Source organism: Brienomyrus brachyistius, chromosome 18 (genome assembly GCF_023856365.1).
Source record: "Brienomyrus brachyistius isolate T26 chromosome 18, BBRACH_0.4, whole genome shotgun sequence".
In the NCBI taxonomy this organism is placed as follows: Eukaryota; Metazoa; Chordata; class Actinopteri; order Osteoglossiformes; family Mormyridae; genus Brienomyrus; species Brienomyrus brachyistius.
In genome coordinates, this window is record NC_064550.1 from 384446 (window position 1) to 626080 (window position 241635).

The 241635-nt window shown below is 47.2% G+C and overlaps 1 protein-coding gene across 3 annotated transcripts; it reads right to left on the reverse strand.

Moving 5' to 3' along the window:
• Positions 1-26449: 26449 nt before the first annotated feature.
• LOC125713012 (metabotropic glutamate receptor 4-like) lies at positions 26450-208810 on the reverse strand. Of its 3 annotated transcripts, XM_048983702.1 has the most exons (12): positions 207623-208810; positions 175164-176081; positions 118086-118302; positions 80986-81121; positions 76181-76335; positions 75698-75838; positions 52878-53078; positions 44090-44226; positions 41797-42732; positions 31419-31665; positions 28973-29024; positions 26450-26718 (listed from the first exon to the last, which is right to left on the reverse strand). In XM_048983702.1, exons 2-11 carry the CDS (start codon positions 175680-175682, stop codon positions 28984-28986), a joined length of 2730 nt encoding a protein of 909 aa, XP_048839659.1. In that variant the 5' UTR covers positions 175683-176081; positions 207623-208810; the 3' UTR covers positions 26450-26718; positions 28973-28983. The 3 variants fall into 3 exon arrangements, with proteins under 3 accessions (XP_048839659.1, XP_048839657.1, XP_048839658.1); XM_048983700.1 differs by lacking the exon at positions 28973-29024 and having other exon boundaries at positions 207623-208808; XM_048983701.1 differs by lacking the exons at positions 28973-29024; positions 207623-208810 and adding an exon at positions 185037-185175.
• Positions 208811-241635: the final 32825 nt, after the last annotated feature.

Consider the following 241635-nt stretch of genomic DNA (forward strand, 5'->3'; position numbering starts at 1 on the left):
TCTTGAAGGTGTCTGTGGTCTTAGGAGAACCTGTCTGAGTGACTGTCTTTGTCTTTAGAGGAAACTGTCTCCCTTCTGTCTGCTGCTTTGATTGCTAGATGTCAGTGTGCTAATGAATACTCCTGGGGGTTCAGGAGGGGGCTGTTCTCCTGATATTATTCTAAATACATGTCACTGTCCTAAAATTCATGGCTCCTCTGGTTCTCCTGCTTACGATTTGGGACACGGATGGGGCGTGCACTGCGCATTCCCTCCCAGTTCTCTAGGAAAATGACCATGTAACCCATTTAAGTACCATTTATCCCTGCAAAACTTAAGGGTGCAGCCCAGAGTGCTGATGTGGTATTCTACACTGAGAAAGGAGGGGTGCCTCTTTCCTCCTCCAGCAGTCAGGTGACCACCATACTATGGCCCTCGTTTATTTTCCAGATCTGCGTCCTCATTACTTGAATGAATGAATTAATATGTTTTGTTCTGCCCAGTAGCTGGAGATTATGAGCGTAATGTTTTTTCACGTCTAGCTATGTGTGGACCTCCCTGCTCCATCGTCCCCCCTCCGCAGTTGTTTTAAAAACTAAATATATAGTTACTGGGTAGAGTGAGAAGATGACATCTAGGTAGCTGGTTTGAAGAACACGCTGCTTCTGCATCTCCTAAATGAAAAATGTATCAATTTAATATGTAGTGTAGTGAGTGTAACATGTACAGCCCTGGACAAAATTAAGAGACCACTTTATATTAAAAAAAAAATCTTTGCATTTTTAAATCCTGGTTTAATCGTGGTTCTGCTGGCAGAAGGCTACACTGTGAGGCAGGCTGCTTCCAGGATTAAATTTATGACAGCAGTACAGAAGAACAAGGTAAAACAGGAGACACTGGGAACGGCCAGAAACAAACTAACGAGAGGGCAGAAGCAACTTTCTAAGGCCAGAGATGACCGTCAACTTATCCGGCAGTGCCTCATAAATTGGAGGATGACCTGAAGTGACCTTCAAAAGGAACAGGAAACATTATGTGAGGGTGTGAAGTGCACTGCTAGGATAAAGTGTATCAGGCTCCTAGAAGCAGGACTGAAGTCCCATAAAGAAAGGAAGAAGCCCTTCATTAATGAGAAACAGGCAAGAACCAGGCTGCAGTTTGCAGAAAACAATAAAATTCTTTACAGATGCCATTAAAAAATGCTGCTGTGGTCTCAGAATTTTTTCCAGAGCTGAAGGTTGAATTGTATGAAGCTCTATGTCCGGTTCACCCCTGGCGGGATTTCCAGCTGGCTGAAGAGCTTCATCACGAGTTTCCTGGACCCATCACATCTACCAGCGGCACACAACTGGATTATCAGGACATAACCAAGATTAAGTGTGATTTTAATGCGCTTTCCATTCTGGGTGAGACCATTATGGAAAGTGCCATAGATCAGATAATGAACAGATGGCTTAAACCACTCTGTCTTCACCTTCCTGGCGTGAGCTCATTGATATGATCAGGCGCCTTCTGTTTCAGCAAACACTTCAAAGACTTCTCTTTCAAGAGACATCAAAAGGAGGCATATTAAAATGGGGTGGCATGTCGTTCAGTGGGTCAGGAAGCTGTGGTTGTGATCAGAAGTTCGCTGGTTCAAATCCCAGGGTTGAAAGAATGATGTTGCCATTGGGCCTTAACCCACAACTGCTCCGGGGACTGTCTGACCCCACTTTCTCAAAAATATACATCACTTTGGATAAAAGCATATACTAAATGTATGTATATATAAATATATTATAAATATAAATATTTCAGGGCATCTGTATCACAGCTTGTTTCATGAGTCTGACTCCCATGAAGGCAGAGCTTTAGGAGCGGAGCAGCAGCAGCTGTTTGATTGGGCATGATTCCCGTGAAGGCGGAGCTTTAGGAGCGGAGCAGCAGCAGCTGTTTGATTGGGCATGATTCCCGTGAAGGCAAAGCTTTAGTAGCGGAGCAGCAGCAGCTGTTTGAATTGGCACAATTCCCGTGAAGGCGGGGTTTAAGAAGCAGAGCAGCAGCAGCTGTTTTATTGGGCATGGTTCCTGTGAAGGCAGAGCTTTAGGAGCGGAGCAACAGCAACTGTTTGAATTGGCACAATTCCCGTGAAGGCGGGGCTTAAGGAGCGGAGCAGCAGCAGCTGTTTGATTGGACATGATTCCCGTGAAGCCGGAGCTTTAGGAGCGGAGCAGCAGCAGCTGTTTGATTGGGTATGATTCCTGTGAAGGCAGAGCTTTAGGAGCGGAGCAGCAGCAGCTGTTTGATTGGGCATGATTCCCGTGAAGGCGGAGCTTTAGGAGCGGAGCAGCAGCAACTGTTTGAATTGGCACAATTCCCGTGAAGGCGGGGTTTAAGAAGCAGAGCAGCAGCAGCTGTTTTATTGGGCATGGTTCCTGTGAAGGCGGGGCTTAAGGAGCGGAGCAGCAGCAGCTGTTTGATTGGGCATGATTCCCGTGAAGGTGGAGCTTAAGGAGCAGAGCAGCAGCAGCTTTTTGATTGGGCTTGGTTCCCGTGAAGGCAGGGATTTAGGAGCGGAGCAGCAGCAGCTGTTTGATTGGGTGTGATTTGGCTGTACAGCAGATCCACACTCAGAGTGCTTAACGCCCCCGCCACCATGATGGCCCACAGGGGAGCAGAAGGGGGCTATCAGGGAGTGCCAGCATGTCTGCGATATGCCAGAGCACTGATCAGCTGCGACGTGACCCCAAAAGGAGTAGAAGGATGCTGACACACACACTCTGCAGTGAGCTACCCTCACGCCCCGTCCCCCAGGCCTCCTGCAGTCCTTTTCAGGGCTTACTGCCTCTCCGCTTACCCACAACTGCATTGAGGGATCTTCAAGGCAAAGACACTGGCTCCTCCCTTCACATTAATTTCACAGCTATATACATAAATACAAATTATTAGAATAAAAACAAAAACATGCAGAGTACTAAGAGCATCCGGCAGCATCGTTAACTTGATAATACTTGATAATACTCCATGCTCCAATACTCTGCTTCTTAAAGAGGAGCTGTCCTGCCTTTGATTGGTGCTATAAACCTCCGCTTTGTTTCTCAAAAGAAGGATTTTTAATTTCAAACTTCCTCAGATCAACAGAATGTCCTTTAAACCAACAATGTTGCAGGCAGTCACAAAACGTATTATGTTCATTAATCAGCTCGTTAATGTAAAACTGTAATCATGACCTTAATGTTTAATTCACAGATCGTGTGATTTGAGAATTAGCTTTTGGAGTCGTTTAATCTCAGTGTGGCACTTTCATCCTACGTGTCTTTGATCGACATCCTTCGTTTGCCGAGGACAGGCCAGCAAACTGCAGTGCTTACTGACACACTATTTCTGAGGTTAATTTCCCAGTGAAACCTTTGCCAGTGTACGTTTCCACTGCAGCAGCGTCTAAACAGAGAAACATCTGCTCCACTCTACAAAACTGGTGTTTCCTCTAACCTGGATTTTATGCCTTTTGAAGATACAAACTAAACAAAGGCCAGGGAGGGCCGTTAGTGTGACATGAGAAAGTACTCATCCAGACTTCCTGCCGGTGACCAGGAAGTGGATCTGGAGTAGTCTGACAGTGGAGTGACACATCCTGTCACAGAGCCCCAGACAGAGGAGTGTGTACCCCTCCCTGAGGGACGCAACCAGAGTTTGTGGTCCCCAGGAAGAGAAACTCTCCTCACATGAGCTTGATCTCAATCTCAGAATAAACCTCTGTTCCCGCTTTCGGCCATAGAGTTTCCTCCCCTCAACCTGATAATATCGTGTTAGTGTTTATCCGATGTTGGGCGCCGTCACGCGTCACCGACTGTTACGCAGTCAGGAGTCCATTAGCTCGCGGATCCCGAAAGCGATCATCAGCCAGCGATGCCCCGGCTGGCCGTGTCTCCTAGCAACGGATGAGACATGTGCGGCGTTTCCGTGCCGATAGAATGCGGCGTGCCGAAGTCAGATGGGAAGCGGCGGCTGGTGACCGACGGTAAAAGGGGCCGCCCTGCGTCTAATGGGTGTTAGTCGGCACACCACATGGGGGGTGTCACTGCGTATCGGTGTGTTGGTCTGATATGTGTAGCTGCATTTTCTAGCTGTTTCTTTTTGTGAGATTGTGTGAGTGACCAAGCTGCTCTGTATGAATAGGTAGGCTGAATTATAGGGCATGGACACACACACACACATGCACACACACACACACCCAAGTCCAAATAACAAAACAACAGAACACTTTTGCTATCTTTAGTTTTTTTTTGCAGTCACAGTTTTTTATACAATGTATGTTGTTCTTGTGAGGACCAAAAAAAATAACCCTTCAAGGTAAAAAGTTACAGGTTCTTTTTATCACATTGGTCCCCACAATGTAAATATATACATAACCCAAGCACACACGCACACACACACAGCTCAGGGGGTCTGTATGAGACTGTGGGCTTCATCATCGGTGCAGCACAGCTAGGTAACTATGGAGACCACAAGAACCAGAGAAAAACAACATTGCTGTAGGGAGGAAAAATCTCCTTTCCTTCCTGTTCTTTCCCAGTGATTAAGTGGAAATGAATGAGCTGTGACTGACACATACAGTACGGCAGGGATACTCTCCTTAAGGTCAGAAGTGTGTGGCTTCTCACCTTTAGCTGAAACGATGCAGGGAGCAGGAGCTACCAGACCCGATCCTGCACGTCTTCACCTTGCTGGGCCACTTGGGGATCACTACGCTGAGTCAGCAACACTGAGACCTTGTTGGGCTACAGCCCATCAGAACAGCCCTTGGGGCATCAGTGTCGTTGAGACAGACTGCTCCTGTCCTGTCATTGGCTGAGCCGTGCCGAGTCACAGGCCGGCGAGGCGGAATCCCCAGCAGGCCACTATCCACTCCACTCCCCATCTCACTTCCCTGAGCAGGCAGAACCTTCTCTAATTGGAATGACCCAGAGCCTTTGGCATAGTCAACAGGGTTTATGGAACGCAGCGGGGCCCCATCCAGCTGGCCCCCGGGGGGGATGGGGGGCTCACAGACCTCAGCATGTGCGGCTCGGGTCCCTGCCGGATGCACAGCACCCCATCCCCCCCCCCCCCCCCCAATCGAACCGCCGTTCACCACCGGCATCACAGGCCGAGGCTGGAAGATGATACGCTGGCGACCGATTCATTCTGCGAGTGCATCCTGGCAGGGATGCCGCTGCCTGGGAAGCAACCCAAGATAAAGACGGCCAGGATGTATCTGCACCCGCGAAGAGGAGCCTCATCTGGGTGAAGGTTAATCTATAGATGGCTGGCTGGCTAATGTGATGATTAGGCGAGTAATCTGCTGCTGTTTGTTCGATTCCTATAATGTCACCCTGTCGCCATCTAATCTCCCGGCTGATCGATGCCCTCGCTGCCATGATGAAGATCTGCGGTTTTTCTCTCGCAGTTTTTCCCTTCTATTTGATCCTTTTCAAAATGGCTGCTGAAATAGCCGGTATTACAATGGCAGGACAATCCTGTGTCTGCACAGGTGGTGCTGGGGCAGTTGTGGGCAACTCACGCCTTTTGTAATTTCTTAGCTGGGCTTCGTGGGGGGGGGGGGGGGGGGGGGGGGGGGGTGCGGCGCTAATCGGGCTGATTTGTATTTAAAGAGAAGATTCAGTGACCTTGGGATATTTCACCTGTCTGGGTTTAATTTAAAATTTCACCCCTGTGGCAGCAGCTGTCGGTCCCAAGATGACTGGCATCCATGACATATATAGGGACTGAATAAAATGCACATTGGGGGCACAGAGCTGAGGATTCAAATTAATGGCCATCTGAAGTGTGGGTTTCAATGGATTTCTGCTTCACTGGATGGCTAAATACAGTAATGAATTGAGGTAAATAAGCTAATCCATTCCCCATTCATCACTACAAGAAAACCTCAAAGAAAAACTACAAAGAAATGTAATAATGGACTGTGCCCGAGTGAGGAGGTGAGGACAGGGGCCGCAGAGACGGGAGGCTGGAGGAGGACGGAGTCTGGCTCCATGCACGTCACGGCCGTAGCATGCGTCACTCCGATGCCCGGGGAGACGACGGTGGCCGCTGTGGTGAAGGCTGATTCCACGGCATTCAAGAACTGAGATATATCGTGCTTTTTTTGGCTAATTGCCTGCAAGCCGTGGCTGTACTGGAGCTGCTTACCGCTTTCTATCCACAGCATTCTGCAGTGACAGTGTATTTCCTGTGGTTATGTCCCCTGAAATACACCTTAGCGAGTGGGGGTGGGTTCCCTGCCCTGTACCGGCCCATGGGGTCATACATCCCATCGCCCTCTCTGTCTGTCACTCCTCTGCAGCACCATCACCCACCGCATAACAATCGCTTGACCTACCACCGATTTATGGAGGGGGCGTAATTAGTGGCAATCTCAGGCTAAACACCCCCATTAAGACGCTAATCCATACGCAGCAGTGACTTCATCAAGGCCAGTCCACGATGACTCCCTGCGTCTACGATGACACCCCGCCCCCCACCTCGCCACCCAACCCCTCCGGTCCCTGGGGGGAGGAGGGGGGCGGATTCTCGGATCACTGCCGTGTCAGCATTCTTCTGGCATTCTTCCTAAACTATTCCGCTCAGTTTCTACGGGAACGGCTGACGGTCGTGTTTTCGATACATGAATATGCAGATAGGCTGACCTCTGACCTTTCTGTAGCACATACAGCTCTGTTAATACGGAAAAGTGATTTATTGTACATAACCGAAGAGACATTTGGACCTAATTTGTCAACAAGATATATGTAAATAAAATGACTATAGTCAGATTACAATAATACCTTCTTAGGTAGGTAATATCAGCAGGGTAAAGTACCAAGCAGAAATACACTCGTTATTGTAACTGAGTAGTATTTCAGACTTTGTACTTTAGTAAGTAGCTTAAAACTGGTGCAGCCTACTTTTGCTTGAGTACATATGATGTAAGATACATTTACTCCACCGTCTATCTCTGCAGTCAGGGCTGGCCCTGGGTGTCCTGGTGTCTTCTAATCTTCTCAAGTTTATTTATATTTAAAAATCTTAGTAGCACAGGGTCTCTGGCTGCTAATTAGCTAGCTGTCACAGCTCGCACAGGGAAGCAGGTGAAGGAAGCCGTGGATACGGGCAAAGGACTTAATTACGGGCTAACACACTCAATAACAACATGTAACGTTGATGACCGGACTGGGGAAACAAATTGAAACGCAGACTAAATGCATAGAACTAGTGACAGCAACAGGAAACAGCTGGTAAAGATGGGGAATCCACACGAGGTAGATGAGGGGGCGTGGCACACGGGAGGATCGGACGAGTGGGACACGACACTAGCTGGCCTCGGTTTCATAAGAAAAGTAGTGAATTTGAACTAGTAACTGTAAAGTTACAGGATGCGGCCTGTCAGGTAACTCATGAGAAGCATTTTGCAGATATCATTGTGGCTTTACAGTTATCCGCTCCCTAAGCACACGATTAGTTATGGTTTTACACAGGTTAGATTAATACCTTCCCCAAACCCAAAGGGATTCGTCAAGGTAGGAGGTGATGATTCAATATTTTTTGTCAACATAAGAAAAAAAAATTAAAAGCAAATAAATAAAAGTAATATGAAAGAAATTGCTATACAGATGGATAAAATCAAACATCAGTTATGGACTTCCCTTACTTTCCTGGATTTCACACTGTTTTCCGAGCCTGGCCTTGGATTCGATATTCCTTCTGTGTATAGAGCTCTCACTGGTGTTACCCTGCGCAGGGTAAGCGGTTATGGAAGATGGATGGATGTATGGATGTATATTCCTCATTAATATGCGATCCCTCGGTATCCTATAAATCACGTATTACTGCATTTTTTTTTTATTTTGCTAAGCCAGCACAATGCAGCATCCAATAGGATTTTAGTATTTAATATAGCCCCGCCCAGTGCTTGAAGCGAGAAAAAACAGGTGCCAGTACTGCGTACTGGTGAATACTGGCCCACATCAAGCACTGGCCCCTCCCACTCCCCTGCTGGAAATTCCCTTGTGTCAGAAAATTGATCTTGTAGTCGAATGGGTTTAATACCTTCGATCAAAGTGACACCTATGCAATGAGTTCAACGTGTTTAGCTGTTAAAGCACAGGCATATTATCAGTAATTATAAGAATTATAAACTGCCTGTGTAATTTCCAGGCAGGTGTCAGTTTGAATCATTGGTGTGTTCAACCCATGCAATAAAAAAAGCATATATCCCAAGTTAGGCTCCTCTCAGCCGCCAAATGATCAGATATTACAGCAAACAATGCAGGACACTGAGCGTGTTTGTCGAAGAGATAAACCCAAAGGGCTGTTGGCTGTCATGCATCCCCCGACTGACATGCAGCTGATGTCATGGCCGCGGTTATTCCTGGCCAGCATTAAGCTACACAATAAATTGGCAATATTAGAGGGCTTTGAAGGTACGGGTGTGTGAGGCTGTGATAGTGGGTTGGCAGAGGGGGGAGTGGTTAGGTAAGTTTCTGACTGCTTTATTACTGCACCCACTGACAGCCTCAGCCCCGCCCTCTCCACAATTTCGGCTGCAGCGTCCAGATTTTCAGCTCTCAGTCGCGTGGCGAAATCTGCCCCCATTGCGAGACCTGAGGTCCTCGAATGTCGACCCCAGAAAAATACAAAATAACTGGACCTTTTTACTGTCTGGCTTCATTATGAAAATGTGGACACCAGCACGGATCCCTATTGATGTGCTCATTCACAGTCCTGCTCCTGAACTGACACACATCACTTGCAGACAGACAGTAATTCCATCTGACATATCTTTGCTTGTACTTGAAGACAGGATCATTATTTTTTTCTGCAGCCATTATGCAGAAGCTGCTGCAATGCACTTCGCTTTCTGACATCATCTTTCATCTTCTTCAGTCCATTTTTTTCTTGTAAGAGGCTCCACAAGTGACTGTAATGTACGTGTTTACTGAAATGCAGGTGTATACCCACAATGCACCTGACCACAATTCATTTGAATTTTTAACACATGTAAGTAAGCAGGGTACCTGCACATCATTCAGGGTTAGGGTTAAGTTTGTTTAGTTTTTTTTGAGTCAATGTTCTTTTGGGTTGGTGAGGAAACGACACACTGTAATAAACCTGATTATGGATTCTTATGTAATTTTAATTACCTGGACGCTACACGATTATCCCGTTAGTCGATCTGTCCTTTTCTGAAGCATTTCTGTTCAGCTCCTACCCAGGTGGTGTAATGGTGCTTTTAAATGTCATTTGGAGGATCTGGAGGTTGATTTTAATGAGTTCGGTCGCACGTCCATGCCGGCCTCTCAAACTCAGGCTGTCGAGTTACTGCCCTGGCAGCAGATCTGCCCCTTAGCAGTGCACTGGTGTGGAAATTTTGGCCAATACCGATGACTAATCCATCTCCCCATTTTCTATACCTGCTTGTCCAATGCAGGGTCATGGGGGTCGAGAGCCTGTCCCAGAAGCAACAGGCGCAAAGCAGGGAACAACCCAGGACTGGGTAACTGATATATTTTTGTTTAATATATACAATGGGGGGCGGCATGGTGGTGCAGTGGTTAGCACTGTTGCCTCACACCTCTGGAACCCGGGTTCGAGTCTCCGCCTGGGTCACATGTGTGTGGAGTTTGCATGTTCTCCCCATGTCGTCGTGGGGTTTCCTCCGGGTACTCCGGTTTCCCCCCACAGTCCAAAGACATGCTGAGGCTAATTGGACTTGCTAAATTGCCCATAGGTGTGAATGTGTGTGTGAATGGTGTGTGAGTGTGCCCTGTGATGGGCTGGCCCCCCCATCCTTGGTTGTTCTCTGCCTTGTGCCCATTGCTTCTGGGATAGGCTCCGGACCCCCCGCAACCCAGTAGGATAAGCGGTTGGAAAATGGATGGATGGATGGATTACTGATAATGAGCTAACATCCGAGCTCCAGAAATCTGTACTGTATGTAACAGCCACATCATATGATGTAGGCAGTGAATCAGGAGACTGTATCGAGGTTCTAAGTGGTAAATGAGCTGACAAAATCCCTCGTCCCCCACTATAGAAAATAGCTGATCATCCAATGCAATTATCTGTATTATTTCAACAGTTGTGCCTTTAATTGTGGTGATGCTACCTTTGAATATTGATTAATGTCTAAATATCGGCTAGCAATACCAGCTACATCAGACCAGTGTCTTTATTTTCATTGAGCATCAGCCAATACCAATATGTTAAGCAGCATATTATACATCCCCATCATCGGCATAGATTTATCAGGTTCAGTCCACCAGCGGGTTTGTGTGAAGTTGCACGTCATCTCTTGAATTTTTCACCACATCTTTGACTTCTTTGCTAGCTCTGCTGCTTGCTAGGTGATGCCGAAATCCCACATTCAGTTCGGGTCCCTGGCATGTGTCGGCTCACGCTGTGCTGGGTTCCGCTTGTATACAAGTAGCAAATGTCTGTCTCCGTGGCACACACAGGCTCCACCCACACTAGGGGGCGGGGCTGCAGATATCTGCAGGGCCCTCTGAAGAGACACTGACATAATACAGACCGACCCTTGGCTGCGCTACCAATCAGGGCTTCTGGGAAAGATGTTACACTCTTCTCTGCAGGGGCGGGGGGTGTCCCACAAGCACATTGTGCGGGCTTTTGGAAATGAGCTTTCGGGAATAATCCATGGAGGCGGTTACCCAGGTTCTCCGTGAGGGCCCAGCACAATTAAACCACTTTCCTGCCTTAAAATGGCACGGTGGCATCCCAGCTAAGGAGAAAATGAGGCTTTTTAAGACCGCAAGCGATTCCCAGTCACGCACCCAAGGTGGAAATTACCCCTGGAAATCCATTAAAATAGCGCAAGGCTGGGGGCCGTTCGCAGACATTGAAAGTTAAACTCGGAAAATTTGAATTTACTGCACGGAGACAGAGAATGGGAGACTGGTACCTCAGAGATCCATTAGCTGAGGTTCGCACACTAAGATCGATGGCAGAGCAAGCTGAAGATTCAGCTGTGTGGCGTCAGGTTCTCTCCGCGATGAGATGCTTACTGACACACCACCCATGGTCTGTTGGGTAGCAGAATATTAGGGAATAAACAGCAGCATCAGACCGCAATGCCAACAGGGGCAGTAAATGATGCAGATGATAAATAACACTAAACAATGAGGAATAACTAAGGCAAAATGACACACTGCAAAAATAGAGATGCAGTTGTGGTATTCAGCATGCAAAATGAGCATAGTGTTTTATCTGCAGTGGGTGTATGTCATAATGAGCAGATGTTGAAGCAGACGGCTTGCAGGCAGAATGCGATTCGGAGCACTGAGGTTTGAGCGCTGATGTTCCCATGACGTATTTTACCAGGGAGGAGGTGTGCAGGACGACAGGAGACCTCGACGATGAGGCCTTTCTCTCAGTAGGACGTATACGAAGGCTCTGTTTGGACACAGAGAGATTTACAGCAAGACGAGAGTCATCGTAAGACTCTTGCTGTAGGGACATGAATTTGTTGATGTAGAATGCACCACACTCAGCGTTTTTGGATCTCGTTTAATGAGGACGTAATTAAGTGATGATTAATAAGTGTTTCCCTGGGGACATACAGTTTAACATTAATTTAAGTATTAAGGGGGCATTATGGGGGTTTATTAATTGATGGTTGTTTACTTCAAAGCTCATAATCAAGGATACTCGGAAAACCATTAAATTATCGTGGCAAGTGTACTTAACAGAAAGTGTTGAAGAATGTTCATTGTGAATCCATTCAAGATTCAAGAGTTACTTGTCATAAGCAGTCAGTTACACCATGCGAGGAAAAGCTTACTCGGCATTTCCTTTGTGCTAATTGTCGATATCAGTATATCCGCTTTGCTCTGAACTGCTTCTCTGTCAAAAGTATCGCTTTCGTTGAATTGTGGATCTGTGCTTTCTCGCTCTCCTAACTATAGCACTATTGAAAATTAAGTAAACAACAAGGAACAGACAAATAAAATATCAAAGAGGCCACAGTGGGAATTTTGGTGGACTCAATCATCATACTTCTGGGTAGTTCTCCATGACGATGCTGCTTTCCTAAAATGGGCATTTTGGTTTTGTAGATTCCCCTGCCCTTTGCGGTTTTCACTCGGCTGAATGTCTTTACCATTCGTTCTCTGCTTTCATCGCGGGCTGCCTGACAGGGCTGGATGAATGGACTCCCTGCTCCTTCTGACCCCAGGGCTGCCGAACCTCTTCATCTTGCGTCCCTTCAGCTCAAGCTCTCGGTTTCATCCTTCTTTCTGACAAGCTTCCCACAAACAGATGGTTTCTCATTTTCACGCCGTACTTTTCGACCACGTGACGGGTTCCTGACCACAGATGCATCTTATAAGCAAAGGTAGCTGTGAAAAGCAGTTATGGAGAAGAAGGTGGTTGTATTCCCCCTTCTAGATATGAGGAGTCATAACTTCCCCATTTTTCTGTATATTCCCGTCCACCATGGACTGCCATTCTGCTACACTGTGAATTCGCAGGTCGGTCAGCAGCACTGGATGATCCCATCTTGACTGCTGTAGCTTTTAATGTGTTTTGCCAGCATGTCTGCGCCGATAGCTACACCTTAGCCTCACTGGCTGGCAGTGTGCGGAAGCTAGCGCAGTTTTGTTTTTGAGCTTTTTGGGCAGTGGAGGGGGAAGGACTCTGAGAACTGGTCACCTCCCCGCACTGCAAAAGCACTCCTGCTAATCAGGGCCCCCTGTTGGCCACAAACAGTCACTACATTAAATATTAAACAAATCGGCGATGCTGAAGCAGCATATTCCCCTAACCAGCTAGCTAGCTACTAACGTCTAGCTTATTTATTTAGTGTTTGAAGTGACTTTTTACCTTGGGTCTGAGAAACAACAAACTTGCCCGACGCTGCCAAGTGAACGTGACAAAGAGACCCAACAAGGAAGATGTTGCCTGGTCTCTTTAGTGGACAGTGAGAGCCTGCTTACTCACGTTGGTAAACCGATGGTTTCCTTACCTCTCCTGAGTGCATCTAATGAGGGGTGTAGACGTTTCTACTCTCCCCCACTTCGCCGTTTGTGTTGTGGTGTCACATTTGCATTAAGTACGGAGTTATTTTATAGCCACGATGGTGAACACAACCATAAAGACGAATAATGCAAGGGTTACGGCGGACACTGCAGTACGTAATGGCTTTACTATGCAAATGCCGTGAATTACTGCTGCACCCTGACCAGGGAGGGTTTCTGAGCTGCAGTGCTTAGCTTAGCCTTCTGTTTATTGCTTGGATTCATCTGTAAAATTTTATTCTTTCACGCACTGGTTTATTCAGGAATGCAACCATTCGCCAAATCTCGATGTCACGTTTTATAAACATTGTTAATCTTTACTGTTGTGGGTTGTCCCCCCCCACCCCCGGGCATGTGATGTTCCTCCTGGAGTGGTGAAAAAATGCCATTTGTGGAGACTTCAGAGCCTTCTCCTTGTGGAGGGACTTTGGAGGATAGTCATTCCGCTATTGGGCTTTTACCCCCCCTGAAAAATACTCCAAGGACCCAGATAAATGGCCGACCCTGAGCTCAGGCCCCAAGCTTGACTCTCGCCTCAATATTTTTTTGCCTTAAAGGAGAGAAACGAGAGCATCTGCTGCATGTGAATCTGCGCAGGAGTAAATCTGAGCATGCTACCATGTTTGCAAGCAGTTATAGTCTTTCTGGATTCTCATTAAAAGTTGACGACACAAGGTGCTGCATTTTATGTTTGGTTTTTTTTCTCTGTTAGCTATTTGCTGTGAACTTCTCATGAGGTGTCACTGGCATCTAACTTCCTCAGCGCTTCGTAAGGAGCCCAGCTCGTGGGGCCGCATGTATCGATGGCTGATACGGAAGTGCAGGGTGAAAAGGTCGGGGCCACCACGCTACCGGGGGATCCTGCAGAACACGGGGAAGAACGCGGGGAACGCAGATGCGGAAAAACAGGATGAGAAACAGAAGAAGCCAGTTACCTAACATGTGTCACAACTGGCAGGAGTCCAACCACCCACCCACAACGGCGTCACGTTACGCCAGGTGGAGATCTGCTCAGTGTGACAGAAATGACTAATTCTGTTTAAACTACAGCTACTCATCAGGTTGAGGATATTTGACAATATCCACTTTTTCAGGTGGCTGGATCGTCCGTCCGTGCAGATTATTTTCACTGCAGCCCATCAGCATATCATCAGGCAGATGGAAATTAATGCTCTGATCTGGATCATATTCTCACACAGGGCCTGCAGACCCTGTTATCTGCAGATTTATCTGCCGTTTGCATTTGTTATAATTAATGACCCCCATATGATCAATTAAGGATGCTATGGCATTGTATGGTATGGTATTCAATCAGATTTTTTTTTTTAATTTATTTAGTGATTTATCGACATTTTCCATTCAAATTGAATGATAACTTAATTAGGGAGTCTCTAACATCTGGTGTTTAATGAACACATTGTATCATTTTCAGATCTCATTCTATTGTTTGTTGCAAATCAGAAGAAACGTTTGGAATAAAATTATAGATGCTTCTGTCAGACAATGCAGGCTAATCGCAATCAGCTTTGATATAATTAGTGCAAAATCGCTGTGTTTTTATCGCCTTTTGCAGCCCAGTTTTGAAGCCTCAGCCATTCCTCTGCAATAACTGGAGCCAGATCCTGCATGGATCACCAATAAAAACCTCCGGGTTTGATTTACAACCCCATTGCGACAGTGTGGAAAATGCAAATAACAAAAAGCAGCAACCTTGTAAATTCTATTTTACTCACATGTAACTGAAAACATTGCAAGATATGATACCTAAAGTTTGAAGTGATCCACTTCATTCATTTTTGTAAACTTACACTCATTGTAAACATGATGCCAGCAACACATCCTAGAAAGGCTGGGACAGGGGTGTGTACACTGCTGCATGACATCACCCTTCCTTTTGCCAACATTAAATAATCATTTGGGATGCCCCAACTTTTGGTGCCAGGCAGCTCTATCGAGGCACCAACCTCAGTGCTCCGTGCCCTACCTGACTGTGCACTGCCTGACTCTGTGCCCTACCTGACTGTGAACTTCCTGACTCTGTGCCCTACCTGACTGTGCACTGCCTGACTCTGTGCCCTACCTGACTGTGCACTGCCTGACTCTGTGCCCTACCTGACTGTGCACTGCCTGAATGTGCACTTCCTGACTCTGTGCCCTACCTGACTGTGCACTGCCTGACTCTGTGCCCTACCTGACTGTGCACTGCCTGACTGTGCACTGCCTGACTCTGTGCCCTACCTGACTGTGCACTGCCTGACTGTGCACTGCCTGACTCTGTGCCCTACCTGACTGTGCACTGCCTGACTGTGCACTGCCTGACTCTGCGCCCTACCTGACTGTGCAATAGCTGATTGTGCAGTACCTGGCTGGGTGCACTATCCGACTCTGTGCACTACCTGGTTGTGCCCTACCTGACTCTGTGCCTTACCTGACTCTGTGCACTACCCGACTCAAAGTCAATTTAATTGTTATTGTGCATGTGCACAACGAAGTAGTAGCTCTCCCATTGTAATACTTAAAATGTATTAGAAGAGAGAACAGAATAGAATAAGACAGAAAAAACAGTGCAACAATTAGCTTCTTGAGTATGGTGTGTTTTGCGCTACCGCCTGTCACTTTACTGCTAATTGCACACTGGATATTTTCGATATTTATGGTTATCCTTTAATATTTATTCTTTAATGATTGTCTCTTTATACTGATGCCTCCTGTTTCAGAGTCCTGGACCTAGAGAACTAAACATTTCACTGCACACTGTACAGAATATAACTGTGCATGTCAAAGATAAAACTTGATTGATTGATTGATTGATTGATTGATTGATTGATTGATTGATCTTCTGTGTTCATGAGTAAAATGTTGTGGGAGAGAGTGAGGAGGATGACGAGTAGAAACATGAATCATCCCTCAAAAGGGTCGGTCCAACAGCCATTTGTAGCATCCTCCTCCTTCTCATTCTGCTCCTTTTCCTCTTCCTCCTCCAAACTCTCCTCCTTTTCTTCCTCCTCCTCCTCATTCTACTCCTATTCTTCCTCCTCCTCCTCCTCCAAACTCTCCTCCTTTTCTTCCTCCTCCTCCTTCTCCTTTTCTTCCTCCTCCTCCTCCTCCAAACTCTCCTCCTTTTCTTACTCCTCCTCCTCCTCCTTTTCTCCCTCCTCCTCCTCTCTGCATCATAACTACCCATTGCATGCTTTGAACAAATTTTACCAGCAGATTAATTAATGTAATCAGCCCTTTGAGCTTCCTGATAAAGGAGCTGCTTTGGAGATTGCATTAGTGAGCATTAATGTAACCAGAAGCACCACACATTCTTCTTGTCAAAGCAAGAAGGATAATACTAAGCATTAAAAAATGTTTGGCTTGACAGTGACGAAAACGGCGATGAAATAAGTAACACTATAGTGGCAAAAGCACTTAATTATCAACAACATTCATCCCAAAGCCATTGCTAGGATCCCACAGAACCCAGCTGTTTGATGATGCACATCATGAACAAGAAGAGCTGATCTTTGTTATTTACATCCATGTAATTATTTACTGGACGCTTTCATCCAAAGCTATGCACGCTTTATTTTGAGAAGGTAGGGTCATAGTCATAATTAGGGTTAAGGGCTCAGGGGCCCACTGGTAAAACCACCCTGGTGACTGTGGGATTTGAACCAATAACCTTCTGACCACAGACTTGGCATCATAAACCACCCAGGAATTGATTCATAGTGGCATTCCTGCTTGGAACAGTCTCAGCGTATTGTAAAAATCCTTCCTGTACCTCAGAATAAAAGCATGCAAGATCCCCAAGGCCGGATCGCTGAGGCCAGATCCCCGAGGCCGGATCCCACACCCAGCTGGCCTCATCCGTGACCCCACACCAGTTCCATTTCCTTCACTGCTTGCCCTCCCTGCACTGAGGCTGATGATTTCTCCTGTTAAACCAATTTTCTATTCTATCCTCCCAGCCTACCGCCACGTTGTACTGTTTTCCATCATCTGAAGAAAATAACTTTAGAAAAAAGCAAAGTACCAGTTTATAAAAAGTGGAGGAGGTGCAGGGATCTCCAAGAGCTGGTCAGATTGAAACCTGGAGGCTCTGAGGTTATAGTGTTGCACATTGAACCGTTGTAGATTGACTGAATCTATGAAATGGTATTTTGACCCTGAGCAGGATAGGCCATTGGATCATCACTGGATCTGAATTTATACTGCATCTTTGTCTTTTCCTTTTTCCATTGTCCTTGGTGTATGGCTCAATTACTGGAAGGTCACTGGTTCAAATCTCGGGGTCAGCAGACTGATGTCATTATTGAGCGCCTGATCAGGGCCCTTAACCTCAACGGCCACAGTGACCCAGCTTTCTCAATTATACATTATTTTGTATGAAAGATCCAGCGAAATAAATACATGTAAATGTCTTGGCGTTCGCTACAGAATTTGAGATTCTTAGCTGATTGCTGTTACAAAATAATGATGAAATGAAACTAAATATAAACTTTAAGATAAGCTGTGCTGCTCTTTTAAGCAGTCTGCTTCACAGTCTGCTCCATACAATGACAGCTTCATAACCTTCTTTAAGGAATTGACACTTGCTGGTGCTCATTTTTTTACTGGTTTTGTTTCCAATCTATCCATCATCCATCCATCCATCCATCCATCCATCCACTCACTTGTCCTGATCAGCATCATGTGGGGCCTGCAGCCTATCCCAGACAGCGCAGGGCACAGAGGTCCATCATAGCAGAGTCACATGCTCTACTCACGTTTTGAAATATACAGTAATCATACACTTGTGTACCAAGTGTTTCAAAGATACTCATCATATCATAATTATTTATTAAATGACTAATACATTTCAGCAGCCACAAAAGATGACCCTATTTCGATGACATATTTCATTTGAAAAACAGCAGATAGCTATTTCAAGCTTAGCACTTTTTTTTTCCTGCTAATTAGTTCACCCTGCTCTAAAGATTAAATTGAATTAAATTAATAATTATAAAATTATTTATCAATCTTTCATATAGCTAATCCAGTCCAGAGCTGAGAAAAATTAATTCAAACAAACACCCACACACACATTAAAATTCAGGCTTTAAAAAATAAGTAGCTGCCTTGATCAAACATGTGACCACATTGAACATTTACATGTATCTTCATCGGCAGACTCTTTTGTCTAAAGTAACGCACAAGTGAGGCAAATAGCACATTACAAACATACGGCTGTGAAGCGGTCTATTAGGTAAGTGCTTCCAATGTATGTCTGTGCTATTTCGCTTATACCAGGCGATGTGGGCGTGGTGATGCGAATTGGGCACAGTGTACAATTAAATAACCTTTGTATCAGGAGTGGAACTCATCAATGAAGGATGGGTTCTTCAGGGTGTTCATGGATCAATGCAATATCCTGTGTGATGTTTACCCAAAGCCTAGATGACCGAATTGCAAAGACTTGGACGAATAAATACATCGCTATTATGGATCTCTGTAAGGGGTATTGTCAGGTCGCCTCAGAGCAATAGTCAAGGGGAAATACTGCCTTTAGGGGCCCTCCTGGTTTCCTTCAATTCACACTCATGACATTTGATCACCATGGTGCCCCTGCAGCCTTACAGCAGATCACGGCCCAGGTGCTACAAGCTACACATGGGAGGTCCATCTCAGGAACCTTTTCCTGAGCAAAATCCATAAAGCAGACCTGACCCTGAACCAGCAGAACATGAGTGACTGAGGCATGTGTGCACTGTGCTTCTTCGGAGAGGCTCTAGGCTTTAATAATGGAATAAACAGTAATGCAGTAACAGAAAATGGATGGATGCATGGATCTAGTGTCAAATAAGGAGTTAAGTTATTAAATACATTCCCACCTAGGCTAAAATGGCGGATTTCTAACACAAAGTCTTTGAATTTCTCCTCTCTCATTATGGTCCTAAAAGTATATACAGTATTTTTTTTTTCGTGGGGTACGTAGAGGATATTGTTGTGGGAAGAGAGATCCAAGGTTACCCTGTCGATCACCCCCACCTACGCCTCCTTCCAATCAAGCTTATAGATTGGCAAGATGCATCTCGTTTTAGCCAGTAACCCCAAGTCTGTCACAGTACCCGAATTCTCCAACTGAAATTCACATGAGCCGAAACGTCTCCTTCATTTTCACCGTCGTCTTAGTCTCAGTTTCAATTCCACCTCATTCTAACCCTTAAGAAACTGAGTTTCTCAATCAAATCCCTGTGTTCCCTTGCTGTGTTTGTCTCACATCGCCATCTGCCAGGAGAGGAGGATCCCAACCCGCTGGCACTCCCTGCCTCAGCCGGCCGGGTCTTTGATGTCGACCCCTCACCTGGCAGCTTCCACCCGGAAGACGGGGCAGCCTGCAGCCCATGCGGAGATCTCACAATGCTCCACGGTGAGCTTTAAAATGCCAGCCCCCAGCCCCCAGCCCCCGTGACAGCAATGGATGAAGTACGAGGGGCTATGATATCGATTAAATAATAAGTTCTAGTTTGCGAATCTAAGACAAGTTATTGAAAATCCTTAAAAAGATTCCAGGTGTACTGTATAAGGGTGTTCTCCTCCTTCATTCTCTGGGGTTGTTACTAAGCGTGACTTCGTAACCGTCGTAGTTGTTTGGGAGCTTTATCACACTCGTAAGGCTGATGACACAGTCTCCTCCCAAGGAAGGAGGGAAGTTTCACGCAATGCAAAAATATCGACTTACTATCTTACGTGCATATTTTTCTTAGTTTTATGCCAAGCTTTTGCATAAAATGTGTCGGGCCTCAGGCTTCGGAGGTCATCAAAGAGGGAGTGTTGAATTCAGGGTTCAGATGTAACTATCCAACAGCATGTCATGCCAGCGGAGCCCCATGTCACGGTCAGATTATACAACAAGGAAGACGAAGCGCGTTTTAAATCTGCAGTAATGCTCCGTGCCGCTCCGGCGAGGTTTATTTTTCAGCATTGGTGGAGTCTGTAGCACCCTGGAGTTACTTCAGCATCATTGATCCTGCCTCCGGGTCTCTCTGAGCAAAGACATACAGAGGAGGGGGAGGCTCTAGCATGCTGGCTGAAGGACGAGACCCCCGATGACAGGGATGGGTGGCACACAGCTTCAGGAGACCAGAGGCTGTTGTATTCCTCACGCTGCCTGAAACATCAGATCAGGGCGACCAAGCCATACGGCAGGATGCCGCCCTTAGAAATATCATGCAGTTTGCCGACAAAGGAGGACCATTGTTCTCTTAGATGAAAGGCTTACTCCGGCGAAATAGTCCAGCTGCTTCGTTCTCAAGATTTATCCCCTTTAAAAAAACCATTAAAAAAGCGAATATCGTTTCTCGGTCATAAGGGCGCACGCTTGTGGCGGGATAGAGGCGACGTCGTTTCAGATAGTATGAAATATAAGATCAATTATATCGACGTGACTGCCGGCTGCAATATAATATACAGACCCCTGCGTTTAATGACATCGCTTCTCTGTGCTCACCAAAGAGTGAAATTAAAGGAGAATGGATTCAGACATGGTTCAAATAAACAAAGTACCATCAGAGATCAGTGCTGTCAAACGACTTGAGCTCACATGCTCAGTCTGTCCAATTAGAGCAGGTGCCGTGCTTCTATAACCTTCCTGCTGGTCAATAAAGCTTTTGATTTTTTTCTTTGTTTTCCACAATTGGTCCCTTAGTCACCAAAGGACGCTTGGCTCTCAGTGTGAGATCCACACGTATTCTTTTCCGATTAGGAATTCTTTTTTAAAAAAAGAAAAAAATATGTCCCTAAATAAAATTTCACCCGCCTGCTCCTCTGAATTGTGATTTAAAACGATGCTGTAAATGGCCAGCAAAAAGCTCAGTCTCACATGAAAGTGAAAGCCCGGCTTCGAGACTCCGGCAATGACTCGACCTCAGCAACAGGTGGCAGGCAGCACAAGCCCCCAGGGCAGGGAATTCTGGGAAGAGTGGGGGGACCAATACAGCCAAAATTAGCGAAGCGCTAGATGAGAAAAGGCTGCATTCATGACATCAGCACCAATGGCAGCAGTGCACAGCAGTGCACCAAAGATTACATTGTTATGTGATCCTGAGCCACCCCACCCCCCACCCACCCGTGCAGTCAGTGTTTAACACTTTCTTTAACCCTTTAACTCCTGAAGCTGGGGACAACCTGTCCACACATGGGCCCGCTGAGCTCAGCAGAATATCGGCATCAATCTCCTGACGGTATCAGGGGAGTTAGGCCTGCCACTCCCCCCGTAGTCAAGAGGCCCACAGTCATCATCCATCCATCCATTTTCCAAACCGCTTATCCTACTTGGTCGTGGGGGGTCCGGAGCCTATCCCGGAAGCAATGGTCACGAACAACCCTGGAATGGGGGCCAGTCCATCGCAGGGCACACTCACACACCATTCACTCACGCATGCACACCAACAGGCAATTTAGCAACTCCAATTAGCCTTGGCATGTTTTTGGACTGTGGGGGGAAACCGGAGTACCTGGAGGAAACCCCACGACGACATGGGGAGAACATGCAAACTCCGCACACATGTGACCCAGGCGGAGACTCGAACCCGGGTCCCAGAGGTGTGAGGCAACAGTGCTAACCTCTGCACCACCATGCCGCCCCCCACAGTCATCATGTGACTCTTTATCTGGGGGGTTTGGCAATGCCCATAACTGCATGCTGAGTCAGCATACAGCACCTCCTGGATGAGAATTAAACCACACGCTGACCTCACACTTAGACACTTTGGATTACACCTCAGGAGTGGCTGAAGCTGCCCGCGTCCAGTCATTGGAAGTGAAGCAGTGGGTATCGAACTGATGAGATCCTGGCAAGAAGCTCCTAGTCAGTGCGTCTGCACCTCTGCGTTCACTGCAGGGCTGGCACTGCATCAGCTTCATGTCAAAGTCGCAGTTCTGAAGAAGAAGGGCATTAAGATGCAGGGGAGGCTTAGAGTTTAATTAAACAGTCTGTGATTTCTGTATTTTATTTATTTATCCAAAGCGATGTGCATTTTTATGATAGTAGGGGAGGGAGTCCTTGAAGCAGCTGAGGGTTAAGGGTCTTGCTCAGGGGAACAACTCTCCCTCCTCTAGGATTCAAACTACTGACCATCTAATCATAGGAACATTGTCCTAATCCACTGAACAACGCACTGCCACTGCTGGCTCTCCTGGTAACTGCTGACCAGCTCATCCTGCTGCTGCCACTCTCTAAGGGCCCCCCCTTACCACTTATCATCGTAAAGGAATGCTGGCAGTCTGAGATGAAGATCTATCCTGTCTCCTATTTTTTTTAATGCTTCTTTAATGATTTTTTTTATTTTCATTTAAGCTGCTTTAAAATGTGCGATTTATTATTAATCTCTGTGTAAAACTTGTTCCGCTTATTTTACAGACACAGCGAACAGCTGTCAGGCTTTGATAGAGATTTGAGTGTATTAGCAGCGCCAGGACTCCAGTTTTAGAACAATCACCATCATTTTTATAGTGTTGAGCAAGACTTTATCTCTAATACCTGAACTGTGTGCGTGGGGGGCATGGGGGTGGGGGGGACATGGATGGTCAGAGAACAGAGTCACTGCACTGATTAACTCCACCCATTCACCCTCCCTGTGTTGGAGATGCGTGCACAGTCCCTTTATCTGATAGATCTCACTGTCTTCCTCTGGATAGTCAGTGTGCACAGGCCCTTTACCTGATAGATTTCACTGCCTGCCTCTGGATAGCCAGTGTGCACAGGCCCTTTATCTGATAGAGCTCACTGCCTACCTCTGGACAGCCAGTGTGCACAGACCCTTTATCTGATAGAGCTCACTGTCTTCCTCTGGATAGCCAGTGTGCACAGGCCCTTTACCTGATAGATCCCACAGTCTGCCTCTGAGGAGAGGCAGGGAACATAAGAGGAGAAGGAAAACTGTAGGAGGGCAGGGAGAGGAGAGGCAGGGATGATAAGAGAGGAGGAGGGAGCCAGTAGGAGAGCAGGAGGAGAAGAGGTGGGATGATACCAGAGGAGGAGGGAGATTGTAGCATGGAGGGGAGGAGAGACGGGAATTATAAGAGAGGAGGAGGGAGATTGTAGGAGGGGAGGGGAGGCAGGGAAGATAAGTGAGGAGGAGGCAGACTAAGAGGACAGGGGGAGGAAAGGCAGGGATGAATAAAGAGGACGAGGGAGATTGTAGGAGGCCAGGGGGAGGAGAGATGACAACAGCTTCATTGCCTCCATTTTTTGGGTCCCTGTTTAAGTTTTTCTAGTATTTTATTCACAGTCAGGCAACACGGTGACTCAGCAGGGGAGGAGAATGAGTCTCTCCTCTGTATCCCTGAGTTTCCTCCTGGTACTCCAGTTTCCTCCCACTGTCCAAAAACACACAGTTAGGCCAACTGGTGTCTCATAATCACCCCTAGAATATGACTGTGAGTGTATGTGGGTGTGCCCCCCCCCGCCCCCCCCCCCAATCAACACAGCACAAACCGATGTCTCTATTTGCAAAACCATTTTATTAGAAATGTCTTTTTTTTGTATAAAAATGAACATGCTTTACACCTTTTCATATTTTTTAATAGATTAACCATAAATATCCAGGCACTGTATTTATTTTTAATAGGTCAGTACATAAAGCAGACATGATCAATCCATTTTAATAACATACAATAACTTGCCATTTAATTTGGTCAGCACTTACAAACTCTATTTTGCAACACGAACAGAATGTTGAGAAAAAACGGAATAAAGGGACAAATGAAGTGCAGTAAATCAAAGTAAACACAGTCACAAACAATCCCACAATATTTTGCCATAAGGGAGAAACGACACTTCATTTTTCCAGAACATTCCTGGTCTTAATGAAGTGTTGAACAGTTAAGGATGAGAACATCTGGAGATCCTCACGCTCAGAGTTTTCCTTCTGGAGCTTATCGACCATTTTGATCATGTAATCTAGTCGTGTGATGCACGATTCAAGTGGCAAACTTTTGGAGCAGATTATCAGGTGCTATACTAACTACTTTGTAAAAACTGCTACTGGTACCTCTGTCAAATTTCACTGAAGGGGGGAAACTCGCACCCCTATAGGTATTTATTTTTATTATACTGATAAATCCAGATTTGTCCTTCCCTAGAACTTTTCCTATTGTCGGTTGTGTCTCAGTATGAATCACCTTTCTGGCTAAATCCCAGTCTCATTTCTCCTTCTTATATCTGGTCTTTTTATCTGATTCTTTCTGTTTGTGAGTGAATTCTGCCCTTCTGCTGCCTAGACAAAGGAGAAAAGTCATCTTTAAATCTGACGCGTGGTTGTGTGAAGAAGACCATCCACATGTAAGGGGGTGCCAGTGGTGAGTGTCAAGTCCACATGGATCAGATTAGTGCCAGTGGTGAGTGTCAAGTCCACATGGATCAGATTAGTGCCAGGGGTGAGTGTCAAGTCCACATGGATCAGATTAGTGCCAGTGGTGAGTGCCAAGTCCACATGGATCAGATTAGTGCCAGTGGTGAGTGTCAAGTCCACATGGATCAGATTAGTGCCAGTGGTGAGTGTCAAGTCCACATGGATCAGATTAGTGCCAGTGGTGAGTGTCAAGTCCACATGGATCGGATTAGTGCCAGTGGTGAGTGTCAAGTCCACATGGATCGGATTAGTGCCAGTGGTGAGTGTCAAGTCCACATGGATCAGATTAGTGCCAGGGGTGAGTGTCAAGTCCACATGGATCAGATTAGTGCCAGGGGTGAGTGTCAAGTCCACATGGATCGGATTAGTGCCAGTGGTGAGAGTCAAGTCCACATGGATCAGATTAGTGCCAGTGGTGAGTGTCAAGTCCACATGGATCGGATTAGTGCCAGTGGTGAGAGTCAAGTCCACATGGATTAGATTAGTGCCAGTGGTGAGTGTCAAGTCCACATGGATTAGATTAGTGCCAGTGGTGAGTGTCAAGTCCACATGGATCAGATTAGTGCCAGTGGTGAGAGTCAAGTCCACATGGATCAGATTAGTGCCAGTGGTGAGTGTCAAGTCCACATGGATCAGATTAGTGCCAGTGGTGAGTGTCAAGTCCACATGGATCAGATTAGTGCCAGTGGTGGGTGTCAAGTCCACATGGATCAGATTAGTGCCAGTGGTGAGTGTCAAGTCCACATGGATCAGATTAGTGCCAGTGGTGGGTGTCAAGTCCACATGGATCAGATTAGTGCCAGTGGTGGGTGTCAAGTCCACATGGATCAGATTAGTCGCAGTGTGCAGCGGCAACCTCTGAATTAGTGCTCAGGTTCTGTTCTGCTCTGCTGTACGGGGAATTAAACACTGAGAATGTATATTTAAGCACACACACAAATTATCACTAGACCTTCAGCTGGAGCTCACTGAGAGGGTACTGAGCAGGATAGCACTGACAGAGTTTTATCACTGCACGGTGTAATCTGAGAGTGGAGACAGCAACACCGGGACAGTGATCATCAGCCTCCCCGACATGTGTGGACAGGGATAACAGACAGGGGATGGTCATGTGAGCCATGGGCCAGTCATGGACCAAATGTTCCCACAATGTAATAAAAACCAGTTTTTTTCCGGTCCCCACAAAGATCTGAGAATGCAATCCAAAAAGCAAAAATGCCAAAAGTCTCATATTTTGTTACTTATAACTTTGGTTACTTATGGTTAAGGTTGGTACTGGGTGGGGGTTAAAGTCGTCATGTTGGGGTTAGAGTTTTCTCCAATGAAATGAATGGAGAGTCCCCACAATGATATAATTACAAACCTATGTGTGTGTGATGTATGTGTGTGTGTATATTTCAACTATTATATATTCTATTTTTTTATATGATATTTATTATTATTACTCATATATTTTAATTTTTTTCAGAGGGACTCCTTTGTGAATGAACTGACATATCTCTGGTGAAACGGGCAGTTTTGACACGAACCCCCTCAGGCCATCGGAGAGAATGACAAAGACCAGACAGCAGAATTTTCTGACGGGGATCAATAAACAAAATCCATCCTTATCTTTGTAAATGTGTCACCTATCTGCAATCCTTGAGTATATTGTCTTCCGCTAATCTTAATACCTTTGCAAATCTGAAAATGCCTCTAGTCTCTTTCTTGTTGAACCATTGATGGTTTGTTTCTTTTTGTCCATTTTTTTCCTGCTGTTGTTCTTTCTTTATGCCGCCCCGGGCCACCATGCCGTCATCTCCAGAAGAGAAGCCCAGCTCGCTACTCACATGAAAAAATCATGACGCGGTTTTAAAATTCTCCTCACACACGACTCCATGCACGAGCCCACAGTAAAGCTCACAAGCACTGCCGGATAACTCCAGAAGGAATACCCGCTCCGGATCTGTCCGCGCCACAGTTTCCTTGGAAACGTGATGGACCGCAGTCTCAGGCCATTGCTGGGACATCGTTGTCAGGATAGTTGCATCACCCCCCCCCCCCCCCCCCCAAAAGAACCTATCCCGATGTTTTCGTGCGGCGATCGTTTGTCTATGCCTGGTCCTCCCAACACAAAAGGAAAAAGAGTACGGTTCTGAGACGGTTCTGTTGTGTGCAGGCTGGATCTGGTTTCGTCCTGCTGTCCGCCATGGGGACAGCATGGGCGTCTCTCTGCAGTGAAGAGGGGACCCAGGGTCTGGGGTCCAGGACCACCTGCTGCTCCTAGATTGCATGGTTGCTGTAGCTGATGTACGTTTGCTTGGAGGCTGCAGAAATACAGGGGAGAGAGGACACGCTGTGAGCGGCCAGGAACCGGACGCCACCATCTGGCAGAGCATGCGACAAAGCGCTGCTGTCTCCTTCCTTGCTGGAGCAGGGACCAGGCTCCGTAAGGATGGTGTTTGATATAAATAGCGGGGAACAGATAACAGACATTACTTCCCCCTCCCAGATGGGCCCTGCCAGCCTTACAGGGTCTTCTGGGAGGGGTGACACGACACCAGTGCTGCTCTTAGGGCACGAGTGGACAGCGGCTTGCTGGCGGATGGTCAGGAGCAGCTGTCACGTCTGCATGAAGTTCCCAGGCTCGTATGTCCAGTTACCACCTTATGCCCAGTGCCAGCACTCCATTCCAGCACATGCCTGGATAGGAGAGTGTGCTCTGTTTGGGGGTGGAGGTGTGTCCATTCCCTGAGGTACAGCTAACATACCAGCCTTGCATCCACACCCTGTCTCTCCACTCCGCTTAGGCTTTAATGTGTAATAGCGGCTGATTTCATATTTAACCATTTTTCCACCAGCTTCTGTGGTTCTGTGTATCTCTGCCTTTTATTGCCCATCCGTCCATTCATCCATCCATCCATCCAACATCTGTCTGCCTGCCTGTTTGTCTGCCTGTCTGCCCTCCTGTCTGCCTGCCTGTTTATCTGCCTGTCTCTCTGTCTGCCTGCCTGTCTGTCTATCTGCCTGTTTGTCTGCCTGTTTATCTGCCTGCCTGTCTGTCTCTGTCTGCCTGTCTGTCTATCTGCCTCTCTGCCCTCCTGCCCATTTATCTGTCTGCCTGTCTGTCAGTCTTAGTGTTTACAAGACATGTTGACAGACCCATAGCTCACTTCCCCTTTTCACATGCAAGCGAAAAGGCAGAAAAAACATGAACTTGCAGGTTAGCCTCAAAGTCAGCTATGAGATAATATCCCAACAACCCCAAAGTCACATTAAGGTTACAAAGTAGCCCTGCACCATTTTGGACATGTAATATTAACTTTAAAAACACTTATTTTCTGCTAGTATTTAAAAATAGATGTAATGAGAAACCATCCTTGGCTGTAAATATTTTATACGGAAAGTGTGGTGTTTAGCTGTATTCGGGAGGCTCAGGAAACAATCCCGTTTTAGTCAAGGCCTCACACGGACCTGAACACTGACCCCCTGAACACTGTCATTACTCCATTATTTACCTCAAGTCTGAATTATTTAGGTGCCGTAAAGGCAACAGAAAAGGCTGGTTCCTCATAACTCGAGCATGACCATTCAAATACAGCGAAGAGTGTTAAAAGTCATATGTCAGAATATCACGTCAATATTTAATGAGACATGTTAATACACATACTAATATTACGTAGTTAGCAGCTCGTTTGTTAGTGTTGGGCTGTATGAACGACACGGGGGAGCCAGTCATCACGTGATACAGGAGGCGAGCACAGAAACATAAGAGTGACCGCGATCTATCTATCAACACCCCTCATGTTAAAATCCTTCGAAATGTGACATCCTGTTGAGGTATTTTGCACTAAAACAAAGCATCCCACAGATGTCATGCAGCAGCAGCAGCAGTGTGCTTGCTGGCTGGTGCCCCGGGCAGGTGGGGGAATCACGAAGACGCTGGTGGCCCAGACAGTGTAAACAATCTCCCGGCGGTAATGTTCACGCCAGTAGCTCATCGGCCCACGCGCCGCACAATCACTGCGTAAATCAGCCAATCTCATGCCGGCCCCGTAAAGTGCCGACCGGACGGATTGGAGCGGATAAATGCAAGCGGGCAGCCACTGACAGGCGAGCGGGGATGAGGGGGGGCGCCCTCAATTCCGACTGGCCCTCTACCCCTTGGGCGGCACTGATAAATGAACCTTATTTAAATATTTATGTGCTGCGAGATCCAGATAAAAAATAGATAGTCCAGAAAGAATTGGAGCTGGCAGTCCCATCTGTCTCCCCCCCCCCCCCCCCCCCCGCCTCCCCCCGCCTGCGGTTTTACACCCCTGTACGGCGAATACTGCAGTCTGTCGATGTGGGAAACAAACGACAGGCCACATGCAGTTATCTCTCACCCCCATGTCACCCCCTCCCCATCAGCAGTCACTGCATCACAGGGTTAGGGTTGGTGTCTCTGTGTACCAGAGTGGGGGGGTGAGGGGGGTGGGGGATCAATGAGAACATGCCGGTGGTCACGAAACACAGGTGAGCTGCACTATGCTGTAGCACGTGGGATAGACAGGCAGGGTTAGCGGTGCCATTTATTACCTGCATTATCGTTACAGTGCCTCTGTGTCCTCCCCCGCATCCCCGTACTCTGCTACAAGCACAGGAGGCAGCTGTTAGTCTCAGGACTCGGCCAGACTGTTGCAATAAAAAAGGTGGCAAGACCAGCAAACCCCCTTTAGAGAAGTTTTTTTTTTTCATTTGGTACTCCCCAGTACACAACTCTGCTCCCCGGTGAAGAGCTCTGCTCCCCATCCTAGAAATCCTTCTGTCACATCTTTCAGTCTCCCAGTCCAGAATTCCCTTCCTCTCCCCCTACTCCAGGACTCTATGCACCAGTCCACACACCCTGTGATGCGCCGTGAATTTTTTTTTATCATGGAGTTAATTGTAAAGACAGACCCTCTCTCCCTATGGGACCCAGTAAGCAGAGGTGAGCCGGGTCTGCTTCTGCTACCCCACGCTCTGCTGAGTCAGATCCGAAACCCATCATTTATTCCTGAGGTGTCCCAGCTCCTTGGGGGGTGGGGGTGCACATCTGCTAGCCCCCAGCATTCTCGTTAAAAAGCAAAGGCGATGCAAAGCAAGGAACGTGTTAAGCTGTTTCCGGAAGGTAATTACACAGCGTGCGGTGAGTAACGGAGGAGTACGTCGCAAGCGTATGTGATTACATATTGTGCCAGGAGAGGTATGCGAACCCTCCGGAACGTTCTCAGAAAGCTGTGATGTTTGCCATTGTTTGGCATGTGATGTGTGGTTAAGGTGTTTACGAGTTACGTAACTTATCATTACGGGATAATTTAACATTTCAATCTGTGCAGGTGCTGCTTCCCCCCCAAGAACAAGAAGCAAAGTGCGAACGATGATGATGAAACCCCCAGTGCCATAAAGCAGACCCGTCTGGGTGTCTCAGTGAAGCTGTGGCATGAATCGCAAATGTCTCTGAACAAATAAGCAATTGAATTATTGGGGGGAGGAGGCACATTCCAGCAAGCCAGTGTGTTTGAAAGTTGAGGTCATGATGATTTGCGATTGAGCATGGGGTTGTGCAGGTATATGATTCGGTGCGGGAGTGTGCGGGTTCACAATTCAGTGTGGGAGTGTGCGGGTTCACAATTCAGTGTGGGGGTGTGCGGGTTCACAATTCAGTGTGGGGGTGTGCGGGTTCACAATTCAGTGTGGGGGTGTGCGGGTTCACAATTCAGTGTGGGGGTGTGCGGGTTCACAATTCAGTGTGGGAATGTGTGGGTTCACAATTCAGTGTGGGAGTGTGCGGGTTCACAATTCAGTGTGGGAGTGTGCGGGTTCACAATTCAGTGTGGGAGTGTGCGGGTTCACAATTCAGTGTGGGAATGTGTGGGTTCACAATTCAGTGTGGGAGTGTGCGGGTTCACAATTCAGTGTGGGAATGTGTGGGTTCACAATTCAGTGTGGGAGTGTGCGGGTTCACAATTCAGTGTGGGAGTGTGCGGGTTCACAATTCAGTGTGGGAGTGTGCGGGTTCACAATTCAGTGTGGGAGTGTGCGGGTTCACAATTCAGTGTGGGGGTGTGTGGGTTCACAATTCAGTGTGGGAATGTGTGGGTTCACAATTCAGTGTGGGAGTGTGTGGGTTCACAATTCAGTGTGGGAATGTGCGGGTTCACAATTCAGTGTGGGGGTGTGCGGGTTCACAATTCAGTGTGGGAGTGTGTGGGTTCACAATTCAGTGTGGGAGTGTGCGGGTTCACAATTCAGTGTGGGAATGTGTGGGTCCACAATTCTGCATGGGGTTGTGCAGGTTCATGATTCGGTGCAGGGTATTGTGGGTTCTTATTTCTGCGTGGGGTTTGTGAGTGCACAATTTGTCGTGGCAGTGTGAGGGTTTGTGATTCAGTGTGGGGGTGTGCGGGTTTGTGATTTAATGCAGGGTTGTGCGTGTTCACAATTTGGTGTGGGGGTTTGCACGTTTCAGTTTGGTGTAAGGGTATTCGGGTTCACATTTTGTTGTGGGGGTGTGCAAGTTCTCAATTTGTTATAGGGGTGTGTGGGTTTGCAATTTGCCATGGGGTGTAGGAGTTTGCGATCCGGTATGGGAGTGTGCAAATTCGCAGCTTCCCCCAGAAATGTGACCCCTCCATGCCCCTTCCCCCATCATACATACCCACACTCAGTCAGACAATCTTAGCTAGCTAGCTGGTTAGCAGGGCATAATAATGTAATGTAGTGACTATTTGTGACCAGTAGAGGCCCTTGGTGGGCCCACACAAATGCATGTTTGAGTGGAGCTAAACATCGCCTCTGGGTGGAGGACCAAGCTCAGGCCATCTGGATTACAGGAAATGGCAAGACACGAAGCAAAAGCATTAGCGAAAGGTGAACACACTGTCCAGCCAGCTATGATTGTCTGACTCAGCGGGGCCCAGCAAGAGCAAATTGGTCTGTACATGTACCTGAGGTGGCCCAGTGTTAGCGAGCAGGCATTAGGACCCCAGGCCTCCGGACTCACCGTGTGTCTCCAGGCTCTCACAGAGCTCGGACTTGGCCTCGCCGTTGGGTCGAAGGCTGCCCTTGGGTGTGAACTTGCTGGACATGGCGGCAGCGGTGACCACAGCTTTGAGGCTGCGCTTGCGCTTCGGCACGTTCTGCTCAGGGTGGAAGAGCACCACGTAGACCTTGGGCATGTACAGCAGGCCAAGAGACACGGAGGCACTCAGGCTCACTGAGATGGTCAGCGTGGTCGTCTGGATGTACATCTGCGGGAGAGGTGAGAGCGAGGGGGGCAGGGTGAGGGTCTCCAAATGAAAGGGTCTCCAGCCTCAGGTCTCCATATACATGTACAGTACATACAAAACACAGGTTTTTCATTGAGGAATGCCCTGCCAGATCTAATGAAGTCTTAATTGCCTTTGCAGTACTTTGACAGTACATACTCACTGTCATATACATGCCACGATGTTACAGACTCAGGTATCTATTAATAACTAAGTGCAATACACACACACACACACACACACATATAAACAACAGACACAACCCAACAGTGCATGATCAATTCAGTGTATGGCCTGGGCAGAGTACCCCCAAAAGTTGTGTGAGCAATTCAGCAGGAAGCTCAGACAGCATATCCCTGACAGCGTATGATCGATTCAATGAGCCCTTCTTCCTCTCTGCCAGACAACCAGCTGGAGACCCATGACCACCTCTTGTTTGCTAATTTTCTGCCATGCTGAGTTTAATATTCCTAATATTCCTGCTTTATCAGCCTTAACCCTCCCCCCGCCCCAGTGACTCACAGGATTCAGTTATGGGGAGCCTCTGCATTATGGGGCTGTGGGCAGGCTGTCTTTGAGGGTGACTCCCACTGCTTGCCTTTGATGGTGCTTACATTGCTATGTCACATAGAATATACAGTCTCTGCTGTGTCTGTGGGGAGGGGGGAACCCTCAGTGCTGCGGTGTACTGCCCGAAGGCGCTAAGTGATGCGACACACAGGCACAGCTAGCCCTACATCACATACTGGCGCAGCCAGCCTTGCATCACACACCAGAGCAGCCAGCACCACATTATGCACCAGTGTAGCCGAAACTGTATTACACAGGAGCAGCTGGCTCTGTTTCACGCACTGGCACAGCCAGCACTGTATAACATGCCAGTACAGTGAGCAATGTATCACATGCAGGTGTGAGCAGCACAAACTGGTACATCCAGCACTGGATCATGCACTGGCACAGCCAGCACTGCATCACACACTAACTCAGGCAGCATGGTATCATGCAGGAGCAGCCACCATTGCATCATGTGCTGACACAACCAGCACTGCAACTTATTGGTGAAGCCAGCACTACATCACACACTGGCACAGCTAGCACTGCATAACACTGAAGCAGCCAATACTATGTCATGATCCAGTTTGACTTGCTCGTCATCACCTTTCATCTCTCATGCCTTTTGGAGCTGAATTTCAACAGGTCAGTTGCTTCTCCAATCACTCACACTGCTCCAGTGTTTCTCTGGAGATGTCAGAATGAGAGCAAACCATTCCCAGCAGGACCTTCCTGTATCTGGAGAGCCACAGCACTGTGCAGATGCATGTCCTAGATCCAGTGCATTAGACCAGAGCACATTTTCTCATTATGCAGGGCCAGTGACAACACTGCAGCCGATGGAGCCTCACACAAAGGCGCAGTCCATGCTGCAGACTGTCAGGGTCGGCTGTGAAGATTACTAGGCACCACTCAAAAAGTCAAGTCACTTTGGGGATATGATCACTTCACGGTCATATATTATGTTTCTGTTAGCTACTGAGTAGAGTCAGAAGATTGTAGATACTTAGCTGGTTAGCAGAACATCTCCTAAATAAGGATCATGTTTATTTAATATTTTGTGTAGTTACTGTCTGTGACCAACAGGAGGGGATCAATCCCCCCCCTGAAATGCATGGAGACCCTAAACAGCACCGCTTTGATGGGGAACACATATATTGATCCTATCTATATGAAACTCTGTGAATGGTCACCTCTGGCAGGATTTCCTGCTGGCTGAGGAGCTTCTTCCTGGAGCCCTCACATCTACCAGCATCACACAGCTGGATTATCCGGACACAACCAAGATTAACTGTGATTTTAATGTGCTTTCCTTTCTGCGTGAAACCCTAACCAAACGTGTAGTGACTGCTTGTGGCCAACAGGGGTCCAACCCTTGTGTGACCCACAGAAATGCATGGTTTGAATGGGGGCTGCCCTCTTTTTGCTGGTGAACCTCTCCGATCCATAAATCCAGTTAAAGCAAAAGTTGTAGTGGAAAACTGAGGGCTTCTCAGGTCTTGTCTCTGCTGAAAAAATATCTCAAATTTTTCAGTAGGTGACTATGACTGCGTATCACAATAGTAGGTCAGTGTGCATCATATGAAATAGGCCATGGATTTTAGTACAGCCAATGCTTGTTAATGCAGTTATTAATCAACTATAAATATATTCATAATAATAATCATGAGAATAAACCACTTTGCATTCAGTGTATAAGGACTATAATGGCTCTGATAGTGTTAGGAAACAAACCATGAAAAAAACCTGCAAATGTGTTAAATATCAATTTACCCCATATTTTGTCCATATCTGTAACCCTAACATTGCCCCTGACCCTGATCCAAACCCCTCTGTGGGGACCCACCACATCCCAGAGCTGCATGCATTAAGCTGCCTGTTCAGATCCATGCACATCTATAGTCTCTGCCTGTGCTTTCCACAAATGACACAGCGTCCAGAGCATGAAACGGTAGGCAGAGAAACTCTGGGAACACAGTCATCTCTTATTTAATTAGAATTTAGAGATCAGCGTTGACACACCACAGCACAAGATGTGTCCACTGCATTTAACCCATATGTGACATAGCAGGGGGCAGCTAATTCAGTGCCCGGGGAGCAGTGCTTGGGGGCGGTACCTTGCTCAGGGTACCTCAGTGGTGCCTTGCTGGTCGGGGATTCAAACCAGCAATCATTCAATTAAAAGTGTGCTTCCCATTAAGCCACCACTGCCTACTAGATCCAGCACCATGTCCCAGTGAGCCGTTCAGTAAGTGCAGGACACAGGGGCGTTACAGTGCCATTACATTTCATTTTTCTGTATCAGCGTTTAAAAATAAACTCATGGTCTGGAATAAGGGCAGCTGAAATCGCAATAAGTCTTGTGAGGTGCAGTTGTAATACCCACATCCGGTCAATAGGGGGACTCTGAGCGTGACCAAGCGAGACTGATGCTGAGTGCTGCTCCCAAGCACTGATGCTGATTCCTCCAGAGATGATAGCTGTTGTTGGGCCAGATTTAGAGGTTGAGGAGGTGGGAGATAACGACAGGGCTTCCCAGGAGACTATGCTGCAGAGGAATTCCTGCCGCACCACCTGATAGACCCTGCAGCCCTGCCCAGCGCTGATCTACATGAGTTCTGGCAGTAAATCTGTCTTTTCACTTCCCATCCAAGAATGACAAACACACGCAGAACACAATCACTCTTCCCATTTCTCAGACACGATCCCATTCCCTGTTTCTCCTGAACACAATCACTATTCTCCAGAAGTGGAAATTTCAGGTCCAGAAAGTAAAAATTCAGACCAGGATTTTGTTTAAACTAGCCAATTGAGTATGAAGAGTCACTGGCACAGAGGACTCGGCTAGTTGATTGAAACAAAATCATGGTCTGGATTTATACTTTCTGGGCCTGAAATTTCCACCTCTGCTATTCCCATTTCTCCCGAACACAACATCCCTTCCTGTTTCTCCTGAACGCAGCTTTACTCAACACTACAGTATAAGAACCCACCAATCAGAGAAAAGAGCCACTGATCAGCAAAGGAGATCCACGGGCAGCACTGTGACCCCACAGCACCTGACTTAGACTGTGTCGACACAGGAAGTGACGATCTGCCTGGCACAGGCCAAAACATTTGCATTCGCGTTCACACCACTAGTGGCGAAGTGCCTGGAGCTTGCGAAAGGCACTATACAGGTAAACACGACGTCATGAAAGAGTGCATACCATAACAATCAGTGCAAGTGTACAGTGTTTTTCTGCTTGAAGTAAAATGAGTTACATTGTTGATTTACGCAAAAAAAAAGCTCTTGTTTTCATGCTGTCGTATTACAAAGTGCGTTTATAAGTGTCATTAGCTAAATATGTCCACTAAAGTACATCCCTGTCTCTGCAGTTATACACCTCCAAGCAGAATTTTTCTGAATAAGTCTCGATATTATTTTACATAACGTTAAATAATTCGGGATATTGGGACACTCCTCCATGTTTATAAGTGATCTGGTTTCCAAGTCTCTGAACCTACCTGTCACAAACCGCAGATTATTTCTGCTCAGATGTCGATTTCCTGATCGGCCAGCGAACAAGGTGAAAGTTTAATCGATTGGAACTTTGAGGGGCGCAGCGAAGAGGCTAAAACCCTCGCGGAAACAGCATGTTCTGCTAATCAGGTAGCTAGCTAGCCACCATCTTCTGGCTCTACTCACTAGATATTAACTGAAACATCTGGGTGTGGAGGAGGGGTGGGGGTGTCTTTTTTAATGGGGCGCTGAAACAACAAACCTGCCCTTGACTGCAACCCTGTCTCGGATGTGCAGCCATAACAACAAATGGATACAGACCCACGAATGCTTCTCTTTTACTAAAAACCTAAATAACATTTGCAGTCTCTGGATTCCCAGATCATTGTGGATTCCCAGATCCTTGTGGATTCCCATTCATTTTGCCTGTTTCCTTCGCCCTTCAAAGGCTCATGCTACATCTCCTTGCTGACAGAAAACTGGAGATGCACAGCTAAAGATACACCATGGTGTGGATTCCCGGAGTACGGTGTGTGTGTGTGTGTGTCTGAGTGATGCGTAACCTTACACAACAGAGGTCATCAAGAAGCAAAAGAGCAAAGAAAGAGATATAACCCGATACTGGAATGATCTCGCTTATCTGATAAAGCTCAGATGTTATTTGTGTTACGCCCATGTCTCAGAATGTTTCAAAGTCTTACATATTTATATCCTATTTATTAGTATTTCTTTGCACAATGACCAACAAGATTGAAATTTTTAGTGTCTGATCCATGGATCATAAAGCTGAAGATGATAGTTAAGGCACTATGGTTTTGACTTGCTATAGCACCTTTGTGAAACTTTCACGGTTAATATTTTGGAATTGTTGGAGGTGATAGCAGAATGACCTGGTGAGCCAGTCCCATGATGGCATCCCCCCCCCCCCCACCGCCACGGAAATCCGAAGGCTTGCCTCAGAGCACCCCCATCTTTGGGCAGATGGATGCACCATGACTTTGCACTCAGGCATCATCGATGGTTGAGAGTGGCCCGTAAATCAAGCCAAGTGCGTGTGTTAACATCTGTCACCTTTACGGCGGCCGCTGTCTCAGAGACGTTCCACAATAACTAACGATGCGGACGTCCCCTAAATTAGCCATCACGTCTGTGTCGGCTGCGAGCATCTGGGAATGCCGCTGCTCCAGGCTCCCTTCGGCTGGAACGCCACTCAACTCAGATATTTGATGTTAAATGGTCCAGTTCCTGAGCTCTCATATGCCAAATGCATCGCAGACAAAAGGGTCACGATGCTACCTTTTACCCCCATGGAAAAGCTCAAATGGTACAGCCCAGGGAGCTGCTGGTGCGGAACTCTGCATTTCTGCAGAGGGGAGGGTTGATGGTTTGTGCTTGGGCTGTGCCACCCGCTGCTGGCTGCCCATTTCTTCATAGATCAAGGAGACGTCTTTGAATCGTGCACCAAAAGCAAAATGACACATGTACCCGCCGCTCTGACGGGGGGGGGGCAGGCTCACAATCTTAGCACCTCATATTGCTCCTGAGAGACCCCACCCCTGTGACTATACCAGATCAGCAAGCTTCTCCCACTCGGATCTGAATCAGAATCTGCAGATCCGGAGTCTCACGAGAAGATTTCTATCTGTGATCCGTAGCTTTCGCTGTGTTTGTACTTTGCGGCTTCACTCAAGATGGGTTTCGCTTTAGCAGTTTGACTTCAGTGATTTGCTTCCTTTGAAGCCCAGTCAGCAAGTGATGCATGGGGCAGGCTGTGAGTGCGGCTCTGAGCACGAATGCTGGATATTAATCCCATTTGGCTGTAATCCTGTGCTCCGTGTCACGGCTGTGAAGCATCTGAATGAAACGGGGTGATTTTACTTGTTGTCTCAGAGATACACAATAGTTTTCTTACATGAGAGCTACTCCTCAGGGTAATCACGTAAATTACACACACACACACACACACACACACACACACATGTAGGGTATACCTATCCTTATGGGGCCCGCTCATTCACTTCTATGGGAAAAATGCTGACGCTAACTATGACAACCTTAACCCCCACCCTGCCATAACCATAACCAGTAGCCATAACCATAACCAAGCAAAATACAAGAGTTTTTGCATTTTTAGTTTTTTCATAGCAGTCACAGATTTTTATAAAATAGAGTTTTCCCTTATGGGGACCAGGAAACCGGTCCCCATAAGGGAAAAAAAAAATGGATATTTATCACGTCACTGTGTCCCCATAAGGATAGGTATACCCGCTCACACACACACACATACACACACACACACACACACACACACACACACACACACAGGTTTGTAATCATATCTTTGTGGGGACTCTGCATTCACTTCTCTGGGGAAAACTCTAATCCTAACATGATGACCTAACCTGAATGTTGCTTTGCTCTCTATGTTATTAGGTTCATGTACCATGCATCTTTTGTGCACCTTGGCCTGGGCAGCGATGACCAGAGACTGACCACAAGCATTTCAAGGTACCGACGTCTCTGTCGTACTGTCCGCATGATCAAAAAAAAAAGGCAAACTAAAGACTCTGACAAATGCATTCATCACCGAACGCGACTGAGCAAACACAGCCATCAGGCACGGCAGTCACGCAGGTCGTGTATTTACGTAAAAGCCCGGGGCTTAAACGGCCCGTGAATGCAGGCCAGGTTTTCAGCCTGAATTCATGTCTCACGTGGGATGCAAATGAACAAGCCCTCTGTTGGTAATTATACATATTGCAAGAAAGAAGGGACCAAAGCATCCATCTAGCGTAATGTCACTTTGATCTGCATTGCCAGAATGGCAATTAACTACAGAGATTCTCCCAAGCGAGGAAGAGACCATCTGTAGCTGCTTATAGCCCAGCATGCCACGGTTTTCTATGTCTCCTTTTTCATGTTCGTTCTACCCTCTGAAGGCTGCCTTGCAATCTCTGCATAGATGAATCAAAGGCAGGCTCTACTCTCTTACCTCCATTACTGTTCCCCAAAGGCAGGCTCTACTCTCTTACCTCCATTACTGTTCCCCAAAGGCAGGCTCTACTCTCTTACCTCCATTACTGTTCCCCAAAGGCAGGCTCTACTCTCTTACCTCCATTACTGTTCCCCAAAGGCAGGCTCTACTCTCTTACCTCCATTACTGTTCCCCAAAGGCAGGCTCTACTCTCTTACCTCCATTACTGTTCCCCAAAGGCAGGCTCTACTCTCTTACCTCCATTACTGTTCCCCAAAGGCAGGCTCTACTCTCTTACCTCCATTACTGTTCCCCAAAGGCAGGCTCTACTCTCTTACCTCCATTACTGTTCCCCAAAGGCAGGCTCTACTCTCTTACCTCCATTACTGTTCCCCAAAGGCGGGGGCCGTTTTGTTGCTACTGAGGGCCGAACTCTAAAAGTCACTTTACCACCCCCCAGTAAAGATGTCGAGTACTAGGGCTGCGTTCAGGGGTTGTATGGCAGGGAGCATCAGAAATGCTAATGCTAATGCTAACTAGGGTGACCAGATAATCCATATCTGGGAGGACATTTTGAGCTACTTCAGATTTTACAAACTGCATTAAAACTGACAGGCTCCTGTGCTTGGCTAAATCGTTCAGCTCTTCTTGTTTTGTCTTGGTTTGTTTCCTTGATTGAAAGATTCATCCAGCTGTTTCACATTAACATTAGTGACACGCGCATGATTATAGGAGACTGACCAATCAGCAAACGGCAAGAACTCAGTGCTTAAGTGAAATCTATGTGCTTTTAATTGAAATGGTAGATTACCAATCCTGCCCTAGCTCAAAGTGTCCTGCCTGACATGGATTATCTGGTCACGCTAATGCTAACTGATGAGCTATGGTTATATGGGTACCACACAAATGGGAAGTACAGCACTTTCCAGCAGGGGAATCTAACACAGCATCTCCCCGTTTAGTCTACTATATCCGTACAGGAACTTCTAGAGCAGAGCAGAGTGGGAAAACCGGTCATAATTAGCAGCAAATGTCAAAAACAAACCAAATGGCTTCTGCTAGCTAGCAGAGCAGCGGCGTGGTGGGTGGCGTAGCCTAGCGTGGCGAGCAGCTGTGCTCCGCTCTGGCACCGGGGCCTGTCTGCTTAACCGCCCCGCTAATGAAAAGCATCTCCTGGTGTCTCCTCTCATTAGCCTTACGGCCGCCTTATCCTTCGCCGTGACTCCGAGGCTCAGCTCACTTTATTTTTTGCCACAGCTGATGGGGCATCAGAACGTTCTGGTGCAGTTGAGCCTTTGCTGAACGACTTCTATTTTTAACGTAAAAACAGCGACGCATTTGCCCAAGGCTTCACCCCCCTCCGACGATCGCAGCTGAAGCAAGGCTGGGTTTATGTGTCCCTCCCGTTAGTCACCAGTACAGGTTAATCTACTAGTGATTATCACTCCAGCTTGTTGTGCGGGGGGTGTCACTTTAATCTAACCCGTCACGCTAGTGTCAGCTGTGTCACTCCGGTAAAAAGGCAGAGATTCACACCTGGGCTGATCAAGCCTTATACAGGCTCTAAAACACAGGGTAAGATTTCTAAATTACTATTATCCAGCGAGCCAGTCTGGTTAAACTCTAAAAATATTATGAATTCTCCACAGAGAGACCAGTAGCTAATAGGCTATTGTTAGCTTCTGCTAATCACACACCAAGCTGACTTTACACGAGTTCTGACTTCACAACATGCCTCATTAAGTGATTAATATGAGGTTAGCAGAAGCTTTACTTCATGTTTCATTTCCATTGCTAGGCCAAGTCTGAGTATTTACTGGGAATCGTATTATTTTACAACCATGTTAATGAATCTGAATAGTGTTGAGTATGGGTGTGATTTATCTGTTTCTATGGAGACTCTAGAGGCTGCAGAGCCTGCAGGAGATTCTAAATGAAACCTTCTTACACACACAGATCACACAGCAAATGTGTTTTTTTTTTTTTAAGAATCCGAGCCTAGCACTAGGTCTTTAGGGTTTCTTGTACATGATGACACTGCCTCTAGTGCTAAACCTGGTCTAGTTAATTAAACACAGGCAGTTAAAGCACTCTCGGGATGTCGCACTGTGTAAAAAGCTTGCCCTCCAAAATGAACCATCACATAAATCCAAGGTCCTTGGATCGATTCAGATCCTCCGTAGAGGCATCTACCCCGGGAAGATCTCCAGCGATCTGTGCCACCCTTGTTTGAAGTTCTATACATTGACATGCTGCTTTACCAATAAACCTTTACCTTTACTTCATGTGGGTAGTGCAGGGGAGTATATAGACCTTCTCACACAGGTGACACACAGCTAGGAAACGTTAATGAAAGGTATAGAGGAGTTGCTGATTCGCAATATCTGTGCCTAACTCACGCCTCCACCCCTGTCGGTTTCCGCATCTATCCACCCTCCCGCTTTCTCGCGTTTCCGCCGCCTCAGATGCGCATGTTGACGTTCCCGTCTGCCGAGATACAATGAAACACGTGTTAGCAGAGATTCAGCTTCCCGAAAAACGAGCCCCGTGCCTCTTGGGAAACACACACCGGCTTCGAGGGGGAGGCTTCTGTGCCTTGCTGTGACTGCGAACCTCACGCCGGGGTCAATAGACCGGGAGAAACGCTAGAGGCCGTGCAATGTGCTGCAAGCTCTTTAGGGGGCGCTACTCCAAACAGAGATTCATATGAAAAGCGGTCGGTGAATCTCGCATAATCGAACAAGTGTTTAATTAGCTTGTTTGCTACAGAGCCCGTAGATTTCCATTACGGATCCTCACAGGGTCCTCGATTACCCGCATTTGAAATGTCCTTTACAGAAAAGACAATGATTAATCTGCCACAGTAACGATTACCTGGCCTTTCTTTTAATGTATTGGGCTCTTGAGCAGGACCCATAACCCCCCATTGCTCCAGGGACTGACTGACTCTGTTTTCTCAAAAATGTAAAAGTGTCTGCGGAATAAATGCAACGTTTGTAGTTCGGTAGAAACCTCATAACCAGCTTGTTTGGACAGCTTGGTGTGAAAACAGACACCATTTCTCACCCAAGGCCATCAATCCCACCTTCTCTGTGGACTGCGACGTCCCGAAGAAGATGGGGATGAAGGCCAGCCAGACGATGCAGGTGGTGTACATGGTGAAGCCGATGGGCTTGGCCTCGTTAAAGGTCTCAGGGACGCCGCGCGTCTTGATGGCGTAGACGGTGCAGGTGACCATGAGCAGCATGCTGTAGCCCAGCAGGCAGATGAGCGACAGGTCCGAGATGTCGCATTTCAGCATGCCGCGTGCCAGGGCCGGGTTGGCCGTGCGCTGGTCCTCGTAGTCGATGATTGCCTGTGAGGGGTCCACCCCGAACCACACACAGACGCCCAAAAGCTGCACAGAGATAAGGCTGAAGGCGATGACCAGCTGGGAGGCGGGGCTGATGAACCGGGGGGTGCTCACCGACCGCTTGCCCTGCTCGAAGATGCGGTAGATGCGGTTGGTCTTGGTGAGCAGCGCCGCGTAGCTGATGCTCATGCCCAGGCCCAGGAAGATGCGTCGCAGCGAGCAGACGCCCACGTTGGGAGTGGAGATCATGAGGAAGGTGGTGGCGTAGCAGAGGAAGATGCCCGTCAGCAGCACGTAGCTGAGCTCGCGGCCTGAGGCCTTGACGATGGGCGTGTCGTTGTAGCGGATGAAGGTGGCTACCACAAAGAGCGTGGCCAGGATGCCGAAGACGGCCAGCAGGACGGGGATAACAGCCCAGGGCGAGCTCCACTCCAGCTGCACCACGGGGATGGGCTGGCACGCCGTGTGGTTCTTGTTGGGCCGCAGGTCGAAGCGGCACATCTTGCAGGTGTAGGTGTCGGCCTGGTACTGGTAGCCATCGCAGCGCTCGCAGTGCCAGCAGCACGGCATGCCCTTCACTGTCTTCTTCCTCTCGCCCGGGCGACACGGCTGGCTGCAGATGGAGGGAGGCACTTCCTGGACACCGCCCGGCCAAAACATGGAGCCCACCTGTCCGGGAGGATGCAGAGAGTAATGCACCGGAACACATTAGTCACCTAAAGATTTAGATAATTAGTAGCTGCGTTTAGCAACTTTCAAACCACGCCTTTCCTCCAGGCCAATGGCGGGGGGGCCCAAAAGTGACTTAGGGTCAGAGTTAGGATGAGGCCCCAGAAACAGGAAATTGGCCCAGAAATGCCAGCAGATTCACGTATCATCATATGGGCGAAGATTTTAAGGAGCAGGAATGTCTCCGCACAAAAGTTCGGAACTTGAAAGTCTAAGTGTCTAAGTGCTAACTTAAAGTATTATCTAAAAAGTTCCTTAAGAGCTTAGAATCACCGAAACAGCGGTGCCTGAGTAGTACTCTGTAATCTTTTTAAAGAGCTGTGAAGAATATCGCTAACATGAACAATTCAATTAAGTTATTTAGTGGATTAACAATGAGTTCAATCATTTTTTTCCCAAAAAAAACCTGAAAACAGGCAGCAGAATCAAAGGCGGCGTGTGTGTGTGTGTGGTTGGGTGGGGGGGGGGTAGTGTTTTGTTCACCAGCTAAACATATTTCATTCTTCCCCATTGATTTTCACTTTGAAATTATTTAATCGCACAACTGGGAAATGCTTTGATTTAATTCTAAATGACATTTTGATGCAAACCTCCATTTGATGTGAAGTTTTGTGGTACATAACAGGTTCTCGTCTGGCTAAACTAACAATAAAACTAACAACCACAGTGGCATGAGCAACGTAAAGAGATCTTCAGTCTGGTTTCCCTCTGGCTGAGCTACTGGCTTGAGACCTCCAAGGTTAACTGCCACATTGGCTTCAGAGGAACATGAGCTCCAGTGAGTAGCGATTATGGCCCTATTGCTGGGTCCTTTGCCAGGATACCTGTATTGCCTCCCTAAATCGCCACCCAGACACCTGGCCTTCATAGGTGCGCGACGGCTTTGTAGGAAAAGGTCAGTCGAAACCAACTCACTAGTATAATTCACAGCATGCTGCTGGTGGAGACACACACATACATCCCCCACCCCCCCCCCCCCCCCAAACACACACACACTCCCAAAAGGAATTGAATTTCTGGGAAACAGCTCAACAACCGACTGCAGACAGCAACAACACAATCCCAAACAAGCACACTGAAGTTGAGGTACACAGCAATCTGTTGGTGGAGCGTTACCAGAATCATGAAGAGCATTCTGAAAGTAAACAATAAACATTGCATTGTGTCTCTTTGATCATTGCAGTCGACTACATCTCGATGCATATTGAGACGCTGTGTATTGTGAGCAAGCACTGAAAATTTGCATCTCCCCAAAGCAGGGAAACCCGAAGACACGGCTCTCCGTCGGACACCTCACCTCCAGATGAAGCTGGTCAGTCCAGTGACCGATGACCTTGTATTCGGCGGTTCTGTTCCTGATTTGGTACTGGTAGATTTCATAGCGACCGGGGGCATCACCGTTACTGTTGAAGACGACGGGGTTGCCAGCGATGCCTGTAGGAGCAAGGAGGAGATGTTCACTGAAGATCACACATCTGCTTCATGATCATAAAACCTGTTGTAAGGCTGATGGGGAAAAAGATCATCAACTTGCACCATTAAAATACCAAGATACACATAGAAACTAAACATGATGTTAATGTTGTAAATTGATTTGCTCACAAATCTGTTGAATGTCCAGGTAGATGCTTTTAAACAATAATACCAGCAAACTCATGCTGGGGGTGCCTAATAACGGTCATTGTTGCCAGTTTATATTTGACATAACACAGTAACAAAGCCATCCCTTGCTGTGGGGGAGATAATGTGGGTGACTGATGGTGTGAACCGTGTCTGTGAGCCTGGCTTGACACGTACCGATAACCTTCCAGATTACAGTATGTCACAGATACACTCCGTTTTCACCAGGATGTGATCTGGGAGGCGTTAGAAGACCGCGGCAGCAAACTCATTACGTCTTTGAGGTGGTTCATCATTCCAAGAAACAAGGAAATACTGAAACATTATGGATGTACTGGTGTTGGGGAAACAAACCTCATTCTTTACAAAGTGTAATAGCCTGGCTATACAACATCGGGGCAGAACCTGCTCGAGTGTGACTCTATCGTTTACTCCCATTATCGAGAGAGCAGAGGGTAAAGCAGCTTTAAGGATGTGGACTCATAAACCAAAAGATTCCCAGTTAGAGTCCCTGAATTTCTGAAGTTAAATATTGAGCGGAGCAAACCAAATTAAATCTGCATGTTTCTGTGGGAAAAGATTTTAGCCGAGCGACGGACATGTGAGTGTCGATGGGAAGAACTGTCTGGAATGGAACTATAATAATAATAATAATAATAATAATAATAATAGATTACAGTTATATAGCGCCTTTCACAATCCCAAGGTCGGTTTACAGGAAAAAAAATCAATAATCAGGAAGAGACAGTAGAGAACTGTTCAAGGGAATGAATGTTATTAGTTCAGATTTCAAGGAAGAGAAGGATGAAGAGTCACGGAGAAAATGTGGAAGAGAGTTCCATAGTCTGGACACTGTGAATGTTAGCAGGGCGCCGGTCCGCACGGAAACCGCCTGCAGGTACCTGCGGTGGGCACCTGGGAGCTTAAATCCCCCATCCCATATACCCAGCTCCTCAGGATCACAGCGGTACGACACGCTCACTGCCTGGTCTAGGGCGCCCAGGCGGAATGCATTACAGCATCATCTCATGAACTGTCTAAAATCGAAACACTGCAACGCAGCCAACGACGAGGATCTAATAGGCTGGATCCCACCTCCACCGCCGTGTACCTACAGTATCTGTATGAAATGAAGCTCTAGTTGACATTCACACAAGTACTGTATAAGAACAGGCACACTGGAATGTGTCAGTTTTCAGATATCCCATCATGCTCTATTTTTTTAAAGGAACACACACATATAGGGGTGAGAGTGAAGCTTGGGGCTCTTTTCAGCGGATTAGGGGCCCCACTGAGATGTGGCGTGTATCTATAATGTGGCTCCACCCTTTTCCTGAAGGGTTTGAGAATGAGAGCTTGTGAAAGAATAGGGTCAGTGAGAAGAGTGCAGGTTGATGCAGGACCTCAGAGAAGGAAGTGTCCGCATGCTGTTATTTCCAGGCAGGTCTGCCCTGCGGTCTCTGGCTAATGCTCAGCAGACAGTGCTCAGGATACAGACATGTTTCCTAATTTAAAGGGTCCGCAGTGAACTGAGCATCCAATCAGAAAAAAAGCCACACTGGAACTGAGAGATGAACATATTTAAAGCAGATATACCAAATCAGCGAGTTTCTTAGTTGGCAAATTCTCAATTTGTGAAAGGAAAGCTTCTAGTCTAGTGTTTTGCTTCTCAGCATGAAATGCAGTCATAATTCAGCGTAAATAGGACGGAACCTGTATCACCTTCTGTATTCAATTATATACTTTGGAATTTCCTCTGACTGTGGAGTTTTATTATGCTATTTTTAATAATTCCAGTAGAAATATACACTATACTCATACTACCCGCTCCGCAGTCTATAAAAATGAATTCTGCAACATTTCATCATATTGTTACAAAAACTTAATTTGATATATGTAATATATACTGTTATATTGTAAAATAACATACGTAAGAGAATTTTCTGCTTGCATTGATATATATGATACCCAGATGGGTTTTGATACCCAAAGGTCATGATGAAAAAACTGAAATTGCGGATACAAGCGGCTGAAAGGAGTTTCCTCCGTAGGGTGTCTGGGCTCAGCCTTAGAGATGGGATGAGGAGCTCAGACATTCGGGAGGAGCTCAAAGTCGAGATCCTGCTCCTCTGCATCAAAGGGAGTCTAGCATGATTCCTGGATGCCTCCCTGGGTAGGTGTTTCAGGCATGTCCAACCAGGAGGGGGCCCCAGGGAAGACCCAGGACACAGTGAAGAGATTATATCTCTGGACTGGCCTGGGAACGCCTTGGGATTCCCCCGGAGGAGTTGGAGGAGGTGGCTGGGGAGAGGGAGGTCTGGGAATCCCTGCTTAGACTGCTGCCCCTGCGACCCAACCACGGATAAGTGGTGGAGAATGAAATGAAATGAACATCTGGGGGAGGGGGCCCCGTAATGACTTTCTGAGTGGGCCCTCAGAAACAGGGGCCCCGGAGGATATGAACTGTGGGAGAAACAGGAGACCAGTTATGCCAACACTGCCTGTTCAGCCCGGTCTCCTGCATCATCTGTTGTCCCATCGCAGTCTGCAGAGGCTTGCTGATTGGGTCTCGGCATGTAATTTAAAGTACCGTTCAGCAGATGCATCGCCTCCCTTGCATTACTCCTGATATTCAGTCCGCAGATCACCCACATTTCCACCCCACCATCCCCTCCCCCACCCCCCGTCCTCATCTCCATTGTGTCTCACGCTGCGTTGTTCACCGTGCTGTCACAGCACATCGCTTCCCCGCCATTGACGAAGCACGCCAACCGTCCCGGAATTAATTTTTACACAAAGCGCAGCGGAGCATCTGCTCATGACGTAGCCTCTGCCTTCTCAATCTTTAAGGTGAGCCTTTGCATTGTTCAGGCTGTGCGTTTTATCTCATGCTCGGCAGAAGAGCCGCATCGCTGTCGGGCCCCTGATCAGGGCGCTAAACCCCCTGAAAAAAGCCCCAGGGGGACTTCGCTCTCACCTCTATATGTACGTGTGTGTCTTTAAAAAAGGAGAGCATGATGGGATATGTGAAAACCAACAGATTCCAATGTACTCATATGTGTATAAATGGATAATGAAGCAACGCTCTTGAAGACACCATGCTGGTCAGGTTTGGATAAACTGCACCTTTCCGAAGTCACACACAGTGTCTCAGGCTTGTTTTTCTTACAAAGCAGCATGACGTCTCAGCACTAATCCAGAACTTCATCAAGACTGTTCTGCTGTGTTTAAGTGCTGTTTCTCTGTACGCTGTTTTGGTTTGTTGATTTCTCTGCTCTCCTGCTTCATCTCTCGCATAAATTAGAAACATGCTTTGATGCGTTTTATTGTCTTACATCAAAGACCTTAGCTTAGTGGAGCTGTTTGAACTATAAGTCTTTACAAACCACTTTAGAGTCCAGTAATTCTCATCGTATTTTTCTGACGGACGCATCCAGTCCGAATGTCCGTCCAGGGTAATGAAAGTTCACAATCTGAGCTAATGGTGCTTTGAGGATCCATAAGTGGTCAGACTGGAAGAATAAATGACACACGTGTCCAGCGAATTCTGAGCAGGCACTCTGTGTATGCTTTCTTGCTTATTTTCAATGATGGTATGACAATGTCTTGTTTTCAGAGGTGGTTAGTTCATATTGAGTTTTCAGAGGTGGCTAGTTCAGAGTAAAAATCCAGACCAAGATTTTGTTTCAACCAACCTGTTGAGTACTATAACTCTTTATGCTCAACTAGTCGGTTGAAACAAAATCTTGGTCTGGATTTGTACTCTCTGGGCCTGAACTACCCACCTCTGCATACTTTCCATTATGTTAATGGGAAAAAATCCTTTCTTGGAATACACTCAGAAGAAGCAGTGCAGTATGTTGGTGTCTGGATCAGCAGGTGATAAGAAGGCTGCCGGTTTGAGCCCTGTGGGAAGCAGATTGATGCCACAGTTGGGCCCCTGAGCAAGGCCCCCCCCCAGCCTCAGGGGCACTGCATGCTGGCTAACCCTGTGCTATGTCCCCTAAGCTTGCTCGTACCCGTACATGAATCTGTATGTCGCATGGAGAGCAATACAGGGTAGATGAAAAGAGAATTTCCTAACTGGGAAAGTATAAATATTCTGTATTACAGTTATCCTCTGCACAAAGCTTCTGCAGTCCTCATACTGCAAAGACTCTTTAAGGACATCTTTCAGAAGGGTGATCCAGCTGTGACTGGACAGGCGTCATGCAGTGTTGGGGGGGTGAAGCACTTCCTGGGAGCATGAAGGCATCTCAGAGAAGATGAAGGCTTCTGAGAACAATGCAGCCCCCTCGTCACCCCAAGGGAGGATGCTCACGCTCCGTCAGCATTTACTCTGCCATCTGCGCCGACGCTCGTGGTTCAGCGAACACGAACGGCTAAGCAATGAAACGACATGTAGATAAACGTCGGACGTTCAGGAGCCGCCACGTGGAGTTCTGAGCCTCGTGTGGCTGCTCGGCCTCTCGCTCTGAGGAGTTGAGTCACATGTTTGCCCGGGACGTGAGGAAGGGGCTTTCGCCAGATCTGTGGTGCAAAATCGATGCCACCAGCCTTCGGACACAAATAACTCATCCTGCTTCAGTTAAATGTCAATAGGGGGAGGGACGATCAGACTGTGTGCAACCTCAATAGCAGGTGGTGCAGTGGTGTATTTTTCTTGGAATTCCTGAATAAATTGGTCAGAACATGCCTGGTGCATTTCAGTTACATATCAATAGGTGAGCCATTTCCTGTATAGTCATTTCAGACCGTGAGTGATTAATCCGTATTTAAGCAAAGACTTATTCAGAAAATACACATGCATATTTTCATATACAGCTTGAACACAGTACCAATAACTGCTTAAATCTTTCCTCCTGTGGTTTTGTGAAAGTTTGAAAGGTTCAACCCCACCCCCCCCCCCCGCCAAGATAAAATGTGTGTTTTTAATGCTGCAATAATTGGGCAACCAGTTGCTGTTCTCTTTTTCGGGTGCAGGAGGGATCCGTACCCACAGTGGGCCTCACCGAGGCCTTGACAGGAGGAGGGAAGACTTTCCCGTAGAAAGAAGTAACAAGCTTTTGTGTGATTGACTGATTGACAGTTAAAGGCATTCATTTTACACACAGTATGAGAGGGAGTTTGAAATCGCAGACTCTTCCTGTATTTTTAATGGAATAGGGACACGTTACAGTGTTTCCGTTATACTGCGTCTGCTCAGGGTCCTTAACTCGAGCCGTACCCTTCGTAAGCAGAAAAGCTCGGCTCCTACAGTACACGTCAGCTTCCTGAAGTGGGCGCCGTACTGCGCCGGAGAAACTCCTCCTCCCAAATCTTAGGAAACTACAGCAGTAATAGAGGTAGACGGCACTCCGGCTCACCGTGATGATACTCTGGCCGTTTGCAGTAGATGATCCCAGTTGCAATCGCTGCCTGCTGCATCTTTTTAAAGTTATAGACTGCTGAGAACATACTGCATCACGATGTGTCACCATCCACCCCTGTGGCAGGGTGACTGGGTGGGCCAATTAAGCAGTATCCCGTCCAGGGTTCACCCTGTGCCACATCGGATAGGCACCAGGCCTCCCTGGTATCCTAACCAGGATAAGTGCCTGGAAGATGGACGGATAGATGGATTGATCTAGCCCATTAACACAGACACTTTTCTGAACGCAGGAAAGCAGAGCTACACTGACATGGTTCCATGTTAATCATTTATTTAATAAACGCGAGTTCTTGCCCTTGAACTGACCACCGCAGCGCAGGTGCACTGTACCACACTGCATTAATGAAGATCTCCACCTCGATCGACGCAGCAACACAACCACGGCTGACTACCATTTTATTACAGTGCCAGGATGCATATTTAACAGCAAGTTCTACCTCTATATATCCTGCACGAGCAATTTGCTATAGAAAAACGCACTGAAGGGTAAACAAAGACTTTCTTTATTTATTTTCTACGTTCACGTGCTCTCCTCTCTTCTTCTGATCTTTTGTTTTGTATTTCCCCCCCCGTGCAGAGCAGCAGTTCACCAGTCAATCCTGCAGGCATCAGATAGCATGCTGTGTTTTTAATGTATCCGTACCACGGGAGTAACATTCTCATCCTCGCTCCATGCCTTGTCCTTCCTGTTTAATTTAATTTCTCTCAAGCCTAACACCCTAACCCTACAGCTAACACCTTAACTCTAACCATAAGCAGATGCCAGAGATTTGAAGCACACCGATGTGTTCTGAAGATCACTACCTAAAGAGCACTATAATAAAGAAATGGACTTCTACAGTAAGACAATTTCCTTGAAATTCTTTAATAATTTTGTCTTTCACTTGGATTCAGATGAAGCTTCTGTTACATATTAGGCACCCACTCCCTCTCGCCTCTTAGAAATCAGCGGCGGTCTCGTGGCAGTGAAGGTTGGCCCGCTCGACAGTCATCCAGCGGCTCTGCTTAGCCCCGCCCCTTGTTAGCGCTTAAGTAGAGGGTCATTATTCTGCCTCCCCAGGAGAGAGACGCCCGTCGCGGAGCAGAGATGGAACATCCCGCGATCCTCGGCGCTCGGTGGAGGTCGATAGAGCACACCTCTAAATGCCAGGTCGTTTTTTACCACCTTGCCATTGTCGCTCCTGTAAAGTAAACTTCAGTGCAGCCCAGTGGTACCCATCGTTGTAGCAGTTTGATTAAGCAGGGTAAATGTTTCATAGCGTAGCCTGACCCCGCTGAACAGAGTGCCCGTAACGAGAGGGAATCACAGCAGGATGGCGCCATACCCCAAGCATGCGCTAAGCCATGCCTTTTATAGGACTGCTAAAGGTTAGCAGGTACCACTGATTCGACACGCAAACAACGTTACTTTGACTGTAAGAGCTTGGTTACTTATTAATAACATCATAACTACAAAGGCTAAAGGGAACCATTGATCATGCTGGATTAGGCATGAGGTTGGTCGGCTGGTAAAATGGATCCAGAATTAGCTTAAATCCAATATGAGTTGAAGTCTGTTTCCCATAAAAACATCATTATTTAACAGTAACCTGAGAGACCGGTGAATGAATACAATGTTCCAATGTGACCCGTCTCCTGGCACCTCAGTTAACCTGGTATGGGATTCCAGCAGGGAGATTGCAGACCTCAGACCCAGATGGTGGTAAAATGAATTTATATGCACCTGTAATAACCATGGATTTTGGGAGGGGCCCAGCTGCATAGACTTTGATAATGTGATTTTCCAGCCATTTACCTTCTTTTCACGCGTCTATGTGGCTCAGCATGTTAGGGCACTGTGCCTGTGATCAGAGAATCACCGGCTCAAATCCCAGGGTCAACAGAGTGAATCACCATTGTGCCCCTGAGCAAGGCCCTTAACCCCTTAGTTGCCCCAGGGACTGGCTGACCCTGCCTTCTCTTGAAAAGATGTACCTCACTTTGAATAAACGTGTCTGATAAATAAATGGAATACAAACAAATATGGACTTGGGGTGGGTCAAAGCCAGATGGGCGCAGAGCCCTCTGTTGGCCAAAAATAGCACTGCAGCCTTTTTCTTGTTGATGCGTCTTGGCTAGAGTGAGACTCCGTGATGAATTAATAAGTGTTTGGGGAAAGTGGGGCAGCACTGTCCCAGATCTGCCTGAGCCCCAGCACCACCCCCCCCCCCCAAAGCCACAGCAACACTTCTGGCTGCATTGACCACCTCCTCCCTTTGCCATTATGCTACGTCGACCCAATATCCCCAACACCATAACCAACGGCTCAGTGGAACATCCACCATTCCACCCCCAATGGGTAGCCAACCAATCGCCACGAGCCATAGACCCTGACCCAGCCTCAGCTTACAGTATCACAGGAAAAGAACAAAGTCTGTTCGACTCTATACACGTTTATCTGCATGACCCAAAAAAAGTCGAATCTGGACCGTGAATCGGAACACATAAGAATAACTTCTGCACATTAATATTCTTTCAGAATTTGTACCAACTGCATCAAGTGCATGTTAACTGCAGCTGCAAACACGCCTCATCAAAGAGAGAGAGAGCATTTCCTTCTAACACCGATGCGCAGGGCTTGGTCTTTCCAGTTGTTTTTGGGTTTTCGGCCTGACAGTTCAGTCCATAATCCTCTGTTCTCCTGCTGTGCTCAATCCAATTTCATGCCTTTACCTTCCTTGTTCAGGGAAATGTTATGCTTCCTTGGGGACTTGTGTCCACATTCATGTGAATATAACATTAAACTGCACCAAACCTCCACGTGACCACTGATATAAACATTTTATATGGTGATAGCTTAAAAGCAAATGCAGAGACTTTTCTGCTTCAGGGAGAAGGTCTAATATTTATTGTATTTTATCTTTTAATTCTCACTTCTTTCAGGAGATGGCTTTTTTAAACCTGTGTGTTTAAAGCTCCTTGTTTAAAATGCTGCAGCAATTGCTGCTCATGCGTTCTGCGGATCTCGGCATCCGGCTCTGATCGTGCGACTCACCCGAGAAGCTGACGTTGCGGATGTACTTGAGCAGCACGCTGCCGTTGACGGGGTCCATCTTGGGGCAGAGACCCACCCGGCCCGGGCACAGCTCCCGGTGCATGTTGTGTAGGGCGTGCGCCATGGAGTAGACGGCATCGATGACAAACTGCACCTTCCCCTCCTGCTCGTACGGTGAGTCCTTGCCGATCCGTTCATGGTCTGCAGTGGGGAGAGGATGTTTGTACCATTACATTTACATTTTATCTGTTGGATGGTGCGGTGGTGCAGTGGATAGCACTGCCGCTCTACACTTCCAGGACCAGGGTTAAAGTTTCTGGTCTGTGTGTCAGTCCAAAAACATGCCAAGAGTAATCGGAGTTATCTAATTGCCTGTAGGTGTGACTGCGCCCTGCAGTGGGCACCCCATCCTCCCTTGTGTCCACAGCCTCTAGGAATGACTTTGGACCCCCCTGTTTACCCGCAATAGGACAGACGGTTTAATCCAAAACAAGGTGTTTGTGAGCAAGCAGGGTCACACAGTCTCTGGAGCAATTAGTGGGTTAGGGGCCGTGCCCAGGGGCCCAACGGTGACGTCACTCAGTCAGCCGTGGAACCTGAGACTGTCTGATAATGGGAACAGCTCCCAGCACACTGAGCCACACAGCAACACCTAGACACGTCAGAAAGCTTGTATCTCTATACCTCAAAGGTGCTCCCCATTATCTACAGCAAAGCATGTGAAGCAGAGCATGAGCCGTGGTCTGCTTCCTCCATAATTCCTTGCTCTGCGGTGATAGGAGCACTCAGGCTGTCACCGGGTTTATGGGCCGTGGTGTCGGCAGAAAGGAGGCAGCTTTGTCTGCGGACGTGACTCGGGGCAGGGCTGGGGGGGGGGGGGTCGACGGTCCCCTTTGACTGCTCAAGGTTATTTACTCGGTGGGTTCAAGCGGGGAGGGTCCTTCAGTGATTGGAGGGGGCACAAAATCAGGCATACGGAAACCGCCGCCCGCCGCAAATCGCTCCATTGTCCGAGCCGTTTATGAATGAAGTGTTTTCCTTTTCTTCCTCTGAGGATTTGAATTGCCAATTAAGCGTTTTTTGATTAAATGTCCTTCAAAGAGGCCGTCTTTTAAAAACGCAAATTGAATTCCTTCAAAGGCGCTTTTCAAATCCCCATTCTGCCTCCACTGGCATCCTGACTGGCAGATGTCATGATCGGTCGTCACAACCCAGCACTTCCTCAGGGGGGGCGGGTCCAGTTCGATTCCACGAGAACAGCTTTCCTGAGCGAATCTCAGTGCATGTTAAACCCTGTCTGACATAATGTGTCACTCTTTGCTGTTTAGACACTGTAAAGGTCTTAAAGTTTAGCCAAACACATGGAAGCAAGATTGTTTACCTAGAATACCTACTTTTAACCATCTAGATTGCTTATTTTTATCTAGAATACTTTTTATTATGTATACAACTTCCAACTTCTCACTTATTTTTATCTGTCTAGATTATCAGTTTTTATCTCCCTAGAGTATTTCTCATTTATCCATCCAGATTACATCTTACTTCTGATGTTTATCTATCTATATTACTTGCTTATTTTTTCCACCCGGCCTTCTTTTTGCTTCTGATCTTCATCTAACACCTCTAGTATACTTATGACTTGGTATTCATTCATCCATGAATCTTTCCTAAATACCTTCCAGTCCAGGGTGACAGTGACCCTGGAGCTTAACCAGAAAACAGGGCACAAGGCTGGGGGCACCCTACGTGGGATATCAGTCCATCAGAGGGCACAGAGCAGGGGACACCCTGGGCGGGATATCAGTCCATCAGAGGGCACAGAGCAGGGGACACCCTGGGCGGGATATCAGTCCATCAGAGGGCACAGAGCAAGGGACACCCTGGGCGGGATATCAGTCCATCAGAGGCCACAGAGCAGGGGACACCCTACGTGGGATATCAGTCCATCAGAGGGCACAGAGCAGGGGACACCCTGGGCGGGATATCAGTCCATCAGAGGGCACAGAGCAGGGGACACCCTAGGCGGGATATCAGTCCATCAGAGGGCACAGAGCAAGGGACACCCTGGGCGGGATATCAGTCCATCAGAGGCCACAGAGCAGGGGACACCCTACGTGGGATATCAGTTCATCAGAGGGCACAGAGCAGGGGACACCCTGGGCGGGATATCAGTCCATTAGGGCACAGAGCAGAGGACACCCTGGGCAGGACGTTAGTCCATTAGAGGGCACAGAGTAGGGGACACCCTGGGCGGGATTTCAGTCCATCAGAGGGCACAGACCAGGGGACACCCTGGGCGGGATATCAGTCCATCAGAGGGCACAGAGCAGGGGACACCCTGGGCGGGATATCAGTCCATCAGAGGGCACAGAGCAGGGGACACCCTAGGCGGGATATCAGTCCATCAGAGGGCACAGAGCAAGGGACACCCTGGGCGGGATATCAGTCCATCAGAGGCCACAGAGCAGGGGACACCCTACGTGGGATATCAGTCCATCAGAGGGCACAGAGCAGGGGACACCCTGGGCGGGATATCAGTCCATCAGAGGGCACAGAGCAGGGGACACCCTAGGCGGGATATCAGTCCATCAGAGGGCACAGAGCAAGGGACACCCTGGGCGGGATATCAGTCCATCAGAGGCCACAGAGCAGGGGACACCCTACGTGGGATATCAGTCCATCAGAGGGCACAGAGCAGGGGACACCCTGGGCGGGATATCAGTCCATTAGGGCACAGAGCAGAGGACACCCTGGGCAGGACGTTAGTCCATTAGAGGGCACAGAGTAGGGGACACCCTGGGCGGGATTTCAGTCCATCAGAGGGCACAGACCAGGGGACACCCTGGGCGGGATATCAGTCCATCAGAGGGCACAGAGCAGGGGACACCCTGGGCGGTACATCACAGGGCACACACTCACACTCATAATACATTATAGGCAGTTTCAAGAAGTGTTTCTCAAACCGATTGTCAGGGATGCTCAGCTGGAGGGAGCAAAAACGTAGATCATCTAGGGGTTCTCAAGGACCGATTTCAGAAACACTTGTTTAGAGGCACCAGCTTACCTAAGTGCACGTGTCTGGACTGCCAGAGGACGTCCATGCAAATACGAGAAGGGCGCGCAAACTCTCGACGCATCAGGAATCGGAGGTGTGGAGCCACGGAGTGACTCACTTAGTCTGGGCTGCTCATGAATCAGGGTTCAATAGGGTAGTTACTGCTTACATGTAGTAATTACTGAGTACTGATTATTCAGTAGTTACTCATGTTCTTGCCTCCACATTTATTCATGTATGTAGTCTGGCTTTGAGGCAATTTAAAAGTGTGTTTATATGTTCTTTTGTCTGTGTTATTCGTGAATTACTATATGACATTAATAATGAATTACTTAATTCAGTCATTTTGTACTGTGTAAAGCACTTTGATCAATAACTGCTTGTATTTAAACTGTGAAATAAATAAACTGACTTGACCTGACTAAAACCAGGGGGTGTGTCAGACTCCCAGCTGAAGTCTGTGCTGTGAACAGCAGCACAGGCCGGGCAGCCTGACAGGTGTGAAGCTAAGCCTGAAGACGGCAGCCGCCCAGCCTTCCTCTGCGTTAATGTGATTAGTTATGACAGGTGTACATTAAGGCTGACGGAGGCTGTGTTCATTCTTTTAAAGCACATTAATTCCCAGGTTGACTTTCAATTACATCTACAGTATGCTAAGTTTCAATTAAGCCAGTTAGAGCGTATCTTGTAGGACAGCCCCACTGCAGACTGTGATAACCATGGATCTGGGCTCTTTGTGTGGGGGGAGTTAAAAGGACAGCTTACAGAATAAAGGCCACAGAGGCACCAGCTGGGGGAATCTCCTGTCCTGAGTAACGCAGAATCGATCACGGACCCGGCTTCCCTGTAAATCGACATCAACGCTGCCATCAAGTGAGGGGAAGAGGCCGCAGACGCCCAGAAAATGAGCGCATGTTTCCGAAAAGACCAGACAGCTTGAAATGGATGTTGGCACAAATAGCCGTTTAGCTAAAGTCCAGCAGAAGCGTGGTGTACCAGCAGACGGCCGGGATCCCTTACTCCGGATCTCCCGCACTTCACATTACGCTTTGACCCGGTCTATCACGTGAACCAGGAGGCCCGCCCTCGGTATTAATCTGCATTAGCCGTCCCGCGGCCCTGCTATCAGCTGATGCTGGTGTGCCAGGCTTTACTACAACCCTTATCAGCTTGTATCCAGCCACACTAAGGACTGATACGTCAATTACAAAAAGAAAAAAAAACAAAGAAACGCATACAGGCCTGTTAGAAACTCCCACCTGCTAGATAATAACTGTAAGTGCCAAAATATTCCCACTTGATTTTTTATAGCCATCCAGTATTCAGCAATCCATGAAATCCACCTAAAAGATATATTAGCTGTTCTGTTTCACCTGAGATACTGGCTTGACAAGAGAAGCATTCAGTGGGGCTATTTAGACTGTCCAGAATAAGTCTTTTTACACACCATGAGCTGGTTAGATGATTAGAAGTATCATAATGACCAAACCAAAAACCAGCTCCAAACCCAGATGATGGGTGAAGAACAGGTGTTTCAGCCTAAATGGTTCAGATTTCTCTCTATATAACCACGTGTTCAGAAGCACGTGACCAACAAGGCTTTGTAAAGTCATTGAAGCCAGTAGTTTCATCCGCATTGTGTGGGACCGACGCTCCGGTGACGAACTATCAGGGACTAAAGACAGTCAAACAACCTAATCTGGATACAAGCGAACTGCAATGCTGATTTTACACACGATGCATAATTTATATGCTCACACATATATTTTAAAAAAGTAAATAAGAGCTAAATAAATTTGCCTTTTATCCAGAAATTTTGTTCAGTTCCTGTTTGGCCAGCAGGTGTCTCTAGCCATCCTGTTCCCTCCTCTGTCTTGTAGCCCTTTAGCCATAGTGTGTCACACTTAGTCTACTTAACAGGTTAGGAGTGTGGATTGGTAGTTGTACAATCTGGCAAAGGGTTCAAGGCTAACCAAAGGACAGCCTTCTTTTCTTGAATATTGTGGATTTGATGTTACTACTGTTTGGTTTTGTTTCTTTATATCCCTGGTTTAGGTTATCCTGTTCATTTCTTATTTTATTATGATTGCATGTTCTTTGGTTCTTAGTTATTCCCTTGCTGTTAGCTTTAAGTGTTTCATAGTGTTCAGTGTTTGTTGGAGTTCCCTTGTTCTGTGCTAGTTAAGTATGATCCACTCCACCTGTTTCTTATTAACCTGTGTTCCATTTGATTGGTCATTTTGCTTACGAGTCACACCTCCATTGTTCGCCCCGATTCCCTTTGTGTATTTATGTCCCTGCTCTCACGTTATTAGTCAGTCATTGTGTTAAGTTTCTGTGTTATGGTGCTGTGTGCTTATGTTACTATGTGGCGCATGCAGCTTGTTTGCTTAGATCTGTTCCTTTGTGGCTTGGTTGCCTCAGTTAGTCTGTGTTTGGTTCTGTTTTCCCCCTGTTTACTACTGACCTCTCATGGTCCTTTTCTTTTGGTTATTTCCCCCAGTGTATTTTGTTTGTCAAATAAGCTCTTGCTGTTTCGGAGCCGCTAAGTGCATTGTCACCTTTTTCCCACTTGCACCATCCCATGCCGTGACAGAAATTAGTTTCTCTGCACAAATGTTCTGAAAGCACATTGTAGCTTACTGTACTGTATGTAGAACATTCTAGGGGATGGTGTATACATTATGGTGTATATGATGGCCAGAAGGTGACATTGGTTTGATAATATTATAAATATAAATTTTGTGAATTTTACAATGTTCCTCTTTACAATGTCCTGGGTATGATGTTTAACTGCACCCTGCCCTGCAAGCAGTCCTCCACCTTGCAGGAAAAAATGTTGAGGGTTGGTGGCAGGATTTGCACTCCAGCTACTGTAAAATAACTCACAGCAGCTTGAAATAAACAGGCACGATACCCTTCTGCCCTTGGCGGGAGTAGCTGAGGATTGTGTGAGTCCCCATGGGTCTGGAGACCAGGGCAAGAGTGGCTCCGTGTTCCTTCAGGTTGCTGGATCCTGGTTCCAAAGCTAGAGCTGCATTGTTGGACTTGATACTCCAAAACTGGTGGTGCAGCGAAGAATGATCACATCCTCGTGGGCAGATGCTGGAGGCTCCTACAGAGCTGAAGGGTCTACAGAAGTGCCTAGTTTGTGAATTCTGACCACAGACTTGTTGTTGCTTCTCTGAAGATTCAGCTTAGATCCAGTAGGCTGCCGCCTACTAGGAGAATGAGGATGGACTTGGCCAGGTTACAAGATCAAGCTGTTGCTGATGAGTTTGCATACAGTTTATGTGTGGAACTTGCAGGCGTGGGTGCGACTGCTGACTCTAATGTGATGTGGGAGACCTTCTGTGATAAGACCCTGAAGGTTGCTGAAGGTTGTGTTGGTGTTGCCAGTGTTCCCAGAAGGAGGTGTTTCGTCTCGCAGGGCACCCTGGATATAATCGAGAGGAGTCGCAGCACACAATTTGACAAATCCAGTCTGTACCGGCAACTGAGGAGGACGGCTGTAAGGGCAGATAAGGAGGCGTTGTGAATCGGGGTGGTGAACCAGCTGGGGGTAGGGTAGGCCGCAGGGATCTGGGGTGAACTTCTTCAGGCTGGTAGTAAGGCTGCCCTCAAGGCACTGCAGACAATTCTTGCTTCCATTTGGGAGTCATCTCAACTGACTGGAAAACGGGACTTGTAGTCCCTATCTGGAAAGGGAAGGGTGATCTCCTGGATGGCGGCAACTACAGGGGCATAACACTGCTTTCAGTGATGGGTAAGGTCCTTGCTAGGGTCATCCTTAACAGAATCCATGATCACTTGCTCGCCTGTCAGCAACCCGACCAGTCTGATTTTACACCTAAGACATCTATCATGGACTGTATCCTGGCACTAAGGGTTCTCATTGAACACAAGCGTGAATATCAACAGTTTTTTGCAGTCTTTGTCGATTTTAATTGCCTTGTGGCAACGATTGAATTGCCCTGTGGGACATCCTGAGACTTTGCGGAATCCCCCTGAAGTCGCTGGATATCATGGCCGGCCTGTACACTGGTACTGCGAGTGTTGAGCGGAGTGGAGGGAGAACCTCAGCATTCTTCCCAGTTAATTCTGGGGTTCACCAGGGGTGTGTTCTTGCTCCTATTCTATTCAATGCTTGTACAGACTGGGGGTTGGGCAGGGTCATGGGGTCTAGCAGCTGTAGGCAATTCGTTGGTAAAGAAAGGTTTACTGATCTTGACTTTGCCGAAGATGCTGTGATCTTACCGGAGTCAATGGGGGCTCTGTTCGGGGCTCTTGAGAGACTGAGCGAGGAGTCTGAGTGTCTGGGATTGCAGGTGTCCTGGATAAAGACCAAGATCCAGGCATTTAATGACTTCTTAGGCACAGCCATCAGCAGTGTGTCTGTCTGCGGGGGGAATGTCGACCTTGTCGAGAGATTTACTGTACCTACCTCAGCAGCGACATTCATGTCTCTGGTGACTCTTTCTATGAAGTCAGCAAACGATTGTGAAAGCGTGGGAGGTCATGAGGTGTGTCGCACTCCCTCTATCCATATCTCCCATATCTTTGCAAGAGGACAAAGGTCCAAGTCTTTAGAGTCCTGGTGCTCGAATGTCTTGCTGTATGGCTGTGAGACATGGACACTATCCAGTGAGCTGAGACGAAGACTGGGCTCCTTCAGTACTATGTCTCTTTGGAGAATCCTTGGGTACCACTGGCTTGACTTTGTGTCAAACAAGCAGTTGCTAGAGGAGTCCTGAATGAGGCACATTACCTGCATAGTGAGGGAGTGTCAGTTACAGCCCTACAGCCATGTGATGCGATTCCCTGAGGGTGATCTGGCTCGTAGGACCCTCATTTCTGAGGACCCAAGTGGCTGGACCAGGCCGAGGGGACGCCCACGTAACGCATGGCTGCGGCAGATGGATGGCCATTTCTGGAGTGTGGGACTGGACCACATGTGTCCCTGGGGGGTCGCCAGCTGGAATCCCAAGGAGTTTCGCCATGTGGTGGGTGAGGCAATGCGCTGTATCAGTGCATACTCCCCGACCTGACTCTTTTTAATTATATGGGCTGCAATGCTAAACATACAACTCTGCCTGGGCTATAAACAGCATTATTTGTTTATACTTAATGAGTGCTCATCAAACAGGGGGCGGCATGGTGGTGCAGTGGTTAGCACTGTTGCCTCACACCTCTGGGACCCGGGTTCGAGTCTCTGCCTGGGTCACATGTGTGTGGAGTTTGCATGTTCTCCCCATGTCATCGTGGGGTTTCCTCCGGGTGCTCTGGTTTCCCCCCACAGTCCAAAAACATGCTGAGGCTAATTGGACTTGCTAAATTGCCCGCATGTGTGCGTGAAAGGTGTGTGAGAGTGCCCTGCGATGGGCTGACCCCCCCCATCCTGGGTTGTTCCCTGCCTCGTGCCCATTGCTTCCGGGATAGGCTCCGGACCCCCCGCAACCCAGTAGGATAAGCGGTTTGGACAATGGATGGATGGATGATCATCGAACATCTTTGCTATCACCAATAGTGTAAGGATGCCTTTTGGCCCCGTAAACTGGGAGAGAAATACTGGAGAAAACACTAAAAACTTCCATGCCGATTTTTAAGACTTCTACAACATGATGAAAATCTCATAAAAAAAAATTTAAACCACAAACTTTTGCCAAGAAATGAAATCATATGACCTACGATATTTAATGTTCAAAACTCTCTGTACAACTTTTCCAAATTGTTCAAAGGTAAAAGCCATTCTCATCCATCCATCCATTTAAACCTGTTCATCCAGGATCACGGGGAACTGGGGTCTGACTCCCGCCCCACCTCTCCCCACCCTTGGTGATCCCAAAGGACCTCCACAGTCGAGGGTATCTTCAGGAGATGGAAAATCAAGATGGCCGCTGCCCCTGGTGGGTCTCACCTGGACACTGTGACACTACAATGTGTTTTTTAATTTAAGAGGAGAAAAACCAACAGGTAAAAAGCGTCATTCCTGACAAGCTCATACTGAGCAAAAACAGGGTACCATTTCTGGAGCCTGCAGATTAGGGTGAGAACAAAGTAAATATAGCCGATGTGAGCTGTCGTGTAAGTGGAAGTTTCCAGAATAGCCATCCTGTCAGAGCCATACACTGTGTGAACTGAAAGTGTGTCGACTGATTAATTCCCCAGATTGTCAGTGGGATTTACAAGAGAGGAGGTAATATGCTAACATTCATGGAATGGGAGTCCCAATGTTTTATGGAATCAGACTGATAGAGAATGAAGAAATGGTGGTGCAGTGTCTTGCGGGGCAGCGATGCGGCCTCACACCTCCAGAACTGGTGGATTGATTCCTGTGAGGTTTCAATGTCCTGCCATTATCAAAAAAAAAAAATATGCGGCAAGGAAAATGGGCATCTGAGGTGCCCACACAGGTGGGGGCCCTGTGATAGTCTGACATTCCGTACAGGTCAGCAAGGGCTGGCCGTTTGGGGAAGCATGGGGTTTCTGAACACCCCATGCCTCTGAACACCTTGCGTCACTGAATGTCCAACACGCACTGAACACCCCATACTTGCTTTCTGCATTTGTCAATGAGCACATGATCCTGAACAGTTCCTAAGCACATGACTCTGAGCCTGTGACCCTGAGCATTTCCTGAGCACATGACTCTGAGCTTGTGATCTTGCGCATTTCCTGACCACATGACTCTGAGTCTGTGACCCTGAGCATTTCCTGAGCACATGACTCTGAGCTTGTGATCCTGCGCATTTCCTGACCACATGACTCTGAGCCTGTGACCCTGAGCATTTCCTGAGCACATGACTCTGAGCCTGTGACCCTGAGCATTTCCTGAGCACATGACTCTGAGCCTGTGATCCTGCGCATTCCCTGACCACATGACTCTGAGCCTGTGACCCTGAGCATTTCCTGAGCACATGACTCTGAGCCTGTGATCCTGAGCATTTCCTGAGCACATGACTCTAAGCCTGTGACCCTGAGCATTTCCTGAGCACATGGCTCTGAGCCTGTGACCCTGAGCATTTCCTGAGCACATGACTCTAAGCCTGTGACCCTGAGCATTTCCTGAGCACATGACTCTGAGCCTGTGACCCTGAGCATTTCCTGAGCACATGACTCTGAGCCTGTGACCCTGCGCATTTCCTGAGCTTGTGACCATCAGAATTTCACAGCGTTTTAAAAACCTTTCCTTGAGATACATGAAAACTCCATCTCCACTTGCATTACAGAATCCTTCAGCTTTGCACTTGAAACCAGTCCTCTCTTGGATCCACCCATCCCCTTCCTGCTTATCCTGAACAGTGCCTAGAGTGTCTTGCCCAGTGGTCCAACCATGACATCTGTTAGGGTTATCTTCTTCTAAAGATACGCTGGAAACAAACCAGTCTCTGAACACAGAACAACACGCACAGCTGTGATGATCTTTTACTTGCTGCAAGGGAACCCCGGTCCTGACCTCGAGGTGTCAGCCTCTCAGTCGAACACAGCCAACTTCGAAAGAGGAACTCCCCTCGCAGTGTCTTTTATTGAGGTACACAAACAGGATATGCAAAAGACATTGAACATTGTTTATCACCCTATATGGGGTGGAAATATTCAAGCGACAGTTCTTAAGCAGTGTTATTGCTAAATTAAGATCAAGCTGCTGCAGGGTGTTGTTTCCAAGCGTCTAGCAAAATGACAATAAAAAAATTACATATTTCTCTAACAAAATCACTCTACCAAAGCCTGGAAATTGAACCCAGAATATTCCAATCACTGACACTGGGTCCTGACTCACTTAGCCACAGACATTTGCCGTACCCTCCTTGACTACAGCTGTTAAAGCAGCTAGACTGAGCTTCCAGTGAATTCCCAGGCACAAGTGAAGGCAGTAATAAAGCAGGAACTATACGTAAACTTCCAAACAAAGCCAGAACTTAATTACACTGCTACAGAAAATACAACACAAAGTACAACCTTAATATCATTCAGGGCACATGTAGCAGTATAAGGCTAGTAAAGGCATTCCTATACATACTGAATATGAAAACAGATTTTACTTCCTCAACCTTTCTAGCCATAGTCACTTAACAGTCTGAAACGTCAACCATTTGTAGCTGTATTGACCCTCATGCCCTCACTGTACGTCACCTGACTGACTCTGGGTGGCTCAGTAGGTTAGGACACTGTGCCTGAGAGCAGAAGGTTAGTATTCGAAATCTGAGAGGTTTTACAGTTGGGCCCCTGAGCACGGCCCTCAACCCTTACTCAAAAAAAGTATATTACTTCAGATAAGATATAAATGATAATGAAACCCGATGGATCATCCGGAACCTGTGACCTTATGGTTCTGTTTGATGAACTAATTACATTCAGTGACCTTGTGGCTCTCTCTGAGAATGCAAAAACAATAACTGATTTGGTCTGGGAGCAAACAGTACCCCCCCCCCCCCCCGCTGTTTCCATGTGTACGGTAACAGAAGAGAAGCAGGGGAAAACAAGGAGGAAACAGATATGAGCAAAGAGGGAGGGAGAAGAGGAGGACAGCAGCAACGGTGGCAGCAGGTTCGATATGTCAGAATTAAAGGGACCTGAGAAAAGAGCGAGAGATCTGGGTGATCACCTTCAATCTGTTACACACACAGTGATGCTTTTAATCTACCATGGCGAGGGGGGATTAAATCATCACATGGTGGAGATCTAAAGGTCTCCTTTAGAAAGGGGATCTGATCCCTGTGTCATCTGCACCAGGTCCCATAGCATCTCTTGGCATGCTTAACCATATCTTCACGGTGAGTTATTAGCCGGATGTTCAGGAGGTTATCATGTCGGGGGAAAAGCTCTCTGTCTTTCACAGACATGGGGAGGCCGGCACACAGACGGCAAGAACAAAAAGCTGAAGCTTGGCGCGATGTTAACTTTGATGTTAACATCCTTCTTCTAAGGCCCTATTTGTGAGGCATGCCTCTCAGTATAAAACACGCTTAAGATCTTACGACCAGAGATTTCATTTAAATAGGTGAGTCATAGGCAGTGATCTCTTTGTGCTAAGCTATGCATTTCCTGCTCCACTTCCATTTTTATTAATACTTGTTACATAAGTTGACTTAAATTCTTAAAATAACAGTTCATTGCTTACTCTGCCAGCTACATATTCCTCAAACTAACCTCTGAGTAAAGCTGCTGCTTGAAATTGATATATCAAATAGGGATCATTACATCTATGCTGTATGAACTCACAATACAATTCCCACTGCATCTACACTGCACAAGCTCACAATACAATGCTCACTGTATATTCACTGCACCAAGCCCACAATACAATGTGTACTTCACATTCACTGCACCACGCGCATAATACAGTTCTCACTGCATAATCACTGCACATTCTCACAATACAATGCTCACTGCATATTCACTGCACCAAGCCCACAATACAATGTGCACTGCACTTTCACTGCACCAAGCTCATAATACAATTCTCACTGCATAAACTCTAGACAGCATAGTGGCCAAAAATCTAAGGAGGGTGGCTGTTTCTGGTGGTTGGCGCTGCCACTGCATTTAAAAACTCATAGATCAGGTGCTTTAGCTTTGATCATGTTTAATCGCACATTATCCAAACCTCCTGTTTGCATTAACGAGCAGGTGTACCTGATAAACTGGTTACTGAGTGTATATAGATTGCATAACAAGATTCCTCTAATAGCTGCAATAAAATATAGCCATATGATCCCTTATAAAATAATATGCCTCTAATGAAAAAGCAGCACAATGCTACAGCCTTGAATGCTTTAAAATCTAGACATAAACCCAAATGCTGGTATTTCATTTCATAACCTTGCAAGTTTAACCTACAGTTGCACCCATAAAGGTCCGGGAGATCAGACTGATACTAGGACCTCTGTGCTTCGGGGCAGAAGGTGGAGGAGGTGGCCATGAGCTCCTGTGATGGAGATGGCTTCCACATGGTCAGATCCAGTGCTCCTCTGCTTCTGCCTGCTCTTTTTAATGTCTCACTGCATGGATACAGGTATACAGGTGCATTGTACTGAATTAGAAACAGAGAAGGCTGAGGGGCATTTATAGAGTTTGCATTGCATCAGGATGGGCGTCTCCTGCAGGCAGCATTGAGCCGCACGTTTCTCAGTGATGGCAATGCCAGGCAGTGGGGGGGGGGGGGGGGAGAGCGGAGTATAGGAGGCCACCACCCTGTCATCAGGCCCATCGCTGACTACCTTGCTTGGAGGGAACAGAAAAGTATGAAGAAGTTTTACATCTGTCACTAATGCAACGGCTTAATAAACTGTATTTATCTGCTTGCTGATGTGCAGTACTGCGGGGGTACCAGCGAGGGGGGGGGGGGTGTACACAGCACCTGTTCGTTTTTGATAGTCGGCAAACATCAGAAACGACACACACTCGCATAAAATACTTTAATTATGGGCTATAAACAAACGTATGTTTCTACAACTGGGTTGGAATGTCTTTCAGATAAATCGCTGTGTATTTCCGCATCCATGTCATGGGAAAGATGGAGGTGTGCAGTATATCATAGCAATGAGGGGTCGACCATAAAGGGATGGATTGCTATAGCCCCATAGTACGGTAGACATCTGTCCACAAGGCTGAAGACACAGCTGTCCTGTCTCTGTCTGGGAGGGAACAAGCTCCCCTTTGCTGATCAGTAACCAGGATGTGGCCTGAAATGGATGAGGAAGCCCTGGCCTCAAATGGAACAAATGATTATTTGCCTATTTACCTAATCTATTGTTGAATGTCCATAACATAAGATGGTGACAGCTGTGTCCTGCATACAAATGCAGCCAGATACACGATCAGTTCCTTAATCACTGCGCCACCTAGTGGCCAATTTAAAAAAGGCGCATTTTCCAGGTAAAGCCAAATATATCGATTCAGGGCTTCTACCGGCTCAATCGATTTCAGCTCAAACTCTCCTCACGGCCTTTTGACCTGCGACACACAAATGTTCGTTCACAGCGTAAAAGAAAAAAAGCATTCAGCGTAACTTGATTTCCTCCGTGGTAAAGACGAGATTACTGCTAATAGTAAAAAAATAAAATAAAAAAGTGATGTTATTTATATGGTAAACTTAATAAACTGCTTCGGGTACAATTGTTTGTTATTGTAATACTGTAATACATATAATGAGACGCTCAGAGCCCACGCAGGAGCTGCCAGCCAGTGATCAGTCAGATGACTGTGAGGCTGACTGGGGTGCTATCGATACGAGTGGGCTGCCCCCCCCCCCCCCTGCCATCCATCCCCCACAGCCATTCACCAGAGCGTGGAATGAATGATAACTCGTAAGTGACTCATCCACATGATTCTCCATGCAGGCTGAAGGGCTAATGGCATCAGACACCAGGATCTGTGTGGCTACAGTAACTCGCTGCTACAGTTCCTACCCGGGGTGGCTTTGTTGCTTCTGGGGCCCTAATGAAAACGGCACTACAGGGTCCTTCACTCTGCCCCCCCCAGCCCCCTGATGAAGGAATGTATTACAACGCACCCATGTAAAGAACTGTGGGGCACTATATACAAATGAATTGCGATTGAAATATATACCAGAGGGCAGTCATAAAATCAGAGCGTAGTGAGTGTTTGGGGCCAACAGAGGGCCCCCACACCTCAGGGGCCCCATGTGTGGTTCAAATGGTGGCTAAACACTGCTGCTGGTACCTCCATACACACAGCTTTATGTCGCCAGTGCAGGAAGCCAGGTTACTTCAACACCCCTTAGAGCAAGAGATGAATGCATTTTTCAGCTTAATCACTGCTGACAAGTGAGATATTCAATAAAATAGGAATCAGAGCGAGTAAAACGTGACTGCCGAATGGAAGCAGAGGATTACATTTAACCCCTGTGCTTCCCCGTCCACTGCGGGTGATTTCCGGCTGTTGTATGCTTCAGTTGCAAGAGGAGCATGAATAAAAGCAAGGTTTTCTAACATCTACACTGACACGCACATACACAGCCTTGTGGTAACATGTCTCCAGCAGACATGAGTCATGTTGCAGCTGGTGCTCAGTTTCTCCACTGTCTGCTCCCCCCGTGGCCACCCAGAGAACGTTCCAGAACGAGCGTTAACTCCCCTCACCAAAGCCGGGGTAAGAGGCAGCCTCAGTGGTGAGAGTCTTATAAGGGCCGTTTCCTTCAGATTTAAAACAGCTAGAACGACTCTCTGCTCCCATGATCCTCTTGGGCAGGTTGGGTAACCCAGCCCTCTCCATCCTTCCTGTATATGTTTATGTACATTTTACAATGTCAGGATACATTTTATATTCGCCAGTAGCTTCCAAGCTCCAGACACCCATGACTCTGAAAATGACAAGCAGGTACAGAAAATGGATGGATGGATGGAAAACACAGTTTCCTACAGTAGTTAGTTTGCACTAAATGCTAATGCTAAGTCCCAGCATGCAAAGTGCTAGCTGGATGGCTAAAAACAGTAAAACCAGGTTCGTTGAATAAATCAGTCTCAGTTCTTAACTATGTATCTGCTACTTTAAACTAGCTGCAGTATAAAAACTAGTACTGCATAAAAACTTAATTATAAAAGTTGTTAATTGTATAAGACCTCATTTAGGTGCCATGGCCATGTGCCACGGTCATTAGCTAAGCTTAAATGATTTTTAGCTCATTAGCTCGTCGGCGAATCTTTCTGCGCTGCAAAAAAATCAACCGAGAGAATGGATTTGATCCATAGTTTCTGTGACATCTGTGGAGTGTAGCAAATGACGGCTACTTTAATGTAAAGCATAATCTATGTGGATATTATTAGCCCCCGTAGCTAAACTTCTGTTAGCTATGTGTCATGTGACCACTGTTAGACCTCAGCTTAGGTTCTCCTTAGTGTATGAGTCTGCACTGGACCAGCGTCCCACCCAGTATATGAGCCCTGCTTCCTAGTACACGATCTGACTCATTCAGGGTCTGGCGTTTATGAAAGCCAAGGCTTATAGACTCACCTGTAGCTTCAAATGCAAAATTAAAAGTCTTTCTCAGTCTTACTAGACACTGACAAAATTCGGAAACAAAAAAATACGGAAAGAGTAAGAAACTGGCCAGATCTGTCCCGGTGAGCCTACGCCGCCCCCTGCTGGCATTCCCCGCCCCTGCCAGGCCCTCTGTGGTAACTCTGAACCTGTTCCTTGGTTCGCTGCTCTCCGCCGTACGTGAAGCACCATCCGTCCCACGCTGATTATTTAACTGATTAGCCAAACACTTGTTTTCCCTTGTTTATCACTCGCGTGCCTCAGGAGCTCAGATTAGTGGCCCGTGGCTGGAATGCTAATTGGCGATGATTTATTTAATTAGCATAATGAAGAGCGAGCCGTCCTCGTCTGCACGGTGATGCCCGCTTCCTTCTCATCCGCCATCGGGAGTGCCAAATCTCCGCGTCCCTGTGTGTCCTCACAGCACCCCACGCTCGAAGGCCACACTCGCGCATACGACACCCCCTTCATCCTCTCCCATTTGCCATGAAAGAGAAAGTCTTTTCTCCACTTTCCTTTTCGAGTGCTAGTGAAAAGCAGCCTCGTGTCCAGCAGTGGTCTCCTTAAATCGTGCATTAGCATGGGGCACCCCTGTAGGCCACAAGCAGTTACTACAGTACGTATCAAAGACCTGCCTTCCTTATTTAGGAGCTGCAGAAGTGGCATGTTCTGCTAACCAGCTAGCTAGCTACCATCTTCTGACTGTACTTGCTAGCTATTTATTTAGCTTTTGAAACAACTGACTCAAAGTGACTCAAAGTCACTTTTTGAGTGTGGCCCTAGACACCTCAATCCCAGCCCCGCTCATATTCAGGGTTCAGCTGTGTAAGGGTGTAAGGGCTTTGGCTGGGTCATGATCTCTTTGATGAGAGCCTGTTTAACGGCGATGCGTCCCGATAACCTCCCGGTAATTAAACTATTAACTAGACGGGAATTGGCATAGGGGGCAGCCCATACAGTGCAGGTAGCCGTCAGCCACAGGGGTAAGTATGTAAATGGTGGGTAAATCATTTTGCAGCAGAGAACCGTTCTGAAATCATTTTCACGGTCTTATAAATTTACCCAAGCCTGCTTTTAAAGTCCATTTAAATGTACTATCGTTAATAGTCAGTGTAATCGCTTAACTTCACACTTCCTTCCAGAACTTACTTAACGTGACGAGATATCGAAATTCCCTTTATTTAGGCATCTGCAAGCTCCACATGGGGGGGGGGGGGGGGGGGATGGCGATCTCCATGGAAAGAGGAAAGGAGCTGTTTCATTTGGTGGTCATTCTGGGAGAAATAAAAAGGGCTAAATGTTTTTTTCTAGCTGAGTTTTAATGACCGGACTCATTCAGTGGTACTTCTACGGACCATCTTTGAGGGCATGGAGGGAACAGCTTGCTCATTGAGATAACAAACATCATGGAATGTCACACTCCACATTCATACGCAATCGGGGCCTGGAGGTCAGGGGTTTAAGGGCTGATGTTCTTCTTTGAGATGGTATCCAGTTCATGGAATCCATGAGATTGGATCAACAAGGAAGACCTCCAGTCTTAATCCGTCTTTGATGTGTGGGCATCAGTCTCCTGTCTCACCACACATGCTACTTCCGGGGCTACAGCTGAGCAGGTCCTCAGCTGAATTTTAGCAAATATTGCAGAGCTTCTGGGAACCTTGGAGAACCAATGAATAGGCATGTTTTGGCCAGAAAGCATCAAAATTTATAGGACACTAAAACAGCCAAGGAGGCTGTTTCTCCAGCAGGATTCCTGGGCTTGGAACCGAACTCCTGAGGACGTACCAGTCATCTCCTCCTCGCCAGAGCATTGGTCATGTTCCCTTCAGGCTCAGTCACTTCCTTCCATGTCATTTCATGTTTCATGCTTCATTTCATGTTTGTCAAACGTACGCAGGACAATAAAGTCCAATGAAAAACAGGCACCAGCAAGCTGGCCAATGAAACTGCATGTCACAAAATGTACTAATACTGTAAATAACGTGTAAATGAATTACAGTAGAATTTATACAGCTTCCTCCAGAACTTCTGCTGCAGGGCGGATCAGCAGTCCACAAACGAACGGCAGGATTCCTAGACGGGATTGAACTGGGATTAAAAACCGGCTTGGACTACATGATCCTCCACGATAAATGACGTACCTATCGGCCCCTTGGGAAAACGCCTGGTACGCCAGATGGCTAGTCCAGCCCCAGTCGGTGAGTTGAATAAGAATGAGCCTAGTGGAATATCAGGTCCAGTATCGCAGGATTATAATGCCCTGCGTCTCTAAGCAGGAACAGCACTCCAGCACTCGGGGGACTGATAGCTACCCGGCTAACTAGATTTCCAGGGTTATCTCACTCATTATGCAACGGCATACTTAGCGAGATCCGGCGAGCATTCTGGGATATTCATTCCAGGATTCACTCAGCATAGGTGGCTGTTTTCTATGTACGGTGTCAGTATATAATGACAGGAAAACCAAAATAAAACGCGATACTGGAGAAAAGGCTTAAAATTATTAATTTAGTCTGAAACTGAAAATGACATGTACACGTGCTGAAATTTTTCCTGATTACATATTGGGGAAGTGGAATAGAGAAACATGAGTATAGCTGACTGAAGCAGCCACTAGGTCATTTCTGCCAATTTTGTGTTAGAAACGCTTGCGCTTGGCATGAAATGAGACTAAAACTTATTCCATTTTTAATCAATAAAGTCACATGTGACAGAACTGATTCTGTAAGTAGATACTGTGATTTTCACCAGCTTAAAAATATGTGGTGCAATGTGATTTTTTTTTTTTATTCAAGCAGAACAGTAATTATAAATCAGTGAGAAAAAGGTATTATTGAAGGTCGAGTGTGATCGAATAGGCGTATGCAGCGGGAAATACTCGGCGTTTCGTGAAGATTTATTCATGGTCAGTTTGTCTGAAAAGGCAGAAAAATCAGTATTAAAACGAGTAAAAACGCCAAGCTGTCCTTCCTGCAGTACAGTGCCATTTATAATGGATGTTTGGCTCTTACCTTGAGCAGCATCATGTATTATAAATGTAAAAACAATAATAAAAGTTCTCTATGTAGTGCAGTGCTTATACTTAATAGAAAACCATCAGCACATCTGAGGTTTAAAAGCTGTGACCTTGATGTGACACCTCCTCTGGAAAGACCTCAGAGGACCTACAGCAGATCCCAGCTTTAGCCTTTTCAGCGGGATCCTAAATCCGGACCAATTCCAAAATTATGGAAGAATTCTGAAAAAAACTGACCAGTAGCACGCCCATTTACAATGCTGTTTTGGTAAAAATAATAAGCACGGATTTTAAAATATGATGATGATGATGATGATGATGATGATGATGATGATGATAATGATGATGATGACGATGACGATGATGATGGTGGTGATGATGATTCAGAATCAGGTGACCATGAGGGTGTCACTCTCCTCCCAGCTGGTCCACGTAAATCCTGTCATCTGTGTGACTGTGTCTCTCCTCTGTGTAACTGTGTCTGACGCAGTTAGCATGTTAGCATGAGATATTCCATCCTGATTCGATTGGCCAGCTCTGTCATATGGTTGTGTCACATGGTTCTGAGTTGTCACATGGTTAATTACATTCACATAGATCAGATCGGAGTCTGCTGTGCGCTGAAATAAACATAGCCTAAAGGACAGAAGACTTTTATTTAGTTGCCTAACTTTAGAAAAGTGAATGCAAGATCCAACATGACATTGACTCACAACTTACCAAAGCATAAAGGTTATCTCTACAAGCCATTTGTAAGATTTCCCATCATTGCACGTCATCAGTTGACGTTCTGTTGAATCAAACATCAGCCCCAGGTCGCTTCTAGAGATACAACCACCTAGTAGCTTTCTGTCAGCGGTCAGGTCAACGTCACCCTTTCCTACTAAACCCTTCCTCCACCTGAACGCAAACACACAGGCTGAATGTTCTGTGTTAGCATGTTTGGATTGTTTATCAGTCTCAGATATCAGTCTCTTCCAAAAAAACCCAGTATCACCTTCCAAAACCATCGTTTGTCCTACAGCTGGCATGGCGCAGACAAAAAGAAGGTGAGCAACTCCAAGACAACAGGGGGTTTATTGAAAAAACAATGAGTACACTGGGGGGGGGGGGGGGAAGCTGCCAAACATAAAGAAACACTGAGGGGTCAGAAATAAATAGGAAACAACAGGAATAAAGTAAACCATGAAATATACACAACTAGAGAAATAAGAGAACACAGGGAGCAGAACTAGCCAATCAAGCAAAGCAAATAAGTCACAGTAACATAAGCACTGACAATGACAGACTACAGAACAGAGCGGGGCAGGCACTTACATACACAAAGACAACCAGGTTAAAGAGGGGGCAGGTGCAGAACATGACCAGTCAACCAATCAACAGAGGCAAACGGGCAACAAGCAGGCAATAGGTGAAACAAATTAAATCGACACTAGCCAACATACTGTGGAGCTTAAACGACACCTCGCGAAAATACAAGAAGGGGCGAAGCAAGCACAAGCAGGGCACAGCTTAACAGGGGAACAAAGATAACCAGTGACAAACACTACGGAAAACAGACAATCAATGGTGAAACAAAACAGAAAACCAAAAACGAAACGAAACAGTTGAGGCTCAACCCACACGTGGAGGGTTCGCAGCCTCAGAGCCACACGGTCAGACTGTTCAGCTATGTGATGGTCCAGAAAGCAGGGGAAAACACACTGGGGCTGAAGGCAAGGAGACATGGGGAAGCAGGACGACCAGCAACGACAGGGTCAGCACTGAACCCGACACAGCAGTGAAAAGCCAGGGGAACCAGGTCAATCCATCCACTTCTGGGCTCATTGTGTGCACAGAAATACGGGGACAGTGGATGGCTCAGTGGTGCCTGTGATCGTGGCTGGTTCAAATCCCAGGGACAGCTCAGTGGCTTTGCTGCTGGGCCCTTGGCGGACAACCAGGGCTCGATTATTAGTACTAAGTGCCTCTGGATAGTGCAAAACAGAACTGATTGGTGGCTCGCGAAATTCAGAAATGCGTCTAACATATGCGCATATCTCTGAACAAGCATTTCACAGTAGGAGTCACACAATTAAGGTGAAATCTAAACTCTAGAGAGGTTAACAAACCAGGTAAATAGCAAAGACTCATGGTGACACGGTAAACCAGGTAAATACCAAATACTTTGAATCCATGGTGACACAGTACATTGGTTAAATACCAGAAACTTTGAAACCATGGTAACACAGTGCACTAGAGAAATACCGAAGACTTTGAAACCATTGTGATATAGTACACTTGGTAAATACCAAAGACTTTGAAACCATGGTAACATCATACACTGGGTAAAAACCAAATATTCTGAAACCATGCTGACACAGCACACTGGGTAAATACCAAAGACTGAAACCATGGTAACACAGTGCACTGGGTAAATACCAAAGACTTTGAAGCCATGGTGACATAGTGCACTAGATAAGTATTTAATACTTCCATGCCATGTTGAAATAGTATTGTATATTTACAGGGGGCATACAGTAAGGATACTGATTGCATATTCTGTGGCTGATTGCATATGGATTTTATACTTGACCTGTCAGGAAGGGGAGAGGCTGTAACACTGGATATTCTGTCTTCTTGTACATAATTCAAGCCAGGACAGAAGGCTTTAATTCACACATCAATCTGCCTCATCGATAGATGTCAAAGCCCTTGAGTACTAGGCCATACAGCTGGAGAGCTAATTGCGATGAAGGCAGAAGCTGTTTCTAAGTCGTTTATTGGACTAGCTGGTAGCTGTGTTTTAAGGTGAATTGGGGCTTGTAAGGGGCTGACCCTCTTTGCTTTTGTTGTCAAGGTGACAGAACTCTCAGAGATTTGCATATTAGGCCTGAATTATGGTCCTCAACAAGGGTTCTTAATGAAGCCTCTTATAGGTCATTAAAATGGAAAATTAAGGGAAAATTTACTAGGGTAATATTCTGCACTCTTAGTTTCTTAATAAAAGAAATGACATAAAACTTTTCATTCTTTCAATTTATGAAATGTCGGCTGGTGAGTTTTTTTTTCCCCAAGAATAAAATTTACAACAACATATTTAACTATGTGACAGTGTAAAGTGCCTCAGCTTTTCCTTATCATAATGACAGAAGTTAATTTCCTCAGTATCGCCGCAGAAAATCACGACCCTCTACGGAACACACATGGGTCAGCTTCATACGTCGAGGGTGTTCACACATGACACCAGTATGGCAGAAGGTCTAATGCATCTCTCCGGAAGGCTGTGAATGCCTGACTGTCTGTTGCATTACAGTTAGTCAGGGCAGCTCAAACTGTCAGGAATTATACCTAAACTATTTAGTGATGGGTGGGTTTTTGATTTTGGTGCCACACTCAAAAAAAATTACTTTAGGGCTCCCCTGTTCCCCCTTGATGTTTCGAGTCAGATGATCGTTCAACTATCTGGTTAGTAGAACCTGCAGTTTGAGCAACTCCCAAGCAAGGTGCGCTGTTATATAATATTTAGTGTAGCGACTGTTTGTGGCCAACAGGGGGCCCCACACAAATGCACGGTTGGAGTGGTGGTAGACACTGTCGCTGTAAATCGTTACAGAGGATGTGTGGTTCTAATCACTGATCTGTGCACTGCTTTTTGGGCCAGACACTGTCCCTATTCAGAATTAATCCTTTGACTTTAACTGGATCATTGTAGGTCCAGTGGGCGGAATCGCCCTTAAAGGTACAGCACCCTTCAGCTCTTACTTGTGCACTTCTTGATTCCCGAGCCTTTCTTCAGGGCATGCCGGCTCAGCTTGCAGTGAAAGTTGTCCTCCCAGAACTCAGCGAACCAGATGTTCCTCCGGTTGTTGTCCAGGGTGCGACTGATGAAGTAGCGGTCAAACCCTGTCGAGATCAGAGATCATGATGAGGTCCGCACAGTGCTGTCGTGCTGCTCTCGAAACTGCCCTTCAGAAAGACTCTCCCAGAAATCTCACTGTAACTGTATGAATTTATAATTCACAGCCTTAATAAGATGTTGAGCATTGAAAAACAGCATTTTATTACTATGTAGTTCATAGAGCAGTTACATTCTGAGATAATGGCCTTCAGCTGTGTTACATTGATCATCTCAAGTTATTGTAATAGTAATAATAATAACATTAGTAACAATACAGGGGAACAAATTTATACTTAGGAAAAGCTTCACTGATCACTCTGGAAATGAGGTTTGCAGTGACGTCATACCTTTGATATTGGCCCGTTTCGGGAGGATGGTGACAGCACCTTCGGCCATCTCCTCCAGGTGCAACACGGGTGCGATCTTAGACCCCCAGCTGTCCGATCCCACCCACAGGAAGTGACCTGTCTGGTTGGCCCTCTTGGCAGCTTGCAGGAGGCGCCTGGAGGAAAATATGGGGAGAAAAAATGCTGGATCCCGGTTCTGAGGCCTTTTCCAGCAGTGCTCCCGCGGCGCGTATGGAGAGAGAGACAGCGACACGCTCTTGGGAAATGGGCGACTGTCTGCCGAATCACCGGGGGCTGCGCACTGCCAGTGAAGGCGACACATTTCAGGTCCAGAGAGTAAAAGTCCAGAAAATTTTGTTTCAACCAACCATTTGAGTACTCTGTGACTGTGACTCTTTGTGCGAACTGATTGGTTGAAACAAAATCTTGCTCTGGATTTGTACTTTCTGGACCTGAAATGTCCACCTCTGGATTTGTATGAGGAAAAGTACTAAAGACAGCACAGTGCCCTTGGCTGATGATTTGCATAGTCAGAGGGGATCAGGTTGAGAAAGGGGGGATCATCTAGGACCACTCTAGTGACGAGAAGTGATGTGGAAGGCGTCTATCCTGTCCCAGGCTCACCAAACCCCCAGAAGATCACCTTATATGCAACTCTTCACAGTACACCTTGTTGGGGAGGGTCCTTCAGGGTATACAGTGGGGGCAATATGAAGGCAACTGCTGTATATGGTGCCTTTCACTTTTGGCCCCATTTTTAGCACCTGGGTTAAGGGGTGCCAGGTCTGCCCTCCCTCCTCTGACAGATAAATGGCTCCATTTGTCAACAACCCATCTCTCTTATAATTGCGCTAATTATAGAGCTGCAGTAGAGAAGGCTGTCTGAACCAGCGCCTACCCCCCCCCCCCCCACAACCCCCCATTTTGCCAGATCCACCTCTGCCACCTGGATCTGCTCCTTAACAGCAGTGAGTCAGTCCAGAAGATTCGCACAATGTCTCCTCCACCTTGCAACGCCGTAAATCCAGATTTACATTTTTGGGTTTTGCAGGCGGTTTGGTCCGACGCCAGACATCGCGGACGGCCAGAGGGTGAAGCTTCAGCCCGTCAAACTGTGCCTAAGGGCCCGTCATCAGTCTCTGCTAGCAGCAACCTACTTACTGTAGCTTAACTTCCTGCTTAAAATAACACCTTGCTGCTTCACACAAAACAAATTGTGCGCTAGTACTCATTTTGACAATTTAGAAATCTTACAATATTCCCAGGGAGAAAATAAATAAATAAATAAATAAATAAATAAATAAACGATTTAACAAATATGGACATGTAGCAGAAAGCCCACAGTTATTATGGTCGACAAAATCGCACATTTTTAGCTTTGCTGATTTTCCACACGTCACGGTGTGCCATTATCAAATGCTCTCCCCACTGGCGAGCCAGCATCTCCGGCAAAACACCCCCCATCATGTCCCATCTCCGGGGACTGGAATCAGCAGGGATGTTTAATCTAAACAGAGAGCTCCTCCGGTCTCTTTAAGTACCTGGGGGGGGGGGGGGGGGGGGGGGCAGCGAGGTCAGTTCCACAGGACACTGAGAAATGCCAGCCTGCTTAATGAGAAGTATGGCAGTGGCAGAATAATGAACATTCCAGCGAGAATAAATTTATGACCATCCTCGTCTGAAATGTAATAAACTCTGTCTACGATGGGAGCCCCTTCCTCCTCTGCTGCAGCAGATCAGATGTAAAATTTATCAGAGTTTTGTCATTATTAAAAATACAGCAGGAAGAGCAAATTACACTGTGATCTTTGCTGCTCGAGGCAAACTACACTTCAGATATACAAATCTTTCCAGGCAGGAAGATGGCCGGCTCAATATCGATAATATTCGCTCGGCATGAGAATTATGAAAGGACTGAAAAGGAATCTCTCAAACCAAGCAAATCAATAACTTTCCAATTATTAGCTTTTTGAATTTATTATATGAGAAGGAGGTGTTTAAGGTAAACAGGTCACCTCAGAGGAGTAAGTGATTTGTGGTGCTTTAGACTTTTAGGAGAGAGTTCGCGAGAAGCAGAGACTTTAAGGGCCGGCCGACAGCCAGGGGTGATTTCTGGCAGGTTTTCAGCTGCAATGCCATACTGCGGAGGGCAAACCCGAAAAAATCGATCAGCGTTTGTTACCATGTATTTTTAGCAACTATGGGTCCAGCTCATGAAGGAGTTAGACCTCAGCCAGACGTCCCTGATCATGTGACATGTAGTGATGCGGGAAATCTAACCGGGCAGTGTTTATGATTGTCAGGTGTGCTCGGTCACTGCTCCCTCTGGGTTTAAGCTAGGCAGAGCACGGTAACCGCTCCCACTGCACGCTTAAGGGTATGGCTGTCAGCGGAGGTTCTTTCATAGATGCTGTCTACTGCCATCTCAGAGGAACCATCGAGGCGAAAGGTTGCAGCTTCTCCACCGGGGTTGTCAGGACACTAAACACCCCACTGCCCACTGCCCCCCATTACCTCCTGACAATACTCTCCCCCCCCCCCCCCTCCAGGACTAGCACTGGTCAATTTACCTTATTATTATTTATCTATTTATCATTACTTTTTTCCACTAAATTTGTTCCACTCCATCATGTTGCCGCTGCATTGCTTACACTACCTGAGACTTTCTACATTTGCATGTTACTCACTTAACATTAACTTAAAATACACTCTTTGCTATTCTTTGGTAACACATAAATGTACAGTATGTACACCATTTCAGTACATTTTATTTACAAGAAAACATTTTCTTGATTGCTCAAAGTAACCCCCTCTAGCAGTTGTAACAGCAGAGAAAATTTGAGGCATTCTTTCTATAAGGGACATTAAATACTGCTGTGTTTCATGGAAGAAACCGTTAACTAGTGCATTTAAAGTTAAAGGGCAGCCTGGAATGTGACTCTGCCATCACCACACGACCAGATAACAGGATGTCAGACATGCACTGTTACATACTCTTTCCGTGTTATAACCCTTGTGTCCAGCCCCCCAGTTTCACACTGTCCTGTGTTTTGCATTATATGTCCTGTGAATACTCTTCCCCTGCATGTAGGTAAGTCACACCATGGTGCAGTAAATTTTTTTTATTTACTGTAGCAGACATTTTCAGAGAGCAGGGTCAAACAGTCCTTGGAGCAATTGGGCATTAGGGGCCCAGTACTGAAATCACTCTGCCGACCCAGAGATTTGAACCAATGTCCTTCCGATCACAGACACTGCACTCGGCAAAACCACACACCACCCCTGCAGGTGGATGATATGGCAGTGATTCCTTACTCTGAACCTCCTTCACTGCAGGCATGGTTCTGGAACAACTGGGAAACATGTGGGTGGCATATCTCCCACATACTGGGTGCTCTAGGAGAAGATTATTAAGGTTCAGGCCACAGGAACCTGACTGTAAGTAAGACCCAGGGAGCCTTACAGAAGGAGCCCCCTTAAAGTACAGGGCCGGTGATGAAGGTGCAGCCCCGTTTGCCTGTCCGTGTTTGTGATGCTGTAGATGTGGTTTCTAATCCCATTTGCAGGCACCTTAAAATACCAGCAGCTCTGCGGGTTTTGGGTAATGATCCATTAACACCCTCCTCTAAGTACCGTATTCAGTCGGCTTAAAATATTACTGGAACCAGAGAAACGCTCTCGCTGTTTCATATTAACTACAGGGCTTTTAGACAGACCCATCGCAAGCTAGAGTCTGGGAAGATGAGCAGCTCTGGACCCAAATAGGTCTGATGAAGGTTTGGCTTCACATCTGCACCCTCTGTGGTAGCCCTTCCCCAGGCTAGGCTCGAGATGCTAGCAGCTCTGCTCCTCTTTCTTATGTGTTTTTTTACGTCCATGTTCTGATATCGAATGGTTTATGATTCTGGAGAAGCTTGTTAACTATAGTCACTGACATACCGACAGAGATCTGGCTTTGTAACCAGTACACATTAAGCAATTAAGCACCGCGAATCAGAAGAAAGAAGAGCTGAGCAGCTATGGATTCTGGGTACACGTGATGGGGCGCTGATGTTCTACATGGACCACGGCTTGGTCAGAGCTTGGTAGAATATGAGTAATATACTGAGGAAAAATAAGAGATATTTTTTTCATTCATCCTTAGGTATATTTGAAGATATGAGCATATGTGTGAGGGCAGTGTGTGGCTCAGTGTGTTAGGCCTCCGAAAGTAGCAAATTCGAAATCCCTGAGTCAGCAGACTTGAGCAAGGCCCTTAACCCCCAGCTCCAGGGGCACTCCACAATAGCTGACCCTGTGCTGTGACCGCCAAGCTTACTCTCACCTATATATCTTGTCTCCTGGAGAGCAAGATGGGGTAGATGGAAAGAGAATTTCCTCAGGGGAGGGTGAATAAAAGTGTTTATATTAAATTCTCCAATAAATCAATAGCATAATGTTCTATAACACAATGGAGCGGAGGTGGAACCTGGCGTCAGATGCCATCATACTCCCTCACTCCGCCACAGAGGAGCGTCTGCGGCGGGTGTCTTTAATTCCTGCTGAATGGAGGCATTCTCCTGGGTCTTTTCTTCAGCGAGGAGAGGTTGAGGCAGCTATTAGTCATGCAGTGCGGACTCTGCCCGGCGACAGCCTCCGATGAGCGTTGAGAAACACGAGGAGTGATAAGGAACCGTGTCACGTAAATCCTGTTAACACCGCGCTTGCTAAACCCCAACAAAAAAATCATGAACAAAAACCACGACCACGGTACTGAGCTCAGCGTAACGACCAAATGGCCTGTGAATCAATGAAGAGAGACCCACCTGATGTCATCCTCGTTGGCGAACAGGATCACCACCCTGGCGTTGGGGTTGTCTCTCAGCCGGCGGACGATCTTGTCAAACTCACCCGCCTTGGGCTCCCGGGGAATCTTTACTGATTGCGAAATACACACACTTCCTGTAAAGAGGCAGGAGAGGGGAAACACACAGGTTAGATTCAGCAATACCAGAGACACACACACATGTGGTATCATCTTAGAGAAGATCATTGCTGAGAACATCACTAAGAACGTCATTGAGAAAATCACTGCAAACATTGCCGAGATCATCACTAAGAACATGGTTGAGAACATCACTGCAAACATTGCCGAGATCATCACTAAGAACATGGTTGAGAACATCACTGCAAACATTGCTGAGAACATCACTAAGAATGTGGTTGAGAATATCACTGCAAACATTGCTGAGAACATCACTAAGAATGTGGTTGAGAACATCACTGCAAACATTGCTGAGAACATCACTAAGAATGTGGTTGAGAACATCACTGCCAACATTGCCGAGATCATCACTAAGAACATGGTTGAGAACATCACTGCAAACATTGCTGAGAACATCACTAAGAATGTGGTTGAGAACATCACTGCAAACATCACTGAGAACGTCACTGAGAAAAATGTCCCAGGGCATGTGCTGCATTGCTCAATCTCAATCCCTCACAATCTATTAGAGCCAAACAGCCAAAGGCAAGGCAAACATCTTGCCTAAATCAGCAGCTACATCCCCATTCCAGTTTGCTGAGAGAAGTCTGGGCGGGTGATTAAATCAGGCAGGTGTGATGTGTCACAGCGAGAAGATTGTAAGATACAGAGGAAATCCTTGCAGAAACACGAGGCTTGTTGACCCTCCCATGCAGGGGTGTAAAGTTTTGTTTCAACCAAGCAGCTGAGCATTGTGTGAATGTGACTCTTTAAACTCAACTGCTTGGTTGAAACGAAATCTTGGTCTGGATTTGTACTTTCTGAACCTGAACGTTCCCATGTTATTCATAGTGAAGTTCTCATGACCAGACTCCACTCCATCTCTAAGTCAGCATGTTCCTTCATTTGCAGATCTGTCAAAAATGGCTCATTATTTTTCCCCCAACAATTATAAATTACTCCTTCAGTCTTTATTGATTTTTTTCCCGTATCGATTTCTTGTTAGACTGCAATATGTCATTTTCAGTGTTGGTTGGTCATTCATTAACAGTTAAACAGGCAAAAGTAAATTAAATATTTAACATAGTGGAGAATAATATTATGTCTGGCATAGACCCATGAATTAAGATCGAGTAAGAGCTCAGCTTTGCCAAGCTTTAATGATCCTTTTTATATATATGTATATATTTTTAAATTTTATGAATTTGGTCCTGTGTCAGTCTGTTTTACAAGGCAGGGATAAACCATGGGCAGGATCCTTCTGGGTCATGGGGGGTCTGGAGCCTATCCTGAAAGCTATGGGCACAAGGCAGGAAACAACCCGGAATGAGGGGCCAGCCCACACTCACTTCTACAGGCAATTTAGTAACTCCAATTAGCCTCAGCATGTCTTTGGACTGTGAGGGGAAACTGGAGTACCCCATGGAAACTCCACAACAACATAGGGAAAACACATGATCTCCGCACACACATGTAACCCAGGCGGAGACTCAAACCCGGGTCCCAGAGGTATGAGGCAACAGTGCTAACCACTGCACCACCATGCCACCCCAGTAGTGATTATCACCACTGAAAATTGCTGAGATGTGTTTGAGGACTTTGAAGACTCTGAGGACTTCAGAGGTTACAGGGATTGAACACACTCCTCTGCTTCTTCCTGGGAGTGGGGGGGTCTAGCAGATGATATCCAGCTATTGTTTATGTTTCAGGCTGTTTTTAATGCCACTGATACTGCATCTTTCTGTTGGGGAGTTGCCGGGATTCTCAACTGAACCCTAGGGCTGAACTACAGGCCTCAAAGCAGGAAGCAAGGGGCTCGGCTCTCAAATCAGGAAGCAAGGGACTCGGTTCTCGAATCAGGAAGCAAGGGGCTCCGCTCTCGAATCAGGAAGCAAGGGGCTCAGCTCTCAAATCAGGAAGCAAGGGGTTCGGTTCTCGAATCAGGAAGCAAGGGGCTCCGCTCTCGAATCAGGAAGCAAAGGGTTCGGCTCTCGAATCAGGAAGCAAGGGGCTCGGCTCTCGAATCAGGAAGCAAAGGGTTCGGCTCTCGAATCAGGAAGCAAGGGGCTCCGCTCTCGAATCAGGAAGTAAGGGGCTCGGCTCTCGAATCAGGAAGCAAGGGGCTCAGTTCTCGAATCAGGAATCAAGGGGCTCGGCTCTCGAATCAGGAAGCAAAGGGCTCGGCTCTCGAATCAGGAAGCAAGGGGCTCAGTTCTCGAATCAGGAATCAAGGGGCTCGGCTCTCGAATCAGGAAGCAAGGGGCTCGGCTCTCGAATCAGGAAGCAAAGGGCTCGGCTCTCGAATCAGGAAGCTAGCTCTTGAAGCAGGAAGCCAAGGTTGTTCTCAGATCAGGAAGCTGAGGCAGCTCTCGAATAAGCATAGACACACTGAAGAAAATGTTTTGGTCTCGGGAGGAGTGGGGGGCACATTTCATTCAGATCAGGTGTACTGTAGAGAGAGGAGTGAGCAGATGGTGCCTTGGCTAAAGGGGATGGGGGCACGGTTATTCACACCAAAGTGGGGGCACTTATTACTCAAGGAGGAGCTCACATATAAGAGGGATAACATATCCCACATGCCTCAGGCCGTCGGGGTTAGGATGATGAAGAAGCCATGATGCTGGAGGGAGAGACAAATTGCTCCGCATCAAGTGAACATGAGGACATTGGTGGTTTAAGTGGTGCTAAATGCTGCCGCTGGGTGACTCAGCTGCATCACCCAGCCAACGGTGTGGTGTGCTGCTACAGTAAGTGATGTAGGGACAGGCGGAGCGCCCCGCATCAGGAAGGGAACATCAGGTGTGTGTGTGTATCACCATTTCCAGGTGACACTCTGTGCTGTAACTGTCACTGACAACAGTCCATAACAATACCTCGTTTCCATGACAGGCCAGGTATTATGGGTAGTTCTACCGAAGGGTCTGTGTTAATAATCATGTTTACCACAGTAAGAGCCTGGACCACGTAATACTTATTGAGTTCTTGCAGAAGAATAAAATGTGAGTTTTCCTGTTTGGTTTCCTGGACGTACAGGACAAAAAAATAGTAAGGTTGTCTGTCAACATCATTATTGGCAAATTAAATATTCCAAGTTAAACTTAAGTCATCACAATGACAGTTACCAGCGTTATACAACATCACTATATAGGAATGCTGATGACCAGGAGACAGACACCCAGATCCATCCAAGATAAAACTTTTTTTTTTTTTAAAGAGGGATCCTCTTCTCCTGCTGCTTGTAATCCAGGGTCCTTAGAAACTGATGACATCATCTGGCCTTGCTGAGCATGGTCTGAACAGCAGCTGAATTCCCAGAGCTGCAGAAGATCTGCACCTTCTCCTCATCTCTCAGTGAAGCATTATCTTAGGGTTCAGCTGAAGGTTGTTGTTTTGTCCTAGGAATGAATCATCTTCTCAATCATGACCTCTTGCAGTAGCATCTCTGCAGGATATGATCTTTGAGAAGGGGGGTGGGAGATTGGGGGGGGGGGGGCACTGCGGTGCTAGAACCACGCTGAGTAGGTTAAAGGTATAAAGACAGATTTATAAAACACTGACACTCTTAATGCAGGACTGAGTAGCTGCTTTTCAGTGCGCTAGTACCCACGATGCATTTCACCAATCCACTTACGGGACGTCACTCCTCACTCATATACAGTACTTCAGAGGATGTGGTTTCACCTCACAAACCTTTCCAAAGCAGCAGGCAAGCATGACAAAAGCCAAGTGCGGATCCTGCTAGTATACGGCACAAAGTCGACCCCGTTTTAATACAGTAACGGCTGAAAATTATTTCAGTTCAACTGCCACTTGGTGAGACTTTATTCTTGGTTCTGACTAATCAGAGCAGCTCTGGCACCCTGACACGAAATTACATCCTCCTTCTGGTTTTATGCTGGTGAGACCATATCACTGGGGGACGGAGGCAGGTCCTGTATGACCCCCCCCCCACCAAGGTCTGTAGGGTCTCACAGTGCAGAATGGCTTCATATGAAGCCTGTGTCCTGCACTTCCCATACCGTCCAAAAGGGGCGCCCACAGTGAATAGGAACTGAGCATGATATCCATTTATCTTGGGTTTAAAGCAGATATGCCAGTGAACCTTTGAGCCAGTGTTGTTTTCCTGAAATACTGTAGCATGCAGAACTTTAATGCAAATGGTCTCGTTCCTGAGAGAGGAGACGCTACATGTTGTTGTTCTTCTAAGACCCTAGACAGCAGCTCGGTCAGTGCCTGGCCATTCCTAAGTATCTAGCTTCTACCTCAGCTCATTGTCACGCCCATATACCCCCACAGAGAGTGTCCCCAAACCGTGAACGCAGTGATCTGATGAATGGCCCGGGTCACCTTGGATGCCGTCTTGCCCTCTTGTTTTTCTTTGGCCTTTTTTGTTATTTTTTATTTTATTCTGCTCTTGCTCTTCTTGCTGCACCTCTGATTTTTCCAGTTTAGTTCTTCTCTGCTCTCGTCCCGCTTCCAGGGTTGTCAGTTCTCACGTATCCGGCGTGACTCTCACGTTTTCTGACTCTCACGCAGGCAGCCTCGCCGCACAACTATATTATTCCATTATAGACCTAAAATTATCTACACTAATAGCACAGGATGAGTTCGCAGATGATGCAGACTATCTGACATACCGACAAGGCACCAAAACTGTCACATATGTATGTGTGTGTGTGTGCGGACTGAAAATCTCACTGCAGCCAGCCGACCACCAAAGTTGGAAACACTGCGTTTCCCCTGATATGTGTGACAGGAGGGACTGGACCAGTGGTTCTCAAACTCGGTCCTCGGGCCCCACTGCCCTGCTTGTTTTCCTGCTATCCCTGCCCCACACACAAGTCCCAGCTGTCTTTCAGCTTCGGATTGACTGGACTCACCTGATCCAGGTAATCAGCAGTGTGTGGGGCAGGGATAGCTGGAAAACAAGCAGGGCAATGGGTTCTGAGGACCAAGTTTGAGAACCACTGGACTAGACTATCCTCAGCCACTGCGGTTACAGGAAGAGAACTCTCTCTCTTTCTAGGCACCCAGATCTGTCCCTTAGCCCCGCTAGTCTGTCTCAACTCCCCACCCAAAGCCCGATCTCGCGTCCTTGACTCGGTCACCAGCCTCAATCTAACGAGTTGGCAGGGACACGCAGAGCCAAGACACCATGAACTCCACGAGGCTGCATCAGACCGCGGACGTCACACAGACTGCGAGCTTCTCCGCCCGACTCAGACCTAACCTTCACATTTAGGCGTACATCTGCACGACCGAAACACTGCCGCTGACATATTTGCACTATTAACGTCTAACACTGCTGCAGCACAAGGTGTGACCATCTCTGTGAAGTGTCTGAGCTATATTCTGTGCCATGGTAGCACCTGCTCCAGATCAACACCATTACTCTGGTCTAATGGTCTTTAAAAGTCGAAAATGGACTCCAAAGGCCGGAAAAAAATCATCCACAATTCTCCTGTCTTGTCAGAGGCACAATATTAGAGATGACTTTGGGATTATATCGTCTAGTCTAATGTTTATCTTACTACCCAAGGTTCAGGCTGACTGGGTAAAGAGTTTTACTTCATATATTAAATAAACTAAAATGCAGAAGTTCTCGCAGGGAAATAAATCGGAAAGAAAAGGATGATGAATGGATTCATTAAAACGGCACGGAAGACAAAAACGCGTCAATCGGGGTGCTGGAGGCCGGATGTGCGAGGGGGGGCGCGGCCTTAAGCAGCGCTGATGTCCCGTGTCTGCAGAAAAAACGTGTAGCTAGAGAACGGCAGCTCTTAAAGGCAGCTCTGGTGTGAAAAAGAAGTATCAACGTTCTAAGGGATGGGAACCTTTAACGGGGTAAGGATGCGTCACCTGACTCTGGAGGTGAATCAGCCAAGCAATGAATCAGTTTGGTCTGACCGACAGACAGTCGTGTTGCTGGAGTATTGGTGCAAGACACTGCAGGGGTCCTTGCAGAACCAGGGAAATTTAGCAGAATTCTGTCCAGGACTCTGGAGTATCAGAAGGTAACTGCTTGGATGAATGATCCTTTTCAGATATTTCTAGGCATACAGACATCGGCGGGAACCCCCTCATTGCTAAATATAAAGCATTTGTCTTGCTAATAGAGGTATAAATTATGAATCAATTCCAATCTCCAGATTTGCCAGAATGCACGATCAGGAAATTTGCTGATCTAGCAAATGGAGTTGACCTCGCTGAAGGTACCGCCTCATAACCAAGCCAATCGTGTCTGCTTGTTTGAAGGCCTTTGTCATGCTGGCTGGTGGCATTGGCTCTCGTTTTTAATCCCGGTCGCTGGCTTGCATTGGGAAGAACAAGGAACTTGTAACAAGTCATGGTGGAAAGAAACTTCTAAAAACTAAAACCTTGCTAGTGCGTATTTCAATCAAATTTATACTAAAATGCGGAGGTGAGAGAACATCTCATTATTTCGTTAATTATTTCAGAATTTCTTTTTATCTGATGCATCTGTCTACAGAGATGAGAATTCTTTGTGCTTTAAAATTTTAATTTTTCATGTTTTATCCATCCATCCATTTTCCAAACCGCTTATCCTACTGGGTCGCGGGGGGTCCGGAGCCTATCCCAGAAGCAATGGGCATGAGGCAGGGAACAACCCAGGATGGGGGGCCAGCCCATCGCAGGGCACACTCACACACCATTCACTCACACATTCACACCTATGGGCAATTTAGCGACTCCAATTAGCCTCAGCATGTCTTTGGGCTGTGGGGGGGAAACTGGAGTACCCGGATGAAACCCCACGATGACATGGGGAGAACATGCAAACTCCACACACATGTGACCCAGGTGGAGACTTGAACCCGGGTCCCAGAGGTGTGAGGCAACAGTGCTAACCACTGCACCACCATGACGCCCCCCCAAAACTAATCATAACCTATTATTTTGACATTTTCAGGACCATTTTTCAGGTCCCCAGAAAGATCTGTGAAAGAAAAAATGAAAAATGCTTATGCATACTTATGGTTAAAGTTAAGGCTGTAGAGGTTAGGGTTGCCATGTTGGTATTAGAGTTTCCCCATACAAATGAATGGAGAGTCCCCACAAAGATATAATTACAAACCTATGGGGGGAGAGTGGGGGGATCTTCTTTCTTCTTGACATATGCATTTGAGGACTGGCCCTTTGCTCGTTGTGCCTCTCTAGAGCTAAAGGTTTTTCCTGGCCTCCCTTAAAGCAGTGCCCACTGCTATTGTTAGCAAGTGTGGGCCAAATTTTCCTGGATATACCAGACCGCCATGCACAGGCAATGCAGGCCGTGCAGTTCCGAGCGCCGAGAGTCCGCTGATCGGCATTCCCTGTGATCTGTGCCACAGCGCTGCTCACCTCAAGCGGGCGTAAGGCACACGGCCACACGTACCGAGAAACACGAGAATGAAACACAGCCTGCCCCTCCTCTCCTGGCTGACCTCACGTCGAGGAGATGGGGAGATGTCCGAGCTTGGGAGCCTCTCCAAAAGTGTGACCACCAGACAGTGACCGCGGGGAAGGACCTCCCTCAACGGGTGAGATCCTCATCATCGGAGGTCAGCGAGGCACATGCTGACCTCCGTGTTGAGAGCGGCTGGCACTGGAGCGATGGGCGGCGTGTAGGGTAGACCGGCCGAGGCTGGGGGCAGCTGGGTTTGCATTACTGGGCCAGGCTGGTATTTTGGTACGTTTTTGGCTCGATTCAGTCGTTGGCATTGAATCGTCGAGGTCGCGTCAGAATTTCCATTTCCATAAATGAGACATTAAAGGCGGCAGATGCATGGTTATGAATACGTATGTGCGAAGCCTTCACACTCATTCATCTCCTGTTTCCAGACTGACAAGCAAGCAATATAAAACATGGATACTGTGTATCTTAAATGTATTACTTCCATTTCCATGAGCTTTATACTTATTATTATTGTACGCCCATTCTTTCTGATAGAAACGTAAATCTACGATCTGTTCATATACGCCGAATGGAGTATGGGACCAGATTAAAAAGTGCCAGATGTCAAATCACACTGCGGCGCTCACTGCCAGCAAATTGCTAATTACACAGCATTAATAACACGCAGGTATGTCCACCAGAAGGACACAGCTAATAAAATAGCCAACAATGTTGTCGTTATATACGCTAATAGCATTATGCTAATAATGGTCTCATGGGAATATTGTATGTATCTGTCAATGCTAACATTATTAAATGTCTATTTATATTATATTATGTATTACTAATGTGTTCTTGTACAGCATGTTCGGAAATATATCTCTCAATGAATCTGAGAAATAACTAACATTCCTGCTATTAGCATTATGCTAATGATGATGTCATGGGGACATTGTATGTATCTGTGAATGGTGAAGATAAATAATAACATTATTAAATGTGAGTCTGTAATATAATATTTGCATGTTCAGCATGTTTAGGAATAAACCTTCCGCTGAATTCAGGGTCATATCGGGTCAGCGCCCAGTCCTGCAGCCCCCTGTGGTGCAGATGAAAATTCTGAAGGTCTTTTCTCAGAGGTCCTATGTGCCTACTACTCAGCATCCATCTCCGGGCGTCAGGCCAGGACGCCCCTTGGCCCCCATCCCGTTTGCATTCTTGTAGCATCTGGGGGGGGTCGCCACAACGGCTGACCCCCAACCCCCTGGTTCGGCATCATGAGCTCAGTGCGCCACCCCGGCTGAGTCTGGGAAACCTCCGCACTCACCTCTAGTAGTATAACTTTCACTATTAACTTTGAAGAGTGACTCCATCCCCAGCCTGCCGCCCCCCCTCTGCAGCCACACTCGAACCCGGCCCCCTCATCCCATTTTATTTTTAATAATTATAACCCTTTGCAGAGGTGCACCTGTCGCAAGAAGAGTAGCGTGTCAGTGACAATGCTCCCCGCTAAACAATGTGACGCAGGAAAAGTTGTAATTAGGCCTTTCCTGTTATTTTCACCGAGCGATTCCTCTTGCGGAAGCCAATCGCCACAGAAACAGGTCATCTAAGAAATGTCTGTTTCTGAACAAATGATTTAAGAGCAGTTATGGACCATATGCTTAATACCGATGTCCGTCATCACAAATGGTATTCTGTCTGGGGCATTCAGGGTCACAACATCCTTCTGTTTCCCAAATAGAAATGTAGAAGGTAAAATACTAACAGCCATCAGCGATATATACCTACATACTGAGAACTTCAGACCAGAATACCAAAAACCCCACAAACACCAAAATGCATACACTGTATCTGTCCTGCAGTGTGTTCACAGGAGAGGAGTGAAACATGCACAATTATCACTGCCTCTACGCTTCATCAGAAACAGAAACTCACGTGAGCAGTTTCTAAACCTATGCAATCCTGCAACCAAATACCAAGTTAGAATTATGTGATCAGTGTTGACACCACAGCACACAACAATGAAATGTTTCCTCTGCATTTAACCATACGGCACATTGTGACATAGCAGGGGGGCAGTCGATTCAGCGCCCGGGGAGCAGTGCTTGGGGGCGGTACCTTGCTCAGGGTACTTCGCTGGTCGGGGATTTGAACCGGCAGTCTTTCAATTACAAATTTGCTTCCCTAACTATTAAGACGCCACTTACCACAAAGAGATAATGCTCCAAGCTCAAAAATGCAAACTACACTTCACTGGACAGAGAGATAACACTCCAACCTCATAAACGCAGAGCACACTTTACTAAACAGAGAGATAATACTTCACCCTCAAAAATGCAGAGTGCATTTTATTGGACAGAGAGACAGTACTCCAACCTCATAAATGCACAGTACACTTTAGTGGCCATAGCAATAATACTCCAACCTCATAAATGCACAGTATACTTTAGTGACCATAGCAATAATACTCCAACCTCATAAATGCACAGTACACTTTAGTGGCCACAGCAATAATACTCCAACCTCATAAATGCACAGTATACTTTAGTGGCCACAGCAATAATACTCCAACCTCACAAATGCACAGTACACTTTAGTGGCCGCAGCAATAATACTCCAACCTCATAAATGCACAGTACACTTTAGTGGCCGCAGCAATAATACTCCAACCTCATAAATGCACAGTACACTTTAGTGGCCATAGCAATAATACTCCAACCTCATAAATGCACAGTACACTTTAGTGGCCGTAGCAATAATACTCCAACCTCATAAATGCACAGTATACTTTAGTGGCCGTAGCAATAATACTCCAACCTCATAAATGCACAGTACACTTTAGTGGCCGTAGCAATAATACTCCAACCTCATAAATGCACAGTACACTTTACACACTACACACCCATTGTGGCTATGGTGGAATGACTCATTCACCTGCATATCTGCTCCAAAGCTGAAAGTCCCAACATCTGTTATCGAAATCTACCAAGTGCAACACAACAACATCAACCAATTTAAAGGGTATAAAGGAAAGGCACCATTCCTTTAAGCTTTGCTGTTCCACAATTTCATGGTCGTTATAATGGAATCGTCATCCTGATCACTACGCTAACTTTGCCCCTTTCAGTTACGACGGCGGGCATCTGCCTCTCTGGGTGGGATGTTGAACAGGAAGTCGATTAGCTGCATCAGCGTGTTTTTATGCCGTTCCTATCTCACATGAAGTAGACCCATAATATTTACAGTGTGTATTTATATTTATATACACATACAGTGTGTATATTTATTGTCACAATTATACTCGTCTTTATTGTCTTATTAACTTGCGGTTTAATTGTACTCTGTTTTTAGCACCTTAATTTGTATTTGTGTTCAGTTTGTGTTTACCAGTGGCCATAATGACACGGAGAGTAATATTTCCATGGCATAGTCTGACTGACTTAAACTCCTGTATCGGGAATCATGGTGCAGGGATGCATGGTCACTATGGAGACAGGAAGCAGGGTTAGGCAGGGCAGCTTCAGGCGGTCGTACAGCATCCTGGACGCCTTTCACAGAGAGTTTGCTAAGCAGCCGCTATACGCAGCTGGATCATTGCTGCCGGCAGTTTAGAGCGGTGAGACGGGCACGGCAGGATGGGCCGTCCTGCTCGGACCTGGCCCCAATTCAGAACGGCAGGCATATGGTCCCCATCACACATGAGCTCGAACCCAAGCCGTATCCAAATCCCGAGGCTGTCTGCTTTGTTCCTGCTCTGGAGTGAGCAGTGCTGCAGGTTTGCCTTGGGCCATTACGCTGCCCCCTGTGTGTGAGTACGTGCAGCGCGCTCGTTAAGGATTTGTTTTCTGCCTCCAGATGGTCTCAATGGATATGCAGCACCACTTCCTCACAGAACAAACCCCAAACTAGCACTGTGCCCCTAAACCAGCACCGGGTCCCGGGTTTACCGTAATGAGGAGGCTATGCTTCACTAAGCCAGCACCACTGGAGTGTTCTAGAAGGTTTTACCAATGTGTCCCCCCCAACAAGGTGATCCCAGGAGGCTGTGTGTTCCATCAAGCATGGGACCATTGGGTGGCTCAGGGGGTTAGGCCAATGGAAGGTTGCTAGATCAAATCTCACGATCGGCAAAGTAGCGATATCTCCATTGGGCCTTTGATCAAGGCCCTTAACCCCTTGAAAAACGCTACAGGAGTGCTGGATAGATGGTTGATCCTGCACTCAGACTCCCAAGTTTACATTTACCTTTATATATGTGTATTTCTTAAAAAGCAAAGCATGATGGGATATGCCAAAACGAACATCTTCTCGTTGCTCCTGGTTTCATACAAGTACGGCTTAACTTCAATTTCTACATGCCCCAACTCCCCCCCCCCCCCCCCGCCCCGCCTCCCCTTCTAGGACTTTGGTTTCAGCTGGTTTAGTTAAAGAGGCAGGAGGGGTGTGGGATGCGTCACCATGGGAACCAGAGGCAGAACGGAGTGGTTAAGGGCAGAGGCTGCATGAAAACTGGAGTGCAAGGAGGACCAGGAAGTGGAGAAGGAGGACATGCAGGGGAGAAATGGAGATGATGAACAGGGGGGTCCAGCACGTTATCATGTTCCCCCAAGGGCATCGGAGAATACCGGGGGCTTTTAATACAATGGAATTTCCCCTTGTGGGGGCAGAAAAAATGGTCCACACACCATCAAAATAACAGGTTTTTATCACATTGTGGAGACATTTTGTGCCGACAAGGTAATATATATCTCTCTCTCTCACACACACACACACACAAGTCCAAAGCACAGTGACGCAGTCACCAATGTTACTCTAGAGGCTCTTTCCCATTTCCTTCCAGTGACCCCCCCCTACCCCAAGGCTGGTGGCAAGTCATGAGCAGTGAAAATGAGTCCACCCCGCCTCTGACAGGCATGCATGTCTGCAGCACAACCCTTGTCACTCTACAAAGCAGCACATATTTGTGAGAATGCAGGATGAGAACATTCCTGGAGCAGTTGGAGGTTCAGGGTCTGGCTCAGAAGCCTAACAATGAAACCAGCGAGCCAACAGTAGTATTGGAACAGGCCACCTTCAGGTCACAGGCACTGCAGCCTGCTGGGCCACATACCATTCCTACTATGACTTGTAGGTTGCTGGAGAGATGTACCACGCTTGGAGAAGTGCACGTGTCACTCAGTTTGCCCCAAGCCACTCTGCGGGTGTGTGTGTGACGGACAGCAGACGGCACTGATGAGTTATGAGCAGACATTGTTTGTCAGATGTTTGAAACTGAAGAATGGTTATATGTAGTGAATTCACAGGCCTGACATGTTATTCCTATCTTGTTTAGCAATTATTTTCATACAATAATGGGGATGCGTGTTGATAAATATATGTGGAGAGTACGTGAGCAATCATTCTCAATGTCACAATCACTTCATTTCAGTTTTGTGACTGTTAGCTGATATTCCTTTTAAAATTTCAATTCCAACCTTGGAAATGAAATCATATTTTTCACCATTTTGTCCATGTTTCTATAGCCTGCATTAAACGATATGGTAAGAATACATGGGGCAAAGATGTGCTTTTTGGAGTCTTCAAAACGTAGTTTCAATAACATCCTCCATCACATACAGTAATTGCATAGCCTAGTGTAAGTGCACTCAGATTTTCTTAGCACCGAGGTTCTCTTTTCCTAGTGTAAGTGCAGTCAGATTTTCTTAGCACCGAGGTTCTCTTTTCCTAGTGTAAGTGCAGTCAGATTTTCTTAGCACTGAGGTTCACTTTTCCTAGTGTAAGTGCAGTTGGATTCTGTTCTCCTAGGTCCTTATGACTTTTTCTTCACACCTTTCCTTCACCTCATGATGTTTTCCATCGAGATCAAGGGAAAAGTTCTTAGGAAAAGGACACAGGACATACTATTCGAACCCAGGCCTTCCATTCCCTGATACGTCATGCAGATTTTTCACAATCCTGTCTTTAGGAAGCATCCTGTCAGGCCCCTGGCTCCTGTTTCTGGGCTGGGTCACTAACAAGACCCCTGATTGTCACTGTTCTAATGTCAGCTCAGTGTTCAAAGCACCTAATTATTCTCATTAAATAGATAAATGTCAATGTGTTCAGGTGAGTGAAATACATTAATTCTCCTCATTACAGGAACATTATTCATTCACTATCTCCATAATTATTCTCAGGCTTTGGAGTTTTTCAAGATAAATCCTAAAATAAATATTACTCCCAGTTTGCTAATGTCAATTTCACATATGTCCCAAAGCACACTGTAGATACTTTGTAGAGTATTATGGGATAGCTCACAGACGGTTATATCATGCGGGCTTGCTTTTACCTGTTTGCTGTTTAACTACTGTGGAACATTCTGGAATGTTCTGGTCGAAGAACAACACAGTGCCCACTGGACCTGTGCAGTGTGCAGTGTACACACGGTGGTGGCAGTGCCTCGGTTTCTGCAGCTCACATGTAGACTCCTGGCCACTTCTGCCCGGAATAGCAAACGGACACGAGCACGTCTGAGCTCGGCACTTAAGCTTGGGAGTGTGAGTGACGTTCACGGTATTAAACCCGCTGGAGGTTCTATCAGACATCCTGATATGTCAAAAGACATGTCAAAATCTATTCAGTATCATTTTTGCCAGAACAAACCAGCAAGGATTCATCTACCCCACGACCCAGTAGGATAAGCGGTTTGGAAAATGGATGGATGGATGGATGGATGGATGGATTCATCTACCAACTTTGTCGAGGGACCCTCAACATTCAACTTGTGAAGTATGTGTTTTGCTGACATGTCACCTTGAACAGTGGCCCCCCAAAGGCTGGTCTGAGTCCCCATCCCACCTACTGACCCAGGGAGCATGACGGGGGCGGGGCTAGAACTAGGCGGTGGGGGTGTGAGGGTGTTCGGTACTGTTACTGCGTCTCCATGGCAGAGTATGTAGGTATTATGGTCTGATTTCATATATCCACTAAAACCAGCCACCCGAGCCCCCCCCGATGCCCCCCCAGCCCGCTGCACCATCCCTGGCGACCGCTCTGACCTTTTCCTTTCCTGACAGTGCCGGCGTGCTCCTTCAGCCTGATAATTAAAACGTGATAATTAAAAATCGAGACCCGTATGGAGGGAGCGATGAGTCCCGGGATTCACACTAAGCCACACAGCTCATGGTGGGGGGCGGGGGGGGGGGGGCCTGCAGCCACTGCTCCCTCCTCCTGCCCTCGACCCGTCTGGGCCCCCTAGGACCCTACGGGCACCCTCCTGGACTCCTGCAGCAGTTACCGTCACCAGATTCTCAAAACTGTTTTTCCCTTGGCTGTTCTGGGGGACAGGGAGGGGGGCATTTAAAAAGCGTCACACTGATTAGGCGATTTCCCCACAGCAGTCCAGGGCTGAGTGCAAAGCAGGGGAACGAGCAGAGGCAGGCGAGAGAGACAAGCTGCAGCAGAATCTTCATGGCACTGATTTCCCAAATCACCACGAAACCATTCGGAAGGCATGAGATGTCATACATAACAGAGACTGCCACCCCCAGCAGGGTATGATATCACATCCCCGTATTCATAAACAGGCACAGAAGTGTCCATCTGCATGATGTCACACCGTGTGTGTGTGTGTGTGTGTATGGGGGGGGGGTCATGCATCCTCACAGTATCCCGCTGTCTCATCCTGCACCCCTGTGTCCAGGGGCTGTTTTTGTTGTTTCGGGGGCCCCGCCCTAGTGCAGTGACTGTTCTTGGCCAACAGGGGGCCCCAAGTTTTGGGGGCCCATACAAGCACCCTGGTTTGAGTATCGGTAAATACTGTCTACGCTGCATGGGCAGAGAGGACATGTGACAGCTTTAAAAAGGCTGGATACTTATTCATATCTGTCTCGGATGATCCACATAAGGGTTCATTTTAAGAGAGGACGGCTTCTTCAATAATGCCGCGAGGTCGCCGGACCTCAAACACTGCCGCCCACCTGCAGCGAAGGCCTCTTCGCGGTGAGGGGGGGTCATCGTGCCATTTCATAAGCTTCAGCGAGCACCAAAGCTGTGTTTCTGGAGAGACCAGAGCCCGCTGTGAGAATTCATCACCACCGTGCGCAGTGACCGGCAGGGGCAGCATGGCCCGGGGTGGGGGGTGGGCTGTCTGAGAGTCTTTTTTACTGTCTAATTGTATGCAGTCAGCTAATGTAAACCTGCAGTGTCCTTTGGGATCTATCTATCTATCTATCTATCTATCTATCTATCTATCTATCTATCTATCTATCTATCTATCTATATATCTATCTATCTATCTGTCTATCTGTCTATCTGTCTGTCTGTCTGTCTGTCTATCTATCTATCTATCTATCTATCTATCTATCTATCTGTCTGACTGTCTATCTGTCTGTCCATCTGTTTGTCTGAGTGTCTACCTATCTATGTCTATCTGTCTGTCTGTCTCTCTATCTATCTATCTAACAGCAGATATGGAGGATGCTTGCTTGATGGTGTGTATAGGGAAGCTACAGAATTAGACTCGTCTTGCTGTGAACACGACCCGGGATTATCGCTGGTCCTGAAGCGCTCTGCCATCTGCTCCACCTGCCGCAGCCACCTGCGCCAGGCCGCCAGGGAGGATGCGTCTCACCGCACCCAATGGGCCTGGCTGCCAGAGGAGGGCGTGGGGAAGGTCTCCATGGGGAAAGCAAACCGGCCTATTGCGGCTACTGAGCTGGTTAGGGCATCAGCAATGGTCAAGAATCCAGAGCAGCTAAGAGGCTAAATTATCAGAACAAGGGAGGCAGGGTGAACAGCACAAGCAGGTCTAGACCCTATTTGTCTCAGCCCCCCAGGAAAAATTGTTTTTCTAAAATCATGGACTTGTCATGGATTTTTGTTTACATTTCGTACCCCCGGCTTTGCAAACTTTTCAAACTTCTTCTTGGCAAATGGAGGGGGGGTCACATCCTGTATCTCTTTAGGAGGCTAAGCCCCCTAAGGGTCAAATCCAAGAGTCACTCCTGGTGCAGAGAGAAAGAAGGACAGGCAGGAAGAGACAACAAGAGAGAGATCAACTAGGTACCATCTCTCCAGAGGGTAAAGGGAGAGACGAGGGAGAGAGAAAGAGAGAGATCTACCGGGTGACATGGCTCTGTCCTGAGCAGGCCCTTCCCATAGACCAGAGGGAATGTTTCAGATGCCTTCACACCTTCAGCCCCTGCCAGCTGAGCAGCAGCCTCTTGGCTTTGTGCCGCACGGCTGTTTCTCTCCTTTCCACCACCTCCCCCCAACCCCCAACATTACCTACCAGAGTGCCTGTTTGTGATGTCGTTCTCACACTTTAAATCTATCTGTAATGTAAACTCTGTGGAAACCATGCAGGGTTTGGCTGATATGAGTGTAGAGGACCGGGCAGACGTACAGCCGAGCGCTGGGGGGCTCAGTGGGCTGGCTAATGATCATCCTCACTCTAAGCAGATCCCAAGAAACGGCGTGCAAAGCGCGTCACGGTGAGCAACTGAAGCATTAAGGTAACTGCGAAAGACTGCAAAACTCCCACCACGTCCCAATGGAGGTCTTCCCAACTTCCGAGTTACACATAAATAAAAGCCAGCTTCTTATTTAAATAAAACCAACTTTGTTATTCATTGTGAATAATGTAATTTGTTGACATCAACTTTGATTTCTGGAATTCAGTTTCCATGGCTACCTTCACCCAATCTCAGCAGCTAGTCAGTAACAGACATTAGAAAAACTGTGATTTTATAGCCATTACACAATTAATCTCATGCTGATGTCATATCATGCAAGCAGAATCACGGTTTGTTAGCGATGAACAAAATGCCAGGAACTGACATTGCCTTATTCCTGTTGGTTTGACTCCAGTCAGTGATAAAGGACAAAGGGAGATTCAAATGCCACTACAAGTGTATCAAGAAAAAATATTTCCCATAATCTATTACAAACTCTAACTGATATATTAGTACAGTCAGTCCTGTTACAACACGTGATATCTCACCGCAAATCTGTTCTAACGCAACTGATATATTATTAACCAAGTCCAATACGACGCGGAACTGCATTTGTATTTGCGCAATTTTCAGTCGTAAAGAAAAGAACCACGTGAATTACAGTTCAGGGTAGACTTAACGAGAAACACTATTTCCATGCAAAAACAGCTATCCAAGTGAACAATAGTGATGTCGGATTCATGAAATGCTGCCTTCAGTGCCCCTCTGCCTACCTAAACTGGTGTATTTCTGTGGTGTGCATGGTGGCTGCGGCTCACGTCTCCCAACTAGATGGTGCTCTCTGTTCAGAAAAGGACGCAAAACATGACCCAATGTAATACAAGAGCACCATCTAGTGGGGTCATAAAATACAGCAAATGGTTCATGAAGCGGGGCGGCATGGTGGTGCAGAGGTTAGCACTGTTGCCTCACACCTCTGGGACCCGGGTTAGAGTCTCCGTCTGGGTCACATGTGTGTGGAGTTTGCATGTTCTCCCCATGTCGTCGTGGGGTTTCCTCCGGGTACTCCGGTTTCCCCCCACAGTCCAAAAAATGCCGAGGCTAATTGGAGTTGCTAAATTGCCCGTAGGTGTGAATGCGTGAGTGAATGGTATGTGAGTGTGCCCTGCGATGGGCTGGCCCCCCATCCTGGGTTGTTCCCTGCCTTGTGCCCATTGATAGGCTCCGGACCCCCCGCGACCCAGTAGGATAAGTGGTTTGGAAAATGGATGGATGGATGGGTTCCTGAAGCGACATTTTGGCCATCGCTACTTCTGACTCTCAGCAATCGAGAAGTTAGTGAGTTCAGCATGTTCAGCTGAAGTTACTAGGCAATTCTAGGGACTCATAAGACCCATAGGAGATGTTTATAAAATAATTTTTTTAATGTATTATAATGTACTATAAGAATACAGGGAAATCGTGGTGGAGTTTTTCATTCAAGAGGTATTGTGGACATTTGCACCTCCAAAACAGGGCATAACAATGCCAGACAAGGGCAGAGTGCGGCTCAGTGGGTTAGGATGCTGTGTCTATAATCAAAGGGTTCATGGGTCAAATACCAGCTTTGCTACAGTGGTTTCACTGTTGAGCACGACCCTTAATCTGAAGTTCCTGCAGGGGCCGACTGACCCTGCTTTCCCAAAAACATGCATAGCTTTGGCTAAAAGCATCGGCAAAATGTAACGGCTTGAGTTTTATTCCTTATTGGTTCTAGAAAGTTCTATTTCATGAGAAACCCCCACTGCCACCTGCTCTCCAGCATCTGCGTGGTCACTGCCATCATCCACTGGGTCAGTTACGTTAGCACTGTGCTCAGGGCTGCTCTCACACTCTCACGCTGCTAATGGGACTCTCCAAAGCGCTAGCTGCCCGATATTGTGTGCCTCACGTTAAGCCGTTCTACCTCTGCCTCCCCGAGCAGGGGGGGTGGCCTATTTTCTTGAAATTTCACCTATGTTGAAATAAGTATTATAAAAGTCATTTTGGAGTCATAATAAATAATAAATTCATTTTCAGTTCTCTTGAAATGTCTTTTTATAAAGTATCATTGAAAGCTGGAGGTAGATTATACATATGTCCATACGGCGACGGAATAAAGCTGACAAGAGAAAATCAGCGAGAGACATATAGCTGGAAATGACATGTTTGTTGATCGAAAGTCTGGGCTTTTACTGCTGCTGTGGTTGTAGATCTATTCCTGTAGAAGACAGACACACCAGTCAGACAGAGCTATGACAAGGACCAGGAGTGTCTCATTGCCTCATTCTCACCAGTTTGCTTCTTCCCTAGCTGTCATTTACCCAAGATTCCCCAGACCAAACCTGGGTCCAGCTTGAACTACATGCTGCTTCTTATTGTCCAAAATAACTCAGCCAGAAGGTTAGAGCATGACTGCCGAGATGAAGGTGTCCTGTGACAAGGGGACAGTCAGAGCACATCCGGGAATAAAGACAGCCCCGAGGGTGCTGACCCCAAGCAACGTTCACCATCTCTGAAGGCTCAAGAAGTGATTCGAGACGGGTGGAGATCTCCACTCCACCGATTCCGTTATTCCTTGAAGCAGATGGTAACACGCTTTATGAGTGGGGCGGATGCGGAAGACGAGCCAGGAAGTGAGATCCATGAAGACGAGAGACCAGATCAGACCAGATGGCATCAGTTCAGCGCCCCAAACATTTGATCTAAGCTAAATTACCATGTAAAGCAGCTCAGAACCTCCGTTAGTCCTAATGGCATGGAGCTGAAAACTGGCTGGACTTTCTGTGGAGCCATTCATTTACAGCCCCCCCCCCCCCCCAGAATGGCCTCCCCTCCGCAGCACCAAGCAACAGGCTTAGCCAGGGACAAACTTTGAGTACAAGAAGGACGAATGTGGAAATTCAGCATCACGGTCAGTTCCTACCATCCCCTGGACTTTACATCAGAATCAGAATCAGAATTAGCTTTATTGTCATTCAAACCACTTGACATGTTAAGAACTTATTTTATTAAAAAATAATAATAGACAAAATAATAAAATAGTAGAATAAAAATATCCGAACCAGATAAACATAGAATGAACTAAGATTAAAACCTCTGAAGGAAAAAAAAAAAAAAAACAAATGTGATCATCAATGTGATCATCAAAAATCATCAATGTGATCTGCTCACTGGGTTTCTGGGAAGACGAGGGGTGAGTCCAGGCGGTCCATCTTCACCAAAGATAGCTGGAACGTTTGTGGGTTCAGGACATAGTTTGATGCCTCTTAAAACCAGACTCAGCTCAGTGTTTCTCTTCGTCCTGGAAAAACCGGGTTCAGACCGGGTATATAGGTGTATATATATATCACTCACATCTCTCATATGTTTGGTCCACTGTAAATTATTATTTAAGCAGGCATCCTTCTGGGAGAAAAGGCAATACTAGAAAAATATCACACATTCCCACCTGCAAATGCTGCAGCCTTCCTGCCCTGACTGGGAAAGACACCCTCAGCAAGCCACATGATACCACTTTGTAAGAAACCTCTGACTTCAAGGCCTGGAATCTTTCATACAAGTGAATTCCTGAGAAAACCGTAAACATGTGTTTGTGTTCTGAAGGAAAGAGAGAGTGACTGGGAGACAGAGAGAGAGAGAGAGAGAGAGAGAGAGAGAGAGAGAGAGAGAGAGAGAGAGAGAGATCTGCTGTTTTCCAGTGCCTATTCGCTCTCACTTTCAGTGCCCCTCGCAGGACTCTGCTGAGCCCCCCCCCCCCCCCCCCCCCCCCCACCAAGGGTCTGAATGACTCCTTAAATAAATAAAAGGCCATGATAACAGGGTCAGGACACCCAGACATTACATTAAAAATGACATTTTCAGCTCTGTCTGCATTATTGATATGCAAGAGCAGGTGTCCATGCTACAAGCAGGGCTCCACAACAGCAATGCCTCCGGAACCCAGACCTTTGGGGGGAGTCCCATCACATCGGGGGAATCTCACCCAGACCGGACCACTGGGGAGAACTAAGAGTTGCTAAAATTAGAAGGGAGACGGCAGAAAATGACTCTGTACTTTAACTCCCGGTCATCAGGGAGGAAAGTGGTGGGGCTGAAGGGCAGCTGTGAGTGGGTGGGGGGCCTGCTTGTCAGACTTGTCACGTTCAATTCCTTAGGGTGTCTGGAGAGAGCCGACACAAGCACAATAAGGCGGGACGAGTCCCCCCCCGCCCCCCCGTGTGTGGACGTGTGTGCCATTCTACATGTTCTCCTCTTGGAGGAGCTCAGGGGACAAGAGGAGCAGACTAAATCCACATGACAGTTCCGCCCAGGCTATGTCTCCTGCCACAGCGAAATAGAGACACTGTCTCACCACCTAAAGGTCTACACTGATGGGCCAATCAGAAACAGGCAGGCCAGCCAGTCAACCAATCATAAACTGACAAGCCAGCAGGAGGGATGCACATTTATGCTTTTGTGAGACAAGCTCACAGCTATGCGACAAAGGGATGAAGAGAAGGGAAGGGGACTATATGTGGGGAATAAGAATAAAGGACAGGGGGTCTATGTACATTTACTGAGAACAGAAACTGCATTACATATGAAATGAAGCTCTATTTGCCATTTGTACAGAGGAAAGCAGTAGTAAATAATGGTATGGAATAAGTTGCATCAATAATATTTAGTGTAATGATTTAGTGTAATGAACATTACACCCTGATCCCTCTCCGGGGGCCGCATTATACCCTAAACCATCCCTGGGGCCCACATTATACCCTGAACCATCCCGGGGCCCCCATTACACCCTGATCCCTCTCCGGGGGCCGCATTATACCCTAAACCATCCCTGGGGCCCACATTATACCCTGAACCATCCCGGGGCCCCCATTACACCCTGATCCCTCTCCGGGGGCCGCATTATACCCTAAACCATCCCTGGGGCCCACATATACCCTGAACCATCCCGGGGCCCCCATTACACCCTGATCCCTCTCCAGGGGCCGCATTATACCCTAAACCATCCCTGGGGCCCACATTATACCCTGAACCATCCCGGGGCCCCCATTACACCCTGATCCCTCTCCAGGGGCCGCATTATACCCTAAACCATCCCTGGGGCCCACATTATACCCTGAACCATCCCGGGGCCCCCATTACACCCTGATCCCTCTCCGGGGGCCGCATTATACCCTAAACCATCCCTGGGGCCCACATTATACCCTGAACCATCCCGGGGCCCCCATTACACCCTGATCCCTCTCCGGGGGCCGCATTATACCCTAAACCATCCTGGGGCCCACATTATACCCTGAACCATCCCGGGGCCCCCATTACACCCTGATCCATCCCCGGGGGCTGCATTACACACAATCCATCGCTGCAGTCCCCATTACAACCTGTTTCATCTCACTGGGACTAATTGGCCAAGCCCAACCCCTGAAAAACAGCCCCACACCATAATTCCCTTCACCAAACATTACACTTGGCATAATGCAGTCAGGAAAGTACCGTTCTCCAGACATCCACCAAACCCTACATCTGACCCTTTGCATTGTACCTGGTGATGTAAGCCTTGGATGCAGCTGCTTGGCCATGGAAACAACATTCTATGAAGTTCTCTACACGCTGTTCTTGAGCTAATCTGAAGGCCACATGAAGTTTGGAGGTCTGTAGCTATTGACTCTGCAGACAGTTGGCGACTTCTGCACACTGTCCACCTCAGCATGCGTTGGCCCCCGCTCTGTGAGTTTACCTGGCTTAGCACATCCCTAAGTTGCTGTTGTTCCCAATTGCTCCCACTTTGATATAATACCACTGACAGTTGACCGTGGAATATTTAGTAGCAAGGAAATTTCACAAATGGACTTATTGCACAGGCGGCATCCTATCATGGTACCACGCTTGAATTCACTGAGCTCCTGAGAGTGACCCATTCTTTTGCAAATGTTTCTAGAAGGAGTCTGCATGCCTAGCTGCTTGATATTATACACCTGCGGTTATGGAAGTGATTGGAACAGCTGAATTTAGTGATTTGGAGGGGTGTCCCAATACCTTTGGCAATATAATATATATCCAGGTGAGAGCAAGCTTGAGGGTTGCAGCACAGGATCAGCCATTTGTTAGTGTGGTGTTTTCAATCTTACGGTTCCTTTGCTTCATCAATGTTCCTGGCGCAGAACCTGAAAGGTTAACATTCCTCACTCATTCATCACACATTTAACACCCCTCATTCGTTCATCATACAGTTAACATCCCTCAGTCATTTATCACACACTTACCATCCCTCACTCATTCATCATGTGACACCTCCAGTCTAGCAAATTAGCATTTTCCAGCAGAATTGCCACCTTCTTGATTGTATATTCTAATTAATTAGATTTTCCCTTTTTGGTTTGCTTCATATAAAAACACGTGTGATCAATACAGCTGAGTCCCATTTGAACCAGGCTGTTGTCTAAATTTGAGTGGATATTATTCTCACCACAAGCTTGGGGCAAACTCATTAATAAACGAGGCAGATGATGAAGCTTCTTACATTGATCCTTGAAGGCTCCGCTGGTCTGAATGACAATTTCTCCAGTGGTTCACTTGCTTAAATCCCAGCTGAGGAACATATAATTGTTTACCCAGTACTTTATAATCAAGGCAACAAGACAATAATTTATGTTTTGTTGTTCGTTTTTACGCTGTGTGAACCTGTGTGAATCTCTACCTGCATCTCATCACACATATCAGTGCCTCAAACTAGTGCTTCACACCCAAGAATCACACAAGAGTTCTTGTCTTCTAAGATAAACCCAACATGGCACCATAAATCCATCAAAAGCAGCCAGACTGAAAACGCAGCACGGGGACACAGACTGTTTGGTTACTCAAGGATATTTTATTATCACAGTACCAACCACCATGAGTATCCCATGTCTAAAACAGGGACTTTAAGTATACGTTTACCCAAGACATTAAACTTTGTGGAAAACTTCATTAACACACAGCTTTCTATGTCTATGTTTTGTATGCAGATGTATTTCCAGGGTCTAGGACAATAAAGAGATCCAGTCTTATTTCGAGACCAAAAAGATCAAACAATCAAGTTAGTCTACCCGAAGCAGAACACGTTAAGTAGTATAGATTCTATAGTCATCAGTTAATGAGAAACTCCATAATTTGGTGTCAGTTGATGGTGCTGTTATAATTCCATCTCAGATGTTGAACCGGGTTGAGGTGCATGACATGCACGGATGTGGAATGTGATTTATATCACTTTCGTGATTATTAAATCATTCTGTGACCTCTCATTTTCTGTGGAGAGGACTATGGACATCCTTGACACTCCTCTCCTTCCTGGATAGACACAATTCCACCAGATAAGTATGATTGCTTTCAATTCTCTGGAATTTATTCGACCTCGATCTAAACTATCGTGGGAAACGGCATCCCACCGCAGCTGTTTACCCCAGGAAAAGGAGCGCCGTTGCTGGCAGGCATCTTGCAACCTGCGGCGGATACATACTCATCTGCTTTTGGATGACGATGTGCGATGATGACTCATGGGATCGCAGGACTTTTCCCACCCCCCAATAGATCAATGCTGGTGCTGTTTGTCCCACCTCTGCTAGATATGAAAGAGCTATTTACAGTAGGTGCTGCTGAATGATCCTCAACAATCAAACCTGTGTGTGTGCCTGTGTGTGTGTGCATGCATGAGTGTGTGTGAGTGTCGTGTCTTTTTTTGAACATGATCGCCAAAAATTGGAGGAAAAAAAACCTCTAGACTTAATATCCTTAAAATGTCCTAATGTTCAGAGCTTTTTCCCCACATTATTAATCTCATTTTAATAGGCTAAGGTCATAAAAAATTGAAGCAAAGATTGAATAATACATTCCTTTATTCTTCTAAAGAAAAACATTTAATCAAATGGGACAGCGCTAAAAAATCATCATTCCGCCTTTAGTTGGAAGTAAAACAAGTCGGTCCCGTGGAAATTATAACAGACGGGTCAACGTTACGCCTGAGAGCGAGTCGTCAAGAGGTGGGGAAATATTTCCTCCAGTTATTACAGATCTTTGTCAGGAATCCTGTCAGTAGTGATGAAAGTAGTTCCCTTTGAGGTGGACTGACACAATGTCAGTCATTTTGCGGTGACTTCTGTCACAGTCGATCATCCTTTCTATACAGCGGACTGCCCCGCCCGCACACACGCTCGCACACAATAAAGGAGTCAAGTGCTTTGTCAAGAGATCTCGAATAGCACTGAAGATATGGATCTCTGATGATTTATGAATAAGGACAGTTAAATGAGCACAGCTTTCCAGTCATTTAAATAAAAGAGCCAAAGCAGCTTAAGATTGTATCTCTTGACACACAACTTGATTGACTGTTGACCCCCAATCTTCAAGACAATTGTTGCACCACATCGCTAATAGAAAATGCCATGAGAAAAGGTGGAACATTTTTTAAGTATGTTTCACAGTTAGGCTAAGCCTTCACTTATGAATGTTGTTTTAATATATATAAACAGATGTATAGAAATGGACAATTTTACAGTGGAAAATACAGGTAACACCAGTACTTGGAGTGGCCTGATACTCACCAGCATGCAGTCCCAGCACCCCTTTGTCTTTCTCTTCAGAGTACTGCCACCTCTCATTATCTGTTGATACTGAATAACTAGGGGAGTACTGGCACCTGGTACTGAATAACAAGGGGAGTATCGGCACCTGGTACTGAATGACAAAGGGAGTCCTGGCACCTGGTACTGAATAAAAAGGGGAGTATTGGTACCTGGTACTGAATAACAAGGGGAGTATTGGCACCTGGTACTGAATGACAAGGGGAGTACTGGCACCAGTTTTTCCCCACTTCAAGCCCACAATGCAATTAATACATAAGCTGCAAATAACAGCATGTGGTGTTGATATGAAAATATAGATTCCATGACACCAAAGTAGATTGGAGCGTCACTTCATAAGCATGGTAGAAGTCTGGTGATGGCACTGACCAAATTAGTCTGAAAGGGATTACGGTTCAGACTATTAGATGTCTCCAAAAAATATATGTGACATTTAGATGGCATCTGGAGGACGTACAGAGCCTATGAACCTGAGCCAGGGAGCAGTGTGGATGATTTCTGATAATATCACTCCTCACCACCTCAATAAGCTTAAGGGCCAGAACCTCCATTCTCCGATGACCAATGTTTGCGCTATAAAGCTCTTGATTATCTCCATGTCCCTGTCCCAGCTGCCTGCTGAAGCGCTCAGTCATTCCGAGCATAATTCCCGACAATTCCTGCCCTAAATTACCTCCTACCCTCCAAGGCTTTGTCATTGTGTGATGTATTCTATTAGACAATTACACGGGCACATTCATCAGAAGCCTACAGGTAACTCTAAATGGGGCCTGAAATATTGATGCGGATCTGTCTGATGGAAAACGCGCCCGTTTGTTATGTGTAATCTCAGAACTAACAGCGGCGTGAGAGGAGCACACTGGTCACCATCCCGTAGCAGTCAGCTAGATCCTGAAAACCACTGGGGGATGTGATGCAGTAATCTCCCAGCCAGAACATTACATCTAAGACAGGCTCCTCTCTGATAAAGCTGGGCATCGTTACTTTATCTGCTGCCTCCTTAGCCATTAGTTCTCCTTGAATATACCAGAGGACGGCCTTTGAATACCTGTGTTGCAGTTTGCATGATGACTAGGGTGACCAGATAATCCATGTCAGGGAAGACATTTTGAGCTAAAACAGGATTTGTAAACTACCATTTCAATTAAAAGGACCTGGGTTTCACTCAAGCCCTCATGAGTTTTTGCTGTGTGATGATTGGTCAGTCTCCTGTAATCATTCTGCATATTTTACCAATGTTAATTAAAACAGGTAGATGAATCTTTCTTCTGTTATTAAGATTTTCAAATGCTGTCCTTGCTCAAAGTGTCCTCCGCGACATGCATTACACTGGTATACAGTGATTTTGGTGCCAACAACGATGTCTGAACAGTTTTATATTAAGCTTATGGTGCTGATTAAGAATATGGCTTCAGTTTCGCCAGATTGACTCTAGTTCTCGAGATATTTAATAGTTAATTAAATAATTAATGTTGCATGTTTGAAAAGCAATTCAGAATTGAAAGAATATTTTTTATTTTAGTTACAACTAGTAAGTAAACAGTCTAACATCATACAAAAATGAAATTAAAAATATCTAACGGTAACGGGAAAAATTTTGTATGATTTTATGAATTAATACAATATTAATTAATTAATTAATTAATTGTTATTAATGTCAATTTCTTAAACAAACGCTGTTTATGCAATTTCCTTTTATGTGTTATCAGCACAATCACGTTGGAGACTCCAACAGCAGTCTGCCATCATGTGTATGTCCCCTCTGCCTTGATATTTCTCCTCCATCACCTTCATATCCTGGTGGAACCTCTCATCTTGTTCGTCACTGAAGTCCAAGGTTATCTGTAAATCTGTTTAAATGGCTGTGGAGATCTTTATGCTCATATTAACTCCCAAATTCCTGAAGTTAGCAAGCATATCTTGCACCAATTCTTCATACTTGTCTGCTCTGTGATTAGTTCACTGCTCTGTGAGTAGTTCTTCACAACAGAGACAAAACTTTTCCAGGCAGAAGCCTCAGTGTCATTCATGCATTTGGTAAAGTTGGAATCATTCATGAGTTTACGAATCTGAGGATCATCAAAGATTCCAGCTTTTAGTTTTTCCATGCTCAGTCCAGGGAATGATCTACAAATGTACTTGAAGCAATTACGCGTTTTTGAACCATGTTCTCTCCACAGATGTAGCAGAATACATCAGGATTGTTGATGCAGGCTCTTCTTGATGAAGTCATCATCTTTACATGTATTTATATACTTCTTAAGACTGAACTTTTTGGGTATAAACCAAGACTGACAAACTTATACTGTCGCTGACTTCTTTCCTCTGCAAATTCACGGTTGAATTCTGGCTTCAAAAAGTCACCTTTATAGCATTGTAGGCCTACAAATTAAAATACAAAATAATTATATGGGATATTTCATTACCTAATACACTGTTAAAAGTCAAAAGACAGACCAAAAGCTATTGCATTGCTTATCACACACAAGTCACATTGGGGGAATGCATTATTTTCAATATTTCAAAAACTAGAGCCAGTTCAGCAGAGGTAATGGGATTTTTGAATTCAGCACCATCAAAATACCCTAAATCCATTCAAAAAACCTTGGCACCTGAAAAAAAAAATGTACAGCTGTGTTATCAGGTCACCCTAACGATGTCACATAGACCTTGTGGCTCCCAAGACCCCAAATAAGACTTTTTAAAATCATTATTTGTCAGAGTCAGGCAGTCAATTGGGAGTTAACGCCTTTGGTCAAGGAATCAACAGTGAAATGACTCTGCTGACCCTGGGATTTGTACCCACAACCTTCCAAAGAGAGACACAGCCGCCATATATCTCACAAAGTACCATCTAAGTGGGGGTTTAATTCTCAGTGCGGTGGGACACTGGAATCTCAGGTGACCCCATACTCCATCACTGTCTCAGCAGATATTTCGTATCACTACAGGCACATGTGAGCTTCCTTGTATGAAGTTTCCAGGAGGTCGCTGATGTCCATATTGAATTTGGTGTTGGAGATAATAAACAGAGTGAACACTGAAAACCAGGCACTGTCCATGGGTACGTCCCTAGGGGGCGCTGTGTGACTCGGTGCTGTCACTGGATTGAATTTCATTGTCGGCTGAGTGGTTTCACCGCTGGGCCCTTGAGCAAGACCCTTAACCTCCAGTCGTGCTCCTTCTTCCTCTTCTGCCCCCCTCCCTTAGGCCCCTTGTTAGTGGCTAGTGGTGTAATAAAGGCCTGCAGCGGTGCTTCAGCAATTCCCCTCATTCTTCCTCACCGAAGGAACGGCCATTTGCGCAATAATGTCATCATTAGGCAGGCTGGTCCGGAGGATAGTGCAGGACCGGGCTGACTCTACAACAAAGGGGTGAAACCAGGAGCCCCCTGGTGGCTGTGATGAAGGAGAAGTAATGAAGGAAAAGATTGATTTGTGTGGTGCTGAAAAACCAAGACATCTCTACCAATCGGGTCTTTGAGACAAACCCAAATCGATCACAGCGGTGCCATCAGATGCATGAGGACTGGTTGAGCATCTGTCTCCTGGATTTGACACACCATCCTTGTTTTCTAACACGGAGCATGTGATGATTTGGGCAGTACTGAGCCTCCTCCAAAAGGGCAAGTGTGCTGGTGATGTCCAGCCCCATGACGGGGCAGAATCCTGAATTTGACAGCTTATTAGCGCGGGCAACCCTTTCCGGTATCAACTGGGATGGAAGGGGTGCTCATTGATTACCCAGTGATTCCAGCAGGGCTCCAAACCCAAGCAGGTCTCCTGGTCTTGGCCCCCGTTTGGCTCTGTGTTACCACCTGAGGCTCTGAGGGGGGAGTGGGGAAGCTGATAACCAACCCCCACCCCCAGCTGAATGCCAGCTAATCCATGCCCTGTCTAAGGCTTATTGATGTAGGAAATGTGCTCGGCCGGCTGGGAACTCTCACCAGTCCCCCTGATGGTTCATTAACGAAGCTGCAACGGTCTTGGGATTTACTTCGTTTTACAAATTAAAACCAACGACTGAGTTCGTTACTCCGAAGCCGTGGTATTTTTCCATGTCTGTGTGGCGTAACACTAATATCTCAGTTGACGTTGTACCTCCCTAAGAGCGGTTACCACCCTACACTGTGGCTGAGATGCATGTAATGCAGGCTGGTGGTCAGGCTTCACGAGAGTCATGACTACAATCAGCAGGACGTGCTGGGCAGCTTCTGAGCCAGCTCATCACACGGCCTCGTCAGTCAAACCGTTTTCACTCTTGATTTAGCACTTAAGCGTGAAAGCGGGAGAACATTCCAGCTTCCAGTTCACTGCTCTTTCCATTCTGTCCACTATCTTCACACAATGGCCGCGCATAACAGACAATAACTGCTGCCTCTCCTGTCACTAGAGAAACCTCAGCTACCTCACCCAGCGGCTGTGTTTACCACCACTCAAACCATACATTATACAGGGCCCTGAGGTGTGGCCCCCTGTTGGCCACAAAGAGTCACTGCACAAAATATTAAATAAATGTGTTCCTTATTTAGGAGGTGCTGAAGCAGCATATTCTGCTAACCAGCTAGCTAGCTACCATCTTCAGACTCGCTAGCTTTTTATTAAGCTTTTGAAACATCTGGGGCGGGGGGGGGGGGGGGGGGGGGCAGAGTGACTCTTTGATTGGGGTCCCTGAAACAACAAATCCACCCCAGACAACACCAGGTTACCATAGGGTCCTGCAATCTGCCCACAGCAGATAAACATGTGATGGGTTGCAATCATCTGACATACCATTGATTCCCGTTTTCGATTTACAGATGCGGTACTACACCCCATTTGCAACCTTTCACAGAAACATGCTGATGCACATCTTACAGGTGGCGTGTCTATCCCGACCTCTTCACGGTCATGCTCATGGTCTACATTTATAATTGTGACCAATTCATGACCAGAAGCAAGTCAGCCTTGGTCTGAACTGACCCCGAATTTTCCACACTGCAGGAATGCAGGCAGACCAGACAGGATACCCTTCCCCAAGTATTTAAAGATGCCCCCCTTCTGTCAGGATGCTGTGGGTCTCCAGTCTCTCTGGGAGCCAAGCTGAATTCAGCAAACTGGTCATTAGGAGGCTGGTCAGCACAACGCATGCAGATGCATCAGCAGGGCGGGCTCCTCCCTTCAGCCAATCACACCCCGTCTCAGCTGGGCAGGCTCCTCCCTTCAGCCAATCACACCCCGTCTCAGCAGGGCAGGCTCCTCCCTTCAGCCAATCACACCCTGTCTCAGCAGGGCGGGCCCCTCCCTTCAGCCAATCACACCCCGTCTCAGCAGGGCGGGCTCCTCCATTCGGCCAATCACACCCTGTCTCATCCACTGTCATTTAAGCTGCCACTGCCTCTGGATTTTCTGTTGTTTTCCTCCTTTTTATTTTAACCCTGGTGATGCTGGAATCAATATTGTTTGGGTACATGAAGAACTGCGGTCAATGACGACGAGATTATAGAGTCACATGACTCGCTGCCCTGGAGAAGACAGAAAGAGTGATGGAGAACCACCTGCGATTTATGGGGGGCAGGAGGGGGGGGGGTCTCCCATGCAATGGGAATTTTTCTAAGACTGACAGCGGCCCGACTGGAGTCACAGCAATCATGAATATTTAAATGCTATGACGTGTCAGCCAGTTCAGGCAGGACAGACTCGGCAGCAGCTTGTCTCTGCAGCGTCGGTCTCCCATGGAGCCTCATGCTGCACTCTAATAGAGGACAGCACAGATTCAGCACAGAAAAGACTGCCAGACTTCTCGCAGAGAGACACTGCTGTCCTTTTCCTGTCCCACTGTCCTCCTGTCCCACTGTCCTTCTGACCTCTGTATTCTGCTGCCCTACTCTTCTGCTAACCTGTCCTCCTTTCCCATTGTCTTCCTTTCCCACTGTCCTCCTGTCTTCCTGTCCCACTGCCTTTGTGTCCTGCTGTCCAATGGTCCTCCTCTCCCACTGTCCTGATCTTAGTGAGCAGACTGGAACTAGCTCTGCTAAAGCCAGTAAAATGTATTACATTGCATCTTACTCATATTACTGTGTACCCTTACTCTGAATACACTGTCTGTAAATTTACTCACAGTACTCTCTCTGTATTCTTACTCCATGTACATTTTCAGTAACCTTACTCTGTGTACCCCATCTGTCTGCCCCTTAGTGCACAAGAAAACAAGTTCCACTAAAAATAAAACAATGTGAGGGTGGATCTATCCTGTGTACATTTGCCAAAGCAGGAGACAAGTTTTCAGGCATCTGAGTCTCCGCAAGTCCTCCATCACAGGCTGACCGACAGAGGCAGAGGGCGGATGGGAAGCCAGCAAGACAGCAGACTCCTCCATGCCCCCCCAAGCAGTGTACCCAGCTCATGCAGCACCCCAAGGAACAGCTTATTTTTTTTTAATCAGATTTAGTAATGAGCTGAAAGTGACATCACTTTGCTGACCCTGGGATTGCACCAACAACCTTCTGATCACAAACACTCACTTAGCCATACAGTCTGCCACATACTTGTGTTTTTTATTCATGCCTTAATGAACAGTAATTCATTTCGGGGGGGGGGGGGGGGGGGCTGCACTCAGCTCGCAGGCCTTGTTACCGCAGTAACACTGCAGCACTTATCAGACTGACCCACGAAGGCAGCAGCATCGCCTCCTTTGACTGTGCAGGACTGCACTGCATTGTGTGGCCCTATAACCAGGGAGAGGGGGCTGCTTGGGTCACATGTAGCCAAATCAGGCAGAAACTGCTGTTAACAGCAGGTTAGCTCTTTCAGAAGAAACAGTGTTAAAATCACCTGCTTCCTTACTATTCATCACGTTTACGGTGTGACTTTCACACTTGGGAAGTTAATAAAATGTTGCCTGCAAAATGTCACACTTATAATATCTGGTTGTCATGCGAAATTCACAGAGAGTTGGGTAATACTCCCATTCAGTGGAAATTTTCCCAGTATGCACTGCAGAGGATGGGAGGGGGTTTTGGGGGAGCCGGGCATCATGGGAAGGCAGCGGGTTACAAAGTGGAAGCAATTTCTCCATTAGGTCATTATTTGCATATCCATTAGTAAGAGCAATGTACATATTATGTTACATAATGAACGCTAATGAATCCAGCACTCATTAATGTCACCGCCGGAGCAGAAGAGGGACTCGCTGCTGAATCAGGCAGAGGAGCTTTTACTCTCTTTACATGCTACATGAGCTGAACTGTAAATCGATAAACAGATCCGTTGAAGCAAAATGGCTTTTTCAGCGGTGGAATTCCATCCGCAGCTTAGTGACAACTCAGGGTTTCTGGGGATCGATGCCAGCCAGAGCTGTGTTCAACCGTAGCAGGAATGAGGGGAAATTTCAGGGAATATTACACAAGAGCTACAGACTGGCCGAGCTGGGAGCTGATCACATATGTCATTCTAGATCTGGGTGTTAATAAAAGCGACCCTGTACTAATAAAAGCATTTGGTCTTTATGGATATTACAGTCCGGCAATGTGGATTTTTATTGGATATTGTCAGTGCTGTAGGAGGCTGCCTAGGGCTTAGCCAACGTGTACTAGGAAAAGGCAGCAACCAGTCGTTATGAGGCCCCCGGGGTCAGAGGTCAGTCAGGAGGCATGAGGGCCAGCCCTCTCCCGCCTATGCCGTCTCACCATGTCTGTCTGCTGCTCTCTTTCTCTCTTCCTCTTTTCCTCCTCAATCTGCTGTTTTTCATTCCTATTTTTTCCCTCCTCTATCTCCAGCTCAACCTCTGACAGCTGAAGTAAATCACTGTCCTGTGGATAATCTCCAGGGAAAAGGGTGTGGTGAAAGAGTACAACGTATTAGAGAGTGGACGTGACCACAGGGGGCATTAGAGAGTGAGGCATGACCACAGGGGGGGGGGCGTTGGAGAGTAGGGAGTGACCACAGGGGGTGTCAGAGGGTAGGGCACGACCACTTGGGTCTTAGAGCCGGGGGCATGACCACTGGGGGTGTTAAAGAGTAGGGTGTGACCACTGGGGGTGTAAGAGAGGGGGGTATGACCACTGGGGGTGTTAGAGAGATGGGTGTCACCACTGGGGGCATTAGAGAGTGCGGCATCACCACAGGGGGGCGTTAGAGAGGGGGGCATGACCACTGGGAGTGTTAGAGAGGGGGGCATGACCACTGGGTGTGTTAAAGAGTAGGGTGTGACCCCTGGGGGTGTTAGAGAGGGGGGCATGACCACTGGGGGTGTTAGAGAGGGGGGCATGACCACTGGGGGTGTAAGAGAGGGGGGCATGACCACTGGGGGTGTAAGAGAGGGGGGCATGACCACTGGGGGTGTAAGAGAAGGGGACATGACCACTGGGGGTGTTAAAGAGTAGGGTGTGACCACTGGGGGTGTTAAAGAGTAGAGTATGACCACTGGGGGCATTAGAGAGTAGGGCATGACCAAAGGGTATTAGAGAGGGGGGCATGACCACTGGGGGTGTAAGAGAGGGGGGCATGACCACTGGGGGGTGTAAGAGAGGGGGGCATGACCACTGAGGGTGTTAGAGAGATGGGTGCCACCACTGGGGGCATTAGAGAGTGCGGCATCACCACAGGGGGTTTAAAGAGAAAAGAATAAGAGGAGCAAGTGTTAAACACGGCAGAGTAAAAGCAGTCACACAGAATTAAGGTGTGAATAGCAGGTTTAAGAATAGCAGGTGTTAGAGGATATGTGGAAAGAAAGAGAATAATAAAGCAGAACTCAGAATGAGCGCCGAGCATTACAGCCCGGAGCGTTACAGCCCGGAGCGTTACAGCCCGGAGCGTTACAGCTTGGAGCGTTACAGCCCGGAGCGTTACAGCCCGGAGCGTTACAGCCCGGTGCGTTACAGCCCGGAGCGTTACAGCCCGGAGCGTTACAGCCCGGAGCGTTACAGCTTGGAGCGTTACAGCCCGGAGCGTTACAGCCCGGAGCGTTACAGCCCGGAGCGTTACAGCCCGGAGCGTTATAGCTCGGAGCGTTACAGCCCGGAGCATTACAGCCCGGAGCGTTATAGCTCGGAGCATTACAGCCTGGAGCGTTACAGCCCGGAGTGTTATAGCTCAGTATCACGGCAGAGTATTAACACCCCAGGGGGTTGTAGAATAATATTACAGCAGAGTATTACAGTGCAGAGCATTGCAGCCTTGTATCAGTGCAGAATATAATCACCCCAGGGGGATATAGAACAATATAAGTAAACAGTATTACAGTTTAGAGCATAACAGCACAGATCTTTACAGCTCAGTATCAGGGTAGAGTATTAACGCCCCAGGGGATTATATAGCAATATTAGAGCAGAGTATTATAGCTCAGACCATTACTGCTCAGTATCAGGACAGGGTATTAACAGCCTGAAGTTTATAGAACAATATTAGAGCATAACTCAGACCATTACAGCTCAGAATCAGGGCAGTATTAAGAGTTTCAACATCCTGCAGATTTATAGAATAATATTACAGTGCAGAGTATTATAGCAGAGAGCATTACAGCTTCATATTAAAGCAAAAATTATATCACTTTGTTACAACACACAACCAGGGCACAGGGCACTGCCGCCGAGTGTTACAGGAGAGTATTAATTAATAGTTCTAAAGTATAAGATCACAAGGTAAGAACATGAATAACATGAATATCTCTCCTCTGGGTGAGGTGTTTGAGCATCTCACAAAATTCTTACATATTTTTGTTGGGTGTTCAGCCACCCAGCAAAGGCTGCTAAGCCTCTCCCCCCACACACACGCTAACACACTTCACACCCCAAAAGTTGGACTGGATGATCCTCCTGGGCTTTGGATCCAAACTGCCCCCCCACCATGATAACCAGCCTGGGACAACACCTCACTATTCCGCAGCTGTTACAGGTCAGGCACGACAAATGGATATTAGTGAGAATGTACAAATTAATGTATTCACATGTTCACGTGAAAGAAATGAATTCTCTAGCATAAAACATAAATTCAATAGACCCTCCTCTCCTCTTGGTTAGTCATATTTTCCCTGCGGGGTCGACAAATATTCACTTGATTCCCAGCTAACTCCGCCAAGGCGATTTCGGCTCGTCAATCTAAAGCAGGTTTGAGTCGGCTCTGACAGAGATAAATAGTCTGTCGAGCCTTGCCAGCCCACAACAATGAACCCAATCAATCATCTCTTACAATATGTTTGTCATAGAAGGCTACGAATGGCAGACCTTTTTGCACAGAAAACGAGAAATGTGTTCCTATTCCACAGAAACATGTTTCCTCTTAATTATCCTTCAGAACTTTTGAAACCATTTTGGGTTTCAGAATTTTTTCTTTTTCCACAGCTTGGCAGTTTGTCGTCGTCTTGTTGGACAACAATTACATAAGTGGGTGTCTACAGCCAGCTAATGTGGGCGCGGAGGCTGAAGCCAGCTGGAGATGGAAAGCCTGGGGGCAAGGGGGCTCATCAACGGAAGAGTGGCAGGAAGATTCTTTAGTGGGGGGCCACCGTCTGATGGCCTGATGGCACTGGATTTGTGGGTAACCCTGTACAGATGCCAAATGCATGTGCACTTAGCCTCCCGAAGGTATGGAATTGTCTCTCCATCACTGACTGTCACTCGTCTCCAGCTGGCTGCCAGGCTCAGCAGAACCACATTAGGAGATGCTTCTTTCTTAATCATGTTCTCCAGCATGTTGGGGTAGGTTTAGGGGATTCGCTGGAGCTGGGACCTTCCTGCTTGACACTCAGACATCCCCTCGTGGCCACGTCCCCCTCACCCGGACTTATTTACCCCTCTGCTGGCTCATGTGATGTAAACATGCCACATGCTTCGGTCGAATCACATCGGTCCTAAGAGAAGGTCTTTTCTCCAAAGACTCGGCTCCTTTTAAGTTAAGCGTCACCCAAACCCCCAGAGGAGGAGGATATGTCCTCAACGCTCCTTTGGTAGATCATCACTACACTTATTGCCTGTGATGGGTGGGGAGCCGCAGGGTTAGGAGTGGAGCTGCTCTGGCTATAGGTGTTTGGTGGGCACTCATAGGAACGGACCGGTGACCCCCATCAAAATACCATTATTGTTCTCTGTGTCAGAAGACTTCAAGCCCCCTCTGGCATCGACACCGTAAAATGTATTACAGTGGATGAACAACGTGGCAACTTAAATGAGATATGAAATAGCATCTATCTGTTTAAGCAGCAAACATGAGTCCGACAATCAACAGCTTTGCCTCAATAACCAATTTCCAAGCGGATTATACGGAGCAGAGAACATTCCAGGCCAAAGAATAAAACTCACACAGAATTAACCTGTAAGCAAATCCAGGAAAATGTTCAGAGTGACCTTCTGTCACTATCGTGAGATGCATGTATTTAGGGAATGCAGCATAATCTGTCATATATCTACTAGTTTGCGCTCTTGGTTTACACCTCAAGGTCATAACCTGGGCCTCACAATGGCCTCGATTACAGTGGAATCTTCGGAAGAGCAGCTTGAGTGACTCACCGTCCTCGCGGGACTTCTGGACAAAGGCGTCCACGCCGCTCTCGCCGTAGCTGCCCTCAGAGGCCACCGTGGAGACGTAGGTCCAGCGCATGGCCTTGACGATGTCCAGCATGGCCTGCGCCTGATACGTGTCCGGCGGCACCACCCGCGAGAAGTAATCATAGCGGCTGTTATCGCTCAGCTCCGGAGCCGTGGAGGCGTAGCTCACCTGCGGGATCTGCAGGGAGCACAGAGAGACACACGGGGGGGTGTTAGGAGCAAGGGGTCCTCCCAGGATGGCAGGCAGGAAGCCACGCTCGTCAATGGATGACAGGCGCGTCTAATGGTGACATATCAGCATCAGAAGGGCAATTGAGGAGCAAAATGTGGCCGTAACGGCGGAAAGAGCTCAGCGAACAGAGGGAAGCGAGGGCAGGCGGCCAATGAGAGCAAAGGAGAATACAGGGAGATGTGGAGGCGCCTTATGGTGATGTGGCCTTTAGTGACGGTGGAGGGATACGTCACACAGGACAGCACGCATAGTCCATCTCTCTGCTATTGCCAAAAGAACATTAGACACATTAAAGAATGAGCATGCTAAAAGACACCCGACTGCAGCATTGAAATGTTGGGGAGCCCCAGGATCATCTAAGTGGGGGCGTGGCTGTAGGGGGGGGGGGTGAATCTTAGCCTAACTGTATTAGCTAGCTAGCTAGCCAGCACATAGCCTACTAACCGTCTGACGTATAAATGAGCGGACGTTCCTTGCTTTTAACAACCGATATGCTATAAAATCATTTCACATTTAAAATGAATAAAGAGTTTACAGGCGGGCCAAACAGTACGGCTTGCCGAGTTTTTGATAGGGACTTAAATTCAGGAAAATCTACTTCACAGTCCACAACAAAAGTATAGCTGCTAGGCCCCTTTTTAAAAATAGGTGCCAGATGGACGTTAGAACTCACTAAATATCAATTTGCGGAACCTTGGAGAGTCAAACATTTGGCTCCAAGGTGGAGAGAACCAGCCCCCTGCCCCCCCTCCCCCCCCCCAGCCATGGAGCCAGATTTTTCCTAACACATGATGCCATGATGCTGGCATGAGAGCGTGTGATGCAGGGCACTGAGTCACAGCCTTTTCCCCCAGACTGGCACCCACTGCACAGGCCAGCCCATCGCAGCTGGGACCAGCTTTGCTAAAAGGACACAATCTGTACCCACCAATCTGGTATTTAACTGTATTTTCTTTAATCTGTGTCTTAATGTCCATGTCTTAAAATGTCACGTTTAAATGTCTTGCAAATTCGTGCTCTATTACTTTTTCACTTGCACTATGACCGAGGAGATCGATATTTCATCTCGCTGTATGACCCGTGTGTCAAATAGCTGAATTTGACAATAAAGATACATCCCCTTGACTGTATAGTGCGTGGAGGCTGGAAACGGCACGTTGGAAGAGACAGGCGGCTGACAGGGGGGCGGCGTCCCGTCTTCCATTTCCTGGTCATTAACCACATGATCTCTCATCTCTACTTGTCTCGCCACAGCAACAAAATGAAAGAAGGTGACAGGTTCCGTTACGTTAACTGCGGATTTCCGTATGATAGGGGATCATAACAGTCGCTGTTATCATTCTGCGGTGGATCCAGGCAGGTAGCAAAGCACAATGTCATATATTACTATGTCGTTAAATTCTTTTTATGCCGCCGACTGTATTCTGAAGATAACGGGCCGTGCACCTCGTCCTGAAGGAGCGCTGAGGTATGAAGGGGAATGGTCCTGTAACCCTTTGGCAGGGGCGGCCCTGTTTGTCTTTATTAAGACAGAGTTAACAATTGCTGTGTTATTAAGTGGAAACTGGTACCAGGCTGGGAACTCAAGCTTAAATTTCAAAGTAAAAGGCCCTTGTAAGAGCAGAGCTCTGTTTTGTCATGTAGGCTGTGTAGGGAACCAGGACGATCCCTAACTCAAAACAGATCCCTAGATGGATGGATGGATGGATGGATGGATTGACGGATGGATGGATACTTAATTAATCCTAAAGGAAAATGCAAAATATGATGCAAAACCTTCTCATGACAGAAAACACCCATCGCAAAGATTTGCAATAACCTTCCCATAGAATAAGCAGAAACTAAATATGAATTTCATATGATGAATTTAAAAACAAATGTAATGATCTCACTGAAATGATTAATTCTGGGCTACATTAATAACTTGGGATGGTCGCTTTTGCAGTTAATATTATGTCATAATTAGGATAACTTCTAAAAAAACCTCAGTGATCCTCCGTAGCAGCTGTCTTGAATAAACGGGGAACCATTTTAGCAAATATATTCACAGAGTCAGCACATGTCCAGCCATGTTAGACTGTAAATTATTGAAATTCAAACAATAAATAATTCAAACAATAAATAAGATATCAATTCAGACAATTCATCACAACCAATATCAGAAAATTCATTCCCAGATGCTTTCAGCACCAGAGGCATCTCAGAATTAATTTAATTTCTATCTTTTGTCAGTTGTTTGAGAATTATGGCATGCTTTCACACATTTCAGAGGTAACGGTGTATGTTTGATGGCATTTTAATGTGCTTCATTCCACCACGTAAAGCAGGAAGACCATCTGTTATGCTGACATCATCTCTTTGTCCTGCAGCTGCCGCCGATCACAGATCACAGCTCGACACATACGAAACACCGACATTGTGGTCAATTTCTTGCACAGAGACCCAGCACAGTGGACACAGTCCTCTAAAAACTGGCTTTGCAGATGCAGCTTCGGTACCTTCCATCCACTCGCATTGACAGGCGTCGAGAACACGCTGGGAGATTTGTCACTGAGAACACGGCTCAGTAAAACGATTCTACGATGCTGTCAAGCTGCTGCACTGCTTTCATTTCTATAGTCGTCCATTTTAATGTTCTCCTTGGCAGTGGTGAAATATTACTTCTAATCTAATTTAATTAGGTGTGCATAAGGCACTTTGTACACCTGCTATATTTTACTTTTCACATCATCCCACACTCCCTCTCTCTTCTTCATTATTATCATCCATACATTCTTCCATCCATCTATTCACCAACCAAGCCGATATCAGAAATCTCAAGGCACAAGGCACTGTGAGCCACTTCATATCCATGTATCTCGTACAGGTACTACAGGGGACAAGGCACTGCGAGGGACTTCATATACATGTATCTAGCACAGGTACTACAGGGGACAAGGCACTGTGAGGGACTTCATATCCATTTATCTAGTGCAGGTACTATAGGTGACAAGGCACTATGAGGCACTTCATATACATGTATCTAGTACTGGCAGGACAGGGGATAAGGCACTGAATGGCACTTCATATACCTGTATGTAGTACAGGTACTACAGGGGACAAGACACTGCGAGGCACTTCATATACCTGTATGTAGTACAGGTACTACATGGGACAAGGCACTGCGAGGCACTTCATATACCTGTATGTAGTACAGGTAGTACAGGGGACAAGGCACTGCGAGGCACTTCATATATCTGTATGTAGTACAGGTACTATAGGTGACAAGGCACTGCGAGGCACTTCATATACATGTATCTAGTACTGGCAGGACAGGGGATAAGGCACTGAATGGCACTTCATATACCTGTATGTAGTACAGGTACTACAGGGGACAAGGCACTGCGAGGCACTTCATATACCTGTATGTAGTACAGGTACTATAGGTGACAAGGCACTGCGAGGCACTTCATATACATGTATCCAATACAGGCACTACAGGGGACTAGTTTTTGAGTTATGTATCCTATCTAAACCAATGGAGAGAGTCTGCTTGTTGCCAGGGCAGCCTGGCAAACCAGCCGGTCACGGGTCACATTAAATTACATCAATAAGTAGAGCGGTTCGCCTTCATTTTAAGTAGCTACAAAAACATCGGACTGATATGCTAATACCAAATGTTTGCTTTTTATGCTGTTTAGCTTATCCTGTAAAGGTCCTCATGTTCACCAATTGCTGCCAAATAATGGCACTATGAAACAAGGTTGTTTGATTTTGTGGCCAAATGCAACTGACTGGCATCCCGTCCTGAGTGTCCACCAACCTTGTGGAATGTGGGATAGGCTATAGCACCCCCTACTGACCCACTCCAGAACAGCTGGTGAGAGGATGGATGAGTGGACACGGGCAGTATAATTTTCAGTATATTCGAGAAACCATGGCTTAGGGATCATCTGCTCAACGTCTGCTTTGGGATCCTCCTGTGCAGTCTGCACAGGGATCATCTGCTCAACGTCTGCTTTGGGATCCTCCTGCGCAGTCTGCATAGGGATCATCTGCTCAACGTCTGCTTTGGGATCCTCCTGTGCAGTCTGCATAGGAATCATCTGCTCAACGTCTGTTTTGGGATCCTCCTGTGCAGTCTGCACAGGGATCATCTGCTCAACGTCTGCTTTGGGATCCTCCTGTGCAGTCTGCATAGGGATCATCTGCTCAACGTCTGCTTTGGGATCCTCCTGTGCAGTCTGCATAGGAATCATCTGCTCAACGTCTGTTTTGGGATCCTCCTGTGCAGTCTGCACAGGGATCATCTGCTCAACGTCTGCTTTGGGATCCTCCTGTGCAGTCTGCATAGGGATCATCTGCTCAACATCTGCTTTGGGATCCTCCTGTGCAGTCTGCATAGGGATCATCTGCTCAACGTCTGTTTTGGGATCCTCCTGTGCAGTCTGCATAGGGATCATCTGCTCAACGTCTGCTTTGGGATCCTCCTGTGCAGTCTGCATAGGGATCATCTGCTCAACATCTGCTTAGGAATCCTCTGCTCAATGTCCACTTAGGGATCGTTTACTTGATATTCGCTTAGGGATCCTCTGCTCAGTGTCCACTTAGGGATCTTCTGCTCGATGTGCGCTCCACTGATGTCTGGTGAAAACAGGCTCTCGCTGTCTACCCACTTGCACACAACCCTGTGTCTCTGATGGCACCCCCTGTGGGGTATTTTAGGTTCCAGCCAAGGGCACTGTTCCCTTTGGCTTCTGCTGGCAGAAAGGAGGAAGAGGAGGAAGGGGGGAGGTCAGCAGGACAGGTGTTGCAACATTAAACAAGATGCATTATAACTAACGTAGGCAGAACACGCAATACTTTTGCAGACCTTCCGTTGCCACTGTAATGACTGCATGAGACAAAGGAGTTGGCGTCAGTATTACGTGATGGGTTGACCTTCACACTTATTTGCCTGCTTCTCTGTGCCATTTTATTGTTCCTTCCTTCTTTTTCACATTTACTGAGATGAGACACCTTATGATTTATTTACACAATGAAATTCTCGCAATGAAAATGCCCCCACCATTGCATCCCATCCCTCCCGTGTCAGCTGCCACAGATGGTCAGACGTGATTTCCCGGGCTTCCTGTCCAAACACGCCCTGATTCGCTGCTGGGATCTTCGCATTTTCACATGCTCTGACCCCCTGTACTGATCAGCACTTTGAGTTGTAATTAAAGCTGAAGGAAGCCATCCTGAGCATCAGCAAATCCCCTGAGATATTCCCTCTTCTTTCTCCTACCGACAGGGCCGGCAAACAGCGTTCTGAGGCCATTGGATATCTGTGCTGAATGTAGCCTGCAGCAGGGCTTTGTAAAAATGTTAAATAAATACTATATTCATAAGGTCAGCTGCTGTGTTTACCATCACTCAAGCCTCACATTTATATGAGCCTCCCAAGGCCCCCTGTTGGCCACAAACAGTCACTACAGGGGTGGGAGGAAGTGGATGTTTTTAGTGGGGCCACAGAAAAAACGCACTTGCTCTTCATAAAAATAAGGTGCAAAATGAAGGCTTTAAGCATATAATGAAAGTACGAGTGTGTGAAAAACATTAGCCTCATCCCTGCTGCAGTCCACTGTGCTAACTGAGGCTGCGAGTCTGATAAATATGAGCAAAAATTTCATTACAGCCAATTTATGGAGAACTCATACATAAGATCGCAGTCATAATACCTATCATATTAAAAAGTTGAGTTAAATACAGTGATGCTTAATAACGAACACGCACGACTTCAGCACTTCAGTTACTTTTATTATTACTGTATAATTATCGTTATTATGTGCTGTTACTATTATTTGTGCTACTTAACTACAAATTCAACTTAACAACAGACTTAGGAAACAGATCTGGTTCGTAACCTGTGGACAGCCTGTACTTCTGTTCAATATATCTGGAGATGAAGTCACACTTTACATTTAAGTATGGACCCTGAAAATGTGCCTGACTAAGTATTCCTGTTCTTTGAGTGAATTCAGCATAGAAAATGACAAATTGAAACAAAAAAAAAAACATATTCTGAGACTCATGCAAGCAGCTAACAATTCATGTAAGGCCTGTAAGGTGTCATTTTTCATCGTCTGTCTTTCTTCTGTTGTTCTTCATTACGCCCACAAAATGTCAGAGAGTGAGTCAACAGGCTGCCATTGCTCACTCATCTGAGACCTGCATTTCCAGGTCTCCCCTCTAGGGGGCACCATGGCTCTGAGAGGAGCCGCATCAGGGTGGGACATGGACAGCCCCCCTGCCCTGGGGGAGGCGAGACTCCCCACTTGGGTGCAGGTGCTACTTCACGTGGGTGCAGAGGGAGTCCAGCTGAGACAGATTGGCATAGCGTGGGTGGCGGTAATGGTGAGTACTAGGGGGGGTACAGAGACAAGCTGGAAACTAGTTATAGAAACAGGAGGCCCAGTGCATGCTGGGATCAGATTTTCACGCAGGTATGAACCTGCCAGGCTGGATTCCAGTGCGAGATGGAGTGCTGCTTTGAAGCTGGTGAGGTTTTAGTGGGAAAATTCAGAAGCATATTACATTTCACAGACATGCTTACTCAAAGCAACATTGTTTTTTGAGAAAGCAGAGTCAGCCAGCCTCACGAGCAACTGGGGGGTTAAAGTTCACGAAGGTTTGGCAGATCCTGGGATTGGAACCCGTCACTTTCAGATTACGGACACAAATGTCACACCCTGTGAGCCGCACACCAGCTACCCTGGCTTGTGAAATGTACCTCAGACTTACAGGAACAGGGTAAGAGTGGGAGAGCACAGAATACAAAACAACAAATAAACCCTGTTTTCTGGTGAGATGTGAAACACTAATGAACATGGATGGGGCAATTTGGAAGGGAATGAGCGGGATACAGACAACAGGGTGTGTGGGATACGAGTCCCAGAATGTTAGCCATCTTTATTAAGGCCGTTTAAATACAACAGAAAATTAAATCTCTTTCATCCTTTAACACATACTATCACAAATCCAGACAGCAATTTGTTGCATATTTTAACTTGGTAACATAAAACAACATTCCTAAATTGGCCCACCCTGAGGACCGCGTGGCCTTATGGGTAAAATCTCTGACTTTGGATCAGAAGGTTGAGGGTTGGAGTCCCTTCGTGGTCAGTTCTTTTCACCCTAATTCCCCCTTGGGATCAATGAAGTTTAGCTAATGTAAATTTGCATATAGCTTGCAACACCATAAACTAAAGCCTTGACCTCGCCAAAAACTCACTGTGAAGGCCAGTCTTAGCTAGGAAGACAAGAGCTGGTCACTTCGGAATGGTCCATGTAGAGGAGTATGAAGAGGAGGATCTAGGAGGTATGGAAGGGGTGAGGATCACTGGCTGTGATAATGTGAGCGGTTTTGAAAAACTCAGAAACTAGCAGAGGGCAGACAAGCTAAATTGATTTAAGTGGTTCTCGGTTCTCGAGTCACCTCTCACTTGGTATAAAGTTGTGAGGGGTCTATGGTGAAGCTCAAGCAGATACCAAGCTCTAGAAGCCAAATCAACGGCCATCCACTAGATCGTTGTTTCCTAATCCGGTCCTCGGAGACCGGCAGATGGTCCACATTTTTGTTCACTCCCAGTCCTAGGAGCAAAAATGTGTACTGTCCGGCAGGGAGCTGGGAAGGAGTAAAACACATGGATCGTCTGCAGGTCCCCGGAGGCTGGGCTGGGTAACACTGCACTAGAGACCACAACTTTGTCCAAGATCAAACACTTGTCTGGTTTTAGTACCTTGTTTATATAATTTGGTTTGTATTTCTGGTTTGACTGGTTTAGCTGGTTGTACTTGCTAGACCAATTTGGTTAGCTTAGTTAATTTTTCTGGTTGATAACCCTAACCTCAACCATACTAAGTGTGTCCTTTAGATGATCCTGCCATGCCCTTCGCTCCAAACCTAAATTCTGCACCTGGTCTGGGATTTTTCAGTCTACTCCTATTAATATCCACCACATCCTTTGCATACAACAGATCATATCTTGTCTTAGATGAAGACCAGGAGAGCATCACCTACATGCTTGCTGGTACCTGGACCTCCAGTTGAATGTATACTCTATACATGCTTGGTAGGAGAAGACAGCCAGTTGACCTTGAGCCCCCCGAGCAATTTTTCCTCAGTCTAAAGATTTTTTTTCTCTCCTCTCCTCTTCTGGATTCTTCCACCTGTACAGTATACCAGCTGTTTATATATGTATATGCAGGGCACTCCAGGGCTGCAATATTGGAAAGAGCACTTAATAAAAATGAATTGAATTGCACAGGCTGACGGTCCTATCTGTAGCATCCTTTGAAGAAAGCTTTTCCATCACTCAAGGCTGTTTTCCCACAAGCCCCGACCAGTATTACTGATCACGTGCATCTCTGTTTTCATACGACAGCAGAATCCTCCAATCTGCCTCTTATTAAGAGTGTTTCTCCATCAGCTCCCTGCAAGCACACAGGAAATCATTTTCACTTTATTCCATATCAGCAATTAGGTTTTTTCTGTTTATTCATTAATTTTCCTTAATTGCCACTGCAGAATCACACGCTAAGTGTTTGCCAAACACACTGATTAATTCTACCCAAATTTCTCCTTGAAAAAAAGCCGGAGAGAATGGGGAGGTAGAGATGCACCTTAGGAGGCTCGAAGCACGTCCCACAGGTGGCTTATCTCTCCATTTCCTTGCCGCTGCTCTTTGACAGCTCAGAGGTTTGGCGTCACCAGCAGGAGGGGGACAGAAATGCAGCAAAATGATTCAAAAGTGACTCTTATTAAACCATGAGAACGTCGGGAGCACTGGGGTGCACCAGCTGTTATCCTTCTACCGTACGGGTCACCCTGAACCTCATTTTATGGGAAAGCGGATTGGGTACAGATGCAGGCCAGGTATAGATGGGGGCCAATGACTTTTACCATTTCATCTCCTAGGTGTGCCTTAACCAGCCCAAACTTCAGAAGTGCTTTCATGACCAAATGCCGACCAGCACCCCATCCACAGTTGTCGCTCTGTGGACCAGCACGAGGCCACTTTAGCAGGACACGACGCTCACTGCGAAGCGTTTAAACAAAGTATGCGAGAGACCGTACAGGATCATTCAAGTGGTGAGTCACAGAAAACATTTCCTTACATTCATTTAATATCATACTTTTATCAAAACAGATGTTTTGAGGAATCAGGGTCAGTCAGCCATTGGAGCAATTGGTATTTAAGGGCTTAGCTCAGCAGTTCAGCAGAAAATTTAATCTGTAGATCAAAGGATTCAAACCAGCCACAGACACAGGGTTGTAACCTACTAAGCCACACAGCACTCTCCATGGAAGACCACACTCTAGAGCAGGGGTCTCCAGCGCCGATCCTGGAGAGCTACTGTCCAGTAGGTTTTCTGTTCTACTTGGCTTCGGATGAGCCATGTATTTACCTGAGAATAGGTGTGGCTCATCAGTTGGAGGCCCCTGCACTAGAGGTAGCTTAGCCAGATGGGGCATTTGGACGCAGAATGACGTTCCAAACATATGTACAGCATACGTACCTGGACCAAATTTATAACAGCCTCGATATCTCGGCTTGTGATCACACCCCAAGCTGTCTAAATGGAAATCCACGTCCATGTAGATCCTTTTTCCCACTGTGGTGCTGCAGCTAGGGCTAATATGCCGGACCACAGGTTTGGAACATATAGGCAAACGTGCTGTCACGACAACACAGGCATCCCTTCCTGTGTCAGGCTGATCACCATGGAAACCAGGATAAAAAGGCGTGTAAGACAAATATGAGTAATGGAGGAGGATGGCGCCCCTACGCATGCCGTGCACGCCGGCTTCCAGATAATCACACTCTTAAGTTTAAGCACTGACACCTGCACAACAAACCACTCTGGCAGGCGTTCTTGGGAAACGTCGCTCGTTATGTAACTCCCTGGCACAAAAGGGGAGGATTTCGCCACATCTTGTGCAGGACAGCCGCATCGCTGCCGAGCACGTGAAACGCGGCTGTGTTGAGAGAGGGCCCCGGGGCTCCGAAAATGGCAGCAGAGAGTAGCCAGCTGTGCAGAGATCTGAGACAGGGACTGGCACGGCACGTGTGGATCATGGTGGGGCCTGTGGTGGCCCCTATCATCGCTGGCAGAGCAATTCCCCTCCATCTCTGTTGGCTGCAAACCGGCTGCCAGGAAGGACTGGAGGAAATCCAAGATGGCGGTTTCAAACATCACACTGAGTCACTGTGTATACAAAATAACGTGTCATCAGGCAATCAAAGTCTACTCTACACCCCCCCACACCCCCTTACTCCTGCTTGTCATCGCTGACAAATCGATCTTCCAACGCCTTGGAAGCAGCCAGGGGGATCGATCCCGGATGAAAGCGTGACATTTCATGAGAAGACGAGGAAGAAACGGGGAAACCCTGGGTTTCTCTTAAAGAGTGACTCACAGGCAGTTGGCTGGAGAGCAGGCTGCTATGTCTGTGCGTGAAATGGCTTTCTCGTGCAAACACTGCAAATATTAAAAGACACACCTAAAACCAAGCTTACTCGTTTTGGGATGGGACGTACGTTCTTCATTTCTGCCGAAAAGCTCCCTATGCCTAAATCACACACAGGTTTGTAATTATATCATTGCGGGGACTCTCCATTCATTTCTATAGGGAAAACTTTAATCCCAACATGAAGACCTTACGCAGCCCTGACCTTAACCATAAGTATCCAAACAAAATACGAGACTTTTCGCAGTTTTTGCTTTTTGATTTCATTCACAGATCTTTGTGGGGACCTGAAAAAGGGTCCCTACCATGTAAAAATAACATGTTTTTAATCACATTGTGGGGACCAAATAGCCCCCACAATGTAATATAAACATAATCACACACATACACACACAGACACACACACACGAACATGCACACTCCCAGCGCACATTTACCTGTGCAATCGATTCAATACCAGGTTCCTGCAGTTCCCAGATGAGCAACATGGCAACCCAAACATCTTGTGTACTTCCTCCCGTATAAGTATTAGCTAGACAGGGAGAATGCAAACCGGGCCCCACAAGCCTGGACCCCCAATCATAAGCCTGGACCCCCAATCATAGGCCTGCCCCCCCAATCATAAGCCTGGACCCCCAATCATAGGCCTGCCCCCCCAATCATAAGCCTAGACCCCCAATCATAGGCCTGCCCCTCCAATCATAAGCCTGGACCCCCAATCATAGGCCTGCCCCCCCAATCATAGGCCTGCCCCCCCACTCATAAACTTGCCCCCCAATCATAAGCCTGGCCAAACCAATCATAAGCCCCCCCCCCCCCCCAAATCATAAGCCTGGTCCACCAATCATAAGCCTGCCCCCCCAGTCATAAGCCTGGCCCCCCATTCATGATAGAATAATTCTTCAAACAATAATGCACTGGTAGATTGGAGGCCTACGAGCTGGTGGATTACAAAATGTGAACAAACTCCAGATTTATCGCCCAGAACCGTTCGTTCCATTTGAATGAATTTGTTTCTATTTGGAGATGGCAGACAAGTCAGTGGCATGCAGTATAATGCTGCTGAGATATAATGTCCTTCAGGATGGGACAGATCTCACTCTGAAGGACCAGCCTGGGAGATGTTTGCATTTCACCCCGAAGGTCATTCCTCACGCTCCGAAGCCCGTTATGCTGGTGAGTGGCAGCGTCTGTGTCCCACATGCTGATTAATAAGCTTTCCTCTTCATGCCCGAAGTGCCTCGGCGGCCGAACGTCAAAGCCGGTGGGAAACCTTTGTGGGAGCAGAAGCGGCGGCGAATGGAAAACGCCGTTGATGGCCAAAAGCGGCACCACGCAGCGACCTCCAGGGGGCACACACACAGAGACGGGCCACTCCGGGCTGCCGGCCAGCCCCCCACCCCCTAGCATCTGTCCTCAACACCTCCTCTATAAAAACAATTCATTCTAAATGCCTAATGAGTAAAGGGAACGGCAGCCAGAATCGGAATGGTCCATCAGCGTCACATGGGGGGGTCCTGCCCGTACAGCGTGGCTCTGACACCACGGGCTGCCCTCCGCCCACCTTCACGCCCCCCACCGCCCTCCACCTGCCTGATTTGCAGCCATTTTGGCACATTCATGCTCCTCAGCATTTATTTATGGATCTAGTGCCTCATATAACCACAAGCTGCACAGACATTCCGATGCAGCAGGCGTTAAATACACCATGAAATACTAGCAGAGTGAACACAAACTGTTTCAACCTGGTTACTGATAAATCAACTCAATGTCCTATTCTATGCAGTATTATGTCTAGTAGAGACTGAACATACTAGTCTAGAATATGGCAATATTTTGCTTTTTCAAGCTAAAATGTATTAAAGTTTCCAAAAAGAATAAATATGCATGGATTCTCAAACCTGATGACCTTTTCTAAAAAGAATACAGATGAAGTGTCTAGCAAGAAATTAATTAACTGACACATCCATACAAGTCAGAGCACCCAACTGGAAATAACGGCAGTCTTTGCTAGAAGTCACATGTGTGACCTGGTCAAGAACGCAGCTGTCAGAAAGTCTGTCCACAAACATCCCCAGATCCATAGATGTCACCAGCCACCCCTAGGAGCTCAATGAGGGCATAACTGAACTTCTCCAGTCCCACAATTCACACTCTCGCTCTTGGGTGATTATGGGGCACCAGAGGAAATGAATATGTTACACCCTTGAGGGACATTACACCTTCTGGGGGCGTGGTAGCCTCTTGGTACATGATACCCTTTGAGGATGTGACACCCTCTATCCATCCATCCATCCATTTTCCAAACCGCTTATCCTACTGGGTCGTGGGGGGTCCGGAGCCTATCCCAGAAGCAATGGGCAAGAGGCAGGGAACAACCTAGGATGGGGGACCAGCCCATCGCAGGGCACACTCACACACCATTCACTCACACATGCATACCTAGGGGCAATTTAGGAACTCCAATTAGCCTCAGCATGTCTTTGGACTGTGGGGGGAAACCGGAGTACCCGGAGGAAAGAGTGACACCCTCTAGAGATGTCATATTCTTTGGGGATGTGACACCTTCCAAAGATGTTTCAACTTATGGGGATGTGACACCCTCTGGGGATGTGACTGCAGGGATAATGGCAGGAGATTCACCAGAAAAGAAAAAAGCACAAACCCGGCATTAGCCATGGGTTGCTAGCGGTGCGCCAGGATGGGCTGAGCTGATAATGTTCCGGTGCAGATAAGGATGGAGGCCCTTTAATCTCAATCTAAAGCAGTGAAATCAGAGATATTACCACAGCATGGAATCTATTTCCCAGGCTGTTTGTTAAGTTGAAAGGGGAGGATACAGAGAAAATGTAAACAGCCTATAAATTTTAATAAAAGAGACATTTTCTGAATATGCCACATTGTTTTCATTTGCAAGCGTTTCATCAAATTCAAGGGTGCATTGTCATACGCAGGGTAAACACTCAGTTACACTGTGCAATGAAAACCTTACTTTGTATGTCCTTCTGGCACCCGGTAAACACAAATTAAACATAAATACAAGTGCAAATTGAGGTGCTACAGGCCGAAAGTCGCTCTGTTCATTCTGTAGTTCCTGTGAGTACCCGCTGCATTAGTGTCACATCTCATTAGTGCAAATGAGCTCCGGGAAATTAACACATGAAACACCACCAATGTGACGACACCATACAGGGGGCTAGGCTTGAGAGGCACATACAGAGACATCTAGCAAGGGGGAGGGGGGCATCTTGAAACAAATTGGCTGTCCTCAGAGCCACATGACAGCCAAGCTCCAATTGCCCCAAGAAGGCCTGTCCGCTGCCACGTGGAAACTGGAGTATGTGTATGCTTCTGAAGGGGTAGCCCGGGGGAGGGGGGTAACCCCAAAAACACTGCACCTCCAACACGTGCAGGGTTTTCACATGTTTGTGAAGATCTGTAGCCTGCACCCATTCGCTTGAAATCACACTGAGTCAGTGTCCTGCAGAGATGTGGACACAGTAGCACATTATTAAGCAGCACCTACTCAAGAGCTTGGTGTGATGTTGGCACCTCTAATAAGGCGTTTGGCGGAAATAGGAGCATATACTGGATGGAGGTGCTGATGGACGTCTCCCACGAGTTGCGTCTGGGCTGAAGCTTCCTGCTGGCTCCCCCTTGTGCGGCATCACCAGACCATGTGCTCTTGTTGGCTGGTGCTGGGCCAACAGGGTGTAGAAGCAGATGGGTTGAAGATGAACGATGACTGGACTGGTGAGCGATGAGATGACGGACAGTTCTGCGGTCCTGGATTAACCAATGGGAGTATCAGTCCTAAAACAGCTATGCAATGTGATGATCTCTACTGAGGAGCAAAGCTAGCACGGTGTACCAAGCTCAAGGTGCAGATTTGGAGACAACTTCCTTAGGAGGACGCTCCAGGTTGTGAGGTCATTTTCAGGTCAGGCTTTTTGGAGGACAAGAGCCTGGGAGGGCAAGGAGATTAGGAAGCAAGACCGAGATATCAGCAGCTGGCCACAGCAGTGTTTAATCTGGAATTTTCCAGGAATGTTTGCTTGAGTATAAAATGTCCGCTGTAAATGACCTCCAAAGAGAATTAAAGTAAAGTCTTATATAAGTGCGACAGCACAAGTGTAAACAAGCAGACAGAGGAAACAGAGAGAGTGCAACAAGAAGCTTAGGAGGCAGGGGGGTGCAACTGCTTCAAACACCTCCTAACAAGCAAACCCGCAGCAAACCCGCTTGCAATTAGTGTTGCAGGTACACGGAGATATGAGGAGCCATGCAAGCCAGCCAGTTATCTCACTCCTGGAAGCCAACAGCTCGCAGCCTCCTGACAGAAGCCAAGGCAAAGACCTGACAGCAGCCACACAAATCCAAATGACACCCCCCACCCCCCGTAAAACAGCATGTGACACTAAGAGGCGACATTACGGCAGTACAAAGAGATTAAAGTCCCCTTCCTTATTCTCTCTGTCAAAAGACCAATTGCAGAGAAATTATTTATCCTGCTCGGCTGAGCCGTGAATCGATAGCCAGCATCACAGGAAGTGCACAAAACAGGAAAGCAGCACAGAAAGTGGCATTTGATAAACATGGCTTGAAGTAGCAGAATACTTTCCTGGTTCTGGAAAAGTGCAGAAATTCCTTAAAATAACTGTGTGCAGTGGAGGAAAGCATTCATAAAAGGCAGATGTATAGAATGTCACGAGCAGGTGACATTTTAATCATGAAAAAGTGTGAAATGCATATAAAATGACCATTTTTAAGGGAAGATTTGAGCGAGGTGAAGGAAAGAGGAGAAGGTTGTTTTGGAACTCAAATGGATCATCCATGAAAACGTGCAGGAGGGCTGGAGCAGAAGTGTGTCACGCCAAAACATGTACCTGGAAACACACTTGAGCCGTCCCTGTGGTACAACCACAGATTTAAACCGTAAGAAATCGCTGTGATTCACTCAAATTCAGCATCTATCGGTTCATTTTCCATGCTCACTTATCCAGCACAAGGCTCAAAGCAGAGGATGCCCCGGATAGGATGTTAGTTTCAGGCTATGTGCACTTTTCACGTTGCTAGGGAAACCCAAGCAGGACTTCTTCCCAACCCTGTGACTGGCTCCTAATTCCTTCTCTGGCACCAGCACAACACTCCTGCCAGGAAGCTGAAACAGCAGCCTAGAGCATGGGGACTCCTGCATGGAGGGCAGTGACACTGGCTGCCGGGTCAACTGGCCAAGAGGCCATAGAGGGGGTCACAATACAGGGCAGCTCTTTAAAATGTCCCGCTTCCTCCCGACTCTACGATATGAAGACTACAAGACTCTGAGGCTCCCATGTGGTTGTGGCCTGCATATCTCCTCTGCGGTTTGGTGCTCGCCAGTTTACAGAAAGCGTGGATCTTTCGTGATATGAAGGATGCTGGGGATCTGAGGAATTCTGCTGAGAGATACGTCACTTGGAATAGAGATTATGAATGAAATATAGAGGCTAAGATGCTGTCAGTGGCTCACCAGACAGGCTGCCATAACCTTCCATCATTCTTAAGAACGTTCCTATTATTTATTGATATAAATATTCACTTTCAAATGGCCTTTTGGGGCTACCACTGGAACATTCCCCTCAAAGATACTTACCAGGCATTCACATCATTCCTTCTATAAAGACAGAAATATTGTCAGACATAGATGTCATTCTTGTTTTTAAAGTTGGTGTGGAAATCATATAGGAGTGGCTCAGTGGGTTAAGATGCTGTACCTTTTATCCAACGTGCAATTGAGAAAGCACATACAGACAGTAACTGCTGGGTTTTAGGGTCCAACAGTTAAGTCACAATGCTAACCCTAGGATTTGAACCAACATCCTTCTGAGGACAAACACACCATCCTAACCAGGGAGCCATACACCACCCTGCAAAAACCCTAATTTGCATAGTGATTTCATTACTGGGCCATTTTAAACCCTGTTGAATGGCATATTCAGCAAAGACTAATGTGTGCACCCCAATCAAAGACCCCAATCAAAAATTTGCTACATTTACAGGATGAGGATCCGAAACAGGAGAGGTTGGGAGACACCAGTGCACCAGTATCACCCTGAATCAAGACTCTCCCCACAGCTGGACGGGAAACAACATCACTGCTCAGCACAAATGGGATGCAAGAATAACAGGGTCATAAAATGAAGGGAATGAGAGATGAGCCGTTAAAGGAGAGGATCACGCCGCACAGATTCACCTCATCGCAAGGATTCGCCACACCACAGGATCCCGACTCAGATTCAGAGGAGCACGGCGATAAACCGTGAGGCGAGCAGATCGGAAAAACACGCAGACATAAAAGTGGCGAGGAGGTCAGCGAGGCAGCCGATCAGGCTGCGAGCGCTTTGTTACGGCACATGCTGTACTTTCAGGAGGGGTGTGAGGGGAAACGTTTCAGTTTGTTCTGTCCCTTGAATGATTGGAGCAGTTACATGTAGGTTTCAGTAGTTTTAGAAAAGTAGGAAGTATAAAGAGTTTAGTGATTTAAGTTGCGGTTCTTATTTTAGTTTTCTATGTTGTATTTATTTTTTGATATTTATCCCATTTATCCCATCTAATCCTTTAGCTTGACATTACCTCCATTTTATGCTGTAAAAATAGTTTTTGTGTTTGAAGTGGGCTGGTATTCAATACACAGCACAAGCACCTCGTGGTTTTTTCTCTTCAGAATACTGGCATTGGTTTGTGTTCCGTGCTCCACTGAGCAGCTTTTTGGAGCTTGGGTATGTTCGACTTCCGCAAGGGGCCTCGCATGTATTTTATCAGGAAAAAAAAAAGGTTTCTGATGGTGCGACAGGGAGTGCCAGCAGTAAGGAGTGCCGGAAGAGAGATGCTGGGAACGTGACGGTGATGTGAAGAAACAGGATCCCTCATTAATTACTGACAGACTTATGATCGCAGAGAGTAATACTCTAAAAATGTATTTTAGCAAATTAATTCTCAGTTCGGCTTTGAAGGAGTAACTGCTAAACGGTATTACATGGTTCAGTCGTGGAAAAATGAATAATAATGAATCACCTTTGAGATTTGCCAGTGTGGACGTGTTCCTCATGCTGACTGAAATAATGAACTCCCCAGACAGTTTGGCTGGTGTTCTGGCAGACCTATAAATAGCGCGACTTCAGTGCGATCCCCTTCGGCCAGAGCTGGGTGCACCACTGACTGGAACTGGCCTGAAAAAGCCCCCAACCCTATGATCTCAAGGCACCCACCCAAACATCTTCTGTGATTGTTTACTTTGCTTGGGAGAAGGTAGAGCAGATAGTAGACGGGCCCACGAAGGAATGGAGCGGGCAGTTGGAGGACGTCGGAGAGGGACGCTGTGGTACCAGCTGAAGCTCTGGTGCTAGTGGAGCCTCGAGAAAATGTTTGTGGCTTTCGTAACAAATGCCACCGCAGGTAGACTTTAATGGGGAACATTATTAACAGGAAATCACTAGCAAGACTCAACTCGAATAGAGAAAAATTATCGGAACTCACCCTGTGGTCTTAAATGACTCCATTTTCCATTTATTTTTCGCTCACTATGAGATTATAAATCATGGTTTCACTGAGTCTTCAATGCACCATATTTCTGTCCATATTTGTTTGCGTACAGGACTGTGTACGTGTGTGTGTGTGCGTGGATTAGGTTTATATTACTTCGCGGGGACCAAATGTTCCCCACAATGTAATAAAAACCTGTTTTTTTTATGTCTTTTTTCGGGTCCCCACAAAGATTTGCTAATGCGATCAAAAAAGTAAAAATGCCAGAAGTTTTGTATTTTGTTCGGTTATTTATGATTAAGGTTAGGGCTCAGTAGGAGTTAAGGTCATCATGAATGAAGGGAGAGTCCCCACAAAGATATAATTACAAACATGTGTGTGTGTGTGTGTGTGTGTGTGTGTGTGTGTGTGTGTGTGTGTGTGTGTTTGCTATCTCCCAGTTTAGTCACAAAGGTAGAATAAGGCCTCTATTAACAGCTGGAAATCAGACCCACCAGTGGAGATGAAAGCTGGATATGGAAAGAAGAAGCAGTAAAATGATGTACATGATAAAGAGTCAGGCTACATTTAAAACAGGAAGAAGAATAGTGCTTTACCAGAATGCACTGGGGCACTGAATAAGACCCTCAATAGTGGGGCCACACTCAGGCTACATTAAAAACAGCAGAATTGCCATGCTTTCCCAGAATGCACTGGGACACTGAATAAGACACTCAATAGTGCGGCCACACTCAGACTACATTAAAAATGGCAGAATTGCCATGCTTTCCCAGAATGCACAAGAGCACTAAGACACTCGATAGCGGGGCCACACTCATTTTCTGACATTTAATCGCCTTCTTCTCCTACCTTTTTCTGCACTTCCCTCAAATATTGAATGTGTGGCACAAATGAGGTGAGTGAAGTGGAAATTTGTTGTGAAATATGAATGACTGAAGGTTTAGTTATATACAGTGCCAGTCAAATATTTGGGCACACTTACCCACAGAAAGATTCCTGCTGTTCTCTACATTATATTGAACTGGTGTGAAGACATGACTATAAAACAGCATATATGAAATTAAGCACTGACCAAAAAAGTTTTAAAAGAATATATATTATTTTTTGCAGGGGGCAGATCTGCGAGTTAGGACTCAGAAGGTGGTCAGTTCAAATCCCTGAGTTGGCAAAGTGATCTCACCAACAGCCCATTGAACAAGGCCCTTAACCCCAGTTGCTCCTGGGACTGGCTGACCCTACTGTCTTCTCTAGGTCATGTGATGTCGCATGGCTTGGCGCGTCTAAACTTTTGACTGACACTGTACATATAAACGACATGAAAGTATAGAGGAAACAAACAAAGACACGGAAATTGCTACCGATCACTAACGTTAATACTTATTAGATGCATTTCCACATATTTCCATCTACCTGGGAGTAAACTGTGGATGAATAATTTCCAAGCAGTTTTCGTTTGATTTACACTCCATCCCACACATGTCCTTCCATACCGACCTACAGGAGTGTGACGCTGGGAGGGTGTTTCGGATTCAGTCACCCCCAGGCCGGAGGCATCGCCCAAATAAACACCCATTACTCAATTTCATGTTAATCACATTTATGTTTGCCAAAACTTTCATATTTCACACAGTACAGCTGACATGCAAATGTGAGAAGCACTTATCAAGACACAATTCAAACAGGAAAAGACTGACAGGATGCACTGAAACTGAAAGCTGCTGTTAAAAATTAAATAAAAGGGTTCAGATACAGGTTTTCATAATTAAACTCAGATTTATATTGTGCGTGGATTTTGATTAGCTTCGTATTTACATAGATTCAGTCATTCATAATGTTGGGATTATGTTACAAAGATTTTGGTTAGCGTCGTGTTTGCATAGAATGTCGTTTTTCCATGAATGGTCTCAGATTTGCATTGAACGCATTTATAACCAGAAAGGGCCAGTAAGTGTTTAAGCGTGACCTTTACTCAGATCTCCTCTGTCATTCCCCTCAAAGACATGGACCTCCAGACACTGAGCCCAGAGAATGAGCCGTGTGGCCCACGAGATGAATATTTATGTGCTTCTTTACGGATCTTTACGAGCTCAATTATCCATAATAAAGAGAGGTGGGAAGGTGCTTCAGTAAATAAACTGTCACCTAGGTGGGAGGAGGAGCTGGGGGGGGGGGGCATTCAGTGCTGTGAAGTTAGTCTAGAGCAATTCAGAGGAAATCAGAGACAGGCCAGACCAGGGCTAAGGTGTCCTCTGTATTCCACTGGCTGCTGTTTATCAAAACCTTCCAGGTAGAGAGAGGAGAGGAAGTCGGCCACCTCACAACCCTGGGGCACACGGTAGGGGAGATGGTTACAGGATCAGGGTGGGAAAAGCCTGCCAGGATTCCTGCTCTCCAGCTACGGACCACAGGATCTTCTGCAGTCTCTTTTGAGGAAAGTCCTCACACATTTTCGCATTAGTACACGTACATTCCAAATATTTAGCAGATATTTCACCTAAAATGATGGACCAATGCAGGTTAAGACACTGTATGTGAGATCAGAAGGTCACCAGTTCAAATCCTAGGGTTTTACAGATTGATGTCACTGTTGGGCCCCTAAGCGAGACCCTATACCCCCAATTTCTGCAGGGATTGGCTGACCCTGCTTTCTAAATTGTATCTCGCTTTGGATAAACACATCTCTAGATAAATAAAAAGTGTTAATGAAAATGACAGATATTCATTAGTAAACAGCATCACTCTCGCAAACGGGGTGAGTGAGCCTCTCCTACGTTTGGCTGCAGGCTCTGAGCCCGGCTGTTTCATTTAAGGAGGGACACCACGATCCTCTCGGGGCATTAGTCACTAGGTGATCACTCCCTAATGGGCTACCAGCAACAAACAGAGTTTCTGCCTTTGAAACCCCTGACTGCACTGTGTTGATTGAAACAGGAAAGGTGGAGGAGGTGGAGAGGAGGAACGCCCCCTACTGGTGTATGGGTCCATTACGATTGCTGGCTCCACTTCCTGTTTCCTGTCCTCTCTGTCTGATGATTTTCTATTTCTGCTGCAGAGGTGTAAACAGCCGAAGAAGAGCATGATATCCATGCAGACAGAACAAGGGAACAAAGAACAGGAAAGAAGGCAATTTGTACTTAATGCATAAAATTCACGAGACATTTTTCTTCATTTGTGTTTCAGCAGATTCTCTCTCAGCCATTTTGCACCAATTTCACTGGTAATTTAAGTTCTTAAATGAGGCCAGGAATAATGGGAAGGACCCAGCCGTGTTTCTCGTCAGCTACGCAGTCAGGACAAAGTGGAGAAGGTCACGGGGTCACAGCCCAAAAATGCCAGTGATCAGCAGCCCGCAGGCTGTTCGGTCGGGACCCAACACGTGCGGTCGGGCCCCAGTCGCGAGGGATGGCGCCATCACTAGGGACAGAGAGGCACTCATAGGGAGGCACGTCCCCCGATAATCACAGCCGAAAATTGCTTGAAAATGACTGTCAGGTGTTGCTGTGGCCCACAAGCTGTGCCCAGAGATTACATTAAAATTGAATTAAATGCCAAGGTCAGCCAGACTAATTTGCAGCAGTATTTTGTGTCTACAAACCTCAAATGACAGGCTGTCATGCTATTGATTTTCCTTCTACATGATCGTGTACAATAAGACTCACACGCCATCCTCTGGCCCCAAAGCAGCCAGCTCTCCTGGCCTGAATTAATGCAGCAGGACCGTTAGCATGTTCTCAGTGCCTGGGACGCAGGGAACCCAGTAAGCACCATCAGCCCATATCCCTCTTTGTAAATCCTGACAAATAGGATTTACATCACATTACAGGATCGGTACCTTTTTCGCAAAGGTCATGGGTTTGAATCCCGTGGCCAGCAGAGTGATCACATCAGCATAGGGCCCATTAGTGAGGTCCTTAACTCCAATTGGCCCGGTGGTGCTGGCTGACCCTGAACCCTCTAAATCATGGCAGGAATCAAACCTACAGCCATGGAGGTGTGAGGCCGGAGCGTTACCCAGTTCTGTTGTACTGTGATAATAGTGAAAATTTTATTTCCATGCTAATGTGTCTTATTGCCAGGCGGCCGTTTCAATGTCCACTTTCATGAACCTCTATAACGACTCCATTATATTGATCATTCTATTGAGTGTAACATCGACCTAATTAGGTCATTAAGTCATCAATTAAGATGCGATCACCCAATGGGAAAACAGCTGCTTATAGGAAAGCTCATAAGGAGAATCGTTTAGCAATGATTATAAATGTAATTGGTTTCATTGACTCGGCACCACTGGCATTGAGTGCAGTTGAATGTTAATGGCAAGTATGTGCAAACCTGTGCCCAGCGACCCCATTAGCTGTTTCCCACACCTGTCACCTTCGCTATGGTCTCTAATGAGGTCCACGCCCTGCTTCTCAGCCTCACTCAATGGATGCGTCACTCGAGTCTGCCGCTGCGTCTTTCTGTACATTTAACTCAAAACACTTATCACGTCTTTTTGTGTTTTCAGTGGCGAGTGCACCCTCATCAGGTCCATACCTCAAAGTGTAGATCAAGCCTTTATGTCTATTGTAGAAGCCATATTGTAGAGACCATGCTTAAGCCCCGCCCACAAAGGCTTTTTCTGGCAGAAAACAAGTGAGGCCTGGTGAATCTGGAGTTAACCTGAGTGATTCAGTGTGTCAGGCACGTTAAGGAACGAAACATTGAAAGAGAGAGACCACCAGGCCGGAAATGAACTTTCAGTGATCAGACATATTGGAAACGGAGTGCAAGGGAGAGAGGAAGAGAGGGTGAGGGAGAGAGAGAGAGGAAGAGAGGGAGAGGGAAAGAGAGAGAGGGGGGGACCACAAAGTCGGTAATTAACTCTCAGTGATCAGACATACTGGAAAGGGAGCGCAAGGGAGGGAGAAAGAGAGGGAGAGAGAGAGGGGGGAGAGAGAGAAAAAGAGAAAGAGAGAGAGAGAGAGAGAAAGCACATTAAAAACTGATTTTCTACATGACTGTGCAAACAACACAAAGGGGCTGTGTTATTGAAATGTTAAAGGCCTTATTCATTTATGAAGATGATTGAACTTTCGGCGGTTGGGAGTCAATCTGACTCTTCCTCTCCCGGCTGAGAGAACTCTGTCCCATTAATGGATTTTAATTGGGGCTCAGAGCTCGCGACGTGGAAAAGCAGTACGTTAAATCCCGGTGATTATTTCGCCATTAGGAGCAGGAGCAGGGTCTGATAAAAGTTCCCATGCAAGGTCGAGTCGGGATTCTGTTTGATGCCACCTTGATGTTTCAGTCACATAAGAGGCGATTGTTTATGGCAAAGTCACTCCACCTACCCAGGGATATGAACCAGCAACCTTCCGATCACAGGCACAGAGCCGTAACTATCTGAGCCATACACTCCCAACACACAGCTGACAGAATGCCTCATAGCTCATGTTGTTGCTATGAACAACGCCAACATCACCAACAGCATTAGCTAGCCTCAAGTCATCTGATCCAAGTCTCTTTGCATTCATCTGAAATAAGAATTTAACTACAGTTACTTGATAGCTGCAATTCCCATGTTTTAAGGTAAAGATGTACTTTAATTGCTCAAAGGACAATGACAAGACCTTTGTTTTAGGGATGACTCACCATGCAAATTAGCCTGTTAGCATCACTAGAAAAATGTCTTGCCATTTTTTCACAGCTGTAAACAAAGACGATAGGCAAAAACAATCTGTGAATTAATTCTTAATTTTTCTCTAAATGTATGGTAATTTTGTGCATCCATACATATAAGCATTTCTCTACAGTATCAGTCAAAAGTTTGGACACACCACTAGAAAGGACAGTGATTGCGTGTCGTATCACATGACTTGGCCACCTGACCCTAAACACAGTACACATGGTTCTGGAGCAGATTGACCAGAGAGTGAAGAAAAAGCGGCCAATGAGAGCTCAGTATAGAAATGGAACCTCCATCCGAGGAGGCCGCCTCATGGAACTGGCATAAAGGAGAAAGCAGAGACAGCCAGTGCCTGGAGCAACTGGGATTAAGGGCCTTGCTCAAGGGCCCAATGGTGGGATCACTCGGCCAAACATAGGACTGGAACCGGCAACCTTCTGAGTCCCAACCCACAGAGCTGACCCCCCAACACATTATTTTTTTTGGTCTGTGCATAACTCCATGTATGTTTTTATAATTATTCTAAAATGTAATAGTACAAACAAACTGATTATCACAATAAACAATAAGGTATTCTTATTTTCAGTGTTTTGGGGATAACTCCTCACTAACAAACCTGAAGCACACATACGGCTACAACCCTGAGCACTGAATATGGGAGTAAGTGAGTAATAAAATTCGCTCATCTCTAAAATGCCGCTTGCTTTTTTTTCCTGTCCGTGGCATCCAAACCAGGGCCGAACTCGGCAAAACCCAGCTGGGCCTCTCTGTTTGCTGCCGTTCCCTGTAAATATTTGCCGTTTGTAGTGACGAGACAAGTCGTCGGCAATGCATATTTGAATAATGTTCAGCTTTTAATGTTTCCTTACGCCGCAGTCCTTTTGACTTGTCGGGGCAATGGGAAGGTATGATGTCAGGATTTTCGTGAAAAATCCACACAGGAGAACAAGAGGAAAAAAATGATACATCGCAGACACAATCAGTTGAGGTGATGAACGTGTCCAGGCAGGAACTACACGGAAACATGAGCCGGCTCTAGACACTAACCGAGACAGATTGTTCCAGATTCCTTCTGTCTCTACGTAAAATAACTGGCTTCTGTTTAGCATATGACTCTGGTGATGCTCTATCGCAAAGTAAATGTCCTGTCCCAGAGAATCAGTTTGCACAGCATTCTACTCAGTTTATCAATGAGATTGCATCACTTTCCGATCATCTCCTCTGTGCCGAGCCGGTGCGTCTTTCAGACTGCCTGTGAAGCATTGGGAGGGTGGTCTACACCAACCCAGAAGCTCATGGCGAAGGTGTGCATGAGGGTGACACCCATCAGCTGAACCCAGTACCTTGTTTGATTATATTTCTCAAAGAGGTTTGGGAGTGTGTTACAACCACTCGAACCACACGTTTGCATGGGGACCCCTACTGGCCACAAACAGTGACTACATCTGTTTATACACCCATTTTATGTCACCCCTTGTCCTACTCAGGGTCATGAGGGGGGGGGGGGTCTGGAGCCTGTCCCAGAAGTTATGAGCACAAGGCAATGAATAACATAGGATGGGGTGCCAACCCATCAAACCCATCACCATTCACTGAAACCTACAGACAATTTGGTGGCTCCAGTTCACGTCAGGGTGTTTTTGGACTGCAGGGAGCAACCGTAACATCCAGGGGAAACTCCACAACCAGACATGGAGCCACAGCAGAGACTGAGACGCTGGTCCCAGAGGTGTGAGGCAACGTTGTAAGCAACTGCATCACCATGCCACCCCCGGCTGCTGCACTAAATATGTAATAAACGTGCTGCGTATTTAGGAGAAACGAGTAAAAATTGCTTAAACCAAACCATGTTCTTAACCATGCAGAGAGGTTTTCAGGATTCCTCTTGTGGCACAGGGGAAAATGATGATCCACTAATAGCAGGCGAGTGAGATAATCACATGTAATGCGACACAAGTTCAAACACTGCAGATCAAAGAAAGCCGCCCCCCCAGCTCACGGGGACGTCGTGAAATTGAAGCTGCTCTCTCCTGCTGCATTGGAGTGCATGCGGGCTTGGTATATTGCTGCAGGTTAGGGGGTTGCAGGTTCAAATCCTGTTGCTAGCGTATTAACATATTACCACTGGGCCCTGGAGGAGGACATTAGACCAAACTGCCCCGCAGGATGCTGGCGGACTTTGCCCTTTGACCCCAAGCTGTTTAAACATGCTTCCCCACATGGTTGTGTGTAGGATAAGGAGGATCACTGTGAGAGGGAACAGGGAACTTATTGGGGGCATGAGCTGTGGTACCTCATGCCTGTAGGTGGACGGGCATCTGTCAGCATGCCTGTAGGACCCTCCCTGTGGACAGGCGTCTTTTAGCATGCCTGTAGGACCCTCTGGGTGGACAGGTGTATGTCAACATGCCCGTAGGACCCTCCGGATGGATGGGCATCTGTTAGCATGTCCGTAGGACCCTCCGGGTGAACGGGCATCTGTTAATATGCCCATAGAACCCTCCAGATCACCGGGCGTCTGTCAGCATGCCCGTAGGACCCTCCCCGTGGACAGGCGTCTTTTAGCATGCCTGTAGGACCCTCTGGGTGGACGGGCGTATGTCAACATGCCCATAGGACCCTCTGGGTGGATGGGCATCTGTCAGCATGCCTGTAGGACCCTCCACGTGGGTGGGTGTCTGTCAGCATGCCTGTAAGACCCTCAGTGTGAGCGGGTGTCTGTCAGTATGCCTGTAGGACCCTCAGTGTGAGCGGGTGTCTGTCAGCATGCCTGTAGGACCCTCAGTGTGGGCGGGTGTCTGTCAGCATGCCTGTAGGACCCTCCACGTGGGCGGGTGTCTGTCAGCATGCCTGTAGGACCCTCAGTGTGAGCGGGTGTCTGTCAGCATGCCTGTAGGACCCTCCACGTGGGCGGGTGTCTGTCAGCATGCCTGCAGGACCCTCCATGTGGGCGGGTGTCTGTCAGTATGCCTGTAGGACCCTCAGCATGAGCGGATGTCTGTCAGCATGCCTGTAGGACCCTCAGTGTGAGCGGGTGTCTGTCAGCATGCCTGTAGGACCCTCAGCATGAGCGGGGGTCTGTCAGCATGCCTGTAGGACCCTTCACGTGGGCAGGTGTCTGTCAGCATGCCTGTAGGACCCTTCACGTGGGCGGGTGTCTGTCAGCATGCCTGTAGGACCCTCTGGGTGGACGGGTGTCTGTCAGCATGCCTGTAGGACCCTCCACGTGGGCAGGTGTCTGTCAGCATGCCTGTAGGACCCTTCACGTGGGCGGGTGTCTGTCAGCATGCCTGTAGGACCCTCTGGGTGGACGGGCATCTGTCAGCATGCCTGTAGGACCCTCCACGTGGGCGGGTGTCTGTCAGCATGCCTGTAGGACCCTCCACGTGGGTGGGTGTCTGTCAGCATGCCTGCAAGACCCTCCATGTGGGCGGGTGTCTGTCAGTATGCCTGTAGGACCCTCAGCATGAGCGGGTGTCTGTCAGCATGCCTGTAGGACCCTCAGCGTGAGCGGGTGTCTGTCAGCATGCCTGTAGGACCCTCCACGTGGGCGGGTGTCTGTCAGCATGCCTGTACACAGGAGTCAAACCTCGCAATAAGACTCCATGCCGACATCCAGACCTTCGATGCTCCAGTGTAAGCTGAAGGTCACAGATCATCCATCGTCATCCACGCGGCCACCAGACCCCCCATGTGCAAAAGCAGAGCCTCAGACACTGACCTTGGGGCAGTTTCATTTTCTTCTCCACTTTTTTCTTTCAGCGATTATGGGATTAGTGCTGCGATTCGCTTCTTCTCTCACTACAGTGCTCTTGAAATACGAATAAATAATAAAGAAATGACTATCTATTGCTGGGTGGCCATTTACGGTGTCAGAGGTGCATGGAGATTGTCACTGAGGTAGATCCCATCTCACTCTACACATCAAGACCCATCAAGTCTCAAGTACTGACTGGACCGCAATGAGCCGCTTTCCTGAGCAGTTTTCTTAGTGACTGCGATCGCAACTCCAAGGAATCTCCCATACTGGAACCCAGGGAAGCTGGAATTAATCCTCTATAAGCTCTTGGACTGTAGATTACCCTCCAGACTCTTGTTAGTCAAACCATCATGTACAGACCAACGGTGAATCCCCCCCAAGAAGAAACTGTCCAGACACCTCAACCCTCTACGCGAAAGGGAGCAAAGAATCCCAGTTCAGTCGGACGGCTTCTGATACTATCCGCACACTGGAATTTAAGTTACCTGTCAAAGAGGTTAATCAGTGCTGCTTTCTATCCTATTTCTATTATAAGTTTTTTTAAAAATAGCACAATAACCTTTTAGATAATACCTTTTTTATTAGGACCTGAGCAAAACAGAAGAGCAATTTTATTCCCAGCATGCCTCACCGTTCCCAGCATGCCTCACTGTTTCCAGTCAAATAAATGGAGCCAATGGGGGATATTAATCAGACAGAAGGGCTACTCTAAACTCTTGAAATGTCGGGCTCAAATGATAGCTATTAATCAGCGATAAGATTACATTAAGGGAGAAAAGCTCTTTGCCATGGAAGCAGTGACACAACCTCGATTAATTACAGCCCGCTGATAGCGGAAAGGGAGGCGCACAGAGATCCAGATGGTGCTACAGGACACCAGCACAGAGGAGGGGCAGTGCTCGGAGCAGGGGTGGGTTTGTTGTTTCAGGGCCCATACTCAAAACACAGGCCCTGGCCCCTGATCAGATGTTACTAACTCGAAATAAATATAGCCAGTATAGCCAAAAGATGGCAGCTAGCTAGCTGGTTAGCAGAACATGCTGCTTCAGCATCTCCTAAATTAGGAATACATGCATTTAATATTTAGTATTGTGACTGTTTATGGCCAACAGATGGTATACCCTGACACTGGTTCTGAGGAGAACTTCCACAGCTGTCCACAGGGGGCGCTTTAAACCTTAACATCACTCATAATTGATTTGCAGATAGGTGGGTGACATAATGGATTCAGGGTCAGGAGGGAGCCCAAGAGGGGGCCCAGGATGGGGGTGGTGGGGGGGGGGTGGGTACCAGGCTTATGGAGAAGAGGGATTTTCGAGGGAAAAGTTGTTCCTGAGTCGCTGGGACCTGACATCTAGCGGGTTTAAATAACACACAGTGCCCATGGGGGTGGAGCTGGCTCCCCTCACCGATATATCTGACAGCCCCTCCCAGACTAACCCGTGTCTCTAAACTCCCGTGGAATCCTGCCATTCAAAAGAGAGTCACATCATCTCTACAGCACTACAAACAAAAATTGAAATAGTTCCCCTTATTAATGAGTCCACAAAGTGCAATAAAAATATCTTGCGGCTGTTTCCTTTATTAAAATCCAGCCCCCTTGTCTGACAAGTTCATTTATTTCTCTGATTTTCCGGACATCAGCTATATAGGTGTTTATCTTACTCACTCTTGTAGTTCAGGTCTGTATCATTTAAATCTGGACACTGGTCTGATTTCAGGGACAGACAGCAGACTTTTCCAGCAGACACCACTGGATATATATCATACAAACACCTTATTTATTTAAATGCATCTTTTTATACTATTTTCCTTCATATTGCGTCATTCCTTCAGCATAATTCCAGAAGCTGGTGGGAAAAGCTTTTCACCACACAAATGCACGTTTGACAAACAGAACTTGACACTTTACATGTACACAGGTTGTAGCAACACAAGTCACTTATATCCCACATGTTTGTGTTTTCATGCTTGTTTTTGAGAGTGGGGGGGGGGAGAGCAGGCCGCACTGTCTGGGCACATTTATGAATATTCACCCGACGATTGATGCAAGTCGTTTGAGAAACGCAGCACAGACACAAGTGGGTCACTGACGCCGAACTGGCAGCCCTCTAGGCGTGATGGTGGACGTGAAGGTGCTGAGACAGCAATTAGCGCTGCTCTGAGAGCCGTCCAGGCCGCCAGGATGCTGAGTTCGGCCCAGAGGGAGGGTGTTAGCGGGGTCTAACTTTAGCTATTCTATAAACTCGACATATTAGACATATTAGGCATTTTTTTTTTGCTTAAGTTTAGATATACTTTGTTTAGTTTTACATAAGTCGAGAGGATGGGTTGGTGCCCCATCCTGGGTTGTTCCATGCTTTGTGCCCGTAGCCTCTGGGATCGGCTCTGGACCCCCGTGACCCTGAATAGGACAAATGGGAACAGATAATGGATGGATGGATTTATGAAGCTGCTTGTATTTAGTGGAAACACGCACCACACATAAACTCTGAAATCTGGGGCAGGAATGAAGCCCAAATGCAGGAAGTAGGAGGCCATGGCTCTGCTCGCCTGCCAGTGCGTCGCCTGTCATTCAGTCATGTATAATTCATCAGCCGATCGCAAATGAAAAGACTCGCGCGCTGTATTATTTATCAGTGCTGCGATTTAAGCCTCCAGGTCAAGGACGCGACAGCGGGGCCTCCTGGGAGGGAGAACGGCAAACCGTTTGCTCACAGTCCCCTTCCTCCATCGCTCCGGCATCTACAGTCGGTACCTGCAGCCCAGCACGTCTCTCCAAGCGGCAGGAGCTGCTTTCATGTGATAACAGCAGCAGCTTAAACTACTCTTTACGTCATATTCCATCCATCCATCTTTGGACCATATATCCTGGTCAGGATCACAGTGAAGTTTTATTCTGTCTGTTAAAACTTTATGCTAACCCATCCGGCCCGAAGGGTCTTCCTTGTCTGTAAGGGGTGCAGTTTTGTGGAGGTAAACAGCACTACTGACTGATGCAGTGATAATGCTAATGCTGTTAGCATTTCCACCAGCCTGAGGATGGATGGTGGTGCTGAGCAGCGGAAAGAATAACCTCTACTGTCAGTGTCTGTGACAGAGCAGGCCGAGGTCAGCCTGCCACGCTACCGGTGCCCCTCTTCTCCATCTCTCCGTCCGCTGGATTCCCAGGAGACACCAGCTCGGAGCCCCGTTCCCTGCAGCATGCCATATCCCAGTGTTACCTTCCACATGATCAGCGGAAGATGTTCTCATCCGTGTCGATCGGTGAAGTTTACATTCACCGCATAACCGGGTGTCTCGACAAGCACTCAGAAACGTGTGCGTCCTCAAAATGACTAATCAGCTGTCCTTTCTGGAAATGCTCTCTGGGAGTTTGTTCTTGGAGCTGATTCAGCCTCAGACTTTTTGGGGAACAAGTCCGGGCTTTTAAGGTGTTCTTCCCACAAAAGCGTTTGTTTCAATGAGGTTTTCTTAGTTTTAGTTGTTGCTTTCAGGGGTGGTGGGTGACTCAGCAGACTAGGTATCTGCACCTATGATCAAAAAATCGCTAGTTCCAGCCCTGGCCTTGGCAGAACAGTCACGTGTCTGTAGGCCCTTGAGCAAGGCCCTTAACCCCCAGCTCCCGGGGGGCTGCATATTAGTACGACTCTGCACTGTGATCCCGAATCTATGGAGAGCAAGATGGGCTCAGCGAAGAAAAGCATCCCGATGTACTTCTGCAAACGGCAAATGAAGCATCTTTGCTTTGTTGCTGTTTATTTACAAATAAGCATGAATATATAAGATGATGAGTATAAGCTGATTTGTATGTATGAGAATCCCACCTGTCCACTGTGAAGTGGGGTTTTCCACTTTGCGAGTTACAGGTGGGAACAGGGATGATCACAGCGCAGTAAACATGAGAAACGATAATGTAGCATCATTTTAAGTCCGTTTTCCCAGCAGTCTGAGTCACGCCGTGGTCCCCGCACGCAGCATCCAACCGACGGAGAAAACCACTGCTTTGCTCCCTTCTGTGGGTGTAGAAGACGAATTAATTCGGTGGAGAGAATTTCCCTACATACCGATACGCAAACTCCCCCAGGAAAGACAAGACAAACATGCCCTGTCTGACATTTCCACTGAGGGAAAGATAATATATTAATCACAGCTTTGTAACTGAGGTACGATGTAGCTTCAGTGTCACAGTGAAAATCCCTGTTTAGCTTTAAGCACCTGCAGCTCCCTCAGCAGTACCCAGGGCTGCTCTTTGCGTTCAGGCCGCGCCGGTGCAAGTAAACAAAGAGTGATGGATCCTCACACAAGACACTCATGCATTTTTAATCAAAGTGTTATCCTTCATCACATCAACCTGCTGATTTTATTGAATAATGAAAACTAATAGTTCCCATGTACGCAAAGCCATTTATAAGCCAGGGAATCCATTACATGGTCTTTTACGATTGCCGGTGCAATTCCTTATTCAGACAGCATCTACGGGAAGAGCGTGGGTTTGCATCTTCTCTCTGGTCATGTGGGTTTGGGTTAAAGCTCCACTGTTGAAGAACAGACCAGTTAAATAGGCTTGTAATTAGTTTTTGCATCCTGGGTTTATCCCATTCTCACTCTGACCCCATACTGGGGAAACAGATATGGACAATGGATGAGAAGATGGAAGGATAGATGGATAGATGGATAAAGTGATGGATGGGTTGATGAATCTATGGGTGGATGGACAAATAGATGGGAGCTGTGTTAATCACACGGGTGATTCACGTTAGAAACAGATCAGGATTTCATGTGAGTGACAAAGCGGGGGCCCCCAAGCCCAAAAATGCCAGCACATCTCCCCGCGCACACACACACACACACACACACACACACACACACCTTCACCAACATCCCGTCCATCTCCCATGAGCCTGGGGCTGCAGAACTCACTGTTCATTAATCATGATGACTGGGCACAGCAATGCCGATTCCGCAAATCACAGTGTCATAGGGCTCCATTCTTTCCCAATGGCCGGCTCCCCTGACCCCTGTCATTCATTCGCTGAGCCCCACAAGCCTAACCATGGCACCCTGCCCTCCCCATCGCTCTTTGAATAACGTCGTCACCGCCATAATGGGGGGGGGGGGGGGGGGGCTTTGCGGCCTTTCCTTACCGCCTCACCCATGCATGTTCGCAATAAGCACGCCCTGGATTTCCGCAGGCGCCCCTATCTGCCGCCATCCGTTCAGACGGAATAATTACTGCGGGAGCAAGCGGCCGATGACAACACCTGTCATGAGGGCAGTCATGGCAAAAAGGATTATGGGGCGTAATGAAACTTAATGGAGTGCCAGTCAGCAGCGGAGTCTCACTGTACCGTGCCAGTCCCTGCTGGCGGCGCAGGTCGCCCAGACACCCGCAACCGGCTCACCATGCGCTACTCATTCATTATTAAGAGGCAATTAAGCGTAAGTCATAAATTAAGGCATGGCTGTAAGTAAACAGCGCTTTCGGCTCAAAATAATAATGGATGGTACCGTTTGAATCCTAGCTCCCTACTCATTAGGCCGTGTTATCAGAGGCCGGAGGTTTTCCGGCAGTGTCTCTGCACCCACCTCCCATCCCCCCCCCCCCCCCCCCCCCCCCACCGACACGAAACAGGGGGAGGACTTTCTCCTCTCATCTCTGCAATCTCGTTAGAAACACCTTCTTTCCTGCCTTTCAAAACTGAGTAAATTGCATTTTGTAATCCCGGGGAGAACATATATAAAGGACAAATGAAGAGGTTATTTTATTATTTAGTTGTTTGGCGGTAATTCGAGCTGCCAGTTTCCGTGAGCCGCCAACTCATTGTTTATTAGTGGAACAGGAGAATATAGCTGCTCTATGAATCAGAATTTATAGAAGCATTGTGATGTTACCACACAATCTGTAACAGACAAAATAAACCGCCCACACAGACAGACCGTCACTACAGCAAAAGCACTCTGTCAAGACTGCGGCTTTAGATATCTTGATAAATAATGAAATTTTCCTCTCTGCAGACTTCACACCCCCAAACTGACAGAGCTGAATTCTGCAGTAGCAATAAGTAATCAGTGGTGAATGATTATCCCCTTCGTACACCCTATAAGGACGGTCCTATCACTTTACATGCTGATATTCACACTCACACTAAGCCAGTCATGATTCCCTTTGAGACACAGCCCAGAGGAGCCAGGCCGATGCTTATTTTTGGCTTCTCTAAGAGCTGGGGGTCCAGCCAGGTGGGTTCTGCCTCTGGGGGGTGGGACGGCTCATCCCTTTTTTGCTGTACACCCCACACAGGGAAGCCTAATTTAATTCCCACATTTGTCAACTCCCAGCGGCCCAGAGAGTCCTGCTTAGGAATACACTGACCTTAAAAGTTGGGACACTAATTCATTCACCTGTCTGCCTAAGTGTATTTAGTGATCACTGACTCCCCTTATTCCTCGAGCTCTTAGACGTGATATTTTTCTGCTGAACAAAAGAACTGAATTACAGAATATAGCAAGAGTGGTTTTAGCATCTTATCAGTGACTGGATCTGGTTTCTGCGGATATTCTGAGATTATTCTGGCTTCATCGCTTCATCTCCGGTAGCAGAAAAAAGCCTGAAGGAGCTTCAATATCAGTGTAAACAGTGATCTAAAGCACATTTTATTTAATTTACCTACTCCGGTTTTTCTTTTTTGGAAACCAAGTGCTACGTTTAACCTTTGGAGCCTGTATTCCCAGACCAAACACAAAGGGGACCTTCACATGTGTTGACTTACAAGCTGTCGTGAGGCCTTTGGCTACACTGGAAGTTCCTGGAGCAAATAGACTATAGACCTTATCCCAGTTAGACAAGGAAAGTCATGAGCTGGTGGAAGAATGAGTCAGCCTGATATGGAGGCAGCGGGGGAACCCGAATCAGCATAAACATTTTGTCAAATTCGCCCGCGGTGTCATTGTCATGACAAAGCAGGGGATATCATCGGGGGATATCATCGGGGGATATCATCGGGGGATATCATCGGGGGATATCATCGGGGGATATCATCAGGGGATATCATCGGGGGATATCATCGGGGGATATCATCGGGGGATATCATCAGGGGATATCATCGGGGGATATCATCGGGGGATATCATCGGAGGTATCTGATTGGGATGACTCAAGTCTGCATGGGGTCAACCAACAGAAAACCAACACACTAATAACTGCGGGGGTATTAATATGGATGTAGTTTAACACTTTTATGTTGCAGCTGCACTGATTTGAGTTCATTGGTGCTGCCAAACCGGGTTGAGGACCAGTGAGAAGCTGTCTTAGCCGCAAAAGTTCCTTCAGTAGACCAGCGGCGATTACAGCCCATTGTCATACACATGTGTGCGGCACAGCACTGCCAATTGGCTGGTATCTCCCGGGGAAATGTCAGGCATTGTGGGGGTTTGTTGAATCTAAACAGCTTTCAGATTCTCCACACCCATGAATGGCGGGGTCAGCACCTCATGGAAATCCCACTTTAATGCGCCTCTGGTGCCTTTAGGGCCATGTGATGAATCACACTGGGATCCCATTACCCCCCCCCCACGGCCCGGCCGTTGAACGGTGGGGGGGGTGACAGGCTCTCTGCTCGAGGATCCCCACGCTATTTGCTATTTAACACCGTGCAAGAAAAGAATGGCAGATGCTAAAATGTGCTCTGTGCTGCACATGTAACAACAGACAGATTGTCCATCAGGCGAAGACCCCTGATCTCAAAGCAGGGCGTATGACGTGAGTAACTTCTGAAAGCTCCAGTAACAGAAACAAACATCAACGGATGCTGAAGCGAAAAGACCATTCGTGGACCATTCGTCCACCCACCCAGCACCAGAGGAGTCCCCCAACACGAGACAGTGGAGACTGGCACGGGGAATTCAGTTATCACGGGTTTAGTGTCAGGAAAACCCCTATGATTTAATTTCACAAAGGAACATAGCTTGGCTGCATAGCTCAGTGGTTAGAGCACTAGCCTTGTAAAGCAGGGGTTGGGAGTTTGAAATAGTCCCTTATTTTCTACATGCATGACAATACAGACATTCACCTCTTGTTCATGTGACTGCCAGGAATGTTGAGCTAAATTAGTATGCAGGGCAAGGCAGTGGAACGACATGCAGTGGCTGGTTCCAGAGCCAGGCTCACATGGCTGCTCTGTGTTGTGTCATGTGACTGATGTTCCTAAAGTGATGTCACTTCCTGTCCAGGAGAGGAAGCAACAGGTGAACACCACGGCTGCATCCTTTGAAGGACACGGTTTACGAAGGAGTAGGCTCTGTATGCTGCATTCTTCAAAGGTCAAACAGTAAAGCCTAGTCACATGGGACAATCTGGCCTATGGATAATTTCCTATCTGAATCCCCAGGCGTTTGCGCACAAAAAGTCACAAAGCACTGCTCCTACCACGTCCTTCAAATGCGGTCTAGAAATTCCGAGTTATGAAGGATCCAACTGATAGATCCTTCTCAGCCCAACATATCCCAAGATTCATTGCGCAACGGTAAAGTGGGTGTGTCCCGGTTAGGCAACAGGAGTGCAGCTCTGTGACTCAAGGGTAAGAGCAGTAACACCTTTGCTGATTCTAAAGATGCAGAAGCTGAATTTGGGCCGTTCATCTAATACTGAATAAGGATCCACATAACAGCCGTGAAATGAAAGAAAACGCAAGCAGGTTTAGCATCATCTCCAAAACTTCCCCACATTTCCATTGTACCCTTCTATCTGGAGACAGAGATGAAATTAAGCAGTGGATCTTCACGGTGTAAGCAGGGTTTAATTAAAAAGGTCGTGTGAGTAATTCGCTGCCTGTGAGTCATGCTCAGGGCAGACAGTATCTGTGTTTCACGCAGCCATTCCAAGGAAAAAAAAAAGAGGAAATTAGTTCAAAACATGTTGGACAAGCCAAATTGGCACATGGTACATGATTAGGGACGTGTCAGTGGGTTTATTTAGGTTCAGCGATAAACAGTCTGAGCTTCAGCTGGACTCACATTCAGGCCAGCAATTCCCCCGGACTTCCTAGCGGGGGCGCTGGTTGTGTGGAATTGGGGCATTGGGAAGTGGGGGATGCGTCATTGGAGCTCACGCTGTCTGAGGGCTCTCCGGCAGTCCTCTGACACACTTAGCGCTGACCTGTGCTGGAGAATTACGCCGGAACCCCTCCCAAGAGTTACCCACTCAGCCTCACAGAGCAGAGAGGCCCAGGTGAAGACCCATTAAAGTCAGTCGGCCTCGTTAAAGGAAGGAGATCTTCGTCATGCAGGGATGAGCGACAGTGCTGAGATACTGAACATAATGATGCACTCGTCACACGTCAGTCGGCTTAGGGCTGAGCTCTGCTGCTTGTTTTGACTGGACGGATTGTCCTCCGGGGGGAGCGGGTGACAGGGTGCTCCATAGCGCCTCCTAAGGTCTAGTCCATGCATGGCAATGACGATATATGAAGCACAGAGCCTTGAATTAAAAGACTTTACTTTTTAATCGTAACATTTCAAAAACATTGTTTGTTTTTATTTTTGTTTTTTTCGTTTAGCAGGGGACTATAAATAAAGTAAATTAAATACCCTTTGGTTAATTAGATATACATAAAGGAGATTAGCATGCTTTAGACACTGCACTCTCCAGGCCCGTGGGGGGAAGTGTTATAATGAAGAGCAGCGACACGCTCCGCTAGCCAGCTGATGTCACATGACACCAACAGTGTCGAGTATCAGCATCTGGCAAAGGAGGCAGGAGGTATCGGAATAGAAACGGGTCAGCAAATGGACCCACGTGACCCGGCCTTCACGTGTCAGCGTGGGGGCCAAGGGCAGCTGGATCAATGTCATCACAAAGCATCACTGTCACATGACCAGTTCTGTCATACTGTCACATGACCCCAAAACAGACAGCCCCCCCCCCCCCCCCTTAGGTAACACCTAACTTCCAGAGCTTTGCTTGCATGCCATTATTTATGTGATCACAGATTTCTATTTTTATGTCATGTGAAATTGAGTTTTTCATGCGAAATAAAAAACATATATACGCTTTAAGTCCCTCAGGCCATGGTGACTGATGCTTTATTAACAGAATCAGTTTGAAGGTGGAGTTAACAGGAAGACATCACGATTATGCTAATTTCCAAATAACATATTTACGTTTTTTCATCTCTAGATTGCATGTTTATACATCGCTACTCCTGAATCTTCTTCAATTTCAACATCTCATTAATCATACCTACCAGAGATTGTACAACCAATGAAATACAAATGAATTCCAGAATTGTAAAAAACAATCATTTAAAATAATAAAACTGATACAATTACGTGGAGGATCACACTTAATTCTCGCCTAAGAGACGAGAAAACTGTAATTACAGCCATCTACAGGGACATTCTCAGTACCAAGAAGCATAGTACCTGATGTATCATTTCTGTCCAAGGGGCTCATTCCTTGTTGCTTTTGAGTGTTCTACAGCCTAGCAGGAATATATCTGGGGGGGATGGAGGGGGGTGTCTCACATAGGGTTTCCCCACACGCAGCATTTCGGCCAGGACGAACCTCATCCATAAACATGGATGGCGGCATTCCTGGGATCTGCACCGAGCTGATAAACCCTCCGGAACACAGAGTCCCTATGGCCTCAGCAGGCTGGTTGCTGCAGTGAAGCCGGCCCGCTCTCTTCACTAATGGCAGTGAAGCATCCGGCCCAGACTGGGCTGACTCAGCACCACGGCGAAGAACAGGCAGCCTATCTTCTCCGAAGCCAACCCCCAACCGAGATCCACAGCAGCGTCCGCCATTATTATAGAGATGCAGTTCAAGGTCAGTGGCGGTATTTAACACCACTCAAACCAAGAATTCCCATGGCACCCTGCTGCCCCCTGTTGGCCACAAAAAGTCCAGTCCATCCATCCATCCAGCCATCCATCCATCCATCCAACCATCCATCTTCTGTAACCACATATCCTATTCAGGGTCACATGGGGTCTGGAGTAGTATCCGAGAGGCTAAGGATGCAAGGCAGGGAACAACCCAGGATGGAACCTTGCAGCGCACACTCACACACACCATTCACTCATACATGCACACCTATGGGCAATTTGGTAACTCCATTTAACCTCAGCATGTTTTTGTGCTTTGGAAACCACATCATCATTATACTGCCCCCCCCCCCCCCCCCAAAAAAAAAGGTCACAACAGCAAATATATTAAACAAACACATTCCTTATTTAGTAGCTGCTGAAGCAGCATGTTCTGCTAACCAGCTAGTTAGCTACCATCTTCTGACTCTACTCATTAGTTATTTATTTAGTATTGAAGCTTATGGTCAGGGGGCAAGGGGCCCCCATGTGACTTGTGGCCCCAGAAACAACAAAGGGGCCCCTGCAAACTGCACGTTCAAATTGAGCCGTGAGCTTCTGCAGTTCAACTTAAAATGCATGAACCAGCCTCTTTATTCATGGGGAAAAAATGTGTAATTTTATTACCTTTAACTAGCCATGTATTGTCACTCCAGCCACTGTTTCCTCTCAGACTAGTGTGGTTAGATATGTGCACTGCATCCAGTAGGCCAACTCACTATTCATCCTGGTCAGTGCTGACCCCACCCATGCCTAGCACATCCTTTAGTAATCCTACTGTACATGCATTCTATTCCCTTAGTGACAAAAGTATTTTCTCAAACGGCAAAATACATTTCCTTCCATTTCACTGGCTGATAAAAAACAAGATACGTTTTATTGCATGCAGATGAATTTAAGAAAAGGGTCAGTTTATACTGGGACTAAACAAGCTACCTTGGTCAATAAATCCCAGATCCATTTTTAATCATTGATCTGTGCATATCTGATACCTCATTTATTTTTCATGCAACCTTCCCAGATTGTACTATTTGCATCAAGACTGCATGTCACATGACCTGTGCATTATAGCACTGTATCACTGTCACCTGAATGGGGTGCACAGGTAACAGAGAGGTCAGCAAGACTGCAGTGTGGATACACACCATGATAAACATAGCACTGGTACAGAAGCACCCCGTCCTCACTGCTAACACTGTACCCTGCACCTTGTATTCACAGACATGTGCTTAGATCCACTAATCCATCTTAATTACTTCAGTCATTTACCTCTAATCTGAGTAATTAACTATGTATCTCGTTGGCTGTGTCTACCTGTGCATGATTAGGGAAACTCTTCTTTGAGAGGGAAGCTTAGACAGATCACCGAAGCAGTGCCATCAAGCTGGGCACCGAAGCAGTGCCATCAAGCTGGGCACCGAAGCAGTGCCATCACCATACCGGGTTTAGACTGGTCACTGAAGCAGTGTCATCACTATACTGGGTTTAGATTGGTGACTGAAGCAGTGCCATCAAGCTGGGCACCGAAGCAGTGCCATCAAGCTGAGCACCGAAGCAGTGCCGTCACCATACCGGGTTTAGACTGGTCACTGAAGCAGTGCCATCACTATACTGGGTTTAGATTGGTGACTGAAGCAGTGTCATCACTATACTGGGTTTAGATTGGTGACTGAAGCAGTGTCATCACTATACTGGGTTTAGACTGGTCACTGAAGCAGTGTCATCACTATACTGGGTTTAGATTGGTGACTGAAGCAGTGTCATCACTATACTGTGTTTAGACTGGTCACAGAAGCAGTGCCATCACCATAACGGGTTTAAACTGGTCACTGAAGCAGCGTCATCACTATACTGGGTTAGGATTGGTCACTGAAGCAGTGTCATCACTATACTGGGTTTAGACTGGTCACTGAAGCAGTGTCATCACTATACTGGGTTTAGACTGGTCACTGAAGCAGTGCCATCACCATATCGGGATTAGACTGGTCACCCAAGTGTACGGTCACCATAGCAGGTTTAGACTGGTCACCCAAGTGTACTGTCACCATAGCAGGTTTAGACTGGTCACCCAAGTGTGCCCTCACCATAGCAGGTTTAGACTGGTCACCCAAGTGTACTGTCACCATAGCAGGTTTAGACTGGTCACCCAAGTGTACTGTCACCATAGCAGGTTTAGACTGGTCACCCAAGTGTACTGTCACCATAGCAGGTTTAGACTGGTCACCCAAGTGTACTGTCATCATAGCAGGTTTAGACTGGTCACCCAAGTGTGCCCTCACCATAGCAGGTTTAGAATGGTCTCCCAAGTGTACTGTCACCATAGCAGGTTTAGACTGGTCACCCAAGTGTACTGTCACCATAGCAGGTTTAGACTGGTCACCCAAGTGTACTGTCATCATAGCAGGTTTAGACTGGTCACCCAAGTGTGCCCTCACCATAGCAGGTTTAGACTGGTCACCCAAGTGTGCCCTCACCATAGCAGGTTTAGACTGGTCACCCAAGTCTGCCCTCACCATACCACCATGCTTCTCAGACAACTGATCACTGCGACGATGACACTGTTAACAAGAAGGGAACCTTTGCTTTACCTTTAAAGTCCCTCTATTACAAAACAACCAGCTTCCTGTAGTGTCAGGGTCAGCAGTACCAGTGTTTGCTGTATCATCAGGTCACCGCATTAAACCTTCCGCTGATTCATGGAGTCCGTACTGCTGCGCTTGGATGTAAGTTAGTAGTTTTTCATTTTAATTTGTTAAAATTTTGAAGCAGAGCAGACCATTAAAACTGCGGCCCTTATATCACAATCATGCAAATAAGAGTGGACCTCCTCTCTCCATTAAAGCTGGTGCACAGAGACCATCTTCTGTCATTATATTAAGGAAGTGAGGGAAAGAGAGATTAGTACAGGGGGGTTCATACAGAGATGTGAGCAGAGGCTCTTGAGCGGAAACACAGAGCCATTCATTCCCAGGAGATAGTGCATGTCTGTGTGCGCGACTGCGCGCCCCCTGGAGTCCCTCACCCCGTCACTCAGGGACGCTTCAGGCTCCAATTAGGCGTCGCACCAACGCTGACACTCAGTCACAAAGGTTAGGTGACTCAACATGACAGCGTGACCTTCAGCGCTCAGCCGCCGCCATTTGCACACGTCCGCTGTTGCTTCTCATTTCCTCGCGATGTGACATCTATCGCCCCCATGTGGTGATACTCTGCTGTCTGATGTCCCAGTTACCTGGGCATTAAACGCATGTTTCTGCAATCCCAGCCCCCTGACATATACCTGCCGCTTCCTGCTGTAATGTGCTGAATTAGTCACAGATGGCGCTAGTGTGCCCGGAACGGAGGTGTCACCTGCCACCAAGTCTGCCCGAGCTGTGCCTGGACAGCTCAGGCCGAGGGCAGTGGGGCAGTCTGTGATATGATAATGGGTAACGTCAGCAGACCACAGAGCTCCTAGGTCAATGCTGTTGATCTGTGCGCTTAAGAAGTGTTTTTAGCACCCTCTAGAGGAGACAATCATAGGCAGAGACCATACTTTGTTGTTATTGTTTCATGCCTTCTGGCAGACATGTTTAGGATTTTACATCTCTCAGTTTTACGGTTTCTGAAATCTTGAAGTCGTAAAAGTTTGCTTTGTTTTTATATATACATTTCAGCCAAAACAAAGCTACTCACAAAGTATATATAAAAATCCATCCACCCATTCATCCAATGAGGGGTGAGTGGCTCAGTGTGTTAAATCTCTCTGCTAACTGATTGGAAGAGTGCCGGTTCAAGCCCCAGCCTTGGCAGAATAGTCACATGTCTATGGACCTTTAAGCGAGGTCCATTACCCCCAGGTCTAGGACCGCTGCATGTTGGCCGATGTTGTACTGTGAGCTACGGAGAGGAAGATGTGGTAGGTGAAGAGGCAAATTCCAGTGTACTTGTGTAAATGGCAAATAAAGGATTTATCATTTCATCCATCCACATTCCAACTGTTTACTTTGATCAGGGTCATAAGATTCATAAACATGGACACATATATTACCAAAACAAAACCACACATGGTATAGATTAAGATTGTCAGACCCCAGCTCCACCCCTCACTGTTCCTACACTCTGATTTACAGCTTTAAGAAAGTACTTCATGGAAGACCACCAGTGTACCTGAATACCAGAAAATTACAGACACCTTAACTCCCGGCTGTTGATCTTTTGGAAAAAATAATTGAATTCTGTCTGTGTGGCCTGTAGGGAGCCAAACAAATCCCCGAAGATTTGGGGGTCAAAATCGGCAATGTTTCACTGTCAAGATGGCCAGTAGAGTCCCCTTAAAGTTCAAGACAACAGGGTGGTCAAACTCAGCATTGTGTCACTGTCAAGGTGATCTGAAGGGTCCCCTTTAAATCCCCGGAGATGGGTTGGGGTGTTCAGACTCAGTAATGTGCTACTGCCGAGGTGGTCTGTAGGGCCCGGTTTGTCACTCTTAACCCACAACCCTCCTTCCAAACTTGCAAACTGTTCACTCATCTTGATTTTCGAAGTACCTGGTCCACACCAGCAGCTATTAAAACGGCATTACACAAATCTATGCCCAAAATACCATTAGTATCCTTTTGTAATGTGCACCTACAACAAAAGACATCCAATCAGCAGTGTTCCTGTGAGAGCTACCGGAACAATAAAGTGCTTGATAATGGGCTTTTCTGCAGATAATTAATACCCATCAGAGACAGATCAGACACAGGCATAGCAGGTCTACATTGTCCTGCCCTTTCTTCCTTCAAAGAGGTCAGTTACCCAACATCTGATGCAGATAAATCTGCGTCACAGATTCACAGGGTGGAGGTGAGCTAGGGTGTGGTAAAGTGTACTTCCTTGAGATTGCTGACCTTGAGATCTTAACTCTAAAACATTTTTTAAAATGGCGGGGGGGATATTTACATGCCCTTCACATCACAAAAGGAATCTCCTCTAATGAAAGGAAGCTTGACTTCAGTGGTCTTTGGGATACTTTTCTGACTATGCTTCTGACAGCAATGCTTCAGCTCAAGTGTTTCTGGGAAGGGAAAAAAAATCTACTTTGTGCACATTTTGTAATAGTGCATGAGAAACAGAGGAGATGGCATGTATCTCAGGGGAGTCGAGTCCCTGAACTCAATTGTTACCCATGGCCTGATTTCAGAGTGAAAACCACGATAGTCACATCATGCATAAAGCTGAATAACTAAAGCATTTCCAGTCCACCTCATCTGTCCTAATCTAACCACATCTAATCTAACCACATCTAATATCTGCCCTAATCTAACCACATCTAATCTAACCACATCTAATATTTGCCCTAATCTAACCACATCTAATCTAACATCTAATATATGTCCTAATCTAACCACATCTAATCTAACCACATCTAATATCTGCCCTAATCTAACCACATATAATCTAAGCACATCTAATATCTGTCCTAATCTAACCACATCTAAAGCTTGTACCTGAAGGTTGCTCTTTTGGTGTGCCATTATCTTAATTTATTTGCTTACGTACTTGTTTATCTATCTATCTATCTATCTATCTATCTATCTATCTATCTATCTATTTTACTTTACTGTTGCAAGGAGAGTATGCACGGAAGACGAAGACTATCATAGTACTTAGTGCATTGTACTATGCTTTACATGAGCTTTACATTTTGAATGTATTGGGAAAAATTTAGCTAATTTGCACATTTAGAAGATCCCTACTGTAGCAGCTTATCTACTGGATGACATCAGTCAGCATTAGCTATGTACAGGGTTGCCAACTCTCACGCATTGGGGTGACACTCACGCTTTCAGACTCTGCTGCTGACACGAGAAATCTTATGGCAAATCTATATTATTCCATCTGAAACCTAAAAGTAGCTACGGCAAAAGCATTAACTTAGTCCGGAAACCCTACAGACTATTTACTAGGTAATGAAACTGTTACATACACGAAAATGTGTGTGCAGACTTGTCTCGAATTGAAAATCTCACTCCAGCCAGCTGACCAAAGTTGGCAATGCTGGCTATGTAGCTAGCTAGTGACTACTCAATGTCACTTTTAATCCATTTGTTTTGCCTCAGTATGAACAACTGATTGCCTGTTACATTAGTTCCACTGACTGCAAATGGAGAGTTTTAGCTTATCAGTAGCTCTACGCAATGTTCCCTACCAAACCCTAGCTAACAGAATTTGAATATTGTACCATCCATTCAGCTGAAATAGGATAAAAAATGAGATATGGGGATAGCTAAACTAGCTTAAACAAGAAGTGAACAGATATCTAAACTAGCATAAACAGAAACTGTGGGAGCGGCTAGGCTAGATTATACATGAATCGTGGTGATGGCTAAACTAGTTCGAACAAGAAGTGCTTGATAGCTAACCTAGCTTAAACAGGACGTCTGGGGGTATCCAAACTAGCTTAAAGAGGAAGTGTGGTGAAACCCAGGGCAGCAGAGAATGCTAAGGGACCAGAAAGTATGTGTGCACTATCCATCGCTTTCCTTCTTAATTAAACAGCGCGTTTTAAAACCAAACTGACAAATCGGGCCGTCCCCTCACTAGTCAGACATGCACACGCCACCCCCCCCCCCCCCAACACACACACACACCTTTTCAAAGTTCCCTCATTATTCACTCACAGACTGCTGACTTCTCAGTCCTTAAATAATCAGCCAGCTGAACTTGTGAAGATCTTTGAAGTTCAAAAAGTGAATGGAGCTCACTGTCAGTATGTGAAATTGAATTTTACCAGCTACTAGGTGCTACAGTCTTCTCTGAAAAGGGGTCAGGGAAAGGCTCTATGCAAAGACAAAACCCACAAATTCCACTGTACTGTTTGTGGTTCTCCCTGCGTTATGGGCACTACAAAGAAATCTAAAAATGTCATTTTGCCTATACTTGTATTATCACTAACACATACTATATATCATTCATCAACTTTTTATTGCAGGGTAGCTCAATAGGGTAAGGATCTGTGTTCAGGATCTTTTAGGTTTGAATCCCTTCAGAGTAATCACACCATCATTGGGCCCTTGAGCAAAGCCCTTAACCCCAGGTTCTCTGATTCTACGTGATCCTCACCTGTACATCGCTGGCAGATTATTAGGCATACATGTAATAGGCAGTACAGAAACGTCACAGTATCTCTGAGGCCTTTCAAACCACACTTACCTGCAGGCTCATGGCACCTTCTCACAACAGGTCCCACATGGAAATGAAGCTTTTCTTCCATTGTTCAGGTCTAAACACACTTCTGAGGTTCACAGCCTCATTTTCCTGAGCAAGAAGAGCTTTAATAGATCTTCAATGTTCAGAGAGATCTGCTGTTTGGTCCAACTCAGTCTACTGGTCTCCATCCAGTAGATCCAGTTGTCCAATTAGACAGTTTTAGAAAGTGAGCCCAATGACAGCAGAGCAGTTCTAACCCAGCATCTGACTCTCCTGACCGGTGGAATGTTTCGGAAGGCTTACAGTGCTTTAATACTCTAGTGACATAGAAGTTTAATGTTTGTCACCCAGCTGATGCTGATATGAAGAAGGACAGTCTGTAATGTTTAAATAGCAAGGAACCCAAGCGCATTAGAAACAACTCAAAGGTTCCTGTTTTTGGTTTCAGTATTGCCTGCGAAGCTGGTTAAATCTTCATAATAAATGCTAGACAATGGCCGAGCAGCGACTTCACGGGGGGGTGGGTAGGGGGGTGTAAGGAGCCGGGAATGACTTCACTGCAGACATGCTGAGTTTTCACCTTCTCCATTACACCCCCCCACCTCGCTCAACGACGGGGCCAGAGGGGTGTGAGTCTGATATCGACTCGTGACCCATATCCTGGACCGCAATCGATCCCGACGTCTGGAAGCTCTCTTTCATGCACATTTGGTCTGCACAGCCATGTTCACGTAGGGGTCAACCACAGAGTGAGCAGAGCTAGTTAACTCCTCCGGCATCCTTGACTTTGCTGCCTGGCTTTGACTCTAATCGACTGGCCAAGATAATGGGATGTGGGCGAGTCATGCCTTTTGTGAGTAGGCGTCATCGCCACGGCTACAGGAATCCATGACTCTCATAGGTTTGGGAAAAGCACAGATCGTTCTCAAATGAAAAGCTAGTGGATGTGATGCCTGGTTTTGTTCAGGGATGATTCCTCCCTGGAGTTGGTCCTAAATGGTTCATTGAGGTGAAAGATGGTGGTCCCAGTACCGAACCTGAGCTGTTTGCCAGCTCATTTCACTGTCAAATGAAAATGTGTTTTGTGAATGTGCATCTTTAACTTCCCAATACAAGACACAGCCTTTATTCTCATGTGGTTTTTAGAAAATATAATAGAAGTGGATTGTGATGTGTAAACGCACATTCAAGCAAGCGGAAAAATCACCCAGGGAAACGTCATAGTTGTCCACACCTGTCCTGCTCAGAGGTGACATTGGCTGCTAACGTATAACAATAAATTCTGACGGTAACAAATGCCAAAACATTGTATAGATCATGAGAGTCTAAGTATGGGCAGAATGCACAAACAGCTGCATAACTGTAAATTTGGGTTTTTGTGTGAGAGATGGTAATACTATGTTCTTATGTTCTAATACGAGCAAATTCATCATTAAATGTAGGTTTTGGTCCAAAAGTCTGGTTGGGGACCTCATGGGGAACACTCCCGTAAACCAGTTTAATTTCCCCCTCAGACACTGAACCATTAATGATTTCATCCATCTTCCATCCACTTACCGTGAACAGGGTTGTGGGGGGTCTGGAGCCTGTCCCAGGCAGTGCAGCGCACAGGACTGCCAGGCCATAGTAGGGGATGCACGTACTCATGCTCTCTGAGCAATTTAAACACACTAAACAGACTAATCTGTCTTTGGACTGCAACAGGAAACGAGCACACAAAAACCCCCCACACAGCACAGGGACAGCGCACAAACTGCACACAAAGAGCATAGACGGGATTCAAACCCACAATCCCAGCAATGCATAAGAACTGCGCAAACCACTGGGTCACCTATTACCTTTCCCGGCACTCTGCAATTCAATGAAAAGTAGCAGATTGCACAGAGACAATAGCAATACTTTTATAATACTTTGAAATACTTTGCAATACTTTGAAAACTCATTTCATCAAATGAAACGTTTAATTCTCTGTTTAACACTGTTTCCCCAGATTTCTATATTTTATACTTTTCCCAGACTGCAAACTGCATCAGCCATGAAACAGTGCCAATCAGGTCCGGCGGTCCATAATTATGAACATACAAGCAGTCAGAACATGGTGAAGAGTTTCTCTCTGTTTCAGCCACCTAGTGCATCAGTCAGCATTATGGTTCCCCGGGTCACATGATCGCCACTTTTCCAGCTGTGTTCACCGCGAGCGCGGCCACTAAGCCCGCCTTGGCGTTATCCAGATGTGCCGAGCTAAATCTGAGCCGGTGCGACAGACGGAGATAGCAAATCAAATAAATAAGCAGACGTAGCTTGCAGTGACAGCTGTGCACATCTGGGGGACGCTCACTGCAAGGCTTCTTTCAGCACACATCAAAGGGGGTAGGACCAAGAAGGAAAATCCACTCAGAGAGAAACAGCCCGTCCAAACCGCAGGGACGTTCACTGCAGGCAGCAAACAAGGAGTCGGCCCTCTTCTGACATTCACAAATTGCGGAGATCATTCCAAATGTCTCTGAAGTGTTTTTTCCACATGTTTTAGTGCGTCATTTGCCTTCAAACCAAGGGTAGGAGCTGAAGATTACAGCTAGTCTGTCCCCACCATGCGGATAAAACATTCTGATTAGACCCCTACGGCTGTTATTTTACGTTTATTTGGGGATTTCGGCGTTCCCTGCGAAATGAGTCACGGCAAACCGAACTTCCTCACCAAAGGTCGGAAATGAAAGTGGATGAGAAATAATTGGAGGTTTTTCCAAACCTGGGGTTATGAAAATAGGAGTGTTTCTCTGAGTTACCTTTTTAATTGTTGATCGATTTGGCCCTAGGTGAGTATGGGGACCTCCTCACAGGGAAACCACGTGAAAGAGGAGGCATAATTCTCTCTGCTCGCTACCTTTCTCCAAGAGAAAAAGCCGAACCCAGTGATACTGACTCAAAAGAACAGCATGAGGACTGTCACAGCAGTCAGAATGAGCCTGTCAGCTGAGCTACCAATCAGGCTGATTCCTCTGTTTTCCCCAGAGTTCAAAACACTGCTGTAAATTCTGGCCTCACTGAAGAATCCGGCAGAGCAGCCGGGGAGACGGATGAGTGCCTGGGGTGTATTTTCCCCTGTCCCTAACTTCTCATTGATTTTTACTTTGTTTTGGCATTTGTTAATGTCAGAATTCGTTGCTATATTTTAGGAGCCGATGTCACCTCTGAGCAGGGCAGGTGTGGACAACTATGACATTTCCCTGGGTGATTTTTCCGCTTGCTTGAATCTGTTCTGTGTTTACACACCACAACTGACTTCCATATATATTATTAAGTCTGTGGTTTGTGTTACAGATTAATGTTCATTCACAATAAACACATTTTCAATAAATGATTATGCTGTCATAAATATAACTTTGAAAAGGAGAAAAATCAGAGGTAATTTAGAGCTGATCTCTGTAATCTTCAGTGCTCATTGACTTTGGAGATGCCAGCACTGAATTTTCTGCAGTTTCTTAGAGAGAGAGGAAGTGAATTGTGGCTTTAATCTTTTAATCTTCTATCCCCCCCCCCCCCCCCCCCCCCCTTCCGCATCTAAGAATGTCAGCAGGGGCACTAACAGCTCTTTGACAGAAAGAGATAAATATCTGTAGAAATGGCCTCAGCGAAGACTAGACTAACCACTACATTAATTGGATTTGTGTCAGGACTGTCCCACTGACCCCTCCGCAACATTTCCATTATGATGTGTGTGCTTCCTTTTGGGGAGGGGGATCTCCCCGGGTTCTGAAGCATATTTACCTCCACTTTAACCATGCATTTGTTTGGGATCCTCAATGACTGTGCCCCCTGTTGGCCAAAAGTAGTCATTTCACTTTGGAGAGATCCCAGAAACTACAAATCCCAGTAGAGGATGAACCCTGCAGTGAGAGGGACCCTCAAGCTCCTACCAACAACTCTATATCCCCCAATAGCATGTGTGGGCTCCTGCGACAGTCTTCAGCGTGAGCCCGAACTTCGGGGCTGCTGCTGCCTCATGGCTTACGGCTGCCTTCTCTCCAGCGAAGCGTGTGGAGGAAGTAGACTCAGGTGGAACCATGGATCACCCTCAGAGGCCCAACCCACCGGGGAAGACTGAGCGGTAAGATTCCCCATGTCATTGGGGGAGGGACATTACACAGCCAAAATACGCCTCGTCTGAAATTTCCTGCAGCTTCTATTCCTACGTTTAGGTACCATTTAAGGTGGAACAAGGAGAAATCTGGTTTAACAAACATGGCCGCAGTCACAGGAACAGCCTGAGGCGCCTTAACTGCCAGATCCCATCTGATTCAGCAGTTATAGTGGCACGGGTGATCAGTGTCTGTGCCAGAGGGACACTTTCCCACTCGCCCCCGCTTACTCAGCCAAGCACGCAGCTGTGGGTGGCAACGGGATGGTCGCACACACACCCCTACTTACCCACTCCAGGTCACGCAACATTGCCCTAGTATTATCATTAGCATTAGCCTAGCCTTTTGACATGGGGAGAATAGCAGAGGAGCCCCAACAGCATTAGCTATGTGCTACACTAGACTTCTACATACAGCAGCTTCAGTGCTAGCGAGAGCGTGTGGCATTTTCACCGCAGAGAAAAGGGAGGAACTGCAAAAGCAAGCGGATCCCACATGGAAGCACCTATCTGTGTTCAGCCGCTGCTTCCTTGTCAACAAGTGAAATCAATGCAGATGCGACTGGGCGTTGCTCCTAGGTAATTTTCACTGTCCCACACAGCCCAGGGAAGGAGGACAGCACAGAAATGTAGCTCAGGCAGTTTGCAATCAAGCCCTCCATATACCCATTGGGACAAGCTTTTATTGCCTTTAAATCTTTAAGTAACTAAAAGACAAAAGATTCACAGGACTGCCATATTTCCCACAAGCCATTACAAAAGGTCATGGAGTCGTTAGAGGCAGCACAGAGAAGCAGGATTGCCGGACGTTATTACTGCATTTCGGCAAGACGAGGGCCGCTTAAGAAATGCAAGGATAAACATATGAATCTATCTTTCAGTTCCTTATCCCATACAGCTTGGAACCGATGCAGCGCTGAGCATGAAGTCATTTAGAAGCACCATCTGATTGGACTGTGTGTCTGCAAGAGAAAGTGGAAGACCACCTAACTCAGAGGGAAGGCAGAAACTCCCTGGACACTGGGTGAGGGCAACCCAGGAGGTGTGATACGATGTGCTACCACCAGGCCACCGTGTTACCCTACAAGAAAAAGAGCAGTCGTGCAAAACCCCGGAACGCCATAAATCTCAGAGAAGTCCTCCAGCCCTGCGGCGAACTGCTCCCATCCACCCAGCCGAGGCCAGGAGAACCTTAAAGAAGCAGTTAATCCAAAGAAGGCCAGAGGGAATTCATTAATGAGTAACCTGTGCTCTCAGAGCTGGGTGATAAATCACCATGGAAACACGAATGTCATCCGGAGGCAGACATTGTTGTGCTTTCCCGCCCAGCCCAGCCCAGGATGACTTACGGATCTGGGGGTCTTACTTTGCAGCCTGGCTGCAAGGTACGCGGAGAAGCTAATTAGTAGAAAACACAGAGCTTCTGCATCACCAGTGGCTGCAGTGTCGCATTTTTCTCTGTTCTCTCGCGCAGCTCCTGCGGGACCTCGATTGATGCGACAGAGGAGTCCTCATTAAAAACCCCTCATTGATTTACTCCATATAATGTTCCCGACAAGACCTGCTTCAGGAGAAATGTTCAGCGATTGGCCTACGTATCCCTTTCATTGTCAAGGTATACCTCGTCATTATCGACTCAGAAGGCATGCTAGGTAAGCAAAGGAAGCCGCTGCTTTCGGCTTTGTTTGTCGACTCTCTGCCGGATTTGGTTATGAAAACATGACAACGAATCTGCGATGGGATGATGCCTCGTGGAGGACGTCGTTCTGCTCGCTGCTCTTCTGGTCACGGAGGCTGACGATGCTGGAAGAATCTCTCGGGCTGCTGCTTGAAGAGTGCGGGAGGCAGTCGGAAGTCTGTAGGGACCCGGCTGCCTCATTTTTGATTAATAAAAATCATTAAATTCTGTTGATTTCTCCACTTCATCTCATTTCCACTGATTCCCAAATGAACTTAAACAGACCTCAACTGCAAACAGTTAACCTTGTCCTTTTTAGTAAACTGTTAATATCCACACCTGTCATGTTGAAGACCAAGGTTCGTTCGATTCCCTGATGGATTGGACGTCGCCTTTTTTTTCTAGAATTTTCCCCTGGGATCAATAAAGTTCATCTTATGCCAGACCTTACCTGATGATCTCAGATGCAATATGTTGACCTCGCACATAGACAGATGTTTATCATTCCCTAAGAAAATACTTCAACAGCAACCCATTATAGATCGGTGACTTAGCATTGAAGGTACTTCTCACAAAATGATACATATAATATTTACTAAATGGGTCGAAGCGAGTGGCGTAACACCTGAATTATGAAAGTGTGGTAAGATGAGGAGCCTGCAGAAATATCTCCCAGGAAAAAAAACTCATAGACACGTAGAAAGATAAAAAAAAGGGGTTTTATGTGAAAGCAGACTGATTGGACAGTGCATGTAGCCCTCTGCAAGTAGCTGTGTATGACGACCGTAATTACTGCCCTTCACTGCCAACAAGGCCTGATGAGTAACCCCCCTCTCTACAAAAACCCTCTTGCTTGTGCCACAGATTAGACCAGAATGTTTTATTAATATTCTGCCAAGAGAGACTCAGCTAAAATTGTACGAGAAAGTACAAAGATGGAGATCCTCTGACTCATCGCTTTGTTTTCAGAAACAAGGAAATAAATGAATTGTGTGGGAAAAAGCATTAGTGTTGTAATTATTGGTTCCGAACACAAAAGAAACAGCTCTGCCTGCATGTGGAAAATCCCTGCAGCAAAAAGCCACTTTCGGCAAGGGCATGAAACTCAGAGGGCGCCCCCCAGGGGCTTGGAGGAGAAATGTCTCGGGGATCCTTTTGTAGCAACCGCTCTCTGGGGATTTTTGTCAACAGCTGAGAAAGCATAAACACACACATGCTTAGAACTTTCCACAGCAGCTCACCTGAGCACCTGGATTTGAAAAGAGTACGACACCCAGGAAGAGGAGAGATGTGCTGCTCATTATGAGTAACACTCTGACCCTGGACATACAGACCACTGCAATTTGCCAACAGAATACCACAGTAGTAAATAGAGCACTATGCAATATTGAAAAGGTGTAATACAATAGTAAATCAATTATTGCATTGCAATATTACAGCTACTATTGTATTACAGTAATAGAGACAGTAATAGAGAGAACAGTGGTGCAATAGTAAACTGAGTATTACATTGTGGTATTGCAGTATTTGAAGATTGCGTTAGAGCAGTAAATAGAGCATTACTCTGCAGTAGTGCTTCTTAACCCAGTCCTCAGGGAACCCCAGCAGTCCACATTTTTGCTCCCTCCCATCCCCCAGCCAATCAAGATTGCTGAATTCCAAGGACAGGTGTTCTGGGAGCTGGGAGGGAGGAAAATATGGACTGTATGGAGGTCCCTGAACACTGGGTTGAGAAACACTGCTCTGCAGTATTTAGAAGTGCCGTTACAATAGTAACTTGAGTATTACCTTGCAGTATTACAATATTCCAATAAAGTACTATGGTACTAAACATAGTATGAAGAAAACTGTTAGGGTTACTGGAACTGAAGAAGCTCAACACCCATGTTTAGGCTGAGAAATTAGGAAGAGGAGCAGGTGGACGGAGTCAGCACAGCTAAACCAGGTCACCTGATCATTGCCTTGGAGATGGCCCAGGCCACCCTCCCCCTTCCTGTCATAGCAACTGTTTCCACGGCCCCCAAATACTACACCCTCTGTCAGTTTCGATCATGATGTAAGGCGGAAAATGTGGATTTATGGCAGAAATGTAGAAATCAGTTTGCGTGAAAAGACGCTCGATGTTCTTGGGGCCATGATTCCGTCAGCTCTACAAAAGATGTTTGTACGTCTGAGTCGTCTCGGCCCGGGAAGGCGATGAGCGTCTCTGAGCGCCAGGGGAATGCTGAGGAGACGAGAAATAGGCCGAGGAGTACAGCGTGCCGGATGGTAATGAGGGAAGAGCGAGAGAGCTGCTGGGGGCCGCTGCTCCAGGAGGGGGCGACCCAGGGGCCTGGCCGAACCTCCTCCGTCTTCTTCACCTCCCTCCAGTCTGCCCTAAGCAGGTCACTGATACCCCTGGAGCTCCAACAGCGGTAAACCAAAATTATTCCACACAAACTCCGCAAGTCACTGGGAATAAGAGCATCCCCAGGATTAATCACATGTGAAACGTATTGCCACATGCTCGTTTACCAGATGTTTCCCAAAAAACGCACCTTAAATACTTCTTGTCCTGTTGACGCTTTGTTGATTTTTTATACTTGGATGTTTATGGAAGGAAGGTCACACACCCCCACCGTGAGAACAAAGACAGGTTCCCTGCCCCAAAATGGATGATTTTCCTCATTTGTGTCAGGTGAAGTGTTACTATTCAGACTTACAAAGCCAGAGAACTGGTACAGCGAGCAAGAATACGGGCAGGAGGGGCCGAGCCCAGCCCAGAAGCAGTATCACGCTAACGTGATTCAGCCAGGGAGCGCCGCTGGAAAGCAGCTCGGATCGTCGGGTCGAGTGGCTGAGCCATGCATAGTGGGCTCAGACTATGGGCGTCAGCTCGGATCGGCCTGTGGAAGTCATGCAGCAGCGAGCACCAGCCTTTAAAGTGAGCAAGCACGTCAACCAGACTTCTGTAAGCCCTCAGACAGACACCCGCCAACTCCAACATGGTGGGTCTTCAGTAAAACTGAAGGAAAACCTCTCAGTCTCATCCCCTGCAGTCATGTCGGGCTCACTTACTGGTCATCAGGCATCTAGGCAAGGTTACCATGACATCCAATATGCCGGCCGGGGCCCACCGCTCCCAAAGCCTCTGCTTTGCAATTTGAGCTAAATTGGTCTTGATTCTCTTCATTGCTGATGAGCTGACATTAAACTTAGCCCCGTCCTGCCTCCACGAAGTCTGTCCCCAATCTGAAATCCCTCCCTTTCTTCTGCTAAGCTAAAAGTTACCCCCAAACCAACAGTAAATCCTTTACAAGCCCCGGCCACAAAGCTTCAACAAATTTACTAAGGATGTGCAATTATATATCTTTCAGCAGCAGTCTGCTATCTTCCTTTTTAGTTGTCCCGAAGGCCGGACTTATCTCTGCGCTTTGAACTGGTTGGGATAATCCAAATGTCTTGTCCGGTACGCCAACTGCGTCAAGTAAACAGATAAGAGTCTTTCCTAAAATCTCTGTTTCACCTCCCAGTTAGTTTTGTTAAAGATCTGAAATCAGCTAAACAAAAAAAAAACACAACTCATGCCAATTTGAAAGTCATCATTGGATCGACAGGGAAGTGCATCTTTAAGCCACGAAGCGACAAATCAATGGGCAGCTCCGCTGATCTTCATCACAGTCCTGTGCTGTTTATGATGTCTGTCTGCTTGTATATTTAAAGGTTATTTGCTCGGGGCTTAGAAGAGTTTTATCACCTCACGACAGCCTCACTAAGCTCAGCTGTGATGCTTCCACGATGGGGTCCCAACCCACCCCGAGAGGGCAACCCCCACGGCCTGACCACAGGATTACATCAGACGCCGCATAATCCTCTGTCTTATCTCTCCTGTGATCGATGTACCGGCTTTCCGGAAGGTATCGCGGAGCGCCGTCCCACCGCGTCCAAGACGGATGACCGTGTTTAAATTGAGCACAGTGGAGCATCAGTAAATACCGGGAATGTAAACATGAAGGAAGCCTGTAGAGATCATGTGAAAGCACGTAAACACGTAAATATGAAAACGTGGGGAAAAAAACATGTATCACCACAAGCTAGTGAGTCGTTACTGTCTGCTGCCTGTTATTTAAGGTAAATGAGGCAAAAGATGCAACAAAAAAATGAAGAAAGTGCTGTTGCTTCTTATATTTCTTGATGACTCCCCTGGCAGGGTCAAGCGTAGCAGACAGAAGCCGTCAAGGATTTATGTCCAATTAAATATCATTACATCCGCCGGCTGACACGCTGTTTTCCGGGCTTTCCTGGATTCCGGGATAGATGGGAGGTGACAGATCTCATACAGCCGCTCAGATAAACACCACAGCCAGCCGGACAGGAGAGCGATCCCCCTGACGCTCTGTCATCGGAGGGTTTTAGGGTCACGTGCACCCAACAGCGGTCGGGAAATCTGCGAGTTGGACTGCTTATCTGTCAAAAAGTTAGAACCACAGCACACAGGGAGCAGTCGGCGAGCCCCCACCAATGAGAAGGCAGGGGCAACGGTGGCAGCTGGGGCCATTGCGTGGGGCCCCAAGGTTTGAGGCTCTCGTTTCGCACAAACAATCACTACTCTAGGAGAGGCAGGGGCCCCCAAAGTGGCATTTTAAGTGGGTAAATGGTAAATGGACTGCATTTATATAGCGCTTTTCTACTCCTACAAGCACTCAAAGCGCTTTACATTTCATGCCTCACATTCACCCATCCACACACTCATTCACACACCGGTGGCGGAGGCTGCCATGCAAGGTGCCAACCTGCTCACCGGGAGCAATTTGGGGGTCAGTGTCTTGCTCAAGGACACTTTGATGGGGTCAGGAGGAACCAGGGCTCGAACCCGCAACCCTCCAATTGGCGGACGATAGCACTACCTCCTGCGCCACCATCTTCCCCAAGTGGGAACCCACAACAAACAAAGCTGTCGCCTGCTGTCGAGGCGGGTATGTGCGCAGGTTAGTTTAGGCTTACTCTTCTCAGGTGCATGATTTCAAAATAATGAGAATCGCTCACACGATTCGATGCTTATGTTCTCCTGGAAGACCTGAAGAGACTCTTATTCAGACAAAAAAAAATGGGACGGCAGAGAACAAAAAGAAACATATTTCCATTTTTATGAGTTTGGTGTCAAAGCGATGCAGAGCATTAAATAAATCTAATATCCTATTAGGGAGCCTTTTCAAAGACACTGAGCTGAGCTGAGACTTCCTCACGCACACTTCTAAAGGGCCCCTGCACTGTCAGCCACGCTCACCACCACTCAAACCACACATTTACCTTGGGTCCCAAGGGTTTGGGGGCCCCCTGCTGGCCACAAACAATCACTACATGGGAGGGGGGTTGGCTTTAAATGGCCCCTGCCTGTCTCTTCTGATGGGGGTGCCATCGAGAGGAGGAGAGGAATGGAGGCCGATCAGACTCTCAGAGCAACGTACCCAGCCGATCGAGAGGAACCGTCAATCATGAGCGCCACTCATCGATAAGAAAGACAAGTCGTTACCTTGAAGAGCCGCAGGATGTTGGCCACCATGATGGAGACGGAGCTGGCGGAGGCGCCGATGACGCCGACCACGCGCTCGGGTTTGGTGATGATGGGCGGGCCGCCGCCCAGACACTTTACGTCGGTGCCGTCCTTCTCGATGAGCGCCTGAACGAAGGTGAGCGACTGCTCCAGCGCGTGTGTGTCCCGCGAGCATGTATCTAGGATGCGGGCGCCCAGCGTGATGTTGGGCAGCAGCTCGGGGTCGTTGTTGATGCGGTCCAGCGCGAACAGCATGGCCTCCAACCGGTGGATGCCTTTTTCCTTCTTGAGCTCCCCGCAGGCTTTACCGTCATTCCCGCGGGCGTGAACGGGAAACAGTCCCCCCAGTGAGATGTCCCCATCAATGCGGATGGAGTTCAGGTGCGTGTGACCCGGTGCCCTGGGCTTGGCCTCCAGCGTGGCCAGCAAGTAGTAGATCAGGACCGGCGCCAAGACCTGGCCAATGCGATCCCTCCAGCAGCCTGCGGATGGCGCCATAGTGGCAGACCAAACTTTCACTCGAAATATCTTCAAATTGAAGGCCCAAACAGTTACCTGTTCTGGGGATAAACCTCAAAGTCCTCGGATCCAAGCTCTTTCAAAGGCTGCCCTCCTGTCCTTCCCCAGAGCCGCGCCAGATAAGAGCAGATTAAGCTCCGCCTTCAGCTTTTCTCCTCGCTGAGCAGTTACCAAACAGCCCGGGATGAGGAGCAGCCCGCAGCGCCACCAGCCGTCTCCAGGGGCATCAGGAAGCGCGACGGGGGGAGAGGGGGGGGGGGGGGCGCTGGGTAAGCGGGTTCTGCGTGCTCCACTCGCCCCTTCGCTGACGCTGGAGCGGTTCTCTGTCAGTCAGACAAGTCCTGCAGGCATGTCCTCCCGAAGCCAGCGAAGGGAAGCCTGGGAAGAGAAAAGGAGAGGAGGGTGAGTAGAGATGGTGACGGCAAGCTGTGGGAGGCCCAGGGGCCCGCGGGCTGCGAGTCCGGCCGTCAGCCATGGCCTGACCCTGTTAATCGCATTGCTGTGTATGCATCAGCATTAAGCATGGTGAGACACACATTACACAACATTAAAATCAAAGCACTGGGTTGTGGCTAGGAACCCAAGCCCAGCGTACGACAGTCCCCACCGGAGCACAGAACACCCCTAACCACACCGCTCCCCTTCTCTCCCCTCACCAACAGTGCTGTCCCCTCCCCCATCAACCTATCTCCTGTCCCATCTCCTCCTGCACCTCCCCATTGTCCTGTCTTCCCATCCCCTCTCCTCCCCTCCTATCCCCTCTCCCGCTGTTCTGTCACCTCATCCCCTCCCCTCCCCTCCTGACCCCTCCCCCACAGTCCTGTGTCCCTGTCCCCTCCTGACCCCTCCCCCACAGTCCTGTGTCCCTGTCCCCTCCCCTCCTGACCCCTCCCCCACAGTCCTGTGTCCCTGTTCCCTCCTGACCCCTCCCCCACAGTCCTGTGTCCCTGTCCCCTCCCCTCCTGACCCCTCCCCCCCAGTCCTGTGTCCCTGTTCCCTCCTGACCCCTCCCACACAGTCCTGTGTCCCTGTTCCCTCCCCTCCTGACCCATTCCCCATTGTCCTGTGTCCCTGTCCCCTCCTGTCCCCTTCCCCACTGTCCTGTCACCCTCTCCGCTCCTGTCCTGCCCCCCCCCCACTGTGCTGTCACGTCGAGTCACAGCCTGCTGCTTCCTGTCGCTCAGGGTCACACACGAGCCGGCACACGCAGGGCGTCTTCCTAAAATACACCCTCAGTGAGAGGCAGCACAGAGGAGTGCTGGAGAAGTACCTCTCACTCACCTAAGAAACTTTTCTGTGGGAGCAGCAGGTTTTTATGGTTGCTGCACGTCTGTGTGACTGTTGCATTTAAAGTCTAAAAATCAGTGTGTGTAATAGTAATAAATACTGATATGGTTATCAGTGTACTGAAAAGACATGTCTGTTAGCTTTAACAAATTCCATGTAAGGGAATCCATCCAACAGATGATTATGATTTCTCCAATACTAATAAATAACTAAGTCGTTATCAGTGCCTGCTTGTTGGAGGATGATCTACTTGTTAGAGCGTGATCTACGCAGCGGCCCTTTATCTACCACAATGTTTAATTTCTTATTACAAAACCAATAAAGCAGCAAAGATGCCAATTACGGCTCAGTGCCTCACAGAATAGGCGAGGAAATCACTGCTTCTTCTGACAATTCCCTCACATGTAAAAACAAGCACAGGCTTCACACGCGAAGCACCACAACGGGGTCGCAGACATCCAGTAGGGATCCTGAATCCCAGAATTAAGGGTATTTTTGGGAGCCGAGCTGCCCCCCCTACTCTCCATGGCTGTTACAAGCCGAACGCCTCAGTGTTGAATTAAGAGGCATGTAAAATGACGCTTCTGTATGTATATTTTCTGATATCGGGGAGGGTTTGGCAGCATCTTTTTTGGGGGGGGGGGGTTAGGGGGCAGTTTTGGGGTCGCCTACCTGAGTTGCAAAGGGCTGCCTATGATGCACCAAGAAGGAACGAGGTAGTGAGTTTGGCAGAAATGCTACATGACCCCCGAAACACATCAGACATTCATAGCGTGTGTCGAGTAAGTGACAGAAACCCGCCAACCCCCCCCAGAGAGAAATTACTCACCTCTGTCCACCTGAAAATAATTCACACTTAATTTATCTATATCTGGGGGGCGGGGGGTTGTTGGGAGATGCGTCAGTGACCCCCCCCCTCCGCCACCACAAAGATGTGATCAGTGGTATTTCTCACTGTGCTGGTAATAGATTTCAGAGTGGATGCCAGGGATATTACAACGACGTTAATGTGCGACACAAACACGGTGGCAGCTGTCTGGTATCACGGGAAAACCGCCATTCCTCATTGGACTGCTACCATGAGAGAACGTCGGCTCGGTATCCCAGCATTTTCCAGCGTGTAAGCTCAATCGTGCAAAGTGGTTTCCCGATATAACCCTCGGAGTGGATCTGGCAACCAGTGCATCCCACGGGGGGGGGGGGGGGGGTAACATCTGTGGGCCACAGGCAATGGGTAACGCCATCAGGGATCGGTGACACTCTGCCCCAGTCTCTCCTGACCTCAGAAGCATGGGCTCCATTTCAGTAAGTACAGGTATTGCACGTGGTCCCAGTGCACAGCAAGTCCCAGGGCTGATCGTCATCAGCCGTTTTTAGGGGCTTGTTTCCGCCTACACTGCGGTCCTAAATCGCCATCATCGGGGGTTAAACTTATTTTTCAGCTGGCATGGCAGCACTCATTTGCCGTTCTCCAAACAACCAATCAGTGCCATGAAATGTGGTGTGCGCTTTAGCAGGCTCAGATGCTGTCACCAGAAGGTTGCTGGTTCAAACCCCAAGGTTGGCGGTCTAACCCCCACATGCTGAGCCCGCTTTCTCAATCGGCCGTCACTTTGGATAAAAACATCTGTTGAAATACATAAAATGGAAGCCAGTGTGGGGGTTTCTTGGTGCTGAAGACCTTTCTGTAGCTCTGCAGAACCCAACCTACTCCAGAGAGAGTGAAGGGCTTCTGTAAATCAGCAGCTTAATCCTGCATCATTCTGATTTTCCATTATAAGCATATACAGTTCCTCATTATCTGGGGGGGGGATTGGTTACAGGACCCCATGCGGATACCAAAATCAAGTCCTTTATATAAAATGACTATTTTATTTTTTATAAGTATTTGCGTATAACTTACACACATCCTCCCATAGACTTTAAATCATCTCTAGATTACTCATAATACCTAAAACAGAAAGGAGTTGTTATACTGTATTATTTAAGGAATAATGACAAGAAATAAAAGTTTTTACATGTTCAGTAAAACGCAACAATGGTAATACATATGGAAATACACTTATAGAGGCCCTTCGGCTGGATATACCGGCGCGTTGCTTTATTCGCGTGGATTCAGCGTAGTTCTGGGCACTCGGCAAACTCAAGTTTCACATTTTGGCTCTTTATGGATTATTTTTTTCGAATATTTTTGATCCGTGGACGCAGAACCCCTGGCCACAGAGGGCCGACCGTATATAATTACGTTAGATGCTACTATTCCTGAGCTTACAATGGATCCCTCTAAGAAAATCGTCAGACAGAAGCTTCATGAAAGATGCTACAGTAGCAGTCTCTGCTGACCTACATTTTTGATTTTGAAGATGCGAACTGGAAAAAAAAACATTAATAGAAACACTCAAATAAAAAACCCTCAAATACTTTAAAAAGGTTTAGAAATTCACTCAAGGTGGCTTGTGTGGAGATTCGACGCAGTAGTAAGAAGAACTAAGTTGTGGAAAGTCCTATTCGCAATTTTCCTGTCTGTGCTGTAGATGAAGATGGAGGCTGGATCTATTGGCCCTGACATCTGATACCCAGGAGTTCCAAGTCCCAATCAAATCCCATCCCTGCACGCTGTTAACTTTCACTCCCAGCCTCTTCGCGGGACGCAGGATGAAGATCATGGCAGCAGACATAGTCAGATCCCCATTACCTAACAGCTAATCTATAATGAATGCGGTGTATTCATTGCAGAGCTGAAAGGGAGATCGAAGAAAGCTGGTTTAAAGTTAAAAGAGGAATATATTCTCAAGCCGCACTGGAGATGTACATTTCTCTCGCTTTTAACTTAACGGAGTGGCAGGCAGAGTACTGAGTAACAAGTCAGAGGATCCTAGGCTGTTATTACATCAGGCAACAGCGGGAACATGGGAGTGGGGGCTTTTGGGAGGCGAAAAGAGACAGGAGGCGACGCAGTCTGAGATCTGCTTGAGTCCTACAGAAGCATTGAGCTGCTGGCTGCTGTAAACACACCCCCTGTGAAGAAAACTGGGGCCGTGAGGGCCTGTTACCCCATTGTGAGTAGGGATTACACTACGAATCTACATACGTCAAGGATGGTTTTGTCATTTTAGCGAAGGCTATTGTGCAAAGCGACACACATTTTTTGGAGAAAGCAGGGTTAGAGAGTCGCTGGAACAATAGGGGGATTAAGGTTCTCATGTGTCATATGGTGTATTCATTCTACTGACCCTGGGATTTGAACTGACCACCTTCTGATCACAGGTACAACGTCCAACCCACTTAGGCACACACCGCTCGTGCATTAATGGGGAATAATGTAAAGTAGATTTATATAACCAATCTGCACACTGCTTTGATTATGAAACCAAGCACATAGGCATTCTTTAGTTTTGCACATTCCATTGCAGTCCCATGTGACACACAGACACCAGTGGGTGAGTGAAGTCTGGGGTCCATGTACAGGGATGGCCATTTATCCAGGGCCCCCTGGTGCATTTATATGGGGTTAAGGGACTCGCGTAAGGGCCCAACAGGGATTTAATCATTCCAAATCCGGGATTCAAACTGGCAACCTTCCGGACCTCGGCACACAGTTCTAGCCCATGAAGCCTATTTTAAGGTACAACATTACATTCTGATAAGTGTTGAGCTATTGACTTAATTTATTGTACAATAACAAAGAGCTGATGTTTTACAGCTAGATTGATATTTAGTTCTGCGTGAGGAAGCATTTTGCTGGTTATTTTAGGCCTTATTTTTATAAATCTCTTCTCTTTACGTGACTCTGCTCTTGATGTGGTTTTAATTGCAGTCTCATACAAAGACACAGCAGAAGAGTCCCGTGAGAACCTTCCGGAAAACGTCCACGTACTGCACGCTTTCAGCTCCTCTCATCTTCACCGTCTCCGAACGCGCCACCAGCCGCCACGTCCAGATGGCCGGGAGCGGAACATTCCGGAGACGGCCAGGCGGGACCTGCTACTTTCTCTCACGTTGCATCTTGCACTGTATCATATTTTTAAGACAATGCAAATCAGTGCCAGAGAGAGTTCACCAGTCTGATTAAATTATACAATACAAAGCGACCGGCACGAAACAACAGCATTCTGTATGTCTGCAGATACAACAGCAAAAGCAGGGAGTATTTCCCATTCGGTGTCCGTCCATCCATCCATCCATCATACATAAGGGCGGCATGGTGGTGCAGTGGTTAGCACTGTTGCCTCACACCTCTGGGACCTGGGTTCGAGTCTCCGCCTGTGTGTGGAGTTCACATGCTCTCCCCATGTCGTCGTGGGGTTTCCTCCCACAGTCTAAAAACATGCTGAGGCTAATTGGAGTTGCTAAATTGTCCGTAGGTGTGAATGGTGTGTGAGTGAATGGTGTGTGAGTGTGCCCTGCGATGGGCTGGCCCCCCCATCCCGGGATGTTCCCTGCCTCGTGCCCATTGCTTCCGGGATAGGCTCCGGACCCCCCGCGACCGAGTAGAATAAGCGCTTTGGAAAATGGATGGATGGATGTATCATACATCCATCTATCTCTCTTTCTATCCATCCATCCGTCCATCCAACCATCCATCCTTCCAACACTGGAGGGTCAGAAGTCCACCCCAGATTCCCCAGGAGGCGAGTCCGCAGACACCCATGACAGGACGGCAGTATGCTGCACTTCCCTTGAAGGGCGCAATATATGGCTATACACCGAGCAGGAAGCCAGACTTGTGAGGACATGTGTTGTTTGTTTACTGCTTACAGCTTGCCAAACCATTCATAAGAACCATCTTAGATATTTGCCACGGTTATACTCAGCAAACACAGATAGAGCGAGTGCTGTGTGCAGGTTGCAAAGACAGCAGTAGTGCATGTTATATAACGCTCTCTGGCGCCCCCCTCAGCCTCAGACAGGCTCTCCAGGCCCATTCTTTTTGTGTCCCAGTGCAACACGGCCATTATTCTCAGCATAATTATATCCTGCCTGTGATGGCAGCACTGTGCTGCTATCAGATATTAATTAAAAGCCTGTTTATACGGTCTCCCAATCAGCTCCCACAATGCCACACCGACTCAGTCGAGCCCTTTAATTCTGGCTTTGTACAATGCCCATCTTTCCTCTCTGATTCCGTTACAATCGCATACTGGGTTCCTTTCTGTGGGAAGTAAACCCAGGAAAAGTATCTTGTTTTCTCAGCAGTCTGTGCTGCCAACGTACCTGATATCTGGGGTGTTTATCAAAATGCATACTTGACTGCTGTTGTGTTCTCGCCTACCCCTTTGACGTCATCTTCCACTGGCGAAGTACAGCTTTAGGACTCATATTCAGCAGTAAGTCAGACAGTAAGAATCCCCAGATGTCACTCCAGCCCAGCCCCAAATATAAAGGATGCATCACTTGCATCCTTGCCAACGAGAACAATCTCATGATTCATTGCGTCCCAAGTTCATTCTTGGGAGGCCGGTTAGCATGAATGCTTTTGCCAGGGACACAAGCATGTTCTCTGCGTTCTTGGTATTGATGAACACCCCTGGTCTTTCACCGCCAACTGCTCCAGGGGGGCCAATCAAACACTTTCCCTGGGTTTCTCACTCTACCTTTAAATAAACGCTGCCCTCTTTGAGGCTGATATGGCACACGGGGCGACTCTGATGGGGGAACAGTGTCCACGCAGCAGACTGGTATTTAGGTCACTCTCATCACAGTCGCCGTTTCCGGGCCCCAGGGAGGCCTGCCAGACATTAGGAAATAAAACATAAAAAACAGGCACACTTGGTGCTCAATGCGGACTCCCTCCGTGGCCCACTTTTCGGGGTGGGGGCGAATAATATTTCACGTCATGCTATGATTTATCACATGACCATTATGCACCACCCCCCCACCCTCAGCACCAACATTTCCAGGCACTGAAGGAGTGGAGGGTGCTCAGTGGGGGTGCACAGTGCTCAGAGACAGCGCCAGCGATAACGGGAAAAGCACGCCCCCCCCCCCTCCGGGCCGCACTAAGGGAGCCGGCTGTTAGCGGGACAGCAGCGTAAGGGCCGAGGCGATGCCCAGGTGTGACATGTCCGTGATGAGGACAGTGCACAGCGGCTTTCTCTCGACGGACCTCGGTCCTGATAGCGTGCCACCCCCCCCCCCCCCCGTAATGTTATGGAGGTGGCTCCCAGGCTGTTGAGCAGCACAGCAAATTTAGCAGCTATTCTCCAAATAGAGAAGTGTTATATTTACCTTATTTATGGTCCTGAAAACAAATGGGGGGGGGAACATAAATATTTCATCCATCATCCATCTACCTTTTGGCAGCTTAGTGGGGGATCGTCACTGCGAGTCCGCTGTGATCACGGGTTAGACAGACTGGGGGCACACGCGGGGGAGTCAGGGCTATTTCTGCCACTGCTGTTGACACCCTAACATATGCCGAGGTGTCATGTTTCTGCCGTGTGAATGTGGAAAATGTGGGAAAAAGGCCCAAGGGCGATGTCAGAGTACAGCTGCTGCCCGTCCAGGTGACCCCGCCTTCTTCATCATAACTCCGCCTCCATCATGACTCTGCCCCAGACATGACTCCGCCCCAAGGATGACTCCCCACCTTTACTGTGACTTCATAGTGACTCAGAGTTGGAGCGAGTCTCGCTTTCAGGGAACATGGCAGTAAATGCTTATAATATCCATAAATGAATATTCAACTCAGAATTTAAAAGTATGGAGTTAGTCAACAGCAAGATGCAGTGTGTGGCTCTGTGGGTTAGAACTGAATGTCATGGTGCTGGGCCCTTCAGCAAGGCCCTTAATCCCCAGTTGCTCCAAGGACTGTCTGAACGAGCTTTCTAAACTGTATGCTGCTTTGACTTAAAAAACAGGCGTATATTTACTGAGGGCCCATGCATCCTTCGATATGTATGTAACAAAAACAGGCCTGTATTCACAGCAGGCCCATGCATCCTTCACAAAGTATAAAACAAAAACAGGCCTGTAATTACAGCGGGCCCGTGCATCCTTCACAAATTATACAATAAAAACAGGCCTGCATTTACAGTGGGCCCATGCATCCTTCACAAAGTATAAAACAAAAACAGGCCTGTATTTACAGCGAGCCCGTGCATCCTTCATAAAGTATACAATAAAAACAGGCCTGCATTTACAGAGGGCCCGTGCATCCTTCATAAAGTATACAATAAAAACAGGCCTGCATTTACAGAGGGCCCGTACATCCTTCACAAAGTATACAATAAAAACAGGCCTGCATTTACAGAGGGCCCGTGCATCCTTCATAAAGTATACAATAAAAACAGGCCTGCATTTACAGAGGGCCCGTGCATCCTTCATAAAGTATACAATAAAAACAGGGCTGCATTTACAGAGGGCCCGTGCCTCCTTCATAAACTATACAATAAAAACAGGCCTGCATTTACAGAGGGCCCGTGCATCCTTCATAAAGTATACAATAAAAACAGGCCTGCATTCACAGCAGGCCCGTGCATCCTTCACAAAGTATACAATAAAAACAGGCCTGCATTTACAAAGGGCCCGTGCATCCTTCATAAACTATACAATAAAAACAGGCCTGCATTTACAGAGGGCCCGTGCATCCTTCATAAAGTATACAATAAAAACAGGCCTGCATTTACAGAGGACGTGCATAATTCACAATGTATGTAATAAAAAGGGCCAGAAAAAAATCAAGCGACAGGACGAGCCTTTCAGCTCCTTATAAATCCTGTTCTGTTTAATTAAAAACAGCAACAAATAACAAAGCTCCACTGTTCTCTCTGCATCCATATAGCTGCGAACATTTAGCAGTGGCCAAAGCAATCCGGATAACAGTGTTAATTACAGTTAATTACTGACAAATAAGAACAATAGGCTCCAGCAGCACCCCGTCCTTTCGGATCTCCCCCTGAGGAGCCCTAAAGCATCGCCGCCAAGGTGGCGAGGATCCCGCCAATCACGGGACGAGGCCGGCGCCCCCCACCTGGCACCTTTCCAGCCACAGGGAAAGACTCCGAGACAGAAGCACTGCAGCGGCAATTTGCCACGAATTGGTACCTCACTTTCTGTTTACTCAATGCCTTCCTCGAGGAGTCCAACCGGGCAACTCGGGCAGCGTCGTTGCTGTGATGACCCAAGAAGCTGGTTATGGAGCTTCATGTTTATCAGGGTGTGCTGGAGGTACAAGACACACACTTAATGACACCGATCATGAGCGATAATAATATTCCCTCTCCACCTTCAAAAAAGGCCTCAAGACCCATCTGTTCCAGGAACACTAGCCGGGTGCATCTCAATGTTCCCCGAATGTTCTTAATGTCACACTATCTCCTGATTGAGAAACATTCATATTTATTTAGTTCTTCCTTTATATGGTAGATGCTGTGTAGCTCTTGCTCCTACACTGCTTACACATGAACATTCACTGGAAGCTCTATGCGTCTAATGGGCCGTTTGCCTCCCAAAAGCATCTACTATAATAAAATCTATGTAAATGTAATAGGTTTAAATACTCCCTTTGCGAGGACTACATATCTAAAATTGACTAAGCCTGTTATTGGACAGAGTAACACTGAGGCAGGAGGTGTTTTACTCGCTCTCTGTTGTGTCGTCGAAGCCAGAACGTCCCGGTGAGCAAAAGGCAGGTGCATGACGTCAGGAGAGGCGGCCATATGCCGTGTCTTCATGTCTCTCCACGGTTTGCTCTTCTGTCTTAAAAAGGAAAAACTGTATGTTCCTCATTGAGGCAAAATCATGCCAGATATGGTTGACGAAAGAAGCTGGTGATGCCTGATTCCTGGAATCTGATGTCAAATGCAAAGAGGTCCCAGTGTTTGGAAACTAGAGCCAGAAGTTTGCCCTGGGGGTTGGTCAGTAGGCCTTGTAGGACCTGCCTGTGACCTGCTGAGGAGGGCAGACATCCTGAACCCCGCCAATGTCCTGCTTGACTGCTGATGGTCCAAGAGTTCCAGACTAGCCTACTGGCACCAGTATGACCCTGCCGGGCGTGCTCCCCGCTCGGGACATATGCTCCGCGAGCAGTTGGAACAGACGGAGAGTCGTGATACACACCAAGGGAGCCTGTTTTTGTTTTGTTTGAGGAGGGTCCTGGTGGCAGCCCGAGATTTCTCTGGCCCGAGATGTTCAGCGCGGTTCAGCTTCCAGAACTCCACTCCATCTTTTGAGGTCCTCTCATTTTAAGTATTCGCCGGACACTTTATCCAAAGCTACGTAGATTTCTGAGTCACACCCCACTGCTTTTCTTTATCAGCATCCACGCCCTCCTGCTAAAGTTCTTAACAATTGTCAAATTTAGGGTGCATTTCTATGCAATTGTCAGGAAGGTGAGGTGGCACTCAGGTGGGGGGGCACGATCTCGCAGGTTTCCACTCAGATTGCAGTCTGACAAGCACTCATCACGATATCACCACCACTCCCCCCCCCCCACCACCCCCCAGGCTTCCTGTGACTTGTCATACCACCGAGTCACACCGACGATGGAAACTTCGAGCCTCGCGAAAGCTGCGAATGAGCACCGAGGGATGAGCAGAAATTAGCCGCTTCCCACCTTCCAGAAATAACATGTCGAGTCAAACAAGTGCATTCTGGGATTCTGATCCTCAGGTTCCCCTGAGTGACTGCGAGCTTAAGCCAATCAAAAGCATAATTGCACCACCACATCCCACTATGACTTTTTCATCCACGGATGTCTCCTCTCCTCCGGCCTCCGTGGGGATTCGCAGCCCTGACAGGAAACAGCGGACGCAGGCTGAGACAGAGTCCCGAAGACCCTGCGTCACGCTCCGCTCACCCTGGACGCCTTTCCACCCAACGGATCGCATCAAGGGAAAAAGGAAACAGAAGACCATACAGCTATTTCCCAGCCCTCTGTGGGCTCTCATCACCTGAAACAAGACAGCTTTACCTGCTCTCCACACTCAGGGTCGGCATTGCTGTTCCTGGGATCCTACTCAGTCAGATCGTAGATACTGTATATCGAGTACTGACAGCCCATCTGATAGCTTCATAGCTGCCGGTTTGGCTGCATAAACAGGTGGGTGTCATTAAAGCCAGGCGTTATTAAATTAGCGCAGTGAGAGGCCAGTGGGTCTGCATACCCAGCTTCACCACCCCGCATTATCAAATTAATTGTGAGCAGCGCGGCGTTTAATGAGAAACCACAGGCACGATAAAGCCAGAGCACAAAGGGGTTCATTATTCCAGCTATGATCCCTCCTGCTAGGTCTACAGACTGTCTCTCGGGCAAACAGTAGGCAGCCTCTGCAGGCCCCCAAGGACATGGGGCTTGGCCCCCTTGGCTCTATCCATCCAGCCATGCCTCCACTGCCACCTCCTGCAGAAATGAGGACTTTGGACTCAAGCTAATTTTTGGGTGGGTAAAGTAGTTCATGCTCAGGTTTCTTGTTCATGGGACCACACTCAAGAAGTCACTTTACCCTCCACCCTTGTCCCCTCAGGGCTAGCATGTAAAGTCAGACGATGGTAGCTGGCTACATGCTGCTTCAGCATCTCCTAAATAAGGAACGTCATTTTCTATTTAGTGTAATGACTGTTTGTGGCCAACAGGGGGCCCCACACGAATGCGTGGTTAGGGTGGGGGTAAACACTGCTGCTGTTCACGCTGCATTGGCCAAAAGGCTTCCTGACAGCCGTGCCAGGTAACACCCTGCGGTCTCATTGCTGCGGAAATGCGGCCAAGCGATCTGACCGCTTTGGTCTGCACATCTTCAATCTGCAATGTATCTTTAAATTAAAAGGCTCCCAACATGCAAAACGCCCGCCTGGAAATCATCACACTGAGACTGACAGCTCTCAGAATACAGCCCCCCCCCCCCCCAGAGATCAAGATAGCAGTTAAATGCCAAATAGCCCCCTATTCCCACATCTCCACAAACTGCAGGAGAAAATTTTCAGCATGCCAGCTGCCACCACGCACACAAACACACACACACACACACACACACACACACACACACACACACACAGGTTTATAACTATATCTGTCTGGGGATTCTCCATTCATTTCTAAGGGAAAAACTCTAATCCTTAATCCCAGCCCTAACCTTAACCATAAGTAACCAAACAAAATACGAGACTTTTCGTATTTCCTTCATTGCATTCACAGATCTTTTTGGGGACCCAAACAACATCAAAATAAAGTATTTATTACACTGTAGGGTACATTTGGTCCCCACAATGTTATATAAACATAATCCCCACATACATACACACACACACATACAATGTGCCTCCAGGGCAGCTTGGTGGTTAAAGTCAACCGGCTGTCCTCAGCCTTGTGCCTCTGGTCACACATAAAGGCTTCACTATCTCCCTTAATGACCTTTTTTGCAGCTTTCAGTAGGTCAATTTGCTTGCACAGCAGGGGGTGCTGTAGGGAATGTTTGACGCAGTACATCCGCACTGCCCTCTCTCTGCGCTCCCTATACCACCCATAATTCCTTGGTTGCATTGCTGTGGGCCGCCCAATAAACAAAGTTTAAGTTCCATGACATCACTTCCGCCCATGTGACAGGACGCACTGACTGCACAGACGGCCCGCAGTGCAGATGCAGTTAAAAAGAGCCAGACGCCCCCGCGGCTGCAAAAAGGAAATTAGGAGAGACGGAGGTTCAGAGCGGCACCTGGCTACAAACAGCCCATTATCACGGCCGGTGGGCAGCACAACAGTTTCCACCTGAGAAGCCATCGATCACACAAGTTCTATTCTGGCTCCAGTTTCTTGATAAATCTCCTGACATCTCGCAGATCACCTACCAAAGAGGCCAACTAGATGAACGGCATAGAGACTCATACAGAACCTTCCAGCAAAACGGAATCATACAAAGATAGCAGAAGCTGAGAGGAGCGGCTGATTCGCCCGAGTGATTCGGGGTTAGAGCACAGCGGAGGTTACAGTTCACCCTGGCCGTCATGTCACATCCGTGTCCTTCATCTCTGCCCCCTCCGCAGCCCTTACACTGCACTCAACATGCTCGCCTGAACTACCTTTGACTAACCTTCCAATCCCAGAAGACCTCCAGATTCACAGTCATGGATGTGGTCTAGTTTGCTGGTCCTCACACCAGTTTCATTTCTGGTACTTGAGAAGCCAGTCCAGTCCCGAAACCACTCACCTCATTCCCAACGATTCTATGTTATTCACAGAGGCTGAGCTAACTGGTTAAGATGAAGTGAGCGGGTGACATCACTTCCTGCTACACTGACAAAACTAACTCAATGCAGCATGAATAGCATACAGACAGGGTCGGGATCCTCACTTACTGTGGGCCTAAGTATGAAGAGCATGGAAATGTGTTACCCAAGTAATTTTAAGCATGGTGTGATGGTTGGTACCAGACATGGCGGTCCCAGCATCTCAGAAACAGCCACCAACCTTGGATTTTCACACACCGCAGTGTCTAGAGTTCACAGGGACTGGTGTGATGAACAAAAAGAGAGAGATCAGAGGAACATAGCCAGACTCGTTAAAGCTGACAGCAAAGGCAGAAGTGTAAAACTAACAGCTCAGCTCAGCAGTGACGTGCAGAAAGTTGTCTCTGAGCACACAACCCATCTACAATCAAAGTGAGTTGGGATTCAGAAGGTTGCCGGTTCAAATCCCTTGGTCTGGCAGAGTGATCCCACCATTGGGTCCTTGAGCAAGACCCTTAACCCCAGTTGCTCCAGAGACTGGCTGACCCTGCTGCCTCCTCTACGTCAGTTCCATGAGGTGGCCTCCTGGGGTGATGTTCCAGCTGTACTGAAGGAGGTCCCATTTATATGCTAAGAACTCATTAGCCGTATTTCCTTCACTATCTGATCAATCTCCTCCAGAACCATCTCTACTGTCAGGTGGCCAGGTCATGTGATGCGACACTATCACTCTCCTTTGTCAGCGGCTTGGTATTCCCAAACTTGACTGGTGTTGTATATGCATCCACTGCACATATACACGTATCAATGCAAGTACAATCTGTGCTAATGCACTTCCTCCAGTTAACATTAAACGCTTCAACATATTAGCGCTTCAGTTAATGTGAAGTTATGGTAATATTTCTGAAGATTGCGGTGCTATAACACATTCCTGAGAAGTCATTCCATCAGGCAATGACGTGGTGGAAAGAGAACACTAAGCGGAGGCCATCGGAGGGAAAGCTGCCGTTCTGCATCTCCCCTCCAACGCTCAGCCGTGCGGTAACATACTACCTATGCTAAGCCCAGTATCTCCATCAGCTTTCTGTCCATTAACACCTCAGACCTTTCAGGTAATGAGAATCGCTCTAGGGGAAGCGATCGCCTACCAATCGAGGCGTTCAAAATGGCCGCCATCCACCATTTCCTGTTCGGAGCAGTGAGACAGCAGTGCACACCCACACCAAACCTCTGAGCATGTTAGTCTTAAACATGGACCCCGCTGTCATCTATGGATGGGACCAGCGGCACTGTATACCCCCCACTAATGGTGAACTTGTATGGGGCCCCAAAGGATAGCGTGAGCCAACTGCCTACGCCTAGAGGCAGCATTTACCATCACTCAAACCACACATTTTTGTGGGTCCCTGAGGTTTGGCGCCCCCCTGTTGGCCACAAACAGTTACTACACTGAATATAAAATAAATGCATTCCTTATTTAGGAGATGCTGAAGAAGCACGTACTGCTAACCAGCTCCTTAGCTACCATCTTCTAACTGTCTAGCTATCCATTTTATTTTTTTAAATATCTGAGTGGAGATGGGGGGGGGACAGAAAGTGAATTTTTGAGCGGGGGCCTAGGAGCAACAAACCGACGCCTATACAGCACATAGCCAGACACAGCGACAGCAATTGGAAAAGCCCCTTAGTAACAATGCACATCGTTAAATGTGCAACAGAGGTGAGAGGACGTCCCACTGATCGTCCTGACTGGGAAACAATAGCCCTGCTTTCGAAACGACAAAAGCCCCCCGTGGAGAGCCTCTGGGCCGCATTTGGAGCCACTGAAACAGAAGAACAAGGAGGACAAGTTATTGGTTTGTTAGCTGGCCGGTACGCAACCATAATGCAGTACCTCGCTTAATCAGCAGCGGTCTTCCCCTCGGAAGATACCAGACAAAAGGTTCCCGCTTTTTTACAGCACTTTGTAAGCTTACCCTTAAGCAGAATAAGCTAATAATTGATTACTTCTGCCTTTGTAACATTTTTCCAGAATGAGAGTGTAATAGATCATGGTTCATTAGCATCTGGTACATAACGGTACGGTGCATCGGATCCTTATCGGGAATTCTTTTAAATTTTTATCCCTCTATTGACACTTTTGAAATAAGTCTTTTTGAAGAAGAAAAAAACTGGCCAAAGGCAGAGGAATCGATAACCACTTACTATGCTGACCAGTCAGCTGGACTGCTGTGCTGTATCTACCGAGTATGAACATAAAGCCTGATCACACCTGTCCGTATCTTTCCATTAAAAATCACCATTTTCCACTCAACAAGCTGCTAATTAAGAGATGAGAACCGAACCAAGGAGCCTGATTAGCCGGAGAAGTCTTGTGGGCTTGTGTATTTTTTCCCCGCAGAGGGTCTAATTAGCCATTTTAATTGCCAGATAAATTGTGCCAGTTCAATTTTGGAAAAGCGTTATCTTAGGGAAAAACGCAGGTTGAGGAAATTAAAAGGCATATTCACCTGAGTCTCTGAACTGAGTCTCATCTTATTTCAGAAAATATTCCGCAGAAGTATGTTCCTCTTTACCGAGTCAGTTTATGTTACTTTCAGGGTAACAGGCCAATCAGTGAGCTGGGCTTGTTAGCCTATTAGTGAGTAGCGAGTTAGCATGTTAGCCTGCCCTGTTTGTTTCTGCCTGCCTGCACTCCGCAAAGGAAGTCATATTCAAAATAATATCAAATTCTGAGGCATACGCAATAGGGACACCAGAAAATAACGAGAGACAGTTACAGTCTATATCAGGTGCGTCTATATCCGGTGTGATATTAAAAACCCAAATAGCACAGCTACGATTATGTTGCATAACACGACCTACTGCAGTATGGCTGCATTTTTGGGTCTGTCTTAATCATTAACATTATCCTCAGCGAATACAGTTCATTTTAAATACATCCAAATGCATAGCGTAGCACCGGCGGCGCGCATGTCCCAGCATGCCCTGCGTGCAGTTGTGAATAGCCCTGGTTGTGTTGTTGCTGTTATTGTTAATGGTTAATTCCTTATTGTTGCACATGTGTTTACCATGTCTTGTGTGTACCCTGTACGATCCTCGTGTGTAATTAGCTTACGTAAATCTCCCACCGTGTACGCGTCTTACAGTTCGGCGTCTGACAATTCTGTGTTTCCTATATGTAATTGGGCTTTGGTGCTCATTGGGAGTCTGATGTAGTCCTTGTAAGCACTATTAATAAAGAGCATATTTTCCCAGCCAGCGAGTCTCCGTGTTTTTCTGCTCCCGTGATGCTTCGGTCCGCATGACACCACCCTATATTCCCGTACAATATCATCATTAACATTTCATATTTGTTTAATCTCAGGATAATAAAATGACATTTAAAACTGATATAAAAAATGATTTGTCCTACGAAAACGACCATGATGTGTACATATTGAAATAAGGCAGCAGAGTGCACAGGAAGGGGCCGTAAGTCCTTGTATGAGGCCTTGCAACAGTGATGCCACCTGAGAACCCCGAGGAGCAGCCATGTTTGCCCAGAGCCTCAAGGCATTTCAGTGATCTTCCCCTTAACCATCTACAGCAAGGGTGAGACCTCAGTAGCTACAGCAGGTAGCTGCCCATTGTTGACCACCACACAACCAGCCAAGGAGGGGAACTGGCTTAGTGAAACATCAGCAGGTGTTTCATCAGAGGGAGGTGGGGCGGTCATGAGACCAGGGTGTCATGACCCAGGACACAAAACGCCAGTCCGCCACAGTAATGACCGCGGACACATGGCCTCCGCGGGCCTGTGAGTCAGCTTGCGGTCGTCATGGGTGTCTGTCCCACAAATAAGTTCGACGAGCTGCCAGCAGCCATGTGTCACCCAGGACGCCACTCGCTCGGCTGTGTGCAGAAAGCTAAAGCATCTCTTCTGGGATTTCCAGCCCATTAGTCAGGCCACATTTATCCCGGGATGGTAAATGACTGCTGAAATATAATATTTGTGCTCATCAATGTTTATCGCATATTCTATATCGCACACTGAGCATTTTTTACATCACAGACATATGGCCACGCATATGGGAAAATGCAGCAGATATTTCAGTGGGGCTTGACAGACAGGGCCAGCTCTGGATGCTCTGATACCCGAGGCGATCGTCTCTCTCGCCTTTAGGGCAGGCTGACCCTGTTGACAAGCAGGATAACCCAGCAGTTATCAAGTAAGCAAATTAGTTTACTGCCGGGGTGTCCTCTCCATATACTGCGGGCCTGTACCCATCATGCAACTTGCTGTCAAGTGTTCCCTTTCTCGTTTTTACTTTATCCTTCATATCTCCATGGAAACAGGAGATTGGGACATTGACATTTTGTATCAACGTTACAACAACTGCACAACTAAAAGGTTAGGCATGTCTAACTTACTCGTCTAAGGAAAGACTAGTCCAGTGCAGTGCAGTGCAGACCAGTCCAGTGCAGTGCAGAGCAGTGCTGGCTAGTCCAAACCTGTCCAGAGCAGTTCAGACCAGTCCTAATCATCCCAAACCTCCCCAGAGCAGTTCAGACCAGTCCTAATCATCCCAAACCTGTCCAGAGCAGTTCAGACCAGTCCAGATCAGTCCTAATCATCCCAAACGTGTCCAAAGCAGTTCAGACAAGTCCAGACCAGTCCTAATCATCCCAAACCTGTCCAGAGAAGGATTCTTCATCCTAGTCCCCATGACCTGCCTCGTGTGCCTTTTTCCCTCTTAACTGACTGGTCCTGATTGAGCATTTGATTGGATGAGTAGCACTAATCAAATCAAGTTAAACTGAAGACTTTTCACATATCTGACGACCCCCTCTAATTTCCCAATCACTGTTAGTCCTTGAGCAATCAAGCAAGGCCTTTATTCATTCAAGGCAAATACTAATTTAAGGATAGCTTCATAGATGGTCAAATAAAAGGATCAAAATGTCACTTAAACCAGGAATATGCCAGTAACACGCCTATAATTATTCTATGAGGGATTGACTGAAGAAATACCTCAAACTCATTTCATTTTTTCAAGGGTAAAATACTATATTTTCCTTACTTTCTTCATTTTCCAGAACTAACACTAATCAGGTTTATTAAACACAACTGTAAATTAGACTCTCCTGGTTTGTTTGTTCCAGTGATCCCAGGAGCTAAGTTGCTCGGGGCTTTATGCCCCTAGTAGGATCACCCAGGGGAAACAGCTCCTGGGTGAGGAACCAGACGAAGTGTGGCTCACAAGACCCCTAATGAAGAAAAATATATTGGATCCACGGTTTCCTTTGCCCGGACGCGGGTCACCGCCCCCCCCGGAGCCAGGGGTGGGGGCGGGGCTCGATGGCGAGCGCCTGGTGGCCAGGCCTACACCCATGGAGCCTGGTCGGGCGCAGCCCGAACAAGGCACGTGGGTCCCCCCTCCAATGGGCTCACCACCCATGGGAGGGGCCATAGGGGTCGGGAGCGAAGTGATCTGGGCGGCGGCCAAAGGCGGGGACCTTGGCGGTCCGATCCTCGGCTGCAGAAGCTAGCTCTAGGGACATGGAATGTCACCTCTCTGATGGGGAAAGAGCCTGAGCTGGTGCGCGAGGTTGTGAAGTTCCGGCTAGATATAGTCGGACTCACCTCGACGCACGGCTTGGGCTCTGGAACCAGTCTCCTTGAGGGGGGTTGGACCCTTTTCCACTCTGGAGTTGCCCGCGGGGAGAGGCGCCGAGCGGGCGTGGGCATACTTATTGCCCCCAGGCTGGGCGCCTGTACATTGGGGTTTACCGCAGTGGACGAGAGGGTAGCCTCCCTCCGCCTTCGGGTGGGGGGACGGGTCCTGACTGTTGTTTGCACTTATGCGCCAAACGGCAGTTCAGAATACCCACCATTTTTGGAGTAATTGGAAGGGGTGTTGGAGAGAGCTTCTCCTGTTCTGCTGGGGGACTTCAATGCTCATGTGGGCAATGACGGTGAGACCTGGAGGGGTGTGATTGGGAGGAATGGCCCCCCCGATCTGAACCCGAGCGGTGCTTTGTTGTTGGACTTCTGTGCTCATCACGGACTGTCCATAATGAACACCATGTTCAGGCATGAGGGTGTCTCCCTTAGAGAGGGTGAGAAGTTTCGGGTCATTCGGGAGGGACTCAGAGTAGAGCCGCTGCTCCTCCGCATTGAGAGGACCGGCTCCTTGGTACTCTCCACAGGAAGGGAAGCCCTCCGCCCCCCTAGCAGCTCCCCTGCCCCCAGGATCCTGCTGCTCCATCCTGGGCCAGAGCGGGGGCCACAGCTCGGCTGTGAAAAGCTCTTCGGAGACGCAGTGGCTGGCTGCCGTTCAGGCCCCCAGCCGCCCCCCCCCCCCTACCCCCCGCCAACGGCCGCCCAGGCAGCCAAGCTGCTTGCTGAATGCTCACCATCTTGCCCTTTGAAAGTGAGATGGAAATATTTGGCCTCGGAGTTGTTAATTGCTTCAGCGGCCACTATAACCACAGCTATTAATCATGCTAATTACCCGCCTACCCCGTGGTGAACAGAGAGGAAGGGGACGCCAGCGGGCACTGATGGGTGCAGGCAGGCCGAGGCTCACCGGCTCTGCATGTACGGCCCGGCCCTACATTCCCGCTGTGGCCCAGCATCTCGTGGCCTTTCCGGACCGTTCTAATCAGGCGCGTATAGGGGGTCCTGAAGCTCAAACTCCACCCACTTAAGCACACAGTAGTCCTTCCTCAGCACAGCAGGGAGTGAGATCAGCACATCAGCTGAGCGCCCCCCCCCCAAACCAAACGAACATTCAAGCCACTTTTCCAGCGGGGGGGGCTGGAGTCTACCCCAGGCTGCCCAGGGCAAACGGGAGAGGAAATCACCCCGGAGGACACCAGGCCTTCGCAGGGCACATGTCAGGGGCCAGATCCTGGAGCGAATTTCGAGGGGGATTCAAACATGTTATTTTGCTACCTGGCTATAAGCCTGACCAGGTCCTCCTAACACTGCAGGCGGGGAAGGAGGTGAGAGAGCTGCCTACCAAACCTACTCCCATCACACAGCAGAAGCTGGAAAATTCTTCAGTCGATGTTAAACATCAGGACAAACATAATCTAAATAAAAATACATAGTTTTCCCAAAAAGGTTAAGGTAACAGAACGACTGAATCACTCAGAAAAGAGGCTCATTTTGGTAAACGGCTATTAACACTCCCTAGCAACTATTAAAATTCCCTAGCAACAAGCCTTGCATATCCATTAACCTTACCGTTATGTTACTGAGTACTTTAACGACGTAACGATGGAGGGATATTGTTAAACACTCATCAACAAAGCTCAGTTCGTATTTGTGGATCTTTTACATTCCGATTTATTTATTTCGCAGAGACTTTTATCCAAAGCAGCACACAATCGAGAGAGCCGGGTCAGACAGTCCCTTCAGCAAATGCAGGTCAAGAACCTCCCCCAGCGGTGACATCACTTAGTTTGATCCGGCGACCTTCTGATCACAGACACAGGATCCTACCCCATAAAGGCACACACAACCCCCTAAATCTAAAAGCCTCTATGTGGATGATGACTCAACCCGCTACCTTAGAAAATTCCTTTTGTCTAATTCCTTAGAAAAAATATCTCCTAGTGCCGAGAAGATGTCACCGCAATCAGCTGGGCCACATGACATCGCCAGCGAATCACCGGCTCTCATTAAGATGTCACCAGTGCTGCCAAAATGACACAGGCGCTCCGCTTTCAGGCGTGTGTAATTCCTCCCTCTCCATCATCACATCCTTGTGGAAAATTAATAGGGCCCTCTTCAGATCTGCTATTAATGAAGACGGATCATGGAGACGGAGCCGGAATTCCCTCAGAATCAGCACTCCGCTGGAATGTTTCAGCAGATTAGGGCCACGCCGTCACTCTGTCACACTCACATAATTACCAGAGATCTTCTCGGCTGCACTTGTTGACGCGCTCTGGAGAATCGACGTCTTTTCTTCTTTAAGCCCTCTTGAGCGAAACATCCGGGCAGAATATTTTGTAATACTGACGCATCAAGGTTCCCCGGTGCGCTGTTTATACAATCTAATAGCTTTAATGACATCTGCACTGAACGCTACAGGCATTCTGAACTATTCTGTCAACACCAGAATGTGTTAGATATACATAGAAACCGGGGACAGCACCTCCAAGCAAATCAGAATTCACCACAGACTTCATCAGCAAATTCGATTATGGTGTTATCGCTGTAATGGACCAATCAGATCATGAGACACATCTTAGTGATATCATTAAAGCTAGTGTATCTTTCACCACACATACAGAGGAATATGTGTGGGTGCCAAGGTTTGGCCCCCTGTTGGCCACAAACAGTCACTACACTAAATATTAAATAAACACCCTTATTTAGGGTATGCTGAAGCAGCATATGGTTTGCATGTTCTCCGCATGTCGTCTTGGGGTTTCCTCTGGGTACTCCGGTTTCCCCCCTTAGTCCAAAGACATGCTGAGGCTAATTGGAGTTGCTAAATTGCCCGTAGGAGTGCATGTGTGAGTGAATGGTGTGTGAGTGTGCCCTGCGATGGGCTGGCCCCCCATCCTGGGTTGTTCCCTGCCTCTTGCCCATTGCTTCCGGGATAGGCTCCGGACCCCCCGCGACCCAGTAGGATAATCGGTTTGGAAAATGGATGGATGGCTGGATGGATGAAGCAGCATGTTCTGCTAAGCAGCTAGCTAGTTCCCGTCTTCTGACTCATTAACCATTTAGTTTTTGTAATATCTATGTCATCTAGCTGTAGCCTTGGAAACTTCCTAAGAAAACCATGCCTTTTGAAGGTAACAGTTCAGTTCCTGCCACTTCAAGGCGACATTACCATCATCGTCGCGTTATATGGAAAGGACGCGTATCACAGGCTATCACATCTATGAAGCTCTACACCTGAAGTGGCTGGTTTACCGTACTACACTGTGTTTTCAGCTCCTTCCTGGGAGAGCCATCTGTTTGTGGAGTTTATCAGGCACTCTCACAGACAACATGGCTAACATTCGCACTTAAATATAGCATGGCTTCCGACCTCCTCGGGGGACATCACTATGTGAATTATACCACCACTCCTTCTGACGTACCCCTACTGCAAAAGGAGTGGGAAATCATTCATTATCACAATAGCGGTTATCCCTTATCTCACGCACTGACCAGAATAAAAACATACCCGTGTGTAAAAGGAACCATTACCAGGCATTATCTGGGCACACAGGACTGCCGCGTTTACAGAGTAATGTGCAGGAGGGCAGGAGGCGGCTGTCATGGCGACAGTGGAAGCAGAAGCGGCCCCGGCGGAGCTTAGCGCACATCTGATAGTGGCAAAGAGACATGTGAGGCTCTCAGAGTCCATCACCGCCGCCCTGTAGGAGGCTTAGCAGGTCAAGAGCGTGGAAGGGACTGCAGGGTCCTTCTTATCCAGCCCACAGCTGGTGGAAGGCTGGGTAGTGGTAGCTGAGATGGGCTGGTTCCACACACAACTCAGAACCCCCTCCCCCCTATCAGACTAACCTTATCGGTGCTATTGAGGTCACACCAACCAACTTTACACACAATTAACTCACTTTTTCACGTTTTCACATTGAAGGATGTTTACTGAAGGAATTCAGGAAAACCTCCATCAAAATTTTTATTGAATAAATTGTACTTTAATCATCTTTGAGGATGCGGGTCCAGCAGAGACACGAGAAACAAGAAGGTGTGCTACACTACAGTGCTACACTACAGTGCTACACTGTATATCCCCGTGGCAAACTGTTTAATGCATTACTGGTGAATATTGCTAATATATGTCTCAGTTCACATGACATTTGAATTCACCTAGGCAAACCTGAACACGCGTAATTGAGAGTACCCCAACCATGAGCATGGATACTTGAGAGTACCCAAAACCGGGGCACGGGTACTCCAGAGTTCCCCAACCATGAGCATGGGTACTTGAGAGTACCAAAAACTGGGGCACGGGTAATCGAGAGTACCCAAAACCTTGGCTCGGGTACTCCAGAGTTCCCCAACCCTGAGCACGAGTACTTGAGAGAACCCAAAACTTGGGCACTGGTACTCCAGAGTATCCCAACTCTGGGCACAGGTAATCAAGAGCACCCCAAACCTAGACACAGGTACTCGGGAGTAGCCCAACCCTGGGCGCACATTCACTGCTGCTTACAACGTTACATTTGCTCCTTATATCATTAAGAGGAAGTACAGAGCACTGAAAGCGGACTATCCCCATAACAAACTCTCCTAAGAAACCATCTCTAGGGCTGGGGACAGAATTAGCAAGGTAGCCTCGTTATCGGGAAAGAGAGGTGAGCAGGACGGCAGCCTGTCGTAATGAGCTGTCACACATCTCACTCCGCAGCGCCCTGCAAACGCACAGCCTCATCCGCCAAATTAAGTGGGAGATGCATATTACATTTTAACAGAAAAACAGTCCCCAGCTGTGCTAATTATTGTTTTATTCCTCTTTAATAGGATCAAATAGAGTTCAGCATTTCATTAGTGGAGCGTAGCGACTTGGTGTTAAGTTCTACAGCCAGGGAGGGCAATGCCACTACTTATGCATCCAAATGCTGTAATGAACTATGGTTTGTGATATTCAAGTATCATTTAATGAGGTTTTGGCGAATCAAATTGCCAGCCTGGCTCTTCAGTAACGAAGGTCCAGAATTGACGCTTACTGGGCATTTAGACTAAATCCAGCAGGCTGGTGTCTCTGTGGGTGAAACAACAGAAGAGAGCAGGTGGGGCCCAAACCGGCCCCAAGCTGTGGAGTGCAGCAGGGGACGGGTGGAGACTGGGTCAAAACCCATGTCCAGAGGAGAAGAAAGTCAGTCTGTCAGCCTGAAATGATCAGAGTAAAAGTCCTGCTCCGATTCCTCGCCTTGTTCCTTCTCCGTGTTCCGGCCCCTTCGGACCCTTCGAGGTCGGTGAAGGCCTGTCCTCCTCATACCCCTCCCCCAAACTTTCAGGAATCTTTCCGCTGCTGTTCCATGAGAGCAGTGGGCAGCATAAATATCGTTTGTCGGGAATCCTGCTCACCCCCTGCGTCTCTCTATACAAACAGGGACCCCATACATATTTCATCCGCCAGCGGACAAGCGGCTTGAAAGGAGACGACTGCTGATATGAAACTAAGCCTTCCCACAATTCCCCAGCACCGCCAGATAACAGTCATATTGCGTGCATGTGGTCCATGCTGCTCCAGCGGGACCACAGCGGCTCAAATCCCAGCCCCCGCCGACCAGCAGGCCTGGATTAATTCTAATGGAATCTTCTGGAAAAATACAAAGCCCCGCTGTTAAAAGGTTTGGGACGCGTTGTGTTTATCTCAGGCAGGCAGCATCCACGCTGACCAGCGGCATAGCTCTGAAGCGTTAGCGCGACTCAGATGTGAGGCCGATCACCCTCGGCTGCTCTGGGCGGGAGTCGGGGTCATCCCAGCCCCGGGGACTCGGTACCTGATAAACCTCGCTGCCACACAGCTGTGTGAGCAGGACACCTGCTGGACATGAATATTCAAGCAGGGCTGAAAAGGCCCCACAATCGGCACACTGTCCTGCAGGCATCCGCCCCCATTCACACGCCGCTTGTATGATTGGTGAAACCCACCTGGGGGGCGGGGGGACGCGACCCCCAAGCCCACATGCCCCCCCTCCCCCCCCCCGCAGAGCTGGAGTGCATGCTCTCAAAGAGGCTCTCTGATCCTTAACACAATTATTAACGCAAAGCTTTCCGGAAGCTACCTCACATCCTTCCATCATATCTTTTTCTGTCCCTGAAAAACGACGCTGTTTATATCACCAACCATCACCATAAAAGGGACACACACACACCCTGCCTGTATCACCAAACACATACCCCAAATTGCCCCCTGTATGTATCTCACATGTACTACATGTCAGATTCCATCTAATTAGCTATCGTGTGATACAATTACAATTACTATTACAGTGGTGGCAATAGAGTTTCAATGATCCGCAGTATGTCGGCCCTCTGCTGCCTCGGACCCTGCACTGGATTGTAGGCTATGAAGATCGATGGGTGGATGGATGGATGGTTGGATGGGTGGGTGGATGGATGGATTATTCTTATTATGCAGTTACTTAATAATAGAATATTTTAACCAAAGGACCTTACATACATTTTGAGCTATAACCCATTTTTTCAGGTAGTCATTTTACAGAAACTAGTAGAGAAGATTTTAATAAGCTCCTAGAGGATCTCACTGAAGATCAAGAAGGAGCCGTGGGAGACAGTTCTGGGGAGGGTTGGGAGGAGGAACGACGAGGAGCACATCTGGGGAGTGAGTCAGGAAGAGTTCCTGTGAGGAGTAAAGCTAGGGAGGAGCTGTGAGAAGCAGAGCAGGAGGAGGACCCAGCGACACTGCGACCTCCCCTAGTCACGCAGAGACTGGAGCCAACAGAGGGCGGCAGGAGGGGAGAACAGGCCACCGGCCAGGCCGGCAGCTCCGCACTCTCACCGTCTCTGCACACACCAAGCCGTCCCTGTAGCCCCGCCCCCATCACCGATGTCAGAAGCTGCGAGCCGAGGAAGAGCTGAAGGCCTCGTTAGCGACAGCCCCTGACCACAGAGGGATCATCTCATGTTCAGGATGAAGGAGACTCACAGGGGATTTTTCACATTGCTGTGGATTTCATGGAGAAATTCATTTGTTCAGGCACAGGCCCATGGGGACAGTGGGAGAGCAGGGTGGATATGTGGTAGATATATTTACGCTCAGATTTGTGAACAAACCATCTTCTGTTCTGGGGAGGGGTGGGGCGCAAAGGACCATGTTATATCAGTCTTACAGACACATGATAACTCCATCCATTCCCATCCCTGCTGAGGGTCCTGGCAGGAGTCTATTACAAGCAGCACAGAATGTGGTGTGGTCACATCCCACAAGGATTGTATGGAAACCAGACGCCAGATTCAAACCCATAACCCTAGACGTGTGAGGCTACCCAGATATACCCATATATGGCTTCCCATTACAGGAGTAAAGTTCTTGCATACCCACAAAAATAGATCGGATTATGACCCCCAAATGAAGAGGGCGGGGCTAATCCCTGTGGACACACACCCACACCAGTCATAGTCAATGGACAGTTTAACGATACAGATTAGCTCGACTGCATGAGGAAACCCAACCATCCAGAGGGACCCCACACAGCACAGGGAACACTCGCAAACCCCATACCCTCAGAGGGGTAAAGTGACAATACAGCCCAATGAAACACTAAGCCACCCTTAAAGTCTGATCCAAAACAAGCTATAGAATGGCCTTCTCATTCTCACAGTATTCGTGTTATATGAGTTACCTCAGTCACAATATATAACTACAGATACTTATATTCACATCATCAAAGTAACTGAAAACTCAAAGGTTAAAGGTTAGGAAGACTGATAAGCTTCTGATAAGCAGTGTCTTGTTTCACATGACCCATTGATTCAAGACAAACTGGATGGATTGCTGGTACAAATCACCAATGCACGACAATGCAGCTGGGCAGGGGCATGACCTTTGACCTTTGAAGACGGGATCCGACGGGAATCCGCATCGTGGCTGTCCCCCCAGAACACACTTTCCAAACCTCTCAGGTCTGCGTGCAGAACGTCACGGGCCTCTACTGGATCAGAAAGCATGTCGCAGACAGGTGACGGGGCTGCCACTGCGTACGCCTCCAAATCAAAGCCACCTTTATCATTACACCTCACAGCCAGCATCTGTGCCGCGTATCACCCTGACAGCCGCCAGCCTGCCTCCCTCCTTTCCCGCGATTCCCGGCTCCCCGTGGCCCCGCCAATCTGCGCTTTTGTGCGCTTGCGGTTTAACCGAGCTTCACGCTGATAAACACCACTTAACGTGTCGATTCTGGCCTCCATATCCTTCGCTGAGACACACTCGCCTGGCCTTTTTCAGGGAACTATAGCAGCGCTCACTGGCGAATGAAAGTCTGTGGAACCCCTGCAGCTTAAAGGGCAGCGTTCTCCCGATCACTCCGCCCACGTGGTTTTGAGAGCCGTGAGGCGGCGCGTGCCTTAGCATCGATGCGATGGGCTCGGCATAGCGCCCACTATCCAGAAGAAAATCAGCCCAGATGTCATATCCACGCTACTCTGTAAATGTCAACGTTGCGAGTCGGGACTATCAAGCTAGCCCCTCGGCACAGACTACCTAACGGGGCTAGACATGGGCCTAAATTATGGGGGGGTGGGCAGTTCTACCCACCCCCAATAATCAGAACCAAACGAATGAGACAGTGCTGCCTGCATGTGAAGCAGAGAAGGTGATACCAGCTGAAAGACGAAACTCAAAATCCGGCTTAACAAACAAACCAGTTTTCACATTTAAATGCTCAGCTTTTCAATTATTTTCACTTTTGGGCCGTTTTAATTCTTGACAAAAGCATAGCGCCAAGCAGAACCTGCATTTAGACTCCATCCTCATTGGGGACTGTGTGATGGGCAGACCTGCTCCTACGCACAAAGCTGATTGGCTGATGAACATGTCACTCGACACCAAACCCAATCACCTCGCACGCCATAATTTACTTTAACGGGGGGGGGGGCTGGCCACACCCATTTGATTTGAGACATGGGAGCTGAAGTCGATGGACCTTCAGCTAGGTTGTCTCATGTATTTCAGTAATAAAGTTGTCACACAGATTCCATTGATTTTGTGCCGAATATGAATATACGAGCAGCGTTTCCCTGAGAAAAAGAAAGTGCAGATGGGGGCCGGATCGTGCCACGGGGAAAAGCTGCCACATCCATCACTTGTGACATCTTTGAAACCGTGACTGCTCGGAGCTTCCCGGAGACGGCATACGCAGAACAACTCCATCCAGCCCCTCTGAAGGAAACTGGGATACATGATTTAATGGCACGGAAAGCAGATTAGCGTTGGATATGCAAGCGAAGGCAGGCAGAGAGAACGGACGAGCAGCGGCAAGGGAGACGTGAAGAGATGCTACAAAAGGGTCACCGGCGCCCATTAGCGCAGGGGAGGCCGAGCGACCTTCGACCCCTGTGGGCTTCCCAGCCAGATCCGAGGCGGCCATGTAAATGCCGATTCTCCTGACATTTAATTCTCCACGGTAAACCCGATCTGAGTCACTCAGCCTTCGAAAAACAAAGGGAGAAATAGCAAAATAAAATCGACTGGGGTGGCAGGTAATGAAACGGAGTCAGCTGGACGTTAATTCGGCACGTGTCTGTACGTCGTGCCACGAACGCGGGGACGGGCCAGCTTCTTAGTACGGCGCTACGCGTCCGTCCGCGCGCACACAGCGGATTTACGGAGAACATAAAGGACAATCCGTCTAAGCCCCCGTCGGACTCCCACAGCGACTGATGCATTTCCGAAGCCCGTGTAAAATCCTCTCGCCTGTTGTTAAAGGGGGGGGGGTCTGTTTACAGCTCGCCAGCGGTAAGTTAGTATCAAAGGCCATTAAAATGCGGCAGGTTATAGCCTGGAACTGGAGTGGCGTGCGAGTGTATTTTAATGAGGCGACAGGGCTGATGTGTCACACGTCTTGATTAATGTAGGAGAACGATGGGACTGTGCATGGCTCCGACAGTCCGCGATGACAAAAAGCAGATGGGTGCCATTTGCACACGTCACACGTCACGACTTTCGTTCCAAGGCAGGAAAACACCGGAATTCGGCACTGTGTCTCCCGCACAAGAACATGCCGCAGCCTTTAATTTAGTCCAATGGCATTTGAATAACATGGTGCGCTGGAGCTCGGTCCAGTCATCCTCAGTCATGGTTAAATGTTTAATTGCATCTAAAGACGCTGTTTGCTGGAAAGGAAACCCAACTCAAATTGGGAGCAAGTTATAAAGCAACAAACAAAAGACGGCTCTCTGCTATCGCCGGCCAAAGAAAACAATTACGCAGATGTCTCGACCGTTTGCGTACGTGAAATATCACGTCAAGTAAGTTTGATGGATGCTCGCAGGGAAAGCTTATTCCCAGAAGACAAAGATTCACAAATGCAGCACCATTCTTATAGATGCGAGCACAAGAACAGCTGCAGAAATGAGATCTTTGGGAATCCGTCTGTGAATCTCTCGGGAAACTGTATTTAAAGATCTTTAAATATATATGGATTCCCATGAGTTGGGATCTACAGTCCATCTTCAGCTGACTTCTGATGCTTCCAGAGTGTATCCTTGACACAAGAGGCATTTGTAGACCACAGGACATCTAACCAAGCCAAAGCATCCATCCATCCATCCATTTTCTGTAACTTCTTAAACTATTCAGGGTCACAGGAGGTCCAGAGCCTATCCAATGGGTGAAAGGCAGGTAAGAACCCAGAATGGGGCACCAGACCATTGCAGGGCACATGCCCAAGTAAAGCTAAATAAGAGAAATTAGTCAGGGTTGGGGGCGGCATGGTGGTGCAGTGGTTAGCACTGTTGCATCACACCTCTGGGACCCGGGCTCAAGTCTCCGCCTGGGTCACATGTGTGTGGAGTTTGCATGTTCTCCCCATGTCATCATGGGACTTCCTCCGGGTACTCCGGTTTCCCCCCCACAGTCCAAAAACACGCTAAGGCTAATTGGAGTCGCTAAATTGCCCATAGGTGTGCATGTGTGAGTGAATGGTGTGTGAGTGTGCCCTGTGATGGGCTGGCCCCCCATCCTGGGTTGTTCCCTGCCTCATGCACATTGCTTCTGGGATAGGCTCTGGACCCCCCCGCAACCCAGTAGGATAAGCTACGTAAGGATGAATGGATAGTCAGGGTTGCTACTTTGCAGAGTGGGGCCTAGGCATGACCACATGACCACCTGGCACTGATGTTAATCCATAACAACCAATAAGAAAACTGGCAGGTCTGGTTTACCAAGAGAGGAGGAGCTTCTAAAAAAACAAGCATTTTCACCAAAAAACTTTTACCCTGTACTCACAAACCCACATGACCGATAAACTGACCCGTCTGACCGGAAAACTGACGCCCACAGTAAATAAATAAATAAGATGAAAAGCCCATTACGCCCCGAGAAAACACAGAGCCAATATGCAAAGCGCACGAAAAGTGCTTTACAAACGCCTGGATCCAGGAGAGGTGACACCGCAAATCCTGGCACAAAAACGCCTGGAAAACAAATACCTTAAATACACAGATACCAAGATTAAGCCAAATAGCGCGCGGTACACCTGCCGGAGTATGGGCAGTTTTTATTATCTAACTAGAAATGCGTGGCTCTTTATAAAAACCAATAACGCCGATTAGGCGCCGATGAGCGTCCTCACTTCAATCTGCCGTGAATGTATCCGACAAATATAAGAGAGAGCGGGCGCATCTAGGCGCTCGAGCCAGCAGGGCTGACATTTGAGGACTCGACAGCACGTTGTTTGAAAGAGGAGTGTGAGCCATGATGTAATTTACCGAATGTTATAAAGGAAACCACTATATTTTAATGGCCTTTTCGGTGGGGCTTCGCTCTGTGTGCACTGGGGATACCCGGTCTTGGGGAAACGCGTAAAGTGATTCAAGTGAGGTCACGCAACGTGTTTAATAAGTCAGTACTCCTGTATTTAGTTAATAAATCAATTAAATGTAACCAGACTTCAATTTTCAGACTTAAAAATACGATTTAGGGCCGCCACTTGTTCAGGGGTTAATTAAAACACGGGATTAAAATGACTTCTTAAATAGCCTTTGAACAAGATTGTCTATGTAATTTACTAGTTCCAGTTCGCACTTTGTAAATACAGAATGAGCAATAATGTTTTTCGGTTTTATATAGTTAATGGGTCTCTCTATTGCAGCAAACGGTATCCCCCATAATGACTTGAAGCTAAACAGCGGTATTTATTAAAATATGATCCGCCTTATTTGGGATTTCCCTCGATTGTATGGCACTTTTATGGTGGAGCTCATAATTAAAGCCGACAATAAACCATGAACTAAGCTTTAATGTCTTCAGCTTTTTTTTCGAAATTTATATAAATGTGTTAAGAGAAACGGCTTTCTTTTCACTTATGTATAAAAACTGGGAGCGTAAGCCCCCCATATAAGCTTAATTACAGCGGACCCAGGGGACAGTATAGGATTGGGTGTTTTTAAGTTCCCATAGAGTAACCCACCCTTCACTGTAACATAACGGGACCTGTAGAAGGAGCAAATGCCATCGCATGTATGAAAAGGCACCCGAATCCCACTGTACATTTACTATGCGCGTAAATATGGTGACACCAGAGATTTTATCATATACGTAAATCCTCGTATTCTATACAGCAAATGTGAAGTTATTCAGAAATACATTAAATTATAATAAACTGGTATATATTCTGCGTGATAAACTGCATATTTTATATTTACTTGGGGGTTTTGTTTTGTCCACTGTGGTTTACACAGATTATTATAAAGAATAGCCTCAAAGTTCCTTTTAACGCTCCAGTGCGCACGAACAGAAATGTAAAGGTAAAAGGGACCGTACCTTCAAAGCAGACCCAGACCTTTGAAAGGGGGAAGGGGGAAGCCCCGCGTCTCTTGATTCACACTGATCCGGCGTATCTGTGCGCTTCACGGGGTCCCTTCATGGGGACGCGGGACCCACAGGTAGGAATCGAAGCCGGGTGCGCAGTGCCGTCGTGTGATCGCTGAGGAAAGGCTCATTTAAGAAGCACCTCATAGCCAAACCCGCGAAACACTGCAAAAACCCATGAGTCCTGCATTGCCAGCCTTGATAAAAGCCTTTTTCTTCGCGCAAATACTGACTTGGTCCTGGAAACGTTCAAATAAAGTGCCGCGTTGCCTTTTTCTCTTATTTTCCAGTTCTTTATTATTTTTTTCGTCTTTTTGAGCTTTACTGTAGCGATAAGATGCCGCTGTACTTAATCCTGTGTTGCTGGTGTGTGATGATGAACATGACTAACACTTGCATGTGGCACCACCCCATTGGAAAAGCAGTCTGCTCCTAAATCCACCTTCATACAATTCAGTTGCGCTCCAAGACGATTTGCAACTACCGTTATATCGAAGTACGAGTGTTTCTGGGTCATATTTCTAGGTCTGTGATATGTAGTTACAATGGTTCGGAATTACCAGTCCGTTTTATTACTGACTGGTGAGTTATAGTTTTTTGGATTCGACGTACAGCTGCAATAATATTTAATACTGTTTCGCTTTTCGATTATTTGTTCGAAGATGCAGGCGAGACATGCTTCTTGTCATTTGGTTTGATCCTCAAATCAGGTTGTTGCCCACAGGTGTCTTTTCAAAAGGGCTGCACGGACAGAATAAAGTATATCCCACGGCAAGTTCATATTCATCCTTCCGCCGAAAAGACATTGCTTCTCGATCCCTTAATAATGACGGGGATTTACAAGAATTAATCGCGTTTCTGTATACAGAAAATAGTTTGCAAGTCGAGACACTTCTCCCGCATTATGGAAATACTCCGGAAAGAAAAAGCGATGACATTTCAGTTGATTCTGTCGGTTTCGTGACACTGTTTCAGGGCGTAAAAAGAATTAAGTGCCGGGGGGTCTTCAGCTTCTAGACTGGGGAAACACACTACGCTACATCCGAAGCTACCGAGGCTGATGCAGCTGCCGCGGGCAGCGAGATACTGTCTGCGGATGAGCGATCTCGGCTCTGGATGCGCTGCCTGGAAGGGGCTGGACCACCAGGCAGCAGCCAGGAGGAGTTTCACTGTGGGTAGCCAATATACCAGTGAGCCGTCATTATCCTTAAAGGTGGAGCGCCCTATTGCAGCGCGTTTCTCAGCGTCCGGTGGCCACTGACCGCTCTTGTGGATGTGCGGATCCGTTAAAAAAGCGTGCGCCTTCACACAGGAGCCGCTTTCGGGCGGAATGGCAGCGCAGCGCCCCGGAGCCCGACCAGCGCGCCCCCCTCCCAGTCTCCAGCTCCCGCTAAGTTCTTTATATGGAACCTGGGACGAACGCCAGCAATTCAGTCTTTTAATAATAAGATTCACCCTGTGAAGAAACTGGTATAAAGGGGGAAAACACAATGAAAAGGACAGACAAGTATCTACGAGAGGGTCAGAAAATAGGGAGAAAAAAAGTGTAACAGGCAGCACCAGTGGATTTTAGGGAAATGCGCAATAAAACGAAACGGGTTTTGCAATTAGGGCGACGTATACGTCATGTATTAATTAATTTATTAATTTGGTGTATTAATTTAATTGCCTCAGCAAGTGGCGGGTGCTCCGCCTTTATTGATTAGACTGATAGCTAGTCATTTACTGCATACAATTCAATATTTATCATACACATAAATCACAAATCGGCGCGTTTTCCGACGGAGGAAACCGAGGCTGGGAGGCGCTCCGCAGTGACTGCCTTGTCGGGTCCGCGCATAACATCGCCACTTAAAGGGAGTCTTTGCAGCCATTCATTCATCTGTATTAAAATCCAGAATCAGTGTAATAATAACTAATGTTACGTTTCAAAAATTTTAAAGCAGACCAGCGCAACAAGAAACTGGAACATCCCATAATTTCTCGAATTCCGTCTTAATTTCATTCACGCGAACCACAACCTGTCCGGGAAGTTATATATAATGTAACATAGACTCGTCCTTCTTTAAAAAGGGAGTACGCGCATGTTTCTGAAATGAAAAGACGAGCTTCTGACGTAGTAGTGCAAACCGCCAGGTTAGGGCTGCCCATTAAGGAGGGCATCTTTGGCTTTCTATACAGTTCTATAATATTCCGTTTGCAGCCTTGGCTTAGTGATCACAGCGCTTTGGGGGACTGGAAAGGTTCTGCAAAGCCTCTCCTACGGTCTTAGTCCCCTCGATCGAAGGGTGTAAGGTGCCCCCTAGCGTCCAAATGTCGCTTCACTTCAACCAATAAATGAAATAAATAATAAATATGTCGCCGGCGGGTTTTATTTTCTTATATATAAAGTAATACAAACGTAACCTTCGGACACGTTTTTATGGTTGTTATGTAAGACACAATACACATTTAAGTGACTTTGGTACAATAATATAGCCTACATTTTTTGTTAAGAAATGGTAATGTATTTTTGATAAATACAAAAAAAAACCGATTTCTTTTTTAAACGACACCAATACTTCAAAGTGCGTAATAGTTTCAGAAATAGCCGAGATGAATTAGTGATCATACCATGGCTACGTACATTCATTTAGGCCTACACTGTTTTTGTTTTAATGATTTTTGGTTTGGTAACAAGTAGGATCAAATTGTAAACGCGTGTCATTGATTATCGGGATAATGTGATGGATTGGTGCCCTGGCTTGGGTTCTTCCATGTCTTGCACCCATAGCTTCCAGGATAAGCTCTGGATCCCCCATGACCCTGAATAGGATAAGCGGGTACAGAAAATGGATGGATGGTTCAATCGATCGATCAATGATGGGAATCAGTCATGCTTCTTACTTTCAATTGACCTGCAAATGTACAGGGGTTGGACGATGAAATTGAAACACAGGCCAAACTGGTGTTTGTGGTTTCACGCCTATATATGCGTGACCCGGTGAGCAATCTTCACTGATTGCGCATTCCATCAGTAAGAGCAGAGTGTGAAGGTTGAATTAGCAGAGCAGTCACACAGCTGTACATAAAATACTGCAATACGCACATTATGATGAGAGACACATCAGAGCACGTCACACTGGCGCATCTGTGACTAGGACAGCAAGTCTTTGTGGCGTATCGAGAGCCACAGTATCCAGGGTGATGTCGGCATACCGCCACGAAGGATGGAGCAACTGTGGACACAAGAAGAAGCTCTCCGAATGGAGAGTAACCGAGGGTACATCCAAAAAAACATAAAACCACAGCTGCCCACCTCACTGAAGAATTAAATGCACACCTTGACTCTCCTGTTAAACATCAAAACTGCTCATCGGGAGCTCCACAGGATCAACATTCATGGTCAGGTTGCTATAGCCAAACTTTTGGTCACTCATGCCAATGCCAAATGTCGGTTTTATTGGTGCCAGTAGCAAACATCCTGGCATGTGGACAATGTGAAACATGTATTGTTCTCCGATTCACTGAGCTTTGTGTAGAGAAGCCCCAAAGAGGCTTACCACCCGGACTGCTGCGTACCCAGACTCCAGCAAGGGGGGTGGGTCAGTGATAATTTGGGCTGCAATGTCATGGCATTCCCTAGACCCACTACATGTTCTTGATGTGTGTGTCACTGGCAAGGACATCTGAACCATTCTGGAGGATCATGTTCACCCAGGGGTTCAGACTTTATAGCCTGAAGGTGGTGCCGTGTATCAGGATGATAATGCACCAATACACACAGCAAGACTGGTGACAGAGTGGATTCATGACCATGAAACTGAAGTTGAATATTTCCCATGGCCGGCACAGTCACCAGATCTGAATATCATTGAGCTACTTTGGGGTGTTTTGAAGGAGCGACTCAGGAAATGTTTTGGACTTGTGTCTGTCATTTGCTAAATGATACTGATGCTGTACTGGCCATAAAAGGAGGCCCTACACCATACTAATAAATAATTATGATCTAAAACTAGGGCTTTCTATTTCATTGTCCAACCCCTGCAAATAACACTTCTGTACACATCAGCTACATGCCTGAACATAGGAAGGAGCTGTAGAATTCTTAGTTCCCCAACACTGATGTTGACCTGGGCCTCCTGTTTGGAAGGTTTCAGAAGTTTTAGACAGACCAGATGACTCACACAGAAGAGGGACATTGAAATGGACGCTTGCAGGCAAGGTGAGCTGCAGGCAATTCAGAAATGGACTTCGGGTTTCTGTCCCGCTTACCGTGAAAATACACATCTGTGACAGACACCCATGCACACAGCATGATGGGTAACATGCGGTTGTGTGTTTGCAACCAGATCTGGGATGTGTTAGATATTAGATACCACTTCTGGATAATCCAGCTAATGTGATGGACAGCCCCAAACCCCAAATCCAGTAACCAGCTTAGAACTGATAAAACAGCTTTAGTTAATCGTAAATCATTTCTTTGCCCGCTGCGGCCCCAACATCAAACCCTGCTGACCAGGATGTCTTTAAACACAGCATCTAAGGTCAGTGTTTCATGATCATTGCAGACTCCGATTCCCGTAAAGAAAGATACTCTTTTTCACGTTTTATTTATTTATCAGATGCCTCCATCCAATGCAGCATACATTTTATTAAGAAAGCCAGATCAGACAGTCCCTTAGATCGGCTGGAGGTTATGAGCCTTCCCTGTTAGTTTGGCTGTAGTATCACTTTGCAGAATCAAGGATCAGAACCACCACCATTCAACACACAAACACACACAGAGGATCCTAATCTACACAGCCTCCATGCATCCAACTTCACACTGTTGGCATCGTCAAAAACACTGCCTGAGGTAAGATTTACTCTCATCTCAGACAGCTTCCCAAGTTATTCCTGAAAATGAATAACAATTTTATTGTAACATTAATACAATATTAATACAGTAAAATGTTCACATTACTTCTAAAGAGCTTATGGTGCATACTAAAGATCATCCATGCAGATATATAGATATCAGGAAATTATCTGGAAACATGTGTTATGTATCAAACGAAATACAGCTGTTTAGTATGCATCTACAACCGTATTTAAAACAGTCCATAAAATTATACAGTGGAACTGAGCTGAAGTCGCCACCTACAGACAGAGGCAGGTAGAGGGGCGTCACCCCCCAGCTAAGGTCTCCACCTACAGACAGAGGCAGATAGAGGGGCGTCACCCCCCCAGCTGAGGTCTCCACCTACAGACAGAGGCAGGTAGAGGGGCGTCACCCCCCCAGCTGAGGTCTCCACCTACAGACAGAGGCAGATAGAGGGGCGTCACCCCCCCAGCTGAGGTCTCCACCTACAGACAGAGGCAGGTAGAGGGGCGTCACCCCCCCAGCTGAGGTCTCCACCTACAGACAGAGGCAGATAGAGGGGCGTCACCCCCCCAGCTGAGGTCTCCACCTACAGACAGAGGCAGGTAGAGGGGCATCACCCCCCCAGCTGAGGTCTCCACCTACAGACAGAGGCAGGTAGAGGAGCGTCACCCCCCCAGCTGAGGTCTCCACCTACAGACAGAGGCAGGTAGAGGAGCGTCACCCCCCCCAGCTGAGGTCTCCACCTACAGACAGAGGCAGGTAGAGGGGTGTCACCCCCCAGCTAAGGTCTCCACCTACAGACAGAGGCAGATAGAGGGGTGTCACCCCCCCAGCTGAGGTCTCCACCTACAGACAGAGGCAGGTAGAGGGGCGTCACCCCCCAGCTAAGGTCTCCACCTACAGACAGAGGCAGATAGAGGGGTGTCACCCCCCCAGCTGAGGTCTCCACCTACAGACAGAGGCAGGTAGAGGAGCGTCACCCCCCCAGCTGAGGTCTCCACCTACAGACAGAGGCAGATAGAGGGGCGTCACCCCCCCAGCTGAGGTCTCCACCTACAGACAGAGGCAGGTAGAGGAGCGTCACCCCCCCAGCTGAGGTGTCCACCTACAGACAGAGGCAGATAGAGGGGTGTCACCAACCAGGTGAGGTCTCCACCTACAGGCAGAGGCAGGTAGAGGGGCGTCACCCCCCAGCTGAGGTCTCCACCTACAGACAGAGGCAGATAGAGGGGTGTTACACCATGACTGCAGCCTTGTAATCACCATAGTTCGGGAAATCGCTGCATAATCACCCAGCCCACATCGCTGGGCAGTTCAGCAAAACAAATCGAGGAGATGGGGGTCATTTGTCCCTGTTCTGTTTCGTTTTCTTCTGCTGTTATGAATCTCTCTCCATTTTTCACGCCTCACTGAGCCAGCAGCTGTGGGTGGAACAGCGTCTGTGTGGGATTGTCTGTTTGCTGTCACAGGGGCACAGAAATACAGGGACACTGCAAAGAGGGGCACAGGAGTGAACAGGAGGGGAAAATACTCAGCCATTTCCTCCAAACACTGGCTGCTCACGTCCCCTCTGAACCAGAAATTGACTCCCCCAGTAAAATTAACATTGGGGTTTTATGGCTTTGAGCATGTTCGGGGGCAGCTCAGTCTGCCATCAGTTTGGGGGGGGGGGGTGCAAATCTTTCAACAAAGTGGAACCAATCGGTTGCAGCTCATGTGATTTTTACCACTGTACTCCTTTTAGTGACTGTTGAAACATACAAACATGGACATTTGCCAGTCTTGGGTACAGCCCCTAATCTCTCCAGTCACCCCTAGTTGTGTGTCTGTGTGCTTGCTGTGTCCATGTATAATCAGAAGGGGGACCCATGGAGCTGCTGTCGTGACTGTTTTCTTTACACTCAGCTGCTTTAGCATTTCACAATGGGAGCATAAGTGAGCAGTTGAATAATCTCCCGCATGCACAGTTACCTGAAATAAATCAATGGCAATTAATCTTAAACCATCTCCAAGCACCAAGATTCACACGTATACCTATGAAACATAACCCGGTGTTCCTCTCAGACCATTACCTTTAAACATCCTCCCATAACAGCAAAGTTCATTCTACATTCAGGGATCTGTTTCTCAAAAACTCTTTCTGAGACATGAAAACAATGTTCTTGCCTTCGGTGGGTTAGGCCTCTGTGCCTATGATCGAAAAGGCCGCCGCTCTGAACTCTGTGCTTAGCAGAGTAGCCACATCTTCAAGCTTTACTCTCGCCTCTATATGTATAGAAGCATGGTTACTCTCTTTGGTATCTGCGTGGTGTGGTGCAGCTGTTCCCTCACATGTCTCTTGGTTACTCTCTGGTGTCTGTGTGGTGTGGCTGTTCCCTCACTGGCCTCTTGGTTCCTTTCTTTGGTGTCTCTGTGGTGTGGTGCGGCTGTTCCCTCACATGTCTCTTGGTTACTCCCTTTGGTGTCTCTGTGGTGTGGTGTGGCTGTTCCCTCACAGGCCTCTTGGTTCCTTTCTTTGGTGTCTCTGTGGTATGGTGCGGCTGTTCCCTCACAGGCCTCTTGGTTACTCCCGTTGGTGTCTCTGTGGTGTGGTGCGGCTGTTCCCTCACATGTCTCTTGGTTACTCTCTTTGGTGTCTGTGTGGTGTGGTGCGGCTGTTCCCTCACAGGCCTCTTGGTTACTCTCTTTGGTGTCTCTGTGGTGTGGTGCAGCTGTTCCCTCACAGGCCTCTTGGTTACTCTCTTTGGTGTCTCTGTGGTGTGGTGCGGCTGTTCCCTCACAGGCCTCTTGGTTACTCTCTTTGGTGTCTGTGTGATGTGGTGCGGCTGTTCCTTCACATGTCTCTTGGTTACTCTCTCTGGTGTCTGTGTGGTGCGGCTGTTCCCTCACAGGCCTCTTGGTTACTCTCTCTGGTGTCTGTGTGGTGTGGTGCGGCTGTTCCCTCACATGTCTCTTGGTTACTCTCTTCGGTGTCTGCGTGGAGTGGTGCGGCTGTTCCCTCACAGGCCTCTTGGTTACTCTCTTTGGTGTCTGTGTGATGTGGTGCGGCTGTTCCTTCACATGTCTCTTGGTTACTCTCTCTGGTGTCTGTGTGGTGTGGTGCGGCTGTTCCCTCACAGGCCTCTTGGTTACTCCCTTTGGTGTCTCTGTGGTGTGGTGCGGCTGTTCCCTCACAGGCCTCTTGGTTACTCTCTTCGGTGTCTCTGTGGTGTGGTGCGGCTGTTCCCTCACATGTCTCTTGGTTACTCTCTTCGGTGTCTGCGTGGTGTGGTGCGGCTGTTCCCTCACATGTCTCTTGGTAACTCTCTCTGGTGTCTGCGTGGTGTGGTGCGGCTGTTCCCTCACAGGCCTCTTGGTTACTCCCTTTGGTGTATGTGTGGTGTGGTCCGGCTGTTCCCTCACAGGCCTCTTGGTTACTCTTTCTGGTGTCTGTGTGGTGTGGTGTGGCTGTTCCCTCACAGGCCTCTTGGTTACTTTCTTTGGTGTCTCTGTGGTGTAGTGCGGCTGTTCCCTCACAGGCCTCTTGGATACTCTCTCTGGTGTCTGTGTGGTGTGGTGCGGCTGTTCCCTCACATGTCTCTTGGTTACTCTCTCTGGTGTCTGTGGGGTGTGGTGCGGCTGTTCCCTCACAGGCCTCTTGGTTACTCTCTTCGGTGTCTGTGTGGTGTGGTGCGGCTGTTCCCTCACATGTCTCTTGGTAACTCTCTCTGGTGTCTGCGTGGTGTGGTGCGGCTGTTCCCTCACAGGCCTCTTGGTTACTCTCTCTGGTGTCTGTGTGGTGTGGTGCGGCTGTTCCCTCACATGTCTCTTGGTTACTCCTTTTGATGTCTGTGTGGTGTGATGCGGCTGTTCCCTCACAGGCCTCTTGGTTACTCTCTCTGGTGTCTGTGTGGTGTGGTGCGGCTGTTCCCTCACAGGCCTCATGGTTACTCTCTTTGGTGTCTGTGTGGTGTGGTGCGGCTGTTCCCTCACAGGCCTCTTGGTTGCTTTCTTTGGTGTCTCTGTGGTGTGGTGCGGCTGTTCCCTCATAGGCCTCTTGGTTACTCTCTCTGGTGTCTGTGTGGTGTGGTGCGGCTGTTCCCTCACAGGCCTCTTGGTTACTTTCTTTGGTGTCTCTGTGGTGTGGTGCGGCTGTTCCCTCACAGGCCTCTTGGTTACTCTCTCTGGTGTCTGTGTGGTGTGGTGCGGCTGTTCCCTCACAGGCCTCTTGGTTACTTTCTTTGGTGTCTTTGTGGTGTGGTGCGGCTGTTCCCTCACATGTCTCTTGGTTACTCTCTTTGGTGTCTGTGTGGTGTGGTGCGGCTGTTCCCTCACAGGCCTCTTGGTTACTTTCTTTGGTGTCTCTGTGGTGTGGTGCGGCTGTTCCCTCACATGTCTCTTGGTTACTCTCTTTGGTGTCTGTGTGGTGTGGTGCGGCTGTTCCCTCACAGGCCTCTTGGTTCCTTTCTTTGGTGTCTCTGTGGTGTGGTGCGGCTGTTCCCTCACAGGCCTCTTGGTTACTCTCTTTGGTGTCTCTGTGGTATGGTGCGGCTGTTCCCTCACAGGCCTCTTGGTTACTCCCGTTGGTGTCTCTGTGGTGTGGTGCGGCTGTTCCCTCACATGTCTCTTGGTTACTCTCTTTGGTGTCTGTGTGGTGTGGTGCGGCTGTTCCCTCACAGGCCTCTTGGTTCCTTTCTTTGGTGTCTCTGTGGTGTGGTGCGGCTGTTCCCTCACAGGCCTCTTGGTTACTCTCTTTGGTGTCTCTGTGGTGTGGTGCGGCTGTTCCCTCACAGGCCTCTTGGTTACTCTCTTTGGTGTCTGTGTGATGTGGTGCGGCTGTTCCTTCACATGTCTCTTGGTTACTCTCTCTGGTGTCTGTGTGGTGCGGCTGTTCCCTCACAGGCCTCTTGGTTACTCTCTCTGGTGTCTGTGTGGTGTGGTGCGGCTGTTCCCTCACATGTCTCTTGGTTACTCTCTTCGGTGTCTGCGTGGAGTGGTGCGGCTGTTCCCTCACAGGCCTCTTGGTTACTCTCTTTGGTGTCTGTGTGATGTGGTGCGGCTGTTCCTTCACATGTCTCTTGGTTACTCTCTCTGGTGTCTGTGTGGTGTGGTGCGGCTGTTCCCTCACAGGCCTCTTGGTTACTCCCTTTGGTGTCTCTGTGGTGTGGTGCGGCTGTTCCCTCACAGGCCTCTTGGTTACTCTCTTCGGTGTCTCTGTGGTGTGGTGCGGCTGTTCCCTCACATGTCTCTTGGTTACTCTCTTCGGTGTCTGCGTGGTGTGGTGCGGCTGTTCCCTCACATGTCTCTTGGTAACTCTCTCTGGTGTCTGCGTGGTGTGGTGCGGCTGTTCCCTCACAGGCCTCTTGGTTACTCTTTCTGGTGTCTGTGTGGTGTGGTGTGGCTGTTCCCTCACAGGCCTCTTGGTTACTTTCTTTGGTGTCTCTGTGGTGTAGTGCGGCTGTTCCCTCACAGGCCTCTTGGATACTCTCTCTGGTGTCTGTGTGGTGTGGTGCGGCTGTTCCCTCACATGTCTCTTGGTTACTCTCTCTGGTGTCTGTGGGGTGTGGTGCGGCTGTTCCCTCACAGGCCTCTTGGTTACTCTCTTCGGTGTCTGTGTGGTGTGGTGCGGCTGTTCCCTCACATGTCTCTTGGTAACTCTCTCTGGTGTCTGCGTGGTGTGGTGCGGCTGTTCCCTCACAGGCCTCTTGGTTACTCTCTCTGGTGTCTGTGTGGTGTGGTGCGGCTGTTCCCTCACATGTCTCTTGGTTACTCCTTTTGATGTCTGTGTGGTGTGATGCGGCTGTTCCCTCACAGGCCTCTTGGTTACTCTCTCTGGTGTCTGTGTGGTGTGGTGCGGCTGTTCCCTCACAGGCCTCATGGTTACTCTCTTTGGTGTCTGTGTGGTGTGGTGCGGCTGTTCCCTCACAGGCCTCTTGGTTGCTTTCTTTGGTGTCTCTGTGGTGTGGTGCGGCTGTTCCCTCACAGGCCTCTTGGTTACTCTCTCTGGTGTCTGTGTGGTGTGGTGCGGCTGTTCCCTCACAGGCCTCTTGGTTACTTTCTTTGGTGTCTCTGTGGTGTGGTGCGGCTGTTCCCTCACAGGCCTCTTGGTTACTCTCTCTGGTGTCTGTGTGGTGTGGTGCGGCTGTTCCCTCACAGGCCTCTTGGTTACTTTCTTTGGTGTCTCTGTGGTGTGGTGCGGCTGTTCCCTCACATGTCTCTTGGTTACTCTCTTTGGTGTCTGTGTGGTGTGGTGCGGCTGTTCCCTCACAGGCCTCTTGGTTACTTTCTTTGGTGTCTCTGTGGTGTGGTGCGGCTGTTCCCTCACAGCCCTCTTGGTTACTCTCTTTGGTGTCTGTGTGGTGTGGTGCGGCTGTTCCCTCACAGGCCTCTTGGTTACTCTCTCTAGTGTCGGTGTGGTGTGGTGCGGCTGTTCCCTCACATGTCTCTTGGTTACTCTCTCTGGTGTCTGTGTGGTGTGGTGCGGCTGTTTCCTCACAGGCCTCTTGGTTACTCTCTTTGTTGTCTGCGTGGAGTGGTGCGGCTGTTCCCTCACATGTCTCTTGGTTACTCTCTCTGGTGTCTGTGTGGTGTGGTGCGGCTGTTCCCTCACAGGCCTCTTGGTTACTCTCTCTGGTGTCTGCGTGGTGTGGTGTGGCTGTTCCCTCACAGGCCTCTTGGTTACTCTCTTTGGTGTCTGTGTGGTATGGTGCGGCTGTTCCCTCACAGGCCTCTTGGTTACTCTCTTTGGTGTCTGTGTGGTATGGTGCGGCTGTTCCCTCACATGTCTCTTGGTTACTCCCTTTGGTGTCTCTGTGGTATGGTGCAGCTGTTCCCTCACATGTCTCTTGGTTACTTCCTGTGGTGTCTCTGTGGTGTGGTGCAGTTGTTCCCTCAGATTTCTTCAATTCGAACAATGAGGTTGATACGGGTGAGAGGAGTCTCCCCACGGTGCTTATGGCACTCTACCACTTCCTCCAGCGACCCCCACTCACCCCTGAATCCCCAAGCTCTCTTCCTCTACTACCTTTGTCTCCATAATTCAGATTTCCCCCCAGGAAGGACCCAAACAGGCAGTATTGGAAGCCTAGTGTCACTGGCATACAAAACTGCAAAATAACACAATGCATGGACATCTGAATCTGGGCAACTCTGGGGGATGCAATATCGGAATGGATTTCCAGCTTTTATGCTTGATAAATCCAACCACTCTCCGAATTTTTCTCCTTCTCCCTGCTGTAGGAATCTGACCTCAAACAGAGAGTGACTCCTCAGTCCCCTGAAACCATTGCTCCAGGTGGCTCCTACACAGACCCTACATTCAGGCCGGAGCGAGAAGGTTGGCCTTTGAAATCCGTAGGATTCCCTTTCGTTTTGCAGACAGATTCACACACCTTCCTCACATTGTGTTTTTTTCCCCTTAGATTAAGGTGGTATTTTTTCATTCATCTATTTCGCAGTGAACATGAATCCCTACCACATAAACCATATCTGGAACTCACTCTATGAATTACAAACTCTCTGGGGTCACGGGAAAACACTGAGAGTCTCAGCAAGAAGCCTCCTGATATCTGTTGTCTATAGTTCATGCTCCTTCGGCAGCAATTTAGGCTGGTGCTGTTTCCATGGTGGATTTATGTGAAAACACAGAATTCTATTATTTATATGTATCTGAATTATTTACACATTATGACTCAGTCACTCTCCACAGACACGAGAAGGTAGATAACACCGCTTAGTCGGAACGAAGCGACTTCCGAAGCCAAGCGCGGCTGAGGCTGGGGAGGTGAGACTGACAAAATGGCGTTCTGGAGAGTGACAGTGGCTGCACTGACAGGCACTGGGAGCTCAAAGTCAGACAGATAATCAGCCCCAAGCCATGAGGGACTCAGGAAGATGGCAAAGAAACAGCAGAAGCAGCTCGGTGGAGCTCAGTCAGAAGAAGGAGGGATGTAAAAATTAGTCGAAAGTCAAAGAGTCTTTATCTTGAGCTCTGCGATCCATGGGTCAGACACTGAGATGGAATTTCAATCTTGTTGGTCGTAGTGCAAACAAACACTAATAGACAGTAGTTCATAGTGCAATGAAACACTGATAGAAGAGCCAGAGATAGTAAAGAAAAATTTTCTTACACATTCACCATCGATAGAGCAAGTGTACATTACAGCCAGTCCCCAGGTTACGAATGACATCCATTCCCTAAGTTCGTCTTTAAGTCGAATTGGTAGGTAAGTTGGAATAATTATATTACAGTACATAATAAAAAATATTATATTTATTATTATACTGTAATAATAAAAGTTACTACATGCGGTAGTGTACCGTACTTAGAGCTGACCTGAATTTGTGCAGTGTTTTCATGAGTGTCACAAAAAGGTAGTGTGTGTCTTTGTTATTATGAACCATAATATTCAAGTCAAATTTTTAATACAACATGGATTTATGAGTGCATTTGTAAGTACGACTTTGACCCAGGGACTGCTTGCGTAAGTGAAGCTCTGCTCCATAAAAGCAGCCATAACTGAGCTCCTGAAAAGCTTTGGTCAATGCATGTTTGTCATTTAAAAAAGCATTATAAAATACTTAAAGAGTCACTGACGTCTGATCGGGCAATGTGGTGGCTTAGTGGGCAGCAGGGTCACCTAACCCTAACCCTCCAGAGTTGAATCCCTCCACTTCTCTGTGTTTGCAGCTTGCTGTCTCTGTGCTGTGTGGGCTTCCTCTTGGTCTAAACACATGCAGTCAGCATAATCTGTGTTTTTAAGTTGCCTATTGACTCAGAATGTGTGCATGTGGCCTGTTGCCTGCCCTGTGCTGACCCTCAACAGAATAAGTGGTCAATGGATGTCCGGTGACCATGTGTGTCTGCTGGAGGAGATTATCGATCAAGCACAACAATCATTGAGGCAGTAATTCTGTTAGTGAAAGGTCTTTGGTCTCTTAAACACATCCCCAAAAACGATTCAATACTAATGCCTTCAGCAGATTAACGTGAAAGAGGCGTGGGGGGAGGGGGATCCAGCATGTGGGGAGGGGGGTGCGGGGGCATGTCTTTGACACATAGCTCTATCTGTGTGCACCTTCAGCTAAAATGAAATAAAGTCCTTTTCCCATGAGAGCAAGGAATAATGATTCCATCAGGTTTGTTGCTTAAAAGCTGTATATTAGTCCTCAAAGCTCCCATTTCCAAAGCTGCAGGGTCGGACGTCCTGCCTCACTGTGGTGAGTCTAACTATGCGACACCCTCCAGGCCTGACCTGCAGAACAACGCACCACCACAAGGGGGCTGAGCAGTCTCACATTTCCTGCTCAGAATCAAACCTTGAATACTCTGTGACTGTAACTTTTTATGCTCAACTGGTTGGTAGAAACAAAATCTTTGTCTGGATTTGTAGCTTCTGGACCTGAAATGCCAAACACTGCATATGCTTTAAGTTTCGTAAATACAGATTGTTGCTTGTCGCAAAGCATTCTCTTCTCTTGTGATTTTGTTAATAACATCATCAGTGATTACTCACCATTGACTCGACTTTCATGATGTACTGTAACTGGACTTTAAAGAATCTTAAGTTGTGGAGCCTCTATTCTTGGGTCACGTAAGCGCATCTTCACCTGGGCCTGCTTGTCTGCCCACAGATGCTGTCAAAATTCACCTATCAGCCACTTGGGGGGGCACTGATACCTCAGTCATCCTGTAGAGTAGGGGGTTCCCAACCCCTGGTCTATGGCTAGTATTCCCCCACACCACAAAACACTGTGAGTTTTGCTGAAAGGTTGATTGATTTCCAAAAATAAACTATGTATTTTCAATTTTGATGACCCCTTACATTTGTACATTCTGTTTGCATCTGAAAAAGGTGGAAACAGTTAAATTTACAACTTACTTGGTGGCCACCCGACCCTGTCCTATGTGTCTTGTGGCCTTTTGGCCAGCAGGCGTCGCTGGTCATCCTGCTTCCCCCACTCTGTCTTATAGCCTTCAGCCCCTAGTGTGTTTTCCTGCTCCCTGGGTCACCACATAACTCAATCAATAGGTAGAGCATGCAGCTCAAATGCTGAACCCCTCCAGTCTTGAGCTCAAGGCTGGCCAGAAGCTTGCCTCACCTATTATTTAATATTGATTGATTTTCTGTTGTCCTTACTGTCTGTTGTGGTTTATTTTCGTTTACCCTGCTTGTGCCTTGTTTCAGTAGCTATGGTCTTCCCTTCTTATCTGTGGTTTAGTTGTCCTATTGCTCAGAGTCTAGTTGTAGTTCCAATCTCTGTATTCTTTGTAATTCATTTAGTTAGTGTTTAGTATTCTTGCGCTGGTTTTGACCCCTTATGATCCCTTTATGTTCTGTTTCCCCCCTTGTGTTCTGCTGTTTGTGAATAAACCTCTTTATTCCACTCCCTGTGAATCGCCCCCCCTTTTGCCGTGCAAAGCCGTAACAGCCGCCTACCCCCTCCCTCCCACCTCCACATGTCACAGGAAAAGTGTAAATATGTCCATCATTCTCTCCTGCTGTCGATACTCCATCTCTTCATATAGAGACAGCAGTTTTCCCAGGTCCCTTTATCTGTGCAGAGGGTAGACGTGTCTTCTGTCAGGCTTGTGAGTGAACTAATTAACTTTAACCTTTTCAATAGATCCACATAACTTTCAAAAGTCTGTCATGAATCACCTTCTACAATATACTTTCTAGATCATATGAGGCTTAAATTATCACAGGGAAAAGTTTTTGTGAATCTCAACCCCCGAGAAATCGAATGGTTAAGCTGATATCATTAAAGACCTAGAAATGCGGTATGATTTATGTTGTATGTGGGCAATATTGACGACAACCAAATTATGTATTATTCTGTAGGATGGTATCACATTTATGTTTAATCATTTCAACATTCATGTACCTGCAGCCAAATTATTTTGTGTGTTCCATTCACAGCAGAACATGCTACTTGCTTTTGAACACACTAACACAGGCCAATATTATCTGCAAAGGGCCGCTGTGTGTGCAGGTTTTTGGGATAACCTTTAGGTCAGGTGTTCAAACCCAGGTGTGAGGACTCTTCAGCCACTCAGTCCTCTAATTAGTAACCTAATTAGGGAGTAGCAGCGAAAACCTGCACACACATCGGCTCTTTCTGGGTAAGATTGGCCACCCCTGCACTAACAGATGTTCTCAGTGTAGATGTACACCCGGCAGAGCGTTGTGGTCTTTAGCAGGAATGCTCAGGCATTCACTGCAACCTGCAGCCTGAAGTGGTTTCCTTCTTGCTAACAGATTCAGATCCAGATAGTAAAAGTCCAGACCAGGATTTTGTTTCAACCAACCAGTTGAACACTCTGTGACTGTGACACTTTGTGCTCAACTGATTGGTTGAAATTAAATCCTGGTCTGGACTTTTACTCTCGGCACCCGAATTACCCAACTCTGCTTGCCAATTACTCCATCATTGACTGAAACTGTTCTTTGTGGAGTGCCACATGATGTGAGGGTGTCACATGGCAGGTGCTGGCCCTTGCTTACGTCACATGATGAAGGCCCGACAGATATGCCTTATGGGAGGTGGCAGGGTCTGCGAGTCCTTGATAAATCCCAGCCCATAATAATCAGGTATTGTTTCCAATGGAAATCAAATCATCTGGTGTTGGCATCTAGGGAGAAACACTACAGATTATACAGCTTCTGGAGTGGGCGGCAATTCAGATCTGCAAAAGTCGAACCGTGTTTACTGAGGTGATTTGTACTTAATCAGCCAAGCAGTTGGAGATGATAAGAGCCCCCCCACCCCCCTTTCCACAGCAGGGGTGCATGTTGGGTAATGAGTTTAGCTGTAAGCACTAGTTGTGTTTAGAGGTGTCAGTGAGGCTGTGAAGCATCTCCTGAAGCTGGATAGCTTTGTTTTTGCGTCACTTGAATTACTGTTCTTCGTTCTTCTGTCCTTTCGCTGAAATTCACCACAAGGATCGTGTTCCTTTTCACCTCGCCTGTGTGACCTGAGACCCAGGCCTGCGATGTGCCTGCAGAATCTCCGGACCCGTAGAGGGCTGGTAACTGCCACCAGGGTCAACAGTCTGCTGGCAGGCATGACCTTGAAGGTCCTCTTTTCCTGGCTCTGTGGAAATTCTTCCCTCACTGGGCTGAAACACTTTGGTGTCTAAGCTGTAAGCATCTCTTTCTCGTTCACACCACTACAACACATATTCAATTTAAAACCCTTTTAGAGATTTACATGTTTACATTGCACTGTACGTTTATGTTGCACTGTGATTACATATTTACTGTTATAATTGTACTTGTATTTATCGCCTTACTGAAGCGCCTTAGTTTATATTTGTGTTTTGTGTTTAATTTGTGTTTACCAGGAGCCAAAAGGACATGCAGAGTAAGGTTTTCATTTATAGTGTGACTGACTGTTTACTCAGCGTATGATCTTGAGATCATAAGAACATAAGAAATTTACAAACAACGCAATGTCCTTCTTAAGGTATGGTGACCAAACCTGCACACAATATTCCAGCTGGGGTCTTACCAAGGAATTGTATAATCTTAGCATCACCTCCCTTGACTTAAACTCCACACACCTAGAGATGTAATCCAACATCCTATCGGCCTTTTTTATTGCTTCCTCACACTGGTGAGAGTGGGACATGGAAGCATCAACGCACAAGGTCTTTCTCATAATCAGCTGCTTTTATTTCAGTGGAACCCACAAAATATCTGCATTTTATATTTTGCCTCCCTGCATGGATTACCTTACATTTATATATGTTAAATTTCATCTGCCAGGTATCAGCCCAGTCACTAATTAAATCATGATTCCACAGTAGCCTCAGTGCTGCTATTTCAGCATCTGCTACACCACCCACCTTGTCTTGTCATCTGCAAATGTAAGGAGTTTACTGTATGTATTGGTGTCAATATCATTAATTTAAATTAGAAATAATAGTGGTCCTAAAATTGAACCCTGCGGTACCCCACTATGAACACAGGCCCACTGTTACATTGTGCCTCTAGTAATTACCTGCTGCTTCCGGTCTGTTAATCAGATTTTAATCGAAGCTGCTACAGTTCCTAAAATCCCTGCTACTTTGAGCTTAAGCAGGATCCATTTATGGGGGATCAAAGGCCTTCTGGAAATCTAAGCAGATCATATCGTAAGCCTTTTTGTGATCAATTTCTATTGTAGCTGCCGGATCTATCTCTCTTAAATCCATGTTGGCTATTCCTCAGAATGTTATTTAAATCCAGGTTATTTACCATTTTCACTTGGATTATAGCTTCCATTACTTTTCCAGTTATGGAAGTTAAACTAATCGACCTATTGTTTGATAGGTTACTTCTATCCCAGTTTTTGAACATGGGCGTTATATTAGCATGCTTCCAATCAGAAGGCACCACACCGGCAGATAAGGAATTCTGAAATAGTAAAGTTAACAGTCAGCATATCCCTCATCACTTAAAAAACTATAGGTAAGATGCCAATATGGCCCTGTGATTTATTTATTTATTTTGAGCTTGGCTTGTCAGGGTCAGCCCCCATCCATCCCAGTCCTATGTGATAAGTCCCCATTTGGCCAGCAGGTGTTGCTAGCCATCCTGATTCCTCTCTCTTCTTACAAGTCCCTAGTGTGTTTTGTTTCTTAGCTGAGTTACACATAGCTCAGTGGGTTAACCCTCAGCTGTGTGTCAAAATTCCTAGTGTTTATTTCCTGGGATGCAGTTTGTTTCCTGGTTTTGGTATTTGTTAAAGGTTCTTTTCTGTGTTTGTTAATTGTTAAGTTTCTACACCTGTGGCCTGTTTCCCCCGTACTGTGCTGATTGGTTAATTGTCTTGCTGATTCACACCTGCCTTTTGTTAGTCCTCATTATTTGTGTATTTAAGTGCTCGCTTTTGTCCTGCTCCTCAGTCTGCCATTGTGAATGTCACTCTATGTCTGGGTCTCTGGTTTCCTGTCCAATTCTATTCCCTTTGATTTTTGCATAGCCTCTTAGTTGTGCTTTGTTTCATGGTTTTAGTTAATTCAGTAATTTTCCCTGTTTGCTTCCTAATCCCTCATGGTTCTTTTGTTTTGTAGTTTTATCCTGTGTGTTTAGTTTCCTTAATAAATCCCTTTTTGTCACCTTTCCTCTCCCATACCATGCTGCGCCATAACACAGCTAGACTTTGTAGTGCATCAGCTTTACATACGTTAGTCAGATAACGCTGGATTAGTAATGAGTCTGTACTGTATGTTACTCATGTCCTCTACTGTGAATATCCATGCAAAACATTAAACCCAATTATTTCAATTTCATTTTTAATTATGAGGCCCTTTCTGTCCTGCAGATTAGTGACTTCAGCTTTAAGAGCTCTTTTGGAGTTAAAATATTGGAAGAAACTTTTAACGTCATTATGCAAGCCAATGCAATCTTCATTTCTACATTCCTATTAGTGAGTCTGTTTTTTAACCTGTAGATTGAGATAATCCTGCTTTATTCTGAAATTATTAGTTATATCCCATTTGTATAAGAGAGCCCTTTTCCTCCTGACTTTATTCTTAATTTCCGTAGTAAACCACCTTGGTTGCAGTTTCCTAGATTTAGTTTAGCTGGAAACAGGTATGAAGTCCTCTTGCAGTAATGTGCTTTTTAAAAATCACCATGCCTCTTCAACAGTTTTATTTAACTCCATCCAGTTTACAGTTTCTAGTTTCAATCTCACACCATTAAAGTTTGCCTTCCTATCATTGTATACTTTTGTTTTGGACTTTGCTCTTCAGACACTAAAATTAACCTTGAATGTAACCACGTTATGATCACTACTGTCCAGTGGTTCTAAAATCTTAAACTTTCCAATCCTATCTTGGGTATTGGACAAAACAGGATTGAGAATGACTTCTCCTCTGGTAGGGGTTTTAAAAAATGAGTAAAAAACAGCAATCCTGTACCAGTTCCACCATCTAAAGTAGATTTACAGCACAGCCTAATGTCCCAATGTATACCAGGTAAATTAAAATCACTCATAACTACCACATCATTTTATTGCTCATGATTCTGATATGTATAACATTCTGCTTTCCTCTGTAATTAGGTGCACTATAACAAACGCTGACAATTAGGCCATGTGAGTGTTTAGCATCTAGTTTTACCCATATAGCTTCTGTACTGTTATTTTTATCAGTGAGCTCCCTTGCCTGCAAATTTTCTTTTACATATACTGCAACAGCACCTCCCTTCTTGCCTATCCGGTCTCTACGGAACAACGTATAACCATCCATATTATATTCTTCTCCATCATTGTCACTCATCCATCTTTCAGTTATTCCTATAATGTCCTAAGAGTCCGATGAAATTAAAGCCTCTACATCATGAATTTTGTTTCTAACACTCCTAGCATTTAGGTGCAGACCGCAAACGGTAGGCCTTTTACAGTGCCCACTTTTAATATTAATTGGGGCTTTCCCTCTGGTTCAGATGCAACCCGTCCATCTTGAACAGGTCCCACCTGTTCCAGAAAACCCTCCAGTGACCCATAAACCTGAACCCCTCTTTCCTACACCACCCTTTCAGCCACGCGTTTAATCTCCTTATCTCAGCTAACTTAGCCTGGCAGGCGCAAGGCGCGGGAAATATTCCAGAGAATTCCATCGTGGACGTTCTGCTTCTAAGCTTATCCACGACTTCTATAAATTTATCCTGCAGAACAGCCCTCCTGCCCTTGCCTATGTCGTTGGTGCCAACATGCAGCACGTCCCCTGGATCCACCCTGGCTGGGGTCAAAAGCCTGTGCACGCAATCGAGAAGGGCCCCTACCTGGGCCCCAGGCAGTCAAGACACCGTACGGGACCCTCTATCACGGGTGCACATATAACTGTCTACACCTCTAATAATTGAATCCCCCACTACCACAACCTCCCTCCTTCCTGGGGGGAGGGGGCTCCTCGGTGCCCAAGGGCCCACCTGCCTCCCCAGTCTCTTCCGGCTCTAAAGATGGAAGCACCTGAAAGTGGTTAGACACCTCTGTAAACTGTATACGCCCTTTCTTACGTCTATGGCATACGGTCACCCAGCCCTCTTGACCTCTCTGTTCTTCATTCTCCCCCCTCCCTGCTTGTTATATGCACTCTATCTCCCTAAAATGCATATTAACTATCTCTTCTATCTCTCAGTTGTGTTGGATGAGAGCCGGTTGCTCCTCAAGGTCAAGAACCTCGCAGATGAAGCCCGATTGATCCAGAAGGGCAAACACCTCGCAAATACAACACTGAGCTGGCCCCATAATTAACTATCTCACCATGACCCCGTCCCTTACTCCCAGCCCACTATATTTATATAAAGTATTTAACTTTTAGTTAAAGAAAAAACACATAAAACAGCAGGCAACTGCCAGAGCAGGAAAAAAAAGTGGAAAATGTCCTCCTGGCCCCGACTGGCGACCGAGGGAAGCTCAGGAGTAACTGTACTTTTCCAGCGCTAATTAATGTCACTGATGTTAGATAATACTGCCCCGCGGGTGTTTGTCGCTAAGTTATATGGACAGAAAACGCGGCTCACGCAAAACACGCAACTGCAACACACTATCGGTGACACTCACGCTGTTTATTAACAAGGAAAGACAAGCACTCACGCAGGCCAAAAAAAACAGCCACCCACGTAAACTGTACTAGCACATAAACACTCAAATATACACCCAAACAAGTGCTGCAACACACACACAACACCATGTGTACACCACTCTCTCTCAGTGCAGCAATCCCAACAGCCTTTGCCTGAGCAATCCCAATGAATATAAACTCTTGAATCTTGGATCTGTGTCATCTGCATGGATGGTAGTCACAGTGAAGGTCATGGGGGCCCAGGGGGGATTCTGGGTAAACATTGGAATGAGGTCGCTCAATCCCCAGATGGTCAGGAAACACAGGGAAGACCCGTAGCGCACTGGTAGAGCGAGGCGTGAATCGGACCTCCCCAGACCTGAAAGCGAAGGGTCCTGCAGATAATTCCCCCCACCAATGGGACGTGAGATGTCCCAGATAGAAATAGCTGACTGATTTAGCCTGTATGCTGCACAGTTCAGAGCAAACCAGGCCAACGAGGCAGCAGAAGAGGCATCCAGCCATGAGGTCACGAAGTCATGTGATCCAAGGTCAGTCCCCCAGTCAGTAAATGAATCTGCCGACGCCAACAGCACCCATATTCAGAGAAGCTCTTGGCTTCAGAATCTCTGACAGAGAATAAGTGGTCATATTTCTGCCATGGCACCCATGCACCCTTTACCTGACACATCAGTTACATCACTACCAGAAGCCTACTGGGAGTTCAGCTGAACGCAGACCACACCAGCACAGCCTCAGCCCACAGTGTACCCACAAGCCACCTCAGCATTCATCTGTGTGCCATCTGATCCATCAGGGCCATGTTTTAGAAGGACATGGTGGAGTGACATTGTCACCAGGCTTCTACAGAACATTTGTGGGATTTGAAGGCAGTGCAGTCCTTCACGACAAACCCATACATCTTCTGTCATTGAATGGATTAAATGTGGAGGTGTGTGTGATTAATCTGCAGAGGTGTCAAAGCCACCCACCCTACTGTCATCTCTTAATTATACTGCCAGGGATGACAGGGACCGTCTCATCGCGGGGGAATCTGTCAGCCCCGACCGTCCCCTTGCAGGCCTCACATCCGAGTCGCCACTAACCTATGATCCGGCTTTGCTGCCATATTGTGTATCGAGGTTAATGATTTGGGGGCGTGTCCTTCATTTGTTCCGTGACGTCATTTTACCGGGGAATCGTGATCCCTGCAGTAAAAGGTAGGAGATCACAGTGAGATGCAGCCCGGGCTGTGACCTTTCCTCAATCCCCACTGACACCAGAGTCCCGTTTCTGGTTTTAATAACATAGATGCCACCCTGTCGCAGCTCTCGTGAGGCATTTTTCTCCATACTGAGTGTTTTCCCGATGTTCCTGATGTCTCTCTGCGAATTGACCCCTTGCCTGTTTTCTCGACGATGTCTTGGACTGTGATTCTTCCCCAGTTTGTTTTTCGACCATTTGCCTGTTCCTCTGGTTAAGACTTCAGATTCGTGTTTCTGTCAATAACCAGCTATGGATCGATGAGCAATGGGACCTTAGCCAGCTTCTTAGCAGTGTTTAATGTGTACAGTGTTACGGTGTGAAGTCAATAATGCCCCCTATCCCCCTGCTACCTGAATTAATGCCCCCGACTCACTGGGCCGAATGCGGACAGGTCACCCCCCCCCCCCCCCCCGCTGAGACTTGGATAAATATATCATGCATATTTATCGAGCCGCCAAGCCCAGGATTGCATTTGAAAATAAGGACCCAATCCCAAACCGGTCCCTACACACTCCGCCTTACCACTCCGCCTTCGTTTGCGCGTTCCCGAGACCCGTCTCCATGTTGAAGTGTGTCTCAAAACAGCAAGGGCTGAGGGGGAGTGGTCGAGTTTGAAGCGAGTCAACGATGGTGGCTCACACGATTCCACTACCACTTCCATATCCCACAATTCCTAGAGCACAGGAAACAGAGCAGTGCGAAATGTCATGTTCTTAATAATGTGATAATTGTATTCTAACAGCACTGTGGAATACACATAGAAAGTCTATGTTACATGTTATAATTCATCGCTGCAGAAAAAAAAATTAGGAAAGCAGCTGTTTGTAGCTGGTCAGTACAGTTAGATTTTATCGTAATCCGATTAAGAGAGAATTCGTGTGCTTTTCAAACTAGAAACCATGCGAAGAAAAGTTCGTACGCAAACACAATCAACATCACGCCACCAATAACAATTCATGTTTCATATTTACCTGCTTCGTTCCTCTACAGATCTGATCTGGTATTTGGTACAGCAGTAATGCATAATGTTTTATGCATGTAAGCTAAGTTAGCTATGGTAGAAATCGTACAGTCGTCAACATGACACGTGTACATACTTCAAATTGCTCAGTCAGTGCAATAAGAGGACGTAGCCATCGTCTTCTCGCATTAGATAAACTTTGTGCTTTTTTAAATAACTGATATGTAATTAAAAGAAAATACAGTACAGCTTCTTGATGGATCGATTTTGTCAAATCGTACGTAATGCATTAACTCGGTAAGGAGACTGTAAAAAGGCGCTGCGAGGACAAGTCTGTCTCAAATCAGCGGGAGTGTGACTCCAAATGAAGGCAGACTGTCGAGGGTGTAGTTTGGGATTGGGCCAAGGTCAAGAGGCACAGGCGATTTCTCTCATCTATAACCAGGCTGCCAAGGTGGCCTGGTGGCCCCAAACTTCAGGGGCATAGGATGCGGTATAAGCAGGCTGCAGTGGAGGAAATTCCCAAATCACTGACTGGACAACTGGTGTCAGTGACCCTAGCCAATCACAAACGGGGTACTACTGAACACCATAGAGAGAGGGCAGCACTGAGTCTGAGCCTGGTCAAACACAGCGTTAATGCTGCTGTACCTCCATGTTGTAATGTTGCTCTCAGCCTTTCTGAATATGAATGAGTCACTAGTGACCTTTGACCCTTCCCTATTTGCACATTACATTGGTATAGATAAGCTGGAACTGAAAAAATAATTCAAAACAAAGCTTTCCTTTTCATTGCAGCTTTGGTGCGCAGATTGTTTCCCTTGCCCTCAGCGGGATGCCATCTTCCCAAAGCCCTCCCGTGACATTACTGCAGGCTATACTCGCTGGATGTGCTCTCTGCGGTTTTAGAGGGAAAGTAAATAGCCTTTGTGGTGGAATCTGGGTTCAGTCAGCTGTAGGTAGCTGTTCTGTTGGACCTGAAGGCATCACACCAAACATGGAGGAACCATCTGAGGAAGGACATCTGGTGGGCCTCCCAGTCCGGACCGAAACATTCTCTGCAGAAGGATATTTTTCTGGGAAAGAGAAGAGGGTTGAGTGATCAAATTCAGTAACCTATTGCCAACATGAGTTTGACCAAACATTCAGGTACAAGGTAAAATAATGACAGACTGATTAACACTAAAGTATAGTTTTATTATGGACTGGCGGTAAGTAACGGGGTAGCGTGTGTGGCACTGGCAGGGGGGTGTCAGGCAAGAGGCACATGACTCTGGACAGAGTTTCTACTGTAAATATGAGCAGGTAGGAGATGATTCAGGGGCTTTGTGAGGGTCGCCCCAGAGGAACCGGCAACCGAGCCACCATGTCTGCAGGGGGGGCAAATGCGGACCCCCCGTACCCAGCTTGGTATGACCCTGACCCTGGGTGAGCCAGTCACCAGCACAGCCATGTAAATATACAAATACAGTAATAAACACAGGCACCATTGAAATGATTGATACTGTACTCAGCGCTGGTGATCACTGTCCTGTCCCTGGGTAGGTGAGACCGTCATATGGGTCGTTGTGCGTGTCCCCCACCCCCCACCGTGGCATACAGGATAATTCCCCCTGGTCCTCATATCAGCTAGCCCAGCCCTCCCTGACAACAGACACATAGAGCTATACTGCCACCTAAACTGGAGAGGGGGGGGGGCATACGCAGCTGACAGTTCAAATGCAAGCCGTTCTGGTATCACTAACATCCCAAAACTGCTTATTGCCAGGTAACTCCTGTTAACAAGAGTCAATTACTTTAGGGCTCCCACTGAGAGTTAGTAGTAAGTGGCATAACATCCCAAGTACAGGCACTCTGAAGCAGAACCTTGGCAAGGCCCAGATGGCCTCACAGTTCATGAGCGCCCTCTGCTGGCATTAATCTGACACTACGGAAAAGGGATGAGGTTTCCTTGGCAACCGTAGCCAGTATAAGTGGTGCTTCATCAGATGAATTGCTGAGGTTTTCATTAGAGGAAATACCCTAGGATTTAGAAACACACAAACACACACACACACACACACATACCCCACAAGTGCTGGAGGGGAGGGACCAGTGCTAGAGGCTGAAGCTAATTCCTGCAGGGTAGGGGTGGAAAAAACAATTTTATGATTAATCCCGATCCTGGATTTGATATTGATTCACAAAATCCTAAGATCAATATCTACTTAATTTATGCCTTTTCTTTGTGACTTTGAAAATATTTTCACTGAATTTTACTTGTATCAGGCTGTTACCGAATAGGTGGCGCTACTGTTTCTCTCACCTATAGGAGGGTAGCAATAGTATTGAATCCCCGCTGAGCTACCATGGTAACTTAGGCGAGTGAACAAGTCTGCTCCGGACCAGGTTAACTGTCTGGCTTAGTTAAGCGTTGTCTCAAAGAACGTCCGACGTGTGGGAACAGATTCCCACAAGATCGTTATGTCGGACGAAATTCTGCGGTCTCACTACTAATTTCGTATAATAAAGCCTATAAAAAATTCACGTCTCAGCATTCTAATTAATTCCAAAAAAATTCAAGTAAAAGCGTACCCATATTAGAAAGGTCAAACATGAAATGAAACTGAAAAAAAAAAACGGTTAAAATAATATTGTAGTATCTGTTGATTCCAGCCATAAGTGATTCTAAGCAACGAGCACCGAACTGATTACATATATGAAACACAGGGTTGTTATATGTCACCGTGTAATTTGAAAGTTTATTAGTAAAATAGCAAAGATAAGACACGCCTATTTATGCATAACATTTCACATGGATGCGACTGAAAGTATTTTACGGAGATCACATAATAGAGAATAACATTATATAGTAAGAATGACACACGAACTCACTCCAGAAGGTTCCCCGTTGGCTATGGCGATCGAACCAGGAACTTTCACGGTGTAAGGCAATACCATAAACCACTGCATCACCATGCCACTGTACTAAGCACTTGTAACATTTACGTAACTTACGCATTTAGTCTGTCTGCAATTCATTGCCAAGCCAACTCCCTGGCTGTATTTATGGCCACAGTATTGCCTTTTTAGCGATTATAATTTTGTATTTTTCATACAGCTCCATCAGCAGCGTTTGTTATGCGGCGGGAGAAAAAAACACAACTCTCGTTTTACACGCTTTCCGACTCATTTGATCGATCTATCGGTCATCCATTCATTCGGCTTCTTAAATATCTCGGATGTGCGCACTAAGTGAGACTATGCAAGTCTGTCTTGTATGAGCCCTGATTAATTAAAGCCGAACTGCGTTAATGGAACGATATGAGGCTAAGTTCAGAGATGGAGCTAGTTTGAGTCTGAATTTTTCGGGAAAGTCTGGCTTTCTTTGGTTACTTTCATGGAATACCTTATACATTATATAAAAGCAAAATACATAAAATGAAATGAAAGCGCGCAATGTACGGTGAAAATAATACGATGTTACTGGATGTGACCTGCAGGTCAGTTACGATAATGTTAATTATCAGGTAACACGGATGCAAATGAAAGCAACTAAGAGCAAGTTTAAGTCTGCAGGTATAATACATATATTTCTGGCTGCGTACAAGAACTGCAAAGGGAAAAGTCTGGACAAATTTTGGTGTGTGCATGGGTAAGTGTTTTCCGTTATCTCATTTACATCATGTAATGGTAACTTACAATTACATTGCTTTGCAATATTAATACTACAGTGCTGTGTCTATTGTCGTCGGTTTTACAACAGAACTGGTTTGATAATACGTCAGTAAATGTCGTATTGGAATCCAATCGGGCACTTGTGAATCGAATTGTGAGGTTTTAGCCCTAAACAATAACCATATGTTCCTTAAATAAAAATATCATTTATTTCATGGCACACATCATTAACTTAAAGACATTCTGAAACATGGCATGTGAGTTTTAGACTTGCTCATTTTTATTTTCAGCTATTCTATTCAGTTGGTTCTGTTTTTAAGAAACTGTAGCTTTATGTTCCTCAAATAAAAATGTTTTGGTACACAACCGTTTGGCTTTTTGTTTAGTGGTTTTCACAACTTGTTTCCAGTGACTCTGCATTTGTAAATTTCTGTTGCATTTAGAACTTTTTATACATCACTCCAAATATGGAAAACTAATATATAGTATTTCATATCTCGTTCGTATCGGATTGATATGTAATCAGAATCAAATCAGACTGAATTGAATCATTAGCTTGTGAATCAGAATGTACTCGAATCGAGGCATCTGAGCGAATACAAGCCCTACTACTGGGTATCTCAGACTGAATAAAAAACACATGAAACTGAGCCAGCTTCCTAGCAGAACTAAGTGAACTACAGGCCCTGCCACCCCAATGAAGATGTGTGAGAGGGGGCGGGGCTCCATGTACCACACCTCCATGGCCACGCCCCAATCGAAATCATTTTCAATATGGTGGATGTCTGAGACTCATGTATTGTGTTCCTCCTATAGCTAACAGAATAGCAGCGCGGGCAACCAGCAGGAGCACCACAGAGTTAACAGTCAGCTGAAATACACACCATTATCCCCGACAGCACTGTGCAGCCGCTGCCCACTGAGATCCCAGCCGCGTAAGATACTCAGCTTTACTCAGATTAGTATTTGCTCAGACTCGGCAGCTACAACAGCAGGTAAGTAATATAGGTGTAATGTGTGTACACAGTGGCTAAAAGGTGCTCCATCTAAAAGGTAGGAAACACTGGCGACACAGTGGTTAGCACTGTTGCCCAACACCTCTAGCACCAGCGTTCGGACCTCCGCCGTGACTCCATGTGTGAGTCTCCATGTTCTCCCCGTGTCTGGTTTCCCCCCACAGTTCAAAAACTTGCTGAAGATAACCGGATTTCCCAAATTGCCCGTAAGTGTGAATGGCGTGTAAGTGTGCTATTGGTTGGAGCCCATCCAGGGTTATTCCCCACCTTCTGCCCATAGGCAGTCACAGAAAATGTGTATGTATGTCTCAGCAATGACATTGCTTATTTCAGTGAGAGTCTGTTGGTTATAATAATCAGTTGTTTTTTTTTCCAATTGTAAATACCATTTACTGCCAGCAGGGGGCAGCATGTAGCTGACAGCTTCCGGGTTTTTCCCTATGGGACACCTTGGCATAGAGGGCAGACAGTGAAGGGCAGAAGTGTTGCCACCCTCCTATATCTACCCTGGACCTCCTATGTCTCTGTAAGGCCAGGGCCCAAACCATGGTTGTCATAATTATCCAAGATGAATGTGTCTTAATATCTCAGTAGACATCATACATCCTTTGTCATTGAATACAAGCAATTTCTGGCATAAAATATATATCAGCATTAATTACTGCAGGGATGTTGTTGATGTTTACGAATACAGATGCTCCTCTACTTACGAACGCGTTGCGTTCCGAGCAGCCGTTCGTAACTTGAAATGTTCGTAAGTTGTTATTCGACATCATTTTAAGGGTATAAGCAAGTACAAAGAACTAGGATGCTGGGAGTACGCACGCTACGCTGCTGCGCGGCAGGAGTAGCGGCCAGAAGTACTCAGCGGAATTGGTGCGCAGAAAACAAATTTAATGTCGTGGACAGGAAACAGGAGCCCAATGAACACAATTTGGACTTACAGTCCTCTTCGTTCGTATGTCTGAAAGTTCATAAGTTGAAAGTTCGTAAGTAGAGGAGCTTCTGTATATTTGTCTTATTAAGATTTATTATCTCAATCACTAGATGGCGCTATTACACCACAAAAAAAAAATAATAAACTTGAATCTGCACTGACATAGTTTAAAATCATTTCACATATTTCTATTGTTGTTTCTCACAACTCCCATTATCACCATTTGTCAGTGCAATTACACTAAAAGTACATACACATACACACATAGGCATGTCTGTACTCATATCTTCATGGGGACGTCCATTCATTTCTATGGAAAAAGCTCTAACCCCAGCAGTGACGACCTTAACCCCACCCAGCCCTAAACTTAATCATCAGCAACCAAACAAATTACAAGACCTTTGGCATTTTTAATGTTTGATTGGAGTCACAGATTTTTATGAAATGGAGTTTCCCCTTGTGGGGACCGAAAAAATGGTCTCCTCAATATCAAAATAACAGGTTATTATCACATCATGAGGACGTTTCATCCCCACAATGTAATATATACATGACCCACACACACACACACACACACACACTGACATGCACTATATAGCCACCAGTCTGCCTGGGGTACATTTTCCAAAAGCTTCTGTTAGTTAGAGATGTTCAGTTGCATGGTTCCAGCTTTGTAAGTTGCAACTACGCTTTTGGGAAACATACTCCTGACTGAATGTCCTTGAACTGAGGTAAGAAATCGGAGGAAGATTTGAAGGAAAGAGAGCGAGGTTTGAACCCCACAGGGCACTAAACGGGATGCCAGTCCATCACGGGGCACACCCTTAGAAGTAGGACAAGACACTCTACGTTTGTTGAAGGAGCCAAGAGATGTAGCCCTCTGCTCTCTTGTTTTTGAAGTATTTAGTGGTGAAACAGCTGACATTGTTGATCAGTAACAAGTAACACAAGTATATTATGTTCACTAGTAACACATTCATGTCACATCCATACTGTGCCCCCCCCACAATCACTTCATCACATTTATATTTTTGTTTATTTAACCATTGTTTTTATCCAAAGCAACATAGATTTTTGAGGAAGCAGGTCCAGCCAGGCCCTAGATCAATTGGGGTTTGAGGCCCATGCTCAGGGGCACGATGGTGACATAACTCTGCCAACCCTGGGATTTGAACCCATGACCATCCGTCCATCCATATGTCCGTTGCGAGCAGAGCTGAAGCTCATTGACTCTCTGTGCCCTCCTAATCAGCCTCCAAAATTCAGGTTGCCCCATGTCTGCGGGATCCCGCCAAGCCCCAAATCACAAAGGCTGACATGTTCTCCATCCACAGGGACGAGCCGATCACTGGCGGGCTGCTATCCTCACGCAGCAAGGGGAATGATCAGGGAAGTCTGTTTGGAAGTTTGTTTATGTTTTGCTCCTTTAATGATATTGTTTTTAACACCCGAGCTCTACCATCACGCTGTCCCACCGAGGAGCAAGGCCTGTGGGTCCCGTCCCTCTCTGTCACCGCGATGATTCCACTCGGCTTACGTAACGCTGAGTCATACCTCCGCCGCGTTTCGGGGACTTTTGTGGGCGTACGGAAGTTGCTCCCGCCAGGGACCCCGGCGTGGGGGGAGGGGGGCGGCGTGCTCTGCGGTGCTCTCTGATTCTCGCTGTGTTTTGGTTCTGGGTAAACACGCGGCACTGAATGGTGAACGGGCAGCACGCGGAGCTTCCTGTGCGCCGTGACTCAACCGCTGCTCATGTGCCGTGAATCACCCCCTAAATATGGTGGGCCGGGCCCCCACCACACCACCCGCCCCCACAAAACACTCAAGCCCCCTCCCCTGGCCTAGCCCCCGCCTAATCCCCCCCACCCCGCCAGATTCTGAGTGTGAGTCACGTCCCGAGTCACTGAGGACAGCTACTATGCACACATGCAGGGGAAACCCAGGAATAGGGTGTTTGTGACAGGACCTGCTTTGTGGTTTGGCCACGGGCCCCTGCAGTCTGCGCAGGCTAAAAGCGGAGAGGCACACGTGTGTGTGTGTGTGTGTGTGTGTGCGTGTGTGTCTGCTTGTGCATGTAGGACAGCAGAGGGAGTCCCTCACAGCCACGGGTCATCAGAGGGAGGAAGAGGAGGAGGGAGAGGAAGCTACTTTTTGGCATGTCTGGGGGGGGGGGTTGGGGGGGGCTGAGCTGGGGGCAGGGTGGCTTTACCTACTGACTTCTACTTCAGAAGGATGACTGGGATCCTCTGCGGCTTGTCAAGGTGCCGCTTTCTGTCACGTCTAAGTGGAGCGTTGACCGTGCTTTTAAAAGCATCTTTGGTTTTTAAATTACAGAAAGAGAGCGACTCCTGTCATTCCAGCTTTGCGGATTCACAGTTTTGTAATGATGGATGGTTAAAATGAATGTTTAAAGGTAATTAACCCCCCCCCAGAGGGTCGAAAATCAAACGCTTCACTTCCAGATATAGAGACAAACACATGCTTACAGATAATGTACCAAAAAGATTAAAAACAAAGTATGTATTTGTTCATAACATTTCCGTATTAACTCATTCATTCATTTATTCACCCACCTCCCTGGGTGCTGCTGTAGGTAGCTGCCTTTCACAACCAGCTTGCTCTCATCTACAGAGGAAGCTGGGGGAGACATGAAAACATTTCCCCATGCGGATCAATAAAAGTATCTATTATTATTATTATTCATTCATTCATTCATTCATTCATTCATTCATTCATTATGAGACATTTAGACCTGGTGGTAACAGACTGACTCCAAATTGACTCCAGGACTCTCATGAAGACCCCGATAAAAGCTACACACAGGAAGCAAGAATAATATCAGCCCCCCCCCCACCACCACCCATCAAGTAACATGATCAGTGGGAATCGTTACCCCTCCCCCACCCCGTCAACCTCAGCCAGCACTGACACCTCCTAACCCTACTAACCCCTGAGCGTTGGTACATTCCTCTGGGGGGGGGGGGGTTGGGGTGGACACATGCTGTGCAGAGTTTGTGAGTCATTGAGAACAGCAGCCCCCCCCCCACCCCACCCTCGCAGACTCCCCCTCCTCCCACGCTGCCCACACACACACATCTCTTACTCACTCGCGACCGCCAGACACACAAACACACAAAGGATGTGCCCACCCCCTCGCCTCCCTTACTCATTCATTCATAGGCAGCTACCCCTCCCTGCACCATCACACAAACACACACACGACCGGCTGTTTATGTGGCCATAGACTCACACTCATGTTTGCTATGCTGTGCTGTCACATTACGTTATGTTACCTTACTCTGTTTTTAGCACTAGAATGTCGCACCATCAGCCAAAGAGTAACGTCCTTTCCTTTCACTACTTACTGTCCATGGCTGAAATAGTTAGTGGTACTGGAGGCCTAATGGTTAGGGAAGTGAAGCACTTGTAGTTGAAAAACTGCTTCTTTGAAACCCTAACCAGCAAGGAACTGCTTCCTGGGCACTGACTTAGTTGTCCCTTGCTATGTCACATATGGGTTAAATGCAGAAGACACATTTTGCTGTGATGTGTCAACAAAGACCACTGATCACCAAATTCTAAGAGATGACAGTTAAGACTTCACTTGACAAACACACACACTCTCCCTATTCCTGCCATCATTTTAAACTTAAACTGCTCCCAAAGTTTCCCCAAAGATAAAGAATCTCTTCAAAATAACTGTCTGACTGTCCACATTACACTCTCCTACTTGTGCACATCCAGCTTGCCTTTCCTTTCATCTACACATTTCCATTATTTGTTACTGGATTCTCCAATTTGTGAGGAAATCTGACCAGCCATGGACTTCCTCAGGCCCAGAGTTAACATGAGCCCACAGGTCCTGGTTTTGAGCCCTTGAGGGAAGGCTTGGTGAAGCAGAGCTTGGTGAATCAGAGCTTGGTGAAGCAGGACTTGGTGAAGCAGGGCGTGGTGTAGTAGGACTTGGTGAAGCAAGGCGTGGTGAAGTAGGCCTTGGTGAAGCAGGGCGTGGTGAAGTACGACTTGGTGAATCAGGGCTTGGTGAAGCAGGACTTGGTGAAACAAGACTTGGTGAAGCAGGGCTTGGTGAAGCAGGGTGTGGTGAAGTAGGACTTGGTGAAGCAGGGTGTGGTGAAGCAGGGTGTGGTGAAACAAGGCTTGGTGAAACAGGGCATGGTGAAGCAGGGCATGGTGAAGCAGGGTGTGGTGAAGTAGGACTTGGTGAGGCAGGACTTGGTGAAGCAGGGTGTGGTGAAATGGGGCTTGGTGAAGTAGAGCGTGGTGAAGCAGGGTGTGGTGAAGTAGGACTTGGTGAAGCAGGGCGTGGTGAAGTAGGACTTGGTGAAGCAGGGCGTGGTGAAGGAGTACTTAGTGAAGCAGAGCGTGGTGAAGCAGGACTTGGTGAAACCAAACTGACCCTCTAGTAGAGGCCTGTGGCCCTGGGGAGTGCAGGGGCATTACTTCTGTGACTGGATATTCACTGAATGAATCATGACATATGAGTAACTCAGGTGTATTGGCAGGCCTCTAGCTTTCTGTTCTGAAGGAAACCGGAGAGAAAAAACAACAATTCCTCAGATTATCCATGACATCACCTTTTGCCATCGTTCTCAGCGTGCCTGACGCATCCTTAGCGAATCCATCAATCTATCTGCCGCTTGTTCTGAGCTGGGTCACGGGCAGATTCTGTCAGTACCTGAGTACAGGTGAAGGGGATTAATTTACAGTGACGGGCATGCCAGCTC

Bases quoted from the DNA above. Each gene is read 5' to 3' on its own strand.
- LOC125713012 (XM_048983700.1), bottom strand. From the start codon at position 175,682: ATGGCGCCATCCGCAGGCTGCTGGAGGGATCGCATTGGCCAGGTCTTG. The intron at 76,336-80,985 runs GTGGGTCTCTCT...ATTTTCCTCCAG, and splicing joins GCCAACGAGGATGACATCAG to GCGCCTCCTGCAAGCTGCCA. The intron at 26,719-31,418 runs GTGAGTCCGGAG...GTATTTCTGCAG, and splicing joins TGAGAGCCTGGAGACACACG to CCTCCAAGCAAACGTACATC.